At 41.7% G+C, this 286733-nt stretch overlaps 12 protein-coding genes and 3 long non-coding RNA genes across 35 annotated transcripts; 5 read left to right on the plus strand and 10 right to left on the minus strand.

The window, feature by feature from the left end:
• Positions 1 to 11427: 11427 nt before the first annotated feature.
• On the minus strand, positions 11428 to 31837 carry LOC148648108 (uncharacterized). The gene is made up of 3 exons (XR_015926780.1): positions 31528 to 31837; positions 14227 to 14338; positions 11428 to 12833 (listed from the first exon to the last, which is right to left on the minus strand). It is a non-coding gene; the product is annotated as an uncharacterized LOC148648108 (long non-coding RNA).
• A 504-nt stretch (positions 31838 to 32341) lies between these two features.
• Positions 32342 to 33983, plus strand: LOC148648109 (uncharacterized). The gene is made up of 2 exons (XR_015926799.1): positions 32342 to 32494; positions 33815 to 33983. It is a non-coding gene; the product is annotated as an uncharacterized LOC148648109 (long non-coding RNA).
• A 10013-nt stretch (positions 33984 to 43996) lies between these two features.
• znfx1 (zinc finger, NFX1-type containing 1) lies at positions 43997 to 71580 on the minus strand. Its single transcript, XM_088607648.1, has 15 exons — positions 71200 to 71580; positions 65992 to 66135; positions 64006 to 65342; positions 63196 to 63482; positions 62187 to 62431; positions 60788 to 60919; positions 59548 to 59696; positions 57845 to 57988; positions 57191 to 57305; positions 56804 to 57033; positions 56077 to 56216; positions 54751 to 55051; positions 52663 to 52773; positions 51716 to 51811; positions 43997 to 50809 (listed from the first exon to the last, which is right to left on the minus strand). Exons 2-15 carry the CDS (start codon positions 66053 to 66055, stop codon positions 48347 to 48349), a joined length of 5814 nt encoding a protein of 1937 aa, XP_088463774.1. The 5' UTR covers positions 66056 to 66135; positions 71200 to 71580; the 3' UTR covers positions 43997 to 48346.
• Positions 71581 to 71690: 110 nt separating this feature from the next.
• Positions 71691 to 78393, plus strand: LOC148648111 (uncharacterized). Its single transcript, XR_015926749.1, has 2 exons — positions 71691 to 71883; positions 77279 to 78393. It is a non-coding gene; the product is annotated as an uncharacterized LOC148648111 (long non-coding RNA).
• Positions 72921 to 89260, minus strand: ddx27 (DEAD (Asp-Glu-Ala-Asp) box polypeptide 27). Its single transcript, XM_088607947.1, has 21 exons — positions 88825 to 89260; positions 87521 to 87670; positions 86920 to 86979; positions 86437 to 86623; positions 84999 to 85051; positions 83971 to 84057; positions 82882 to 82987; positions 81878 to 82051; positions 81577 to 81727; positions 80570 to 80669; positions 80017 to 80158; positions 79660 to 79813; positions 79411 to 79492; positions 78715 to 78892; positions 77750 to 77856; positions 76876 to 76972; positions 76076 to 76167; positions 75677 to 75797; positions 75210 to 75303; positions 74103 to 74177; positions 72921 to 73188 (listed from the first exon to the last, which is right to left on the minus strand). The coding sequence occupies exons 1-21, from the start codon at positions 88909 to 88911 to the stop codon at positions 73173 to 73175; spliced, it is 2313 nt and encodes a 770-aa protein (XP_088464073.1). The 5' UTR covers positions 88912 to 89260; the 3' UTR covers positions 72921 to 73172.
• Positions 89261 to 90506: 1246 nt separating this feature from the next.
• Positions 90507 to 95752, minus strand: snrpb (small nuclear ribonucleoprotein polypeptides B and B1). The gene is made up of 7 exons (XM_088608049.1): positions 95596 to 95752; positions 94328 to 94479; positions 93619 to 93730; positions 92990 to 93142; positions 91806 to 91938; positions 91046 to 91171; positions 90507 to 90682 (listed from the first exon to the last, which is right to left on the minus strand). Exons 1-7 carry the CDS (start codon positions 95596 to 95598, stop codon positions 90645 to 90647), a joined length of 717 nt encoding a protein of 238 aa, XP_088464175.1. The 5' UTR covers positions 95599 to 95752; the 3' UTR covers positions 90507 to 90644.
• A 1694-nt stretch (positions 95753 to 97446) lies between these two features.
• elmo2 (engulfment and cell motility 2) lies at positions 97447 to 169110 on the minus strand. Of its 9 annotated transcripts, none has more exons than XM_088607425.1 (23): positions 169019 to 169110; positions 144411 to 144512; positions 141070 to 141110; positions 136068 to 136140; positions 133563 to 133613; positions 132786 to 132955; positions 131568 to 131667; positions 119692 to 119843; positions 117850 to 117928; positions 116388 to 116423; positions 112403 to 112456; positions 110002 to 110052; positions 109032 to 109154; positions 108540 to 108662; positions 108237 to 108341; positions 106856 to 106964; positions 105839 to 105975; positions 104851 to 105014; positions 104026 to 104138; positions 101216 to 101323; positions 100934 to 101016; positions 100105 to 100182; positions 97447 to 99962 (listed from the first exon to the last, which is right to left on the minus strand). In XM_088607425.1, the coding sequence occupies exons 2-23, from the start codon at positions 144486 to 144488 to the stop codon at positions 99762 to 99764; spliced, it is 2229 nt and encodes a 742-aa protein (XP_088463551.1). In that variant the 5' UTR covers positions 144489 to 144512; positions 169019 to 169110; the 3' UTR covers positions 97447 to 99761. The 9 variants fall into 9 exon arrangements, with proteins under 9 accessions (XP_088463551.1, XP_088463547.1, XP_088463548.1 ...); XM_088607421.1 differs by having other exon boundaries at positions 117850 to 118009; XM_088607422.1 differs by lacking the exon at positions 169019 to 169110 and adding an exon at positions 149260 to 149277 and having other exon boundaries at positions 117850 to 118009.
• A 1605-nt stretch (positions 169111 to 170715) lies between these two features.
• LOC148648115 (heat shock 70 kDa protein-like) lies at positions 170716 to 175051 on the minus strand. 2 transcript variants are annotated; one of them, XM_088608175.1, is made up of 3 exons: positions 174907 to 175051; positions 173814 to 174103; positions 170716 to 173064 (listed from the first exon to the last, which is right to left on the minus strand). In XM_088608175.1, the coding sequence occupies exon 3, from the start codon at positions 173049 to 173051 to the stop codon at positions 171132 to 171134; it is 1920 nt and encodes a 639-aa protein (XP_088464301.1). In that variant the 5' UTR covers positions 173052 to 173064; positions 173814 to 174103; positions 174907 to 175051; the 3' UTR covers positions 170716 to 171131. The 2 variants fall into 2 exon arrangements, with proteins under 2 accessions (XP_088464301.1, XP_088464300.1); XM_088608174.1 differs by having other exon boundaries at positions 174859 to 174992.
• Positions 175052 to 176169: 1118 nt separating this feature from the next.
• LOC148648116 (heat shock 70 kDa protein) lies at positions 176170 to 178449 on the plus strand. Its single transcript, XM_088608173.1, has one exon. It carries the CDS (start codon positions 176195 to 176197, stop codon positions 178136 to 178138), a length of 1944 nt encoding a protein of 647 aa, XP_088464299.1. The 5' UTR covers positions 176170 to 176194; the 3' UTR covers positions 178139 to 178449.
• A 1029-nt stretch (positions 178450 to 179478) lies between these two features.
• Positions 179479 to 188567, minus strand: slc35h1 (solute carrier family 35 member H1). Of its 4 annotated transcripts, none has more exons than XM_088608179.1 (10): positions 188461 to 188567; positions 186963 to 187162; positions 185578 to 185728; positions 184650 to 184713; positions 183555 to 183627; positions 182807 to 182975; positions 182511 to 182594; positions 181895 to 182070; positions 180993 to 181122; positions 179479 to 180538 (listed from the first exon to the last, which is right to left on the minus strand). In XM_088608179.1, the coding sequence occupies exons 2-10, from the start codon at positions 187071 to 187073 to the stop codon at positions 180420 to 180422; spliced, it is 1077 nt and encodes a 358-aa protein (XP_088464305.1). In that variant the 5' UTR covers positions 187074 to 187162; positions 188461 to 188567; the 3' UTR covers positions 179479 to 180419. The 4 variants fall into 4 exon arrangements, with proteins under 4 accessions (XP_088464305.1, XP_088464304.1, XP_088464303.1 ...); XM_088608178.1 differs by having other exon boundaries at positions 188338 to 188554; XM_088608177.1 differs by having other exon boundaries at positions 188300 to 188554.
• A 1529-nt stretch (positions 188568 to 190096) lies between these two features.
• Positions 190097 to 194037, minus strand: LOC148648118 (heat shock 70 kDa protein-like). Its single transcript, XM_088608172.1, has 2 exons — positions 193898 to 194037; positions 190097 to 192431 (listed from the first exon to the last, which is right to left on the minus strand). Exon 2 carries the CDS (start codon positions 192409 to 192411, stop codon positions 190468 to 190470), a length of 1944 nt encoding a protein of 647 aa, XP_088464298.1. The 5' UTR covers positions 192412 to 192431; positions 193898 to 194037; the 3' UTR covers positions 190097 to 190467.
• Positions 194038 to 194122: 85 nt separating this feature from the next.
• sys1 (SYS1 golgi trafficking protein) lies at positions 194123 to 202239 on the plus strand. Of its 6 annotated transcripts, none has more exons than XM_088608186.1 (4): positions 194123 to 194262; positions 198477 to 198730; positions 199572 to 199639; positions 199828 to 202239. In XM_088608186.1, the coding sequence occupies exons 2-4, from the start codon at positions 198569 to 198571 to the stop codon at positions 200066 to 200068; spliced, it is 471 nt and encodes a 156-aa protein (XP_088464312.1). In that variant the 5' UTR covers positions 194123 to 194262; positions 198477 to 198568; the 3' UTR covers positions 200069 to 202239. The 6 variants fall into 6 exon arrangements, with proteins under 6 accessions (XP_088464312.1, XP_088464310.1, XP_088464309.1 ...); XM_088608184.1 differs by lacking the exon at positions 194123 to 194262 and adding an exon at positions 197259 to 197485 and having other exon boundaries at positions 198380 to 198730; XM_088608183.1 differs by lacking the exon at positions 194123 to 194262 and adding an exon at positions 197259 to 197485 and having other exon boundaries at positions 198408 to 198730.
• A 21777-nt stretch (positions 202240 to 224016) lies between these two features.
• Positions 224017 to 246567, minus strand: LOC148648120 (neuritin-like). 2 transcript variants are annotated; one of them, XM_088607978.1, is made up of 3 exons: positions 245334 to 246567; positions 232212 to 232359; positions 224017 to 229612 (listed from the first exon to the last, which is right to left on the minus strand). In XM_088607978.1, the coding sequence occupies exons 1-3, from the start codon at positions 245383 to 245385 to the stop codon at positions 229381 to 229383; spliced, it is 432 nt and encodes a 143-aa protein (XP_088464104.1). In that variant the 5' UTR covers positions 245386 to 246567; the 3' UTR covers positions 224017 to 229380. The 2 variants fall into 2 exon arrangements, with proteins under 2 accessions (XP_088464104.1, XP_088464103.1); XM_088607977.1 differs by having other exon boundaries at positions 232212 to 232362; positions 245334 to 246564.
• Positions 246568 to 247963: 1396 nt separating this feature from the next.
• Positions 247964 to 260554, minus strand: LOC148648121 (translocon-associated protein subunit alpha-like). Of its 2 annotated transcripts, XM_088607883.1 has the most exons (10): positions 260394 to 260554; positions 258258 to 258373; positions 255879 to 255969; positions 254872 to 254999; positions 254189 to 254323; positions 253214 to 253290; positions 252039 to 252117; positions 251607 to 251657; positions 251375 to 251468; positions 247964 to 249737 (listed from the first exon to the last, which is right to left on the minus strand). In XM_088607883.1, the coding sequence occupies exons 1-10, from the start codon at positions 260464 to 260466 to the stop codon at positions 249673 to 249675; spliced, it is 909 nt and encodes a 302-aa protein (XP_088464009.1). In that variant the 5' UTR covers positions 260467 to 260554; the 3' UTR covers positions 247964 to 249672. The 2 variants fall into 2 exon arrangements, with proteins under 2 accessions (XP_088464009.1, XP_088464010.1); XM_088607884.1 differs by lacking the exon at positions 251607 to 251657.
• Positions 260555 to 264080: 3526 nt separating this feature from the next.
• On the plus strand, positions 264081 to 276118 carry LOC148648122 (signaling threshold-regulating transmembrane adapter 1-like). 2 transcript variants are annotated; one of them, XR_015926751.1, is made up of 7 exons: positions 264081 to 264406; positions 266644 to 266760; positions 267385 to 267421; positions 267862 to 267929; positions 268818 to 268882; positions 272865 to 275810; positions 275933 to 276118. XR_015926751.1 is itself a non-coding variant. In XM_088607979.1 (6 exons), the coding sequence occupies exons 1-6, from the start codon at positions 264355 to 264357 to the stop codon at positions 273105 to 273107; spliced, it is 582 nt and encodes a 193-aa protein (XP_088464105.1). In that variant the 5' UTR covers positions 264081 to 264354; the 3' UTR covers positions 273108 to 276118. The 2 variants fall into 2 exon arrangements, 1 of the variants encoding a protein (XP_088464105.1); XM_088607979.1 differs by having other exon boundaries at positions 272865 to 276118.
• Positions 276119 to 286733: the final 10615 nt, after the last annotated feature.

The raw sequence follows: 286733 nt of genomic DNA on the forward strand, positions 1-286733 counted from the left end.
TAGCACTCTAGGTCTGGAATTAAACCCAGGGCCCCAGCACTGCAAGGCAGCAATGCTAACTATCAGTACAATTACTTTTTTTTTAATTTAACAATCTCAGTCCTTTTTTACAGAATTTTAAATCTGTCTCATTCGATCCTTCTTTCATTGATGTGCTCGAATCAGTCGTTTAGGTTGAATTTGTCAATACCTGACTAGACTTTAAGTCCACTGCAGACTTGAAGAATTTATTTCCTTAAATCTGTTAGCACATGGATAACAAGACTCATTTTACCACTTTCAGTGGTACTCATTACTCTAATCAATGATTCCTTACCTACAGTACATTTTGATGGACTTTTTAATTTTTCATCATTTCATTTGCATTTTTGCCTAAATAATATATACCATTTGAATGACTTGAATTTGACTTTTATTTAACACATTATTGTAGATTTGGTGAGTCCACTGTATAATGGTGTCTTCTAAACATCTAATAATAAAAGCTTGTTTAAGAGACACTACCCTCTGAAAAAGTGAAAGATGTCCCAAACCCCCTGAATAGCCTGACCAGACGTTTGCTCCAGAAGATTTAATACTTGTGGTGGGGATGCAGCTCCAGGTCTTACAGGAGTGCAGAAGAAATGGCTGAATCCCTGAGTCCGACTGTCTCTGCCAAAACAGCGTATCCAAAAGACATGGAATTATACTGGAATGAAATTGCAAGTCTCTTCATTAATCAATGGTCACAGTGGAAGAATTCAAAAAAAGGATCAATGATCAATGGGCAAAGAACAAGTACCATCATCATTAATAGTAAATACAAAAGCAAGACGGGGTGAAAAATGTTCTTTTGCCTGTAACACTATTTAATTTTTTTTATTTTCCAATGAATAGTCCTTGATCTTAGAAATAGTTGGCAGGATATATTAGTTTGAAAGTGAAAGGAGTAACCGAAAGCTATGCAGCAGCATGTACAAACTGTAATACAGAAATAAATTGAAAATAACATATGTTGCTCCTTTACAAGTTTAATTTCATGCACAATTATCAGTCCTTAAGGCTAAACCTGTAAAGGGCTATCTCAAACTCTTAATTAACGTGTCGATGTTTGTCAGTACAGGGAATTGTCTGAAGTACTTTGTGATAATGAATAAAACAGGATTTGCTTTCATTTCATGTCCAGATCACATAACATCTGTTTCATTAAAGCACCAAAGTTCTTTCTATACAGTAGATAGAAAATAACACAAAAAAAGATTTTCTGTGATTTTTGTATTTACCTGAGGCCAAGGGAAAAAATAACACATTGTATGTGCCTTGTTGGTTGAGGAGCAAGTTGAGATTTTGAAGAATACAGTATATCACTATACACTGCATTATGGCTCCTGTGTAAGTACCATGCATTGACCTTTTCTGTGTTCACATCCCAAGGGTTTTTATAATCTACCTATATTAATTTGTATTTACCTAATAGACTGTTAACGTGAGTGTTAACAGCCTAAAGGTTGTTGTTTGGCTGATTTTACTCACCTCAAATAATATTTGAAGTCCAATATAGTATTTTGAAATCAGTTTTAAAAGGAACAGAAATCAATAGGCTTTTTTAATCCAGGGCCAACACGTGCTGATTAACAATCCCATAAATTCTATAGGTTACATTCAAATTATCATTTTGTAAAGGCATGGAATACACTTTCAAGTTAGTAATTTATTAAAAATTTGTACTGAAAACTTTATTGCACATTCATCTTATAAGGGCCAGAACTGTTATTCTTGTTATATATTTGTAGTAGATCAGTCACAGATATTCACTTGTTCCAAATCTTCAGATATTGATCTAAGGTTGACTTATATTTCTGTTGATCATGGGTCCCCAGGCACAGAGGTAGGTATCCCTGTCACATAGCATCTTGTATAAATGCATTGCAATGTCTGTCTTGCAATTTTGTGTACACTGTACATCTATAACTGTCATTATGCAAGCTGCAAGATACTACCTCCCAAACAGCTTTGTTTATGCATCTTACATTCAAAACAACTGCAGTCTGCATTGCTTGCTAAACCTATCTCAAGCAAGTGAGAACATTTGTAACTCAAAGTTTTCTGTAAAGTAACAGTAGTCATTCTGGGGCCTGTTTACACAAAATGGCCACAGGAAATGAGCCATAGAAAGGTCATTCTCTAAACTCTACCAGTTATAGGTATGAATTTACAACTGTATTTCTCACAACAGCAAAAGTGCTAAGCAAGGTTGGGCCTGGTCAGTAAAGAGATGAGAGAACTCAGAGAGCTGCAAGTGGTGTTGATGAGCTGTTTGGTATGATGTCCAGAGATAAAATGTAAACCTGGGGTCCTAACTGTTTTTTTTTTCATTGAGGATCCCTTGGCATTTTTCAAAAGTGTCAGTTTAGTCTGGTGTCCTAGCAAAGCTGGGTGTGGCTCTGCGTGTTTGAAGTTCTTGAACTTTGCACTTTTATTTAAAAGGTTCTGCAATAAATTGGCTCTGCTGCATCTTGCAGAGGTTCATGGTAGGCCATGTAGCACGCACATGATAGCATTTCCCTTCCTAACCACTACAGTTTGTAACCCAGGGGTGGAGCTGTACACTCTCCATTATGCCCAAATAGAAATACCTGATTTACACACAATAACAGGCACAACAAAGTCAAACAAGTCAATAATCGTGCAACACTTGCTGCCATGTACATTTCCTGGTACATCCTTGTCCAAATATGTACTTGTAAGACAATCCCAGAGCTGTCTCATTGCTTTTTCTGCCAACATGTGGTTGCTACAACACATTTAATTTACAGAATTTATTTATAATATTCCTTAAGTAGAGTTTTCTGTGTTTTGTTCCAAATGAGTGTTCATTTAATGTTGTTTACCTCCCTGAAAAAACCATGAAGGAGTTTAAAGAAATAAACTAAAATGTTGTAGCCTTATTTAAATACGGACTTGTGGAGTCAGGATACTTGTAAGCACAAATGCCATGGAACTAATCGTGAAGAGCGGGGATTTCAAGAGCAGAAGGGGTCACCATTAATCAAAAATGATTTCTCATCACTTAAGGGGGGGCATGAAATGACATCCTGCCTTGACCTTGAGTCAAGCTACAAAAGACCTCGGCATGTTTATTAAAATTGCTTTTAGAGAAGATGCCATTGCATGCTTTGTTATGGTTAAATGAACAATAACAAAAACTCCAGGAAAAAAAATTGCCTCGCTTGGCCTCTCATCTATATTTCCACTCTATAAAACTCCGAATGAACTGTGTAACCCATCAAGCCAATACCCATTTAAAAGAGGCTAATCTCTTCTCACGTCACCCAGCTTTCGGCCCGTTGTCCATTCTGGTTCAGAGATTCATATTCAGCCAAGCTCCTGAAATGCATTACCCTCATTCCATTACGACAAGCAAACCGTGAGGCAGGGGTGGGATGAGCTGCTGATCAATACCGTCAGTATCTGCCGGGTGCAATTTCTGTAGCCCCCTGTCAGTGAGGAGTCTGTAATAGATCTGGGGAGGATGCAGCAATTCGTATAGCAGCGAGTCAAGCTCAGGGGGCAGGCAGCGCTTGATGTTATTGGTGTGAGGGGAATGCTAGTGGAAGGCAGCCAAGCTAAGGGCAGGAAGGAAGGCGGAACACATGTAGTTTCTCTAATCCTCGTGGCATTTAGCCTTTGCAGGCTGATAAAAAGAAATACATATCCCGGATGCACTGTCAACCCTTTGAGCATATTCAGCTCTTGTGAGGCATCAAGCACTGGGCTTCAACATGTTGGATCTGAGGAGTTCTTACTCAAGACAAAATACCCACATTAGCTGAGCATACACCACAGTATTTGTCCAAAGAAACTGGTTTCTGAAACATCAATTACTGTCAAGATGATGGGTTACTTGTGTGCTGGCTTGTATTTTTCAGTACTTAAAAATTAATTTGTCGGCCATGAGAGAAAAACACTTATAAACTCAGCTAAGTTTACTAAGTCTTTCTGGTTTTTTTTTCTCAACACTACATTACCTTAGTCTGTACTTTCCAAAACATATGTTTTAATATTATTTTCTTCCTGGGTAAATGTGTGAAGATAAAATTTGATTTTTATAGCTCTGTTTTATGTAGCGTAATTTCATGCACCAGGGATTCCAAAGTGCTGCACACTATCAGAAAAGTATATCCTTTCTCAAATCATGCAAAATCAGTATCACAAATGTAACCACAATAATGAAATATTGGGGAAAAAAATATAAATGTAACAATTAATGTAGGAAATAATCAGTTGGGTAAAGCAAATATATTACAGACGATTTAAAAGCACGCGTGACATTGACCACATAAACTATGTTAAGAGTACAGATCTACACACTATCTAAAAGCATAGTAAATAAATCCACTTTATAATGTGCTTTTCTTCGGCATAATCACCTTATATTAACTTTCCCCTTAGTTTTTCCCTCAATCGTTGCTTTAATTTAAGAGAATTACACAAATACCCTTAAAGCTAAACAAATTGATGTTTGTTCTAGGAACCTGTGTCCTTACTTAATAGGTGTTTTATGTAACCAGACCCCAAAACAATAAGGTCTTCAGGGTACCAAACTCAGTAAAGCAAAATGGTACTGCACTATGCAAATATTATTATTTATATATTCAGAAATATACTGAAATAAGGGGGATGTTTTCTACCTAAACATTTAACTGTCAGCTGGGAGAGTAAGTCAGTTTCAATCCCCTCATCTTCCTGCTGGAAACTTTGTAAGCTTAATCATGATAAAACTGCCAGTGCCTCGCTATTACACTTGCTTGAATATTGGGCCACAAGCACTGCTTTTAATTACCTTCTAGCTGCAGTTAAAATAAAATTATCCTAAATATTTAATTAGATTAATTGATAAGGAACATAGTGTGATACCCTAGCAATCTTTTATCCAGATAGCGATCAGGCTAGGATGTTTCTGAAGACTATTTTTTTTTTTACTGTCTCTTTCATTTCCCTATTTTTATTATGTACCGTTCCTAACTCTATCTGTTGAGCTACCCTCTGACACCTTGATAATAAGTTCCGGCATTTCCTTTGCTTAATCTATTTTAATGCGCTCTCTTCCTCACACCTTCAGTACACAGTCTTAGTCTTAGCCTTTTAACTAGAGTGCTGTCTGCTGAGTGCTGGTTATACCCTCTCACTGAATCCTTCCTCTGGCTGTGAGTCTCTTGGTCAGCCTCCTCTTTTTCTCCTAACTCCAGACACCTTCATTCAATAACACCTTACCATATGCAATAGCTGATTTCCATAACAACTTTTAAAAATGGCAAATATTGTCTTGATTACACAGTCTCTAGGTGCCACAGTAGTGCAGCGGTTAGCATTGCTGCCTATCAATGGTGGGGTTTTGTCAAGATGCTTTGGTCTCTACACAGAGTCCAAGAACATACTGTTTTTTTTATTATTAAATTCAAATGATTACAAAGTGGGTTGTAAACTCCCTCTTTATTTTGAGAGAGTACGGCGCAAATCCCCTTTACCAAAGCATCCCTCTGCAAAACTAATCCCTTATTAACAATTAATTATCTTCAGATATGGTTTCTTTCATGTCCCTGAATGCTGTGAAAGTGTAGGGATCCCAGTGAACTGTGTTTGGAATATTTGCCCTAGTAAATGTGGTCTATGACAGTATCATCACAGTCCAAAAACCGAGGTGTAAAGTGTTGCTAGTGGCGGGTTACTAATTGCTTAAGCTTTTCTACTTGAGGTCCAAGACATTTAAATACTGTTTTTAACAACACATTTTTTTACTGTTGGGTGACCCCTGATGTCTCTGTGAAAAGGTTGACCTTAGGTTTCCCATCGAATACCCCGAAGATTAGGATTGAGTAAAATCAAGTTGACATTCCTCCAGATTCACATGTACAGTACACCTGATCTTCTTTTGACTCTTTGATAGTCTCTACAGAGTGAAGAGACTGTAGTGGTGGTACCTCAGACAAAATCATTAAATGTTTTTGCTATTCCTGGTCAATGATACCATAAAAGAATTTGCTCCCTAGTTTTACCTACTAAATAAAAAAGTAGGAAAGAAAAGGAACAAAACAAAGGAGAAAAGAACACTCACATGATCACAATCAGAAACAGTTACAAAAACATCCTATATTCATTCTTACTGTTCATGTTAGGCATCTTCACACAGACCAGTCACAAAATTTTATACTGCATTTTTTCTGGAGTTTTTTTTTCCGCAGAATGACATTTGATGCTGAAATTCAAAATAAAATAAATCAAGCTCACAGTTTTGTCACTCGAGAACACTGAAACAAGGGAAATGTACAAATGTGTGTTGCAAAGTTTCCTCTGGTGTAAAACATTCTGTGACAGTAATAAGCACGCCTTCTGAGTTCTCAAATAGGAGTTCTCCTTGCAAACTCGATTATAGCCCTCTTTGTTCATAAAAACATTCTAGCACTCCTACTCTGGAGTGCTAAAAATACAAATCAAAAGTTGTAATTTTGAAGGACTTACAAAAATACAAATGCATCTGTCTACAGCTGTCAGCAGAATACTGTGTCATTTCTGTTCAGGTTTGCTTTACAAGAACCAGATCTGCAGTAAATCACTTTCATTTATCACCACAGAAATAAAATGATGCCTGGGTATTCTACTGGCTTCTCCCTAAAGTAATTTGCCTGATTGCAAATATAAAGAAGGGTTTATATGTACAAAATTAAACCTTTCACGTGTTTTGTGTTTGTAATACAAACATATCACTGGACAGAATTAGAGTAACTAAGTTCCTCACAAACGGGTACTAGCACAAAGCTTGACAAAAGGTTAAATAGCTTCCTTACAATACAATCAAGATTGAGATATTTAATAAAATAGTAACTTAGTAAAAAGGACAGAACTGTCCATAAAGAAACACAGCAGAGGATTGTCACACACCTGCTGCATAGCATTCCAGCTGAGCTTACTGTAATTAAACCCTTATTATGACAAATACTTTGCTATGTTAAATGAAAACTAGTTAACATCTAGCTGGATTTTTGCTGTGGTTGCTTGTAACAAGATATTTTTAAGCACTGCATACAACGAGTTGACGGTGAAGGCTACTGGTTCGATAGCCAGCAGACACGGAGGTTCCAGGAACTAGAAAACAGCAGATGAGGTAATAAACACGATCACAAAAGAAATTCAGAGGCTACAAAAACAGCACTCAAGCAGTCAAGTTGGCCACATCGACTGCTGGCATGCTGCTTCAGTTCTGCTGGGCACAGTTTCTCCTGTAATTGATCAAGTTGTTTTTCATGGTTTGTGATTCTGTTAATTTATCATTACAAGCATGGTATTGGGAGGCACTGAGGCGTTGTGGTTAGCAGTGCTGCCTGAAGTCAATAAAGGGTGCTGTCTGCATGGAATGTGCATGTTCTCCCCATGTTCTTGTGGCTTCTGTAAAATAACCCCTGGTGTGAGTTTACACGTGTTTGTGTCTGTGTGCCTCGAGATGTGCTGACATCTATTGCAACATGTCTTAACAAAAGGATTATTGCAAAGTTACCTAAACCTGTTGAATTGCTATTCTCAAGGATCACAGTGGAGTGCAATATGTTAGATCACATCTACAGTAATTAAGACAATAAGTATGTGCTATCTGATGCATAGATCAGGGCTATTTTATCAACCAGTTTCCTCTCTTCTAATTGCATTGTCTATCTATTCCTCCTTTTAAGAACACAGAGTAAAATTGAGACGTCATTGAACCTCATTACTTTGTCAAGCTGCTTGTTTGTCACAAGGCCACATAAAAATAAAGTTCAGCTTGCATCTTGCACCATCTTGCGTTTCTTTATCAGACACGGCTACATAGTTTGCTATTTATTTATTTCAATAGTTTATTGCTATTTATTTCTGCCTTCTGTCAATTTATATTAAAATCCCCCAAATTTGCATTTAACTCATTGCCAAGTTTTAGCAATATTGATAGACCATTAATGCACTGTGATCAGCATCTTTTATTTAATCCTACTCAATTCACATTGTAATCCATTTTACTTTAGAGGCAGCTTGTCAAACCATCATCTCAAAGAATTTAGTTAATCAGGTTAGACAATCTTTCCTAATATTAATGTTAGGTGTCCCAGGTCCTTTTTTGGATGTTGTAACCCTGAGGAAATCAAATTGTAGTTTTTATTGTTATTTTATTGCTCATCTTTCAGCTTCTTAACTGGTTTTTAAACTGCTGTTGTTTATTATATAACTATTCACTTTGGAATCCCCAGTGATTATTCCTGCACTGATCTGGGAGAGTGGTCGAGGGAATTCTCCAATACCAAGGCCTTGCGAGAGCAAATTTATCAAGGCCGAAAATACTTAATACTGTATATGCCATGTACAGTAGGTGACAGAATTAAAAAACAAACCGTTTCTTACTTCTGATAAGAACAAACACTTTCACAATTAGTAAATTGTTCTTGAACAGCTCTTAACAAACAGTGTCAGCATATCTTAGTCTGCACACAAAGAAAGAGTTTATAATCTATCCTCAACCATACAACAAGCAGGCAGTGAGTGGAACATTGCTGAAAAATAAAATTACTTTCACTCAAAAGCTATTTGCGGGTAGAATCCTTCTTTTGTGATTTATAAGCTGTGTTTCAGAAGACAAATATCTTGGGGAATGGGATACATTTCATGCTGGTGGCTGCACAAGCAGAGAACTGGAGAAGCGATTTATGAAAGTCAAAATGTTTCTTTGTCTGAATTCTAAATCCACTCTGGCAAACTTTCTATTTCCATCCCTCTGTGTGGCTGGATGATCCTTATACTATTGTAATCAGACATAAGTGGAAATTAAAATTACCATGATTTACGCTCTCAATTTTTTTAAGAAAACGGATCTTCTGTTGGCTGTCAAACACATCAACTAGTAAACGCACTTATGCGAGGGTAGTTTGGGTTCTGTGATCCAGAAGTCATGAGTTCAAGACTCAGTGTCTCTAAGGGTAACAATGGGATTGGTCAGACAGGGATATCAAAGCTCTTGGCAAATTGTGACTTACCAGATGCCTAGAAGCATGCAGTGATGTCATTGAGAGACATGCCTCTCCTCCAATCAGTGATGACACACCTGTACATCACTGCAGAGCCTGCAATGTGTCAACAAAGGAATGACTTAATATGACACTACTGACTCAATAAGACTCTATACTACACTCCATTAAATTACAATGCCTCTCTCATATGTGCTTCTCTAAATAGGCAGTGTAGTCTGGCCTTTGCGGTTTAATTTGGAAGTCCATAAGGAGCCCAGAAGTGCAACTGTGCACCAAAAAGAAAGCCCTTAACACTATGGACATTATTTTTTTATATATGTACTTATAATAAGCCTTAAATCTGTTGTGAGGGGTGAATGCTCAGATTAGTTATTTGAGGCCCAGATTAGAGTGATTTAATTAACAGAGTGCCTTAGGGATCTTTGTAAGGATCTACACAGATCATACACAGAACCAGTGAAATCAGCAGATTACTGTATATTATAATATGAAGATCAAGCAAACACCATAATACTGCAAAGGAAAGGGAACAACCAGATACTTTCTCTGGCTCAAAGTAATGACCTATACTGATAGGCAAAAATAACTTAATCTTTGTAATCCTGAATAGGGGAAACAACAAGGGGGCTTGATTAAAGCGTTCAAAATCTCCAAAGGCATTTACAAAGCGAGTAAGCAAGTGAACAGGAACCAAAAGATACCAATGGAAACCAAGGGGAAGTAATTTAAAATGGTGAAAAGGAGGCACTTACTGTATGCAGGTTTGGAACAAACCACCCAGCCATGTTGTCAAAGCCGATATCATCAGTTCTCTCATGAAACAGCAGGATGAGATCCTTGGGTAAAATGGCTACCACCAGCCAAACAGGACAGGAGGACCGAACGGCCTCCTCTCGTTTGCAAACTTTATGTTCTTATGAAAGTAAGGGGCTCTGGAGGAATTCTTGGATTTTGTGTGGAAGAATCCTTGAAACTGTCAAACCGTTTTTTTTCAGTAATAAGTTTCCTATGAAGAAAACCTCTACACAAGCTCATAAATATTCCATTGCAAATAACACTGCAAAGGCAAAATCCAATTTGCATCAGCTGTGATTACCATTACCCACAACAGCGATAAATACAGAAGAAGATAGTGAGTCACAATAGCAAAATAAAAAGTTATGTTTTATTGGTTTTCTTGCTTGTTTGATGTGGTGGGAATTGGCTTCAGAAATTACTTCACGACTTCTATTGTATATTAGATTCCCAGATCTGCCTGTCAGAATACCACTCATTACCTCATGTGAGTGCTCAAAATATATCTCTTTTATTACTTAGCAGCCATTCTTCTAGTGCAAACTTTCTAACAATCTCAATTGCAGAGACTTCTTATGTCATTTACATTTCTCTCATCTTAGTTTTCACAGTTGCTCAGTCAGCTCTGCAGCTCCAAAGCTGTGTCCCTACTGCATCTGCACAGACTGTGGTGTTGGACACTGACTCAAAGCAGAAAGGTAGCCGGGGTCTGGTGAAAAAGTGTCAGAAGCACCAGATATTCCCATTTCCCACCTCGAATAAAATCCCCGGGAAAGCCCTCCTCATTTAATCAGAGGTGCGTTTGTTCAATTTGCAATTAAATAACAATACTGATAATAGCAGCTGTTGTCCACATTGATCAAAACTTACAATAGACAATGTGTGTATTACTAATGAATTCTGTCATGTTTTGTATGATGAGTTTGCCATTTACTGTAGCTAAACTGATTTCAGTAGGGACAACAATATCCAAGGATTGAATGCTGTGTGAATGCTTGGAATATTTACTGAGAAAAGTTTGGCTTAAGTTTCTTGGTTAATGGCCATAGCACAAGGAGGATCAAACCCCATTCAAACTGAGTAAAGCAACGGGTAGCTGCAAAATGGAGATGGGATGGAGCAGGGATGCTTGAGACAAAATACAAATGGAGGCATTTGTGTTGAGTACTGTCCCTGTAGCTGAAAAATGGAGATGGGATGAAGCAGGGATGCTTGAGACAAAATACAAATGGAGGCATTTGTGTTGAGTACTGTACCTGTAGCTAGTGTCATAATGATGGTGATTAGGTACAGCTGTGTGAGAATGACTCAGTGTTGTTATGCCTCCTGAACTGAAATGACTTCCATTTCCGAGACTAAAATGACCAGTCATTTTAACTAATTCATCAAATTGAGTCAAAGGGAGTAAGCAAAAGCTTTCACAACATCAGTCTTTAGATTCTCTATATCTCAATCTTAAGGCTTTTTTGTGTAAATTAAGCATGAATGTACTAAAAGTAACACAGCTTAACCTAACAGTTAAAAAAGCAGATAAGACTCAGGAACATGAAGAAGCGGTCATAGAAAAAACTTTTTGATTGCTAACTTAGCAAAAACAAACCCAGACTCCAGGTTTTTGGAATTTTATTCTTGTGGGTGGGGAGTGTAAATGCCTCCCCTCACCAAATCATTTATAAAATGACATATCTGTCCCACATTCACAAATCAGCTGCTTATTAAAAATAATGGTAGTAAACCATTATCAACCCAGAAGTCAGTGCTTTACAACGCCTTCATCTCATACTCAGGCTTTTGATCCAATTAACACCAGAACAAGACTATCCAAACCAGAAAAAAAAATCTATATTCACAGTTATGGAGTTAACTGAAGCTCTTTAATTTCTTTAACGCAGAAATATTTTCATTTAAATGAATTCTTGGACTGGGTTGCACATACTGTATTAGACCTGTGTGGGAACCTATACTGTAGGTATAACAGTTCCTTTCTCGGCCTGAAGGGTTGAACAATTCACAGCATTTGAGGGGGATCTTCTCAGCCTCAGCAGACCACCAGCTGTGGCAGTTGTTGTTGATGACTGTTTAGCAGTGTAGGAGTCCCCTGAGTTGCTCAGTGTCTTACCAGGAGGCTCTGCGTGACAGAACAGGAGAAATAGCAGCATGTGCTTATTATATATATTTCCAGGCTGCTCATCCATCAACAAGAGCATGCTACATGTTTGTGGGGGGTGGGTGGCAGGGAATGGGGTGCTATTAGGCAGTAATCCATCTCTCCTGACTTCCCCCTGTTCACTCCCACTTTCTGTCACTGTCTCCGTCTTGTACAAAGCAGTGTGCTCATGCTGCATTATTATTGCAGATCAGTGTGGCATTTTGGACATAGCCCATCATTCAGTCATACAGAATGAGTGTCACGGGCTACAGGTGGGGAGCTGCAGCATTGGCCCTATGCAAAATGATCAACTCCTCAAAGTTAGCAATTCTCTCTAATCCATCACCTACCCTGGGCAAGTAGTCATTACCACCAATTAAGTATGCGGATAACCTCAGGGTGGAACGGAAGTACTGTATACCCGCCCTAGAAGACCAGGTGATGAGTTTTCTGCTCTGAACCTTCTGTCATCCATATCATCTGTCCCAAGCTGTCTGTCACACTTTCCTTCACATTTTCTTTTTCCAACTCTTTCTGTGCCTCTTTTCTTGTGTGTCCCCTGCTGCCATTGAAGATTAATTTTCACTGATTTTGTATTGCATGGGTTAACAGATTGAGATCTTTGCAATTTACATGAGGCTTGATGAAGTAAATTCAGGTGAATTTCTTCTGTAGGCTGATTTCTCTTGTCCATCAATGTTATATTTTTCTTCTAATTTCCTTTACAATATGTTCTACCTTTGCAAATGAGGATTCACATTTCCACATTGTTTACAGTCTTGAGCTTTGTAAGGATTCCGTTTTAGTCAAATACATTTTGCATCAGTTGCATGATGACCTCAAAGGAGAATGCAACCTAAAACCTAAAAAGAATTAGAGAGATGAATAGGATGAAAATGTGTGCAATGAATAATATTGGTCAAACAGTTCATCCAAATTGTTAATCATTATTTCAGTCAGTGTCACATTACAATTTTATATTCTTATCAAATTAACATTACAACAATATGTACATTGATTTTAATAACAGTAACTGTTATAGATGTTTATTGTAACCTGTTTTTTACTTTGGAACCAGATCTGTGGGCTGTCTGCCTTTATTGTTAGTGAAGTCAGTGTAAGCAAGTAGACTGTGCTGTCATTTGCTAACTGTTCATTAACTTACAGCGAAGAGTGTTCAAAGTTCATTAATAATAATAACATTACTTTATTAACCCTTTACAATTTCTTGCATTAGGAATTATCTTTTCGCATACCCCAGCTTGCTCTCTATGAGACATACAGACACACAGACAGGGAGAGAGCCTGGGGTCAGAGCGCAGGGTCTGCCATTGTACGGCGCCCCTGGAGCAGTTGGGGTTAAGGGCCTCACTCAGGGTTCCTCTGCCGGCTGCAGGATTTGAACCAGCAACCTTCCAGCCACGGGCACAGATCCTTAGCCACAGTGACCACAAAATATTAAATTAATGAGAATAACATCAGTGATCAAAATCTCCTCTATCAGGTAGTCATGAGATGTTTCTCTCATGTGGCTGGATCAGAAAGCCAGGCTCTGATTTGCTTGTGTTTGTAAACCGAGATGTGGATTTAGTTAGAAATGCATGTACAATCATTTCCACATTTACATAGAACCAGTACTGTGTGTGAGTCAGATCAGGACCCAGATGTACCTTGCAAAAGAGGAACTTCGCACATTTCTGACCAGTTCTAATGTAGGACTGCAAGGGGTTAAGCCTGCCACCTGTCTAGTTCATGACAACATTCGCCCAAGCTGTGCTGAATCAGCAGACCAAGGAGGCATTGTGCCCAGACTTGGGTGGCAAACGCTGGCTAAAGGTGAAAGATTAAACTAATCCTTTACCCATCACAAATTAAGCATTAGGCTCTGTAGCCAGACACATAAATAGTTTGGCGTGCAACACTGTTATAATATTTTTAATCACTTCTTTCATGTTGTTGCTGTTGGCCACATAAATTAATGTCTGATGACTCATCATTTTCTCCCCCTGCAGAGAATAATGTCTGCGAGAATTACAGCCCATTACTCGTGGGATCCTGACTGTGGACATGATTAATTAAGACACTTTTTAACTAATTTCTTATTTATGCTTTGTAACGAGATGTCCCATGTTTTTTTTTCCTGGCATTGTGAGAGATGATAATTCAGATCTTTTAGGCCCTTTACTGATACGACCTCCTTTTATTTTTTTTTACAAGAAGTTGTTTCAAATGCGTTCCATTTATTTCAAGACTCACATGCCAACCACATCCTTTCCATTCATTATTTTTCCAGCTGATATCCAGTGGTTTTTAAGAACGATGTGGAATTGTCACCTCTTTTTCAGACATAACTGTCTGGTGAGAACTCCTGTGCCAACAGGGGAGAGAATGAGACACAGTGACCCCCTGCAGAGATCCCAACAGCTGCTGACTCAGTGGACAGTTCTGATGTCCACAGCAATAGGATGTACCTGAATCAATACTGAAGGACTGAAACATTTTCACTTTTATTGTTCCTTCATGAATGTAACAGAACCCACAGTGTTGAAATCCCCGTGCTTTCTATTAACTGGTCTTGTAGCTGCATGCTGAGGGTATCTTTTTTGTAGCATAGCTCCACTGCTGTATGTGACACCAGTATGAATCTTTCCTGTGTTATCTCCCGGTGAGGTTTTGAAAACCCTTTTGTTTTGTTCTGCAGTTAGACAAAAAGCATGAAAACTAAAAAAAAAAAAAAAATTCTAAAAATTGTGCGTTATTAGGTAAGTACATGACAAGTGTTGAAAAATGAGGAGAAGATTCAGCCATCCACCCCTCCATTTTTTAAACACTATTCAATTCAGGGTCATGGGGGAGCAAGAACCTATCCTGACAAGCAAAGGGAGCAAGGCGGGGTACACCCTGGACAGGAAGCCAGTTCATCATAGGGCTCACCTAGACACACACAACAGGGTCAGTTTTCCCAGAAACCAATTAACCTACCAGTATGTCTTTGGACTGTAGGAAGAAATCAGATTACCAAGAGAAAACCCACACAAACACAAACACATGGAGAAGAGTCAAGCTCCACACACATACAGTAGCACCCCAGGTCTTGAATACAACCCAGAGCCCCAGTGCTGCTAACCTCTGTGCCATGGTGCTGATCTGAGAGGTTTTTCTAACTGCTTCATCCAATTCGGAGGCGTGGGGGAGGGGTAGCATTCCTGTGTTTCTAAAAAAATAACCTCTTAGGACTTTTGTAAGTAACCATGTAGTACATACAATATATTGAAGTTAATATAACAGTGTCAGCTATGTTTGAAGTTTAAACACATGAAACTCTGATTGGCACAGTATTACTACAGCTATATTTGTACTCATAGGTAATGTGGGCTTCTAGGTTTTAATAGTGATACTTTTTTTAATAAAGTTTCTATGACAAAACTGAAACACCATACTAAATTAGTTATTTTTACTACTGTCCCTTCTATAATAAAGCAGTTTACTGAAGCTTCTACAGTTGAGCTTCTTGCTGCTATTCCTGTAATAAATGCATATTAGATTTGCTTGGTTTTTTAGTGTAGTGTCTTAGAGATATATTGCTCAAGGATCATTTTTATTGGATAACAATCAGTAAAACTGACTACCTCTACTAAATTATGTTTGGCTTTAAAGTCAGTTTCTATTTCAAAGTATTTCTATTTCAGTATTTCAAGAGAAACTTTAGTATAATATAACTATTATATTATAGTTGCTTTCTGTTCTGTAAAAGGTCTGGGTTAGCCACACATTATGACTCACAGAACACGCCACAATACCTGCTGCTGTGAATCGACTGAACAAAATTATAAAAACAGGTTCCTGCGGCCACCAAATTTTTATATTATCTTTTGGGATGTGTAAAACAGAAATTATAGATCAAGATAATGAATGGCAAACAACTGGAAGCGCAGATGGTGCACTGTAATCTCAATTTAGAAGGTCGGTAAATAATCCTAATTTACAAAAGTGCTGATCAGAATAAATAGAATTAACAGCAGAGGTAGAGGGTTGTATACCATGATGCCTTTGTATTTGTAAAACTTGTGTAAATCCCTGAAAAACGTGCTGGCAGTAGAAAACACAGGTGTCTTAGTTTATGAATTGTCTTAAAACAATTATTGAAAGAAAAAAGAGTTTAAAAGAATGTCGACAGCTGAAAACGTGTCCCTTGACTGAAGTTTATATACTGATTATATACACTGTTACAATGCCCAATCCCAGTTTGAAGCCTCCTGGAGTCATTAAAGTAACAGTACAACAGAACCTGAGAAAAGTCTACAAACAGGGGAGTCCAATAGGCCTGTCTTGCTTGTCTGCGGCACCTTAACAATTCAGCAATTTCTTTGGACTGTTTCCAAAAGGATCCCACCCCAAGCAATCAGATTCAACAATGTAGTCAGGCAGTTCACCAGATGCTCACCAATCTCTGTGTAAAAAGCCATGTCTCGTTCTCTGAACTGAATGATCATACATATAATACTCTTCACTTGTAATGCCAGCAACTTGCTTTGTTGCTGATCCCGAAGGAGTTCTTTGGATTGACTTACTGTATTCCTGCAGATGTCTGAGCACATTATTCCAGTATTCCAGCCCTAGCTCAGATGAAAATCCTAATATTATTCTTTCATCTGACCATAAAACCAATCAAGTGTCCATACTTAAAAATGTACCTTGGCAAACAATACTTCAGTGGTTCCCAATCCTGTTCCTGGTAACCCACACAACTGTTGCTTTTTATTCCAATGGAGCCCTCAGTTACACAATCAAACCCTTCATTGACTTTATAATAATAAGATTAATCTAAACTGTTTGTTCCCAGCTCTTAAACATGTTTGAGCTTTCACTGTGGCATTTTGTAAGTGAAATAGAATCCCAAACTTGTGACTAGAATCAAAATGCACAATTCAATTAAAGCAACTTCTTAGATCAATTAAGCAGGTGTATGGGGTCACCAGGACCAAGATTAGGAGTCACTGCATTGAGTTAGTCCCATGCTGATAACGGCACCATAAATCTTGGTCTGTTCATTTTTGTCAATCCAAACCTAGGTGCTATGCTACACACACTGCCGAAGGTGCCAGAGGTGTCTAGAAGGATGTTATATCAGTCAGTGCAAAGGAGGAGATGAGCATCAAAATGACTAATGTGACATTCATGTTCATCCCAGAGGCTCAGCTGGATTTTCCGACCTCTTGTCTGGGCAAATGACTGATGCTGTGAAGAAGTGTTGCTTTCTGACAGCCCTTTCCCTGAAACTATGGCACCTGCTCCCCTCCAAGTGACTCCTGTTATCGTACCCATTCCTCACATTGTCAGATGGTTACATTTGGTCTCCCTCTTTCTTCTCTTTTTTTACATTGCTCCCAGATCCAGGGATCACATGCTATGATCTATCTGTGCTTTAGCTTGATGCCAAATTTGAAAAGGTAACCAGGGTTTTAGTAAAATGTCTAGGCTTTTTAACAGGGTGCCTCAAACATCCTTATGCTGAAACAGCCATGTTTTATTTTTCTTACAACAGACAGATCAGCGATAGAAACAAGTACAGAAGATGTTAATTGATCATGAGGTTTATTTTGCACAGTGCTGAGCGCTGCACTTGCAGGCTCAGAGGACTGACCTGAGTGAGTGCCATCATTTTCCAGCAGAGAAGGGTCTCTTTTTTTTTCCATGTACTAAAACGTTCCGTAATCCGGATGGAGAGACTTTGCAAAATGTGTCCCTGGCAGCTTGATTCAATTCCCCTGGAGGGAATCCCACTGTTCCTTCACGAAACTAGGAAAGAAAATTAAAGAACTATATAAAGACTGAATCTAAGGATGTACAGAGACTCTATACATATAATAATGATGTCCAAATAATGTCTACGGCTGGACTATAACGCCAATAGTATACACAGATCTTAATCAAATAACATTCGTGGATATTAAATGAGACAATTAGGCCCTATAAAGAGAGCAGGCAGAGACTACAAGAGCACCCTGTATTATGGTATTCAGACCTGCTTCTGTTGCCTAATGCATATACATTTCTTTTTAATGGATTGTACTGAAAAAAACTCAGAAGAGCACATAAAACTACTAAAACCAAATTACCTACTGGCTATCAGCATGGCACAGTGCATTACATGTTACACTGCCAAGAGGTGTGACCTTACCCAGGCAGGCATATAATGCTAAGAAAAATTAACCATGCACACAAATAAATTAATAAGAATAATTAGAGCAATTACAATGCAGAAACAAGCATGGATAAATCACATTTGTTTGTCTGAGTGGGAGATTAGTTTCAAGAAAACAACAGCCTGTGCATATAGTACACTCGTTTCATTTCTAAGACAGAACAAAACTAATTCCTTTTACTGGGCATTTTCCAATTAACTTGCACAACCTTGGGTCAGGTAACAGCTGTAAAATGCAACACTGAAGCTGTCATTTCTCTTTTTTAATGAGTTAACACTGCATTTTCTGCTTAAATCCATTGGGTAGTGTGTGCAATACAGCCCTGCATAAAAATACCAGGCACAGTGATTAACATGCCTGTCTAGCAGCACTGGGGTCCTGGGTTGAATTCTGGAAGTGGGGTGCTATCTTTGTAGAGTTTGTTCTCCCCATTTTTGTGTGGGTTACGAAAAAAATGGCCATGGTATAAATGCATGTGTTTGTGTCTGTGTGTTTGACTTGCAATGGACTGGTGTCCCATACAGGGTGTATCCTGCCTTGTGCACATTGTGTGCTAGGAAAGGCTCTGGCTCCCCTGCAACCATGAATTGGAAAAAGAGGTTAAAAAATGAATTGAAGCATAAACTACCAGCTGGCCCAGGCGGTTTTGGGGACACAGAGTTGCCCCTAAACTGAAAGAAGTGAAGTATTAAACCTTTGTTAAATTGATACTAAAGCTTAATTATGCAAAAGGGTGCCCATTCTGGGGCACCTGAAGGATCTCCACCAGCAGTTTCTTAAAGGATATCAAGGAATTTGCCTGTGCAATGAGTGGCCTGGCAACTTGTTCCGGTCTCAAGACACTTTAGAGTGTGATGATATCACACCAGCTCAATGAAAATCTTCTTTGATTTGTTGTGGATATGAAATCAAGCTTCTGTAAATTAAAATCCAGTGAAACGTACACATCACACTGGAAACTCACACTGGACTATATTCAGGATGCAACTAAATCTGTACTTAAAACTGCAACTAGACAGGTGTGTCCAGGTTAAGGTACAAGTATAATTTTTTCTAAACAAATGTAAGTAATGTTTATTGTTGTACATTTACTGTAGGAAGCATTAAATATTATTTTAAAAGTGACAGCTCTCTCTGCAGCAACTTTGTGACTATGGCCGCTAATGTAACTATACCTGACTGCAGCTGTGCCACTTATGTAGCTCATTCACAAACACAAACAGAATAGCATGTGTAGTTTGGTATTGGTTATGTTCATAGCACTATTTTGTGATTCTGGGATTGCCATAAGTACATCATAATTGAGCCCAACATGCAATTTGTTACATCCTGAAAATAACAGCAAATCCTATGTGTACAGTATGTGGCTGTTTCTTTCATCTAAAATAAGCTTCCAAAAATGGATAGGTCATTTTTAATCTGGCCGTAAGTGCATCCACATTTTGCTTGCAAAAGCTCTTGAAAAACTGTACCGGGTTTTAAGACACGTGCATGCTAATTGCTCACAATAAAATGAGCAAAGTGGGAAGAAAATTAAAAGCATCCTACACTCACGAGGTAGTAGTGAAAAATGTGGGTGGGATATTTTTCTTTCTTCCTGGTTATAAGGCTGATGACTGTTAAATCCAACAAATGACAGTATATCTAAAATAAGAACACATTTGTAGATTGTATTTCCTTCTCATTAGGTGCTGTCTAAAAAGTGCTGAATCGAACCAAAATCTATAGCCTCCAGGAGGTCTTCAGTGTAAAGTTTTAATCTGATGTGTTATTTTAGGTGTCACTGTAGCACCTTCCATTCTGTATGACCAAAAATGGGCCTCCTGTAGATCTACAACGAGAATATTAATATGACTCAATTTGTCATAAAAAAGCACTAAACCAAAGTCTCACTTTTTAAGATGGAAATCAATTAGATTAGAGCTCAAAATGGAAGTTGTGGTGGCTGGGATAAGGTGTTCATGGACCCCTGGAGACACAAATTCCCTGTGCACTGCAGAATAGAATGAAAAAGAACTGCAGAATAGTTTGAGAAAACAGGGAACTCTTTACATTAAAATAAAAAAAATAACTGGCAATTTTGTCTCCGAGTGCGACTACAACAGATAAATAGAGAATGCATAAACTCTAAGCAGTAAAGTGTTTCAGTTTAATTGCTTTTTTTACATCGATTAGATCAACATAAAAATGGTAATAATAATATCACGCACAGAGAGCTCTGTGTAGGTGCATCAATAGACAGCAGGGCATCTATCTTTGTGACTCCAATAACTAGAAAAATCCTTGGTCCGGAGTTAGAAGTGCAAATTAGCTTCCTCTCAATCAGATGAGTTAGAGAGAGGAAATAGAGCCTTCCACCATGACCCTCTTGGCCAGCAAACAAATAAAAAGCTGTAACACTGTTCACACAGGCGCAGCTTCCAGAACATCTCAATAGCTCTTCTACAAAAAAAGGGAGCCACAATAGAGAACTCATTTTCAGCCATGACTGAGAAAATCACAAGGAGATTTGTTTTCTTCCTTGATTAGAAAAGTTTGGTTTCTAAGATACTGGTAAATGTTTACCCTTTTAGTAGGCGTTATACACAGTCTGTGGTCCTTTGATTTCATGTGTACTGTATGTTTCCAAGTAGGTAATTATTTGATTGTACTTTCTGTGTCATTTGTACCCATTCCGCAAAACAACATAAAGAACCATAACCCATTGTTATGACAAAAAAGCTTAGATTGATTGATTTTAACATCACAAAGGCTGACAAGTCTTACCAAGGCCCTGTTTCCAGCTGCAGCTGAGATTGACTCAGACGTTCTGTTTAGCAAGAGGGCATACTATAGTCACTATGCCATTCTTTTCATCCACAGCCTGACAGTCATATGCAGAAGACATTCTAGTGCGTTCCATATTGAAATCCTAAGGTTTGTCACGTTTTGAATCAATTCTTGATTTAACTCAGTAAATACTCTGGTTCTGCACTTCTACCATTTTGCATTTTCTAGATTTTATATTCACTTACCATATTTTCTCTAAGCTATCATGTGGTAGTTTACAGTGCTTTAATACATTACACTCCAAATGTATCACGGTTAGCCATATAAATGGTAGTCCTGACAAAAAAGCACACCTGGGTAGCATGTACTTCTACGGGTTATTCTGGACTAGGGCATCTTTTGTGTGGAGTTTGCATGTTCCCCCAACATTCTGATGGATTTTTACTGGCTGCTTTCTTCCTTTCTACCTTTCAAAAGCACGCTGGCTGGGTTAATTGATGTGTTTACATTTTCACTCTGTGCTTCCACTTGCATGCCCCGCATGTCCTGTTCCGGCTGAAATCCTGTCTTGTAGCCTGTGCTTTTGGGATAAACTCCAGGTACCTGCAGCATTCTGATAATGGACGAACGTATGGCCTGGGTGTCAGGTCTTAGAAACAGGTCTGAGTGGGTTTGTGTGCTAGACAGTATTGTATGGGACACCAGTGAAACACCTGCGCTGATAGTGCTTGATTGCTGCAGCTCTCTTGCTTGCAGACATCTCCTCCCCTCTTTCTCTTGCCCCCACTCCTGCAGTCCCTTGTGGTTTCCCCAGCTCTAACAGGATTAATCTTGAGAAATTGAATGCTACCGATGGTACGTCTGTTTTGCTGCAGGCGATCTACAGCTTGACTTAATCAACTCATGCTGCTCTCGCAGTCTCTGGACCTTGCACTGAATCTCTGTCTCTCTTTTTTTCTCCATATCAGTTTTCCCGTTTCCTCCTCCATCCCCTGTCTCAATTTCTCATAATCCGTCTCTCTCTCTCTCTCTTTTTCTCTCATCTTCAGTGTGTTGGGGTGTCGGTCCCAAATTGAAGATGTTATACACTGCTCTGAAAAAATCCCAGGGGGTAAAAAACCAAAATGTGTTCAGTGGATTTGGGGGATTAGCAGCATTTGGAAGGTGAATATTGGGAAATGAACATTGGTTTGTTATCAAACCTGGTTTAGAATCTCCATAGCCCCAGGGTCTGAAGTTCCAGCCTCAGACACCTATTTGTGTGGAGTTTGCATGTTCTCACTGTGTTTGTGTGAGTCACTGGGTGCCATGATTTCATAGTTGTACTGTCTACAACCGATTAACTATTCTAAGCTGTCCCTTTCTTTGTTGCTCTGCAACAGACTGGTATCCTTCCAGGGGAGTAGTATTGATGTGCTTTCACTCCTGTCTTGCTCCCTAAGCTTGCAGGATAGGCTCTATTGTGCCCTAACCTTGAACAGAATAAGGTTGTGTGATAGTCAATGGATGGGTCGAACAACAAGGATAAGGGGGTCAGCTCCAGCTCAGTGTGGTTTCCAGTTTCGAAGAAATGAGTATATTCTTGAGTTTGAAATTTTGCCATCTTCATCCTACAGTTTCTCTCAGGTGCAGTTTTCTTTTAGACTATTCTCTGCCAAAATAATCTTATATGATCAGCTTTAACCTGCTTTTTAGGTTTGGAATTCACTCACATAGTACTTTTGCAAAAATGTAGATGACCTAATCCTCTGGCTGAAGATGAATCTTGCTGTATCTGCTGTAGAAAATAGCAAAGGATAATACTTTTTCTCCATTACTGCATAACCCCTTCACTTAATCTACTGTATCAGCTCTGTGAAAGACAAATAGCTTTTCAATTTCCTGGTCTCTGCTAGTGTAAACTACAAGCTCTCCTCTTTCCTTTCTCAACAAATCTCCATTAACTGAAGAAAGGCAGCCACTGTTGTTTCTTGGTAATGGCAGCAATGTTAAACAGAGCCATCAGTCAGGGAGCTCTCCAGCAGGCTTGACAGAAGGTCTATAGCAGCAACAGGGTTGTGCTAATCCCTTTGGTTAAACACTTCACATCCTTTTTCTTTTCCAAAACAAATGGCTGGAGTGTGTTTATCTTGCACAGCACAGAAGACAAAGAGGGAGGTGAGAAGGATGAGGCCATGTTAAATTATTCGGTGTTGTGCTGGGGATCAGAGTATGTGTCTTTGAGCCTCATTTGCTCTCATTTCTGGGAAGTGATACTTTTCTTCGAACAAGTGTTCAGCTCAGCACCCCTGTTCACTTGAAATTGAAAGGAAAAATGCCAAATTCTTTGGTTATATCAGTGTAAGGCTCAAAGTTTCCTGACCACAGCCTTTTGTCTTGTAATAGTTCTGTCAGTATTTTCAATGTTCTCTTAAAAAGTTTGATACTAAAAACTATCACTCAAAACGGTAACAATATTACTCAAATGTTTTAATTGCATGGAATGATCTGCTGATTTAACTAGTTTAAATGCATACAGGGTTTTTAATGATGAAGTTGTCTTGCTGTAAGTCATATGGTTTTTTTCGCACTCTTTAGCACTAATTCTGAGTAAATAGTGCAGTGTGGCAGTTAGCACTGCAGCCTCACAGCTCTAAATGCAGGTCTTGCATTTGATTTCACCTGCTGTGTGGATTTCACTTATTCTCTTTGTATCTGCATTGGTTTTCTCCAAGTGCTCGGGTTCCTCTCACTTTCCAAAGACGTGCTGGTGACTAATTGCTTCCCATATCCATGGTGGGTGTGCCCGGTGATGGACTGGTATCCTGTCCAGGATGTGGTTCATCCTGTACCCTGTTCCTCCTAGATTAGCCTTTACAACTCAATTCCCAAGGATAAAAAACATCAAAAGGCTAGTTTCTAGTCCTCTTACAAGATTTCAAACTTCTCCCAGCACTCTCAACTGCCCCAACAACTAACAAGTGTTACAAACCCATATTTAAACACAATCCTCCTCCCACTTGCTCAGGTTCTGCTGATGACACGATTAATTCTTCCTATTCATACATCCATCCATCTTCTAGCTGCTTCTCCCAATTCAGGGTAGTGGGGGAACATATCCCAGCAAGCACTGGGCACAAGGCAGGATACACTCTGGGAAGGAAGTCATTCTGTCACGGGCCACACGCAGATACGAACACACACACTCACACCAAGGCCAATTTTCCCAGAAACCAGTTAACCTACCAGTATGTTTTATGACTGCCGAAGGAAAGCACCCAGAGAAAACCCACACAACCATGGAGAGAACACAAAGTCCGCACAAACATCACCTCAGGACTGGAAGTGAACTTAAGGCACCAGCAATATGAGGCAGCAATGCTAATCACTGCACTACCTATTTATTCACATGGACCCTGAAACAAGAGGACAACATAAAGACTAACATAATTTGCAAATATCATTTAAAGAATTCAAGACAGACAATATGGTTCTAATATCAAACAACTCACAGTGAAAATAAATGGAATTTACCACAGTATGTTAAACAATTTAATCTTTTTCCATCATTCTAAATGGGGGACAAAGAACTTGTGAGTGCAAGAGAAAGTTTGACAACCCCTTTGTATTTGTTCGTAAAGCACAACCATTAACAGGGGATGTTGTACAGCCAGTGTTACAAGCCTAAAGTATGTAAAAGTCATTCATAAGGCAATGCTTGCCCTTGACAAATTAGGGTCAGCATTACACATCCTGGTTAGTCTCAATAAGTCAATATGTCATCTTGCACTGATCTGCAATGATTACCGTACATCCTGTAATGTTAAAGTTCACTGTAGTTCAATGGATAGTTAAAGTGTGTTGATATGACTGGTTGTAAGCGGTATCAGTAAAGACAAGCAGAGGGAGATCAGAAGCTCTGTCAGCAAGTGCAAAGCCTGTTTATCAATATAAATAAGCTGACCCAGAAGTCACTGGGTCCGCTTTGCTGGGGAACTGTAGAAAATGAATTAAGATATCTGCATAGGCACAGATACTGATATTATGCTACAACAGCAAAAGATTCCCAAAGCAGGCTTGAACACAGAAACAGAAATTCACCATGTCAAGTCTTTTCTTCATCACATTGTCCACACTCCTGGTTTACAACACTGACTCACACGGACTCTCACTTTATGAAGTGAGCGTCTGTACCAGAACCGGTACGATTCCATTGCATCTGTAGCAATATCTGCCTTAACAGTATAAGAGGGGTTACAATAAGAAGAGGCCATAGACCCATGTAGATTGTTCAGATGCTGATAGCTAATTGATGAAAGCATCTTATCTAGACACTTTTCTACATAATGTCCTTTTTAGCCTACTCTTTTTAAAAATAAAATATTTTGCCTTTTAGTCTGTCAGCACAGAACATTTCTTTGAGCTTGGAATGTATTGAGTCCCTCTTCTCCAGGCTGAAATTCTCCAGGAAGAAATATATTTTGGGTAATCTAAAATCCTTCCTTGATGTTTAAATTCTACACTTTAAATGTATAAATCTAACACTCTGCTTGCCTTTTCATGGCATCCCAACACTGTCTGGAAGATGAAAATTATGTGTCAACGTAAACATCTGTCTTTTTCATAGTTTCTTCAAGCTCTGTATTGCTCTGTTTTCGGCAACCTGAATTCAACACTCCACACTTGTGAAATGTCAGTTGCCCAGACTTGCAATTGTTTCCATTTTTGAACATTCTTTTCTGCTTTGACACTATTTGCTTGCTCTATTTTGGTATTATTACCTGTAAGCTTGACAGGTTTACTAACTACATCAGAATCTAAATCATTGATAGAAATGAAGAAGAGCGGTAATCATATCATAGATCCCTGTAGTACTATACTTTAGTAATTATATCAGTGATTTCTTATCTATACTCTCATTTTCTATCCATGATCCAGTTCTCGGTCTATGTGGGCTTTGTGCATACAGTACATTACCACTTGAAATTTGGGAAAAAAAATTTTACAAGGAACTTTTTCTCAATGTTCTCTGTTTATATCATTTTCTGATCTTTTTCTTCAAAGCCCTCTAACTAGTTAATTAAGCAGGGTGTACCTGCAGAGTGTTCCTTTTTCTAAATCCATGCTGACTATCCCCTTGAATTCTATTGCTTTCAGGTAATCCTCCATTTTAGTTCGAATTATTTTTCTATAACCTTGTAAATATGTAGGATTTATTAGTCTACAATGACTTAGTTTGGTTTTGTCACCCTTTCATGGATCCCTTAGGTACAATTAGTAGAATACCATCAGGCCCTGGATATCAGTTTAAGTGTTTCTAACATCTGAAACACTTCTGCCTCTTCTACATTAATATCATTACCGTAAAACCTGAGGCATATAGTCAGTTTTATCCCTGGTGAACATCTGAGTGGGAAAAAAAATACTTTATTCATTTAATACATCATATATTTCACTTTCATTGTCTAAATGTTTAACATTTCTATGTCTAAGACACTTCACTTTCTTTTGCTGCTGTAATACTGGGAAAAAAATATTCTTTTTCACCTGTACTTACAATTCACTATATTTCTTTTATTTAATTGGATCCTGGTCTTTTTGAATTGTTTTACGAAGTTATATTTTTTGGATGGATTTATTGCATCATTAGGACAACAGGTTCCTAGACTTGGATGTAGTTTACTCTACCCTACATTTAGGATGAATGTGTACTAACAGTGGCAGCTGGTTGAGTGTGTTGGATGCTGCTTTAAAGGGCTTTCAGATAATCAATTCCTTCAGATACATTTTCAAACACCAAAAACTCAAAGAAGAAATCTTAAAGGCTATTTATTTAGACGATTCCTTGTGTTTAATTCCTTTTCTTCACAATCGTAGTTTTTTTATATCATTGTCCAATAATGCAAAAAGCAACTTGTGGCAAAGTGAATCTAGCTAAAAGCTTATGATAAAGAATAGCCAGAGATTTGAATACTATTCTATTCAGATACCAGCAAACTTATTTCGCTTTTGATTTGTGTGTGTGTGTTTTGACAGAATGTGGATTGTGTTTGTGGAGGTTACACAGCCACTTTAACAGGTGAAAATAAACTTTCCTAATAAAATAACCTATCTTGTCAGTTGGCAAGTTTTTATTAGGTTTTCTACATATTTAGTGAAATCTATCAACCTAAACCATGTTTGCGGTAATTTATTTTCTGACTGTTTCTATCGATTCAGGGCTGTGAGGGATCTGGAGCCTAGCCCAGCTCGCAAATGGTTCAAGGCAAGATACGCCCAGGATGGAATGCCATCACTCACAGATACGAACATATGCACACTCACACCAAGCCCAATTTTCCCAAAAGTCAATTAACCTACGAGTATGTTTTTTTTAATTGTAGGAGGAAACCAGAGTACAGTACCTGGAGAAAACCCACACAATCATGGGAAGAACACAAACTCCACACAGACAGCACCTCAGGCCAGGAATTGAGCTTAGGGCACTAGCAATACACGGTAGTAATGCTAACCACTGCACCACTGTGCTGTCCTGTTTAAGGGGATTAAAATTCCCTATAAAGTACCATTTGCCCCACTCCAGGAGGCACCATTATGTATAAACATGTCAGGCTCTGCGTAATCTATAAGGCCAGGGTACTTGATAATGCATGCTTGTGTGTGCTCCATTTTCTGTCTGGTGTGGAGTCACATACAGTATAAATGATCTCAATAAAAAGTCCACTATCCACTTTAAAATGATGCTAAGTTTTATCATCACTGTACAGTATATACTGCGCTGTGTATAAGCTCCATTTTCAGAGGATCACTGTTCCATTAGCCAAGCTTGTACTGGCCCACCCCTCCATATTCCATGAAAGCCCCTTAATGGGTTTAAAGAATCTGGTGACAGCTTGCTTCTTTAAAGATGTCTGACACAAAGCACACCAGTTGCAGATCTTTTTTTCCGATAGGTGACGTAACCGCCTTTCCTTTATCTGTTTCCTCCTCACTCTTTCCTTCTTTCTTTTGCCATCTTCCACGAAACAAAATAATCACCTAATGACATCCTGTCAGCGGTAGATCGCATTAATCTCGGGATAAGCAGCAGTTATCGACAGAGCCATTTTTAATGAAAGGCAGCAAAAAGGCAGCCAGGCTGCTGTAATTGTTCTAATTTGGAGAAGGATCGATAAGTTGGCTAGTGTGCAAATCAGGCAGCAAACGACACAGAAGCATACAAAGTCCTGTTTGCTCGTGAGGAGGGGCGTAAGTCTTTGCATTCTCAAGAATCTGCTGTACCTTGATGGCATGACTCTCCTCACACACATTTTGCTTGAATAATGAAAAAAGAAGTTCTTTTCTTGATACGCTATGCACAACTTCACGGGAAAACTTACTAAAGTACTTATGGAGGGACTACAGATTTACTGTATAATGCTAATATGACATAATCGATATTGAAGCACAATAAATTGAATAAATTGTTGTTATAGTTTTAATATAGGCCTACTTGTGCTCAAAGAAAATGTAATTTCATTAAATATTTACATTTATATCTTTAGTGCAACTGTTGATATTGTGATATTCTAGCACTAAGAAGTGCTGGTCACAGTTCTATGAAGGCGCAGCAAACTGAAAATTGAAGTACTGAAGTAGGGAGCTGTGTCAGCTAGAAAGGAACAAGTAAAGGCTTATTCCACACTGAAAAGAGAAGAAAAGAAACACAACATTTTGGCTGTGGAGCGTTCTTCAGGTGTGGCACCCCTGTGGAGTTTGTGTTTCTTTTCGGCAGTGTTGTTCTCTTTTCAGCATGGAATAAATCTTTACTTGTTCCTTTGCAAACTGAAATTTTACTGTTTATTAAAAGACACTGCTCTCCTGTTTTTGCCCTGCAGGCTGCCTCCTAGGGATATCAACCCCATTACACACCACCAGAGAGAAACCTGGCACTCAGCTATTGAACTGAAGCTTCCATTCCTTAGGTCCCAGAAACAATATTAATTATAATATTAATACAATTAAAATGCATTAAAGGATCACAGACACAACCAGCAGAATGTAGAATATGTGCAGACTGCAACTTGATTTAAAAGCAGCCTTCATTAAAATTAGCTACTGTAGGTCTTTAACAAGGGCCATGGGCTATTTGTGCCATTTTAGCCATCCTGACAAAACGGTGCATCTGGCTGGCACTAGGAAGCATGAGTCTCCACCATTTGGTTTTGTGTATCATTTGTATTTGTACTACTTAATCTCTACTTTTGGTCTGTAGCCAACTATGACTATTCATTAAACTCTAGATAAGGAATCTGGACGTATTTACACAGCCTTAGTTTTGTTCTGGCTGTCATTACATTATGCATTTTATTATCATTAAACCTAAGATCAGACAGTGCACTGGTTAGCACTGCTGGCTCATCACTCATGTGTTCTGGTTTCAATCCCATATCCCATTTTCTCCAGATGCTCCAGTTTCCTACCACAGTCCAAAGATATGCTCTCTAAATTAATTGATCTCAACAAATGTCTCTCATGTGTGGCTCTCAGACTGCAATCCTATCCAGAGTGTATCCTGCCTTGTCCCATATTCTGTCAGGCTTGGCCCCGACTCTAAACAATTGTTTAACAGTGAATATTAGTTATGAAGTGAGCAAAATGCAATACTGTAAATTATGGAGATCAAAGCAAACAAAGCAGTACAACACAAGATCCATCAATCAGTTAAACGAATTACAGAATGACTATGTAAAAGGTGATTGAATTGGAATCAGCTGCAGTAGGTAGTACTGCTGAGGTGATGGCAGTTCAGTGTTTGAATTCATTTTTCTTTGTTAAGAACTACACCTTATTTCATCCCAAAAAAAAACTAGAGAAAGGTGACATCTTGCTCCACTCCCTATCAGTGAATAACTGGTTATCTAGGATGCGATAGTCCTCCCACAATATTGTATTGTTCTGAGTTCCGTAAATCATGATCTAACGGATATTCAATGAATTTGTAGGGTGACCTTTAATGTCGTGTAAATGAACACAAATGCAGTGTTTAATGAATAGCACATCTTGTAACTGCAACGGTATACAGATGGATACTTTTGATGAGGCACATCTCTATTACTGGGAGGAAAATGAATCTCATCTATTGGTTTTGTTTTATATGTCATAGAGCACTACATTGTGAATTCATTAAATATCAATTAAGCCCCTATGTATGCTATTTAAAATAAAGTGGCACCTTGTATTATTGTTTACCTGACTGGGCTGAAACAGGCTCCCTAAAGAGAGCTGTGACCTTGGGGGACTGTTTACAGTCATATTCAAATTTTTGTCTCATTATTATGTCAAGTTCCACTTTTTTACTTTCAAGCGTCAGGTATATGTCAGGTTCATATCTCACTTAAAATAAATGTAAATGCATATAGGACATACGGTGTTGTATTCATTTTGATTAAATTAAACCTGAAGATATGGTGCTGTTTGTGACCCTGCTCAGGAAAACTGCTTCATTTCAGGCACTAATGCAGTGGCTGCAGGTGTTCGCAAAATGAGGCTCAATTAAACTAAATTGGGTTTCAGAGATTTATTCAAATTAGTTTCGAATTACGCTGGAGTAAATATGCTTACTTGCTCCAGTTTTTTTTTTTTTAAATGTCAAGAGACTGCAGCTAAGAGGTGGTGCAAATGAAAACGGCTCATCCAAACAACTTCTCGACAAACCGTCTGGGAAGTTAATAAGGGGCTCAAACAGATGTGGGGCTGCTTCTCCTCCTGCCATAAAGAGTAACAGCAGGTACAGAAAAATCGAGCTTAGTGCATCACTGTGTGTTACTAGTACAACTAGTCAAAGATCTGCTTAGCACCCTAACCCAAGACCCAAGAGCTGTGAAACAGCCCTGCTTACCTCTAAAACACCCTCTCATGTAATAATTATGAAACATATTTTTTAAATTTCACTAACAAGTTTTAATTTCATCTTAAAATCAAGTGCATAGCCTTTCAATATATTCGCTTCCATTCTGTTAACCAGAGGTGTGCCTTGTTCTTTCTTTATGTCCTTTTCTATAATCTGCTCCGTGCTGTTGGTTACTGCACGAGCACAGCTATACTGGCATATACTGCACATATCATCAATTTTGCAAGCCCTCCCAAATAGACAACACCTGTGCTCAGAGTACCTGCAGCTTTGGGACACCTCTCTCCTTCATTGCTTGCCTGGGCATTGCTGAGGGTGCATAAAGTGTTGATTTTCTGGACAGGTGAGAGTGCGTTAGAGATGATGTGGGGAAGACAGTACAGCTTCTTTGGTCCTTTCAAAGTAAACTTCTGAATACTCTGTATTAAACCTGGATCACTTAGTGAGGTAGTAATTAGCTGCACTCTTCCACCCACACCACAGAATCCACAATTACAACACAGTACATGGAGGTTAAAGGCAATATGTATTTTCCATTTGAAAAAGAAATAATGCACTCCACACTCCACTGGTCTTCGGACAGAGAAGGAAATTGGGTTAAATCAGTCAGGGGCACACTGTCAGCTGGGGTTGGGGCTGACATGAGTGATTAAGCAAGGACTTGAACTGAAACACGTTTTTTTATATAAAAATGTAAAATAATTATCTTACCTTAGATATGAGTTGCTAACTGTTTCGGTAACCTGCCAAAAACCCAGTGTGCACTCGAAGTTGCTGCAAAATGTCAGACATTCAAGGCAGAGGACTTTGGTGGCTTTAGACCTGGGAAAAATAGATAGTGTCCAATTCATTAAATGATAAGTTTGGATAAGTAGCTGGGAACCTATTGAGGTGATAGAAGATGGCAGAGTTGACAGAAGAGTTTCACATTTAGTGCATTAAATCAGGCTAATCCATATTTTAGAGACTTACATGCTTCAGATTATAGCTAATCAATCATTTTTGCCAGTTTACAAAAAATGACCCATATTTCTGAGGCTGACATATCTTATCATCGCACTGACAGTATATGTCAAAGAAGATTTAATCTGCAGTGTGTAATATTGAGTTTTGTGTTATGAGAGCCAACAAGGATTTATGGCACATTCCGTTAAAAATGGCATCATTGATACAGGAGTGAAAATGCTCATATGATTTAGGTTAATACAAGAGATTTAATGGTGGCGATATTCTAAATTGCGAAAGGGAGTCAATACAAGCAGTTATGTCAAAATCAGCACAAAGACCAAAGCTCAACAACAACCATGGAAAGTAATTCAAGCTCTTGAATTTTCCTGAATGCACAGTACAGAAAGTGTTCTGCTTTCGTTGTTGATTTTCTATGTATTTTTCACGAAAACCACATGATAAACAGGAACAAAAGCCGTGACCTTGTGACTTGTCTCATGATCTTATGCTCTTCTACACCACACAGAAAAACAGCATAAAGAGTAAAATCTGATGCTAAGATTATTCATGTCAGATTTCATTGTTGCATTATGTTATCCTTGCCTATTGTTCTTTTAGGGTATTTTGTGCTTATGCACTTGCTCCAGTTAATATTGATACAAAATCAATTATGTGAGACTAAACGTACTGGAGTCTTCAACCCTGGAGGGCCACAGTTCAGTCTTATACAGTAGGTCCTATTATACTATATCTCTAGCTCCTGAAGAATTCAGGCAAGGTGTTAACATGGACTAAGATCAGCTGAATTGTAAACATGCAGAGACTGTGGGACTTGAGCAGTCTACTCCTGTGAAAGGATGTAACAAGACTATGAAATTGTAACATTGTGGTAGAAAAAAATCTATACAATAAATCAAGTCAAAATTATTGCCAGATTTTTTTTCCCGGAAACTCAGAATGTTTCTATAACTGCCCCACTGCAAAAAGGTGGGTGATATTTAGGTATAGCAGCTAGCAAATCTTTCTTGTTTACTGTTTGGTTATGTTTACTCATACTTCCAATGATTATTATGTATAGTATATCAAACATAGTGACAATGTCATGTCAAATGTCAGTGAGGTATATGTAACTACTGTACATATTTGCTATGAAGTACCCATGACAATCATAAATAATTACATATATATAATTAAATAGATAGATAAGACTTTATTGATCCAGAAGGGAAATTGATGTGTTACAGCAGTCCAGCCCAAGACAAGCAAAAAAACAGACATCAGAATAGACGAAAAATTATACAAATTAAATATAAAATAAATAAAAATAAATACATAGGTGTGTGCAAAATATGATGATCATAGTCACTGTAAAAACAATAGAATATGTGCAAAATGTGCATAGGTTTATACAGATTGATTGTCCAAAAAGTATAATGGAGATGCTGTCCATAGATGAGCAAATAAAATTGCACATACTATTAAAAATAAATACCAATTAATTACGTTGCAACTATGCTTAATTATGCTGGAATTACCTGTAAGTACCTATGCAAATGCTAAACAAATGTACACTTAAAACTAGACTAGGACAATGGGAGAGGGTGAGTGCAGTGTCGGTATAAGTTCAATGTTAAAGTGTAGGTGCTGTGATGCACAACCTCAGTTCTGGACAGACAAGGTGTCTGCATGTTTTCATTTCACCTCCACAGCTAATCATTGCTAAATTTGACTGTTTTAAACATTTTTCAAAGCCCTTCCACTGCTGATCATTTAAAGTGAGCTTAGAGCACCTGCCAGAATCTGTCCCTTGGGGGCTCGAGTGATACTGAAGATGCAGGTGTATAGTTAAGTGTTACCTCAGCTCACATGGATTGGAAAAACAGAAAAACTGGAGGCAAAAGGCACCGCAAAAGAAGAAACTCCAGAAAGAAGTCAGAAGGAAAATTCTTTGTGTGTTCAGCTCCTGTAGACACCAGTCCCTGGGGACACAATATTACATGTATTTAAACCCCTGACAGCCCTTCACTCACTCCCTGCTCTCTCTCCCCAGAGAACACGGCTGCATGCTGAACAGAGCTGAGTCAATGATAGGCACTCAGGGCATGGAGTCCATGTAAGGCAATGTGCTGATGGGCAGGAGAGGCAGTTCTTAATAAGCAGGAAACAGCAGGGGCTGAATAAGCAAAAGATCTCAAAATAAAAATGAATTTTAAAACATCCTCCAGCATATTAACTTTACAAATAGCTGTAAGTAATGAATATCATTTTGGACCTGCCATACGTAAAGGGATCCAGGTTCTGTAGCCATGTGTATACCCTGGCCTACTGTATACTGCATTGGTCACATCAACCCTTGAATACATTGTTTAAATTAATTTAAAGCTATAAAAATCTTGACTTGATATTCCTAAATGAGATTTAGGTTTTTAACTATATTTTTATGTGTATACAATACTCCTCCATTGCCTTGCCACTTTTTATTATTTTACATGATTATTGAATGCATGTTTATCAAATAGTGTGATATTAATTGTTGTATATCTAAATATTGTAATCACAGCATAACATTAATTTCATATAAGGGAAATTAAGAAATCACCAGATGAGTGCAATCACAAATCAGGAGTTGGCTATCAAAAGAAAACAGCTTGACTCCATTTTATGTGCTTACAAAAATGCAGTGGATTTAAATTACATTTATTCTCAGCAATTCCTTTGATCAGTATCATCTCATCATATCGTTTAACACTTTCTTAACACTTTATGCAGATTCTCATTCATCTCATTTTGATAATTTGGACTCAATTTGAACTCAACTACCTAACACTGAATGCTTTTATGAAATTACAGCAGTTGAGCTAAGTGTTGTGTTAGTCCAAAGAATAAAATAAACTGCTAAAACCTGTTTGCTCACTATTTAAAATGTAAATAATACTATGTAAGCACCAAATTTGGAATCGGTGCAAAACCTAGACTATTGTATTCCATTGTGCAATCAGTACACCCTGCTATAAAGCTGGTGGAGGAGGACTAAATAAACGACTTATTGCCATTATTTTTCATTTCTGTGTCCTTCAGTTGTACTATGTACAAGCTATTGAAGTTCTGGTTTGTCCTTCAGACAGGGGGAGCTTTGGATTTTGTCGCTAGCCGGTTTAGCATATCAGAAATTTATCAGCCTTGAATCTGCACCTTGCTCATTGAAACCCCTCTGTCATTCACAGCTGCATTTGAAGATTCTGGTACTTTTTTTTAATCAATGAATGTTTGCATTATAGCACTACACAGACATTGAGAGAGAAGGGCTGACGGAGAGTTTGAACACTGCCGACTGGCTTTAATAGGGAAATGAACACAGAGGACCTGTCTTCCTTTCTTCCCTCTCTTTCTCTTCTACCTTTTGTGCTTATGCGTGCCCTGCCCTGTCATTTAACAGCATGAAAGATACAATATGTCAAGGCAACTGCTGTCAGCAGTTTAAAGCCAGTCTATGAGTTCCTGAGGTCCTAGAAAGATGTTTATTACCCAGAGCTGCTCATTATTAGGAAATATTGTCTAAGGTTTTATGTCACCTCCCATGTTTAGTTCTACTGTCACACAAGCTAAGCACAGCATCTAGAAGCCCATGACAAAGTCCAGCCTAGTGCTTCAGGGCTCCATCACTGAGCAACAGTATGACTTAGGTTCATTTAGAAAAGAAGGAAAGATTTGGAAAATATGGAATGCAGAGAATTATATTCATCCAGCATGAATAAAAATGATCACTTTTGGGGACAGAATCCCATAAGGACCTCCAGTCCTGATTTACTTAATTGTCTTTATCCAACTTTTTAGTACACAACAAGCTCAGTCAACAAACATCTACTAAAGTCCACAAAAATAGTATCATGTTATCTTAAAATTACATAAAGTGCTCAACTTATTTTCTCTCAGAATAGAGGTTTTTTTTAAGTTCCCACATTGTTTTCAGTAGTTTGGTCAAACTCTGATTAAGTCAGTGAAGAGGCTTTACTGGAGTAACTCACCTGCCTGAGGAGGATGACAGCCTTTCAAAGGAGAAGGCCCTCAGAACCATCCTTTCCAAGAAGGACAAGTCAGGGAGCCGCAGGATGAGTCAGAAGGAAATCCAAGAAGCAAAGCTAACTAAACTCAGTCAAAAACAAAGTAACTCACAGAGAATGCCTAGGATAAATCCTAGAAGGACTAGGATAAGTGGCTATGATGATCCCATAGGCTGGTCTTAAATAGCCAGGTGCTTAATTTATTATTAATTTCACAGAGGTGAAACATCCTGATCTGGTAGTCACAGCAACTGGTTGAGTGACAGGTCTGGCAGTTACTGTGGTGATTCTAGTGCAGTTGGTGATACTTCGACGAGAGAAGGTATGACACTAAGTCTACAAGACACCTGTTTTGTCTCCTGTTTGATTGAAAAGTTCATAATATTATATAAACCTTTCAGCGCTAGCCCTGGGGCAAACATTTTCTCGGTAGGCTTTTTTTTTTTTTTAAAACTAGTTTTTCAAAAGATAATTCTTATTTCCTGCTCTGGATTATATTATTAACATCCTGCATAACAGGTATGTAAGGACTTCAGTCTGAACCTTCTTGTTCAACTAGTAGGGATGAAACAGGAAACCGGTATAGTGTATTTACCTTCACACAAATGTGCAGATTTACTACGGTCAAGATACCAGATTTAGAGGTATCTCTTGCACCTGGTCTCAGCTTAAGAGTTTTCTGTATGTGTGGACTTTTGAAATTGATCGGTATGGTAGCAGTAAAACACAAAAGACCAAATCAGCCACATCGTGGTCATCCAATTACAAAAGCCTCACAAATCCCAGGATCTCATCAAGCCTTACTTGATAGATCCCCATGAAACAGCAGCCACAGTAAGGTCTGCTTATTTGTTTCAAACACCCACTCCAGCCTCAGCATAAAGAAAATGCCTCCTACTGTGTTTTCACTCCTGAATCAGCATCATACATTTCGGAGAACCATCTTGTTTTTGTGTGGTGGGTGGTTTTGACAAAGTACTAAAGGAAATGAGTCGTGGTCAGGAAATATGGTTTTCCATCAGAGTGTAACATTTGCAGTTCAACACCATTTGCAGGCTAAATTCATTTTGCTTTGCACAATTTAAAAAGCAAGTGATAAGGGCTAAGTACAGAACCTGTAGTTTTTCTCCCCATTGTTCGTGTCCTGACACAGTTCAAACTGTTGGCAGCTGAAGTAGGTTGCTTCATTTGCAAGAGCCCAGCTTGCATGGAGCTGCAGATCGGTTCAGGAGGTGTGTCATCAAATACAGCAGTTAGAGAAATGCCTTTCTCCAGTCCCTATTTCAATGGAAACCTCTGTAGTTATCATCCTTGAAAGTGATATAAATCTAGCCCTCTTTTCTGAACTCTGTTCAGTCATCTTAGGCACAAGGTATCCACAAAATCATACCCCTTGTGAGCTGAAATCCATCCTTCCATCCATTTTCTAAATGCTTTATCCAATACCGGGTTACAGAGGAGCTGGAGTCTTTCCCATCAAGCAATGGGCACGAGGCAGTCCATCACAGAGCACACACAGACACAAACACAGATATGCACAAATTCCTGCAGGAAAATGCACATACGAATGGGAAAGGTACTGTAGATGACAGAGAGAAATGTAAACAAATGAAGGAAATTTTCAAAGCATTTCAGAGACAAGTTAAGTTCTTAAGTTCAGAAGGAATGATGACAACCAAACCTTTCGCCCTTACTGCTATTGAAGATAAATATATAGTATAGCCATCCATTTTCTAAGCACCAATTTTTTTCCACTTCAGAGTGCCGGAGCCTATCCTGACAAGCAACAGGCTAAAGGCAAGATTCACATCGGAAGGGACACCAGTACATCACAGAGCACACATAGACATGCACAAATCCACACCACGGAAACCAATTAATTAGTATATAGGACTGGGGGAGGAAACCTGAGCACCTGAAGGAAACTCATGCGAACAGGGGGAAGAACAGACAAACTCAACTCAGACAGCACTCCAGAAATTGAACCCAGAGCCCCATTATCGCAAGACTACAATGCTAACCGCTGTGCCACCATGCTTCCCTGTGAACTGACATTAAAAATATGTATACCTTATCATAAAAGTATCATATTTTGACTGTGACTTCTAGATTGTTTCTGCATATGTTGTTATATCTATGTAATATGTTTTATTATACCATACTTGTTGCATTATGTCACGTAAAGTTACTTTAAAATAACTACAGAGACTTAACTATGCTCCTATCATGATAATTGGGATACACTTCAAAATACAGGTTACCTTGTAATTATGCGGATTTTACATTTTGAAATACATGCAGTTACATATGTCTCAAGTGATCAATATTGTAATTTATGCAATTATTGCTTAAGATGCACAAGTTTCAAATTTAGAATAGCATGCTGTGAAAAAAGTTATTTATAGTGCAGTTACTGGTTTAGGTAGAGGATCATTACGTGCAATTACATGTGTAGAAAGGTTTAACTGCATGTTTCAAAATGCAGGTACACCACTCAACTTACAATAAAGTAAATAATGCAGTTAAAAATCAGTCCAACACAGTTACATTTAAATGTAGCTTTACATGTAATTGTAAATACCATACAATTATAAGGTAATTTCAGTGTTAGTACACCGTATTGTGATTTATGGATCACAAAAGGGAAATATAAAAGCAATTAACACTGAGCTGGCCATTCTTTGAGCCACATTGTCTATTTGCTGCCTGTAGCTGTTTCTACTGGTCATGTCATGATGCTTTTCAATGGGTTCTGTGACAACGTTAAATTGCTCCAAACAGTAACTCTGCAGAGAATATAATCTGAGGTTGACAATATACTTGAATACAATGTTTATCTTTGTTCTTTGGTTCTAGTTTCTTATTTCTCCTGAAACAGATATTTTGGTGAACAAACTTCAAAATTCATATAACTAGAATTCTGCGAGCAGGTGGCTGACAGCTTTTAATGTTTTATTCGGCTCCAAACTATGTGCCATAGAATGTCTCTCGTGTTGACAAAACAAAACGACTGACAGCACAATTGATTTCAATGAACCTTTTTATAATGCTGTAGCCTACGGAAAAAAAGCAGTAAGCTGATTATTTTAATAGTCTAGCAGCAGCACTGTTGTGTGGCACTGATATTCACTCTTGGACCTGTAGGGCTAATGTGTCTTTGGGTTTTCACTCCATCTTATACTCTGAAAGGCTTTGTTTGTGATAATACAGACAAATCAAGAGAACAATTCAGTTTCCTCATTTACTCAATGAGAATTCTATGATACCTAGAAACCTCAAGACTTGCTCCAGGACCTGGAGTGAATTTCGTTGCTGTGTAACATCAAATTGCTGTTGATTATTAAAATCACATTCAGCTCATTAACAGTGTCTAATGAATTGTACCAGTTGTTTCTTCACTTTTCATGCATTTATTTGTCAGATTATAAAACGTGTCCCTGACAGTGAGGAAGAAGGCAATAGCTACAAAAACAAAAGAGCTGATATCATCGCCACTGATTTACAACTTGTCAGTTCAGGAGGTGCCGATGTCTAAAATTAATTGCAATGCTAGTTGCAGGCATTGCCCCTTAAAGTGCTATCAAAGTACATAGGTGTCCTGATAGGTAGGGTAGGCAATGGTCCAGATTTCTCCCTGGGGTGTAAGATCTAGGCACTTGGTGCTGTACTGTAAAGGTCCCTTTTAACATGGTGCAAGCTTGCTCCAAGAGTCATCAGGCTACACTGAAGTGCCCTTCGTTGGATATTTGACAAAATAGGCTCGACTCATGCTATGATTTTCATTGCTTTTTGGTTCATTCAAGCAGATCCAGACTCAGCAGCCTTAAGGCTTTCAATCAAGACAGAGCTATATTCTGTAGGGGTACCAGAAGGCACAGCTGAAATATCTGTCTCTCCAAGGACACAATGAATGGGGTGATGTGCTTGGTATGTGCAGGAAAAAACAGGAGTGATGATGTGACCACTTGAGTGTCATCCCTATATCATTGATAGGAGGACAGACAATATGTACTGTATACATTTATGCTTTGTTACATTTCTTGAAAAATATTTTAGCAAAAATTACACCAAGATAGGTAGACAGATATAAACCATGATTTTTTGCTGCCTTTATAGTTTACTTTTGTCTCTAAGGAAAGCACAGTTATGTCAAGGATATAAAGCTTTTAAAAAAAGCCAAAAGAATCAGTAGATAAAAGTTAAAGGTTAACAGGAAGTTGGTTATACCAGTACACAGTTTTTCTCTTCCCAGCTGAAAGGAGTGGGTTTAAAAAAGGTTTCACCAGTTGATGCCCACTGCAAAAACCAGTTCATTTATCAAAGAGACACTGGGCTTCAATCAATATGAGTTCAGTTCTTTAGCTGTGGCGGCAGGGACAGTTACAGATACCATGAGGCTAGAAACAGATAGAAACTGTAATTTTACTTGCACCCATCAATTAGAATTGCAGACATAACTAAGTAGACTTCAGAAGCTCTGGTTTTCTTCACTTTTCTCCCCTTTGATTGGTTTATTTCTTGTTTAATTTTCTTACTTCAACAAGAGCAATGGATTGCTGCATATTGCTTTCACATATTCACTGGCCTGACACAGCCTGAATGGCTGGTTTACTGAGAGGTCCTGCAGAGAATCCAATTTACAACTAAAGAAAGAAAAAGAGAAGGAAGATAAAGTCCCTAAGGGAAAGCAGAAATAGATACAGCAATATGAAGTATGCGGAGAGCACAAAAAATGACTGCACTAAAAAAAATAAAAATGTCTATTATGACAGGGCTTTTAAAATTAGCATGAAAAAGAAGGCACTTATTTGCAGAGAGTTGTGGAGGTCCAAAACAAACTTCTTGGGCACACTGTTGAAAAGGCCTCTGTGTGAGTCGACTGTGAAAGGGCTTGAGGTGAATCTCAGGTCAAGAGACTAGAAACCAAAACAGGACTGAAAGCCCTTCCTCTCCCCTACAGGAACCCTTATACCATTTAAATAGATTGAAGTTTATTGGCAAGCATTATATGGATTTCTAAAAGGGTCTTTTGATTACCCAAGATGTGTGTAAATGAATTCAGTTAGTCCACAGAAGGTCTGAAAAGAGCATAGCTGTGGGCATGCAGCACTCTTGCAGCACCCGATGGGGAGAGAGCGTGGAAGGAGAATGGGGTCTCGCCATCACCCAGGAAGTTCCTTTCCACTGGAGCCAGTGCGGCCAGCAGCAGCAGCACTGGGGAAGGGACACTGCATGGCGCACAGTGAACAGGCACTGCTCCTCTCTCTCGGCTCTACCATCTCGTCTCACTTCTTGCCATAGAAATAAAACAGCAGACCGCCGTGGCAGTTTTAAACAGCTCAGAAATCAGAGGTTTCATTCAAATCTAGGTACCCTTTCCTATTAAAATAGAATATTAGAGAATTGTATGCTTCACAGGAGTGCCAATTCCTGTCGTAAGTAGTGGAAATAACCCAGCCGGGTGGTGGTAAGTCCTGTGATTTTTGTGAACTGCAAGAACAGGACTTTATCTGACCGTCCTGAGAAGACTGATGTACAGTAAGAGACAATAATATTGATGGTGCATTTCCCTCCCTCTGCTGCAAAAGCACACCTGACTGAGAATGGTTCAATTCAGTTTTCAGCGTTTACCAAGTTGTACAAACCCGTGTACACAACAGTGAGCTCGGGAGTCCTATATTTCCACAAACATCACTGAGCACCTAATGGAATCAATGTACTGTATTTGTTTAGATAGGTTTAATTTAGATATAATGGTCAATGACGTTAAACACCTATACTGTATAATCAATTGAAATTCACAATCCACATTCCTCATTCTCAGCTCAGGTCTTTACAAAACTGAACAATAGTTCACTTTGCTTCCTACACAAAACAGCAGAATTCAAAAACAAGCAGCAAGCAACGGAACCCACAAAGTACCAAGAAAGAAATTAGTCAGAATTTTTCAAACACAGAATTTCTCCAATAAACCATCTTCAATAAGAAGGCACATCACTCAAATTAATGAAGAAAATTAACTTAAATTAAAAGTAATTTCTTTAATAAATAATGGAAAGATGGATGGATAAGCAGATGGATATATACTGAATAAACATTACAGACATGAGATTAGCAATTTGTTGATGTCATACTAGTTTTATAATTTAATTTGTAATTTAGGGGTGTTCTGAAGATTGTAAAACAATCTTGAGTTTATTAACGGTATTGCAATTGTTGGGCAGTACTTGCAATAAAATGCCACCTGCTATTTGTGCTGCTAGTAATTATCATAAAATAAGATTAGCACATAAAGATCCTTTTATATTTTATGTCATAAAAAGAAGTGTTTTCTTGGGTAAATGTGTGTTTGAGGTGTTTTATTTATATAACTTGGGGATGGTCTGAGAGGCAGATGATGGGGACTCAAAGATTATCTTAAATTAGGGCAGTAAAATGAGGCATCTCATTTTATTATACTCATATACTGTATATTATATTCATATTCTCATATACTGGAGGTTTTCATAAACGTTGTCTTCATGCTGCCTAATGTAAAACCAAAAATCCTAGGGTCCCCTGGTTTTGTGATCTATCTGTTATTAATGGAGTTCTAATGAAAGTTCGGGAGGGATGAGGGCAGTCATACTAATTAAGGTTACAGTACATGCTGCAACCCACAACAAATCCTGACGTAAAGACATACTAAGAGGTTAGTTGGCTTCTGGGAAAATTGGCAGACATTGTGCAAGAGCATGTGTGCCCTGTCATAAGCTATCATTCTGTCCAGAGTATATCCTGCTTTCTCCCTGTTGCTTGCTGGAATAGGCTTAGATGGAAGATGCCTTAATCATGGATGTCAGTATTAAATTCCATTTGCAAAGTTTTTAGGGAACACAGGAGATTATTGGATGGATTATTAAGCGAATGAAAAGTGAGTTAAAAACAGAAGAGCAAATCCTAGCAGTTCGTAAATTTGTGAAATCATACCTTTCAGTGCTTGCTACAGCAGGCTGAGACATGGTGCTCTGCTGTCATCTACTGGTCTGAAAATTAATGTGCATTCCTGTGTCTCATCGAAAAAACGCTTAATTTTATCATATTTTTAAAAGTCTGCCTATTCTTTATTCTAATAACTTTTACTTCTAATGGAACTTTTAAGATTGGGTGTATTTTCATTGTATGAGGGGGAAAATTAAAGCCTCTTTAAACGGTGTATTGAAGCATAAGTATAGAATGGTTTGTTCTTTAAATTAATAGAGACTAGGGCAAACTGTTAATGGAAAACTACTGATGCAGAGTGACTTTCAAGAGATTTCTGACTCATATTAAGGGCAAAGCACAAGGATCATCTTTCAAGACACAATGATAAATCAGGAAGGATCAATTTATTAACTACCAACCAGGCTATCTGAGTAAAATGGCCTTCTCTCATTTGTAACACTTCCTAAATCCTTAATACTCCAGATGATCCAAGAACACAATGTACACAATAGATCAGTCTTGGATCTCATTCACTCAGAACAAAATGTTTCAATATATGACTGAAACCCCAGCAGCTATGCCGGGCCCTGTGTAGTCACAAATATATATTCTAGGGGTCTTGTTTGCCCATTGCAGGCATTGCTCCCATTCTTGATGCAGTGAATCCGAAAAAGAATGTTATCAAAACAATGCTTAGGCAAGTGAGCAGGCCAAGCTTCTTTAATTTGAGATATTCCTAAACCCTCTGTCTTGACTTTTTATAGGACCTTATGAGATATCTACTGGTGGTGCTTCATTGTGATCTGTCTTCAACTATTGAGTTCACACACTAACTGTAGAACTTTTTGGAACCTGCTTAGTGAACTGAATAGAGAGAGTCCCCACAAAGACCTGTTACTATGTTGTTGATCTGTGATGCGACTATGGATAAGCTAATCACACATTTCATTCAATCTGCACATTATAGAAGAGGTCACATGGATGAGGGTGACGGAGCTTGTCTGATACAGATATGAAAGCACTCAATTACATTCATCCTGCGACAGCACTTATTGTTCCCCCTTTGGCAGTTGTGGGCCAAGTTGTGGTCGAAAAGGATAAACAGTGGTGTTTGAGACTACAGTTATGAGCCAGCAGGTGGGCTGCAATAGAAGAGGGAGGGTGCTGGTCTGTGTTTCTTTGTGATGAATAAAGTTTTGGACCATGAATAAAGTTTTGGATCTGTGCCTTCCAAGAAGTAATTTTATTATATTAGAATTGATTTTGTAAACACCTGTATGAACACAAATACATATAGTAGAAGGGTGGACCTCCACCTACACTTTTAAGAAAACATAGATTTGATATTTCTTCTTACAATGGCATACTAAGGAAAGAGGCAAGCATTTCACATGGTCCTGCATACTTCCTGTGAGCCATTCCAAAACCATTATATTTACATGTTATTCGAACACATCAAGGTTCTTATAAAATGCTGTCCAGCTCTTATTTCATGTTCTATATGCCTCCCATCCCATTTATTACCTAAAATAATATAAGGTAGTAAATGATAAGTGGTAATCAGGGTCTAAAAACCTCTAGGAAAAAGTATCATTGTGTTTACATATATCAATATGTACTTCCCCTTGCTAAGGTGCTATCTTTAAATACAGTATGTCAAATTGTTTGTTAAAAACCTCTGAAATGAAGCAATATGTAAGGGATAACCTATAAGAAGGCAAACAGATTATCCCATCTAACATCTCATTTTTTTACCTCACTTCAATCAATTGGATATCACAATGTTTTTGGAATGGAACATGTTAAAACAAAATAAGAATCACCATTCCTATTCATCCTCATTGCCAAGAATCACCACCAAAAATCAAAATCAAAAGTATCAGTATTTTATTCTAACAATTAGAATCATAAACATGTAGGAAAGGTTGCCAGTTATCCGTGTGCCTGCTATACAGGAGCAATCAGACATTCATCCCATGCAGAAAAAGAGAGAAGATAAATAAGATTGTGTGGGAGAAAAAGGAACAGAGCAGGAAAACAAGGGGAAAAGGTCGCTAAGGAAGATTAAAAACAATGAAATGTGAGAAAGAAGATATAAGAGGGCGTACAAAGAGGAAAATCTGGATATTCATTTCTGGGGAATCTATAAATTAAATGGGAAGATGTAAAAAGAAATTAGTAAAACACTGAGAGGTGGAGGAAAGTGTAAACCCAGTATTAGGATAATTTTAGCTTCTCCTGTCTTCTGGAGTAGGCGGTTTTGAACGCCTGTGAAAAGATGCAGACAGAAAAAAATGAGCCTGTCTGCACCCTTTCATGGGGATTCAAAGACTACACTTGTAGCAGGCTATAATCACTACAGAGAAAACAAAAATTGTAAGGTATTACAAGAGCTAAATTCCTGTCCACTGGTACAACCGTCACATCTCTAGTCCTTCTTATTTGATCTAGTCATACACCATTATAAGTGAACTTAAAGGTACTACTTCAATGATAGCCTATAACTTGCTACAACAGTGTTAATACAGAATGTGTGAAGAAGCCTCTAAAAAGAGTTGTAAAATGGCTTTTTAAAAATTGGCAGTATTCTTCTTTATTGCAAACCCAATGATTATGTTATTATCCATCACATAACAATATGCGCTTCAGTCATCTTTACAGTTCATGAATTAAAAGGCACTGGTTCCTTGATATAAAAATGAAACTAGCAGTATGTTGAAGATCAAATATATGAATAGATAAGTTAATAGAGCTGAAAATTCTAATTCTAAGTGTTTTAAACTCTCTCTGGGAGTTCACTCTCTTAATGAATTTGAGAACTTTACAGAGATGCTTTTCAAATCATTTCTCTTCTCATTGCCTGTGACTGACTGTGGTACAAAACTATTCCAGCAATTTTAGATTTCCTTAATCTCAACATGTCTTCTCTGTGGTGTACTAAACTAGTCTGGAGTGGTTCCAATCCATTACTATAGTAAAGGCTTTAAATGGCTGTATGATAATATATTCTGGTATCGTAACACATAGTGCAACCATAGTAAAACGAAGAAAGAACAAAAGGTATAGCATATAAGATAAGATCAGATCACTTTATTAGCCATATTTTTGCATTAGGAGTTCATCTTTTCGCATACCCCAGCTTGCTCTCCATGTGGCACAGACACAAAGACAGGGAGAGAAGCTTGGGGTCAGAGCACAGGGTCAGCCATTGTACAGCACCGTTGGAGCAGTTGGGGTTAAGGGCCTTGCTCAGGGGCCCAACGGAGTAGGATTCCTCTGCCGACTGCGGGATTTGAACCGGCAACCTTCCGGACACAGGCACAGATCCACTTAGCCACAGTGCCACCGCTCCGCCCAAATATAATAACAAAAATAGAACTGTACTCTAAAAGTCTGAAATCACTATTGGGATTTAACCTGCTGACCTTTCCCATAAACCTACTGACAACAAATCAGGCATTTCTGACTTGTGTGCCAGTGGAACAGTTCCCCTGGACATTCCCCCTAGTTTGCAAACATTCGATTTTTCTTTTTTAGAAACAATCCTTCCATAGAAGCAAAATGTATAATTTTCCAGGACGAATACAACAAGCAACATAAAATATGAATAAGTGCAAATCCAAAGCTGATGACTACAGCTTTCTGTTTATATAACTGTTCCATGATCTGTGGGCATGTGGCTTGTTATGTGTAGATGCCATAAAAGAAGAAGAACCGACATGATAGCAAGAATTTACTTTTATGACAGCTATAAGTTTCACCGCTTAACTTCAGCAGACAGAGGGCAATGGCTAACAAATACTGGCTACACAGTTTGGAAGACAAAGAGAGGAAACAGCTCCCTGATTGTGGAAACAGGTGTATTATGCCCACGATTTTCACTGACTGGCCCCCGAAAATTCACTGGACTACTGGACTATCAATGACAGTGCATCTATAGTGTCACCTCAGCATGAGAAAAAAGATACAGACAGCTAGCAGAACAATCTGTGACACAAAGGAAACTAACTTTAGTGCAAAAGCAACTGTTTAATTGCTCAATCATTGCACTACAGGTGCATGTGGAGGTTATTTATTTTGTGGAAGAATTCAACTAGGAAGTGCAAAGATTGCAACTACAAAAAAACAAAAGAGGCTGTATTGGTGCAACCTGCAGCACCAAGATTCCAGATGTGAACATCTGTTTTCCCATTGGACCTACTGGTGGGACACTATTTCCGTACCCCTATATAAAGGTCCAGAATGATTACGAACAGTAGATCACTAAAATCATTTCTTTTTCATTTTTTCATTAGCCATTCCAGTGCAAAACATAAGCTGAAATTTATTTTTTAATTTTATTTATATTTATTTATGAAACATGTATATTTAGTCTTATGCAATAAAAAATGAAAGACTCCGGGCCTAATTTTAAAGCTGTCTAGCCTCATTTGCATATTGCCATCGTGCTGTGCTTACTGTGAGGATGTAGGTTTAATCTCAGCAAGGGAACAATAAAACTACAGACTTAACTGCACGGAATTTGAAGGAATTGCGGGACAATCAAGAGTGAGACATTGTCATCACCAGAAACATGCAGAAATACATTCCGGCTTTAAAGAAAACTCAGAATTCACTTAAAATAATGTTAAAATTTTAAAAGTTAAGAATAATACAACCTTAGCAGTAGACCTTTAAGACTTTTTTTCTGTACACAGTTATTAATGTCTTCCACTACAAAGTTAAAAATGATAATGTAGCAATCCAGCTGAGAGCAACTGCTCTCTGCTCTCTCTACAGCTTTAACCTGTATCTGAGAGTTTAAACCAGTGCTGCACAGATGCCTAGGCCTTTAAAATACTAACTGCTCAAGTCACGAGAGGGAGAAAAGGGCTCGATAGCTCCTCCTGCACAAATTCTAATCCACTCACAAGGCTAAAGCCAAGGGTAAAATTAAACCAGTAGTCTATAAGGATCACTGAGGTCAACACAGGCATTTCAAATGGCCACCTGAGTTTTCTCAGTCTACTGGGGATGAATCTACTGCTGTGAACTCGGTGAAGTGCAAAGAAGAAAAAGTGCAGGACCACAAAGTCGGAGAGAAATGTAAATCTGAAATTGGGTATACACCTGCATGGTGGCAGATGCAGCCATGTGATCTCAGATATTATTGGTGCTTTATCACTTACACAACTGGATCAGTGTCTCATGTGAGGTACAGAAAACACACATTCATGTGGAAAGGCGCGCAAGGATTAGTGCCTTCTGATATGATTAAGAAAATACAGAGAGGATTTAAAAGAAGTTAAAAGATGGATAGTTGATTGCGATATATAAGCTTAAAATGAAGACCCCTAAAGAGGAAAAAAGATTGACCTAGCTTGAAATGACACAGAGCCTTATCATTCTATGTATTAATTAATTTGCTTAACTCAAAAAGACATTTCACATTTATTGCAAATCTTAATCTCTTGATAATTCAGATACCTTGTAATATTGTGACCTTTAAAGGCCGGTGCTGTGAGAAGAGCCTGAGAAAAAAATCGATCCTCACACCTGACACCTGTCCACCTGACAAATCACAGCCTGAGTCTCTGGAAGTCATGGTCCAGCACATTGGCAGCATTAGACCAAGCGGCGTGCTGAGCCCCATCCATCTCTGATGCCACATCATTGCCACTGGCTAAGCTGTGGTTGGCACCACCGATGGTGGCATCACACTCGGGGCATATCCTGCTAACCATGGCTCCCCCGCAGTCTCCAATGGCATAGACATGACCATTAGGGCACTTGTACCAGTGTCCCTTGGGAAGTCCCATAGCCTTGACAATCATAACTCGCTCTCCATCAGAGATACCCAGCCCACTGCGTGGCAGCTGGGCATCCAGATCTTTCATGGCCTGCTGTGCTTTCTGCTCATCTTCCTGAGTGAATGGCGCGGTGCCCTCCAGAAGCTGTCGAAGGGACAGCACCTGGGCATGAACCGTGGCACTCAGCACCTTCCTGCCTGCATGCTGGTAGCGCAAGTTCAGCTCTGCCAGACAGGTAAGCCTCTGGATCTCAGCCTGAAGGTCAGATGCCTGCTGCTCAGAGAATGTCAAGTTCGGGTGCTCCAGCCACTCCAGACATTCACCCACCCGCTTGAAGAATCGATCCATATCGTCAACAGACATTTTCTCCTCTGCTTTGCACAGCTGACCAATGCGATCATAGAAGGCAATCTTGTTCTCCAGTATTCCCAAGTCCCTTAATGTAAGGCTCGTCTCCTCCAGCTGTTCCTGGAGCCGGCGATACTCCACATGGAGATAGAGCTGTAGGGCCACCTTGTCTTTGAGGAGCCTCACCAGAGCCTTCTGCTTCTTCTCGATGGCGAGTGGAGAGCCATGAACCTGGGCTTTCACCTTCTCGATCTCGGCCAGGCTGCGGTTGACAGCAGTGCCGTAGCGCAGGCTCCTGCGGATGGGTGTGCGACACCTGGGGCATTCTTTTAGTTTGATGGACACATGCTCGTTGTCTTCCCCCGGCCCTTCATCCATGTTCATGTAGTGGTCCATGGCGACGGACTCCACCAGATGACCGCAGTCTTCCAGCTGGACAAAGTAAGCTAAGGGGTCATCCTCGGTGCCAAAGAAGATCTCTGTCACTTCATTATGGTGGCAAACGCGGCACTTGTCTGGGCAGGGTTCCCCACACAGTCCGATACAGGGGTGCCCACAGGAGAGGGCCTTGTTGCAAGGCTCATTGCAGGGTGGGCGATCACAGGGCTCATGACAGAGTTTGCTGCAGCGCAGGTGCTGGCAGAACCAGAAACAGGGTTCCACGCAAGGTGCACAGGGCAGGCCACATTTCTTCTTGCAGGCACTATGCACACAGCGGTTCTGGCAAGGCAGCCGACAGGGGGGGCATTCTTGGGTGCAGGGCTCCCTGCACTCATGAGAACAGATGAGTGGACGCCGACAGCCCTGACGACAAGCCTCGTGGAAGCGGCCCTGGTAGCAACGACCACAGGTGCCCGGGCAAGGGTGGCCACACTTCAGTTTCTCACTGCACTTGACCCTGCATGCAGGGTGCCTCTGCCTCTGCCCTTCCTCTTGCTTGCTGAAGTAGCAGGCATCTTCCTGCTCATGGCCGCACTGTAGTTTTATAGTCACCATCACCAGGCAACGGGATGTGCAGGTCTCCCCACAGACGGAATCACAGGGGTGACCACACCTCAGTATCTTAGTACATGGAACCTGGCAGATAAAATCCAGTGGGTCCTGGGAGCAGGGCACCTTTTGCTTGTGCCCACAGTACGGGATCTCCTTTTCCACAAGGACCTGGCACTCCTGGCATTGCTGGAAGCACAGCCCTGGGCAGTGGTGGCCCTGCTCGCAAAGCACCTTCTGGCATCGCTTCAGGCACTTGAACTTCTTGTGATCCGCGTCATACGGGTGGCACGCACGGGTACAGACGTGGCCGCACTCCAGGCGGAACTCGCAGGGCCGGCTGCAGCCCCCCTCGGGGGCCTGCTGGAAGTCCTGGGCACAGGAGACCATAACGCGGGTGTCTGGGTGATTCTGGCAGCACAGGATCAGCGAGCGGCCAATCTGCCCCCTCTCCCGCAAGGTGTGAAGGATGTTGCTCCATAGCTGAACCTTCCCAAACATGCCCATGTTTCCGATGCAATAGAGGCCCTTCTTGGCACGGGACAGGGCCACACAAACCCGATTGGCGATCTGAAGGAAACCCACTCGCCCCTCTGGGTTGCTGCGGACCAGAGAGAGCAAGACAATGTCGTTTTCCTCCCCCTGATACTTGTCTACCACATGGACCTTCACCCCAGCGAACTGGCTGGCCGGCAACAGCTTGCGCAGGCAGTGCAGCTGCCCGGTGTAGGTGGTGAGAATGGTGATCTGAGAGGGCTGGTAGTCCTGGCACATGAGGTAGCGGCACAAGGCCACGAGGAACTGGGCCTCGTGCGGGTTCTGGTGACTGCGGCCATCCTGGATCTCCTGCTCTGGGAACTCGTGCTCCACAAAAAAGAGGTTGGAGAGCAATCCCTGGCACAGAGACAGACAAGGGGACAAGAAGACAAGTTGTTTGAGGTCAGGGTGACCGAGCTTCACATGTTAAACCACCTAACAAGAGGTTCTTCCGGCAACCCTTCACACAGTGATTAAATGTTTAATAATAAGAAGAATACATTAAAACTGAATTGCCAGTTCCTTACAATCTTATTTTTTATTTGTAAATAGGAAACAGTATTTGAACCATAAATGTTATTTTTTGTAATTCAAACATTAGTAATAATTGTTCTGGACAACTGAATGACTCACAACTCAGCATCTCAGACACAGTGATTTTTAACTGTGATTAATGATGAGCAAGAGATATTTAAACAGCAAATTTAATTTGAAAACATTCATGCATTCTTAAGAGAGGATTCCCTCCTCAAGCTGAACAAACTACAATTAATATTTTTTCTAATAAACAATCACCTGTTTTCTGCCTCTATGAAAAGTTGTAAAGCAGTTTGTGACAGGCTAGATGTGACCGTATTGATGCGATTCATTTCAGGTAATTTTTTTTATTTGGATTTGAACAGGTGCATAGTGCCATAGCAGGTAGCACTGCTGACTCATTGCTCTTGAGTCCTGGGTTTAATGTCAACCTCAGGAACATACAGTGCTGAATTTCCATGTTCTACAGCGTTCTACAGTTTCTTCACAAAGACGTGCAGGCTAGGTTAATTATCCTTATGTGCTCGTGTGTGTCATGTGATCTGCTGCCTGGTGGCTTACTGTTACTCTTACCAGGAATAAGTGTCTTTATGATAATAGATGAATCAGAATATAATCACCTACTATGAGTTCTGGAAACGGTATACTAAAAGTGACAAACAAGTGGACAAGTAATGCATGGTCATCTCTACAGCCCACAATCCCTTTTGGAACCTGTAAACTGACCTTGATGTTGTCATATTCCAGTACACTGGGATGGTTCTCCAGCTCCGCGTAAATGTGGGGAGTCAGAAGTCGAGCGATTTCTGGCCTCATGCGGTGCTGATTGAGTGAAAGAGAGAAACGGTTAGGGTAAATAAGGATCATGATAAGAAAGGCAGATCAACATAAACAGAAGCATTCTTTCTAAGCTAACTGTCTTGTAAAAACATCCATCTGGCCCAGTCAATTAAGGCCTTGATTTTTTGTGAGCTAGAGAGGTCACAGAGAGAAAACATTTCTTATTTTTTGGTTTAAAAAGTTTGCAAATGGAAGTGGTCAAATGGAAGAAATATTACAGAATCTAATAGTTTATAAAAGTATTGAAAAAGACTGCTGTGACATACCTAAAATACCTTGGTTTCCAGTTCCGCACATTCACAAAAAAATTACTTTTCCAAGCAATTAAAGTGAAGATCGCTGAGATGTAGAAACTCACAAATACTAAACAAATCCTGTTCTAAAGAACTGGATACATAAAAGTTTTCAACTACATGAAAAATAAACCAAGCATCTAGGTAAAATGACATGAGACTACAGGGAAACCTCTGTGGTGCCTGTAAAAGGGGGAGAAGGTTGGATGACTCTGCCTGAAGTTCCTTGTTCTCTCCTCTGAGCAAACACATGATTCAGTGCTGTGAGCCTTACCATGAAAAATTAATTTCAAACTGGGTCAATATAACCCAATATCACCCTCTTCCCTCATTGGTTGATCATTTCAAATAAAAAAATAGAATTTCATTTTCAAATATTTCACTAAAGGTTAAGACATAAAATAGGATTTTGTTTTCTTTTGTAATAGGTCGCTTATTTGCAGCACAGTCCTTTTCAGATTAGTTTCATTATGACGCTAGCTGGCCAGATCTCTGTTGGCATCTCTGGCCCTGAACAACGTGGGTCCGAGTGACACTGACCTGGTAGTTGAGTCTGACGTAAGGGAAGTCCAGCTTGACCAGCCTCTCAAACAGGGACACCTCCAGGTTGAAATTCTTCGCCAGCTCGTACACTGTGGCACTGGGGCGCAGCTGTGGGCACGAATGGCAAAGGTTAAATGTAACTGCAACTGAGACTCAGAAAAGCTTTCCTGTGACCTCAGCATGCTAAATGTACATGGTGTCACGCCCTGTACACCTAGAGGGCGCTGCTCTTCTTCCTGTTCCTAGTTCCCTGTGATTATTCATGTCTTTCCGGTGTGTCTTGTTGTGTAGCCTATTTACTTCCTGTGTCTGCTCTGCTCCTGGCTCAGCAGGGAGGGTACGGATATCCTGAGACCCGCCTAGCACCAGGTCTCCCCATGTCCGTAGCCTGAGGGCAAAGGTTTCTATACCGACATCGTCTGACCCCCTGAGCCTGGGCTAACCTCCATGTTGCCCCTTTCAACGCTACACATAGGGTCTCTACTGCCCTCCTGGCCATTCCACAGCTTGCCCTTCCAATATCCGCGACACATGGTATTTCAGCACAGGTTTTTAATTTACATTTATTTATCTTGCTTTTGTTTATAGGTTACTTTACAATTCCATTTAACTTAATTACTTTTAAAGTCTTTTACTATTGTACAGTACCATGGTTTACCAGTGCTATGGCTTATTATTGCATATGCTGATAAAATGACTACTTACAGTCTATTACTGTTACAAGCTATAATGGTATCAGCACTGCAGTAAATCGCAGTAAAAGCAACAGGGAGCCCAGTGAATGCAGCATCAGACAATGAAACATGAAGGTGAATAATTACATTATAAACTTTAATGGCTTCAACATTATTTGCACAGAAATCTATATGTAATAATATCAATCCATAAACCATAGTTCTTTTCACACTGAGGTGCAGATTTGGCAATAGGGATTGTTACTACTATACAGCACAGCAAGTGTAAGCCATTGATGTCTTCCCTTGATCCACAGTTTTAGCTATATTTACCTGTCTGTGCTCTCTGATCAATAGAGATGCTCTGTGAGGGGATCTGTGCTTTATGGTCCTGGTGACAATAGGAAGAATTTTGTACCAGCTCTGGGCACCCTCTAGGTAACTCACAGCAATAAATAAGCGTTAATGAGGCTTACAGCTCATCTGCCCTGTTATTCAATACTGCCTGAGCCCAGGGAACACTTTACAATTTTCTTTACAAGAGGTTAAATACAGGTCTCTTCTCCCTCAGCTCTGGTTGTTAGTACAAACCTGTTTCTCTGTCACTTTTAGAATCTCTCAGCTCTAGTGACTAATCTACAATTACTGTATTACCTATCTTCCTCCCTCAATGTCTCTAAGCTCTAACAATTTGGTGCATCTCTCTGCTTCTCTCCCCTGGTGCCTGAACTGTGTCCAAACCCTACATCCACCTGTTATTCCAGCAGATAAAACACATAAAAATAACTTATTATCACTATAATATGTTAAGTTTGAGTCTCATTTGTTTGTATGTTCAGATCTCAGTTTTAGAAATCTGGGCACTCAATGTCATATCAATTGAGAAAAATACACATTTTAAATTTTTACAAATTATCAGATTCTCTGAGATATGGTAGGACCCTGGACATCTTCATGTTTGTAAACTGTTTTTTAACTGCTTTTTTAAGAAACCCCAGAAACTAGAAAACTGAGATGGAAGCAAGGATATTCACCTTAGCCATGAGACCTTTAAATGTCAAAAGCCAGGTTGATAAAAAAAAAACTGTGAAATATAATTTCTAATATTTTTAAGTCCTGTTTTCTGACACAAGTTAATTTGTTCCTCTAGAATGTGTTTAAAAGCGTACTTTAGCTGGACAAATACAGATTAAGTGAGGAAGCCACTTTTAAAGGCACTATTTAAAATGTTTTTTATTATTACCGTTTAATTATTGTTAGAATTACGAATCTGAAACTATTGAAATGACCTCTATTAACAAGGGAGCAGTAGATTAGGCGAACACACTGGGGAACTTTGCCTGATCTATGATTAGTAGCCTGAAGCTAGCCCTGCAGCTTTGGAACAGGACTGGGCTCTACGGGGCCTCACCTGCTGGTGGTCTCCGATGAGGATGAGATGCTGGCAGGCCTGGCTGAGCGTGGTGATGGTGTGGGCCTCCAGCACTTCGGCTGCCTCCTCCACGATCACCAGGCGGGGGCGCACCTCCTGCAGGGTCCGGCGGTACTTGGCGGCTCCGGTGGTGGTCATGCCGATGACCCGGGCCTCCTTTAGGATGCACAGGTCCTCCCGCAGCCTGATCTCCGCCAGCCTTTCGGCCGCGTCCTGGTACACCTGCTCGGACTGCAGGGCCCGCGCCCGCATGTCCGTCTGGTAGCGGCTCAGCCAGAGCCTGGGGCACAGAGATGAGAGAGGAACAGCGGGCAGTGCCATCTTCTCCCAGTGTTAAAGCCAGGGCCACATTAATGTTCTTGTAGGCCTTGGGCACTTCTGGTTCGAGGCCTCTTGGGTAGATACATTTTTATGCGTATATCAATTTCTATGGGTAGATGGATGATCAATTATCTTCATTCAAATAAAAAAAAAGGTCAAGATTTTTTTCAAGGGCCCTTTAGTTGTCATAAGCCCTGGGCACAGTACCTATTGTGCCAACTGGATAATATGCAGCACATCCGTCTCTCTTTGAGGAAGCACTGCTTTGTCCTAATGCTGAGCAGTGGCTGCCTGAACTGCCTCAGCCATGGAGTTCAAGCTGTATTTAATTTGCTACCAGGTGAATGGGTATAGTTCTCCGTAAATGTAACATGCACTTTACAAACGTCTGTACAACACTGTGACTACAATGCATTTTCTTGAACTCGATAATGTGCATCATTTAAGTTACAAGTTTCTTCCTCATAAGACATTTTTCTTGCCATTCATTTCAACTGGACAGACATGTCAATGTACCTTGCTGTAATGTCTTGGCTGAAAGACTAGTTAGTATAGTAACCCCTGTCACCATCCTAGGATGGACTCAGTTTAAGAAGTTCTGGTCCAGAGGGAGGTGTCTGACTGAACTGACGATACCACCCTAACTTCTCTTAAAGCAACGATCTAGCCCTCACTGCACATTATAGATTGCTTAACAACTCTACTGCTGTTAAGTGTATTTTAATTTGAGTGGTGTACTGAATTTAATTTTTGCACTCTGAACTAGGAGGCAGAGGTGTACCTTGCAGGACCAAGAGAAATGTAATACCTGTCTGGGTCGAGGAGCTATTTTGTTGATATCAGACCCTCCGTAGTGCCACACTAGCACAGATCACTATTTGTAAGAATTCTGCTTTGAGATGTGCAACTGACTGTTCAGCAGTTCCACGTGTATGTTGTTGGCACTACATTGTGCCCATGTGGTGAGACTGTCTGCACTCCTACCTGTACAGCCTCCAGCGGTCCTTCAGGTTTAGCCTCCAGATATCCCACACTGCCATCTCCTCTTGCTCACTCATGGCCGAGCTTTTCGACAGCTCCCAGCGCACACGCTGCTTCATTTTTTTCTTCTGATCACGTGTTATCTGCACACACACAGACTCACACAGTCAGGCACACATCAGCCACATAATCTGGAGCTGTAAAACCTCACCAACTCCTTTTTTTCTGCTGCTCCCTTTCTCCCTCTAGTAGGCTGTACAATTATGCTAAATAAGACAATAATAGTTACTGCAAAAAAAAAAATACATTGCTACACCACTATAGTCCGCCCATACCCTAATCTCTTTATCCAGTACAGGCTGGCAGGACTACTGTAGTATAAAATAAAATATATCTGAGCAGACCCAGAGCGACACTGATCTCCTGTTGCATTACCTACACATACCTCAGGCTACATAACCTCCCTGTCTGACTGAATAGATTGTTCAACATGCAAAATACCAAAGGTTTAAAAGTGTTCTGGCATCAGCACAATATATGATTTTGGTAGAGTTTTTTTCTACCAAAAACACGAAAACTTTACATGATCTTTATTCCAATTCATAACAATGTTTGACAACATTCAGTGACAATAATGTAATCTGTACTGAAATCTTATAATAAAAAAACACCCAACCATAAACTACAGCTTCTCTGGCCAATTGGCAAGGGTTCTGCCTGGGGTCAATACCTGCCAGCCCTCCTGGCTCTGTGTTGGCCCTCTTTCCTCATTCTTGTCCAGGTTCAGGGCCAGCAGCATGCCCGCCAGCTCTTTGATTGCGAAGTCTGCTTTCTTCTTCTTCTGCGCATGACCACGGAGCTCCCCCTCCTCGATTAGGCGCTCTGCCTGAATCAGCTCGGCTTCCTCCTCCACCTCTATCAGCTCCTCCTCTTCCTGCCCAGGCTCCTCCTCTGCCTCCTCTGAGAGATGGGCAAAGAAGACACAGAGGCTGCAATGCTGTGCTTCAAATGAGCTCCTTCCTTAAAAGCAGCGCCCCTACTCTGACCACAGCCACAGTGGTTAATCCCCCACCCATCTTGAAGTCAGGTTACCCATCATTTATCAGAGGTTCCTTACCAGCATTGTCAGCAGGTGCCTCTCCTCCAGTCTGCTGGAATTCTGAGGACCCCAGGCCCAGCCACTCCAGGATTAAAGACTGCTTCTTCCCATAGCGCTGGAACCCATCCCACAGCTGCACACAGAAGCAGACACAGAAGAAATCAGTAAGCTGACACATCTAAAGAGCTGCCTAGACAGATGCCCAGAACATTATCATTCAAGAGTATGAAACTCCAGACTTTTGACATACCCAGTCAAGTGTACAGATCCAACAAATACCCCAATGCAGAAATTTGCATGCCCAAAGTGCAAGGGGTAAATAAAAAGGGGGATGAAAATCAAAATCAAATCCCAACCAGAACCAAAAACCGAACCAAACCATAGGAACTTAAATTAATGAAATAGAAGTCAATCTGAAACAGTTTGTGTGCTAGGATTTATATGGCCTAAAAACTGTACCTACAAGAATTATATTCTTAACAGACAATTGTAATTAAGTTTGAGCGTTTTCACTCATGCAAGCATTTTTGGTGATGATCAGAAACACCAAGGGAGACACGCTGCAGAGGGGCACGGACACTTGTACATACACATACGGCACACAACAGCACGCCGACAGACCATGCCAACATGTGTGCCACAAGTATGCTCGCCCTAGCGCAGTCTGCTCACTGGTTGCTGGTTGAGGCTGTTCCAATGTCTTTCGGAGATGAACCTCTCCAGGAACTGCTCGTGCATGATGCCTTTGAGAGTGCACTCCAGCTGTCCCGCCTCCTGTCGAATCCGCTGTTCTGCCTGTGCCAGCTCCTTAGTAATCTGGGCGAGGAAGGGGAAAAGAGGTAGAAGGGCAGGTCATTGTCTCTCAGCCATTTATGTTGCATCAAATAGCCCTTTCCTGAGGAAGAAACAGTGGTGTAGAATACTTTACTAAAGCACAGTGCTTCTCCACAGCTCCAGCCAATTCTGCAGCTCACCCTGTTCTTTTTCTCTTCCTTGCTTTTCTCATGCTGCTGAAGTATAGTACTTCAGTTCTCCCAAAGGCCCCCTGTCAAGGCACTCATCCAATTCAAAATCCTTGATCTTACTTCTGTCTTCGGTTTCTTATCTCTCCCTTCACTTCCTCTCAACCACCTCTCCTTTCTCCCACTTCCAGAGTCCATGCATTCTCAATCTTCGCCCCTCAATGGTGAAATGAACTACCCTCATTGTCCCAGATTGCTCAATAACTGACCACCTTTCTGCACCCTCAGACAGCACCTGTGGTCTCTTAGTTCTTAGTGAATGACTACTGTATTATGGGAGTTGCATAGTAGTGGGTAAATCTTTGGATTAATGACTGACTGGTCATGGATTAAAATCCCTGCTGCAGACACTGCTGTTGCTCTTAAATAAGGTACTGTACTTTACCCCAGTGGCTCCAGGCCACCAGGCTATATTAGTGGGGACCAGTAGTGATGGGGGTAAATCCCTGTGATGGTCTGATGTCCCATCCAGGGGGAAGTCACGTGCTCTCTAGTCTTGGTTCTTAGATTTATAATTTCCAGATTGTTCTATTTTAATAATACTAATCTGCAATTCAAAACGTTCTGATCCTAATACAAAAGGAGGCAACCACATGTAGCCTTTATCTTGAGTACACTGTTTTGTAGCATTGACTTTTTTTCCTTGAATATTTATAATGTGACAATCTTAGAATTTTATAGAACTGTATTTACATCAAACTATGAAGTAACACCATAAACAACACACAGTTTTCCATTTGTGAACAACAATTGAGTCTTGTCCAACAAGGTCTGATCTTGATGTGTCTGTTTCTAGGCAGAGTACGGGTCACATGAGGCCATTTGTTTTTGAAGTACAGTATGTAGGCTTCAGGCAGTGTGCAAACACTTAATTTTCACAGCCATTACCAACAGCATAAGGCCAAAAACTGTCAATGTTATACCTTGTGTGTTGCTTACCTCACTTTGAAGTTATGAAACATTAAGAACTAAAAAAGATTAAGTGGCACCTACACACATTCACATATTAATTGCTCCATATGTCCTCCTTTGAATGTCTTTAGATTACAGCAAAAGCTCTTGATCCCAACTTTTATGGCAATTAAACTGCTTCTTGAGGCCAGATTATCAGGACTGCCATTGTGATATATGAAAGAAAGTTCAGTACAGTAGGTGAGTACTAAAGAGGATCAATCAATATGAAATTAGTCCATCAGGGAATACTGTAACACAGTCTGACGCTTCCTATGCAGAATACACTCTTTGTGAGATGCCTTTTATTTAGTCTACCCACTTTTAAAATCAGACGCCATTACTGGTGGACGCCAATTGTGACACACTGTGTGTGGTACAGCCAACCTCCACTGTGCTCACCTCGAAATATGCCCGGCGGAGGTGTGAGGGTAGGTTCCTGCGGAAATTGGAGCCCCCTCTCAGCTCCCTGAGGGTGAAACGTTTCAGGATGTCGCTGTTGCTGCGGCCGCCCACCCTTACAATACCCGAATCCAGGAAACCATGGATTCCTGCAGAAGGCAGAGAGGGGAGTCTGAGGTGCTTCAATTAATTTCATTCACCTGACACCTTTACATTAAAATGGGCTGCAATGAGGAAAAGTACTTTTCTATTTTCATCCTATTAATCTGAGCTGCAGAAGTGTTAGTCACAAGATACAAAGGTTAGATAGAAGATGGAACAAAAGAAACAATTAGCCCAATGTAGCCCAACTGCAGATGTCCAGGGAAATGGGTATAGAGTATAGACAACAGTCAATAGGCATGAAGCAGGAAAAACAGTAATTTCTACTAGTGTTGTCTGCACACCTGAGCCTCAAGGGTGCTATGGCGATAGTGAGAGAGAGTGCAATGAGGATTGGGGGTGACTGTTTCCATCAAAGACAGAACTGAAAGAGAAAGGAGCTGGAATACCAGAAAGAGATAGACAATGACAGCCAGATATGGAGGAGAGGAGACACAGGGGAGAGACTGGAGACAGGACATGTGAGGGACCAGAGTGCCAGATGAGGGCCTAGTATTGGATATGAGCATAAGGGAAGGGAAGCACTAGAAGTGTGAGGAGCAGAGGAATCACTTGGAAGAAGTGACCTGATCATCGCAGAAAGGACAAGAGAAAGCAGGGGAAAGGGAGATAATCAGCTACCATAAAATGTTTCAAGCAAAATGATGAGAAGCAATAGACTGGTAGTGAACAATGAGAGCTTGGTAAATAAATTAAGATTTTATTTTCTGGGTTGCGCTTAGAATGACACAGTTGCCAGGAATTGTATGTTTTAACAAATATTCATCAGACAGGAAATGTTTCAAAAACAGAGTAAGCCTAATAGAATATGATTATGGTATTTTAAATTACTAATAAAAAATATTTTTAATTCACCCTGTCAGCGTGTTATCAACAGTGTAGGCTTGAAAGTGTTTTGAACGTGGGTGACAATGATGCCCTGCACAAGTCATGTTTAAGCCCTCCCTTTTCCCTCATAGGGCACTCCATCCTATTTAAACTAAGCTCCAGAACCACATGGTTTACACAATAAGCACTACTTATACCCCTATTCCCTAAATTCCCTACGTTTCCACTCCTGAAGAACAGCGGCTCTTACCTTCCAAGAACTGGTCGAGCGCATGGTTGGTGTAGCAGACCACCAGGATGGGAGGGGTCTCCAGGTCATGCCGCCACACCTGGGTGTTATTCAGCAGAGCACGAGCGATCTTCAGACCCACATAGGTTTTCCCTGTAAGTGATCAAGACACACTAATCACCAAACTTCCAGTATTATTATTCGTGACTGACTTGGTGATATGGCTAATAATTTCACCCATGGCAGCTTTGTTACTAGGGAGAATGCAGAGCGAGCTCTTGCTCAAAATTAAAACAATTAAACAGTAGATCCATTCACTTTTTTTCACCGTGTCAGTGTCAGAGGACCTTGGTGGCTAAGCTATGAGGTACAGATGTGTTTTGTTTCCTAGATTTCCCAACACCTAGTTTGGTGTTATATCTCATTAGTCCTGGAAACAGCTGCTCATGTTCCTCTGAATTGTAGCCTTTCTATTGTAATTGAGCTCCAGTATATATGGGAAACAGGTCCTGTATTGTTTCCTCTGCCACTAAAGCTCTCAGTTAAAGTAACTGATCAAATTATTGCCTCAGCTGTATACATGTAACAAACCCTTCCAAACCCTTTGCAGCTAATGATTTAAAAGGCTCACTTGATACACTTTGCAACAAAAAACTGCACAGTCTTAAAAGAGGGTTAAATCCATCCACATAAAAACAGGGAACAGAGTGAAAATCAAGAAGGCGCATGGCACTGCACAGCATTATGAAGCACTATGAGCTTTTCCATTTTAAAAGTGCTGCAGGCTCCAGTACAAACTGTGGAGAAAAAAAAAACTTGAGAAGACAAAAATCAATTCAATGTTATTTCAACTACATGTATCCATCTCCTTATAACCATGTATATGCCAATAAAAACACATCTTGGCAAAATTTGCAGTTTAAATAAAAACAAGTACTCTTTTTTACCTTGAGGGTTTTGGAACTATTCAATATGTGCTTTGATCAGTGCAAAATGTAATATGGTAACAGGCTTCCAGAGCTTGGTACTGGCTAAGACAGCAGCCTGCTGCCCTTACAAAACCTGAATACTCTGCAATGTGTCTCTTATTTGTTTCCATAAAATCAATCTGGTATCTTTGTTCTGAACACTATGGCACTAACGTATTACCCAGATAATTTCGTAAAGGCAGCATTTAGGAAGAGCATCTCCAGACTGGGCTAGTGTTCCCGTCACTTTGTCATGCACAAGCCACTTGGTTTCTCTGTCCATTTACCATATTTTACAACAAGCGTTACCATGTGAAACATTTACTACGTTAAATACTCTGGTACGGTATTATTGCAGGCAAGTGATAGAATGCCACAAAAACTGCAGTTTAAATGGAAATGAGAAAGTAAAGCAAAGCTTATCTGAAAACCATCCTACTGGCATTGCTTACCGGTGCCTGGAGGACCCTGTATGATTGCCAGCTCCTTGGTGAGAGTCAGTTTGAGTGCCCTCATCTGTGATTCATCAAGCCCCAGCTGCTCCATGCTGGGCCAGGCAAGGGGATCTAAAGCATCGAAGGGCATCAGAGGAGCCTTTGCACTTTCCTTGGGTACTGCAATGGCCGAGAGGTCATAGTTCCCTCCCATAGGCAAGTAGGCAGGTGGAGACACGTCAGACTGGCACTCGACAATGTACCTAGATGAGGATACGCGCAGTCTGGTAAGTACAAGTACAGTCTCAGTCTTCTTAAACAATCCAGAATGGCTTACTATAGGGAAACTAGCCAGTGCTGCCTCATCTGGGACACGTGATGGAAAAAGATGGGGCTGAGCCTTATCAGGATTGATGCACTCTTGAGAATCCTAATGCAACCATAAATGCTGGACTCCAGTGATTATCCCTAGCATTGCTAAAGACACCAACTTGTCCAGTTTTCTAGGTTTTATTCCACTTGACTAGATTCATATCTATTTTAATAATTAAACTTTTTCATTTGTTTCCAACTCTTAAAATTTTTGAAATAACCACTAGATGTGTTAGCAGTCACAAATGCCCTTACATTGGCATATAATGTCAATAGATAATAGGTTAATAGGTGACCAGGTCAACAATACACCAAAGCGGGCGGGATGCCACCTTTGAAATTTAAAAATTCAGCCCTTCAACCATGCAATCATATTTTGTTCAGATTATACTATTCAGTTGCACCCAAACAACCAGCCAGGATAGCAAAATACCATCAATGTGGCAAACCTTAAAGATGGGTACTTGTTAATTTCACATGTTGCACTGTGACTTAATAAGCAAAAGCAGCTGGTATTACTGAACCAGCTTTACTGGGTTTTGCACTGGATAACCCAGCCCTGGTTAAAGATGAAGAGTATCTGTATCTGCAGATTTAAATGCAGTAATTAAGTCACCAGTTGAACAGAAGACTAGGACGAAGGAACCCGACAAACCTCTGGAAAGGCATGTCATCTCCGGTCATTTCCTGTAGCCCCTCCAGGACATGACGATAGGCCTCAAAGTAGGCAGTGGTTTCCACCATGAGGAAAGAGTGGGAGGCCTGCACCCCTGCGAGTGCCGCCCGGCTCTCCCTGACAAAGCTCAGCTGCACCTGGCCCTTGCACAGCTCAGCAGGGTCCCGGTCTGACACCGTGGCGAACAGGAAGGTGTCGAAATTGTCCCGGGACATGCAAACCAGCGACCCATACAGCAGCCTCTTGGAGTTCTGCCACCGGACAAACTGAAGGGGGAAAATTAAAAATAATTCACGACTGACGAATGATGGTTCTACACTTTTGCAGAACAATTGCTGGTCTCCTTTAATCTGGCCATTGTCAACTGGAGGGTGTTAAAATGTCCCCAAGGTACAGGAGTATGCTGTGTAATGGCTAACCCTCCATATGTGCCTTTTTATAATCATACTGACCAAATGGTTAACTGCCTCTTTAGCAGAAGGTAAAGTGTCTGACTTCCAAGTTTGTAAAATCAAATTAAAAGCCCATTTAGACTAATTCTAGTCCTACTCCTTATATAGAACACTACAATGATATCCTGGTCTACAGGGAATGCTTTCTGCTCTGGCTGTTTTGTCTGCATTGACAGAGTGCTGAATTTCAATAGAACAAATAATGGTAAATTCTGCATTTTTCCTTTGTCATTCCAAACAAGACAGCTGTATGTGATGTGTGCTTGCCAAGTGACCAAAATGAAAGCCCCCTTCATGAGACCGACTCCTTAAACCCCAGGTGCTGAACCTGACTCACCTTCAGTGGACGTGGGTCGAACTGCACTTTGTAGGCAGTGCCTGTTGGGGTGCACAAGGGAACAAGCAGCCGGGTGTCAAAGTAGACTCGGATGTCATCAAAGCGCTTCTTCTTTAAGGGTACCTGAGCCAGGGTGTGTTCTTGGTAACTCTGAAGGAGTTCCCGGATGCCCTCGCGCAGGGGGCGGACAAAGTCTTCTCGCAGGAGACGGAAGTGCGTGTCCAGGTACAGGTGGAGATTAGGATATCTCCGGGAGGTGACGTTGGGACGCAAGAAGGGCTTCTCTTCCTGGTGGATCTCATCAGGATTGGGGTAGATGGTCATAGTATGGTAGTCCCCCTCCCCAGGTGGGGCGTCCTCGTCAGGAGTCAGGAAGGTGTAATTGTCAGAGCGTAGGGTACCGTCCCTAGCCTTCTCCTGAAGGTGAGCAGTAAGTCCTTGAATTTTATCCAGGTTCTGCTCTGTCTGGGCAGGAACATCCACCCCAGAAGCTCGTAGGCCATTGACTGTTGGCTTGAGAAGGGCCACCAACATAGATGCCACCTGGACAGAACTGGCTGGGAAAATACTGACCACGTCTGACAGGAGACTTACAATATTGTCTAAGTGCTTTGGGTATTGTGCCCGTCGAGCAGGGATGTGATCAGACATCATGCCAACAACATAGTGGGGCAGGACAGTCCGTAGAAAGCCTGAGTCCTTTACAGCCCCAGCTAAGTGCTGGACAATCCTGCGATCAGTTCGTGAGCCAATGGCTTTGCTCAGGACCTGGACTAGAAGCTGCACCATGTTGTGGCCCATTTCTGGCTCCTCCAGCAGAGCCCGCAGCCCTGCACTGGATGACAGAGTTATAGCCACCTCCGAGGCCTCCTTTCCAGACAGTTCTTCCAGGGTCTTGTACCCTAGCTTGCGGACCTCTCTGTCAGCTTCCAGTCCCCCTTGATCCCTCCCTCCTCTACCTCTCCCACCCCCTCTTCCTCTGCCTCGCCCCCTACCCTCACCTCCCTCTCCTCTACCCTCACCTCCCTCTCCTCTATCCTCATCTGCACCCCTGTCCTGTCCTCTTCCTCTGTACCCATTCCTGTTCTCTCTCCCTCTACCTCTATCTCCTACCCTTTCCCCTCTTCCTCTCGCTGCCTCCCCATCCCTGTCCACTCGCCCTCTACCTCCATCCCCCACCCTCTCCGCTCTTCCTCTCGCTCCATGTCCGTCCCTGTCCACTCGCCCTCTCCAACCATCTCTCTCCCTCCCATCATCCTGTTGGTTCCACCTTCTCTCTCCCCCACCTCTTCCTCTTCCTCCAGGGGCTTGGTTGGGCACCCGGTGGTCACCAGCACCTGGACACAGACACAGTGGAAATGGGGGGCTGATGAGTGGAAGCAAAAAACCCTTGCAAGTATGGCAAACAGATATAATGAAATAAAAATCGTTCAAACATATTTGAGAAGCATTTCATTATTATCCTTTCATAAAAGTATTGAATTGTAACTAGGAAACAATGGTCAACTTAACAATGATGTAGCTCTTAATTTAAATGTGGAATTATTTCTGTTTAATGGCTTCTTTAAAATCCCTTTCTGTCTCATAGTACCCCAAGGATTATGAAACCATGAACCATCCCAGAACTATTTGGCCATGCATCATTTTTTTCCCCCCAGAGAGGAAGCCCACAGCATAAAGTAACACAAATACAATACTAGACAGAGGGCTTGACACTTCCTACACTGACTTCCACTGATTACACAGCAGGCTCACAGGCACTCTAGCTGGCTTCAGACCTACCTAACTTGCAAGAGCATTCGTCCAATTGTGCCAATGTCCCTGGATAATCCTGCCACTACCAGCTAAAGATTTAGCACAGATTAAAACTGGTCATCTCTGACCTGCAGTGCTAAATCTCCATTTCAGATCTAGATGATTTACAGACCGAGCCATGTGAAAAAAAAAACAATTCTAGCATGAAGTGTCTTATGAAACCACAATTACCTCTTCTGTGCTCTACGTTGCCTCTTCCTCTCCCCCATCTCCTGTTAGGGTTGTCACCATTCATATTTTCTGACACCCCCTAAATTAGGCAGTGGGAAGATCAATTCAAAGACTGCTCCTAAGCGCTGATCAGCAAGGCAATTCCTGCAGAAACCGAGGGAGAGAAGAGAGATTATATTGTTCCAGACAAGGTTAAGAATATAGACTACAGACCGAGCAGGATAATCAATAAATTAATTGAACAATCATAATCCCCCAACTGTAAAGATTATGCTATGAATATATCTGAGCAGTTGGTATAATTACAGGTGCATGAGATCTTTGTTCTCTAGCAGAGATTTAGCATAAATAATAATTTGGTGATAAATCAGGCACACTGAATTAAACACATTTATTAATAATCACAATGACACATACCAAACAACATACCACAGAAAATACAAAATACATGTTACTCTATTTACAAACAAGGCATGTTGGAGACCTACATCCTTCCGACCAGAAAAACCCCAAACTGCTACCATGTATTCAAAATCCTATACAACACCTACACAGGCCAACAAGCGAGACATACCTGCCTTCTAAACTAGACAGAATATGACATACAGTTAAATACCTCTACATATATATCCAAATCTGGATGCTATGAAGCCAATGGAAAACCAATCTCCATATTCTAATAATGCATCCACTAACCAGGAGATACCAAGGGATTCTCTGTACAGGAAATCGTTAAAACAACTGAATGGCAAGCTCTTTTAAAAAGGCTCAAATACTACACCCAAATCTGTTCTTAACAATTGCACCAGACAAAGACCTCCCTCCTCCAGTATCTCACTTTTCTTGCTTCCTCTCTCTGTCCATCCTCCCCTCTGTCTCCTGCCTCTTTCTTTCCTTTCTCCCCTCTCGCTCTGTTGATGAGTCTTGTCTGAATGATTTACCAGAACTTAATTAACTAAGGTAAATCTTACTATTTCTTTGATCAATCAGTTACAGACGCCCTACAACTCAGCAAGCACTGTTCCTTCCTTGCCCTGACGTTCCTATGAACTGCAAATGCTGACATTAGCCAGGTGTTTGACCATTGTCTTTAAAAATAAACTTTATTTAATATAGCGCCTTTAAAGGTGGCTTCTCAAAGCACTTTATAGAATGAGAATAATTTGCAAGAATAATTTAAATCCTAATACACCTCAGACACCCACTTCCACAGCTGTAACAACACTGACTCGTGTAAAATCAAATATATACAGTACCTCTGCATTAAACTAGCCTAAAATACTAGACAGAGGAAATGACACTTCCTGCACTGATCTACATTGATATCACAGCAAGCTCGCAGGCCTAACGATTTCATGCACAGGAGCGTGTTTTTAACTTATAACTCTTTCTTGGGTCATATGATTAGAGATAACAAATTGTTGTCCTTTTCTGAATTATTTCATCAAACATCTCTTCGAGCAAAATAATTTGTAAATTACTAAAAATGTAAAAGTTTACTGTCTAAAACCTTTCCGTTAAGTGAATTAAAACAAGAACTGGATAATTACAGCAATAAACTATTGCAGACTAATATACAAGTGAAGGCTAGAACATTTTACAACCTTCTTAATGCAAGGTCAGACAAGTCTATTTATAGGTGTGTCTTTTGATAGGTGTATAGCAGTGGACAGCTGATCTCTGTGTAGGTTCAGAGGACATAGACTGGGATACTGTGTGGCATTATGTTAGTTATCCATTTAGTGCTATACATAAACTGCTTCAGTACAAAATTTTAAATAAACTCTATTATACCCCAGAAAAATTGAAAAAGATGAAGTGGCATAATACAGGAATGTGTTCCAAATGTAACACACATAAAGGATCATTATTGCACTTATTATGGTATTGTCAGCACATACAGTCATTCGGGACCTCCTCCACAATGGGGAATGCTCTCGGGCACCTAAATATCTCAATTCCACTTACTACCATTTCATGTATCCTTGGTGATTTATCAAAGGTTAAAGTAGCTATTCAATATAAAATTACTTTTTTGACTCTTTGTATTATTAAAAAAATATATTGCGAAAATGGGTGGACATTACAGGACCGTCGTACAAGAATGGATTAAAGAGGCTGTATCACAAGTTAAATTTGAAAAGATTTAATATAATTTACAGGGGAAACGTAATGAGTATAGGAATGTTTGGGGTCCATTAGAGACATATTTGAATGGCACTGGTTGTTAAGAATATTAGTTCGAAGTTTTTTTTTAATTAATTTTTTTGTGACTGTAATTTTTTTTGTTGTTATTGTCTAATAAGAACAAAAATGAGAGAGTGAAAATAAAATACAAAAAAAAAATAAAGAAGTCCTCCAATGTTGGGGGGTGTGGAGGCGGGTTAAAGAAAGAAAACTTCTAACTCTTTCTTTATAAAACATAAATCAGTGTCAGTAATCACTTTAGGAGTCAGTATCAGATGAAGCCCAATCTATTAAAAACACCAATAAGACCTCTTTAGCCCAGCAAATTATTTTTTTTAATTTTATAATGAAAAGTAGTGCCTCATTTAAGATTTATGCAACCTTAAAGACAATATATTGGCTGAAATGTATTGATATTATAGTAAGGAATAAATAAGCCTGATTCTTTTTTTCCATGTACAAAAACCTGCCAATGTTTTCTTACGGTAAACTCGATGAGTCACTGCATCAAGTTGGTACAGTCTCTGACATTTTACTGTAACATACTGTATTACATAGTTTACTAAACAACACATACTTGTTGCATAAACCAATGGCAACACAATAATCTAAACATTCTATTAAGATTTAAGCCTATAAAAAAATATGTTTATGTTTTACAAATAAGTTTTTAAAATATGTAGGTAAAGCTTATTTAGGTTATGGAACAAACACAATTTGACCTCATCTTGTTATACAGAAAATGTCATTCAAACTATCCAAGGGCAGGTACATTATTTAAAACAATAACCGTCTTATTCTCTGCTAAAAGTTGAAGAGGGGTCCACTGGGTAGTTTGTCAACTTTTCTTTTCAGCTTCTAGAGCACAGAGTGTAGACATAATTATAACAAGACAAAACCGACTAAATGCAAGTTTTGTTTTGTTGCACTGAAATTGATACCACTGGTTGTTGGCATGTGGTTTTTACTAACAGTATACTTGGGTCCAATATATTAAATTCACGTTTATTTTTTTCCTCTGAAAGACGTAGCATTTTATGTGTTGTGATGATATTTCATTGACCTCTCTGCTAAATTGTGTCTTTTGCAAATTGTGTCTTCCAAACATTCATGGCAATTGACAGATTGCAGGTCTAATCTAGATAAACAGGAGCTGCTGTAAAAATAGGCAACTTCAAGCTTAGCAAATTAAATAATATTTGAAATGCACCGATATGTAATGATCAAATTTAAAATGAAATATGCAAATAGTAATGCTTCTAGTATGTTTAAATTTAAACATCCTAGAAGCATTACTATTTGCATATTTCATTTTAAACTTTAAATAATTATATTTTAACATCTAATGAAAACTTTATCATTTGGATTAAGTGTATTTGAACCCATGCCTCCCTGCCACACTAACTTCTGCACTTTTTATCAGTGTTCCAGTTTTAAAAGTTAAATCGGCTATAGGCAGTCCACAACAAGCATCCTGAAATAGTTTTGTGGCATTTTACAGCATCAGTAGCTTGCTTTCAGCAAGTTTCAGCAACGCAGGTGAAAACTTTGTGCTGTGGTTATTGTTTTATCAACGGATTTGTTTAGAGGAGAAAAAAAGTCTAGTTAAGACGAGAAGAAGCAATACAAACATCTTTGATAGACGTTGCATCAAAATGATCAAAATGAAAGTTTAACAAATCCAGCTGATCTGCCAGATTCTTACAAGGCAGCATGGGAAAACTATCTGTTAAAGAGACCAACACTATTTGCATATTACAGAATTGCAATATTTTCTGCTGTTTTCCGTTTTTTTCCAAACACACCCCCAGTTCTTAGAATCTTACACCCACTCTTGCCCTGACTCATTAGCACACAGAATCTCCCCATGCGTGCACATCAGACCACAAACCATTCCCAGACAAATAAAACAAAAGCATATCAACTCAGCTCAGCTACACAAAGGGAAACACAAGCAAATATACGCTTAAATAACTTCAGACCTCCAGTCCTTGAGAACTCAAAGACACAAGACAGGAACAAAACAGAATCTCACTTTGAAATTTGTTTCACTTTCCATTTCTCAAGAACTGCTGTCAGTGTATCTGTTACACGGAATTTCCAAGTAAGGAAACCCCGTCCTCTACAAAAGCAGAAATACTGTGCCTCTTTGCCTCTTAAAAATGCATGTGATTATATTGTTACAAACTATGGGAAATCAAGAAAATAAAATAAATAAACCTGTATTTGGACCTGAGCTATAGCAAACATTTGTGGTACATGAGTTCTTTCTTCTCTTTCACAGCTCATCCAGAAGAGTAATAAAACCAGAGTGAAACTTGTCAGATTAATATTTATCGGCAAAACACAACTGCACAACACAATTATTTATTCAATTGCTGTTTCATGCTGGTACAGTAGTTTCCTAGTTGCTAACATTATGTTCATTCTGTCACACGCGATGTTGACATTTTTCCGCAGACGTATATCAATGCATTATAGCAAGATTCCCTTTTTATCATTTAGCAGAAATATAATGTACAATTGTTTTTGAATCAACGTCGGCGTCTGTTATGGTCCTGGCTGATGTGTCTGTACTGTCAAGCTTGCTATGCAATGAGTGTTAAAAGCTACTCTGACGCGTACTGTACCCAATAGGGTGAAAGGGTTCAAAGTGGGAACATTAGAACACCATCAAATATCGTTATCGCTATGTCGCTGAAATCAATAATTAAACATATTTGAAATACAGAAACGAACTGACTAACCCTTTTTTCTTAAGGGTGAACCGGTGCCCAGCCCGGTTATGCTTCCGCAATGCACTGACAAGTACCATGCAAAAACAATGCATACTCATCTCAGAAGCTACATAGACCAGAACAAGTTTTTCCTGTTTCTCTCGATGCACAGAAACAACTAGTAAAAGTCTAACCGAGTACGGCTCGGCTCGGTCTCCACGTTGGAGTTAAAGCGTTAACGGGTGTGTTAGCTTTGACCCGAAGAGAGAAGTACATTCTGCCAAGACATTAATAAATAACATACCTGTTTAGAAAGATCTCATGTCGGGTGAAAAAAACAAAACAGTGTCAGAGAGTGTACTGTTCAGATCCCCCATTTAGGCTTCATTTTTCATATTTAGCTGAACCTTAAATCGGGCACTCCAGTTAGCAACAGTAAAACAAAGTAGCTTTAATGATTCTGTAAACAAAAAAAAGTCTCCGACATTAGCCGTAGTGGGCTGGTTTCTTCTCTCCTTCTCCTTTTCTCGGATATCTCATATGTTCATTCGAAGCTGTGGTGTTGATCTAAAACTCCTCGTCTCTTGCTGGGGTTATAATTAGTTGTCTATCCGGGATATTCCTCTTCTGATGCTCTGTGCCCGTCCGGTTCAGTTTCGGTTTTCTTTTTTCGTGAACTGCGTAACAGCGTCATCTCACACCCAACCACACGCTATTGTGACAACAGCCAATCGACACTAGAGCCTGTATTCTTAAAGAGCCCCATGTCATTAAAAAAACATTCGGGAAGTTTATTTCTCGCAGAACTCTCTCGGAAAAAACAATTCTACCATGACATGTTTGGTTAGATCAATCATGTAAAACTGACATCTGTATAATTTTTAGAAGCAGACTTTCGTAAGGTTAAAAATTAAGGGATGATCCAAGTGCAGTAGAGACTTGAATTAATAATTTAGTTTAACGGAACTGCTCTTGGCAGTGTTTTAAGGTATGTAAAATTATTCGACCAATAATATCTTGTAGTAAGAGCTTTTTCGATTGTCATAACATTAGGGTTTGTTCATGTCAATAGGAGGAAATGTACATGTATTTTTCATTAGCACGGTCAGTGTATGCACTGAAGATGTGATTTCATTTCTAAGCCTATTGAATGAGGATACCAGAAAGAAAAATACTGCAGTGTCAATTTAATAACCTTTAATATACTTTCCCAATACAGCATGGACCTCTGCAGCTTCATTGCAACATCCCAGAATCTCCACTAAATATAAATGTTTTCTCACTTGATCTTACTCTTTCCAAGCAATGCAGACTCTTGCTGTTCTACAGTTTTAGGGATGAATTGTTTGCTCCAGTCAAGGTCATTCTGATCCATTTATCTCCAGCACTCAATTTCATCATCATCGGTTCACAGTTTGGTGTCAGATTCTATTTAACCATGCACTCGTCAAAATTGATAGGAATTTAGCACATTACGAATGAAGACATCCCTGAATTAAAAACTATACCATTTGAAGGAAGGGGGGCTTCTCTTTCTATCCAAAATACTTGAAGGAGCAGGAAGAAGCGGACATTTTAAAAGTGAGCACATTTTTAAATGATCTGATTTATAATGAATCAATACACAGCATACCAAGGGCGTGTCCATCTGTATAAGATGCAACTCAGTTTGATCCAGTCAGGATTTGTTTCACCTGACTTGATTTATTCAGAACAGAAAGGCACACATTATCTGTGCGGTGGCTCTGTGGCTAAGGACCTGCACCTGTGGCTGGAAGGTATATAAATGGCTGACTCTGCGCTCTGACCCCAAGCTTCTCTCCCTGTCTGTGTGTCTCATGGAGAGCAAGCTGGGGTATGCGAAAAGACAAATTCCTAATACAAGACATTGTATATGGCTTGTTTAAGTGATCTTATCTTATCCCAACCAAGCAAGTTCCGTAACTCCAGAAGGAAGCACAAAAAACAGTGGATTACAGGCCTTGCATTTGGAACACTGCAATAATCAAATAATGTATACCTCCATTAACTTTTCTGAAAACATTTATTTAACTGTGGGTCTTTCATGGTGAGAACTGCCTCAAACCTCAGTTGTGAGTCTAGATGGTAGTGGATTAACTGTGAATTGGCGGCCACACTTAGTCGCCTGCAGACCAAGGAACTGCAGACATAATGTCCATGATTTTAAGGATTTTCTCAGGTCTTATTGTCCACCACTGAAAAACACTCCTCTTTCTCCACTCTGAGACTCTTCTTCACGGTCAAAGCATCACTTCTTCATTTCCGTCGGTACCTGAAACACCGAAATGGCAAAGAGGATATTTCAACCTTGTCTACTTGATTATGTCAATAATCTGAACAGAGCACACCACGTTTCCTAGTCAGTGCAGGATCTTATGAAAGCCCCGCCTTCAAAAGCACCGTAAAAGGTTATATATACTGTGACATTCATAGCAATGTTATGAAAAAAACTAAACCCAATAACTTAAAATCATGCTGTAAACCCTACTGAAAAATACCCTACCGGGACAAAATACCAGTTGCTGCGTGGCTACAGCACTGAAGAAGAACCACTCTAGACATGCTTCATGTCTCTGTCTCTGCCTTTACAATTGTATAGTGACTCTAAAAAACATAATACCTCCAGTTCTGTAGCTTTGAAAATTCAAGAAATGGTATAAAGAGGCTCAATTACATTTTACTGAGCAATTTCAACAATGTGAATGCTATAATCACAGTCTGGTCAAAAAATCAGGATGAAAAAAATCCAGCAAATAAATTCATTTGTATGATTAAGCCTTGAGACTTAAAAATTTAAAATGGATCATTAGCAGAGTGCTGGGACCTAACATGAGAAATGATGCAGAACAGAGCAGGAGATCATAAGTTTTAAAATTCTTACAACCCTCTATATAACATGGTTTGATTTACTAGTCTACCTGCCACCTGAAAAGGTTTAAACTGGCAAGGTTTCAGCAATCTCGGGGAAGCTTTTATGAGATGAGCTACATCTGTAAATTCACTGCAGAGAGAAAATGTGGCAATCTACACTTTTGTATGTTCCAGATTATATATATCAAAAGAAAACACATTTCTGCCTGATTCATAACTAGACGGCATCAGAAATCTCAAACTTCATGTCCTGTCATGCTCTGTCCCATGTGACGAAGCCATTTCACTGACAGGAGCTGGCTGTGTGGAACGTACTTGGCTTTGGATTTGAAACGACCTCCCTTCTTGTGGGAGGGCAGGCCCAGCCTCTTCCTGTCTTCAAAGGAGGGCCTGGGAAGAGAGAGATCATGCAGTGAATACCCTCATTCCCCCTTCTTTAAATATATGAAATAATTATTTCCATCTGCAATTTATCAAGCTTAACCGCTAAGCATTCATCTAACATTTTATTGGCAAGGAAAGAAGGGGTTTTCTTTCCGTAAAACAAACTTGCGTATCAATCGCAAGAGATCAAGATCCAGGATGTCACCAGATCTGAGCTGTGGTGCAACGTCAGTGTAGCATCTTGAGATGCATTTACAGAAGTGTGTTGAAATGATACCCCTGTGTGCCACAATTCGAAAAGGAACAAGAGACATTAAAATTAATGAGGGAGTCTGTTATGCAAGTGAGGTTATATTTTGTTTCAAGATGAAACTCTTAAAGAGATACAAGCAAGTTGTGCATAAGGCAGTAAAAGTTAACACACAACATAAATGTCGTATGGGCCACTCCTAGGTAATTATGATGATCACAAGTTCAAGAATATCTTCACTTCTGTGCTTCTCCTTTTGGACAAAGACACTTCTTTATTTTTGAGATTTGCTACTCTGTTCCAGCTATTTAAAGAAAAATAATTCTGGACTGTGAACCATGTGGGTGCACTCTGTCTTCTTACAATATAATCTCTTACTCCTCACCCACTTTCTCAAAACTCAAGCTGTTATGAACAAAATGAAATGAAAAATGTAATTCTGGCCAATATTTTATCTGAATTTCTGTTGTAATTTCTGCCTTTTAAGGTGAGGGGATTTGCCAGAATGAGTCAACCCAAATAAAAAAAAAACACACATTTTGAGTAATATGAATATTAATAATATGACAGATAACTTTGGTTTTGATTTTCATAGATGTAGTCATATAATGATTTTATTTTCGCCAGCACTGTTACTATTGATTACAGTACTCATTTCATGCTACTAAAGTGGCTTCTGATATCAGTCATTAATAGTATTATAGAAACATAAAATGGCTGTAGATAACTAATACTGAAAAGCCTTGGAGCTGATTTAGATACAATTGGTTTCACATTCTGTTACCTACCCCGCACGGTATTGTTTCAGAGCCTTCTTGCTTGTGTTAGTCAGCTCCTTGTCAAACACAGACTTCTTCCCAGACTGGCGGGTCTTCTGCTTCTCTGCAAGAGGTCAAAGAGCAAAGACCATCAGGGATATTCACTCAAGAGACCTCTCTGGACAATCTCAACACTTCCCATATGATTATATGACATTAGGGAGTGTAGGAAACATAGCAAGGTGGGAAATACTTCATTTATGCAGTTCTATGTGTGTGTGGAGGTATTTCCCTATGGCTGAGGATAAATTCCTTTCCACCAAGATCCATCTTTCTTCAAAATTTTCAAAAAGATCTTGAAACCGACCAACTAATTTTCAACAGGAACAAAATTGTGACATTCCTACAGCCCTTTACCTGTGAGATAAAAAACAAGATTCTCTTGGCCCACAAACTTCTACCCAGGAAGTGAACTGAAAGGTGAAAGAGACACTTACCATTTTGCACTGGCTCATCTTCAAGAATGGCCCTAGCTCGTTTGGGCTTGCGATCTCGTTTGGCCACCCTCTCTGCATACATCTGCGCTTTCAGTATCTCAAACTGGGCTCTGTCTTCTGCCTGGAGATGAGGGGAGAGATGCATGGAATGCTGGGAAACTCGTAGACTTCAAAATCTACAGGACAAGACTGTTTAGGTGGCAGAGTCAATGCAGACAGCAATGTGGGTCAGTGGTTAGAGACGAGAGAGAGAGAGAGAGAGAGAGAGAGAGAGAGAGAGAGGGGGTAAGGAGGCTGGTGGATAGTGCTGAGAGACTAGAAGAGAAGATGAAACCCAGAGGAGGTGTGGGCTGGTTGTTAAAGGTTAGGTCAGCTCAGCCTTATGGGAAGAAATCTTACTGTCAATTCTTTCTTCTTGCTCTCCTTGACGAACTTCTGTCTCTTCTTCTTGCTTCTCAAAGCTAAATCGAATTCCTGAAGGACTTTTGTCACTTAGAAAGAGGGAGAAAGAGAGGGAAAGGAATAAGCAGAGACCTCTTTAATTCATACAGAAGTAGCATACAGCTGCTTCAGCCCCTGAGTTTTATCTCCTAGGTATGGGGATGTCAGACATTTCTGATCATTAACCTGCTCGGAGTTGTTTAGAGAGCTACAGAAGGACAACAATTAAATCAACAACTTGAAGACGGGCTGAAAAGGTTCCCAATTTACTTGTCAACAGTACAATGCTAGTTGCATGGCCGCTATATTAGACAAAATAAGGATTTCCAGGAGGACATCACATTAGCCTTTGCGCTGTCAGCAGGAGCATGTGCTTTAAAATACACCTTGCCCCCAGCCTGCAAATCGGAAAAGCGTCCGCTCTTTACTTCCCGAAGTGTGCTCAAATGGAGTTAGTGAATGCTCAAAATGAAATACTTTAACAGCTTTTAACAGAAAACGCTCAAGTAGAGGGCAGTATTTTCATGGAGAACACAGATGGTCTCCATTTCTAAGCAGCAGTGAAATCCGGAGTGAATGACAGCAGTAGGTTTGAAGTGAGAAGAAGAACTGGCAAATGTTTCCACACCGCTGTTCATCGGATTTCAGCACGCCCTCCTACAAGTTTGCCTCGAAATCCCCTCGCCTGCTCTCCTTCTCCTGACTCATGTCCGTCATCAGTGCCGCCCCCTCCTCCCCCTGCCTCTCTCCAGACTCACTTCGCTCCTTCTTGCGCTCCTCATGGGTCTGAAACCACGTCCTCTGTGGCTGTGTCTCCTCGCTGGCCTGGGTCAGACGCTTCTGAGCTGAACTGATCTAAAACAAAAGCACATACATACACACAAGTACATAGAGCCATAATTATTGGTGCACTTCGAAATCTTAATGAAATACTGTTATGCTACCTTATCTTGTATACTACAAATTTGATTGTGGAGCTTGATTGCAATCGTAATATTTTAATATAAGTTCATATTACTTTCTTATACATGTACATTCCTCCTCTCCTTTTTTGGATTCACTAAAGAAAACGCTAGCTAACCAGCCTACCAGCCTTATAGCCTCCTAACATTTGTAACCTTTCCCAAATATCCCAAATTTGAACATTTCTCTCATCCACAGCACTCCTGAATATCTTGGCGCCACATGGAGGGATGATGCCTTTCTCCCTGATGTCACTGCAAGCTTGCAGGCACCCAGCAATGTTGCAGAAGGAGCTGAGAGACTACCCAACTCATGCCAGCTCCACCCTGGCAGTGGTCTGCCAATACTGCACCAACACCTGGAGCCCAGGTCAGTCGATTCAGACTCAGAGTGCTGCTGCCTGGGCTGTAAAACTCCATCTACACTCCGAGAGAGAGTCTTAGTGCCAGGCACTCAGGAGCCTACTGGGTATTTGTTTTTTAACCCAGAGATTAACCAGAGATTAAATGTAAAAAAAACACTAAGCATCAAAAGGCTTGATTTCATGTTTTGATGAGGTAAAGAACTTTATAATTGATAATTGTGCTGGAAGAAAAGTCAGAAGTGATGAGGGTTCCCCTGAAACAAGCCAAAGAAATGCTACTTCGGATAGCTGCTCCAATGCCCTACCTGAGCCTCCGACTTGATCATCTCGCGCTCTTCTTTTTCCAGTTGCATAACTGAGTAAATGTCTTTCTCCAGCTTCTCGATCCGGTCGCGGAATTTAATTATCACCTCTGGAGGACGGACAGAGAGGCAGAGAAAGACAGGCAACGGGAAAAGACAATAAGGGAGTTTTACAGCCGAAAGGAGGAAGGCAGTGTGGGGAATTAAAGGACAAAGACGAGAGAGAAGATGACAGGAAGAGTAAAGAAACCACAAGAGGAATGGGACAGCACACAAAAAAAGAAGGAATGAAGGAAGAGTAAAAAAATGAGCAGAAGAGAATTAAAGGTGAAAAGGAGGTAGAATGGGACAGGAAGAGAAATTCATTATAGAGTAACACAACTAATTTACATGAAACATACATCATTCCTAATTGCAAATAGCAAACAGCACCATGCATCATACAGTACAGAATTAGCTAAGCACAGTTATCCCTAAAGGAGACACATAATTCTACACAGCCCTAGAAGATTCACGAGACTGTGAAAAAATAAACTACCTGGTTTATGTTTGAAGGAATTGTTATAAATGGGGTGTCCTCCAGGTACTGAGTGAATACAACATGTCACTAACAAAATAAAGGCTGATCGGCCATGATTATCAAGTAATTGTGTTTCTCCTTACATACCACTTACTTTTTTTTCAGAAAGGGGAGCTTATAAGGAGAGAAAGTGTCCAAAATCATAAGATTGCACCAAGAGGTGGAATTTTCACTTCTTCTGTCTTTACTGATAGAGAAGAGTCAAGCAGCTGGAACTCAAGCTGCACTTAAAACTAGTCAGGATGCGAACCCTGACGAGACCAGAGACAGAAATGAAACAGCTGAAGATCCTGTGATCTTCAGTGGGCAATAGTGCTGTAAAGAGCAGAAAAATGGCTATAAAACTCAATTTCTCTGAAACGCAAGATGGAATTAGTGCAACTCTTACCCTGTGGCACCACCCGGGCTTTGACGGGGGCCTTGGCTTTCTTGACGATCTCCTTTAGCATCTTTCTCTCCGTCTCCCCCACCAGCGAGACGGAGCGCCCCGTCTTGCCCGCGCGGGCTGTGCGCCCCACCCTGTGCACGTAGTGCTTGATGGTGTTGGGCATGGTGAAGTTGATCACCTGGCAGACCAAGGAAACAGCATCTGGCGTCAGCCTCTTCTCCTCCCCACATTTCAGGGCAAGAGCGAGTCGATAATTTTACTCAACAGAGCGTACGCAGCTTGGTGCCTAACTCTAAACAAAAAGGGTCACTATCGCTGATTAAAACTACCACTATAAACCATACATCACTGTGTGCTTTAGAACAGAGAAACAAATGCCACATAAAGACAGCTTTTATTCCATAACAAGTCACTTTCCATGTTTACAAGTATTTTTAAATCCCTTCTGCTATCCACCTCACTCTACCCAGCCCCTCCATCTTTAAGATTAACCACAATTGTCATCTCTGAAGCAAGGGACTGAAGCACAGCTGTGCAAGATGTTTGGCAAAAATAAAAAGCATTTCTGCCACTCTTGCCAATATGACACAACTTTGTCAGACCTCACTGTTGGACGTCCCTTGTATTAGTGTACGGTCAGTTTACCCTTGCCAGAGGTAAGGGGTCCATCAGTAAGAGAGCAAGAGAAAATCTCACCGTCTTCACCCCATCAATGTCCAGCCCTCTGGCTGCTACATCTGTGGCCACCAGGATGTCAATCTGCTCATCTTTAAAGCGTCTGGGGAAGGAGAACAAAATGCACTTCAGAGTGTAACCAAACAGAAAAACGTACCTACCCAGCAGGCTGGGTTGTAACAGCAGAAAAAAAAGAAATCAGCACGAGTCCAGTACGTGCTTAGGGTAGATGTGTGTGGAGGATGCTGGGATAGGTGGGCATCTTCTTACCGCAGGGCCTCCAGCCTCTGGGTCTGCGACAGGTTCCCATGCAGCTCCCCCACCTTCAGCCCCATCAGCCCCAGCAGGATGTGCATGCGGTGGGCCTGCTTCTTGGTCTGGATGAAGAGCATCACGTGGTCCTGGAACGTCCGGGTCAGCAAGGCTGATTGAGACAGACACGCAAGGGGTCAACAAACACACACGCAGCGGGGCAACGCAGTCACACTTAACAGACACACACAACAACAGAAAGCAGCGATACTCTTAACTCAAAACACAGGTGTGCCCCAGAAGAGCCAATACGGAGCGGTACTACCCTCTCCTACCCCGAAGCGGTCTCTGCCTCCCCCCACCGCCGATCCTCACCACACACGACGGCCTCTCTGTCCCCCTCACGGGCCGGTCTGATCCGCACAAACTCCTGCCGCAGATAGGGGGCCACATCCGTGTTGCTGTTCACAAAGATCCTCACTGGCTGCTTGAGAGACACTGAGGCCAAGTCCTTGACCTGAGATGAAGAAAAAAAGAACAACATCACTGAGACACAGCTCAAGTCATCTTGGGGCATATGAATTGTCCGTTGTGAAAAAAAAAAAGAGAACAGATGCACAATGTCCATCGTGGCCCATGCTTCTTTTTTAAAAGCATTTAAACATACTCATGTAATGCCACAAGTAACGGGGCTGTGAACTACAACCCAGTGTCTGTATGGTACTGTTCAGAGATATGTCAACCTGGTTTCATGCTACTAATCTAATTTAAATGGAATTGGATACCCATTATAATCTTAACATTATTCGTCCTAATGGGTACAAAATCCACAGGTACCATCATATGATACAGGCATAAAAGTGCCTCATCTTTAATGGGGAATCCGTTTCTCTCTGCGTGAGAGATGTTTGTGTCTCTTAGTCAGTACCTCTTCGCTCATGGTCGCAGAGAACAGCATGGTCTGGCGCTGGTAAGCACACAGCCTGATGATCTCCTTCATCTGCTCCTCGAAATACTCGTCCAGCATCCTGCAACACAGCACAGTGATCACAAGCTCCATGAGCCGTACCCCTGGCCAAAGGCTTGCTGGCGTGGAGAGTTCAGGAACACCCCAAACCGAGCTCTCACACTGCTACGCAACCAAGATTACTACTGCACCTCCAGTCAACATAACGGTGCATTCGCTCTTGATTTACGAGTGGTGCTGAAGACATTATGCAAATATTTTAATATTAAGACAGATCCGCATTACAGAACATAAGCCTAATCCTTACTTTCTTCTTCGTTTTATTAGCCAATAATCTAATTTTAAATACAGAGTGATGCAATTTATCTTCTACATCATGCAGACTAAATGAGAGAGAGAAACTTTTAAATTATGCCAGACAGACTGACAAAAAGCATTATGAAATGAGAGCTGATATGATTGACCAGGAACTTCTGTTTTGTCAGGCTACACTATCATTGTGACATGAACATTGTTTTAACGAAACTACATTTGTTGTTAAGGTTAATAACTAAAACCTGAAAATGGTAGAATGCTTAAAGAATTCTTTTTTGCCAAATGGCTCACCTTTCACTTCTTCCCAAATCACAGATTACACAATACAAAAATTGCTGCAGCAGTTCTTCGGTGTTTAACCGTTAATAAGAGCGTCCTAAAACAATCTCATCCCAAGTCCATCACAAAAAAATACATTCCATACAATCAGATCTGTTTCAAGTCAAAGCTACAGAACACTTAAATAACAGAGACAATAACATCAGGAATTCCCCTATAACAACCCCAAGCTGAAGAACCAACCCTTCACTCAGATTAATACTGAATAATGTACTCGTGGGTGACATTTCTTGAATGAATACAAAACATTAAAAAGGTAACGAACTGAATGTGACATATTCAGATTTCCTTCCCCTCCTGCCACTCAAACATACCGGTCGGCCTCGTCCAGGATGAGGATCTCAATGTGGCTCAGCTCGAAGCTGGGCGTGTTGTGCAGGTGGTCAATCAGACGCCCGGGTGTGGCGATCAGCACGTCTGGTCCAGCCCGCAGCGCGGCCTCCTGGGACTTCAGGTCCAGACCACCTGACACAAAGGAACAGGACACAGGTTGAGAGCAATCTACCGTCTGGAATTAAAACGTGAACGTCCTCAAAGATGAGCCTTGTGACTCCGGACTCGGAGCGTGTGCGCTGTGGAGGGGAGGATAAAAGGTGTGTGATTACTCGCGCTTACCCACTGCCAGGCAGGTGGTGACGCTGGTGAACTGTGCCAGTTGGCGGGCGACCGAGTGCACCTGGATGCCCAGCTCACGGGTCGGCACCAGGACCAGCACCCGGGTCACCTGTGTCTGGCGGGGCTTGTAGATCAGCCGCTCCAGGACTGGCAGCATGAAGGCAGCCGTCTTACCTGAGAGAGGGACAGCGGGGGAAGGAGGAGCAGGGGGGAAACGGACCAGGAGCGTGGTGAAAGATGGAAACGGAGTGTGAGAGAGCGAGCATGTAGGCAGGAGAGATAAAAGAGGGCAGGAGCAGGGAGACAGGAAGACGGAAAGCAAGACATGGAGGAGAAGAGAGAAAGAGACAAGGGAAGCAGAGAGAATTAAGGAAGGAGAGGGAGCAAAGAAGAAGAAAAAAGGCAAGAGGAGGAAGGAAGACAGAGATGATTAACAAAGAAAGAGCTTCAATATTTACTGCAAAAAGTCAGAACAAATATCAGAAAAGAATTACGTGGATGATATTTAAACAAATGGGTAAATCCCAGTGCTATACTTAATATTTCTGCTGGTTATTCCTGAATATGCAACTTGCTAATCAGACATGTTGGTTTTTTCACAGTCCTTAAACTGCTAACAAAAATGTAACATCAGTATAACCTCAAACTGCAAGGTGACTAACTGGTGAGTCAGCCCTAAAAAGCAGAAAATAACCCTATATTTTACATCTACTGAGAAACCCGTGCCACACAAATGTCAAGAAAGCGTTTCTCCCTAATGCGGTTTGCTACGCCTAAACCTCAAACACAATTTTACGCAGAAAAATTAAATTTTACTTTCATGCATATGCAATCTGAACACTCAATGCAGCTAGCTGCAGATTACGAGTGAGACAATTTGGTCAGGTCCTTTTTTCCCAGAATGGGTTTATGGTAAAGTCCTATTTATATGCACATCATCCTTCAAGGCTTCTAGTGGTACTCAGTTAGCGGTTTCATTCCCAGCCTGCACCCAAGTAACTCACCTGTCCCAGTGGCTGCGCAGGCACAGATATCCTTGCCCAGGAGGCCCACAGGCACACAGGCTTTCTGAATGGGAGTGGGCTGCTTAAACCCCATTGCAGTGACAGCCTAGGAGAAATAGTCAAAAGGCTTTTTATTGGTCAAACCTGCATCTGTATTCTGTGCTTTGCAAACATGCAGTGCCGTTTTGTGTTCATATACAGTATCTGCAGTGTGTGAGTGTTCAGAAGGGGTTGTGGGGATGAAGCGAGTAACCCAAGACACTCCTTAAATGGTGTGAAGTGTGAAGGACTGATGCTGAATCTGGATGGAATGTGTATGGCGCAGAGAGTGCAAACACTGATAAAGTGTGCATTAGGATCTAGATCTGTTTATGTGGACGAATAACCCGATAAGAGATGGCAGTTTCAACAGCCTGGAAGGGAAGCAAGGAAAGAACAAGAAGGACTGCAGTGAACAATGAAACAAAGGACAAGTACTGCAAGGCATAAGCAATTTCTTGAAGAAGTGTGTAATAAGCGCAGGAGCACATGTGAAACACACGTGTGACAGCATGTGTGAAAGGTGCGAGTTACAGTGCATATGAATTAAGAGATAAGATCACTTTATTGGCCATATATAATTTCTTGCTTTAGGAATTTTTCTTTTCGCGTACCCCAGCTTGCTCTCCATGAGACACACAGGCGGGGAGAGAGACGCTTGGGGTCAGAGCGCAGGGTCAGCCATTTATACGGCACCCTTGGAGCAGCTGGGGTTAAGGGCCTTGCTAAGGGGCCCAACGGAGTAGGATTCCTCTGCTGGCCATGGGATTTGAACCAGCAACCTTCCAGCCACAGGCACAGATCCTTAGCCACAGAGCCACTGCTCTGCCCCTAATTGGTGTATTTGCATTTCAGTTAAAGCGCTGTTCAGAACACATTCATGTCTGTGTTATTGTGTGCAGGATTTTAAATCAACAGCACAGATAGGAGTGCTTTCACGTGGACCCACAGGAAAGATGTGTGCTACAGGCCACAGCCTGCTGGATGTGTCTGGGGGGGTAGGTGATCCTCACCACACAGCACACTGCACACCGAGCGTGCGTGACTCACCTTGAGCAGCGGCCTGGACAAGTTCATCTCCTGGAAGGTCAGGCTCTCGTCGTACTGTGAAGCATCCTCAAAGAAGGCCTCAGGAGGCTAAGGAGAAACACAGAGCACAGACTCAACAAAAAAAAATCATTCTCAGTGTTTACATAGGGCATTTCATCCTGAAAGTTCCCAAAGAGCTGTAGAGGCAGTAGAGGGACTCGCATCATTAACAACCGAAGTGCAGCACATGGTGGAATGTTACACAGCAATCATTCTGTGCCAGACTGCACTGCAGGCCTTATTAGATACAGAGGAGGTAAGTAATTAAACTACAGTGAGACATGCAGATCTTCTAGACTGAAGTAGCCCAGGGAACAGGGGACAGCAACCCTACTCCGTGAAACAGTGTGCAAGATATTTAATGACTATAAGTCGCCATTAACTCTGGACTCAAACGAAAGATAGCTATTATACCCCAGGGTCATTTGTCACTATGCAGAGGCACTGGAGTGGAATTTCTGAAGGAACAGTGCCACCTGCTGGTCAAGCCACATTACTTTCTGCAGCAACTCGCCGCTTCTTGGTGGAAGAGCTGAGCAGTTCAGGTTTTAACAGCAGGCAGACCCAGTACGCTGGGGCACACTCCCGTTTTTTCAGGAATTTAATAGTGTGAGTTATTTCATCTACACCTACAGGGCGGATATGTGCTGCCAGAGCCCAGCTGTGTCGGGTCTGCTGACGTAGACCAGGGGAGGTGATCTCAGCTCACCCAACAGCAGCATCCCAGGGAGCTGTGTGGGACAGCTGTGACCCTGTGTTTTTTCAGGAGGACTGGCGTCAGTCCACCTATCGCCAAATCTCCTATATCTCCTAAGGTAAGTAAAACAGCACAAGCTCTGACAGCATACGTCAGACAAGGTGTGTACCACTCCAGGGCTGGCACTGATCACCGCAGTATAAAGTAACTGGCTGGTCCTGGGTATAAAGAGGAGGGAAAAAAATAATTGTTCAATTTAAAGGGGGGAGGTTGGACATAGCTCCTCTCTTACCTCTTCTCCATCCTTCTTCTTCTTTTTCCGACGGTCCTTCTCTCTCAGGGTGTCTGTGAGAGGAGCAGGGAAGGTATGCATTAAGTCAGTACCTGATGCTAGATTTGAACACCGCTTAGGCATTTCTCCCTCAGTGACACTTGTAAGCAAAGATGTTGAGTACCAAGCAGCCACTGCATGTAGAATACCCTTTGATTACTCTTCTACATGCTGTCATCCGAGAAATAGCTTTCCCCAGAAAAGGAAGGGACCCGTATATCATCACCACACTCAGGCCAGACTGCTGTAATACCTCAATGGCATGTGTACATGACAACAGTACTAAAAGACACGAATATCAGAGTGTTTGGTCCAGGCTGGTTTGTTTTGGTTGTGTATACTGCGTCTCAGTAGGTGCATTGGCTTCTGTCTCTTCGTTACCTTACCAATTCACAGTTTCACCCACAATGTGGCAAGGAGATTAGATCACTCATAAAGCCCTGGGAAAATTACGGCTGACCCCACTCACCCCAGTCATAACTTGTTTGTTCCCCTACCATCTGGCAGAAGGTTCTGGTCACTCCAGTCGCACACAACTAGACTCCAAAATAGCTTCTTCCCCAGAGCCGTCAAGTTGGTGATGCCCCCACTCCCTCCCATCATACTATGATCTCTCCTAACTCTTCCTATACCCACAAGGACTGTACTCCAACACCACTACACACACGACAACCGAATGTAAGCCGAAATTGTACTGTCCCTTCGATAGCTCGGTAAAACTGTATTAGTTGTAATATTTATTAATCACCATACTATTTTTGCACTGTTCCCCGAATTACCTTGCACTGTTTTTGTCCTGTTGTATTCTTTTCTCTGTTTGCGGATTTTGCACAGTTCTGATTACGTTATGTTATTACACATTACTGTTATTGTTATTGTGTTACTGTCTATTGTCTTATCTTCTGTTCTATTTATATACTGCACCTGAGTGACTAATGAGAAACACTTTTCACTATACTATGCACCTGTGTAAGTATAATGACAAATAAAGTTGAATTCAATTGAATTGAATTGTATTGAGTTGAAGTTCAAATAAGGTAAGACTACAAGGGTCAATCTGGAAACGCAAGCATTTATATTAATATGCATAAGACAGCTTTTTATGGTGGTTGGGAAACATGTTCAATAAGATTAGTTTAGACATGTTATGAACTGGGAATATCCTGGTCCAAGCACTTTACCTTAACTACTGGACTAACTACTAAATACTTCTCGTCGCATGCATAGATACACGAAGATGCACCAAAAGCCATAACGTAACACTGAAACACCACCCATCTCCTACCTGATGTGCACAAAACACTTTACACTGACAAATAACACACAATCCCACACATGCCCAGCTCCATGCAAACACAGTGTAACACACATATCATTCATTTGCTAACATGTTATTTACCGGCTTTGGTCAAGACCTCTTCATCAGCTGAAGAAAATTCTTCCTCGATTTCACTGTCATTGCTGGCTCCCTCCTCCTCTCCCTCCGCCTCCTCCTCATCATCGTCTCTCTCTTGCTCCTGACTTTCTCCTTCTTGCTTGGCTTCAGACTCCTCACCATCTTCTTTCTCTTCCTTCACTGCTTTCTCCTACACAGACATACGATACACACAGATACACACAGTCTTTCCCTGCTTGATAATAGATTCCTGTGCACCACAAATGCAGCAAGAGTGGAAGTTCAAAGGTGGGACGAGGATTTCTTTGGAAAAGTGGAGCCAGTTATTCATTTTCTCTTTCAGGGTCTTGACGACAGCTTTTTATATGGACAACCACACTCACAAAACTTTATTACTAGCACTGGCACCGCTACTATTGTTGCGATGGCTCCCGTCATCATTGTGAACAATCCTGCCCTCCCGACTCAAAAAGACCGGCCACTCACCTCAGTTCGCCGTTTCTTACGGACTTTCTCAATCTTCTCATCCAAGGTCGTAGGAGCTTTCTGCGGAGGAGAGGGGGAGGATAAGTTTGCCACCTTGCGCTCGGTTCCAATTTCTAACTCTCATCCTGGACTAAGGTCAGTGGATCCTCCGACACAAGCACTGTCCACCTCTTATCATGTGACAAGCCCCCAGTGCAAACAAAAGAGCCAAGTGTGAGAGGAATGACTGACGTAACCTTCAAGAACAACCTCAGTGCTGCCTGGACAGGCACAGAGGGCTGCTGTTGTGCCACCAGCTAAGAAATACCCCAGTGCATTTCAAAGCCCCTGTCTGGCAAATCCCCGTCAAAGTTACGCATTCACAGCCACAGGGAGTGCTACTGCACAGTAAAATAACACCCTGAACCCAAACCCCATATCACATTCAGACAACAGCAAGCCCACCCCATGAAGCCCCCATTCACAGGTGGCCTTACAATTTAGCCAGAGTAAACTGAATGATCTCAAGCCTGCTGAGCCCAAATCGCTTGCCAAGCAGAGGCCCTTATGAGGCGAGCATGCGCGCAGATGTTGCAGCCGTTTTTAGGAGCCACGCACTCACCCTCTTCTTCAGCTGCGCCATGACGTCTGCCATAGCCCAGTCCTCGCTGTACAGGCCATCCCGCTCCCCGAACTCAAAGTCGGCGCTGAAGTCCCCCTGGCCGTGCTTTCGAAGGGCCTGCCGTTTCTGTGCCAGGACAATGGGCTGCTCCTGGCGCAATGGAACAGAAGAATGATACACATGAGAGGAGGCCATTATACCGGGTGATACTGAGTAGTCAATCCACTGGTGAATAACTTGTCCCTGGGTCTCATCCAGCCATTACTTGAAAGAAGCCTGGGTATTGGCTTTGACAGGATGGCTGGGTAGTTTGTTCCACACTCCCGCAACCCTTTGGGTAAAGATGTACTTCCTTTTTTCAGCTTCAAACCCATGACGTTTCTACATGTTTCGCTCTTTGCTCTGAAGAAGTCCACTGGATTGAAGGGAGAAGCAGGACCTCGGAGCACTTTACAGAAGCTCCCAGCCACTAGCCAGGACCTCCTGAAAACTCTCACAGCTGATGCACTGCCTGGCCAGTCTGCTCGACCTCCGAATCTAACTCCCTAGCTTGTTAATGCATCTTCAGCCAATGTATCTTCTTGGTTAAAATCAAAGAGAAAGCTATTAAGTCAAACTCACTTCAGTGGCTTCTGCTCCTGAACTTGAATGAGCTTTTTTAGTTATAATGACACACAACAAAAAGGCACTATTGGTTAATTGAAATAAATTTATTACACTGGCGATATGTCACTTTTTTCGATAGAGAAGACGGTTACCCGCACAAATGTGTACTAAAAGTAGGGACACAGCTGAAATTAAAAAAGAATAGATACTGTACAGCAAATGCTATGGCACACATGAAGTGTTTGTAGCGCAAGTCTCAAGATAAAGTGTAAAGACTTTTAATGACCACCCTACCATTTATATATAACGTATACAAGGGGTATTTTATATACAAAATACATTTCAATATTGTTAAAAACTGGATAAAACGAAGATACTGTTACCTAAACTGACTGATAACTTACAAAAACAAAACGTGAATATTTTGCAATTCTTTAACTGGGAGTTTGTTTTTAATTTTCACTAGCTGTGAAAGTGGCAGTTTTATATTACATTAGCATGCACATTGAATATACTGTTGATACAGGGAGTGCCTATTTATGCCTCCAGCTTCATTGGTTTCTATCAATGGGCTCTCCTAGAACTAGTTAGAATTCAAATCATTAACATTTAGGTAGCCTAGCTTTTAATCGAAATTGCCAACTGTATTTGGCTAGTACAGTAATATCACCAACCCCTCAAAAAAAAAAAAAACATACCGTCTCGTCTTCAGATTCTGTATCGGGTTCCTCGGGCACTTCATCCTCATCAAGAATGGTTCCGATCAGATCCAAATCCGCCAACATGGTCTCGCACCAATCTGGCTGCCCTTCAGATTGGTTAATTCAACAGTAATGTATATTTCAAACAATTTCAACAGGTTTTGGGATTCAAATCTATACTTAAAAAAACACGAAGGTGGGACGACAACAGCTGAACCCGAGAGTTACTAAACGTGAATTCTAATCGTTTTCCCACCTCATCGAATACAAATGTAAGTCAACGTCCAACTTTCTCAGAACCTCGTCGTGTCGTTTCTTTAATTCCCTGTCCCGATCCACGTCGTTGCTGCTAGTGCTCGCTTCCCAACTACACATGCAGTACTGAAGAGGGTACTGCTTGGGAGACGCACACGTGTGGCTCAATATGCGGAAGTTGGTCCGCCTGCTTTATCATTCCCCTCTGAGTCTAGCCCAAAACAGGTCCTGAAATATTATCGTTCCTACAGCACCAGATGGGACTTCGATATCTCACGACACCTTTTACACTTTCTGTTCTACGTCTTGCACACATTACGAAATCTACATGCTTTTAAGTAGAACTTGTTAAAGCCTCTTTCCATCGCAAAAGTGTCCCATTTAAATCGGAAAAAAAACATGTAACTCGATTCTTCAGAAATTCCGTGCTAATCCGTCAAATTAAGATCGGGAACAGACAGGAACCCATTGTCTCAACCCCGTCAATGTCTACAATAAGAGCCAAATAAAATGTTTTACCCATGTTCATTATCCATATACAATCTCACATTAATATAGATGATGAGTCACTTAAAATTATTCCATATATATATAAAGCTATGTCACGTGTTACCCATGCACAAGGTTGCAAAGTCCCTCATTCACCTTAGAAAATAGGAGAAGCCACTTAACCAATTAATAGGAATGCAAGTAGCTCAGTTTAAGAATCAAAACTCAGCTTTGTCGTCAGAGATAGGGAGAAACTTCCAGAACCCTCTGACAATCTATACTCATTTATTGTTGGGTAACCACCAGTAACGAGAAGAAAACCCATGCATTAACTCATCTTTCACTTTTACCGGCAGCAAAGAGCACACTCCTGTTCTCATTCATGTGGGAACCAATGCATGCTCCAAACCACAACCCCTTTTGGCTTTCAAACCACTTGCTCTCACAATTTTGTCAGTTCATACCTAAAATGAAAACATATCGCATATCTCTATTGACCAAAACAGTTTAAATCTTTGAACTATGAGAAAATGCCATTCTGTTGGCAATGACAGCAATCACTGCAGCTTGTCCCCCAGCTCAGGGCATCTCCCTTGTGTTACTCCAGGTGCATATTTCCAACACATGGCAACTAGGTCAGCTGGTGCCTAAATAATCTGACAGCATTGTGAATGCCTGGCACCCCTAACAAGGTGCAGTGCCATCTTGTGAACCTCTCTCCCAGAATAGTCTCCATGTTACCATGACTCTTACCAGCAATTAGCACCTTTCTGATGATAGGTGGGAGGACAGCACTCTCATCTGGCCTAAGTGAAGAACTACAACCACTTACTCCAGGTGTTGGTAACAGAAGGTCAAAATTCAGCTCAAGCAAATTCACAATTTCATACACAGTAATGGGAATCTTGAAAAGAGAACCACTTCATGAAACAGAATTGTCCAAAACAATTTATTTAAAAATATTACACCAAAATAAAAAAACCACAACTATACAAGAACTTGACGCAAAAAGCAGAGTCCTGGTGCAGGGGGGGTTCAGCTCCAGGCGTCAAGTGACAGTCTGACCGAGATGCTCAGGGCCTGGGGGGGCGCATTCCTGGAGGAGGGGGTCCTGAGGCAGATACACAAACAAGAATGTTACTGATGACAACATGCAAGCCCTATGTCTATGCAGCATTGCAGTTGTACAGGGATTTTTGTTTGAAAAGTGCTGCATTTGTAATTAAAGCCGTTACAAAGCTCAGAGGAAGATAGGGCCCCTCAAGGAATTGAATTTCAGACAACAGAATTCAGTATTGAAAGACTCAATATGCTCGGAAAACAAAATTAACTGGATGGCTGCTGGATGTCACAGGCGGGACTGTGATCTTTAACCACAGAGACCACAGAACCCAGAAAAAACCAAAGCACAACTGGAGGAGCCCAGACAGCGAATAAGTTGTTTGTAAGAACACGGCGGTGGTGTGCGCCTAACCTCTCATCCCAGGGGGGGGTGGTCTCATCCCTGGCGGGGGCATGCCCATTGGGGCTCCGCGGCCAGGAGGCATGCCCATGGGTGGGCCCATCGGGGGCCTCATGCCAGGCGGAGGGCCCATCATACCTGCGGTGGAAGAGAAGCAGGATATTCAGACTTCAAAACGGAGAAGGATGTTTTCATATGATAGTTAAGAGACTTAATACGATACACATAAAATGTCTTTTCTGAAGTAGCCCATCTCCTACAGAGACCCCAAGGACAACTGAGCCCCACACTCCTGGCCTCTGCAGGGGACTGCTCAGTTATTCTAGTACATTTACATCTATGAATCCCAACGCCTACCCTGAAACACTGCAGTATAGCCACTGGAGACAATCATATCAGTCCTAGATTTCAGTGCTCTAAATGTAAAGAAGGCAGGAGCTCAGTGTAATCCTGCTTCAGTAGACTCAGCATCAGAATCAGCTCGATAATGAAATCATCACAGCTCCTGCCCACTTAGAAAAACCTCCCTTCAGCTTCAGTGCAATACTTATTCACATATTACATATTCACACCAGTGAAAACCCTGTGTATATAACAAGGGTTTTTCAAACACCCTGGACTTCAAGGTCACCCATATTATTCCCCCCCAACTTTGAGTAAGAAGAACACTACTCGGTAATTAGTCCAATAAAATGACTTTCCCTGGCAAACTGAGGCTACAGCGTCTTGGCTTAAGCGCAACTACGCACAAGCTGAAAAAAAAAGCGTGTACCTGGTGGGGGTGCTCCGCGGCCCATGGGGGGTGGGGGTCCACCTCTTCCTGGGGGATACTGGGTGGGGGCCCCTGCAATGCTGGCCCCTGCTGCTGCCGCCGCTACCGTCCCCCTGCCCTGTGGGGTCATCACCTGGAAGAAGACCGGGAAGAGCGTTCAGAAAGAGCACGTCATATCTTCAACAAAAATGGACCCCTGTGAAGGAAGTTAAACAGCCAGGATCTCAATGGATAACTTGCTCACACATAAGACTGAAATCAGTAAGCTTTTATTATTGGTGGGTAGCTGCGTCAGCATGCACAGGCTGCAAAGGAACGAGCAATAGGTTTATTCCATGCTGAAAAAAATAAGAAAGAAAACAACGTTTTTGCCGAAGAAGGGCCTTTATTTTGGCCCTTCAAAAATACTTCGGCCAATCAAACCAAGAATGAACACCGTAGGAGAGTGCAAGTTCTTACTTGCACGTAACCAATCCATGAAAAATGAAAACAAATTCTATAGCTCGCAAAGCAGGTCTCCAACTTTGGCCCTGGAAAGCCCCACTTCTGAAAATATTAAATCATTGCTTTCTGAAGTAGGTGACCTTAAGGTCACAAACCTCTCTAAACTTCAAAGTATTAATGCTTCTTGAAAAAAATAAAATCAATTAAACAATTCCAAATGTTCCTAATCATTAGAAATAGGTACACTGGGCTTTCCCAGACCAGGGCTGACTTTAGGATTTATCAGACTGAACATTAAATTCCATCATATCTGACCTCTAATCACTACAAGAGCCTCTATTACTTGAAAAAGCAGGCAAATGTATGCAAACTATTAAAAGTGCAGAACATTTTGTACTTTTAACATGCAACCAAAACTTAATAAAAAATTGAATTAATTCTAACAAACCATTAAGGAGCTGAAATGAACGGTACAAAATGAGATGCCCGGGAATCAAAGGTAATACAGTTTGAAACAAGTTTAAATCCAAAGATTAAAATGTGCACTATTTTAGGGAGGACTAAATGAAAATCAAATCAAGAGCGAAGTACACAACACAAATTCTAAGCAGCGGTTAGCAAGGAAAACTAACTGCTTGACAAAAAAACCCTGAAGAATTCCACAGGTGGATGGTATGTGCTGTCACATACGTTGCAGTTGCCTCCAGTGGGCAGTGGGAGAGAGAACAGGGATTTATTACCTGTTGCGAGGGGCCTCCCACGCCGCGGACAGGGCCGGCCAACCCAGCGGGTGCCTGTGGCATTGGAGCTCCTGCAGGAACCCCCCTACCTGCCGCGCGGCCCACACCAGGACCTCCGGCCACGCCAGCCAGGGGCACACGGGCAATGCCAGTCTGCAACACGGAAGCACAGGAACCCCATAAAACAGCAGCTTTACATCGCTCTGCCTTACACAGGAGTGGACCGAGTGCAAGAAAAACTCACATATGCAAAATCACGATTTATAGAAAATAAGGATTTTGCACACTGTGCATCGCAGGTTCTGCAATCCTGCCAGATCCGCTTGCAATTTTAGAGCACAAACAAGCCTCCTTTAATTTCTTTACTTTTAGAACTAGAGTCATACCAGCTAATGGGGTCTTGGCATAAGGGGTAGGAAGACAGACATATGCATCACTTAAAAAAACAGCATCTTGACTTGAAAATGTGATCTTTAGTGCAGAAGAGCTCACATTTATTCTCTATGTGGGACTTGATAAATCAAAATTAAGCACTTTTTATTGAGCCCATTCAATTAGAAAGAACTTAAAGGGAGTGCCATTGTCTAGAAGCAGTGCTGCAGATCTGCTGAGCAATGGGACAGACTTACGTCTTTGGGTGGGGGACCCTCCACGGTCATTGACACCAGGTTCTCACCACGAAGCAGCACCAGCCCCAAAACCCTCTTCTCCTCGCGCTCCGGCTGCTTCGAGTTCTTTGGCCTGAAAGGAAAAGCCGTCAGGTGGGACTGGACTGCACGTTTTGCAGCGTCACACACTTTAAACTGAGGCAGATAAAAGTTGCATCCACCCCCACCCCCCATGTGAGCTGCTATTAGGCAGACCAGAAACCCATCACCACAGAACAGATCAAGACAATGTACAAAAGTCCATCTGAATGGCAGCTTTATAAACATCCCAGGCTGCGGCTGGAAGGATGCAGAACTCACTCTTAACACTACAAGCTTCAGATCAAGCCAGAGGAAGCTTACTGTTGGACAGTTTGGCCAGGAAATCCCAGACGGACACTTCAAACCTCCTCCAGTGAGTCAATCATCCTAGATGAATCTTAACCAGTTTCAGGTAATAATATTAAAAGGAGTGGTGAGGTGAGAGCAGTTCACTGGCAATGTACTGGGAAGCAGATGCCCTCTACATACTAGGCTGAACATAAGATTGGAGATGTAAGCTTGTTATACAAGAACTCAACAAAAAAAGTTTATTTGTGACCATTATCTTTGCCAGTATATTTGTAATATTATAGGAAGCATAGTGGTGCATGAGAACACCAGATACTAAAAAACCACCAGAGCCTCTTACTTGATCTTCCTGAACTCGTCGCAGTCACACAGGATGAGGTTCATGTGTTTGTCAAAGGCCTTGAAGGTCCCAATGAAGATGCGCCCATCCTGGAGAATACAGCGCATCCTGTAGTCGATGTGCTGCAACATCTTGCTGCTCTTTCCCACCGTCTACAAAGAGAGAGAGAGAGAGAGGAAGAGATCACATCAACTGTGAAACTACCAAAACAAAGAGGGAGACTTCGGGCCTAGAGCAGTTCAGGTCTTCTCAGAAGAAAAGAAGGATTAAAAGACCAGAGAAACGAGTATACTGCACCTTTACCTGGACAGAACACAGATTTCACACCACTTTCCCAGGGAGCTATAGTTAAATAAGCTTTGCTTACTCAAACTTCACTAGGTAATGAACTGGAGCATAGCAGAGTAGTGAGCCCACTTTCCTCCCCAATACACAGAAAATTTTAGCCTTAAATCCATAATTTTTAAAGTTGGCTTGGCCATCAAAATAACTTCACAAAGGAGCACGCTAGAAGCAATATGACCATATTATATGGTCTATTATAGAACTGACCCCACATCTAAATGAAACCTATTTTAATTAACCACCAGGGTTGTTCGCAGCCAGAAGTCCTTAGAACGAACAACCATTGCTAGCACACATCGTGATGTTACGATGCTCGCTCACTTCCTTCACCCCACTGGACACGGTGTTTGTGGCGTGCCGTGCAGACTGAAGACAAAATCGGTTGTCGAAGACAATGGTTATACAACCCAGCTCAACGGTGCACCGCTCATCACCACAGGCCTCATTTCAAGTGAACACTTTAAACTAAACGGCGTGAAAGACTATAATTGTAGACTATATGTTTTAATGCACCGAGGCCCAAAACGTACCGAGCTTTCTCCACTGACGAAGTGGAATAACCAAAGTCGCCGTTCTGCAAATACACATCGAACCGGTTTGGGCGACCGTGCAAGATTCTGTATTCAACACAACACGCATCGGCTTCATTCATTCCAAGTTTCTGGGGATGCCGAGGCCTTGCTTTCGAGCTAACCTGTACTTAACTAGAACCCAGGTTCCGAGTTACAGTTCAATACTGTGTACTCGGGAAACGAGAGAGCGGCATAGACGAGTTTACTCAAACCCAACACAAGCGCGCCCAACATTGGCCTTTCCCAAGCTAAAATTAAGCGACTTTAACAAACCCAACAATTTCCTAAAACTCAAATACCTCGGAATTACAGAATATATGTTAACCTAGGAAATGTCTAAGATAGTCTTACCATGATTGCGGTTCTGATGGCTCCGATTCAGCTCGGATTGCACCAAACGCTTAAAAAATTGATCCGCGGAGCTAGAGCGCCGCCAGGACCTTCTTTTAGGGGGACATAGGCCGGAAGTGAGTGAACGGGTAGAAGAGGGCCCCCTGGAAACACGTACCACATCATCGTGGTTCCACGGTCATGTAAAAACAAGTTAATTTTGGGACTCATCAGTTTTGAAAAGGTAAACATACACCGAAAATAAAAGACGTTCAGGAATTTGTTTTCTTTCTGCATTGGTGAATATAATATGCACAGACTTTAAAAATAATATTTTGGTGAAGGAGAAGCTTCCGCCGGAACCAAATGCGGGAGGAAGGAAGCGCAGGAGGTGGTGTCGTATGTGTGGCGCAAACGGACAAAAAGTAATTGGAAGTCATTGGCGCAAAAACTGGCATGTGTGTTTATTATCAGTAATACTGGAAGTGTTTTGGGCTTTTACGTTCTGAGCGTCACTGTCGAGATTTTTTAGAGATTTTACATGAATATTATGTCCATAATTTTTACTGCTCAGTAAGCTTAAAGCCAATATCGATACTATTGTCACTTTTATATTGTTGTCACGTCTTGGAACTCAATATGCATGGCTGACCAGTCACTGAACCTGCACGTAAAATGTATCAGATATAAAGAATATGGAGACTGACGGATGTTTTAGAAATATTGTAGATGATTGCGGTCATGTTATTGATTATTGTAAAAGGTGTGCTCTTGCGCATCTTTCCTAGTCCTACCCTTTATCTTGTCTGTGTCCCTGTTTGTTTTATCTGGTATTTAGGTGTGGTTCTGGTCCATCTGTTTTCTAAGCGCTTTATCCAATACAAGGTCAAGGGGGAGCTAGAGATTATCTCTGCAAGCAACAGGCAACCCCAACGGGACCCCGGCCCATCACAGGGCACACACAGACACCCACACACAAGCTAACACTTGGGTTAATTTTCCCAGAAGCCAGTGAACCTACCAGTATGTCTTTGAACTGTGGGAGGAAACCAGAGCACGGAGAGAACATACAAACTGCACATAAACGGCACCCAAGGTGTGGGGATTGAACCAGGGTCCCAGTGCTGTGAGGCAACAGTGCTAACTACTGCGCCGCCATGCTGCCTTTGTTTTAAATCTCACCCTGTGAATCAGTACCAACTACAGAGCTGACAGTCTAAGTGAAAGTTCTTGCTGTGTAACCAGTATTCAAACACCCGGGCTATACTGTTGCATATACTAGGACTGGAGCTATGGAATAATGTAGTGGTACTGACATGAATTAAAATAAACAGCAAATTATTAATCTTTATAGTATATCAATCACCCACTAAAAAAGCTCCGACACTGTGTTGTTGTACTCTTAATCTAGCACAGTACTTACAGAGTGCACTACACTACACTAGCCCTCTCGTAGTCTTATCTGTTCAAGACTTAAAAGGTACAAATCTAGCTGAATGTCATATCGTTCAAGGAATTGATTCCTACTGTATCAATTTTTTAACTGATTTACTCAAGCATTTAAGTTGTTATAAAACTATGGCTGCAATGTGACTGCAAGAAGGTTTCTCACCAATTGCAATGCTTTAGAATATGCAGTCTGTCCAGTAAGTACATGATAACAATAGTAAAAAGAATTACAGGTAGTCTCATCCACATTCTTATCTTCTATGTATTCTTGAGAATAATCTAAAAACACAGCCACTAGACATAAAGATGAAACTACTGCACCTACAACCCATGCTGTATGATTCTCTGTTCTGTCTTCTGTTATAACCCTCTTTCCACAGGTTACTGCCTATTCCCAGAGAAGGACAGCAAGGACAACGGTGATACCTTTCACTCTCTGTTTATTCACACAAACTCTTTACAATTGCCTCTGTAAGGCAACATAAAGTATACAGATATTAATCATTTATTTATATGTATATTTTGTAACACTTTTATTTCCTTTTATTAACAGGTCATTCACTACCGTCACTAGCATTAACACAATCATAGCTACTGCGAAGATTTCATATGAAACGGTACCAATTACAAACACCCCTTTCCAGGCTCCCCATATACAAACATCTCTCAATCCACACACTCTGTGGCAAACAGCAGTGCTTAAGCTGTTGAGGGCAAATATTAGGCGATTGTCTTAGGATTTGGCAGTAGCATTGGTTGTCCAGCAGAGGGCACTCCGTTCACTTTATGGCCCCTTCATAACCGCGGGTAGGAGAGGTAATGTTCATCCCGAGCTACATTTGTTTTTAAGTTGTGCTCTCAGTCAATTAATTGCACCATTTATTAATTTGATTAAATGTGGCTGCTAGGATTGAGACAACTACTGTATCTTCTCTTGTTTTCTCTGGATGAGATGTAGTCTGTAGCAGGTACCCAAATGGGTGGACTGAGGCAACTGGGGTAAAGTACCATGCTCAAGGGTACAACAGAAGTAACTACAGCAGGGACTCAAACCCACAACCTTGCAGTTGTCAGTCTGGAGCCCTAAGCACTACTGTATGCTGTCCCTTCCCATATAAACCGACATTAAAATGACAATATGGCAGTGTTCTATAGCCTTTTTATTTGGGTTACATCCGAGACACTAATTTATACAAATTACGCCCCTTCTAATAGTTTTGTCTGGGTCAGTCTCTGAAAGGGAAAGCAGAATCAACAATGTCTGTATGTTGGAAAGCCACATGAAAACTTTTTTCTTCACGTTTCTAGTTCAGATGAAGTCGTGTGCAAAACTCTGCCGAGAGCTGCTGCTTGCTGTGTAGCAGGCAGTACGCTGCATCATGCAGTTAGATGGTACAGGCTTCTCAGGGGAAGGGATACAGCACCCTTCTGATTCTTCACAACTACCCGAGAAGAAGTTCACTTCGATTTGCACTTGTGTATCAGCTATCCCACTTTGAAGATACATCATGGAATTAGAGAATGGATTTGGAGGAGCTATTCCTAAACATGTGAGCAAGGGTATACAGAATTCCCATTCCCAGTAGGTGTATTCCAGATACTCTGGTATGTAGAAAACTATCTCCATGGAAATTTACTGAGTGACATGAGCAGTTTGGTGCTCCTTCCATGTGCAAGAAAAGAACCAAACTGAACATAGATCTCCCAAACCAGCTGTCATACTGGGGAGATTTTTGAATTGCCAGTATTAGTTAAAGGTTTGCCTGCCAGATGCCCCTTTAAGAGCTCAGAACAACTTGACATCTTCAGTTACAAAAATAGACTCTGTTCTCAATTACAAATAACAATAGTGATACTGAAACTGAGAGAGGGAGAAGAGAGACTGGTCAAACTACGCAGGCAGCCCTAGCACACCACTTCTTCTTAAACATCAGTTCATCATGACTCTAAATTTGCTTTAGTAGGATGTTTAAGATTGAGCATTGGATTTCTGACTTTTCTTCAAGATTGTGTTTTCTTTAACTAAAATTTGGAACAGTATAGCACAGTTCACAGAGAGTGTGCAAGCTGAAAAGTTTCTTCTGTGAACAGGAAATTGCACTCTGAAAAACAGAAAACTCACACACATTTCCACAATTGAAATACTGTTGTGTTCTACATTCTCTCTACTTTTCTGTGTGGAATTAAGCTCTGTTCAGAGGAGGGGCTGGTTGGTTCTCAGAAGGCCTGCTGTTGTGGATGAACTGAAATCAGACAACATGTTCCAGTTATGAGGCCCTGCAAAACAGCTAGGTTAGACGATTATCAACCGGGATGCAACATCTCTTCAAACAGGTTACATCCTTTCCTGTGCCATCAAAAAAGGCATAAAAGCTATTTTGCCAAACCACCCTCCCTGACAAGTAAAGCCAAGTTCTGATGTGGTCAGCTGAGAATTTCTTTAGTGTTGAAGGACACATCAATATGATTTACAGCCCCTCTTAAAGTAGCAGTGTTGGGTGTATTGTTATATTGTCATTAAAAGCTGCCTTTATTCTTTCCTCACCAGTTCTTCCTTCCTCCCTCTCCCTTTGTCTATTGATCTCCCTCTCCCTCATCCCTCCCGACCCCACCATCCCTCACCTGTCCCCGTCTTCCCTGTTGCCCATTACCCCTCCCAGATCCATAAAGCTTCCTCTACATGTTCCCTTCCATCTGCCTCCCTCCCCCACCCTCTAGAACTGCTTGGTCCCCCCCCTTCAGCCGTAGTGATAGGTGAAGTTGTAGGTGCTGGGCTCCTTGGGCACGGGGGGCGGGGCCTCGGGGATGGTGATGTTCTCCAGGTCGAGGAGGCGGAGCTTCATCTCCATGCTGATGAGGGTGTCAAGGTCGCTGCGGGTCAGATCGCTGCTCATCTCCCGGCCGAGGAGAGCGCACAGCCCGTCGGTCCAGATACAATACTGATGACACACGCACACACACAGGGAGACAACACCCTCCTTTCAGATTCAAAAATCTGTAATGATCCACGAGTCAGAAACATGAGTTTGGACTTGTGTTGAGCCCATGTAAGGCCGCAGAGGAGGTCCGTCAGGGTCTTACCTCATACTTATTGGGTGCGATGAAGTTCAGAGCCTCGTCAGGATCATACAGGATGGAGAAGGCGAGCTCCACAACTTCCTACACAAATCACACGTGTGTTAGAACAGGCAACCACACTGTGCAGTGGCTGCAAGCAGTCCTTTTCATCTCTTTATACAAGACATGCATGAATACAGTACATACATACACATGTATTTACACACACATATTGTATAAAAAATAAATTGCATGGTAGGGAAGCACAGAACTGATCCATTTTACAATGTAAAAAACAGTCAGAATACACCAATCAGATATATGACTTAAGGTGCCTGATTAGTGTATACCACATATTGTTAAACTGCACCTACTCGTAACGGTTGTTGACTCTCTGATTACAATCTTCACATGTGGAGCATAAGATATTATTCTGAACTGACTTCCTGAAGATAAAAAGCTTCCACAATCTTTTAATGTGCACACACAGGGTCAAAGAGAAACATGCAGCTTTTGTGCCAGTAAATTCTCCAATTAATGGCTTTATCACTCAATTCCTACAAATGCAACAGCCTTCATGTTTCATAGTTACTTAACCCTGAAAGGATTTCTTTCAAATCACAGGGTTTAAGAGAATTTGAAGAACTGATAAACACAGCTGGTCGGAAGAGCCCGGGCTGGGAGTAAAACCCTGGACAAACTCCGGCCCTCCAGGAGGGGATATAAACATTTTCCAGACACCCTGTATAACCCTCCAAGACGATCTCAGTGATTTACTGAGCAAGGCAAATGAACCCAGATCCCCCTTTCCTCCTCTTTAGTGCGCCCGCTGTGTCCAGCGTGAGGGTGGCACCTTGTTCTGTTTCAGGGTGCTCTTCTCCTTCATGTGAGGACAGTCCTTTCCTGTCACCACTGACTTGATGTCAGCTACCGGAACTAAGAGAGAGAGAGAATGGGAGGAAGGATGAGAGAGAGAAAGAGACACACAAGGGGGAGATTCAGCCAGACCGAGAGAGATGCTAGAAAGGCCCATCTGCTCCCCCATTCATCCCAGCTGGAAATAAGCTCATTATTTACACAACCCCCCCCCCCCCTCCTTTAACAAAACCTCCCTCCTTTCTGTTAGGGAACTTACTCTTGTCAGTGAGCAATTCGAAGGGCACCTCCCCCTGGGGTGGCTCCTCCAAGTCTCCGTAGTGCAGAACTTTGTGATTCAGAGACAGACGGCAGAACCAGAACTTCTCTGGAGAGGAAGACAGGTGGTCAGTGCTGTGTGTATGAGCGTGGTCAGTGCTGTGTGTATGAGCATGGTCAGTGCTGTGTGCATGAGCATGGTCAGTGCTGTGTGCATGAGCATGGTCAGTGCTGTGTGTACGAGCATGGTCAGTGCTGTGTGTGTATGAGCATGGTCAGTGCTGTGTGTGTATGAGCGTGGTCAGTGCTGTGTGTATGAGCATGGTCAGTGCTGTGTGTGTATGAGCGTGGTCAGTGCTGTGTGTATGAGCATGGTCAGTGCTGTGTGTGTATGAGCGTGGTCAGTGCTGTGTGTATGAGCATGGTCAGTGCTGTGTGTACGAGCATGGTCAGTGCTGTGTGTGTATGAGCATGGTCAGTGCTGTGTGTGTATGAGCGTGGTCAGTGCTGTGTGTATGAGCATGGTCAGTGCTGTGTGTGTATGAGCGTGGTCAGTGCTGTGTGCATGAGCATGGTCAGTGCTGTGTGTACGAGCATGGTCAGTGCTGTGTGTGTATGAGCATGGTCAGTGCTGTGTGTGTATGAGCGTGGTCAGTGCTGTGTGTATGAGCATGGTCAGTGCTGTGTGTGTATGAGCGTGGTCAGTGCTGTGTGTATGAGCATGGTCAGTGCTGTGTGTGTATGAGCGTGGTCAGTGCTGTGTGTATGAGCATGGTCAGTGCTGTGTGTACGAGCATGGTCAGTGCTGTGTGTGTATGAGCATGGTCAGTGCTGTGTGTGTATGAGCGTGGTCAGTGCTGTGTGTATGAGCATGGTCAGTGCTGTGTGTGTATGAGCGTGGTCAGTGCTGTGTGTATGAGCATGGTCAGTGCTGTGTGTGTATGAGCATGGTCAGTGCTGTGTGTGTATGAGCGTGGTCAGTGCTGTGTGTGTATGAGCATGGTCAGTGCTGTGTGTATGAGCATGGTCAGTGCTGTGTGTACGAGCATGGTCAGTGCTGTGTGTGTATGAGCATGGTCAGTGCTGTGTGTATGAGCATGGTCAGTGCTGTGTGTATGAGCATGGTCAGTGCTGTGTGTGTACGAGCATGGTCAGTACTGTGTGTATGAGCGTGGTCAGTGCTGTGTGTATGAGCGTGGTCAGTGCTGTGTGTATGAGCGTGGTCAGTGCTGTGTGTGTATGTGCATGGTCAGTGCTGTGTGTACGAGCATGGTCAGTGCTGCGTGTGTATGAGCATGGTCAGTACTGTGTGTACGAGCATGGTCAGTACTGTGTGTATGAGCATGGTCAGTGCTGTGTGTACGAGCATGGTCAGTGCTGCGTGTGTATGAGCATGGTCAGTACTGTGTGTACGAGCATGGTCAGTGCTGTGTGTACGAGCATGGTCAGTGCTGTGTGTGTATGAGCATGGTCAGTGCTGTGTGTATGAGCGTGGTCAGTGCTGTGTGTATGAGCATGGTCAGTGCTGTGTGTGTATGAGCGTGGTCAGTGCTGTGTGTGTATGAGCGTGGTCAGTGCTGTGTGTATGAGCGTGGTCAGTGCTGTGTGTGTACGAGCATGGTCAGTGCTGTGTGTGTATGAGCATGGTCAGTGCTGTGTGTGTATGAGCATGGTCAGTACTGTGTGTATGAGCATGGTCAGTTCTGTGTGTGTATGAGCATGGTCAGTGCTGTGTGTATGAGCATGGTCAGTGCTGTGTGTACGAGCATGGTCAGTGCTGCGTGTGTATGAGCATGGTCGGTACTGTGTGTACGAGCATGGTCAGTGCTGTGTGTGTATGAGCATGGTCAGTGCTGTGTGTGTATGAGCATGGTCAGCGCTGTGTGTATGAGCATGGTCAGTGCTGTGTGTATGAGCATGGTCAGTGCTGTGTGTATGAGCATGGTCAGTGCTGTGTGTACGAGCATGGTCAGTGCTGTGTGTACGAGCATGGTCAGTGCTGTGTGTATGAGCATGGTCAGCGCTGTGTGTGTATGAGCATGGTCAGTGCTGTGTGTATGAGCATGGTCAGTACTGTGTGTGTATGAGCATGGTCAGTGCTGTGTGTGTATGAGCATGGTCAGTACTGTGTGTATGAGCATGGTCAGTGCTGTGTGTGTACGAGCATGGTCAGTGCTGTGTGTATGTGCATGGTCAGTGCTGTGTGTATGAGCATGGTCAGTGCTGTGTGTACGAGCATGGTCAGTGCTGCGTGTGTATGAGCATGGTCGGTACTGTGTGTACGAGCATGGTCAGTACTGTGTGTATGAGCGTGGTCAGTGCTGTGTGTATGAGCATGGTCAGTGCTGTGTGTGTATGTGCATGGTCAGTGCTGTGTGTGTATGTGCATGGTCAGTGCTGTGTGTATGAGCGTGGTCAGTGCTGTGTGTATGAGCATGGTCAGTGCTGTGTGTGTATGTGCATGGTCAGTACTGTGTGTACGAGCATGGTCAGTGCTGTGTGTGTATGAGCATGGTCAGTGCTGTGTGTATGAGCATGGTCAGTGCTGTGTGTACGAGCATGGTCAGTGCTGTGTGTATGAGCATGGTCAGTGCTGTGTGTACGAGCATGGTCAGTGCTGTGTGTATGAGCGTGGTCAGTGCTGTGTGTACGAGCATGGTCAGTGCTGTGTGTATGAGCGTGGTCAGTGCTGTGTGTACGAGCATGGTCAGTGCTGTGTGTATGAGCGTGGTCAGTGCTGTGTGTATGAGCATGGTCAGTGCCCTGTACCAACACCATATGTACGCCGCCAGCGCAGTGATCAGGATGCACCTTGTCTCCGGCGGTTGCCAATCTTGCGGAAGCAGCTCCCCTCACACAGCCTGTTCAGACGTTGCTGCTTTATCAGTTCCAGGATTTCTGGTTGGATTCGCTCCCGCAGCTCACTGGAAAGTGGACAGAAAGACACTATATCCAGTGACTGCAATAGACAAAGTCACTGAGCTCACAGGGAGTCACTGGTGCGCAGCTGTACAGAGATGGAAACAAAGGCACAGCACTTTCAAGCATTCTAATTACCTGCCAGCCCTTAGACACAAGCTAAACACCTGCGTCCTTCACCCCTTTAATTTTATTTGGAAGCTAAACTTAAACGTTCCATAAAATATTTTTAGTTTGAAAATGTCCCTGTATACTGTACTGTATACTACTGTATAACCTAAAACTGAACTTTTAAAATGTGACCCTTCTACCTCGTTTGAAGAATACAATTTTAATGTGCTCTGTTTCTCTGGTTTGTGGCCAATCTGAGAAAGTTAACTGCACATTATCATTGGTGTTATGGTTGATCTTATATGTCGCATATTACATTAAATATTCTCTTCTTAAGAAGAGACCTATCATCTGAGAAAAAAAAACAATGTTTTAAGTCTTGCAAACCACTGGAGTCACATCTCCATCAGTACTGACGAAAGGACTCCAGCAGCAAAGACATTATCCTTCATAAAATGCTCGGTTATGGGATCTGAACTATCAGAATACGACTGAGACTGAGAGCTTCATTCCATGGTGTGAACGGAGAACCATGTCCGAAGGGAAACGTGAAAATAAGAGCTGGGTTCCCCCCAGCAGACTCTGGCTCAGGCAGGGGAAGCTCACATGATGGGGGGGGACTGGAAGTCGTCCTGGCTCATCCTCTCGGACTGGCGCAGCCGCAGGATCTCGGAGTAGCTCAGCCCCCGGAGCTTGCTCTTCAGCTGGTCCAGGGAGGTGGGCTTCATGGCCAGGGCCCGGGTGATCTGCTCCCGGACCACCTGCATGACCTGGGCAACACGAACAGCACCGGATCAGGACGGGCAGGCCCCCCCTGACAGTTTCATGACGGCCTGCTTGGATGAACAAAAGCCTGATAAAATCCGAAACCATCACATTAACAAGCAAATATTAACATTTGTTAATTAATCTAAAAAATATTTAGTTAAACCGAATGAACTAGTGAAAAACCATTCAAATGAAGTGCTATGATACTCTCCTTTTCCAATGCAGTACATACATATACCCACACTGGCCAGAACGCTAGGACTCTCCGCCTCCCCTCCACTCAGATGAGAAGGCTCTTTCAGCAGTAGACTGTGTGCTTGGCTAAAGAACATGAGACAGCCTCACATTTCCAGTCCTGGCCAGGACAATTCCTAGATCCCAATCCACTGAAAACTGGTAGACCCAGTGGAAAGTACAGTTCAATCCCACACGCCGTCACCCTCTTCACAACATCAACTCAAGGCAATCCTGCTAGAAAAATGGGATGGGACAGGCCTACATCTTTCTCAGATTTCACACCTTGTTCGTGCTGTTTGCGCTTGTTGGGCAATCTGAATATTTTAGCACTTAAAAGATGTATACTTTCCATCTTACTCAGTATTACAGTGTTTACAACTGTTACAGTGTATGTAACAGGTTTCAGTTCAATGTACCAGCCTCATAATGTGCTACTACACAACACTCCACTAAGAATGTCGCAGTGCTGTACAGAAAGGAACTGATAACATATTATGCCACTGTACTTTGCTTTCTCTCCACTTTTAACAGTGTAACACACACACAACGCTGGCTCCTCACAGCTCCAGCGCAGGCACTAGGAGCTGACCTTATTGAAGTCCTCTGATGTGGCCCTCATCTCTTTCCAGGTCTTATTGAACAGCTGGATGCAGACGCAGAAGAACTCCTCCCAGGCGCGGTCATGGGTGAAGAACATGGGGTGGTAGTCATTGCAGCCCTCGTTGGCTGAAAACAGAGACAGGTGACCGCGTCATTCTAGCCCTGCCTTCATACAGGGAGGCAGTGCCAGGGGGCCAGTGAGATCCTGGCAATGTTGTGAGCTGCTGCTGCAGGTGGGACCCCTGCTCCTGAAACACCCAGAGCTCAGACCTGGATGGAGGTATTCTCTGCAGCACGGCAGCGATCAGTGTGGTCAGTATTCAGTTTCAGTGATGATCTGGGGATACACATTAACTGGAATGTCTGATGCATTCCAGTGCAGCTGGATTGATTACACAACCTTCACTTAAATTACATACTGCAACAATAGGGCTATTTGTGTTAAAATCCTGGAGTGGCTTGGAATGCGTCAGATTTCACTGTCCCCGGTAAAGGGCATCAGTTGGAGCTGTCAATAGCCATGTAGGGGGAATTGGCAGAACTCTGTGGCTCTGACCAGCAGATTTTTGGGTAAAGAAAACAGTCAAACAGTCTCAGACTGCAAGTAGGAATTAATAGTCTCTGAGGCATGCTGCCCTGCAGCCCGATATTGCTAGATCTCAGAAGAATCAGAACACTTGGTGTGGTACCCGAATATGAAGCAACTGAGAAAAATACGTGTTGTTGGTATTTGGTATTTGCAAACTCCCTTGAATTTTAGCGGCGATATCATTGTAAATAATGGTTAGAATAAAAAAAAAATCAGTGTAGTCTAGCACAGCAAACTTTAATCAGTGTGGAGCATACAGCTGTGCAGCAGTGAGTACCAATGTGTCATCAGTCAGAGCTGCGCAAGCACTAGTACAGAGTGTAGCACTGGGTTTAGTATGAGGTACAAGCCCATCCTATTGGGGCTATTGGGTGCTATGGGGAGCGTTAGCATTCCAGGTGGTAGTGTGGTACTCACGTAGTTCTCCGACTTGCAGGATCTCGCACAGCATCTTGGTCAGCTCAATGGCACAGCGGCCGAAGGGACACTCATGCTTGTCCTCTCGGCTGCTGTTCTCCAGGACAATCTGGGCACAGAGACACAAGGGACAGTAACATGCTGCTCAAGCACTGCTGTACCGGGAGGGATTGCTGAACCCAGCACCCCGTGGTGCTCCTATTTTGACACACTGATCTCCACAGAGACCTACTCCTGGCTATTAAGCAATGATATTCATTTTTCAATATCAATGTTAAATACCAACGCTCTTGAGTAACCAATATTGTTTCTCATCTGATGACCTATAATAAGGTTGAGAAACAACAACAGGAGTAAACAAACTCACATACCACTCAACAGTGAAATTGTTCTGCCTCTTTAGTCCAGATGTTTTCCAGTAAAAGCACACATACTGAGTACTGCAACACAATATAGTGTTAGGATGAAATACTAATGCCTGAAATTATTCCTCTGTGGAAGGGAACTGCAGGAACGCAGTTAACAGCCAACAATAGCTGTGTACATCAAGATGTCTTTGTCTGCTCCATTGAAACCTCTAACTTTTCAACAGCAAAACAGCTCATTCCCATTCCAAATATGTAAAGGAAGTCCAGGTACCCTCATTCTTTAGCTCATTCTTTATGGTGCATTATATTTACATATTTAACAGCTATATCACCCTTCAACTCACATCTGGGAACCCACTGAAGCTCAACGGGTGTGAGCCTGGCCAGAATATGGCTGGGAGACCTCATGGGAACACTAAGGTTGCTGCTGGCAGAGGTGTTAGTGGGACCAGTCCTAATGCCCCAGTATAGAATGGGAAATCTATATAGTAAAAATCAGATGTAAAACCAAAGTCCTGACTCTCTATGATCATTAAAAATCTCAGGGGGGTTCTCGAAAAAGAGTAGGAGTGTCACCCCAGTATCCTGGGCAAATTTTCCATTGACCTTTACCAAACATGGCCTCCTAATAATCCTCGTCTATGAACTGGCTTCATCACTCTGTTCTCCTCCCCACTGAGAGCTGGTGTGTGGTGAGCAAACTGGCGCACTATGGCTGCCATTGCATCATCCAGGCAGTGGTGGTGGGGAGTCCCCGTTACCCTTAAAGTGCTTGGATTTCCAGAAAAGTATTATATAATATAAGGAATTATTTATAATAGCATTCTAGATGCACCATTCACAGCTCCACTGAACAGCACTTGATTTTTTATGTCAGCCTTGTCTTTTCCCACTTCAAAAAGAACACAAAACTTTCTAGGTGATTGCAACACGCAGATAATACAGAGTCAATTTATGTACAACTTTGTGTTTATTATTTTCAATGCCCGGAAGTGTTAGTGCTGCAACCCTACCCTGATGTAGGTGTCCTGGTGAACTTTGGCGAGATACAGCATGTTGTCCAGGGCCAGCATGCCTGGAGGGGTCTGAGTGAAGTCCATGGCGGGGTTGATGTGGTTCTGTGGAGACGACACAGAACGCGTCTCAAAATCTGTCTGTTTTCCCACAATGTCAGAATTTTCTCTTAAAATGTAACTGAATTGGAGCTTTATGGTACAGCAGGGCTTAAACATCCATGACAATGAATCCCACTGTTAATTCTGCTCAGTGTTAATCAAGCCACAGTGCTAATTAAACCTCAGTGATAGTGCTCTCACAGTGAAGCCCAGCATTTTGTAGTCCTTGGTGTACATCGCCTTGCGTTTCTCTGTGCTGCTGTTGGGGTCATTATCACCATCAAAAGCGATCCTGCGCAGCTCAAAGATGACGTCCCTCTGTGCCTGGGGAGGAGGAGAGGCAGGGAACAGCTGTTCAAGCAAGAGCGAGATGGAGAATCTCCAGCCCTGGGAACTCTTCAGCTGCTCCTACTTCTGACCTGGCCATTCATCTTTGAGGTCTGCACTATTTCACACTGTGCATGAAGCACTCATGTCCCGATTTCCTCTGAATCACAGAATACAGAAGCTACGGATGAGTCTCAGACTGCTCTAGCATGCACTGGTAGGAAAGTGAAAAGCAGGTACAGTATGACATCTGAAGTTAATAAAGGCAACAGAATGCATTTTTTGCTAATTAGCAGGGTCCAACTACATTTTGCATTTGTATATCTAAAAAGCGCAACGAATTCTAGGCACAGTTTTTTAAAACACCTGATCACTGGGGTCCATCTTGGTCATCATGCGCTCCTCCAGAAGGTTAAAGGTCAGGACCTGGAGCACATACAGCTGGTGTGCCATCTCTGCTTTGATGGGCCGATTCCCGCGAATGATGTGCTGCAGTGAGAGGGCAGGAAGATGCCACTCAGCATGCGTCAAGTTTGACAATGCAGTTGCATGACTGCAAAACAGGTCTTATGTACCTGCTAAGCATTTATACATACACAAAGCACATTAATGTGAACCGGCACCAAAAAACAGCTACATGGCTGAACAGGATGGCACATACAAAGATAACCATATAAACAGACACACGCATATTATCAGGGTCTTCTGATTTACATTGCAATCTAAAATAAGAACTGCTCAACTCAATCAGGTTATTCATAGGCTGTGTGGATTTTGTAAAGAATTGGTTTCTGGGGCACTCTTATGCATGGCTTAGGGATTTATCCCTCTTGTGAACTACAATCATCAACATTGAGAGATGACAGGAGATTTTCTATTGTTCTACTTCTGGTCTGCATTGTCTGGTTTGATATAATCCCAGACTGCTGGTCTGGTACTGTCTCTGATCGGGAGTGTACACGTAATGTTTCCTGTTGGATGAATGTTTCTTCATAGTGACACCTGAGGACTGTGATTCTTCCATGAAGGGTAATTTCCTGTATATACTAATATATTGTAAACTAGTAAACATTTAAAATCAAGACCCAGGTCACAAGATTTTGAAATGAGATGTTTATATACAGTATTTAGAGTTTACTTGCTGTAAAAAAGTTTTTACAATATTACTGCAGATGTCCTACACTCAGAATGTATACTCATTAAATAATAGTTTAACTATTATGGTGGATACGTGGTCCAGAATCATGTATTTCTTCAACAATCATGCAGCTCCAAACAGGTCTACAAATACACAGTTGGGCAGAGAGAACTGGTGTCCTTCTGCACCTTCACTCACATTGAGGATGATGGACCTGAGATGTTTCTGGGCTAGGGTGCTCGCCATCTCCTGGAGACAGAAAACAAACACACCACACATGCACAGTGTCATCGGGTGGGAAAGGGGTTGCTGGTAGAGAAATGCAGACTGGGAAATGTAGTTTACAGCTGTGCACCTCACATCAGCCACCTCGTGTCTTGTTTTAAATGTAGTTACAAAAACAGAGGCAGACCTTTTTGTGTCTGGGGTCTGCTTTACCAAGGAAAGATGAAACCTCATCATAAGGTGAACAGAAAGAATGACAAGTCTACGGTAAGTATACAAATTTAACACAAATTATTTTTTTCCACAATGGAATAGGGCTTGTTAAACTGTCATTTTCATGTACAAACAGCAGTTAAACTACTAACACAGGCTGAAAGGCTTTCTCTTGATTGTTATCTTTATAATGTTTGTGGCACTGGAATATTTGTGGCTATATCGCTTTCTGACTGGCCCCTAAGTTGTACATTCCTTGACAAAACATGTCCCCTGACAACAGTGTGAAAATGTTCAAATTCTGTCCTTTAATTTAAATGTACACAGCGGTTCACAACCGCTGATAGTGAAGGCACTAAGGGATTTCCACATATTTCACTTCAAATGTCTAAAATAACAACATTTCACTTAAAAAACTTCCTTGTTTGTGATGTATTAATTGCAAGATGAGAACCTTTTTAACTTAATTTTCTGTCAATGGATTGTTATCAGTATAATCTCAATCAGAGAAAAGAGGAAACATATTCTCAGGATCTTAATCAAAGAACATTTCATGAGCTGATTTACAATCTATGGAGGTTGAGGTTTTGGCTGAAATTTTAATGTATCCAATATGGCATATGGTAACCAGGGATACACTATGCATTTATATTGTAACTAAATTCAATTCCAAAATAAATAATGTAGTTGAGAATTCTGTACTTTCAAATACAGTACATATGCATTAATAGACAAAATACTGCTATTTTCAATATAAACATCACAATCAATTTGCATGCTCACAAAAATCATTGTGCGGCTAGTTTCAGTTCCTGCAGTGTGTTGGCGATTGCAGTCACTGCTCCGAGATGAACGTATGGGTTAATAATGAGCATGTACTTTGTTTTCAGACATGCAGGGTGCCGACCCATGGACAGAAAGAGCTTCCCATCAAAGGGACATATCATGTTGCTGAAGCTTTTTGTGTCTGATTTGCGCAGCTGGTTTCTACTGGCCATGTGCTTCTATATTTGCTACACTATTGATTATTCTCACAGTACACTTCACAAATGACCCATCATCAGCTCATGCAGAGTAGCTTTAACCAAAAACTTTGAAGGGAATTTAGGTGTGTACAGTATGATCACCTCTTAGACATCCTTTAAACTTCTTATTGCGGTCGATAGTCCTAAGTCAGCTGGGTACGCTCTGTTCACGGGGTGCTATAGATATAGATGCCTTTTCTTTACATGTTTTTGGGAGAGCTCAAATTTGTTTTAGTTTTGGAAACAACACTGCTTTGTCTGCTACTCTAAACATGGATATTCTTTGCTGTTACCTTGTATTCCAGCTAAGTTATATCTCCAATCTTAGCCGCCCACAGCAGCAGAAACAAATCTGATTGGCTGTTCTAATTTCAGCTAAAGAATATTAGCGCTGTGTTGGCAGTCTCTTGGATCACTGCGTCCTGTCCTATCTTGACATCATTTATATGGAGTTGTCATATTGGTTTTTGGTTGATCAAAACCATATGTGATAGCATTCAGTGAATGTGTCTCTGTATTTATATAATTAAAGAGATTAATTTCAAACAGTAGTGCAACATCCACACATTCGCTATAATCATTACCTACTGTAAGCTACTTGAGATGCAAGGAGAATTTCTATATAACAGATTGCCAGAAGGCTCATTTTCAGTCTTTAATTAATGAGTGGTTGAAGAAAAGCCCTGTAGATTCCAAATAAAGGAACTGAATGTAGAAAGAGTGTTCTTGCATTTCATAAATATGAAAATAAAAAAGCAAAGCCCCAATCCAAAATTTAAGTCCAAACAACTCATTGCAGTCTATGCTCTGGCTTTTTCATGCTAGAAATGATAACATTGACCAGATAAACAAAGCACTAGAGGTCACAAAATTTCACTGATACACCTCCAACATGAACTTGCTACGATTTTGAAAGACAGCTAGCCTGTTCTCAATGTCTCCAGGAGGTGGCACCTCTTTGCAGTCTCTTTCTACAACTATTTCTTGAGATTCATGAGACAATGTTCTGCCACTGTCAGCTACACAGGATGTGGTGGAGCACTGGCCCGTCGCGATATTTCTAGTAACGTCATGTTAATTGTTACAGGCATGACAGTGTCACAAATCTGTACCACACAACATTCATGAGCACTGACCTCTGACCTCTGACCTCTGACATGTTCTATCCGTCTATCTAGTTGCAGCACAGGCTGGAAGAGAACAATGGTAGAAGTAGAAATGGATCATGGCACCAGTAGTTTATTTAGATTTGGATGATGGCTTCACTGTGGAATAAAGAAAACAGCTCAAGCCTTCCGAGCGTCTCAGCCAGTAAAGGCACGCAACCGAGCACTGGTTGAGCTCTGTAGGTTCAAGCCCGGGTGAACTGAGGTTCCAACAGCCGGGGCGCAGAATGGGTAGTGTGGGATTAACTGGAACACGTTCTCTTGAATCTCCCAGCAGCCATGCACTGCTGTCGGTGAGGGACACTCCTCTCCTCCAATAGATCTGAACCTCCAGGGCAGGGCCTGTGATATCTTCAAAGACCAGTGGTTCAAAAGTGGGCAGGTCAAACGAGTCTGCCTACATCTCCTCATTCTCCCCTGTGTGAGGCTCACAGGCTTTCTAGGTCTGAGTTGAGTCATGTAAAACTCGCAACTCGGTATTCCAAGTTGACTGAGTATAACTAAAATAATTGGTGACTCTAAATTTAGAACAAAAAAACTCTAGCTGCCAGCAGTGGGCTCCTGCTTGCTTTATGAATTCACTTGACAATGGCGAGCAGAGTGCAAATTCAATCTCCAGTGCCTTTGAATAATGTGCATATGAGTGCAGGTCATCTGGTTGTAACATTCGCACGTGGCTTCTACCAAATGAAATTTGGGCAAAGCAAGGAGCTTGTGCTTGACATTAATCAGAGAAGAGAAAGGCACTCCATGTGAAAAACTTTGTGGGTTTAATGAATGGTTTTTTTTAAAGGATTACAACAGAAGCTGACAGGTAATTATAAGTTTGACTCATACATTGTATATGAAACATAGTGCATTTCTTTTAGACTAAAATATATGATGGAAATTAAATGAATGCAGCATAATGTCCAGAAAAGTGCCCAATTAGCCAAGTTTAATGCAAGGAAATGACTGACAACAGTCAAGGTGTTTAGAAAATGAACAGGATTTAAATCGTGATTACTGTAAGAACATATCTGCCTACCAAGCAAACAAACGACAGCTTTGATTAGAAATGACCTTACTTTTAAGTGCGCAATGACACTCTGGAGCTGAGATTGTCAAAAGATGCTTTTACTATCAGCAGTTATTGGTAGTGAAAAAACACCCTGAGAAGGCAGGAAATCCCATTTTAAAATTGTCGAGTGTTTAACAGATTCCCCCCCGTTTCATTCATTAAGGACAGTGTAAAAACTGTTGGGATGTAGTCATTAGTAAGTCCCCCGAGCCTCCTCTGTCAAAGTCTTACACACTGCAACTACTTAATAATCTGGCTCTCAAACAAACACAAAAGGCTTCAGTAAAATGAGAAGCAGCATGTTCATGTAGATTAAATTACACAGGAAAAACTGCACAGACTGCTGGGTTGGAAACAGATGTTCGGTGCCAAGTTACAGCTGATCTAGATTGGCGTTTCACTGTAAATCTCAATATTTATTATATGTTTACATTAATAATAGCCTATTAAACCAATACTGTACAGCTCCACAGAACATGTTATTAAAGCATTTTTGTCAATGAGAGCAGTAACTGTGTGAGATCACTACTTATAGGATGAACTGGTGGTGGTGGAGTCCCCATTACCTGAAAAGCGCTTTGAGTGGAGTGTCCAGAAAAGCGCTATATAAGTGTAAGCAATTATTATTAATTAATTATAATTATAATTACCAAGCCAGCTTTGAGTATGGACATATTTGCCAGATAATAGTCATTCTAGCCTGTAACTTATTTTTTTCCAAAGAACACAAATTAAATTCAACGTTAGAGTAATGTTGTAGGGTGTGTGTTAAAAAGCCATTATTGACTAGTTTGTATGTAAAAATGTCACAGATGATGCTGTAAAGATAATAGCTGTAGGAAGATTAAAAAATGTCAATAAAGTTCATGACTGCGCAAGCTCCCAGCAGATACTGTCTAGTGTAAACAAGTACAGAATATTATACAGTATGTAGGTATTTAAAGCATACACTACAGATATAAAACAGGAAACAATGAGCTTGAAGTAGCTATTTATGAAAAAGACTTTGGTGCTCATGTTGACAGGTGAAACAAAATGCTACAAAAGTACAGTTAAAAGCATAGGATTTGAATCAAACGCAAAAGGCTTCAGCAAAATGAGGAGTGGCATGTTTGTGCAGATTAAAGTACACGGGAAAATGCACTTGTAATTACCTTTAAAATGCACTAGTAAGGGTAGTTAGAATATTGTGTACAATATTGATCACCAATAAAACAGATATTGTTGCCCTTGAATCAATCATGACCATAGCTTCCAGATACACTCCTGGACTTAAAGTCTAATAACAGACTAAAGAGGCTGAACTATTTTAGTCTTGAACAACCAAGACTATTAGAGGCTCTGATTCAAGTATTCTAAATCCTCCAAGGCACTGAGAGAGTTGAAACACAAATCAGAGGACAAGTGTAGAAACTTCATAGAACTGCATTTCAGAGGAGTACAGGGGGCACCTCCTGATGCAGCAGAATTGTGAGAGTATAGAATCCCATACTGTGCCCAGCCATGAAGTGAAAGCCGATACTCTGACTTCTTTCAAGATACAACTAATCCTTGGATCAATACACTGCTAACTTCAAAACAGGCTTTGATGGGCCAAATGGCCCTCTCTTCACTTGTGATCTTTCATAGGTATATGTAATGTAGGTGAGGGACCCTCTGGACAGTCTGTGAGGAATCTCCTAGTTCCCTAGGCTCTATTATGGGAACAGCAAAGGTGAAGTAACAATTCTGGATCATTGTGCGATTAAAGATAAGAGGAGAAAACAAAGGGAGAGAAGTTCATGTGAAAACTACTAAAGCTGTAAAATTTGTACTTGTTTTATTTCCAACACTTTTGCCCAGGAACTAGTAATGAAGTGTTGCGCTGTCTGAAAGACAGCAGCCCTGAAAGCTTTTCAGTCACGTTTCCACCGTAATGAAGTAATGAAGTAAGAGTAATGAAGCTCGCAGAAGGCCAGTGGGCCTTTTGTCATGACATTGCCATACGTTTCTATCTTCAAATCCCTACAAAAGATACCTACATATGACCAATGAAAGAACATACTGGATTGCCTATGTAAAGATATCTAGCCACTTAGTAGAACTGAACTGTCTTGCAAAGAGATTCAAAGACTTCCTACAGTTTTCAGAAAAGAAAGCAGGAATATTGTTTATCATGGTGAATGTGTGATCAATGTTTATGACACTGAGACTTCTAATGGGATCAGTAATAAGTGTGTACAGACAGCATGCAGTAAGCATTGAGAGTGACAGTGTGCACAGAATACTGCCAGTGTGATCAGTGTGTATTAACAGTGTAGCACTGCCAGTGTGATCAGTGTGTATTAACAGTGTAGCACTGCCAGTGTGATCAGTGTGTATTAACAGTGTAGCACTGCCAGTGTGATCAGTGTGTATTAACAGTGTAGCACTGACAGTGTGATGAGTATATTAACAGTGTAACACTGACAGTGTGAAGTGTATTAACAGTGTAGCACTGACAGTGTGAAGAGTGTGTACAGTATTAACAGTGTAGCACTGACAGTGTGACGAGTGTTTTAACAGTGTAACACTGACAGTGTGAAGAGTGTGTATTAACAGTGTAGCACTGACAGTGTGATGAGTATATTAACAGTGTAACACTGACAGTGTGAAGTGTATTAACAGTGTAGCACTGACAGTGTGAAGAGTGTGTACAGTATTAACAGTGTAGCACTGACAGTGTGACGAGTGTTTTAACAGTGTAACACTGACAGCGTGAAAAGTGTGTATTAACAGTGTAGCACTGACAGTGTGAAAAGTGTGTATAAACAGTGTAGCACTCACAGTGTGAAGAGTGTGTATTAACAGTGTAGCACTCACAGTGTGAAGAGTGTGTACAGTATTAACAGTGGAGCACTGACAGTGTGTACTCACAGTGAGCTGCAGGTCCAGGGGGTTACTGTGCTCCTCCTGGGTGGCGTATAAGCAGGGATGCAGGCGTGACAGCAATGGAAACAAAGAGCGCTCACTTACACACAGGCATGAACATGGCTCCACGCACACAACAGAACAGCACAGCCACAGCCCCCACACAACCAGCAGGACAAAAGGCTAGAGAAAAGCAAGGGCCCATGTGAGCAAAGCAAGAATCCCCTGATCTCATTCTTAGCTGTTCTAAAATCAAGAGGACTTGGGTCCCCAATTTGCAGAGAACACTGGCATAGCTCTCACTGACTGTACAGAAGGCTCATAAGTGCACAGGAGTCACCGCACTGCAGTCCTCTGAGGAAACAGCAGACAGCACACCCAACCCCAGCAGTGCTCAGCCAGCTGTATGCTGCTCCTTGTGGAATTCCTGTGTCATCTAATGACCTTCACAAACCAAGGCCCAGCCTGCATTCTAACAGGTCTTCATCAGCTGAACTGCTCGGACATCTTAAAATCCACGTCTCTCCATTCTAGCTCTTCTTCTCAGCAGCTTATAGCTACACTATATTTAGGAGTTTAGAACAGTGAAAGAAACTGTTAAGCCCTGCAGCAGAAAAATTGTGGGCCGCATCAATACAATTCAAAGGAGGGGGAAAATCTGAGGGCTCACTGCAGAATTGGTGAAGACAAAAGATTTCTATCAAAAAGAAAAAAAGAAAGAGGATTAGGACAATTGAGAGAATACTGAATTGATGTTCTGCCATACGTGTGACCTAGAAGTCTGTAAATGCTTCTCAGCAATGCCTCTTACAAGTACACTGTGAAATTACATAAGTAAAAATATACATTACCGTCTTGTTCATACACTTGTTTCATGAAGCCAGACACAGAGTTAGTTCTGGGTGATCAGCTAGGGACTGCCACCTCATTGCAGATCTTTGGTACAATCATCTGCTTATATTTGATCATTAATAAACACAAATCCGTCATTTAACAGAATGTTTACAGGGACCTAGATGTGAACTATTCATAACCAGTTACTGCTGCAGAGCAAAGGAATCCAGCACAGGGAGAACAAGGAGGGCCAGGGACTTTCACAGGGTGAGCAGTACGAGGCTGGGAATTCAGCACCTTACAAGCCCTTACAGCCCAGCACCTTTAACAGCGAGATAACTCGTCTGCTTTCAATGCATTGACCAGCATCGATATAATCCTGCTGTGGAAGACTGGTATTTGACTAAGTGGGCTAAAAATAACCCTGAGGCACTATTGCCCACCCACTCTCTCCGCACACCTACACTCACATCGGCAAATAATACGACCCCCTCCTCACGGACAGATAGATACAGCCCTCTGTATTTGGCAGCAGGGCTGAAGCAAGGAGCGCACAGTGAGAGGTTAGCCCATGGCACACGCTGAGAGAGAGAGATACAGGCAGGATGGCGAGCACGAGGCAGGGGGCACTGACCTGGCGGCGGTCCTCGGGGGCCTTCAGGAAGAGAGCGTTGATGAGAGCGATGGCATAGGTCTGGATCTCCTGGTTGGATCTGCAGGTGCACAGCAGGACAGGCAGGTGACATGAGCTGGAGCTGCAGGAGGCCACATTATTCTCTGGTGCTGTCCGATCCCTGTCCCGCAAAGCGGCTATTAAAATCAAACCGCTACGCCAATACAGTATCGCCATTCCGTCAAGTTTGTTTTATTGCCTGTGCGTACGAATGTATTTATCGGAAAACAAAAGCAAAGCAAGGCTGGGCCTGGTCAGTTTGAGATGGGATGCAATCCGTAGTTGCTGCTGGATGTGTTATACTGTAGGTACACCACTCCACCCTCTGCTGCAGAAAGGATCAGTGACACTTGTGTTGAAAGTGAGATATCAAATTGAGGTCCTGTCCACACACAACTGATGATCCTGTGGTCATATGAGGGAAGTTATTTTTTAGCAGATGATGTACTGCATATCAAAATAAACTTATTGCTACTGCAACACATTATCAAAGAAATTAGCAGAATCAATATGATCATCTGTAGCAGATGTGCTCACCTTGTAATGAAGAGATATGACACGGTACATTCATTATGCTGATTAACATTTGTCATCAATGGGGTGGATCTAAAAGGAGGTGTACTATGAAAGTCACAGGGCTGCCATTTGTACGATCACTATTAGAAGCTGCACGTCTGCATGCTCTGGACCAGGTTTCAGATGCTGCATTCTGGGATCCTGTCTCATAAAGCCTGGACAAACATGTGACTGTTCACCGGTCTTGAAGTCCTAGATGCCAGAAATCATCCCAGCTCATCCCAAAATGCTCAAGTCTGGCAAATAGGTTAAGAACAACACCCTCTTATCCTACATGAGAGTTGCTTTGACAGAAGCAACGTGAGGATGTGCACTGTCCTCCTGGAACGAGCCTGCACGAAAGGAGGTGGGTTCTGTCGTGTCTGGACACTCCTGACCACATCAACACACTTGAACCTCTCCAAAGATACTGCCGTGACTCTTGGGCTCCCAAATTGTGGCCTATAATTGACGGAGCGTGATTGTGTACAGGACAGGTCAGAAAATGCTGGCTTTGAATTTCAGAGACAGTGAGCACCTGTACGCTGACTTTGTCCAGCCTGATGGCTGGCCCGATTATGTTGTTCTCTTGATAAGCCGGGTGTATTGGTTCCATCCTATGTTCTTCTTCTTGATTTCTGCATAGGGTCTTGACATTCAACAGTGTAAACTGCCTCATTTGTGCCCAATCAGCTCTCTCATTAATGAAGCTATTTAATGCTTATTTTAACAGTCAAAGTCATTCAATTGTATCACGGTCCTCCAAGAAAGATCAATGAATAATTAAATTAACAACAAAAACATTTATTCAATAGCTGTACATATCATAACTTTGACTTATATGAACAGAAAAGCAAAAGGATTGCATTGTGATTGGACAAGGAGCTAACCTCACCCTAACCTGAAAGAGTGTTAATTCAAAGAAATATAAATACATCTGTGTCATTGGTCTAAGCTAAAATGTCCTGACAAGTCCTAACAAGAGAAACAACTGTCCAAGAATGCTTTGATTTAGGGTGGATTGTGTGGAAAAATATATTATGTTTTTTTCTGAAACGATGGAATGTCATTTACTTGCAAATTACACACTTGCAAGTTGGCTTGTGGTGAGTCCTGGGAGCTAGGCATTTCTATTCTTATATTCTCTCTTGGACAAGCTTGGTTTCTTCTCACGCTAGCTAAACTGTATTCATGACATTTCCTATTTTTCACCGAGTCTGTCGGCTGTGTTTCCCCGTGTATACTCACACTTGCAGGTGGGCAATAAGCTGCCCCACTGTGATCTCCTGCGCCACCCGGTGGTAGAGGCTGTGACTATTCAGCACCATACTCTCGAGAATAGCCAGGGAACGCTGCAGGATGGACACGTCAACCATGGGCTGATTGACATAGCCGGCAATCTGAGGACAACAGACAAAGAGGGTTGGAAAGGTGAAGAAAGCTGAAGGAGGAAGGAGAAAGATGAAGTGTCCCTTCACAGTGTACACATGCTTGACAGACAATATTCAGTGCATTTCAAATATATCATTCTGTGTTCCGTAGTGTTACTGTACATCAGCAAAAAATATTTGACTCTCGTTAATACAGTATTTGAGCCTGAACGTGAAACGAAAGTGGAAAAAGAGAGGAGAGACAGAGTCAAGAGAAAGCTGAGGAAGATAAGGACAGAGAAAGACAGAGACATTAGGAGAAAACAGCAGAAAATGATAAGAAGAGTGATAAAGGAGAGAATCAAAAAGGTGAGTGGATGGAGACAAAGTGTTTAGATGTTTTTTGATAAGAGGGAACAAGTATAAACTGGGAGAGACCCACACAATGTGAGGAAAGAGGGAGGTGTGGCAGGAGACAGACAAGAGGAAAGATTGATGATTATAAGTCTCCCAGGAGGCTCAACTTGTAAAGGTGTTAGTCGGAGCACAGGATGAGATCTAGGACCATGCGTTCGAGCCAGGCTAGAGGGATGGAATCTCCCAAGGTATGGTGAGATTAGATGGCCAGGGCTCTCTCTCAGGCTTCACCTGCAGCCTCCTGGGCACTGGCAAACAGGAGGAGCTGCTGGTGAGGAAGGAGTTCCTCCTTTGTGGTGCAGAACCTCTCAAGGAGATCGTGGTGCCTGTGATGTGTTAAATGACAGATGGCTCAAAAACGTCTGTGTGTGGCCTCCCTGAGGAGACACTCACCACTGGCAATTCCAATCCGGCTGGGTGAGACACAACTTTGTAAAAAGAGAAGTGGCAAGCAGAGGGAGGTGGTGCAGAAAGAGAAAGAATGATGCAGAAAGACAAGTGGTGAGACGGAAACCGAGCAGGGCAGAATGAGAGACAAGAACAAGAGCGAAAAACAAAAGCCTCTTTCACTCTCAGTATGCAATTTCGAGATTGAAAGTAGTTTCTTATAATTCATTACATGACAGATTTCCCTGATAACAGCTCTTTTCTTATCAAAACGGGGGGAACTAATTAAAAGTGGTGTCTTCAGCATAACGACCTCTGATGTTCAATCAATGACAGTGCTATCTAGTAACATGCTCTTATAACATTATTACATTTGCCAATAACAGGAAAAATAATGTGTTAAATTTACTATGCAAGCGATATATCTGTAAAAAAGAAACTTGTTACATTCTCACTGTTGAACACCTACATACAGTATGTAATATTCACTGTTGCTAAGTTATTCAGCATGTATAGTATTAATGTTCTCTTCAGTGTTTCTATGGTTACAGAGCGAGAGCTGAAAAGCATGTTTAAGGAAAAGCTGTTGTGCAGATTAGACCAGTGTTAAATCAGTGTTACAGTTGTTAAATCAAGATGGGCAGGAAATGTCACCATCAGTCACTGAGGTCACTAATGTCACGGTGGTTTATAAAACAGCATTCTTTTCACCTCTGCACATATTCACACAGACATAACACAATGCACGACCTCTTGATATTGGAAAACACATCAAACATCAAACATGTTTTTTTTTCTTCATTTTCTAGCATATATTCTAATTAATCAAAAAGGAATATTTTAGCTGATATTCTGATTTTTTTTTAAAAAGAAAACTAAAAATGATGTGTCCTGATATGATATGACTACTAATAACATGATAATAGTAAAAATATTACTTCAGTGTGTGTCGCTGGCACTGCAGAGTTAAGCAGCATGCCTTCAATAACAGAAATAAACCACAGTCACATGAACCTTGTTGTAAAACAGACATATTAAGGGCTGCTTCTTATACTTCATAACTTTCAAGAACTATGTTTGCTACATAAATTACAAGCCTGTACTAAATCATAGATTTTGCTAAAAGGTTAAATCTAACAATCAATGTTATGACTAAAAAATAATATACTGTATAACCATTTGTTTTCACTTTTTTGAGAGTGATAATACCGAACTCTGATTAATGATTCAAAGCCTGAAAGGAAACAAGGGGGGAGAGGGCAGAAATACAGAGAAAAATGTTCTTAAGAAACCGAGGGAGAAAGAGAAAAGTAGAAAAAAAGAAAGCTGAGTCAATATTTGTCTCAGAGAGAGAGGACAGTCCAATGATGAGACAAACAAAGAAGGACAAGGACAGAAAGATTGCAGGATCTTCAAATCCTTCCCATCATCCAGTGGAAGGTTCAGAAGGAAAGAAAGTACAATTCCTTCTTCCAATTTTCTGCCTATCAGATTTCTATAATAAAAGCCCATGTCTGTGTGCAACAGAAGAAATCTAATTAAATAGAACTTCTTTATTGTAAAGAGCTCCAAAATTCAGTGAAAGCAAAGCCTTTTAATTTATAGATAGAAACACTGTTCTTGGAATTCATTATTTTCAAGATTAAAAGAATTTCGCATTCAATGTGAGTTATTTAACTTGGTAGAGGGCACACTGCAGAGCACTGATCTAATGATACTGCAGTCTTAATCAAGCCTTTTGCTGTAAGCAACTTTTCTATTCCACTGACCAGCTTCCAGTAGATACTGTATCTCTATACTACCATCAAACATGCTAGATATAAGCAGCTTTCGAGCTATTAGCACTACAGAGACAGAAGCTACTGCCTTTATATTTTAAAAAGGACAGGAAGCTACCATGCTTTTTAAAAAAAGATGAAGAGACCTTCCGCATTGCCAAAATTAATTAATTTAAAACATAACGTATCATAAAATTAGAAACATGTATTTTTAAATAATTAAAGAGTAGTGGTATCATGGAAAACCAGATTAAAAATGGCTTTTCCTCTAGAGCAGAAAAGAAATTTTAGCCACTTTGCTGCAGCTGTTCATTACATAGTTATACAGCTATAAAGCAGATCAGAATTCTACTGGTGTTTTCTAAATTCATAAATATAAAATGTCCAGGCTGAACAGCATCACAAATCATGAACACGGAGCATTATTTCTGATACCGCTCAAAACCCGGGTGCTAATCACACATCCCCAAAACCCAAAATAACAAATGTTTTATAATAAATAAAATAATTTATTCAAATTCTGCAATGCGGAGAACCTGACGTACGTGGTTCAGCTACAGTATATAATATGTTAATCTGACATTGGATTTTTAAGGGATGTCTTTGCTCTGAGCAACAGAAATGCTTACATCCATCATTCTTTCCATTTTTTATTCACCTCACCACCACCAGTTTATCCAGAGTTTACTCATTTGCCATAGGCTGGCAAATAAAGCAGTGACTTTATGATCATCAATGATCACACTCAACACTGCAAGCTCAAAGAAAACGGCAGTACAGAGGGCTGCTGCTGAACCTCTGACTAAGGGACTGGTTTAGGTGGCTCAGCCAAGTCAGTCCCTTCTACCTGTGGTCTTCCAGTTGCACGCGGTTTGTCACACAGTCTAGATTCATACTAGGAATCTGGTAATTACAGGACAAAGCAGATTTCGTATCTTGTTGAGACACCCAAGCAAACAGAAACAAGAAGCAACCCGACTCAAAGCTGGCCTTATCTTTCTCAGTTGCTAGCCATGATTTCAGCATGAAAACATTAACGCTGACACCATCCACCCAGTTTTTTACCACTTCGTCCAATTCAGATGAATTTAGGGTTAAGGGGGAGCTGGAGCCTATCCCAGCAAGCATAAGGTGGGATACACCATGGATGGGAAACGAGTCCATCACAGCGACTCAAACCCAATCACACATACTCACACCAGGGTCAATTTTCCCAGAAGCCAATTAATGTACCAGCATATCTTTGGACTGCGGCAGGAAACTGAAGCCCCTGGAGGAAACACACTTAAACAGGGGAGAGAACATACAGACTCCCCACAGATAGCATCCCAGAATTAGCCACAGCAATTCTAATCATTGTGCCACAATGGTGCCCCTGCAGAAACCAGCACATATTTCAAAACAAAACAGTTCTTCCAAGATCAAGAAAACACAATGACACACACACACAGACAACTGGCAACAAAAGCAATTAAAAACCCACATTTTTATGGATGCTTCACCAGCTGTTTAAATTTAAATTAAAGTCCAAGTTAACTGCAGAGAGTAGTTATTAATTTAACTCTGCAGACATGTCGAAAGGAAAATATTCCTTTCCACCTGGGATATACTGCAGCTTTCTCTACATTTTACATCTTGCACTTGTCACCATATTCCACTCAACGCTTGCTGAAAAGAATATAACTCAGGACATCTCTTATTCCGCTAGAGGTGTAATGGCAACAGGATGAGAATAATAAAATATAGTACATTAGAAGCTGACTCAAACAGGAGCAAGACGCAAACGCTAATTAAGAACCTAGCAGAAGGAGGCTGACATCACCAGTCAGCTTTATGCTTCAGGTATGGTGGAACTTTAATTAAGAGCCACTATTCTGTAACATTTTCAAAGGGGTGTCATAAGATCAAAAATAAAAATCCCAAGGCAAGAGCCAGACTTCCCACATTCCAAATATTGGAGCACATCACTACAGATCGCGAGATTTGGTTTAAATCCTAACAACGCAATTATTCAATTAAACGTGAAGCATGACATTTGTGTTTAATTACTACTATGTCAGAAGATGTTACAGACATATCAAATATGACAGTTGAAGAATCCTATACTTAAGCTAGAAATATCACAGTAAAGACATACAACATGTTTAAAAGATGCTCCTGATTGCGTAATAACCAAATCTTCTGGTTTTCCTGTGATTAACCTTTAGAAAACTACTGAGTGTATATCAAAAAATAATTCCAGTAAGGTCTGTGATTTTTTATTGATGAACACAACCATGTGAAATAGTTAAAGTGGCACGTCTGGTGAACAGTATTGGAAGACAGTCCTTAGATGAAATGTCAAACCCTGTTTTTTAAGGGATGTGAAGGATCGCTGATACTTAGTGAAGCCTAGGTCTGGCTTTATTGCTTAAATAGATTTTGGCTCTATGATCACTGACCTATGCAGCTTCAGGTCCCTTAGTTTTTGTTTGTTTGATACCAATACAGCTTGAAATCCTCTACTGTCTCTTTATGTCTCGGCTCACTGCGGTGACTCTGGGCAGAATGAGGAAGGGCAGACACACTCCTGTAACTTGCTTTTCCATCATTCCACACACTGCAAGCTCCACAGTGCTTGACAGGACAGCTGTGCAGGATGGAGTCAAGTGTCTCAGAGACGATAACTGGAACCTTTTATTAGCTGAATGGAGGATAGCTCACGTATGAAAGGATGTATATCTTTCTCATCGGTGGTCACCAAGGAAGAAGTCGATAACATGTTTCAGGCTGAGAATAGACAGAGTTCGCTACAAAACCGAAGAGGCAAAAATGCTACAAAACAGTAGGATCACTTAAAACCCATTCTCAGAGCCCGATGGTACTCAACAGTACAAAATAAGAGATTGTTTTTAAGACTGTTACCAAAAATCACATAAGACAAGGAATAAACATGGACTGGAAAACTGTTAATACAGTTTAACACATCCACAACAAGAATAACAAAACTAAACCAAGTAATTGTGGATCAATCTTATTTCTAATACTTGTATGGTAATGGGGAAAATTGAAACTAGAGGATTATTTAAAATGGAAAAGGATTCTAGGCTTTAGTAGATGACGAACAAAAAACAGTGATCCCTTGCTGTACAAGCAACTGCTATACAAGTTTTAATTTATACAAGATTAAGAAACCAACCTGTTTTTTCATTTAACAAGCAGATTTTCACTCTGAGGTCTTGTACAGCACTGCTGAGATTCTGGTGTTTTAACACATCTTCTCGGATGGGGGATACTCTCCTTTTAAACTTTTTTTAAAATAAAGGCTTGTATGTGTTAAGTACATATATAGTTGCTAAGAAGTGTAATGATTGTACTACAGTACTGTACCATAAATGAGGTGGAGTGTTATTGCTCTCCTACCTGTTGATATTGCTAATGGCTTTAAGCACTTTACTCAAATAATTAACCAGGAATTTTATTGTTTTATTACTTAGGTACCGTTCTGAGCTGTAATAAAGTGAAGATCGAGGGAACATTTTTGAGTTCCAATCAGAGATTATAACACGTGAAGTAATGGGAATTTACCTTAATTAAGCTGGAATGACATACAGTACTTAGTGGAATACCTAGGCAAATATTTAGAACAAGACATTAAATATAGACAAGTTTAGAGTGCAAAGCTTTAGGTAGCAGAAATACAGTGTAAGAGAAGGACACATGAACTTAAAGGTGTTACATATGAAATTGACTCAGGTGTTTAAGGAGACGTTTCCCTTTTTAGAATGATTTAGAGAAAAGAATAAAAAGACAAAAGGAATGTTGGGACACATAGAGACATGGGAATGTTATAATAAAAACTGAATTGTATAATGCAGTAAATTCATGCTGAATAACACATAGCTTTTTTTAAAAGATATAAAAAAATATAGTTCTGTAATGGAATAAACCCAGAAACTATAGTGAAAAACAAGTTGAATGATAGAAGAAAAAACATTTTTAACAGAGGAAACGTAGCTTTTTTAAATAAAAGGGTTGTGTACAGTAAGTGTTGCTAGCAACATACCAACTAGATGACAACAATGATCCTTGTCAATCTCTGATAATCCTTTTGTTTGTTCTTAACAGGCTACAATTGCTTTTGAAGTTTACATAACGCACCACTTTCATAAAATAAATGTGAAACATCACTTGGGTAAAATTCACTTAAGATTGTAAGGATTTTCATCCATTTGCAAGCTCACAAAGTTTGTCTTTAATGTGGTTATGTAATTACGAATACGCTAATTAAATACAGGCTCTTTTGTCTGCAGACAGACAACAAAGCCTGGGTTCAATTACAAATCTTTTTTTGTAACTAGAGGAACATTTCATCAAAGGTAGTTTCTCTTGGGAAAACCTTTAAACTTTCTATTATAAAAGACGAGTGGACATGCTTCTGTAATAATACAGGGAGGTTTTGGGACATGGGCATCCGATTACACAGATTATGTCAGATTAAGGGCTACAATGGCAAGACACAGTTTTACTGTGGTATGGAGTAGACTCCCAAGATCTAACACTGTAAAATGTGACAAATCCTTTCAAGCAACCTGTGGATAGCCGTGTGTCTTCTTACACACCAAGGGTGGTCTACCATGGTCCTGCAAGGCCACAGTCCAGCAGCTCTTACAACTCACCCTGGAAGCATACATTTTCAAAGACTTGATACAATTGTTTTTGACCACTGAAACAATAGACCTTCAATAGGGAAACATCCATGGAGAGGTCAGATAATACATTATACATCAACAAGCATAAATACCAGAAAGGGTAGAGGATAACCAAGAAATGGAAATGAGGAAAACGAGATGTTTATTTTTATGGCGGCATGCCCAACAGAATACTTGGATAAGTTATTAAAACTGTGCTGTTTTCCATTCAAGGAAGTTATACATTTCTAGTAACAGCACACTCGTTCTGTGTTCTTGCATATGTTTTGGGGCATAAGTGGTGAACTGTTTTAGGACAGCTCAGGACACTTGCTAATTGCTTTCTCAAACTGACCAGAATTTGGGAGTTATGTAATTGTGTTAATTGTCTAATTGTGTTAATTGTCTATTAATTTGCTGTTTATTCTGTGTGCATGTGTCTGGATGTATCATAAATTCAGAAATTCCTTGAATCACTAAATTTAGTAGCAGTAGCACTAAAAATGGTTACTGAACACTTGCATTTTATGACAAATGTTTAATTTGCCAGTTGTAATGCATCCCAGCTGTGTTATTAGCTTTTAAAGGGGAAGAACACCTTTTAAATTCCTAAGTGATCAGAAGTTTTGGATAGTCAAACAAGTTGAAAGAAGCACAATAATACAACCTCTTTTGAACTAAAAGGTTAGTGTTTTATCACAGTATTTTGCATGCAGCAAAAATGAAACATAAAATATCATCAAGAAATCACAGAAGTCTCCAGTCTTGACAACAATGATGTTATAACCTTGCCTCAACAGTAGGCAATTTCCATACCTCTGGTTCCACAAAATGGTGCCCCAATTTGCTATTGCTCCATCTTAACCTTAATGTTCCAGCTCTGTACCTCCACCAGCCTGTTCAGCACACTGCACACTGGGTGCCATCCAATAAATCACAGTGCACAGTGTGGACATCTTCCCCACTATTTTTATCCGGCTTGGACATCAGCTGAGCAATCTGTAAGTGTGGTGGTACTGGTCTCTGTCAGGCTGTATGGGTTCTGAAATAACCTGACGTTCCCTGTTCACTGCAAATTGTGTTCCCTCCAGAAACGCACCAGGAGGGCACACCGTGCAGAACAACGGAATATCTCAATGAAGAGGCATTTCCGCATGACTCTGTCTGGAAACGGGCGGCCAGGTGTTGCATTCCCTGAGGTTTCAGACATGGCATGCAAGCCTTAAAGTCCACAATGGGGACTTCCTCCAGGACTCTGAGGTGGAGTCAGGTTGCTGTGTGAACCCATCGTTTTCAGGTTTTAGAACCATAAAACACTGACAGGAAAGACCACACAGCAGTATGGCAAAAAACATGGGCAGAGCATTGAGGAGGGACCACAATGCAGCAGCATCCCCTAGTGGCCAATAACCCAACAGGGTATAGCATCTTAGTGGCATTGTAGGCTGACCTAAGACTGACTCCAAAGTGGACCTTGCAAATATAAGAAACAGTTTTGCTAAAAACATTGAATTATACAGGAAATTCCAGTCTGGTACAATATTACAAATACAAGAAGAGAAAATAAAAATCTAGAGATCTACTATGCTTTAAAGCTAGGCATGGTTGTGATGCTTTAAGAAGAGACTTTAGGTGGGATTCTACATATGGGGATATATATTTTGCAGATCATGAAGCTTCACAATCATTTGTGGAGCATTTTTAAAGTAGGTGTGCCTCTGTAAAATACTGTAATTGTGTCACAACGGCTACTGAGAAGGCAAGTCACCTGGTTGGGCTACACCTGGGCCTTATCAAACCAGAGCAATCAAAGAGAAAAGAGTGTGGAATTCCACATGAGGATAAGTCTGGAATAGCTCACATGGAATTAAAAACGCCCCTGTAATTAATAAGGAGGCTTAGAATAGAGCCGCTTAGAGTGAGGCTATCAGTCAGCTTAGAGTCAGAGAGGGAAAAGTCTGTCAGGAGCGCCAGACGATTTCCATGGCGAAGCGACTCTGGCCAATCAGGATCAGGCGTGCGAGAAGGAAAGAGTGGGCTCTGTGCTGTGGAGTGTATTAACTGACAAACTGAGTCTGCAAGCTGCATAGTTAGAGATCATACTGGGGCTGTACAGGCAGATGGAAGTGTAGCCTGTTTACCAGGCCCAATCACAGCAGAAAGAACACTAGAGGGAAATGAAAAGGTGAGGAGCTGGGATCCCCTGCAAGAGCTTGACGAGCTAGAGAAACCAGGGGGCACCAGAGAGCTGAGACACGGCTCGAGAAGATCCGATGAAGAACATGGTAACAGCGACACCTCAGCTGCTAGACAGACATCGTCTGCACAGCACATCCCAAGCGAGGAAAGGGAACAGCGTGCTTCTTCTGTGTCTCGTGAAAGTGAAGGGGATAATGTGAATGAGAGCAAGGATCATGAAGTGGTAGAGCGATCAGCAGGAACAGAGTAACAGCTGCAGATGAACAAGCAAAAAGAGACAGCTTTGCTCATAGAGGGGCTGACAGGGAAAAGAGACAGAAGAGATGCCTTCGGCAGAAGGGACAGATCAGTGGTGTTATGAGACATGACTAGTTATACAGTAGAGTGGGTTGTGGGCCGTTGATGTTAACTTGCTCTCCGCCTCAGTTCCATTGGGCAAGAGGTGATCAGGAGTCACACTGGTTGCAGTAAAGACACCTCCTGCCACCAGTGATAATACTTGGCCTGTTAACTTGGAACTGTACAGTACCTAGGGAGAATTCCAGTTCCTCTTCTCCACTAAATTTAGACCAAACTTCTGATTACCCGAAAAAAAGTAAATGTGAGCAATAGCTCAAAAGATAATTATTTTCTAAACAGCTGGGACTAATTTATCAAGAAAACAAATCCCCATACAAGAGTTCATTTTCCACTACTTTATTTTTTAGACCAAAGACAAATATTGTAGGTTTCAGTTACTATCTTCATCAAGGCTAATACAATATTTTTCCACAGCTTTTCACCTTCCTTCCACTGGTTAATTAAACACTTCAAATGTAACAATGTTTTTTAAAGATACGCTATTTATTTAACATGCTTGTTTCTCTGTCTGATATTGCTGTCAGGAAACCACATCAACATAAAATCTGTAAAAGGCAAGACGATAAAGAAAACCATGACTGTCTTTGTGTTTGCAGAGTCTTGGGAAAATACAAAGCATTTTCTGGATAGTAAACACTTCTGAAAAAAATCAAAACACCCTGAATTCAATGAATTGCAAATAGCCACTCCTACCTTTAATGTATTAAGTAAACAGCTTCTCTAACACCATTAACACATATTACCTTAATTTGCCAGCACCTGTATAACAAAACTCTTTACTTAAAAAATTAGGGGGCATGAGTATATTTGCAACATGCATTCACCACTGCTTTAGGCTGATGTCACCTGATAATTACAGTACTTCAAATACAGACAAATAAGCACCACACTTGAACAAGCCCAGCATCTGTTTTAGATCATTTTAAACACACACCGTTAGTTAATTCAAAGCAATATGATACAAGTCTTTCTGCAGCATGACCCATTGTAACATGAATCATACAAAAGCTTAATCAGAAGTTGCTTTCACAGAAAGGACATCTCTGTGAAGCAAACACTGCCTAATTGATACTTAGCGAACAGTAAGTGAGTAATATTTCTTTAATACTTCAGAAAAGTAGGAGACACAGCAATTCTGCAGGACTGTTCTATGATTGCCAAAACTGAATGTAGTCTCAGTAAAGTTTATTTACTGTCATATTGCCTTAACAGTGAAGACGGCAGTTTTCAAGACATGAAGACTGGTGATTAAAGTCAAGTTACAAGATATGAGGATAACGTGTATACAGTTATCAGAGGAGAATTCCGACTTCCTATTCCTATTCCTCTCCAAAAACACTTCCTATCGTGAACTGCTACCTTTGTGTCAGGAAATTAGGTTTTCCTCCTTCCTCCTGGAGCCCAAACTTATCACATGTCAGAAAATGTACCTGCACTGGGGCCATCTAATAAAAAACAGGTCACTGCTGAAAAAGAGGCACAGATCCCTCTGGATGCTTAACATGGTTATAGAAGGGGTAGATGCTTTGTATGGAAGAGAATACCATGTTTCAGACAAGACATGACAACTGCATAGAATTCTACAGATAAGGTTATCGTAACAAAAAGAATGGCATCACTCGCATTCAACAGGATATGAGCCATCTTTGATCCGTGATTTAAATATCAAGATTATTCAGCAAGTGATTGCAGGAGTTTTTTAGTAGTATGTTAAAACATGACAGTCAGTGCTATTCATCAAACAGAATTCATTCTGAAAGGATGGAGCGGAACTCCCAGACAACACACAGCAAACACATGCTGCCTTCTATTTGTGCTGTTGTCCCCATGTACTGCTGTTCATACAGCAGAACTCTCAGACATGCTGCCTTGGACTGGTGCTATTGCCCCCATGTGCAGCCAAAGGCACCAGCTCCTGTGGCAGAGGAGACAAGCTCACTCACCTGTTTGATGAAGGACAGGGAGATCAGATCCCAGGACACAATGCCGTGGTCCATCAGCTCCAGGAAAGCTGTCAGGGTAAAAGCCAGCATCTCCCCGAAACTACAGAAATAAACAGAGCGATGGTCTTAAACACATACAATACAGCACAGCACAGTAGATGAGTTTGCTATTTAAATCATTGCAGGGTTCCCTCCAAAGGGTGTGACACCCGAAGAAGGCTCAACAGCCAAAACGTTGTGTTTCTTTTCTTCACTTTTTAGCATGGAATAAACCTTTACTTGTTCCTTTTCAGCCTATGCAAGCTGACACACACAACTGATTTTCTAGCACAAAATTAGGTTTCAAACTAAGATTGCACATCTTGAAAATGATTCACTGCGTGTGCGTGTGGGCGTGACTCACTGCGTGTGTACGTGTGTGTGCGACTCACTGCATGTGTGCACGCGTGTGTGGGTGACTCACTGTGTGTGCGCGTGTGCATGACTCACTGCATGTGCACATGTGCATGTGTGCATGTGTTTGTTTGGGTGATTCACTGTGCGTGTGCAGATGTGGGTGTGACTCACTGCGTATGTGCGTGTACATGACCCACTGCGTGTGCATGTGGGTGTGACTCACTGCGTGTGCACATATGGGTGTGACTCACTACATGTGCATGTGTGGGTGTGACTCACTGTGTGTGCGTGTGATTCACTGCGTGTGTGCATGTGCATGACTCACCTTGTGTGCATGTGGGTGTGACTCATGCGCGTGCCTGTCACACTGCGTGTGCGTGTGATTGTGACTCAATGCGTGTGGGTGTGACTCACTGTGTGTGTGCTCGTGTGGGTGGGACTCACTGCGTGTGCTCGTGTGGGTGTGACTCACTGCGTGTGCACGTGTGGGTGTGACTCACTGCGTGTGCACGTGTGGGTTTGATTCACTGCGTGTGCTCGTGTGGGTGTGACTCACTGCGTGTGCTCGTGTGGGTGTGACTCACTGTGGGTGTGACTCACTGCGTGTGCTCGTGTGGGTGTGACTCACTGTGTGTGCTCGTGTGGGTGTGACTCACTGCGTGTGCACGTGTGGGTGTGATTCACTGCGTGTGCACGTGTGGGTGTGACTCACTGCGTGTGCACGTGTGGGTGTGACTCACTGCGTGTGCGCGTGTGGGTGTGACTCACTGCGTGTGCGCGTGTGGGTGTGATTCACCGCGTGCGCACTTGTGCGTGACTCACTGTGTGCCGCTCTCCACCAACCGCGCCAGCACGGCAATGCCGTCCATGTTGATGAACTCGGTGGCGAAGGTGGCGTCGGCGGACAGCTTGGCCAGCTCCTTCAGGGCCTCCAGCCGTGCGTCCATCCCGTGAGACTGGATCCTCTCCAGGAGCTGCCGGGCGGCGCGAGTCTGCAGATCACAGAGGCACAGCCTGAGCGCACAGCACGACCCTCCCCACACACCGCGACTCTGCACCAAGACACACGCGCACCCAGCAAGCCACCGTGTGCACTGGGCAGCCACGTGTCCCGTCCGAGCACCGTTCTCCTCCGGCACTCCATGCTTCTGCTCTGACCTATCTGCTCTGACCATACTACAACAGCACCGCAGTTAAGCAGGGTCCATATGTGTAAGGCCTGTATAAACCTACACGTAAAACATATTCATGGTATATTACACGCTTTTGATGTAACAAAACTGCACTACTAAGTGAAAGCAAGTTAACTGATACAAATGTTTAATGATATTAAATTCCAAAGCTCTCCATTTCCCAGGATTACTAGGATGCTGTGGAATCCATGAATGATTGTATGATGTCAAGCAATATTCCAACTGGCTAAGATATTTTTTGATTAATTCCCTGTACTTTTTTTTTAGACAACAAGTTCTCACTTAACGTTGACGTAAACCGGAGAAAATGACTGAAACCACTGGCAAAAAAAATGAAATTGAAAGCTTCATTTTCAACCTCGGCCCTTCTTTTTTGTGAATGCAGAGAAGAAGGCGGGAGACTCACAGGGGAGATTGCGAGGCGAAGGATGGTCCCATTCTTGATTTCACCCCGGCTCTGAAACAGACCGCAGTGAGTCAGCGTGGGGCAGTTCACCAATAACCTACAACTGGCCGTGTGTCTCATCCTGCGATACCAAGGGAATAATCCGAGCTCCACAACACCCGTACATACTACATACTCGACACTCAGCTAGGGCTTTGCAAAGCCTGTTCAAAAGAGTTCAGGGGCGCAGACAGTACAATTTAAGAATGGTTAAGATGACAGAAAAGTGGACCTCAAAATTACATCAACCAACTGGAATACCAAAATCATCTATCACACGGCCGGTAAACAAGCATTGATAGCACACTTTTATTGCATGAACACTGATTCCAACATGGCTCTCTCTCTGCAGTGCTGCTGATTTAAAAAGAGCTAGTGAAAGTCCTGTAAAGCAGCAATACTGCAATGGGTGTAGCGTATAGCATGGAAGTACAGCCAGACTAAGGAAAGCAGCTCTTCTGGCTTAGTGAGTGCATAAGTGTGCCAAAGTCTAGGAGACTGAGGTTTGATTCCTACACACAGCTCAGTCCAAAAGCTTCTAACTTCTTTGGCACCCAAAACGGATGAACGCCTAAACTGCTGGTATCCCTAAAGACTCATGCTCATAGGCTCATTAACTCCCACTGGACCAAATATAGTTTTTTCTTAATAATGCATAACATAATATCACAAAAAACACAATGGCAGGCCCTCTAAGCAAAACTCTTTGGTGTGCTGGTAAGGCCAACAGGGTCCCACGTGTGATAGGGGTAGACACAAGGGACAAGAGAGTGATCCCTGCCATGGTGAAACACGGTGACATCCAGAAGTCTTTGCTAAATGCTTGTTCTCCTTCTCTGCTCAAGAGAGGATGAGAAGTCTGGATGTGGGTCTCTGCCACCCCCACCTGCAGAGCCATGCATCATCTGACCACAGGTGAGGAAGCACTGAGTGGAGGAATGCTGAATCTCTCACTGACCGCACTGGAAACCAGTCACGGGAGTCACCTCTGCCAATTGTGCACCACTGCTTAAAGAATCACTTTGGACCCCAAAAGAACTAACACCTACACATGGCTCCACCACGACTAGAGGTTTCTACGATCTTGACAGCAAAGGCCCTGCGGAACCAAAATCAGCCAGTGAAGCACAGCAGCCCCTCTAGGGCCGTACGCTGCTGCACCCACTGTGTCTCTGCACATCACATCAGCCACTGCCCTAACAGAAGTGTTAGTACTCGGACACAAAACTAGCTGGCTTACAAGTATATGAAGTATTTGCATTTGGAAGGTGAGCACACTGCAATATTCTAAAATAGCTTGTATAATTAACACACCACCTTAGACGAGTCCTAAACCACCTTATGTTTTTGATATTGGTGTGGTGTGCAGTCCCCTTGAAGTTCTGGTGCAGGACATTAATAATTTAGGCCGATTAGAACAGAGTGACTAGGCCCCAGGTTATAGCGTTTGTGGTTCACCTGGGGACTCTCTATAGTGTTTTTTCTTCATTATTTATTTGCACCTTTGCAAAGACAACTATATTTTTACATATGAATCAATCACAGCCTTTATTGGCTGACTTGAACTGGATGAAAGCATGGACCCCTTAATCACCGGCACTTCTGATACAGGTCTAAAGAATCCAAGCTCATATCATGGGTGTTGTGCTCTAGACCACAGCCAGTGATGCACTGCACTCCAGGGACCATCAGGGCCCAGACACAAGGAGGCATGTGGGTTGATGAGAGGGAGACCAGTTGCCTGTGATCTCATAAGAAAGGGGTCGATGAGGAGCCAGCAGGCATCCTACAAGCAAAGAGGGTGAAGGGCAGAGCTGACAAATGCCATCCAGCCCCATCTTTCTTATCACCCACCTAGGGCAATGTTCAGGAGCCACTCTGAAGAGCAGAAGTTGGGAAGAAGTAAAATCATAATTATTAAAATGGTCTAATTTCTATACATTTTAGAGGGCAACGCTTTAATTTTAAGCCAAATAATTACACAGCCCTTGTTGTCTTCGAAAAAGCATTACATTCAGTACCTCAGAGTATTTTACTATGTGGGATTTGACCCTTGCAAATTCTTTGAAGCAATTCTTACAGCACATAAATGATACTACTGTAGTTACCATATGGCAATTGAGTACTAATCTTCGATGGTCAAATTAGTGCTGACAAAATCCGCCTTTTGAGCTGTGAAAAGAAGTAGCCAAAGAAGTAATTGTTCTTGGCATCCCCCATTCATATGAAAACAGAAGTACAGATTTCAAATCTAAGAGTACACGTCATTCATTTAAAAAATCTTCCCAACATTAGAAGTAGCCTCACGTAGAATGTTTACTTTGCTTTCTAGTAATGGCTAGCTGTACAAAGTGCTACAGTAACTGTCAGAGGTAATCTCACACTGAAATGGTGTGTCGCAATGGGGCTATACAACTGTAATAAGCTAACATGACACGGACTGTACGGTACAAGGATTAAACTCACCTGTTCTGTGATGTAGAGCTGGGGACCATCAGCATATCGCAGAGCAAACTGATCAGAGCCCGACAGAGACCAGCTACAGAGAAGAAAGCACAGCCTCAGCTCAGACTAGTTTTAAATACAGTCACACACAGAAGGGAGCTTGACAGAACCCAGGTTTTTGTATTTTCAAATAGCACAGAATTGTTGCTGTGAGTCTGGCGGGTTATATATCTACATTTTATTGTTGGCAATCGTCATGTGAGCATAAATAAAATGTGTGGATTGCAGGCCATTTCTTCCACACAGCAGAAATAAGCGAACAACCTGAATTACTTGTTCTGTTCCTACTTAGCTGCTAATTATAAAATTAACTTTTATCATAGCAAACTGCAAATGCCCAAACCAGATTTCAATAATAATAAAATAAGAATAATAGGTTAGAAAATGGAAGGGTGAATAAGAATAGGAAAAATCCAATTCAACAATCTATCAGTCCTTTAGCATAAAACAAGAAATGTATTGTTTATCGGAGGGGTTTTTAGCTGATTATGCTTAATGGATAAATATAGCAAATGCATCAGAACACTGTGAACATAATAGCTGACTTCCTTTATTTAGCAGAACACTGCCTCCAGCACAACAGGTTGTTAGGACACTAATAAAATTAGGACTACCATCTGTTTGACATTCTTTCTAACTTTATTAAGGTTGAGGGTATTGTGGAACGCTGCTAGCTTAATTATAAATACAGTTAATCCTGCTGGTGGCTATTTCTACATGCATATTGACATCTTGTTCTTTATTATTACATACAATTCAATATCATGTATGTATCAATAAAATGTAAGTTTGTATTTTACAAACTAATGTATTAACTTGATTTGGAAAAATCCTCTCAGCTGCATTGAATTAGTAGTGTTAACAAAACGAATAATAGTACTAATTATAACTACTGAGACATACAGTACAATTCCCAACCGACAAATCCAATGCATTTTTGTAGTACTGTCATTTTTAAAGACTTCAAACATATATATACACTGAAGGGACTAAAAACTGAACAACAAAATGAGTAATGGAGGCAACATTATTTCCTAAATTTTTTACATCACTCAATATATATTTCATATCCCACACAGCCCACTATATCCAGTGTATCTACAGTGTGTGACTCAGCTGAACCTCTTTGTAGGTTTTTCACAAGATGTATTTTGTAGTAAATATTTGAAAAAGAAAACCGCTTGAAGCTTGCATTACCCACCTGTCAATAAATCATCCACTCTAATACAGTGCAACATGGTATTTGTAGGAGCTGAGTTATCCCAGTCCCCAGTTGAAGTACATTTTAACAAGTAGTGAACCCCTTAGAAACAAAAGACTGGAACAAAGACTCACTATGGTGATGTACAGCGTGTTTTACATGGAGCTGCACCAGAGAAAAAGCCTGTAACCCACTGGTGTGGTTTTCACTCATACTGTACCAATCCACAGCAGAAGATGCCACTCTTGAACCAACTATGATGTACCATAGATGTCAAACTACAGAATGTTGACACAACATTAACAAGGAAAACAAAAGCTAATATACTTTTTATTCTTTAAGGGTTTAGTTTGGCTGTACAAGTCATTATAATGAGAATGAGAATGAGAATGAGAAGGAACTCAACCTAGCTCCTGTCCTACGCTTCCTGAGTCTGAAGTGAAAAAGACAGTGACGGCAGCAGAATTTCCATGAAGCTTTTTAGCTTCAATATTCAATAGCTTCAGTATTTCAATAAGACTGTCCAGGTGACGGAGCACTTTCAACCACCAGTGTATTTAGGTTTTAAAACTCCCCCCAGGTCAGACTTTGATGAGGTAAGTTACTACATGTTCCCATATCTATACTGAGAAAACCAGACTTTTCATATAGCTCTGAGATCATGTTAAAACCTGTACATGCTTCTGAATTCAGTGTTGTGATGATTAGTCTTCACTAGCCCTCTCTACAGACATGTTACATAAAACAATGAAAAATGTTCACCTACAGAACTCAGATTGACACGACCCAGGGAAAAATATAAGACTTGATCTGTACAACACTTCCACTGCAGATTTTAGGAGCCAGACATTCTCATGCAGTTTGTATGAATGCAGCAGGAAAGCAATATGTCTAATATACAGTATTTCATGATGTACTCATGAAATAGTATTAGACACCAAGTATCTAGAGTGAACTTGCTGTCAAATATCACCAGCTCAGAAAAACTGAGCAGAAATGCTAAGCAGTCAGATTCTTATCTCCCTTCTTCTCAAAAAAGCTGTATGGTTGCATACTTTATTATATATTTCCCCCTCCACTGTATAACTTCCAGGAATAACTGAGGTTTGCAACCATTTTTGGCCATCACTCATTTGTTTGGTGGTAAAATTCAAATTAGATCAATTCCTGTCTCAGGATGCTTTTAGTGGAAGGACTGACTCAGAGCTAACTGGCATCTGTGTCTGCTAACACTAAATAAATGTGATATTTTATGATTGATTTTCTCATTACAGTTAATTTATGCGTCTAAATGCGTTTTTACAGTCTGATTATTTTGTTGCCTATATTCAGCAGCAGCAATTTGGGTCGTGTAGGGTCAACATATTTTTATACACTGAAAGATCTTTTCATAGACAGGTGCCACAATGACCACTTAGGCACCCAGTGCACTTTTAAGCACTTTTAAAAACAAGAAAGAATTGTGAAATGGGGCATGGCTGTGGAGCTTTATTATTCTATTTGCGATCTGCATTGCGTCTATATTTAGTACCAAATACTGATTCTTGTATCTCATATTTTGTACTGAAATTCTGCATGGTTTTTCCTACTGTTATTCTCTCCATGATTACGCAAAATTCAGAAACAGAAGGCGAGAAGGAGGTCAAAAAAGACGTCGAAAGAGGAAAAAGAGAGAGGGAGACAGATGGTGGAAGATTAAGAGACGAAGAGGGACATTGACAGGCTAAGACAGAAGTCAAAAGAGAAAATCAAGGGGAGACACCGACCGCAGAGGAGGAGGACAACGTGTCAAGAGAGGGGAAGAGAGGGGAGGAAACGACGCAGGAGGAAACAGAAAGTGGGTGTTGGAGAAGACAGCAGAGGGCTGTGGGGAGGCTGCGATACAGAGAGGGGGTGAGAGAGAGGAATTGAGAGGAGGGAAGAGGCACTGTAAAAGCAGCAATGTTAGACAGAAGCAGTGTAATTAGGGTGATTATGTAAGCAGCAGACACTTCCAGAGCTGAGCCTGGCTTCCATCTGTGAACCATTAACCCTCCTTTATTACAGCCTATTAGTTTGGGGTGAGGGGGGGCTGGAAGGACAGTTGAGTCTTTTCTTTGCTGCACAAGCAACACTTCTAAAGCAGTTTCTGCTCAGCCAGGCGAAAAGGCACACAATAGCCTTCACATTCATGCTTGAGTCACTGAAGGCAAACGTAGTCCTGGACACACCACAAAAATTTCTCATTCAAAATATTTTGCAGTTACGTTTGACTTAACGCGGGCCTATGTCAGTTCCATCAGAGTCAACTATAACAGTTTTACCCTTTCTCTGTGAAATTGAAATGCACGAAACAATTCTATTACTACATGTTGTGATAGAAAAATAATAACTGGATTATAAATCATTATTTACTATGATTAGTGTATCTGGATGATGTTTTATGCAAAGAAACCTAAATTTAATAATTAATTAACTGCATTTACATAGTGCACTTTACTGCAGAGGATGTCAAAATGCTTTACACTGAAAAGCGGGATCACTGCATCCACTGACGAAGTGCAGTTCCCACCTGGGAGACGCAAGGCAGCCATTACGTGCCAGATCAGATAGACAAGTGAGAAATTGCTTCACCACATGAATTAAGGGCGAATTTTAAGAAAGCTAGATTATATCAACCCAGAGTGGACTTTAGCCAGGATTCTAGGATCAATACACCTGCTTCTACAGAGTCTGGGACCTTGAATGACCAAGTAGGCAGGACTAGAGTATAAAATGTCATCCAACAAATCAACAGCCAACAGCACCTCCTCAGCTCAATGTCTCTGCTTCAGAGTGAAGAGCTCTGAACTTAGTGGTATTTCCATGGACCAGGGAAGGTAAGCACAGTGAAAACACAGGAGGGACTTTTGTGTTACAATACAGTCAAGACAACCCTCGTACTTGCAGAAGAGAGTTGAAGACAACACTCTCCCTCCGTTCACACTGTGAGCCCATCGCACAATCGCCTTAATTGAAGCACCAGGTGGAGCTCAGATGCAGCTCTCACTGATATCACAAGGAGAGGCTGACCTTCACACTGCCACCCCCAACAGCACAGTTGTGTACTGCTCCCTTTGGGAAACCAAGCTACTCTCCTAATGACGATGCCCACTCTCAAACTAGCACACTCTGGACTACAGGCCCATGGTTTTCCTCTATGCTGTGAAAATATTTCCATTTGGAGCTGTGGCACTGTGGCTAAGGATTTGCGCCTGTGCCTGGAAGGTTGCCAGTTCAAATCCCGCAGCCGGCAAATAAATCCTACTTCTTTGGGCCCCTGAGCAATGCCCTTAACCCCAGCTGCTCCAGGCTGACCCTGCGCTCTGACCCCAAGCTTCTCTCTCCCTGTATGGAGAGCAAACAGGGGTATGTGAAAAGACAAATTCCTAATGCATGAAATTGTAAATGGCTAATAAAGTGGTTTTATCTTATTAAATACAGCGTGTCAGTAGTAAGGAGAGGACCAAGGACAAGAAAAACAACCGCTCACACATTTCTGTTGAAAAAATCCCCAGCAACAGTGTTTTAGTAGAGGTACAGCCAGATCAGCCAACTCTTTTAACTCTGTACCCACTGACATGTTTAACAAACCACTTTGGTTAATAATAATTAATAATTGAAGAGTCCCTGTAGGAAGCTTAAATGCTCCTGTTTGATTTTTGGACAGAAGGAAACCATTTTTTTTGTTGTCGTTGATTTTCTGGCAGAAAATTCCTTGTGACGATATGTTGAGGTCCTTACCCGTCACACACCTCCCGGATGATGGAGGAGAGAGGCTTCTTCTGCAAAGAACAAACAGACAGGGTGAGTTTCAGATGCCCCACCTCCTCTCCTGCAGCCCCAGGGGGGTTCGAGAAACAGAAGGAGACTCAATATATTGAAATGAAAGGTTCACATTCTACAAAATGTAAAATGAATTCGTAATCTGAGGTTTTTTATACGACTGTGTGGCAAATCTTTGGTGAAAGTCTGACCCCCTCCTCCAAAACAATAATGAGCTCCTCCACAAACAGTGGAACGACATGGTGTTGCACAATGTCGGCACCCATGGATTCAAAGCCATCCTTCTTAATAACCATCTGCCTCAATCCCTGTAATGATTCGCAAAGTCATGATTCAGATGTTTGTTGTTGGGTCTGTCTGTTTTGAGCTTGGAGATGTATAACATTCATGTTAATATGGTAGGGTCCAGTAGACATGTTACATTTTTCGCAAATATGTCTTGATTTGATAAATTCTTGTTCGTAAGATAAACAACATCAGAATGAAAGTCTCATCAAGCTCATCTTAACTGCCTGCAATTAACATCAAACCTTAACAAAAATATCCAGCCTTAACGTGTTTAGAGGTTTGCTACAACACGTTACAAGCATACTACAGTATATATAATGTGTGTACATGTTATGACAAGTAACCCTACATGTAAATATTCAAAGATATGTTTATACTCTACAATTTTACCTTTAGACAATGAGTTAAGGCAATAAAAAGGCAAAACTGATTTTTAGACAAGTTAAAAATGTCAAAGTTAAATTGAGAGATATTATATTACAATTGTGCAATTTACTAGTAATAGCTAATAAGAATTTTGAAGATTACTTCTGTTACCAAGTTCCAAAAATGTTATTACTGGAATCGCTTTGGAATCTTACTTTAGAATTTGGCCCAGTGAAGAGCGCACAGGTATACTGAACTAAGTTCCACCCTAAATGAAGTGGTTGACAGACTGAAGAACTCAATGTTTTCAGTCTTCAACACAGAACTCCAAAGTATTCAAAGTTCCTCAAGTGCAAATTCAACCTATTGGACTGCCTCAGGATCCAGAGTGAGACACACCAGGGGCCACATGTGGAAACTACAGAAAAGTGAAACTGGAATTGAGAACAGAAGGTATTTTCACACAGAAAGCTTGTGGGTGTCTGGAATAAACTACCCAGCCATGCTGTCAGAAGGAATACCCTGGCTTCTTTCAAGACACAGTTGGCTGAGATCCGCAGAACAATTACGTAATAAGAAGCAAATAAGAGAGATGGGACAAATAGCCTTGTCTTGTTTGTAATCTTTATATGTTCTGTCCATCACAGTGGTTGTGGTATGCTGCTCCAGAGTAGTGAGTTTACCTTGAACTGAATGAAAAGGTAGGAAGGAGAGGAGAGGCTTAGAGACAGAGCGATGAACAGGCTGAACGTGAAGGGAGTGAGGTTGACATCAGAACTAGGGGAGAAACTGAGAGTTACAGAGAACGTCCAAGAAGAGGAGATTCGACAGGCCGAATGTGGGGGGAAGGAAAAGAAAGAGCAGGGTCAGCTCAGAGAGAGGGAAGAGGCGTCAATATATACACGTGTGTGGCTGTTTCTCTTTTACACGCTGTTTGTGTTCTTCTTCCATGGCTGAGAAAGAGGTGAGGCGGAGGGCAGAGTGTGCTAGCAGTCCGTCTGTGTGTGTGTGTGTGTGTTTCAGCGAGGGGGAGACCCGTGTTGTGTGTCTGTGTGGAGCGGCTTGCACGTTTGCGCGAGCTACACTGTTTCTGTGACCGTCTGTACGCAATTCGTCACCATATCGGTGTGTTGAGGGCGGGTGGGAAGCCTTGGGGTTTTTGTGTTCTGAGATTTTGTTTCAGTGATGTGAAATCCGGAACTGCCACTCATCTTCTTTCTGCATAATCTGGAACTCCTCACTTGTTTCTCTACTCGGCTCGCTGCTGTGTTTCCCTGCAATGTGCCAGGTGCCCCTTCTCACACTGCAGGGCCCACAGTGACCGCAGGAGAGGCAGTGTGGGTGGAAAGAGTCATGCAGTGCCAGCAGAGTACCCAGTCCGGAGACCCTAACCCACCAAACTAAGACAGTGAGCTGTGTGTCGCCATCTGGGGAATCCTGGTATCAGTCAGCTAACGATACAGCCCAGACCTGACTCACTAACCTCTGGACTACAGGACTATGTCCACTGTCTGTGGGCTTCATGCATTCATTAACTGTGAGCATGGAAATGTTCACATTTGCTTCTATATGTATTTTTTAATATTGACTGCCCCTTGAATTAGAATTTTACTGTGAATTGAATTCTGTCGTCAGTTGCAGGTACCTAGATTATTCAATTGCAATTTGGGGTTCTGAGTTTCCTCAGTCATTACATTTAAATATCTCAGTGTCGCTAGTGTTTGTTCTTGCTTTTGAGAATATGTGAGAGTTGTGGGAAACCTCTGGGTGACAGCGAAGGGAAATAAAAGCATGAAGATGCTATGAATTTCTATAAATTATACCACACAGGTTTTTTTAATATTGCTATTTCAATTTGTTTGCTGCCCAGTTTGTGCTAGCCTTATTTTCTGTTTATTCAATATGTTTTACTTTATCTGAATAATTGTCTCTTATACCAACACACAATGTGAATGCTGTAGATTGTACCTGTACAAAATGTTAAAGCTCAGGTCCTCTAACAAAGAAAAACAAAAAATGTATTGGTTTATCGATTTATCGCATGTAAACATTGTCTCAACGAAAGACAGAAGAAGTACGCTCTGTGAATAAGGAAGGAACTTAGTAATGTAATGTGCTTGTTAAGAGCAGTTCACACTTTTACTGTACCTGTCCTCACAATAATAAGATCTGAAAGCACTTTACCAAAAGGCTGAACACTGAAGTTCAGGGAGTCGGGGGCAGGAAACAGACTTTAACCTCCACAAAGGCTTCAGCCTTTAAATGGCAGGGAGGGGGATAGCCGGGACACTGGGACAAATTGTTAACAAGTCCCCAAATGACATAACAATAGGCTAATAATCCCCGTCCATGAACTGGCTTCATAGCTGGTGTGTGGTGAGTGTACCGGCGCACTCTGGCTGCCGTCACATCATCCAGCTGGGGCTACACACTAGTAGTGGGTGTTGGTGGTGGTAGTGGGATTCCCCATTACCTATAAAGCGCTTTGAGTGGAGTGTCCAGAAGAGTGCTGTAAGGAATTATTATTATTAAATGAGAACCAGCTCTGTATTTTCTGATCATGGCCTTGTGAGGTTCGCGGGCAGGAAGTGATTCAGCCCAGCAGTCCCTACTCATCGGTGGCAGGACTGGTGCCACTGACCCACCTGGTCAATCTCAATGAGCTGGGCGTTGGCACCAGGCCACTCGATGGCCACCTTCACGATGTCGGCCGGAGGAGGCATTGCCAAGGTGCTGCTCACACCACGCTGCAGGACAGAGAGACAGAGAGAGAGAGAGACGCGCGTTACTGATGACGTCTTCATCACTCCCTCGCCGAGCTGCCAGCCGCACCACTGCCACAGACGAGACACGCCGAGGTACAGGGAAGAGGAACGGACCAGGCCCCGCAGGGAAAGGCAGATGGCTGGAATGGGTGGCAGTCCTGGAAAGTTGTCTGTCCAAATTGTCCAGGAGGGAGCCTCCGGTCTCCACTCATTCCACAGCAGCAGGACAGTGAGCAGGGACGCAGTCTTGTGCGTGGGGACCGAGCTCACAGAGGTGGCAGGAATGTCCAGAGACCCAGCTGAGACCCTGGCTTGTCCTGGGCCTTTCTGGCTTCATCTAGTTCAGGAGAGGACAGGCTCTGTCTTACAACTAGAGAGACATCCACTAAATTTCCAGTCACACTAAGCCAAAATATGATCCTAGTACCAAATTGATAGGATACACGATGCCTCAACAGGGTTTGCAATTTACAGTATAATTGGCAGGTGTGTTGAAGTATTTTAATACAAATCTAATTTTACACCTGATTTTCCCTAAAAAAAGACAAGTTACTGAACAACGTCTGTGAGGAAGCCAGTTCAAGAGTAAACCAGTGCAATATAAGACTTTCTTTTTTATTCGGATCCATTCTGATTTTTTAAATGCAGTTAACTCAGCAGAACTGTTCAATTTCCCCAACGAATTTCTGCATTCGCTGCTCAAACACACTTTGTGTGGCCATCTGTGCCAGACCCTGTATGATAGCCATCAAAGTCTCAATCAAACTACAAAGTGAAGACAAAAAATGCACCTGATGTTATCAGCACGTAAGCCTCTGTTATCACTAAATGGATTTGTTTGAGGCTGTGCTGTCTAAGGAGATACAAATTCAGCAGTACTGCTGCATTATAAGCTCAGCAAACTAAAATTGTTGCCTTATGCAACATAGGACACTTACATACACTAACTAAAATAAAAACACTCTTACACACAAAAATCACACATGCACCCATAGATGTCTGGGTGATCCTGAGATCAGTCTATCATCAGATACACCTCCAACCCATCCTGAGATATGAATGTCCTTTCCAGCTGCTGCAGAATTCCTGTGGTTAAAGGCTAAACTTTATTTCCTCCCTAAGGAAAACCATCCCATAATCTGTGCCAGCCCTGTTCCTGCCCTGCACTTCCAGCATGTTTCAGTAAAAGCTTTAAGAGCCATACTATCTGAGGGTTTGCTTATATCTGGGATTTAGTGCTTCCAGTACTTGTCTTGAATAATTGTTTAAGATGGATTGTCACTGCCGTTTCACCCCCCATCAATTTAATCCTGACAATGTTTTAGCGATTTCATGCCACAGCAGTGCCACAGAGTTTTTAAACTGGGAAAATACAGGCCTGCAAACTTTTACACTCAGCATTTGATGATTCAATTGAAAAGAGAGTAGGAGTTTAAATATTGGTTACAGAACATACACAATAAATACCAATCGTCTCTCTAACCCTCACAAATTGTACAAGCTGTATTGTGTATTGACTCATTTTACACTGCCTAGCAATCTGGAAGGTATCCCTCTAGAACTGTTCAACCCATAAAGGTGCTTGGTTTAAAAGCAGGTTAAGCCCTATAGTCCAGACATCTCCAGTTTAAACCTGGGTTACATCATAAGCTTAGCATGGCTGCATCAGGGGACTCACACGGTTGAGTACAACTGGCCAAGCACTACCAGCAGTGGATGGACGTGAACTGGCCAACTGCCCTTGGCTTACCACTACCAGCAACCACTGGTCCTGATAGCAGCCTCTGAGCTTGCAGCGTCCTCAGAGAGGAGCAGCCCACTTTAACTGTTGCTGCCTGTCCCCTGTGGCTCTGTGGAGCTCACCGACTCCAAAACAGTGAATGGCCTGACCATGGTCCCATCAAAACATACTACAGACGTCTCCTTGTTCCCAGTGGCAAATCCTAACTGGGAGGGCATATAACACAAAATGTACACTTACCGGTTTAAAACCCAACCTAACATACTGAACAAGACAGTGTGCAAGCAGTGAGAAATAGGGAGGCAATCAATATTAACTCTATAATCAACTAAAACATTATTCAGTGTTTGCTCTGCATTCCAAATGCTAAACGGCCAAGTGGACAGGTCTTCAAACCTCATTAAAAAAAAGAAAATATTGGATTATTGCCACAAAACTGCAAAAATCAATGATATCAATCTGAAAACAATATATGAGAAAAATATCTCAATATACAGTATACAGTATATACACACAGATTCCCTACCATATACCCAGGCCTTATCCTAGCACATTCTGTAGGATCTGATGCACACAATTCAAGCAGGAGCGTAATTTGGTGGTAGAAATTCTATAGGGAAACTAGGCAATGGCTATAAATTTAGATATAAAAGGCCTTTTCCCTCTAACTACAAACAGTGCAGGACTGGACAATGTACATTATTTTACTTTCTGTTCTTACAAGTATTTTGTTCATGTTTCCTTGTACACACAGCCTATCATGTTTTGATAACTTGATCAGGAAGGCTGTCTTGGTTAACAGTGTGACATACAGTATTCTACTAAGAAATCACTAATGATAAACAGATGTAATTTTAACAAATGTCAACAAACATTATCAAAGTTAAGCTAGAAGTTTAGATTATGTTGCAACTGTAAAGTGTACAAACACTGTACTTTAAGAAAATACTGAAAAAATACTACCTTTGTAGTGCTGTGCTCTTGTCTGACCTATACAGCATCTCAAAGAGATAAATTAAAGATTTAACAGTGTGGGCAGGAGCTGGGGGTTATAGGAATACTTAAGACAGCCAAAGAAATTCAAAGACTGATAGTCTTAACAGTTGTTGGGGCTGAAGAGTTAAATACATGGGAGATCCTAAGAGTCCACCAGCACTGGCTGTTCAGATCTGGCCATAATAAACTGTGATGTGCCAGATAGAGTAGGATGGACAAAATTAATGTTAGTGAGTGGGTGATGAGAGACTGTGTTTGTGAGTGTGTGGCTCGCTGCCCTTTGCAGATCCTTTGTGTTTGGTTTTGTACGCCCAGCTGCGTGGCTTTTTGGATTGTGTGTGCTTGTATACATGTGTTTTTGTACTATACCATTTTTTTAGCCTACATTGCATATCAGTAGAAACTCGCATGCCTGCGCAGACATGAACAGGAATCTCTATCAAAGTTTCAATCTGGATGGCGCTGCCTGCACTGGAATGCTAATCAGGTCTAGGCTGCGTCCTCCATAGCTCTCAAACTGTAAAAAAGCTGTCATGCAATAAATTTAAAGTACAATATATTTTACTACAAATATTATATAGTATGTCTATATTGCAATACAAATCCAAACTACTAAAGAGCTAGTCTAGCATACACAGAATACCACCTAATCCTGAAATAATCTCTACAACATTAAAAACACAACCATCCCAGTACTTTCTACTTGCACCGATGGAGGGTTCTATCATGCAGAAGGCCTCCACTTGCAGCAGAGCCTGGGCTCCATGGCCTAGATGTCACTGATCCGAACCCCAAGCAGCAGGGCTCCAGTGACTGGGGATTTCCTGGCGCTACACAGCCGCCCACTAAAACCATGTAAAAAAACGTTCATGGTGTCGAGACCAAGGCTTGGGAGGGACACATGCAAGCAGTTCGCTTTTCTCTCTCTCGTGTAACAAAGTTGCATCACCAACCCAAGTCGCTTCAGAGATGGTGATTCCTAACAGTGGCTGTATAAAAGGAAAACCTTCCACTTCTAAACACAATGCCGTAAGACAATGGCTTCTCTGTTTACAAAGGATTGTAATGGTTATTATTGACTTTTCAGCAACTTTTTGTTTTTTGCTTTTGGTGTCTTGTTGCACTTGTCAGTGGGAGTGGGAGGTGGCGATTATAAAGTCACAGGTTAAAAAAAGTCCATCAGCTACATGAGGTGTTAGCAAACACACGCTTCTCAGTGTGGTATTAGATGTGGTTGAGCAACGCAGAGCACCTCTCATAAGTAGCCGCTGCAGGTGTTAACATTGAAACAACGTACTAAATGCACAAGCGTGGGTCTCTGAATATGCGTGCATGTCATTGCAGACTACAGAAGTCTGGTAAGGGTTTCAGTACAGAACTATCACAATGGTTTCTCCCCCGCTGTGATAACTGAAGTACTGTAGTTGATCATACACATCAGTGCACAGGCAAATACAGTATATCACTTGGGCACAGGGCAACCTTGCCCATGATCTTTTACTGATAGAAGCTGAAAACACAAAACAAATGAAGCATTTTTAAATGCATTCAATAATTATTCTTGCATTACAAACTGGCATGCCAAAGACTGCTGATTATCCTTTCGAGAAGGATAGAACTCCACTGTGATGTAGCAGCAAAAGACAAAGAATGATTGAGGAATGAAAAGTTCAAGACTATAACCTTCCTGCCAGCAGGAGCTTGCTGACATCTGGCTATAAACGTCTGCAATAGTGATGAGCTCTTTTATTTGCACAAGCATATATACTGTATGTGCATATACACACACATCCCTCAGGTACAAAGCTATAAAACTAGATCAGAGACAGGCTTTCTCAAAATATACATTTATAAACATACTATCAATATATACATTTTTAAATATTCACACCCTATATTTGAAATGAATTCACTAGAAATCTTTACCACATCTGAGACAAAAAAATGTCGTATCTGTCACATAATTATAGAGGAACAAACTATTACACTTACTGTTTCAGTGAATAACACTGCTGGAGGCAGAGGCTGTCAACACTCATGTCTACAACAGTTTATATATAATTTTGTTTTTGTGCTTTTGATGGTACAACCGAGAACCGAAAAGCACTTGTGTGAGCGGGGAAAACTGAGGAGGATTATACCATAAAAAAAGAAGACGCCGACTTGTTTAAAAAGCACAGCATGTTCAGACTTTCAAGGACTGGAGGTTTTCAAAAGCCTCAATCTCCTCCAGCTTCTTTTGTGCTGCGACTCAAAGCACATAGACGTGGCCACCCCCCCCTCTGCAGGGGGAAAGAGTGAAGCGGCCCCCACCAGCGCAGGCACCAGTTTCTTCTCCAGGCACAGCTCATCTACAGCTCAGCCCCGACACCAGTGCTGCCAGAAAGCAGCTGGGCCACTGCATTCTCCAACTCTGCTCCAGCTGCATCAAGAGTTTAAAGCCTTATTTCAATCACCATCAAAAGCTATTCAGCCGGTGTTTCACTTCTGATCTGCTGTGATCTGGGGGTACATGCAACTCTGGCATTTTTTCTGCTCAAATCTCTTATTTGCATTTCAGTTGACATTACATCAGGAACAGTCTTGTGAAAAAAGTCCAGAAGAGGTTGATTCAAGGACATGTCTTGGGGACATAAATCAATGTGACAGAATGCTCTGATATTACTAATGCAAACTCGTGGTCTAGAGTGTTCCCCTGATATACTTCCCCCATATCACATTATCACATTCAGCCCTGAATTTGTTACTGAAAATTGACACAATGCTCTTTGTTATGGTTTGAAAAGCTTTATAGCTTATGGCGCAGAATAACACTGTTGAGTTTAATCTTCTTAGTTTAACAGGAACGCAGTGCAAATCCTACTTTCCCATCTTGTCAAACTATCTAAAAAAATCTCCTTTTTTTGCGCAAAAGCTTACTTACAACAAATGTATATAGGAAATAAGGCTCTCTTCCATGTGCTCATGTTTAGGAGCCCCTGGTCTTTATCTCAGCGCCATCATCCATGCAAAACTTCACAATCAAATGCCCACCTATTGATATGATCATTATGAAAAGATGATAAAACTTCATTTTAAACTACTGTAAAAGTCCTTTTTAAATGATAAAAATGATGCAGCAAAAATAGTCCATATAAAAAAGGATCCAAACTGTCCTGCTGCATACTGCTGGATCTGAGTGGTCAGTTTGTCTGTGAGCTGGTACTTGCATTAGGCCCCTGTGCTGTTAACCTGCAGAGTATAAGTAATGTGATTGTATAATTCACTGTACATCACCTCACCAGTCAGCTGAAGAAATAACTGAGATTACCCCTGTACGGTTATATACAGTAAGTCAAGACTATTGTGCACAGTAACTACATACTGTCACTCTCATCAAAAGCAAGGTCAGGCTCTTGATCTTAATGGCTCATGGTGTTTTGCAGCCAGGCGACAGACAGAGCACATTAAAACAATATTAGTCGTTACAGATGTTAACGCAATCGCCACCCCACCCAGGCTTAGTCCTCGGTGTGTGTGGGGGAGGGGGCGGGAGTGGGGTCTCCCAGAACGGGGCTTGTTCTGGGAAACAACTGCACCCTGACATCTGCCAAACGAACAATGTCTGGACTGTGCCCAACAGACATCAGAAAAGGGCTCTGTTCCCAGAATGTGCTTGTCTCTGGGGGCCCCAGCCGGGCTGGAGCAGCACAGTCTGCAGTTCTTGAAAACCTTCTCTGGGATCTCCTGACTTTGTGCGACTGCTTTTGTTGTTGTTGTTAACGTTTCCCTTCTCTCTGTTTTGTGGGGGAAATGCCGAGCTCAAGATGGACCAGCTTTCGTCTCAGAAGACTCACCGTCACTCCAGAGAAGCCAGAACGCAAATTAGTCCACTCATTTTTAAGGGAAAGGTCTGTAATTACAGGTTTAAAAACATCAGTCAGATGATCAGTGATATCACAGTGGACACAAACTGTTTTTCTTCTTTACAATCAACCAATTTTTTTTTTAAAAACAAAGGAAATGTAATTAACTGCTGTGAGTGCCTAAACAACTCCCCACCCCTGTCCTGGGGTCACTTAAGTCTAATCTGGAGTTCCACTATGACCCACACCGGACTGTGAGTCAATCAGTCTTCATTCAAGCCTGCAGCCTCCAGGCTTTATGATTCACTGAAGACCGAGAGGCTGCTGCTAGACTGCACACTGCACCTGTGTCCAGTTCACAGTGCTCATCCACTGGTCCACACGATCATATTATCTCACAAGGCCACAGGCAGAGAATCTCATTTATAGAGGTATGTCACTCTGCTGGTTGCCTTCGGTGTCCAGACTTCTGTGTGGAATCTGTATGTCCTCTAGTCTCTGTGTCTGTGTACTTTTCTCCAGGTTCTCCACTTTCCTCCCATCCTCCAGGGACAAGGTGGTTGACCCCTTTAATTTGTCCCTGTGACTGTGTGTGTGTGTGTGTGTGTGTGTGTGTGATACGGGTCATGCCTCGTGCCCTGTGTGCGCTACCTCAGGCTTCTAGAAGATGAAGCAGCAATGAATAATGTATAGTTATTAATGACTTGTATCTAACACAAAGAAATACGCATTAATCAAAATGAAGGTCCAGGGGTCTAGCATTATGGAACCTTCCCCTAAAGGGAAATACTAAATGTATTTCCAGCAAGCAAGAAAAAAAAGGAAACTGCTGAATTAATATATCCTGCTATTATGTGGCCACGGTTATGCATCAAAGACTCTTGAATAAGGTTGGGAAAAGGCTTAATGGCGATCTTCTATAACGCAAACAGAAATGTTCAGTGATCAAGCCAGGATTCCAGGGGTAGGAAAAAGGCATCAATTAAAAAGCACACAGCTGGGATGGCTGCTCTGTGTCAATAAATCAGACGTTTGCTGAAAAGAAGAGACAGGAAGGGGCAGGAAACTGAGTTAAGGTCCAAACTGACACATAATGACACTGGAACACAGGCAGGGAAATTCTTGCAAACGGGAGCAGAACCTTTCACACTCTGAGAAGCCCTTATACAATCACAGCCACCAGCAGCATTTGGCAGGCCCACCACCTGGATTCATCAAGCACTTAGAAATGAAAATCCTTATTGATTAATTTCCTGGAAGATCTGCATTGTCCTTTACATTCATTTACACTTGAAATGACTAAAATACAGATTAGCGCTGCTTATGTTATTAGCACATTTCTTTTGCAGAATTCCGACTGAAAGATGGCACCTTCCACGGCTACAGTATGTGACATTATGGAGGTAGTGGGCTGGAATTTCTCATCCAGAAGGAGGACTGCCACCTACTGGTCCACAAACGTCACTACAAACAACAAACAGTGTCTTCGGAGCTCCCTAAATCACTTCACACGCTCAACTTTGCTTAGATTCTGAAGAGTGTTGAAGGCAGTACAGTTGTCAGCACACTGCAGTTCCTGCTCCCCAGCCTGGACACATATTTTCAGTAGCACTGCAATAACAGAACCTATATATGTACAGTGTCTCTGTGTTCCACAGTATGATCTACAAGCCTTTTTGCAAAACCTTTAGAATGGAATGGTAGATATTTTGGTTAATAAAGCATAAACTACATGCAGTGTATAGAGAGAAGCTAATTAGCCTTCAAGTTCATTGACAATTTAATCCAGTTTTAGGTTCTGGATATTTCAAACCAGAGGCCTTTTATTAGAATGAAATGCAAAATTCCTTACATCCATTTTCTAACCACTTCTCCCAGTTCGTGGTCAATTCAGAGGGAGCCAGTACCTATCTTGGCAAGCAGCGGGCGCAAAGCAGGGTACACCCTGGACAGGTTGCCAGTCCGTCACAGGTCAGACGCAGACACAAACACAGACAGGCACACAGCAAGGACAATTTCCCAGAAGCTAATGAACCACCAGTGAGTCTCTGGACTGTGGGACAAAACAGGAGCAATGAGAAGAAACCCATGTTAATACAAAGAGAACATACAAACTCCACACAGACAGCTCCCCGGGCCACGGTGCATCACTTTATTACATGCGGGGTTAAAATAATGTTACATCGCTTTCTGTCATTTCCAGAATTCTGTGCTCTCTTTTCAACCCATCTCCAAACAAGAGATGCCAGAAGTTGCCACTAAGTCGGTCAGAAATAAACTGTAATAATAAACAAGCTCTTATTTGGCTCTGTTTAGTGAGCAAGTACTGCTGTTCCATGATGCCTCAGCTACAAAACAATGTTTCCAATTATAGATGATGTGTGACTTAATTGTTACATAAATTAGATTTTTAATGCCTTTAAAGAAAACGCAAGATTAAATGTGCCAGATATTTCTTTGTCCATTTTGCTAACTTATTAGCAAGCTTATAATGCTTCTAATAATAACAAGTTTGCATTCTTTCAACAAAGACATTATTTTTATTGTCAAATTTAAGCTACATCGGTTTCAAAATGAAAGACTTTGCTTTGAATTATGAACAATTCAATCCTGATACAGAGGCGAATTCAAACATCACATTTGATCCAGGCTGAAGATGGACAGAAAACACAATGCAGAATTCCGGCAGGTACAATCTGAACAATACTTTACAACCTACAAAACCTGAAATGGATCCAGCAGCCAAAAAAAGAGAGTCCCATTTGCTTCTACTGAGTAGAACAGCTTATGTAAGAACAAAGATCTGACGTTGTGAGAAAAAGCAGAAGATAGAGACGTCTTTAACAGATGGGAATGGAGCTCCCACTGTTGTTGATGAACTGCGTCTCTGCATGCCGTCTGAGTGACAATAGTGCGATTGTTTGTAGAGAATTTCATAGCGAGTGCTTTTACCATTTGAGGACTGCGACCGTGCTTCAGTGGTAATGATAACTATACTGTGTTCTCAGTACTGACATCTCCAGGGCCTGTTCAAACATCCATCTCAGCTTAAAATGACATAACAATTAGAATGCTGAAGATTCGTGACATATTAAGATATATTTAGTTACAGTATCCAATGCATATACTGCTTTTTGTTTCAGTATAGGATTGTATCGCTCTTTTCTTTACTTTTATCCATACATCAATTTTTTAATCGCTTAATCCAATTAAGGGTCACAGGGAAGCTGGAGCCTATCCCAGGCCAGCAACCACTGCAAAGTAGGATATATCCTGGATAGGACAAGGCACACACAGACACAAACACTCGCACCTGGGGCCAGGTTTACCAGAGGTCAATTAACCAGTTAGTCTCTGGCCCGTGGGAGGAAACTGGAGCACCCAGAGGAAATTCACACAAACATGGGGAGGACATCCAAACTCCATACAGATAGCACCCCAGGAACTGAAAGCAGGGCCCCAGCAATGCTAACCACTGCTCCACTGTCACCCCTCTTCTCCACTTAATTTTCCTTCTTAAATTCCATCCGTTTATAGTCGGCCATGTATTGTGCACAATACGTAGACCTTGTTCAAATGATTTCTTCAATTCACAGCCTTGACTGGTCCGATGTGCCAACCCTCCTCACACTTATAAAGCCGACACATCATTATGACATATTAGAAAGACAAAGAATGACTGAAAAGGAATATTGTAGTAGTAGTTCTTCGTATACAACAGAAGAAGAATGATGGAACATGGACGAAAGTGTCTCAGGACACTGGGGATGAAGGGGATGAAGAAAAAAATGAAGATGATGAAAGGAAAATGCCTCACTATAATGCACTAACTAGATAATTCACTCAGCTACATATCGAAAAAGAAATTAACAAAATGGCTGAGGATGAGGAAGGAAAGTTCTATGTTACATAGTGTAGCATAGAATAGCAGAGTATAGCATAGAAGAGGCACTCAAGAAATCTGCAGGTCCTGAAGGAATGCTACCGATTGTACTAAGTGAAACAAAAGATGTTATTCATAGGAACAAGTAATCGGTTTATTCCATGCTAATAAGAGAAAAAAGAAAACAACTTTTCGGCTGTGGAGCCTTCTTCGGGTGTAAGGTGTTGTATATGTATATTGTATATGATTTTAATTCATATACTATTAAAAAAATGTTACCAGCTGTTGGGTTTTTTACGTTCCCATTGGCAGTTTGGAAGAATTTCTATATAACTCACTTCGCCCTGAGCTACAACTCGGGCATGGTATAGAGTAACGCCAGATGAATGCTCAGTGTCGCGTCTCTCGCTGGCACTGCGATGCCAGCGAATGAGTATCAGTGGCAATCGCCCAGCATGGCATTTCTAGAAAGAATGCAAACCCATCGACCTGAAGTGAACTCTGCTTGATTTATGATGTACGTTTTTGCCAAGACATCGAGCATTTCCGATTTAAAAACATGTAAGCAAACTTAAGCGTGGGAAAGTGAAGTATTTGCCTTAGTGGTCTATGAATTGCTTTTTAAAGAGAATTACTGTGTTTTCACGTGGGTTTGTAACTTTAAATGCAATGGCTTAGGAAAGGTTTCCAAGGGAGATAATATCTTTAATTCTGTAACTGAGCTGGAAGGAACAGATGATATAAGCAGTATTTTTTAACCTTTTTTTTTATTTTCCAAAAGACAACCCACACAGAGAGGCACATATACAATGAGAGAAAGCTCACAAATTCAAAGGAATATAATAAGTCCTTTGTCCTCTGAGCAATAAAACTGCTTAAAAAAGGTAATTAAATGTATTCCCCCCAACTTCCAATTCATTTATTTACCAGTAATGAACTGTTGTTGTGATTTTATGCAGCTATATGTGATTTTTGTTATGCTTTATGTGTGCATGTATTTTTTATGGAAGAAGTCAAACACAAGAATGCAGGGTGTTGGACAACAAATCTAATTTTCTTTTTTTCTGACCCTCCAAGCCATTTCTCCACATGGAGCCAACTTGTATTTCTCTCCGTAAGAAGGATTTCTGAAAATGTATCTAACCAAGTGCAAACTAAGAGAATCTCCGGTTTCCACCCAGCCTTGTAAGACAGATCTTTTAAACTGCAGGTTAACTGCACATCTAAAAAAGGATTCTAATCATTTTCGTATAATTAAAGCTTCATTTTGCTGTCTACGGGCTCATGTTGATATTTACATCGTGCAATGCCCAATTCTGCTGGAAAGACACAAGGGCTGTATTTACGATGTGCTAATGGAAGCTGCACTAAAGGTCACCCTGCAACTCATAGCTGACAGCCCACTGAAGCTCAGCAGGTGTCCAGTACCTGGATGGGAGACCTCCTGGGAAAGCTAAGGTCGCTGATGGAAGAGGTGTTAGGGGGGTCAGTAGGGGGCGCTCACCCTGCAGTCTGTGTGGGTCCTAATGCCCCAGCATAGTTACAGGGACACTGTACTGTAAAAAGGCGCCGTCCTTTGGATGAGACATAAGACCGAGGCCCTGACTCTCTGTGGTCATTAAAAATCTCAGGGCAAAAACCTAAAAAAGAGTAGGGGTGTTAGAGTAGGGGTCCTAGCCAAATTTCCCCCTGGCCTTTACCAATCATGGCCTCCTAATAATCCCCATCTCTGGACTGGCTTCATCGCTCTGCTCTCCTCCTCACTAATAGCTGGTGTGTGTTGAGCGTTCTGGCGCACTCTGGCTGCTGTCACATCATCCAGGTGGGGGCTGCAGAGAATCCCCTTTACCTGTGAACCAATACCTGTAAATAATGGATTTTTGTTGTTGCTGTTGTTGCATTGTTGTTGGTTATGGTCTTTCTTTCTCACGAGCAAGCGCCAGTATGTCGCCCAACAGAAATGCAGTCAATGCAGACATGTGGGGAACAATGAATTACTCACTATGTGCAGCTCCAGGAACTGCCTGACAATACTGACAGACCAGATTGTGAGCAGTTAAGCCACCAATCCCCTTTGTCATCCTCTTACACTTGGCAGTCCTGGCGAGTACAGGAAGAGAACAGTGCAGGAATGCCCCTGCTCCGGCCTCCCCTCGCACCACCACTGCAGGAGAGCCCACTAAGGCAAGAGCACAGTCCTTCTCCAGAGCTTCTCTAGGGCACCTCAGTCCAGTTCAGACTCTAACAGCAGCAGGGCCCTTGTACACTCTGCACAGATGAAGCAGGAAACAGATTGATGCCCAACCATATGACAACTTCATAAGCCTGTCCGTGGAAATCTATCCAAAACAAAGCAACAGGCTTGACCTATTCTATCCTGCACTTGTGATTGACTCGTATAGAGCAGACTCCAGCCTCCTCAATCGGCTGAACCTGCTATGCAGTTACAGGCTTATCAGTTACCCTGACAAAGTGAAAAATGCTTTTTAAGCCTCTTCCCTTTGGTTACTGTAGCACATGCAGAACCCCACTCAAGTGCAACCTGACTACTGTATATGTTTCTGTCAGCCTGCAATTAATGAGAAGAATGAGATAGAAGAAGGATACTGAAAAGATGAGCTGAAGCTCATTTACGGTTCAAATAACTGTAAGGCAAAAGTACGGTCTCGTACGGTTTTGCGACTGGAAATCCTAAAGCCCTAAATAAAAATTCTAACTACATTCTGGTCCGACTGTAGAAAAACAGAGCCCAGCAGCTTGGGAGAGAGATCACACGCCAGGTGTCAGAAGGGGATGTAGCACCAGGAACTTTTAAATAAGGATGAAAAGCACAGGGGAGCAAGAAAAGCCTTCATCATGCAGCAAAACATGTAGAGCACAGACTGCTGGGCGCTATTTACCACATTAAACCAAATCAAACTGTTCCAAAATCAAAATGGAATGTTTAACCTGCACACAGAGACACTGAAACAAGCAAACTGAAAGGTACAGTACTTGTAACACTCTTACAATTTTCTGAATTCTGAATGCTGGTACAAATGAATGCCATACAGTTGCTCACATCACAGGCAGTCACAACACTGGAAATAGCACTGGTGCTATTGGATCATCCCATCCCTAGAGTAAAACAGGAGAGACTGCAGGGCTGTAGGGCTGTGTGGTTTCAGTCAGCTCAAGATATGTCTAATCAAAGCAGTAGTTCCTTCACAAACACATTATAGAGCTATAGGGATAATAAGACTTATAATTTATTATTTTTGGAGGAGCAAATATTAAGTAACGATGATATTTGTACAGTACTTTACAGTATGCTATCTATGTTATGTTACTATGTACCATCAATGTGAGGATAAAATGTCCACATACAAGACATGATGTGGGGACATCTGTTTCTAGACCAAGTCATAGCTTTGTAAAAATAAAAGTGCCAAAGCTCTTCTTTCCAGGCCTATTTCCACCCTGTGTGGAGTTTAATTTCCAGGTGAGAACGGAAACAAGAACTAAAAATAGAACAAGAATCAACAGGCAGATCCCACAAATCTAGAAATATAAATGTGTTTCTTCATACTGTGTGTGCAGAGAGAACATTGTTCATTCTTCACTGCAACCCCAAGATATAATAATAGCTTAGCTCCATACAGATAAACTGTCTCCTCTTTTAGTGCATAAATATCTACTGCAGTAAGTAAGGGACATGGCTATCCATGATTAATTCAAAATTGAGATAAGGGGAAAATAAAAATACATGCTAGCAATGTGAACACAGGAGGAAACCAGGCATTACTTTGTGTCCAATCAACTCGGAATCACGGACTTTTATCAAAAGAAAAGATTGTATGATTATTTTCATTCAGATATAGACTCAGACCCTTCTCCTGCAGGAAGGCTGATATGTATTCGGTGTTCCTCTCGCCCCCCTGTTGTCCAGTGGCTTCACAGCAGTCCACAAGGGGGCGGGTCGCAACTGCAGTGGCCACGCCTCCGCTCCCTCCTGAACGCCGAGGAGACAGCTTATGTGAAGCATCTGGTCTTGTAGTGAGGGCTCTGGCTGCAGCAAGTGTTCTGGGGTATTTAAACCCTGCTCTATCTCTCCTCGGCGATCCGGCACTGATGTTTGCAACACTTCACCTCCAGTGCCAGCATCCCGGCGTCCCAGCGTCCCGGCGTCCAGCCTTCCAGCATCCCAGCAGCCCAGCATCCACTGTCCCATTGTCCAGCCTTCCAGTGTCCGGTGTCCCGGCGTCCAGCCACCCAGCAGAGCCCTTCCTGCCCCTGGCTTTCAGTTCTCTTGCTTGTCCTGGGCTCTGCTGGGGAGCTCTGCCCGCAGCTGTGCTGTCCAGAGGATTCAGGGTGCTGAGAGGGACCAGGGCACCAGGGGACGGGCACACAACTCCCATCCCGACGGACTCCAGGCGCTTTCCCAGAGGACTGTGTTCCAGGAGAAGACCCCCTGAGGGCGTGCGACTCGAATCAAGCCTCCGGAGGGACTGCACAAATGAGGCACGGTCTAAACTCGAGGGGCGGCGTGGTGGCTCTGTGGCTAAGGATCTGCGCCTGTGGCTGGAAGGTTGTTGGTTCAAATCCCGTGGCTGGCAGAGGAATCCTACTTCGCTGGGCCCCTGAGCCCTTAACCCCAACTGCTCCAGGGGTGCTGTACAATAGCTGACCCTGCACTCTGACCCCAGGCTTCTCTTTCCCTGTCTGTGTGTCTCATGGAGAGCAAGCTGGGGTATGCGAAAAGACAAATTCCTAATGCAAGAAACTGTACAGGGCTAATAAAGTGATCTTACCTTCCCTTACTCCGCAGCTTTACAGAATTGGAGGCCACACTTCACTATAGAAACGTCTCCACTCCTATTTCTAGAAGAACAGTGAATTAGCATTTGGACATCAAGTGACCAAAATCACTAGGATACTCTACCTGCTAGAACATTCATCAATAAGACACAGATCCACAGAAGGAAATTATCACAGCTCAGACATGGTCATCAACACAGGATACTAATGCCTCTTTCCCAGGTACAGCGGAACTGTATCTCTCCAGGTAATGGCATTATACTGCAGATTCCTAAGTTATGGTCAGGTGGTCAAACTATGCCAATCCTACTCTAACAGAGCACAAAACAGCAATTTTATGATGATGATTTTATCTAGTCTTTTATCTAGTGGCATGTTTTACAAGAAGTTCATAATCACTGTTCCATCAGAAAGGTTTTGCCAACGTTCAGGAGAGCTTCAGAATACTTTGGACCATATGCTTTGCTGTGTATTGGAATTCATATCAACACAGGAAATGTTACAATGATACTGTATGTGAGTCTACTACCACAGTAAAGAGTTTCATGTTCAATTAAAAGACTACAAAAAAAATCTGCCTGGGAAAGTTCAAAGTCAGATCAGCAAGCCTGAATACATCCCAGACTGAAAGATCTTAGCTAGTTAACTTGGAAATTAAAACGACTGTTGTGGGAATTGGACAGGATTATCTAAAATCCAGAAAGGAACAGACAAAATTATTCTAAGCAACTATTTCCAAATTGCTTGCATCTGTACAAGGAAAAGATTACCCAAGTGCACATATATTTACAACAAAAACAGAAGACAAAGACAGTTTATAAACAGATGGGATCTGAAACCTCCTAATTATTGCCTTTATGGTTGAGGCAATTATTATTACAACTATCTGTATGAAACTACAAGGTGACGTAGATTTGTACCAGTTTTACAGCGACAACTGGAGTGAAGTAACTCGCTCAAGGATACACTGGCAGAAGACACAGTCAACATCAGAATGAAACAGATCACTTCATCAGTGGAGCTGTGGGTCATGGAGACTTTAGGTGGTAGTGCTGTTATCTTCAGTCCCCAGAGTACATTTCACTGGGCCGTCAGTCCTGCTTCACTGAAGAAACAGAGGCCTCAGAGAGCTGATAATCATGCTGTTCTCTCCAGCAACTCAGCAGCTGCTTCTCAGTAGCTGATCCCTGGAATGCCATTATCCGGCTGTACAACAGAGCCTCTTGCCTGCCTGCCTGCCTGCCCCCTCCCAGCACCTTCATTGACATTCATCCCCAGAGCAGCAAAGAGCCTGCTGGAGCTGGCAAAAACACTCAAGTGGGCAATGTCACAAACCCAGTGCAATCAGCAAGCTCACCAAGGCTGTCTGAGGACATTACCACCGCTGACCTACACAGCAGAATCAGGTGTACCTCTCCAAAAGCGGCAGATGTGAATGTTCATCACAATTCAGGAAGGACAGGAGCTGGACTGGTGAGGGAGTCTAAAAGGTCAGTGATCCAGCTTCATTTCCACCGGAATTACAACAAATAAACCACAACAAAAAAGGACAACTCGAAAGTACAGAGCATGTAACAGATGGTTTAAGACATTTAACACTATGGTGCAAATTCTGAGCCACATCAATTTGCCCAGAGTACAAATGTGATTAAATCACATATGGGGACTTCCATAAAGTATAATTTTCAAGATATGTTTTAAATAATTTAAAAAATGTTTAACTAGCCTGCAAAGTGATTTCTTAAATCGGATTTGGGTCACTGAACACATCTTTTAAAAAAGTCGACAGAAAAGATGTCCCGAATCCACCTGCTGAACTTTCTAAAGATATAGAGGGATTTAGTTATACAATAGGCTGTAATTTCACAAGCTAGTTTGTTCCTAGAGCTGGCATCTCTACTTTAAGACTGGCCTTTGAACTCGAATGCTTTTTACAAATGCAAATTTTGTGACCTGTTTTAAGAAATTTGAAAACATGGAATTATACCATATCTGGCCAAGCATATCACCCATATTACCACAGCAATGCTTAAGACTAATAGCTCACATACAGGTGTGTGGTAGGAGTACTGTATATATTTCAGATTGCCGGGATAGACTCTGTCTGCCATGCGACCCTGTATTGGATAGAAAATGGATGGATGGATGAGCTAAGATTATGCAACTGTTACGCCTTGTGCTTTCTGCTTCATTTTCTAATTGAAACATTCTACACCTTTATATTACTTTAGACTCCCTGTTACACAAAGCCTACACACTTCACTGCCTACAAACATGGGCTTGTTTACCCAAATGCAATCTGTTCAGATCTGGTAAATACAGTCCAAAATAAGCAGTGGCCAATCCTGTAGGAATTGGCTTCTACATCTTTCCATCACAATCCCCACGATTTTCTCCTTATAGGAGACCATTGGGAAAATATCAATATCCACACGAGACTAACAGCAAGCAACTGTTTCTTCACTTAAGACCTGGAAAAACCTTGTGTGTGTGCAGTTTAGCAACAGGTTCAGCTCAAGTTAACACCACTCAAGCCAGAAGACCCTATGGTTCATGGGCAGAACCCAGTTTTCTCCAGGGTTCCCCCACTTCTGCACACCTGTCCATTAACTTTTTTTAAATGCTGCTCTTTGAGAAAGCCCTGGTCGTGAGACCTGGAGGTGACACGAGAAAAAGGAACACGTTTTTAAACAGGAAAAAAAACTCTGATCAGGCCATTGGGACAACTGAAGGGAAAACAAACATGTGGAATGAAATGAAGCACTGGACCGGATTCCTGCAGCTGACCTTAGCGGCCCAGTTGGAAGTGTCTTTTGTGGGAGCCTGGAAGGCATTGGGGTGAAAGAATGGGGAGGGGGGTGTTCCTGGGAACCACAGCAGATCCTGAAGCTACAGCAAAACGCGCCGAGTTGGTCCAGAAATGCCGGAAAAGCCAGGGATTGTAAGCAAAGGCGACAGCGAAGAGAGAATTGAAAACAGATGGCCCTGAGCCTGAGAAAGTACAGTCCTTCTTTTAGCAGGCCTCTCCGTGAGGCAATAAAGAGACTCTGATTGCGGCTCAGACAGAGCACACAAGGGCACATCTCATAATTACTGTTTTTCCACCACCAGATTGCTCGATGGCCTGGTGTAGGGCGATCTTGTCTGACCACCTAAAGGAAGCCTGGTTCACCACAGTTCACTTACGACTCAGAGAATGGGATGGCCCTAATTATAACACTTAAACCCCTAATATAAGCTTGTGTACAATAACAGCACAGAAAAAATAACCCTATTGTCCCCTTTAAAAAAAAAACAACAATTCATTCCATTTTTGTCAGCTGTCAAATCCTACATGTAAACTGAAAATCGCATCTATGTTGCCTGCCTGTTGTACATTCTTTTCCAGACTGGCTTAAATCTGGGATTGAAAATTAGACTGGGTTAAATAAAAGTTACGTTACTACATGCGAGGCTAAAAGAAACACGGGTCAACCTTTCCTGCCTCCTAGTTTTAACAGTGAGTTACTGCTCCTGAAGATAAGGAGGTACTAACTCAACAGTAAAATTCCCACTATGTGTGGCCTCAGTGAACAAGTGTTGTCCAAAGTGACAAGAAGCAATGCTGACTAATGAACTGGACTGTGACGGAACACAAAAGTAGTCACTGAGGTCACAGTACAGGCGTACAAAACCACAGACACTGGCCAGAGATGCCACTGTGCCAATCAAGATGAAGCACAGCACAGCAGTGACATTAAACCATTACACAGCCATTGTCAAGAGGTCAGCCATTCAGCCACTGTCAAGGGCTGTCAAGAGCTGTTTGCTTTTAGCAAACAACGTGAATGCTACCTTACAACCCCATCACTAAAATCACACTGTTCGTCCAAGAAAGCTTTGCCTGTAAATGTAAGAGTAATGTCATTATTCCTCAGGATAAATCCGTTTATAACCCAACATCAAACAGAAGCACCACCTGCATTTCAAAACAACCGAGATGCTGAAGATGCTCGGTCTTCGTCACATGACATCTCACCAAACGTGGCCATAAACCATCTCTGTTTTCTAATTAAAAAACTCGCCGACCTCAAGTCTGCTATCCTATTCGCCTCATCACTCCTTCAAGCAGTTTCCAGGTGACTCTGATCTCTAATCCTCACCAGGCACAGTGTAAACACGGATTTCAATCCTCCAGCTTCCCAATTTTAGCAATATTGAGGAGTGTGGTCACACGGCAAAAACACCCACTGAAATACTGTAAGTTAGGCAACAAAGCAAAACTAAGATGCAGAACAGGCAAGCACAGCTAACGGTTCTTCCCCCTAATCGAGTCAGCAGATTCTGTTAAAAGATTTGTTACATGTTAAAAAAAGAAAACTTGGAAAAGCAGCATGTGTTTTGATTTCTTTTTTTATTGACAGCGTTGGCACACAGATACTGTACGTGACACGTTTGCTGCCAGACACAGATGAGAGCCAGGATGTGCTCCTTAAATACACATTTCACCTGAATTTAAGAGAGACGTTATTCCAGCAGGGTTTCAGAATGGACTGTGAGACACCACCAACTCCTAATTACACAGTTTGTTGTGCCAAAGAATAGCAAGTTCTCACAAGCACAGACTAGCAGTTTTATGACTCTGAACAGCCTCAAGACCACTCCTCAAAGAAGAAATTGAGCAACAAGCTGCAGTGCCTGTTCAAATCTGGGCTGAGGCATCCAAGATCATGGTAGCCTAGAGACGATGCAGCCTCCAGTCCAAGGCTGGCCTAGTGAGAGCTGCATCTGTGCCTTGACCATACTGCTCGTGTGGTGGGCCTGCAGTAGGGGAAGAAAGCAGAAGACACTCAATTGGTTCCACTGGTTCCAGCTCGGGTGTTAATGCTCAAGGGCTGGGACTTCAGCAGACCAATGCAACTTTGTGGATAAACAGCTAGAAAGGAAGTGGTCTATATATTTCCATATTATGCAAAACTGCATTCAGAAATTATGCCCAGATTTTTTTATGGCACACCTTGTTTGAAGGTACCCCCACGATACGTAAGCATGCAAGCCCTCCAAATTCCATTCCAACAAGAAGAGACGTCGGAAAAGTGTCTGCAGAAAACAATCCACTGCCCCAGCCTCCTCCCCTCTGTGAGTGTTTGCGTCTTTCTGTCCTGAGATGGACAGGCATCCTGTCCAGAGTGAATCCTGCCCTGTGCCCGTTGCTTGCAGGGATAGGCTCCAGCTCCCCAGCTGCACAGTACTGGATAAAGTGCTTAGGAAATGGATGAATGAGAGACACTATGTCTAATTAATGGTGTTCTGTAGATGCCTGAGTCATGTAAATCCATACTGTATAATCAATTTTAAGCATACTAGAATAGTCACCAATGTATATCACACTAGACTGTAATGAACTCTTGTTTACCAAATGCTTCCTCTGCATAAATCCCATGGCATTTGCTAGCTACCACAGTACTCACAGAGAGACTTTATCATCTCGGTAGAGTTTTGCACACCTCCCACCCCCACCCCTAATAAAATGAGGGATGGGAGTGTGCAAGCAGCACCCACCCCCTCACAGAGTGTAGGAGAGTGGGCTTCCGGATCAAAGACTCTGCTGCTCGGCTGGGTTACCATAGCAACCGCATCCCCGAGCCCACACGCTCTGCACAGGCACTGACCTACCTGGAGTGTGAGCACAGCAATGCGTGGAGCAGGGCTGCTAGGCTGGAAACTGCAGGGAACTGGGGCCGCCTCGCTGATCGCGATTCCGCCAACTCCGACGTGACCAAAAAAATGACGAAGGAACGCACTGCAGACTTCAAGATCAGAGTGTCTCGCCCCTTCTATTGATTTCAGGCTGTGCCCATAATCAGCCCCAAATGAGAACAGTGTCTAACAATGTGAAAAGATTCTGAACAATCTGAAGTTTCCAACATACTTTATTGTCCTAGACCACTTCTTTGCTGATTGGGTGTTGAGTTCATTATGTATTAATTTATCCAATAATATGGACTGACACAGAGCAAATGGTCAGAAAAGGCATTTACACAAGTTTTATTACACAATTTATGCTGGTTGTGTTCAATTTCATGATACATAGTCACTACACGACATATTGGCACCTATGCGTGAAATACATGCACGCACCCGGCCTTCATAACTATTGAAAGACAGAAAGACACAGGAGTTTATAAACTCGGAAGAGGTATTATTAAACAAATACCGCTTAACAATTGTCAATAAGCCATCAACAACAATCTCTAAGATCTAACAAGTTGTAGCACTCTTTAAAAGGAAATCTCTCAAACCACATTATTGACAAAAAGTACAATAACAAAAATGAAAAACAAATGCACGGCAAATAACTGACAGCTGAATAGTTGTGATGGAAAACAAAAGACAAAATAAAAAGCTATTGCCACAACTATTTGCACATTACAACAACAACCTACTACTGAAGGAGCAAAACACTTAAAAAGGGGGAAACTGCAAAGACAATGAGACTCAATACAAAACGTCTACTACATTCGACAGACTACCAAATACAAAACAGCACACTTAAGAACAAAGCAGGACATGAGGTACCAAGAAGCACACTTACTCAGTGGTCATGCACTTACAACAGGCATGAGAACTCTCAAGAAACCAAGCTGAACAAACATTTCCAAAGCAGTAGACACCCTAAGAAAACAATCGCCCAGGCCACGAAATAGACCTTGAAACATCTGGACAGGGGGATAAACGTGTGGAACATCAGAAAGGAACCCAGGAGAACGGGGAATATTCGGGAATATACAGTATACGTGAAATAAAAAGTGAAGAAGATGGCCTGATTCCAAAGGCACTGCTGTGGGACACAGCTCTTTCTGAGCAGCCTCAGCATCGCAGACAGCACATGGGAACCCAAAGGCTCTTTTTTCTTTCCTCCAAGGAGAGCTTTACAAAGATTATCGCTGGGGGACAAAGTGTTCTCCGCAGGAAAACAAACAGGGGTCTCGGCAGCACTGGACTACATAAGTCATGGCAGAGCAGGCCGTCAGAAGATTTCAACACTGGAGATGTCCCAAAGGGCTTATGTTCAGCATGGGACATTGGTACAGTACACCTCATTGGGACTGCTAAGTGAAGCTGTGAAACTCAAGGTCTCCAGACAATTTTCTAAAGAGGCACAAGATAAACATCTGGTAATGGACTTCTAAGGCACCAAAGGTACATTGGACTGAAATGTTTCCTACCCATTTGGGTAATAAATTACCCATTAGGCATCACATACAATCAATCTCCTTTAAAGAAGCATGGAGGCTGTAAGGGGCTTATTATATAAAGTAATTAGCAGAGGGTTTTATCTATGGCAACTTGCACAGGGCTACCAAATTTCCAGTTAAATATGATCAATTAGTTATAATTAGTTATAAGTTGCACCGGATCATTTGTCTCAATACTTTTATCATACTGCACTTTGAATTGAAGTCAAATTCACACAAGGATTCTGTAAACTGCTGCATTACCTAAGCAAAGGTACCTATTTTAACACTAACAACCCTTCACACCTCAACATGTCTCATTACATATCACTTGAAAACATTATAATGCAAATGTGGTCATCTTCATGAGCTACTTTAAAAAAAGATATAGTGCATTAGCTAATTTCAGATGCAGGTTGTGTCTGCATCCACATTCTGAACAGGGCGTTTCTGATAACACTTCTGACTTGTAAGAAGGGGGTTTCAAGCTACTCATTAAGAGTTCAAGTACCATCCCACTGTGGAGGCTTACCAGTGTAATGAATAGATTAATTCGATTTCTTTTAGTTTCAATGGTGGGACATACTTACAGGACTAGATCAGAACAGAGTGTAACACCTACAGACAAAGATTATTTTTTTGTTGATGAAGCCTGAGATCATGGCGAGACTGTTAATCGACATTGCAAGCAATACGTAGTACTCGGTATTAAACGCAGAGGATCATAGAAGTTTATCAATGTCACACACCGTAGTTCACAGGGTTTCACTGTGAGGACAGCCTTCTGAACAGCACGATAACAATGTAGTGGGCTTCAATTTGGCATTCGAAGCATATTCCATGATCTAACATTATTTTGCTGAGTGGGAAAACAGACCACACGCATTGATCCACCACTCCCCGGAAGATCTGACACCAAACAGCCTAAACACAAATAAAGGCATTCCTTGTCCAATACCCCGACACAGACAACACAAGAAACGTGTTTCATGACCATCGTTTAAGTCCAATCTTTTCCGCAAAGCTGACTGCTGACATTGTAATAACAGTATCCTTGTGAGGTCTCAACCTGATGATTGGCGCTAGAGAGGTGGACAGACATACAGAGAACACAAAATAATCACAAACTCACATTTTACTCCAATGGTTCAACTCGAAATTGAAATCGATATGGCAAATTCCCTTGAGAAATGCATAGAACAATTTTCAGCAGCGTTTGCTGTCATAACTCAAAGAACTGTGAAAAGATAACAAAGGTCATTGCAAAATGCAAGGCAGTATTCGCTGTTATTAAACATAACTGACCTCGTACAGCTGCCCGCAGGATAGTGATTTCTATTACACGACAGCGACAAGGTGCTTCATTTTTAATCTCTAGGCATAATGCGTTACCTCTCCGTAGAGACAATACCATCTCGCCGATTACTTTCAGTGATGGATTAAGAAGCGTATTTCACAAATAGCACTTTTGTTTAGAATACAGAGTGACAAAATTCAGTTTATCTAAAACGTGGATATAGTTCACTGACTGGCGAATGTGCACCTAGTCGCAAAGCGTTCGCCTGAGCAATTCAGTCAATAGAGAGGGACCACAAAAAGACGCATGCAACAGATTGGATATTTTACGCCGTCACAAGACTGGGTTTCAAGCATCTTTCCGAAGACAATGTGTGCAAATAAAACAGAAACGCTAACAATACGTTCTGAAAATAATCGTGCATGCACATAAGATTAAATGTCACGTTACTTTAAGGAGATCACTCTCCCTTCAAAAAAAAACATTTAGAGAAACAAAACATTCCAGTATGAAGCTACTAAATAATGAATCAATTTAAAACTGCCAATAGTGTAGTGAACATTTCTTATTGATAACCATGAGGAAGCATTTCAAAAATATTGCAAGACTGGGAACATTATGGTGCACCTTGATTACTTCAATTATCAGCAATTAGTCGACAGGATGATTTTGCAAAGAAAGATAAAGAGCCAATGATTGAAAGACCACTCACCCCATTGATATAGATGCCTCCGCTTTCTCACTCCAGCTGCTGTATGTGCTGTGAGTAACTCGCGGCGCGGTGACACAGAGAAAGGCAACACGCCTTAGGGGCGGGGATACAACAAATACGGGCAAGTCATTGGCCAAAGCGGATGTCCATTTAAAATCACCTATAGCGATTGGATGTGACCTTGTCTTCACCAAAGCAGGAGTAGGTTGCATCCTTTTATCCCTGGACTCCCTGGCAGTGGGAGAAATGGTGGAGAGGTGCTGTAAATGTGACTTATTTAAAATGCACAAAAAGGGATCAAAAATCGTTTGAATGTCTTTCCTGAGAGTTGATGTACACTAATCACAGATTATGCAGCTAAGGATTTGTGGGTGGGAAAAGTTTTGAGGGTTGCAGAGGACATTCGTACTTGCGTCCTGGTGACAAAATCCTGAAGTTGAACTCCACCTGCCGTACGAATAAAGCAACATCATCATAGCTTTAAAGGCTTCAAATGAAACAGCTTAATCGGTGCCGAGGTGCTGGAACATTACTGATTCCCAATATTGATTACTAAGCATCAAAAGAAAATGGGGCGTATTTATTTTCTAGATATATTGATATATTTCTATATTCACGAAATGAATTCATTTAATGTAAATATTTCGCAGATAACTTCAGCATCAGCATAAAGTGCCTGTTCAAGTTGCTGGATGATAGTTTTTCCTGTGTGGATTACAGGATTTTTACTTCCAAGACCAGGAAGCTGAGCGCAGCAGGGAAGACCTCTAGTAATGAGGTTTGAAGCCAAGAGGAAAGCAGGCTGTGGCAGGTCTACCTGGCTCCACCACTGCGGGCTGAGTCACTTCACATCACCTGCTCCATGCCTGCCTGCCGGGGGGTGATCAGCACCTTTGCAATGATACTGTAATCCTTGACAGAAGTCACTGATGCTTCTCAAATAAGAACAAAAGCACCAGTTCTGTAGGTACTAGCACAGAAGCCTAATCATAGAAAAACGTTCTTAAGATTTAGATATTGATCACATAAAAGGATAAAGTGATAGCAGAAAAGGTTACTTATTTTGGAAATGTGATGCAGAACTCTTAGAACACCCAGAGGCAAATACAGCTTTTTTCTGAATTTGCAGATTTTTCTCAGTTGTCTCATGCCACTCCAGTCCAGTAAAAATAGTACCATATAGTACACCACAGAAAAGAGATGTATAATCTAGTGTTTAAATAGACATCTAGAATTTAGTCATTTTAAGTGGCGTACATTTAACACAACAGCTGGGTATTATGTGGGATTTACGGTTACATACTGATTAGCATTGCTGCCTGGCAGTGCTGGGGTCCTAGGTTCTAGCCCACACCTGAGGTGCTCTGCTTTCCTCCCATAAATCAAAGATATATGATACATTAGCTGGCTTCTGAGAAAACAAACCTTATTGTGTGTGCATGTCTCTGTGTGTGTGCCCTGCAAGGTACTAGTGTCCCATCCAGGGTGTATCCTGCCTTGCGCATGTTGCTTGCCAGGATAGGTTCCAGCTTCCCCACAATTGTAAATCAGATAAAGTGGTTAGAAATTATGTATTGCTGAAACTAGTATGTACTGCTGCTGAACCTGAGCTCAATACATCACCATGTGAAGAAAATTCTCTAATCCCATATCTAGACCAGAGTCAATTCCAAAACACTGCAAACTTATCAATAAAATATATTTTTAAGAGATTTATTTAAAGAAATATCAAAAGAACATTTACAGAATATGAATTTCTGAACAGTACTTTTTGGCAACATAGCAAACAACAATACTTGTTGGAAAAAGTGTAGCAAGTGCAGACAAATTATCTCCAACCACAATACTACTGCTATACTACTCAATACTACTTCCACACACTCCCTTGTTCCCACAAAATTAAACAGCAGAACATGTAGTAGAAGTTTTAGCCAAAATTAAATTATGCATGGCAACCAGCCTTTGACAGTATATGAGATGTGAAATCCAAACATTCACATGGATTCAGCTAAATCATATGATGCTCACACAAACACCCCCCCCCCCCATCATTCTCACAGCACTCTGTTTGAAGAGTCCATTTTTTTTTGATTAATGGATCAGTCTTGTCCTCTTAATCCACCTCTTCTATTGTGGGCCCTGACCCTGCCTGGGTCTGGCTTCCTCCTGGCATGCCTCCTGGCATCCCTCCCTGGTACAGCTTGGTGATGATGGGGTTGCACACTTTCTCCAGCTCTTTCAGCTGGTGCTCGTACTCCTCCTTCTCTGCCAGCTGGTTCTTCTCCAGCCAGGCAATGGTTTGGTTGCATTTCTCGACGACCTTCTTCTTGTCCTCCTCGCTGATCTTGCCTTTCATGTTTTCATCCTCCACACTGCTCTTCATGTTGAAGGCGTAGGACTCCAGGGCATTCTTGGCAGCGATCTTCTCCCTCTGGGCATCGTCATCTGCTTTGTACCTCTCGGCGTCCTGCACCATCTTCTCAATTTCCTCTTTGCTCAGCCGGCCCTTGTCATTGGTGATGGTGATCTTGTTCTCTTTGCCAGTGCTTTTGTCCACTGCAGACACGTTCAGAATGCCATTGGCGTCAATGTCAAAGGTCACCTCGATCTGTGGCACCCCTCGTGGGGCAGGGGGGATACCCGTCAGCTCAAACTTGCCCAGAAGGTTGTTGTCCTTGGTCATGGCTCTTTCCCCTTCATACACCTGGATCAGGACACCAGGCTGGTTGTCTGCATAAGTAGTGAAGGTCTGGGTTTGCTTGGTGGGAATGGTAGTGTTGCGCTTAATGAGGGCTGTCATGACTCCTCCTGCAGTCTCGATGCCCAACGACAGTGGAGCCACGTCCAGCAGCAGTAAGTCTTGCACATTCTCAGAGGTGTCGCCCATGAGGATGGCTGCCTGCACAGCTGCACCATAGGCCACAGCCTCATCGGGGTTGATGCTCTTGTTCAGCTCCCTGCCATTGAAGAAGTCCTGCAGCAGTTTCTGGATCCTGGGGATGCGAGTGGAGCCTCCAACAAGGACGATGTCATGAATTTGAGACTTGTCCATCTTGGCATCTCTGAGTGCCTTCTCAACCGGCTCCAAGGTCCCTCTGAAGAGGTCAGAGTTCATCTCCTCAAAACGAGCCCTGGTAATAGAGGTGTAGAAGTCAATGCCTTCATACAGAGAGTCGATTTCGATGCTGGCCTGAGAGCTGGAGGACAGGGTTCTCTTGGCTCTCTCACATGCGGTGCGCAGTCTCCTCAGTGCTCTTTTGCTCTGGCTGATGTCCTTCTTGTATTTCCTCTTGAACTCTTCCACAAAGTGGTTGACCATGCGGTTGTCAAAGTCCTCCCCACCCAGGTGTGTGTCCCCTGCTGTGGCCTTGACCTCAAAGATCCCATCCTCGATGGTAAGGATGGACACGTCAAAGGTGCCGCCACCCAGGTCAAAGATCAAAACGTTGCGCTCTCCTCTCTTGCCCTTATCCAGCCCGTAAGCGATGGCAGCTGCTGTGGGCTCATTGATGATTCTCAGCACATTCAGTCCAGTAATAACGCCGGCGTCTTTGGTCGCCTGGCGCTGGGAATCATTGAAGTAGGCAGGAACGGTGATGACGGCATTGGAGACTTTCTGTCCCAGGTACGCCTCGGCAATCTCCTTCATCTTAGTCAGGACCATAGAGGAGATCTCTTCTGGGTAGAAGGTCTTATTCTCTCCTTTGTACTCCACCTGCACCTTGGGCTTGCCTCCATCAGTGATCACCTTGAAGGGCCAGTGCTTCATATCCGACTGCACAACAGGGTCTTCGTACTTCCTGCCAATCAGCCGCTTCGCATCAAAGATGGTGTTATTGGGGTTCATGGCCACCTGGTTCTTGGCTGCATCTCCGATGAGCCTCTCCGTGTCAGTGAAGGCCACATAGCTCGGGGTGGTCCTGTTGCCCTGGTCGTTGGCGATGATCTCCACCTTGCCATGCTGGAACACCCCCACACAGGAGTAGGTGGTGCCCAGGTCGATCCCAATAGACACTCCCTTGGGTGCAGACATTTTTCTGGTCACTCTGTACAGTAACAGACAAGGATAATACTGGGTCAGCAGTGCGGTCTTTAAAAGTAAGTGAAGCCTCTATGTTTTTTCCAAATTGGTATAAATATTTTAGGTACTTTTTCAGAGATTTAGCAACTATTCAAAACTGACTGCTATCGCATTATAAAAATGAAACAAATAGAATGTTTTAATTTATACTTCAATTATAAAACTATAATTAAGAAAAATATTTTCTAATATTTACGTGTGGCTACAAGAAAGTGTCACAATTTATTGCAATATTTTGATTTTTCTTTATAAACACCTCGCCATTAAATCATTGTATAAATAAATAAATATAGTCTGTATTTGAAAACGTAGTGCATTTACCTAGTTTAATTAACTTGTTTAATCTATGGATTATTGAAATCGATTGAAATGATTACATTTTTATCATCCTCGACTTGAAAAAGAAGAATGCCCAAGGTCAATGTAATCAAGTGAACATTGTACCAAATCAAACAGATCGATCTCGCTGGGCATTTCAAATCAGAAACCCCCATTTATTTCTTTCGCACACAAATATAAAAACGACAAGGTTCTGCGTTAGACTCTGTAGTAACGGACAAAAGCAACGCAAACCGAGGCAGAAATAGGTCCAAAAAGTCCAAAATGAATACACCCTGAACCGGACGGATCTCTTGTATTCCTAAAGTTACAGGTCTAAAACACGATGTCATGAAATTCAAGAACGACAAAGTCAGAAAAGCAAGATGAACTTACAAAAAGCCGTTCCTCTTCCTAAGGGTTAAGGACGGGCGCTTCGTTGGGAGGCTGTGCTTTCCTCTCGGTCGGTCCGTCTGGGCTTCAGCGCTGCGCTCTGGCGTGTGAGCGGAGCGGCGTCTCGCCCTGGTTTAAGACTCCCAGCGCCCCGCTTCCAGAACAATCCAGTCAGCTCTCCGCGCTTCGCCGTCTCTCCCCGGGCAGCGGCGCCGCAGAAACATCCAGGGGCTTCGGTGCGAGTCCGCGGCTCTTACCGCGACCGATGAGCTCGGTGCGATTCTCTCGTAAAGCTTATTAAAAAAAGGAAAAAAAAAGTATTTTATCCGCAAAGATAAACCGAAGTGACTGTACTTTTAGGCTCCAGGCACATTCACCTAAAGTTTTAACCTTCCTAACGACTTTTCTTTTTTATCGGAGATGTGTTCTCTTATAACGACAAGAAAACAAAACGATTGTTGTTGATTTGTCACATAAAAGAGATACAAATAGATAATACTTTATTAATCCCGTAGGGAAATTGATGAAAATAAGAGTGGAGCTATCATCACATTATTATTATTATTATTATTATTATTATTATTATTATTATTATTATTATTATTATTATTATTATTTGCAGGAGTAGTCCTGGTGGTGAAAATATAGATTTATGTAGTGAGGATCTCAATACATTAAGTCGTAGTATTCGTTCATTCTCTGTTCTAAGATTTAGTTGGATGTACTGTAAATTATAAAACTTTGGAACTGTAGGTCATGTTTTCCTAAACTCTGAATATGTTGGTCTTGATTCATTTTTTGTTTAAAATTGGGGTTTGACAACTGGTGACGCTACGAGACACAAAACGTTTTCAAGTTTCCTGTCATTTGAGATAAATTACCAGACTGATCAAGAATGAATTTCTCGGTGTAACGAAGAACAGCGCTTTAACACAGTAATTCAGCACTATAAGTACAGAAGCAAATTCAATATCTGTGGAGGCGGACACTTATTAATCTGGGATCACTAATTAACAGTAAGTTCGTCGTAACGATTTGAGGTCTGTACGTTATGAATGACTTAGTTCAGCTCCAACCGTGTTGTTTCATTGGTTACCTTTTCTGGAAAGTGTACACTTGCCGGCGCTCCGATTCGTCAGTACCTTCCGGTCCTTTCGAGAACATTCTCAACGGTTCGCCTTGATTCGTCGTCAGAGACACACATGGCTACTGTTGTCAAGGTAAACAAAAACGTGCGTTTTTATTGGTCATGACTTTACCAGAGGATTCTGGAACAGCGGATGGCGAGATAAAAGCCAGGCTGCGGCTACAGTACGTACAGTACCAGAGTCAAGTACACTGGAGACCTGAAGTTGCGCCGGACAGGAGCTGATCAGGGAGCTTTAGTGGAGACGAACAGACGGTAAGATACTGCGCAACATTAGAAACTTTATTCTAAACAATGATGCGTACGACTTGGGACTTTTCAGTGTCTAATTTAAATGGATTCATATTTGTATGACAACGTAGTTGATAAAAGAAAATAGGAAAAGTGGTGATGTTTTAATTCTGCTGGTATTGGTGCCTTTGCTGACGGTAACTTGTAAAACAAGAATGGTTTATCGTGTGTTGAATTGTACCTTGGCGAGTAACGTAATAGCACCCGACTATAGCACGCAATCGATTAAATATTTCATAAAGACATAACACTTTTTTATTCTTTTGTAATCCTGTTTAGATTATAAATACACTGCGAAGTTGATTTTTTTTTATATTCAGAGAGAGCTGTCTGTTTTTGTCCGACGTCTATCTGATTTTCTTTTAACTTCAAAGCGTCAAATACTACGCATACAAATTAATTACTGTCTGTGGTCATTTGGTAGTTTTCATTGTACGAACACAGAAAACGAATAATTACAAGCCGTTTAGCGTGGTGAAAAGGAGGATTACGATGACATGATTATTTGACTAGAGGAGATAATCTCGTAATTTTCACTTTTTAGTGTAGTCTGCTATGCAGTGAAGCTGCAGTACGTTATGCTGCTCGGTGAGCCACTTCAGAAGTGTTAAAAGTAGCTTCCTCCCATGTGTAAAATGTGAGGTTATAGTAAATGTGCCCTGTGTGTAATTTAGTCCGGACGGCAGGGTTAACACTTTATGAACACCACCCAGGGATTTTAATGGACAAATTCATTTTTTTATGTTTAAGTGCAGATTTAAAACCCATGTCTCAAATTGTGAATGTAAATTATTTATAAAATGTTAAATTATTATTTATTTGGTCATCTTATTCATAGAGAAAGGTCACGTCACTCTATTTGTAAATTACAATTATAAATATGTATTATGCACCTTGATGATTTTAACAGTAAAAGTTACTGTGTATTTACAGAGTAACTACAAGAATGTCTGCACCCAAGGGAGTGTCTATTGGGATCGACCTGGGCACCACCTACTCCTGTGTGGGGGTGTTCCAGCATGGCAAGGTTGAGATCATCGCCAACGACCAGGGCAACAGGACCACCCCGAGCTATGTGGCCTTCACTGACACGGAGAGGCTCATTGGAGATGCAGCCAAGAACCAGGTGGCCATGAACCCCAATAACACCATCTTTGATGCGAAGCGGCTGATTGGCAGGAAGTATGAAGACCCTGTTGTGCAGTCGGATATGAAGCACTGGCCCTTCAAGGTGATCAGTGATGGAGGCAAGCCCAAGGTGCAGGTGGAGTACAAAGGAGAGAATAAGACCTTCTACCCAGAAGAGATCTCCTCTATGGTCCTGACTAAGATGAAGGAGATTGCCGAGGCGTACCTGGGACAGAAAGTCTCCAATGCCGTCATCACCGTTCCTGCCTACTTCAATGACTCCCAGCGCCAGGCGACCAAAGACGCCGGCGTTATTGCTGGAATGAATGTGCTGAGAATCATCAATGAGCCCACAGCAGCTGCCATCGCTTACGGGCTGGATAAGGGCAAGAGAGGAGAGCGCAACGTCTTGATCTTTGACCTGGGTGGCGGCACCTTTGACGTGTCCATCCTTACCATTGAGGACGGGATCTTTGAGGTCAAGGCCACGGCAGGGGACACGCACCTGGGTGGGGAGGACTTTGACAACCGCATGGTCAACCACTTTGTGGAAGAGTTCAAGAGGAAATACAAGAAGGACATCAGCCAGAACAAAAGAGCACTGAGGAGACTGCGCACTGCATGTGAGAGAGCCAAGAGAACCCTGTCCTCCAGCTCTCAGGCCAGCATCGAAATCGACTCTCTGTATGAAGGCATCGACTTCTACACCTCTATTACCAGGGCTCGTTTTGAGGAGATGAACTCCGACCTCTTCAGAGGGACCCTGGAGCCTGTTGAGAAGGCACTCAGAGATGCCAAGATGGACAAGTCTCAAATCCATGACATCGTCCTTGTTGGAGGCTCCACTCGCATCCCCAGGATCCAGAAACTGCTGCAGGACTTCTTCAATGGCAGGGAGCTGAACAAGAGCATCAACCCCGATGAGGCTGTGGCCTATGGTGCGGCTGTGCAGGCAGCCATCCTCATGGGCGACACCTCTGAGAATGTGCAAGACTTACTGCTGCTGGACGTGGCTCCACTGTCGTTGGGCATCGAGACTGCAGGAGGAGTCATGACAGCCCTCATTAAGCGCAACACTACCATTCCCACCAAGCAAACCCAGACATTCACTACTTATGCAGACAACCAGCCTGGTGTCCTGATCCAGGTGTACGAAGGGGAAAGAGCCATGACCAAGGACAACAACCTTCTGGGCAAGTTTGAGCTGACGGGTCTCCCCCCTGCCCCACGAGGGGTGCCACAGATCGAGGTGACCTTTGACATTGATGCCAATGGCATTCTGAACGTGTCTGCAGTGGACAAAAGCACTGGCAAAGAGAACAAGATCACCATCACCAATGACAAGGGCCGGCTGAGCAAAGAGGAAATTGAGAAGATGGTGCAGGACGCCGAGAGGTACAAAGCAGACGACGATGCCCAGAGGGAGAAGATCGCAGCCAAGAATGCCCTGGAGTCCTACGCCTTCAACATGAAGAGCAGTGTGGAGGATGAAAACATGAAAGGCAAGATCAGCGAGGAGGACAAGAAGAAGGTTGTCGAGAAATGCAACCAAACCATTGCCTGGCTGGAAAACAACCAGCTGGCAGAGAAGGAGGAGTACGAGCACCAGCTGAAAGAGCTGGAGAAAGTCTGCAACCCCATCATCACCAAGCTGTACCAGGGAGGGATGCCAGGAGGCATGCCAGCAGGAGGCTGTGGTAGCCAAGCACGGGCAGGCTCAGGGAATGCCTCCCAGGGGCCCACCATTGAGGAGGTGGATTAAAAGAACTGATACAGGCAAAGTTGTATGAAGGTTGTAAACATGAATGTGATGACAAGGCCTGCTGCTAAGAACTTTCAAAGAAAGTTGTGCAAACATTGCTGAAGAAACATTTGTTCCATAACTGTAGCAATTAGTTGTTATAGAAATTGTGGATTCATTCGTGATCTTCAAATGTTGTTGTCTCTTAAATCTGTGTACTTTATTTCCTTTTTGTGTACAGATGTATGTTTTTGTATTATATTTAAAATGTTTCTCATTTGTAAATCCAAGCACAGCATTTCATTTTTCCTAAAATAAAACAATTAACAGAACCTTCAGTGTGGGTTGTTTCCTGCAGCATACAACCTTTGGAAGTGATGGCAGGGTGGAATGGGGGTCACTGGATTAGACCTAAATACGCTCTGCAACAGAACTTGTGTTGCCCTCCATGAAATTCCTGCATTCAGGTAAAATATATTTCACAATTATGCATTGTGGTGTACAGGGTTTCATTCGTCTGACCAGAGAACATGCCCTCCACAGGTGTCTGCAGTGAAAAGATTTATATTGTATTATTTTGTGGGATGACCGCTCTTTGAAAGCTGCCTTATGTGGATTATAGTTATCCTGATGTAGACATTGTCAAATTGACCTGTTATAGTACCTTACAACAGAAGGGGTCAGTAATGAAGAAACAAATGTTGCTGTTCTGCTTTTTAGGTAGGGAATCAAATTGACTTTTTTTACAGCTGGGTCTGAGGTTAAGCTCTAAAGTATTAAGTAAACGTTTTTTACTCATATCCAGCACAATCTTTTTAAATTACAAAAGGCCCATGATGTATTATGGTGTTTGGTGGTCAGCACAAAAGAAATACTGTAAAGCAACAAGGTTATGTAGCCTATAACCAAGTGTCAGAAAGAATGTAGGAGAACCTTATTTTCCCATGTGCCAATTGTTTAAAAAAATCCCACTAAAATGTCACATTAACCCAATTACGACGTTTAACCCCAAATAGGAAAAGAATACTACTGGCATAACCTACTGTAATTAGTTCACCTTCCAGTGCAATGGAATTGTCTCTTTCTGACCAACACTACTACTATCTCCATTCTCTAACATGGCCCCCTCTATTTTAAAATAACCATAAAGCATCCTGCCACAGATGCCCATTGGACCTTTAATCTTAGTAAATCCAGTAAGGACAACATCTGGAAATAAATGCAGTTCTGAATATCTCCAACCCAGCACATATTACTGCTCTCACTACCTCACAGGTAAGGAAAGGGGCTCAGGCTTGTGCTGTCTGATCTGTCTGTGCTGTTAAATCTAGAATAAGAAAACAGCTCACACAACACAGTGCTCTCATATGATGGTGCCAGTGTTATGCCAGGTTTATTTTTTAATGAAACCAATAAAACCAGCAACCTTGCTAAGGAACGTCTTTGCTTCAGCTGCAAGCATGAAAGTCTTGCTAAAGAGACACAAATCTAATTGGCCCTTCATTACAGTTGCTATCTGATTCGGAAAAGAAACAAAAAATCTTATTACTCTGCCCAATGGCGGGCAAACAAAATCTGACATTCTCAAGAGTGCTAAAACATTACATTTGCTGGTTGGCAATATTCTCTTAAAAGACAGATTATAACTTAAACTGCGCATTTAAAAAAATAATTTTAAAATGGTTGTGATAATGAAACATCAGAATTGATCGATGTTTCTTGATATAGATCTATCACAGTTCAGTTATACATGCAAAGAGGTAAAAATCAGACAAAAGCAAATAAACATAATAGCAAATCACCATTGTATTTGCAAGGTTTATACTTTCTGTGAAGTATCATTTCTCATACTTACATTTAACAGCAGCAAAAAAATATCTATAATTTCTCTGGTTCCACTTAAAAACACTCACCAATAAAATGAGGTAATTGGATACAGGAGAGAAAAATGGTTTAGCCTTGGTAAAACCAGTCCCCTGTACTTGAAAGTAATAATGGCAAAATGTGAAAGTCAGCACCTGATCTGCCACACAGACCAGGCCTACAGTTAGTTACCATTTTTGGCATTTAAGTCATTATAAGGCAAAATCCCAACCAAGCAGCAAAGTGCCTTGCGGTTTATCTAATGGACACAGACTCAAGACCCAGACTGTTCAAATCCTGTTATCCAGGGCTCAGAGACATCTGTCCAGCACAGGGGCGGACAAGCTATGACTGAAAAATTCTTCTCAGGGTCCTGAAATCGGGAGCCTGCAAGACTCTTCACCGTACCAAGCTAGACATGATCCTGGCAGAGTCTTCCTCAGTGTACGATCTCCCGCTCATCACCCTCCTCTTCTCCTTCACTGTGGTGCAGGAGGGGCAGCTCCAGTTCAGGAGCCCCACCTTTACTGGTCTGCAGTCGGCTCTGGGAGACCTTTCCTGCAAGACACAGGCTGTTAACATTACCGAGGCAATGCTGGAAAAGCCAACCTGCCCTAAGAATCAAACCACAGGAGACAGCAGAACCCACATTTAGGATGTCCGTATTCTTGAAAGAAAAGGACAAAAAGATTGAATTCTGCAGTGAGTTTGAAGCCAAACTTCTCAAGACAGTAGAAGGGGTCAACAGCAAAAAATTAAAAATAAATCAAGAGTGGAATTTATTGATTTTGACCGATCCTTTTTTGCTCTAAACAGCACCCTGTTCAGCACCCTATTCAGGCCAGATGGAGATCATAGGAGCTTGTTATTCCTTAAGTGTTTACGGACTTTACATTCTTGATTTCTGTATTGAAGAGGAAAAAAAAAGGTTGTTTGGTATTCTGCAGCTTTGACAGCCATTTTATACAAGAAATATTAATCCTACATACTCAAATCAAGAGAAATCCCTTACCCTTGGAGTAATAGGTCTTGAGCCCCACATGAAGAGAGATGCCCGAGAGACAGACGGCAAAGCCCAACCAGTTAACAAGACTCATCCTGTCTCCCATGAGTGCTGCAGCCAGCAGCAGTGTGCACACTTCCTGTGGACAAAGGAGAGAAAGGTGAACACAGCAGACATTCTGAATATTAAAGAACAAGTAGTAAGGTTGAAGAAAACAAGCAATGGTTTGTTCCGATCTATAATACCTATATTGACCTAATACTGTTAAAGAAATATCCACAAATATGCACACCACTCTCTGGAGCCATCCTATGAATCGTTCAAAGTTATGGATAAAACATCCCATTAACACTGGCATGTTTAGAATTTAATCCACACACCGTGTACAAAAAATCTGTGGATCTCAACATATTTCATTCTTAATAGTGTTACACTAATGTTACACTACTTAAATAGTGTTATCCCGGTATCCTAGCCACATTTCTTATTGGCCTTTACCAATCATGGCCTCCTAATAATCGATATCTATAAATTGGCTTTATCACTCTGCTCTCCTCCTCATTGATAGCTGATGTGTGGTGAGTGATGTTATCCAGGTGGGGCTGCACATTGGTGGTGGTGGAGGGGAGCCCCCATTACCTGTAAAGCACTTTCTTTAGGTGGAGTGTCCAGAAAAGAGCTATACAAGTGTAAGGAATTATTATTACATGTTCTTTCCATATTTGGACAGTTTATTTCTCGGTTATCTGTATGCATCTGACACCCACAGAAATTGCACTGACTGGCTAAGATACTGGAATGTGCTCAAGCAACACGTGTGTTGTACAGTATTGTGGTGCCTGTTGCTGTGCCCACACAATGTTCCTCCCACTCAGTTCGGAGTGTGTGAGAGACACTGGTCATTGGCTCACCTTGAAGATGCCAGCGATGGAGAGGGTGAGGCTGGAGGTTTTGGAAACGAGCAGGAACTCGGAGAAGCCCAGCCCAAAAGCCAGGCACCCTCCTACAGACAAGGTCAGTAAGGAGTAGAGCAGGGGGGGCAGTTCACTGACCCGGAACAGCTTGACAGACACACACAGACTCAGCCCTGGAGAAAAATTCATTCACAAATCAACTGCAGATCAAACCTGATCGTAAATACTTCATACAGTGATATGAAAATAAAAAACTTTCTTCATAATCCTACTAATCTCATAAACACACCCGGTGATATCGCACAGGGAGGTGATAAAATGTAACAATTATCTCTGGGGAAAAAAAAGTGTATGAACAGAAGCAACAGCAGATCTTATATTGCAACTAACATTTTAACAAGCCTTTTCTGTTTTTAGAGATACCTGCCAAACATCAAACAAATTAAAGGAGAAAGGAGAACAGTGATATTAATAGAACTGTGTTGATCTATCAAATTATTAAAGGACTAGTTCAGTTCACTGATATGAAAGAAAGAGTACAGAGTACACAGATATGATCCTTCCTCCCTTCAGAACCAGTGCTTGACTACTCCACTGGAGGGCACCATCTTACCTTCATTGTAGAGGAAGAGTGGAAAGAGTCCGATAAGCATGAGGGGCTGCAGATGGTACATGGTGTCCACTGGGTTCTGCAATCCTGCAAAACAACAGCCCCCTTACACAACAGACTAGTAAGCAGAGCTGTTTGTACTGGGGAAGTTAAATAAACACATTCTGATTTTGACTATTCAGTGAAGTGCTCTTCTGTGTCTCAGTGGGACAACGCAGTAGTGCAACAGCCTAACAGCACACTGTGTCTATGACAGCACCTTCAGGATTAGCGTAGCATTTCTGGGCTCAGTAACTCACCCAGCTCTGCCTTCTGCATGAGGATCTGCGTGAGGGTCCAGCGGATTCCTCCAATGAATGAAGCCAACAAAACCAGCACGAAGCCCTCCATGTTAAACTGGGTTGACTCGTAAGTGAACATGAAGAGACCGCTGGCAATCAGGAGCACTACTGCAATCAGGAATGGGTTCTGCAGGCAGTGACAGGGTCAGAACCACAGGCAATGAAGACAAGTATGGCTTGATCACAAACGCATCCAAACCGCCCAGTACTGTGCTCTTTTACATCCATGAGCATGTAGCAGTTGTGAAGTAAGGTTGTACAGCTCTTGGAAGCAATCAATGATGTTCTATTAATTTTTTCTGAAATCTGTATCTTCCTTTACCTCATTATGAGCTTAATTTGTGCACTTCTAGTTTATCTCCTAATAAACAAATACCTATACACACTAAAGAACACAAGGGACTAATGCATTTTTAAAGGTTGGCACAATTTCTATTTTTTTACCATTAATATATTCATGTTCTACAGAGGACACACTGCAATACTGCAGGCATGCAATTAAAATGATCAAACTAAATTATAACAGTTTGTGAAGTAGCTACTCAACATCAGGTTTAAAATGATCTGTTAAGTAAGAATTCCCTATGCTTAAATCCTTCCCAAACAAAGAAACATACACACAGTCTTGACTATTGCAAGTGTTCATTATACTAATAGTTTGGTGCACTGTCACAGCCTCCATATTTTTTCCTGAGGGCAAACATACCGGCTCCTCTAGTCTGAAGACAAGTGAGAAGAAGAGGATAAACAAAACAGCTGAAGACTTGGTCATTGTGTACCTGAAATGAAGGAAAAGGGAATGGACATCAATTATTTCCAACACGGCATTACCACACCTGTCACTTTAACAACACTTATCAAATCAGCAGGTTTCGTAATAAAAAAATAAATAATTTGTCCCCCTTCCCCAAAATAGTTCCCCGAGACGAATTATGAATTATTTCATTTTTGAGGGACAAGGACTCTGTCCACTGCTAAATGGGAAAACAAAGAGCCCATCCTCACAGCTTTAAAGACTGTTGACTTCAGTGCTCTGTGCAGGTTTTCCAAGCCAACTCCCACATTACAGGAAATGTTGACTTGATCCTCGAAAAAGGACAACAGTATATTTTTTTCTTAAGGAAGCTGAAGTATTCTAAGGTCGATAATTCATTGTTGATTTTGTTCCATCGGTCCTTCCTTGAATCCGTTACGTTTACCCTGATCTGCTGGTTTGGCAACCTGAATCTGAGAGGCAAGAACAAACTGGGCAGCCTCATGAAAATGTGTCAGAAGGTTGTTGGTGCTGATCTTCCAGCCCTCTCCTCCATCTATTGTACACGTGTTTTGCATAAAGCAAATTCCATCTGCGACGATCCTCCACACCCCTTGTTTTAGCATTTCCAGTTACTCCCATCAGAACGCAGATACCGACTCCCCAACTCCAAACTCACCAGATTTAAGTTCTCATTCAAACCTGTAGCCATATTATTTCTTCTATCCATCTGTATACCAACACTGCTGCTGTAAATCAACTTGCCCTCTGGGGATAATGAAGACTCTCTTAAATTGTGCCTGTATGCCATGTTCTCTCTCAGACACATTTGCATTCAGGTCTTTATATTCTCACCAACTCATATTGTGTTCTTAATTACTATTCCAGATTCCACCCAGCTGGAAAAAGACATATTGGGGTGAAAACTGACCCTAAACAAGTAACTTTGGAATGTCCAATTTTAAGAAAATAACGCATGATGGGGCATTCCCACAGTCATGGTGTGTCACATGTTACTACTACCCCAGCTCAGCCCCCCAGACTTACAGGCTGATGGTGATGAACAGAAAGCTCCAGTTGGACAGGCCAATATCCAGGGCCGTGGCCACAGCTAAGACAAAAAAAAAAAAAACAACAAAAGAAAATGATATCCTCATCATATCCTCACTTCTGTTCTTCCACTAGCTCAAGGCATTCCAGACTGCCAATTGAAAAATTAGTAAATGACAAAAAATGGCACAATAACGAATACAAACCAAGTACAATTTTATGCACCCACTAAATTCACATATGATGTATCAAATGTAACAGATTAATTAAAAAAAGCATCTAGCTTCAACAGATGTACTTAATTCATTAAAGCATCAGTATAGCTAAAAAAGATTTCACTATTGTATAACCATATGGATCTAGTTCACGATTCAATAAATAAGGATAGTCTCAATAAATAATTAATAATATTCAATAAATAAGGATAGGGAACTCTTACTGCTCAGTAAAACATCCTAGATAAAGTGTTTCTCGGAGCAGTCCAGTGGGAAAGAAGGCCAAAGTCCTCAGAGAACAATGCCATCCAGATCTGGACTTTACCCAACGTGTGATAACTCCCGAACAGCCTGCACAACACGTCTTAGAGACGAGCAGCTGCACTCTGCTGAACAAACTCTGGGCTAAAGAGGAGCTGCATCCGAGCAGTGTGGCACTCATTCCCTTGTCAAGCTTCTACTGGACTGGCTTTTCCCCAAGTCTGAAGGTCTCTGGGAATGCAGGAGCCAGGCAATAACAGAGATCCCTTAAATCAAATTTATATTGACACAGAAACACCTTTCAGCATCTTCTGAAAGCAAACTGTTTCTATTATGAACGTGAACGTTAACAAGAGAGCCATCACACATCATGAACGCGTTGATCTATCTCCTCTCTTGTGTACAGGGAGCCGCCTCATCGCTGCTGGGGCTCGAGCCACATTCCGCACCTGTGGGAGCCACCTTGGTGAGGTACTGTGTCCAGGACAGCAGCACGCGGGGCTTGCCTGTCCAGCCCTGCATGGCGGAGCGAGTCAGAGCCGACAGGCAGAAGATCATGACGAGGTGCACCAGCGTCATGAAGAGGGGGAAGTGGAAGCCCTGCCAAGAGAGAGGAACACACACACGTGAGCCCCGGGCAGCCCTGCAGCGTGCCATCGCAGAGGAGGCTGAGCAGGCAGGCCAGGGCATGGAGAAGCCCGTGTACACAGTATTTACCTCTGTTACTCAGCAGCTTCACAGATGAAACTGACTGCCAGCAAACAGGTCAACAGCAAAGAACAGAAAGACTAAAATGTGCTTGTCAGCTTATGACCTGGGCAGATACACAACTGCAACTAACAGTGACTAATTCTATTGTCACTTTACATTAAAACAAAATTGTCATACTAAATCAATACTGGCATCACGGGATGCCCTGTGTCTTCCTTTGTACAGTTTTGGGAACCTAGCTTATCAATCACAGGAGCGATAGAAAAGTATTTAGTCATGGATTTATTCTTATTGTGAAACTGCTGAAAAACAGCTACACCACTGTACGTGAGACTCATCTTTAAACATTGAACGGAATACACTTACACCTACGGTTGCCTTACTGTTACTGTTATTGCTGGTCGACTGTTGAATCTTTAAGCATAAAACCCTCAAAAGCTTTTAGCCTGTGCTTACATCAAATATATTTGAATTTGGAATTACACAGCAAAATGCGGGGAAAATGTATCATTTGAAGGGAAGGAGAAACAGACTGCGTTTCTGTGTCAGTGTAAAGAGGACGTCACACAAGCCACAGCTCACAGAGAGAAACGTTTATGAAGAGAGTCCTGTTGCTGGCCACGTGTGAGCATCACTATATCATTTCTTGTAAACATCTCATTTAAATGCAACATTATCTAATTTAAACACAAGCAGTATCTTGTTTCAATGCAATATTGTCTCATTTTAATGCAAAACATTTGAATGCAAAACATTTGAATGCTAATAAGCTTCCGCACATCTCAGGAGGCGGTTCACTCGCAAGCCGAGATCCACTTGGCAGGAGAGGAACAATTCAGCACTGCCCAGCCTGGCCGATCTTGTTTTTAGGTGGGTAGCTGTGTCAGCATGCGTAGGCTGCAAAGGAACAAGTAATAGGTTTATTCCATGCTGGAAAAAAAAGAAGAAAAGAGAACACAACGTGTCACACCTGAAGAAGGCTCCACGGCCGAAACGTTGTGTTCTCTTTCTTCTTTTTTTCAGCATGGAATAAATCGATTACTTGATCGTGTTTTCAGGCTGGGAGACGTCTATCGAGTACACGCTATCGGCGGGGCCGCCCCGCGTTCACTCAGCCTCCTACCTTCATGAGCCACTTGTTGTAGAAGGTGATGCCGATGGAGAAGGCGTAGTAGAAGAGAACGAGGCCCACTGTGCGGGCAGCCCTCAGCAGGAGCTGCAGGGGCAGGGCCATGGCCGCCGCTGCGCGTTAGGAGCCGCACCGGGAGAGGAAGGCCATGGCGTCTCGTCCGGTGCGCTCGTCTCCTCCTCACCCGGCTGCCGCTGAAGGACAGGTCATGAGGGCATCAGGAAAGGGAATTTGCGCCGCAGTGTCACTCTGCCCCTACTCGAGCCCAGAGTAGGGGAACACCATCCGCTAATCGCAATAAAGCCCAATCCCAACCATCCCGGCCACAAACTGTGCTCTGGCCAGCGGTACCGCACTGTCAAAGCAAGGACCGCTGGACTCAAGACCAGCTTCTACCCCACTGCAGTGTGCATCCTCAACAACCCCTAACGCCAGGGCCCCAGACTCAATACACTTCTGCATTCAGCACTTCTTACATAGTCTACCCCCCTATCTCACTACTACATATTTATTTTTCCACAATAGATTTATTGTTCCTGTTGTCTACACTGTGTAGGGTTGTCTGTTGTACTGTGTATGTCCCGAGAGATCAGCGCGTACGTGTACATACAGTATGGCACTTTACTGTCTATCGAGACCAGAAAGCCAGGGCTTTAAAGAGTGACCTCCTAAGGAGGGTTTCAGAAGAGAGGAAGGGAAGAATTTCTGTGAGAAGCCGCATTAGTCCGCCCCAGACTGATGAGTAATGACGGCAGAGAGACTTTCAATCCGGAATCGAGAGGGACATGGCCCGTTTGTCTCCCTAGGAGCAGGACGTCAAGAGTGGCCTACGATAGAGCAGTACGTGCTACATTGAAACTACTCTGAAACCATTCAGGACATAAAGGGAGCAGGTGGAAAAAAAAAACAGCACTGCGGTCTGGCTTTACTTGTGCAAACCGAGCTCTTATTTACAGGTGATACAGTGCTAAACTCACGATAGCGGACACTTTATCGGCCCGCTGTAAAAGTCCGAAGTGAATGACAATTCACCAGTGTCGGATAATAATTGACCGATGCTGTTCACTCACAGTTATTTTTATCACCCTAACCTATAGCATCCTTATTTGTCCCATAAAGTAATTAAAACTAGTGAACTTAAGCTGTAGCCCGGTTTCCACATTACAAGTCACACTGCCAGCAGGCAGATACAGGGACATTTCGGACACTGAGTAGTTCTTTCATGAGTAGAAAACGCTAAGTTTAAAAAATGACCACAGTCTTATCAAGGAATATAAAACGTATTATACCATACTACTAATATAAAAAAATCGCTGTGCACCAATATTTACCTGTTGTAGAGGTGGGGCAAATTAATGCAAGTACTTACTGCAGCAGCTGTTTCCTTTCGTGATACCCCGTTAGGCCGTACAACCGATTAAATACAGGTTATTATCATTGTAACAGCGCGTAAGCACAAGAAGTGATTAAACCACCGTAAAAACTACCGTACAATGTTTAAAGTTTAGTCCTCTTTTCAGGTACAGTACATGCGTAGCTCCGTTACCGGCATGAAGAGAAACGTATTCTGACGTGTCCTGCCGTTGCAAAGCATGTTGGGAAGGGCTGCCGCGATAAGTATGGTTACGGCAAGACGTTTACCACCTACCGCCGCCGCCATTGCTGGTTACGGCAGCAAAGATACAGCAGCTTTGGTGCGACACTTTACAGTACTTCCTCTTTCTTAGTTTAAGGAAAGTCCCAGATTGTTTAGGACCAAAAAATAAATAAATACTGTACCTTCTCATCCTTTCTTAACGGTTTGAGCGTTTTATATTAAAAGGGCAAATCTGACTTCTGAAAGAAATGATGCATCTCTGACTGTATGAAAACCACAATCCAAGACGTTTTTTTTAACAAGGGATAAAACCATAAAATAGATATTACTGTAACTTGTAAAATCTTACTAATAAAATAGGAGCACTTTGGCAGTTTGCTGTATTTCCTTTTTTTCTGTGCTTACAAAATTATACCACTTTAATTTACCTTTCCTAAGGATGTATGTTTTTATGTTGTATATCTCATCACATGAGCAATTGCTACACAACGTGTTGTAATTCCCTATTTTCTAGAAAAATGTTTATCATAAAATATGAGCAAAATATAGACATGTCAGTTGTGACACAGCAAAGATAGCTTTCGGGTTTGCTACTTGAAATATTTTTAAAATGGCTTTGGAAGTGACTGGATTTGACTAAAAGTAATGAAAGTGGATTTCAGTACATCAGCTTTCTGGGGATTGTAGGGGTTGAGAAAGAGTGGTCTTCACAGTAAATGGTTCAAAACCTATTGACCAGAGGATTAAAAATCCAAATGACACATTGTGTACTTTATAATTGATTCTGTTTGTATTCATATTTTACCTTTTAAGAGCAGAATAACCTGTCCTGTACTACCAGTACCTGTTCTGTCTAGTACTCCAGGCCAAATTAAATTCAACATAGGAATCAGTTTTCAGGAATTCAAAGCTTTAAGTAATGAAAATAGACTACATGCAAATCAAAGCACTAAGGGGCCTCTCTTTTAAAGATCCTAAGATCTGTACAAATTGTTAAAAACATTGTTGGCCTCTGGTTTTCTTCTAAGGTGTGAGACTGTTTGGCTCAGTCCTCTCCTGTCAGAGGAAACAGACCACAGAGATAGAGTCCTGGGGAATGGCTGTGTGTTTGGTCAGTGCATCTTTAAATATGTGGGTGTTGCATAAAAAACAGTAAGTAATCCAAAATCATCAGTTCACTCAAATTTGGAGCTGCAGAGTCTTTTTCAAGGTAACACTACAGAATCTGTAAATCAAGGCTGCTAAAAGACATACACCAAGGCCAGCAATACCATACTTAAATATACCCTATGTTACACTATGAAATATTCACTATGTTACAACTGCAGAGTCATTTAGAAAATAGAAAGTCTGCAGTCAAACTACCCATATACACCCACGAAGGCTCCACCACTGTTTTCCTGAAAGCTAAACTGCACATGATACTGGGACTTTTGTTATTCACTATGAATCATCAGGAAATTAAAGTCAAAATGTCAAACACTTTACAGGTTACAATTACTTCCAAAATAGGGGAAAAAGGCCATGCAAATTAAGAAAACACTGAATTTATTATTTGAGAACATACAAAATCAGAAAACAAACAAATATAAAGTGACAAAAATATTTTCAATTTCTCTATTTACACATTTGTGTCACACATGCTGTGATAGGTCATATCCTCAAGCCATTACTGGCACATTTAATAGCGTATAGACAGCAATTAGCATACACAACTGAATAAGAAACCTCATCCATCATAAGCAAAAGAATTTGCACCGTGTTTCACAGATAATAAAAATCCAAGGACTATAAAATATTACTGAGAAGATTCACAAGGTTTCCACTTAAATGAAAGAAGTGAACAACTTTAGTACTGTAAAACAGACAAAGAATAAATACATCTGAATTACACCAGTCCTCTCAATCCACCTCCTCAATAGTGGGCCCCTGGGAGGCATTCCCTGAGCCTGCCCGTGCTTGGCTACCACAGCCTCCTGCTGGCATGCCTCCTGGCATCCCTCCCTGGTACAGCTTTTTGATGATGGGGTTGCACACTTTCTCCAGCTCTTTCAGCTGGTGCTCGTACTCCTCCTTCTCTGCCAGCTGGTTGTTCTCCAGCCAGGCAATGGTTTGGTTGCATTTCTCGACAACTTTCTTCTTGTCCCCCTCGCTGATCTTGCTTTTCATGTTTTCATCCTCCACACTGCTCTTCATGTTGAAGGCGTAGGACTCCAGGGCATTCTTGGCAGCGATCTTCTCCCTCTGGGCATCGTCGTCTACTTTGTACCTCTCGGCGTCCTGCACCATCCTCTCAATTTCCTCTTTGCTCAGCCGGCCCTTGTCATTGGTGATGGTGATCTTGTTCTCTTTGCCAGTGCTTTTGTCCACTGCAGACACGTTCAGAATGCCATTGGCGTCAACGTCAAAGGTCACCTCGATCTGTGGCACCCCTCGTGGGGCAGGGGGGATACCCGTCAGCTCAAACTTGCCCAGAAGGTTGTTGTCCTTGGTCATGGCTCTTTCCCCTTCGTACACCTGGATCAGGACACCAGGCTGGTTGTCTGAGTAAGTAGTGAAGGTCTGGGTTTGCTTGGTGGGAATGGTAGTGTTGCGCTTGATGAGGGCTGTCATGACTCCTCCTGCAGTCTCGATGCCCAACGACAGTGGAGCCACGTCCAGCAGCAGTAAGTCTTGCACATTCTCAGAGGTGTCGCCCATGAGGATGGCTGCCTGCACAGCCGCACCATAGGCCACAGCCTCATCGGGGTTGATGCTCTTGTTCAGCTCCCTGCCATTGAAGAAGTCCTGCAGCAGTTTCTGGATCCTGGGGATGCGAGTGGAGCCTCCAACAAGGACGATGTCATGGATTTGAGACTTGTCCATCTTGGCATCTCTGAGTGCCTTCTCAACAGGCTCCAGGGTCCCTCTGAAGAGGTCGGAGTTCATCTCCTCAAAACGAGCCCTGGTAATAGAGGTGTAGAAGTCGATGCCTTCATACAGAGAGTCGATTTCGATGCTGGCCTGAGAGCTGGAGGACAGGGTTCTCTTGGCTCTCTCACATGCAGTGCGCAGTCTCCTCAGTGCTCTTTTGTTCTGGCTGATGTCCTTCTTGTATTTCCTCTTGAACTCTTCCACAAAGTGGTTGACCATGCGGTTGTCAAAGTCCTCCCCACCCAGGTGCGTGTCCCCTGCCGTGGCCTTGACCTCAAAGATCCCGTCCTCGATGGTAAGGATGGACACGTCAAAGGTGCCCCCACCCAGGTCAAAGATCAAGACGTTGCGCTCTCCTCTCTTGCCCTTATCCAGCCCGTAAGCGATGGCAGCTGCTGTGGGCTCATTGATGATTCTCAGCACATTCAGTCCAGCAATAACGCCGGCGTCTTTGGTCGCCTGGCGCTGGGAGTCATTGAAGTAGGCAGGAACGGTGATGACGGCATTGGAGACTTTCTGTCCCAGGTACGCCTCGGCAATCTCCTTCATCTTAGTCAGGACCATAGAGGAGATCTCTTCTGGGTAGAAGGTCTTATTCTCTCCTTTGTACTCCACCTGCACCTTGGGCTTGCCTCCATCACTGATCACCTTGAAGGGCCAGTGCTTCATATCCGACTGCACAACAGGGTCTTCGTACTTCCTGCCAATCAGCCGCTTCGCATCAAAGATGGTGTTATTGGGGTTCATGGCCACCTGGTTCTTGGCTGCATCTCCGATGAGCCTCTCCGTGTCAGTGAAGGCCACATAGCTCGGGGTGGTCCTGTTGCCCTGGTCGTTGGCGATGATCTCCACCTTGCCATGCTGGAACACCCCCACACAGGAGTAGGTGGTGCCCAGGTCGATCCCAATAGACACTCCCTTGGGTGCAGACATCTTGTTTTTTTTTGGATTTTCTACAAAACACAAACAGTGGTATGTACTGTTAACCTTAAGCTTTTCATGACAGGCATTCATCAAGCAATTGAATCAGATGTAATATAATTTTATGACATATCAGAAATTGAATGCAGTTCTTCAAGTCCCAGTATGGTAAAACTAACAAAGCATTCCATTTGTCTAAAAAAAGAAATCGTAAAACAAACATTTTTATCAACAAATAAAGTTGAATTATTCAGTAGTTCTGTAAAAGGCCTCCATCAATGCCATTAAATGGATCTTTTATCCAGTTATGTCAATAAAATTGTGTAAAAACAGAAATTCTTATACAAATTTAATTTAATTTTACATGTAAAAAGTGATAGTGGATAGTAGATTTGCAGAGTAAAAAGCTGTGCCTTCAGTAAATATTTAAATTATAGACTAGGTTAACTTTGGTTTTAGAAGGGCAATATATAATATATAGATTACTCCACGTTTCCCTTTTTGGGTGTTTTAAAACATCTCAAAGTTGGGCAGACTGCTTTTTAGAAAATTAAAGTTTTTAATACATGAGGGTAATGTCACAGATGAATACAGATAAGACAAGCTAAACGCCAGTTGGGCTCCATCTGTACTTTGTTTTATATTGACCCTTGTGGACACTAAGAAACGCTTTTTGTCTTTCAGAAATGGGTATTGAAAGCAATAGGACTGAATGAAATGTTCTACTGCTATACGGGTGGATTGGTGTACTGTATTAATTTTAGCGAACGTTTATAATGCCATGCATATGGTGTTAAACAAGTACACATTACTGTGCCTTCATACTTAACATTAGCCGATTGTTTCTCAAATGTTTTCGAGACAGCTGTACGATTAATGATAATCGAAATACCCCATTTTAATGGAGTACAATCATCACATCTACAAGATTAAATCTATACACCGAAGGCAATAACTAAATTTCGATAAATTGAAATCAACGACCGCCAACTGCATTTTTAACAGTAGTACGCGGGGAAGCTTGGTTCACTTCACTGAGCTCATTTTTGTGAGACAGCACTTATTGAATTTCCTAATAATCGCCACAAGCCATAGAATATTAACGACGATAAAAAAATCTAAAAGTGGTATATTTCACATTAGAGATTACTATACATCTGTGACTAAAGACTAAAACCTGACAGCCCATACTTATCTACCGTCACACCGACATGCATTGTAAAACCTAGAAAGTCAAGTTAAACACCACACACCGATACTGCAATAACAATTTAAAAAGCCTCCAAATTGATACGCATACAACTGGCATACTGTACACGTTCATGTAGTTTCCGGATCTAACAGCAAATGTACTTGCCAGTCTGTTTAATATCTTAAATTGCCCCCCTGGGATGAATGAAGTATTCTGAATTGAATTAGTAAAATACTTTCCAGTGCGACCCCGGACGGTAGTACAAGAACCAAGCCCGATGTTCATTTAATTCATTTCAAAACTTACCAGATCAGTGAAAGTCTTCCAGCTGCTGAAGAGAGAAACGTCGCCTTGTCGAGCGTCTTGGCTGTCTTCTCACCGGCTTCCTCTGCGAAGCGCCCTGAATGAATGCCTGCGCCGGGCTCACGGTCTGTCTTATATAGTTACAGCGACCCATTCTAGAATCCTCACCGGCTTCGCTAACCAATGACGACGCTTCGTGGTTTCTCTGGCAACTGCTAGAACCTTCCTGCGCTTTCTGGAGCTCGGGAGTCTTCTCTGCCCATTCATTCCGTAGTGCTTGTCGGGGGCGCGCGCGTTGGCAGGCGGTCCTCCCACAGCCGGAGGTGCACGCTCTAAAGCTGATGGCGGATGTCACGACTGCTTTTCTGGCAAGTTCTAGCAATTTTTACTGTGCGCTGTCTGTTCAGCACAGTCTGTCCCTTCTTTCATACTCTCTGTTGTACAGTACGTTCGGGTTAATTTTTTTTAAATTATTTCACTACACATGATATGACATTAATGATTGAAATGATTGATTGACTAATGATGTGATTCCTCTATGTGAAGAGGATATACAGTATATCTGCTAGTCAGTACTCGGCGTTAAAAGAAACGTAACGTGCAACTATAACTCTTCAATTCAGGAAGGTTTTTGTAGCAGTAGCGCCGAAATTATATAGAACGGAAATGACACAAAAGTAACCTTTTATTTAGTTCATTTAAGCTTTCGCAGTTAACGGTTAGCTACGTTGTTACATAGGCACCCTAAGGTGCGTTGTCGTCCTGGACAGTATCCTATTAGGATGGGGGCAGCAGGAATCGATCGGTATTTTGCCATGTAGTCAGTCTGCCCTTAATCACTACAAGTGTGGAGAGTTGGATTCGTTGAAAAACTTATTCTTGAAGAAAACCGAGTGCAGAAACATAAGTAGCTCGATTGAAGTCATGGGTTAGTGCCACAGATTTAGGAGCACAGCTACAAGCAGCACAGACGATGAAACCTCCCTCCGCTTGTGCTGGTTTGTGCCGTTGAAAAGTAGCGTTTTTAGCTGCTTTCCTTCCCGAGATATGGCGCTTTTTTCAAAGTTGTACAGTGTTACAGTTGTTACAGTACAGTACAGGAAATGCGGTTATTAAATGCAAATTCTCCAAACCACCGAAACAACGAGACAAATGGAGAAATAAATTGCAAGCATTGTTATCCTCGCTTTCAGTACTTCAGTGCCTGGACTTCTCAGACGGTTACTACAGTCACTTGATTACCCGGAAAATGATATACATGTACCGGAAAATATCCGGTATATCTCAGACGCTCGGAAGCTGTTGTGAACGGCTCAACCCGGCACAATCGCAGCACTAACGAATACGGTGGGTTTCATCATTTGTGCTCTGTGTAGGGGGAGGCAAATTAACGGAGATGCTCAAGCTGGACTGAAAACCAACAGACTGAGCAGTCAATCTCCGAGGACCAGGGCTAGGAGCTAGGGCTCTAGAAGTATACTTTCAAGACTTGTTGTATATGGGGACAAATCCAAGCTCCACATTTTGCATCTTGCCGCTTCCACTACAACACATTTACACAAGAATACCCATGAAAGACTGATGTGTTTTTTTTTATATAAATGCAGTTGTCTCTTAATATCCCTGATGGTCATTGTCGTTATTCCATGCTAAATAAGGCTGTTCCTTTGGGAACAGTCATTTTATTGAGGAGAGCTACAGAATGGCATGTTCAGCATAAATCCTATGGTGACTAAGCTATAAATGTATGATCCCACTCAGGCCAGGAACCCAACTGAACAGAGAAATGCCTTTGTGATCACCTTCCCTGAATAACGAAAGTGACCTCTTCCTTTCACAGAACTTCAGACTGAACAGAGTTGCCAGTGATGCTGTGTGACTCAGGCTTTCTCAGATTTTGAACACTTAGTAAGTGTGTGTGGGCTCAGAGAGTTCAGCCCACACTCTGTAGCGGAGGACCGTGATGTCAGAGTTTGCCATGAGTTTGCCATGAAACAATTCTGGGTCTATAAACCCATCTCTGCACAAGAGCGGTAATACAGACAGTGACACTGACTCTGTCTGAGCCTGATCCAAGAGGAATATGAAAAAGAACACTGTTCAGGCTTTCTGACAATTTACAAAGATTTATAATTAAAGCAGCTGCACTTCACCACAGTGCAACGTTTGCCATTATATTCACTTTTTAAAGTGCTGGAAAATGTTCTCATTATTTCCTCATGTAAAACCCTAAATTTACAATTAATCAGTCTCCACTATGTCCGTCTACACTGTACCATCATCAGCACTTTTTAGTCCCACACTAAGCTAAATACATTTTTTGAATTTATTCACCAGTATGAACTGTACTCCATACGACTATCACTTAAATATATTTTTTATGAAGTTTGATCTTTTTAGATGTATGAGATAATCCTTCACATAAAGGTCAGTTTGACTTATAAATTGTGTTTTTTCTTAATACAACCTTTCGGGAGTGTAATAAAACACATGGGGGATTAATGTTTTGTAATCTAAGAGCCTTACGTAAATTCATCTCTTTATTTAGTTCAACCCTGAAAGCTTTATAATGCAGTTAAACTGTGGTGCCAACACTGTGGCTATTTCATTCAAACTACATAAAAAGCAGGAACAGCTTTCCCTGTGACTTATGATTCAAAAACGTTTAATGTCCTCGATCTTAAATTTGAAATAAAAAAAATACATTATTATTTCTATTGTTTTTTTGGGAATCACAAATATACAGCCTTCCTGCCTTTTATACTGTACAACTGCATAAAACTCCAAGCTGCGTAAGGCAAAAGGAGTAACACTGTATTTCTCACAGTGGAACGTGCTCTTGTTAATTGCTGTGGTTTCTAAGTAGTGATTGCCCTGCCTTCCACGTACATACACAATAACAAACTGAATAATTTCTTACGGAAAATAAACGATTTTTAGGATTGTACTCCCAATCCCAGAATCAGATACCCGCCTGCACTATTTTGCAAGGATAATACAGACTTTTTTTATTGTTATGTTTATGTAAGCTACTTTAATAATGACGTGTCTGTATCCTACATCCGATGTGTAACTTTCATCAAATTATATTGTTATTAAGTCATTTAAAATAATTTCTCCTTCGCAATTTTCATCACATTCAACGATCTCCGATGTCAGACATTATTTCCATTCGCTGCGAAGTTTATCAGTTTTAACTGTAGTTCATACTAGGCTCTACATGTTATCCAGCTGTTTCAGGTTGTGCAGGAGGGTTTTTTTTCTGCTACAAGTCCCCGACATGTAAACAATGACACGTAATTTCCGGTTTCTTACTGGAATGAATTCATGGGTTACCCAATCACATCGCACACATTCTCTGTCTCTGTCCAATCACATCCCTGGCGAATGACGTATTGTGACGTCACCTTGTCCCGATTTGCAGTTATTTAGGTTTCGACTGTTTTGGATCAACGTTACTTAAAATTTGTCTGTGTTGTTAAGTTCATAAGGAAAAATATGTTTGAAACGGGAATTCGGTTCCGGGACTGGTAATTCTGGATTTATTCAGAAGATTACAAAACGCTGCATTTAAACTGACGTTTCCTGTAGGTAAGCAAGCAAGGCCTAGGGATTGTACCGTTTTCTCTTTCCGAAAGGCTTGAACTGGCTGGTCTGTTACAGACGTTTTAGTTGCAACTTTCAGGGACATTAGGGGAATGATTAGAAGTCTGTTACAAATGTATTGTTTCGGGGAGTCACGTTTATAGAATCCGGGGGAATCAACGGTGCGTAGTGTCCAACAAGTCAGAGTGATTATTCCACGTACCCACTCGAGTGATTTGTGTTGTGTCAGTTCAGTATTATAGTTACGAGTTTTCGGTTTTCATTTTTAAACCATCTGCAAACCTTTAGCAGGTAGTGTCCTCACTAGACCCCCGACTCCAGCAAAACGTTTCAGTTTTATACTTTGTGTATGTGGTATTTTGTCATTATTTACTATAATTATCCTATACTCTATAATACCCTATAATACTGTAGTTGGGATTTATGTACCCTGCATCTCTGTCCTATTGCAGATAATCTTGTTGGGATATGTAATGTCATAACTGGCTCTAATAAATGCGCAGTCATATGCGTCTGTATCAGCAAATTGCAGGACACGTTAGGCTAATCGGGCTCCGGATTAGTCATCAGTGTCATCAGCAAACTGTGTTGGAGAGTTTGCTGAGGCAAACCGTGAAATAGCTGTGATGTGGGGGAAAAAAGCGGCTGGTCTTATTTCATAATTAACGGAGTCTTTTAGACATTGGTGGAGGTGGAGGGGAATCCCCATTACCCGTAAAGAGCTTTGAGTGGAGCGTCCAGATGCATTAAACTGTCCTGACAAGTCCTGAACTTACTTCTCACTGATGAATTGTCCAGCATGGCAGTGAGCAAGCTCTTCATTCTCTGAACTATAAAGAGAGTTTTGATCTGGTTATTGTGCCTCTCACCTGTGTACAGTGTTTCTCTATTCATCTGTATTCCCCAGAAATTCAGCTTTTCACAGAAAGAACGCTGATTAGCCCGTGCTGACAGCCTGCTTGTGTGTGAACCGCAGGGGCCTTACCCAAGTGCTGGGGTGTTGGACAGTCGGAGGGAAGGGGGTCCCCTATCTTCGTCACGGGGGGGCGCCCTGTCTTCAGCGCGGCCATGGCAAGTCACTTCCGCAGCTACATCTGGGACCCCGTCCTCATCGTGTCTCAGATCGTACTGATGCAGTGCGTCTACTACAGCTTCCTGGGCTTGTGGCTGGCCGGCGTGGACGGCCTGGTGCAGAACCGCCGCTCCCTGGATCAGATCTTCAGCTACGAGGTGTGCTGACAGGCCTGCACTCGGGGCTGCGTGAACCAGTTCCTCAGCTGTCGCGCAGATCGGTGTTCTGCTGGGGAGGGGGGCGGTGGTGGCATAACGGACACTTGGGAGATTAGCGTTCAAAATCGGGGAAACAACTACAGAGCTTTTGAATGGATTAGAATCCAGTAAAAAGAAATGTCGAATCTGATTTGTGTGGCAGGGAAAGAGAGTTGTTCTTGCACACGGGGAGGTTTTCCTCTGTGGGGATCTGATCAAAAGAAAGAGATTTTTAATTAAGACAGTGGCCCCTTGACTGCATAACTAATAACGTGGCAACCATCTCGTAACCTTCCCCAGTTTCTGGATTAAGTAAAAACGTCAGACTTCCCATTAATTTCAGCTTCTAAACCCAGTACTTGGTGGTAGATCTCTATTGGAGTGGGTAAGGCAACTAGCACCTGGAAGACTACCTTCACTCGTTTATTTACTGCCTTGGAAAAACTTGCTCCTTTTTCTGATTTTTCTTTAGCTTAGATTACATGTAAGAGTAATTTGTGCTCATTTTAGACTTTTAAAAAGTGCAGCACGTTTTGCACTAGACTGAACAATCACTGAAAGTCATCCTTCTAGTCAGTAATATAATCTCCAGTTGAATAACAGGGGTTCAGGAATGTAGGAAAGAGATGATCTTGTATAATATTCTAACAGTAAAAGGATAATAATACAATGAATGCCCCTTTAAAAGAACTAACCTACCAATACAAGGTGACTGAAATCTGAGTAGAAGCCACTGAAAACCGTGAGTGATGTACTGCCTGTGCAGGGCTGTCATGATGGTGCAGTTCTGCTGTTTTCACAGGTTCTTGGGTTTTCTACACCTCAAGGACGACTCTCGATGATGGCATTTATCCTGAACTCGCTCACATGGTAAGGGAATCTGCAGCTCATTGTCGCTTTTTCTGTGGTCTCACGGGATAGAAGTGTACTCCGATTTGAATAACGGTCCATTTCCGATTTTCTGGCTGCAGGATTTTATGAGGTGCTGAATATTTTAGAAATGTTATGTCAGTTTTGCTCAGGCCTTGACATGTGTTCTGTTCTGTGTGATCTGGCAGTGCGCTGGGCCTGTGGTTCTTCATCCGCCGCGGGAAGCAGTGTCTGGACTTCACCGTCACGGTCCACTTCTTCCACCTGATTGGCTGCTGGATCTACAACTCCCACCTCCCTGCTGCCCTCTCCTGGTGGCTGGTGAACATAGCATGTATGGCTTTGATGGCAGTGATTGGGGAGTACCTGTGTATGCGGACTGAGCTGCGAGCCATCCCAGTCAACAGTGGGCCCAAGTCCAGCCTCTGAGGCAGCGGGGATGTCTGCAGGGGCTGCTTTGTACCCTTCAGAGACTATGAACTCAAAGCCTGGAGGTGTCCTACAGCCACCATGTAACTGGCATACAATTTGTAAGTGTGGTGGGACCTATCAATTGGCCATTTGGCACAGATACGATGAACATTACAAGCAGAGCTGCACAAAGCAATTGTTAGATAATTTGGTGTTCTGAAACCCTGACTGAGGAGAATAACATTAAACGGCTGCTTCAGCGTTTGTCTTGTGAATCAGAACCTGAAGGGAAGAAATGAAAGAAACAGACTCACTTGACAAGGGGAGGGAGTTCTGCAGTCTTTTCCAGATTTTGTCCTCATTAAATTCGAAACGATGGTCAGTTCAAAGTTTTCCTTTTTGATTGCGTTAATGGAACATGCTACCAATACCCATCTGAAATCAACCTACGGAGTCTTTTGAATTGATATATAGAACTTTCTGGTCAACCAAATTTAATAATTGTTTCATGCAGCTCTAACAAATCTAATAAGCAAAAAGGTTTATGGCCAATGTGAAAACTCTGTATTTTGAGCTTTTCAGCACTTTTTTCCCCCCCCACAATGAGCTATTACAATGTGGGACATCTGGTTCTCCCACCTCATCTACTTTTAATACTCTGTTTTGTTCAGTGTTGGATTTGTTTTGGGAGGACAATGGCGATTTAAAAGCAAAAGGACAATATTTCATTTTTATCAAATGGCCATTTTCTAGGCTTTTATAGTTGACTACAAGGTCTTGTGGACATGGGACCACCTGAAATGGAAGTAAATTAAGCAGTTTTAACACACCACCCTCCTGCCCCGGCGTAAGTGTGAGACTCACCCTGGTGGGGAGATGGAAGTGCCTTTCCAGTCTTGGGTCTTGCAGTCATCCAGTACGTCTTTTCTGTGAATGCTGTGGATATTGGGTGCTTTCCTTTGCTAACATTTTCAAAGAGCAGTGTTGTTGATTTTATTAAAATCTTGTGGGAGAGAAATCAAGCTACCCTGTATGCCAGTTTAAAAGTCTTACTGTTTAAACTACAGTAAGCGGTTTAGCTTAATAGTGCTTATATTTGACAAGCCAATTGTAACAGTATTCTGAGGGCTCATTTAAAACCTGAGCTGTGTGCCCTGAATATGAGCTGATTTCCTCTCTCCTCACTGAAGGGTCCTTGTGGGCCCTTCTTATCCAGTTACAGCTGTGTTTTAAAAGCTGAGTGACTGGTATTGAGCAGGTTAGCATTAAGATAAGCATAAAATGAAAAAAGTCAGCTAAGCACTTTGAATTAACAGTGCTAGTGTTAAATGGCAGTCATCAGTATTTTAGCTTGAAGCTGTTGGTTTCTAAGCAGGAAAGGGAGGGATTTTCCATACAATGTGTGCAGGAGTCAGTCAATGAGAATAGGGTCTCTTCCTGGCTAACGTGATGCCTAGGAGGGGGAGGTACCTGGAAGTTTGTAATGAGGTTAGGGAGAGATATGCCTCTTCCTCAGTCGCTGCTAATGTCTCCTGGAGACTCTGGGGGTGCTTGTGATAAGATGGATGGCTCTATCAGGTGGATATATTGGAGGTGTATTGAGGTCCTTGTTCTTCCTGTGCATTACAGGGACTGTAGACAAAAAAAAAATGAGTCACACAACTGGAGAGAAAATGCAATACCTCTGTCAATTCCATAGTTCTATGTAAAGAGTTTCTATTTGCTTAAACTCCTTAAATGAATCACAACCTTTCTTTCTTAGTAATTGTATACCTTATGCATTGGGATGTTTTTGGTTTGTGCACAATCAACAAGCATCTCTAATTTTGATTGAGAATCCAGAACCCCAGAAGTAAACTCTCCTGGATGTACATAAAAACATTTATTGACAACTACAGTACATATGAGCCTGAAGAGAAACTTGATGCTGTATACCAAGTTTCTTGGTTAACCCCTATGTTGAACCTAACACTTTGGACTGCTTTGCTGTTTTATACGCACCTGTCGTGAGCCCTGCAAATGCTTTCATCTTGCAGCATTTTGTTCCCAAATTTGATGGAAACTGCAGCCTGGGCTGCAACTGGTGCTGAGATTCTTAAAAGCTTTTTGACAGTGGCACATTTTCGTTACTGTGTGAGAGTGCCCTGGAGGTTATTGTGAAAACCAAATAAAGGTCATCTGTAATGCAAGTAACATTGAAAGGATGTTTGATTCTAGAAGTCCTTGCTAAAATGAAGTCACACGATGGTCACAGGTGGTTTTGGTTGTGTGGGGGGGAAACATACAGGTAGCTGTGCCCCACGCTTTGACACCCATCTTTTAGGATCCATCAACATGTTGGGTTTTTGCTTTTTGTGTGACTATAAAAATGATTTGGGATAAAAAATAGCCATTGAATAATCCCCAGCTCTCCAGCTCAAGCTGTGTGGTTTGAGCTGGCTTCGGGCAGGCCTGTAGGGGAAGTATTTTTCCACTGGTAAAATCTCTCTGTCCCCCTTCCACATCACGATTGTATTCACAGATGAGTCACTAAGGTGTTTAGCATCTTAGAATGAGCAGCTGTGTTAGCCAACAAAGGTTTAGTATCTGAAAATATTCTAAAATCCCAGTGCCCAGACTTGGGAGTCTCATATAGTAATCAACTTGTGCTTTTATAAGGCAGTTTTGAGGCTCCATACTAACTCACTTGAGGTGGGAGATGATACCTACTGTGTTACAAAGAGCTGGACTACTGTATATCCTATTTCAGGCTTTCTCAGCAACATGCTCAGGCAGGTGTGATCTTGTTAATTGTCTCTGTGAGGCTGCCTGGTATTGTTACAGTTTAGCTCTGTTGCCATGGTTCCAGAAGTGCCATAAGATCTCTTTTCCTGGATCTCCAAAATCCCGCTGAGTCTGGCTGTGCTAAAATCTGTCTTTGGCAACCACTGTGCATTGGACTCCCAGTGACCGCGTTCTGAAAAGGATGACTTTTAATTTTACAAGTCTTTTTCCTTCATGACTCACAGGACTTTAGTTTATTTCCTGCTCTTGAGTCCGATATAGCTATAGAATACGAAGGCTTGGCCTTGGAGACTTGGTGGTTTTCATTCCAGTTAAGCTTTTTGTTCCTTAACTGGGCCTTTTGTTGCCTTAAAGACCCAAGAATAAGCATGTCTTTTGCCATTGGTTAAACTGGTCTACAAAACTTGGATGCTTGGGCATCCCCCACTGCTATGCCTGGATGCACCTCAAATTTCCCATCATGACAGAAAATGTCAAAGTTAGCTGTTCTGGTGTGTTTGATGTATTCTGACCTCATCAACTGTAAAGGCCAATCCATTCATTTTCAGCAACTGCTTTATAGCTGGAGGGTTGGGGCATGCCAGCAGGCACAGGGTTCAAGACAGAGCTTCACCCTAGCCAAGGTGCCATTTACTGGAGCACTAACACTATTTTCTAGCAGCAGTGCAGGTACAACACTCCCTGAGCTTGGATATCTGGCTACAGGGTGCTCTGTTTGCTTAAATGTGGTATGTGTGTAACATACACAGCTGGTGAAGTAGAAACTGTCATCCTGAGCCAAAACGGAGACAGAACATCCTTCAGGACACTGTTTCATACTATAATTCACATTTTGTAATTAGGTTGTGGTCGTCTAACCTGCCCTTTGACGCCCGCTGGTTTAACAAATGCCTTTGGTTTTTCATTTTGTCTTATTGTGCTTCTACCAGATTTTTATATACAATACATCCATTTATGTAAGCATAGAAAAGCTGGTTGCCATATTACTAATGACCACTAGATGGCGGTGTCTTATAACTATCGGTGCTTTACCCACAGAACTTTAAAATGTTGACGAATTCCTCATGAAAGCTTTCTTTCGGCAATCAAGTGCTGTTTATTTGCCTGTTTAACCATAAATGTTCAAAGTAATGAAACAGCATTACTTCAACAAAAATATGATAAACTTTCTTACTCTCTACTCTGGTCAGCTTTGGCACCTGGATTCCAGGCCATTAGCTTTACTGCTGCTGATCCTTAATTATCATAGTGTTGTGTAGCATCAGGCATCATGATGGCACAGTGAGTAGCATGGGGCTGGGGTGCTGTCTGCATGGAGTTTGTATGTTCTCCCTGTGTTCATGTGAGCTTCCTCCAGGTGCTCTGATTTTCTCCCACAGTCCACAGACATCCTGGCGTGTTAATTGGCTTTGGTGTGAGTGTGTGTCTGCCCTGTGATGGACCTGAACCCTGCCCTTTCTTGCTTGCCAGGATAGGCTCCTGATTCCTAGTGACCCTGAACTGAGATTAATCTGTTACTTATTAGGAGGATCAAGCTCCTGTAAAATCGTGGAATCCAGGTTGACTAATCTTGGACTACATCCAGCATGCTGATCCATTCAAGAGTTGTTAGAAGACCTTAGTGCACATTTCAAAATATATCTCCAATACTGCAATATATTTCCACCTATATCTTGGCCCGTGTGGACAATATCACTGCTTCAAATGTAATCTAATAGCACAGACAGCGATTACCTCTTCATCCCAGTCTAAGATGCTCAAATGGCCCAATAACACAAATACACTGGATAACAATGCCAGCCTCCTCAAGTAATACGTTTGTGCTGATGACTCTCTGTTCTCTACTGTTGTCAATCTCAGCCTCTAAGCAGGGAAAGATATTTAATATTTTTTATATTTATTTGGGTGCAGCAAAGAGGATCAAACCTGTGGTAGCAAAACGAGACTCCTGCGTTCAGAGAGGCTATGCTGCTTTACCAGTGACATCACTTTGAGTGCAACAATTTCTCTCATTCCAAAATAGTGTTTTTTCCAAATATTGAGTTATTTCAGTAGATCCTGCAGTCAGGGCTCTGAAGCCCAGGCAAATGACAGTTATGGACTGACTGATCGAGCTGTGCACTGAGCTAGTTAACAAAGACAATGCAATTGCCAGGATTACTCAATTATCATGAGTTACATGATTACACGGGAGCAAAATAGCATCTGGAGAACTGTGGCCCCAAGCTACCAGTAACCAAGACCTCCACTGCAACCGCGATTGAAACAACATCCCGACGAGCCACCTGACTGAGCCCATTTCAGTCTTTTCAGTCTGTTCCAGTATTCCACTGAACCCTCCAAACACAAAAAAAAGCCTTTAGATGAGACACTTCTGAGAGTTAATGAAAGGTTATGACTGATATTGTGCTTTAGACGTTAGAAAAAATAAGTCATTTGTTGACTTATAGGATATTGATCCAAGGCCTTTTCTTACAGCCAAGACCAGGTCTAGAATAGATTACCATAAAGCAGACCCGTAGTCCACACTAACTCCACACGTCTCTTTATACTCCTGCATGCTAATTCTAATGGGATGGATTTCCTAATCTGGAAGTTCCCTGGATTACTAGAGCAACAGCTTCTCACGCTAGTTTTTTTTTTGCCTTTGCAACGTGAAATGAATCAAGAGTGTAAGACCCTCTCTGGGTGGGAAGATCAGGATAAACTCCAAAGCAAGACTGGCACCAGTTAACACACAGCAGGATGGGAGCAGTTGGAGTAGAGTGTCTTGCTCAAGGGTACAACTGAAGCATCTGCATTGGTGTCTTGAACCCATTACCTCCTAGAGATGAGTACAAAAGAACCGAACAACCACCTGAGGACTGATAAATACAAAGCTCTTTTCTCTAAGTGTGTGGTATTTCGATTTGTGCTTGTATAAAAACTCTACTGCCATTTTTGCCCAGAAAAAGTACCGTGTTTCCCTCCTGTCTTAGCATCATTGCATTGGCCTCCTGTTCAGTAGAGATGACATAGATGCCCTGCCTTTGACTAAAAATGCTTCAAATGAACACGTTCTCCAATATCTGACTTTTACTTAGCCTACTTTTTGTAGTTGCCTGCTGAGAGCAAAGGATGGGGACTTTGCTTTTGTAGAAAACCGAGATTGCAGCCTGCAGTGCGCTAAGCTTTTAATTTCTAGACTCCTCTGCTGTGGTGTGTACAGGAGGCAGCCGGATGCTGTTTTCAAAATAAGATCAAAAGTACAGTACATCTTCATGACTGAGGAATCTTCAAGGAAAAATGTATCGGTCTACTTGGCAATGTGTGTTATTTACAGAAAAAGCCAACTATTTTTTTGTTGCTTTTTTAAAACAAGGAGAATGCATTTTTATTACAATTTGCATTTTAAAGTAACAATCCTCTGGATTCTTGTGAAGGTTTTACCTCTCTGTCATGGGTCTTGAAATGCTTGATGCAGTGTTATGAACTGAAAAAGAGCTTGCTGTATTATCTGCAAATCTTGCTTCTGTCCAAGGTGCTTTAGGACATTCATCTGTTTTCTGGTTAGGATTATATGACAGTATGAACAATTATATTGCATAAAAAACATATTACATTAAAAAGAAGGAAGACTTTGTTAGTAATGACAAACCTTCTAGATCATGTCCTTTTTGAGAATATAGCCTCTTTATCTCTTTGTAGGAGAAAATCCAGTGATCATACTTGCATTATACTGCTTACAGATCCATCCAGGCAGAAACCTTTCATTTTTATTATGTTTTCTCTTTTCATAAGTGAGAATCCTACACAGGTATGAGCTCTTGAAAGCTTAAGTAATATTTTTTAAAATTTATTAACTTAATATCATCATAGCCGGTGAAAAAAGTAATGTGGCTCTTTACCCCCTAAAGGATTTTAAAATGGCAATTCTTGATTAGAGCAATATTGTTTATAATTCTGAGACATGCATTATTACTTAATGCGGTTGATGACTAAGTCAATTTAAATGTTAGCAATGCAATTGGATTATACAGATCAGGAATTATAAATTCCAGGATAAATAAAAAAATGTGCTGTGCAATATTAAATAGAACATTCAGCAGGATATACAGTAGCAAAACTCAATTAGTCACAAAGCACATCATGAAGACAATGCAAGATACTTAGTGGGCATAAAATTTTATGTAATACATAAAGTGTAATTGTGGAGGTATGTCTTAGTGCAGTTATAACAGGAAACTGGAACAGCTGCTAAATAATGATCTATTTATGGTACATTCAAAGATCCCATTAAGTGATAGGGGGCTCCAATCTAATCCAATGCCTCAACAGCTCCAATTGTGTCGAACAGCGAGAACGTTTTTCATGTAGTCACAGAACCAAACTAAGAATGCGTTAGATATTAGCAATGTTTGAAATTTCCAAGTTAAAGGGAAGATTTTTTTTTCTCTTTTTTTAGAGACCTCCATGTTTTTTTGTATACAATTGTATTGGTTTGATTTGAGCACTTTTACCATGGTTACTATGGTATGTGTTCTGGTACAGTGATTGTCTCACGGTTTTTCGGTGGGTTTGCAGTGGTTGGACATGTCTCGTTTAGTGTAGGCTCATCACAACGATGTCCCCATCTGTGCATTTGATGTCAACAGGGTCGTCTCAGCTCCCCTCTCACTCCGATCGGGTACTTTAGAGTCGGGCGAGAGTGAGAACTGTACCGTTCCTTCCAGCAGCTGCCTTTTCGTATTTCTGCGTGTGTCTTGTGTCATACGTCTTTTCATATTATGACAGAAAAAACAAATTGACAGTTACCTCTCCAGTATGTGTTCAAATATCAGTGGGAGAAAACAGAATGCACATTTCAACATAATGAGTTTCTCGACGATTCCCCCCCCCCCCTTTTAACAAACGTGCTGCTCCAACACCTTCAGAGGAAAGAAAAATTAAAACGGTAAAATTCAAAAGCAGATCTGGCAGTTATCCCGAAGAAGGAAAAGAAAAAAGACAAGTGAAGGGGCTGCACGTCCCTTCCTGCTCTTCTCCTTGAGGAAGACCTGGAGCTCCGAGAAATGGAGCTGTTTTGTGCTCTGCTTGGGGGGGCATTGATTTTGCTGAGAACGTGGTACCGTATTACCGGACTCCGAGCGAGAAAAAGGAGGGAGGGAATCCATGGAGATTACACTGGGAAATAATGCACGGATACATACAGTATATAAACCCCCACCTACACACAGCCCCAGTTCCCTTGGGGCTCCCCCATCAGCCCAGTCCCATTAACACCTCATCCAGTTCCAGGCACAGGGCAGAGGGCCTGGCAGAGGGAGGAGGAGCAGCAGATGGGATGGGATTAATTAGAACCTGATTGAGCGGCACTGCTGGGGGCTGTAATGTGTGTCCTTGTTATTAACAGCACCTGGGCCCCTCTGAGTGCCATGGGGAGGGCAAAGAGACGTCAGACGGGGGGGTGGGGGTGGGGGAACTGGACAGGCAGGGGAAGCTCCGAGCTGAAGGACTAGGAGAGGTGGGGGATGTAAAGGGCTGATGCACAGATCTGAGGGATGAGGAGAAAGAAAAGAAAGGAGAGAGAGGGGTGATCTGTAAGGGATGATGGTCCGAATTAAGGAAGAGAGACTGGGAGACACTCCGTCTGTAGTAGCAAGGGCTGAGGTAGGTATTGGAAAAGCAGTGGGAGGACAGAGAGAAGTACTGGACGGAGAGGTAGTCAAGATCAGAGCTGAGAGGGGGGCAGAGGAGGAAACACCTCTATCTGGTAAAGTGAGAGGAGGTTAGAGGCAACAGGGCAAGGAGAGAGAGCACCACCATGAAACAGCACTCACCAGTTTACAGTATTTTCCAGGGCTGTATGCCACCATGTGACAACATCTATTAAACCAACATAACCTTCACTTCAACATTCAAATAATTCCTGGCTTGGTTTGAAACCCGGACGTCCACTGCACTGACTTTTAAATCAGTGTGCTTTCGGAGAGCTGCTGGGGCATCAACCTGGATGTAGTGATATTTACTGTACAGGAGGCAGCTGTTTGTGAGGTCAGACACAAATTCCAAATGTTCAAGAAAATTAATACAGAGATGCACAAATGAACTCCTCAAAATGAGCTGTTGAAATGAGTAAAACAAAGACCGGCCTGTTAGCATGTTTTCATATTATGATAGGAAAATAATTAGAGAGTTACTTGTCAAGTTGAAGTATGTGTCCAGCTATCAGTAGGAGACAGTGGAATTGTACTAAATTAGTACATTTCAGTCTAACAAATGTTCGAAGATACTGTACAACTAGTCTTGAGGTCCTTGAGGGCACACAGCAGCACTAATCAGTGCCTATGTATGAGTAGACGATGTGGAGAGGAGTGTACTGGACTTGAAATTTAAGAACATTCTAAGAATGTGAACAATGAAAAAGAATAATTGTACTTTGAGTTTCCAGGACTCCACTACTTGCTCTTCAAGAAGGGATCGATTAAAATAGCATCAGTGAAAACACCTGCATGGAAACTTGTTTAGAATGAAATGAGGAAAGGGAATTAAAAAATGAGAAATCTCTTTCAAATCAGGTTACCTTTCAGTGCAAGAGGAGCAGTGCATTGGCGGGCTGAATAATCACAGCCAGGCCAATTTGGAGAGATCAGTTTCTGGTGAGCTTGGGTATGTTAGTCAGTATGGTTATTAAGGGTTAGTCAATACATTTTCTGTCACTCTGCCCACGACCAGTGCCTTCTCAGAAAGGATTAATAGGGAAGAGATTGTTTCACCTGCCTCAGAGCCCTCCACCCCCAGCCTCGGAGGATATTGGCCCAGATTAATAAAGTCGGCAATTTTTATTGATGATATCAAACCAACCTGCCACCCACTCCTACCACAATACACTTTGAGTCAGTGAAAATTCTGCTAAGAGCTTTAATCAGCCCACATGCCTTTCAATTGCAAAATTTCAATTTTCTTCCCTTTAAACTTGAAAGTGCCTAATTGACACTGTAAAGGTAGCCAGCATACAGTATATTGGTTTCTCACTTCTTTAATATGTTTTTTATTCAGACTGAAAAGTCTTAAGGCTTTCTCATATTAAAGATGAAGACAAAACAGCAGACACTCTGAAAAGCATTATTTTATCTGCTCAACAACGGCACAAAGACATCAGTTGTTGATATAGCCTTTACTGGATGTGAAGATATGTTTACTCTAGAGAAGCTGAGTCACTGGAAGGTTTTTTGATTCTAGAGATTTAATACATTAATGAAGAGCAATTGAGCAAAAAGCAAAACGTTTCTTCTCATTAGCCGCCATTCTTAAATCATTATTTAATTATCACTAATGTCCAGGTGTGCTACATTGCTCATCATCTACAGTAAATCTAAAGTTATTTAAGAAAATAAGGGTTGTAAATTAAAGCAGGCAGTTCAACCCATTTTGTCTATTTGGTAGGTTGTTAATTATTGGTTGAAAAGGTTCAAATCCTCCTTGAAGAATCCCAGGTGAAAAACTTCAACAACAGGATTGAGTCACCTTTTGCTAAGACACTCTGACACTGAGAGATTTTAAAAGAACACTGAACCAATCGCTTTCTGTGAAAAGTTTACACAAGTATATATCAACACATTCTCTCTGCTGTGGATCCAGCGTTTCAGTTCCAGTTTGTTAGCATTGTGATTGAACAAAATGTAACACATACAGTCGCAAAGCGTTTACAGGAGCACTGTTCCTTCCAGAAAAAGATTCCTGGATACCCATTTGCCTCAGAAAGACATGACCATAAAGAGAATGGAAAAAATGAGGGAAAGAGTGTTTGTATTCATAATATACAGTCTGTAAATGATACAACTGACAATGAGAAAACAATATAAAATATACAGTATGCCTGGCATAGGGTCAGGAAATAAGGAAAATAATGAATCCTCTCTTCAGGTTTATGATATTGATTCAAGCATTCTGATCATGTAGTATTCAGGATGAAAGCATACTTCCTCTTCCTCCTGAACAGTTCTATAGTATAAGATTCTTGTTAGTCAGTGTGTCATTCTTTATAAGACTATTATAGTGAAAGAATTTCCCATTTGCAATAATTGTTCCAATTATCAAAATGAATGTTTCTCCCTTAGCATAAACAACAATAACCTAGAAAATGTAACAGTATTAATGGGGCCCAGTGAAACATGCATAAAGGAATACAGCAACTTGCTTTGCAGCTTCAAAGCATAAATATAATCCTCAGTGGTTGCTTGTCTTGTGTGAGGTACAGTACATTTTTTATCTAGCAAAGCTGTGGTATCATTTGAATTGCAGGGAACATCATAGACAAATTATCTGACATGAATTCAACAGACTGATGCCTCTTTACATGACTGTTGACATGTCGTTAGTAGCTGCGTAATGACAAAACAAGCATTTTGCTTTAGTACCTACAATTGTTTCCATTGGGTGGGCCATTGAAATTAAAGAATCAAGATTCACCCAAGGTGCGTCAAAGTGTAACAGAAACACAGGAATGGCCACAGCAGCGGAAAGAAGAAGGCATGAGCTAATTTCTAATAGAAACAGAATGACACGCCTGGTTTTGACTGTAAGCCCATTGGAAAAATTAAATCATACATAAAAAAACCCATCAGGGGTTCTTCTAGCCATTAGTACACTGGAATAGACTTGCAAATCACAGAAATGAATCTCGATTTAAAGAAACATTAAGAAGCAATGTGTACATTTCTGAGGAAAATGCTGACAAAGATGCCGAGATACAGTGGCCCTGTTGGTATGAAGGAAAAGCCTTAAACAAATGGCCCTGTTACAGTTACATCGACTTCCAGTGAGGAAATATGTTGCCATAGAAACAGAGGCCTGCTGCATGCAGCAGTTTGCAGTTCGACACTGTTTACACATTTCTGCATGAGGTGACAGAGGAGGGTTTTCTCTTTCTCATGAAGAAGTTTCTGAAATATTCTGTAGGACTGCCAGCATCTGAGCTTTAGAGTAAATTGTCCAGGGATTTCTCATGTACCCATCTAATCTGCTGTGTGATGACCTACTTGTGTAACAAGAAGCAGCTGTCAGCTGTGTGCCACTACAGAAGGTCTTGGCTTAAATGGTGAGTGAAGTGAGTCCCCTTCTACCTGTGTATCACTATAGGACTGTAAGCCCTGTATAAATGCAATGCATTATTACTTAATCAGCAAACGGCATAATTAAACATCTTATATCAGGGTGATCATGTAGCTGCATGCATCCCAAATGTGTGCTCAGATGGGGTTTGTAAGAGCCCTTTCAGGGACAAAACATCTTATAACGATGACCCAGGCCACCTCACGCCCTACAGATCCCTCCTCCCTGCTTTCCGAGGCCACCTCCGAGACTGAACTGCTGCTGTCTCTCTGTGTGTGTGTGTGTGTGTGTGTGTGTGTGTGTGTGTGTGTGTGTGTGTGTGTGTGTGTGTGTGTGTGTGTGTGTGTGTGTGTGTGTGTGTGTCCGTGTTAATGAAAAAATTACAACTCCAATTAGGCCCAGACAAGAGGAGCAGGGGCCTCCAGCAGCAGCGGTAACACGATTAAGCTGGTGTCTCTGCAGTGCGGCGGGACTTGCTCACTGCAGGGCTGGGAGAGAGGCAGCAGGCAAGCAAGCAGCAAGGCTGAGCTCCTCCACAGCTGAGGGCACATGAGCACACCAGGCAGGACCAGCCGCAGCAGGCCAGTGTCAGCCTGGCATTGTCAAGTGCAGGGGAGCACCGTGAATCAGAACTACAGTGTTAGTCAGGATTTACCCAGTGAGAACAGTCCTGCACAGCCAAAGCACCATAATCCAGGATCCTGAATGGCCTCTGATGCCACGTTGATGCTTGTTGGCCATGTCTCATGGACATCAGCCTCCTGCTGTTCTCATGGCGACTCAAAATAAAGATACAGGGGCTTGCAAAAGTATTCAGACGCTTCCGATGGTGTCCCATTTTGTATGATAACAAAATGATGCATACACGTTTTTGAAACATAAGATTTTATTCACAAGCTGAAGGACCAAGCTGTGGACTAAGGGTAAGATATGTTACAGCAGATGTCAGCAAAACCTAAAGAGAAAAAACTGAAATAGGTTCGCTGCATGAGTATTGACACGCGTGAACTCAATATTTGGTGAAGGCACCTTTGGGAGAAATTACAGCTGGAACTCTTTCTGGTTAAGTCTGTTCTAACTTTGCACAATGCCATGGTGTAATAACTGTCAATTCTTCTTGGCAAATTTGCTAAGGCTCTCTCCAGTTGCTAGGTGATCGCTTACAGACAACGTTTTTCAAGTCTTCACGCACATTTTCAATGTCATTCAAGTCAGGACTTTGACCAGACACCTTCTTATGCTTACGCCACTCCAGTGTAACTTCGGCCTTATGCTGTGGATTCCTCTGCTGCTCAAAGGTGAACTTCTGTCTCAGTGTGAAGAAACTTTCCTCTAAGATGTATCAGTACTTTGCTTCATCTATGATCCCACCAGGTGGAACAAGCTTCCCAGTCCCTGCTGGTGAGGAGTAGAACTATAGCAATTCTGTTACAACCATGCATGACAGCAGGGAGGCTTTTGACTGAATGAGGCTGTAGGGGTTAGGTTTGCTTCAGATGTAACACGTTGGGGTTGGTCACGTTTAGACCAAAAAGTTGTCTGATAAGACAAAATTGGAACACAACCTTCTGCCAGGTGTGCAATATCAATTTGTTTTTTTTTGTAAATCTCATGTGGGATTTGAGATTTTTGTTTTCTAACTGCATACAAGCCCCCTTTGCAGAGTGACCCAGATATTGTTGACCTATGAACATTTTCTCTTTAATCGGACACTAAGCTGCGTAACTCTTTCAAAGTCACCACTGGCCCCAAAGTACTATACCTAAGCAGTTTTCTTGAACTATTTATTTGAAATATTTTATACCCATCTCCTGAGGTCATAGCTGTTGCAAGTATTGATATTTCACGAATTCAAACTATTGACAACGTTCTTCGTTACTTATTTATGCCTTGTGTTTGGCAAAGCATTTCCAAAGCACCTGTACTCTAAGTCAAAACAACAGCGTTCCAGTAAACAAGACGGAACCGAACATAAACACAATTTTCATTAAAGGGTACCTTCTTTTCCCTTTCACCTGCAAGCTCTGTCGGGATTGGTTTAACAGACACCACAATAGCAGGAACACCCCGTCCCTTGTTCAGACCATTGGTCCCCGTTTCTGTCACGCAAAAATGCTCCAGCATGTGTAAAACTAGAGGTAATTCACAATAAACTGCTCTTAAATTAACGGGCGCTAATCTACTGTACAAGCGTGATGACCAAAAGTATATTTGACATATAATTTGAAATGGAATGAACTTTTTCGTTTTTGTTAATTAACGTAACAGTAATTCTCTTTGAGTGTTTTTCTTGAGAGCGTGCTGCGTGTGGAAATCTGAAATGGTACAATTCAGGAGTAAATAAAACTAATATTGTTGTTGTGTCTGCAAGCGAGCGAGCGGCGCTGTCACGGGCTGTGCGCCCTGTAAATAAATTTCTTTAATGGTACAGCCCCGAGCCCTTCTCATAAATCTTTCTTCTGTAATCAGATTTTTAGCAGCCTGCCGGGAACCATGAGAGCTGCCAATTCATCTTCCCGCGTCACTTTACACCTAATAAAATAGAAAATACCACTCCCCCCCCACCTTCTGTATTTTTATTACAATTGTAACGTGTTAACCCTTTACCGTAAGGGCAAAACCAGGTGCACCGCACCACATCGGTGTACTCAATCAGTAGCCTTTTAATACTTATTATCCGTTTTCAACACAACACAGACTACTAATACATTAGTTTCAGTCACACCTAGTAAAACACAAATCATTTGCGAATTATTCTCAAGGGGCGGTGTGTGTGCGAGTGTCAGAGTAGCCGTCCTCCGGCTGGTGAGCAATTTTGATATTTTTATTAAGGTTTTTCCTAACGTGAACCCAATGTTCAGCACGTGTATTACAGAACTTCCAGTCTTCCTATACCGTAGGTTTACTTGGGGTTCTCTGACGCAGGGGCAAACGCTGATACAGGTCTTGAGACCTCTGAGTTCTGTTGTTGAAGAGAGGTATAAAGGAGAAGGTTAGAGTAAGAGGTTACACACGTGACGGTCAGCAGAAATCAGAGAAACTGCTGAAGACATTCCAGTGTCATTCTGGCGGTATTCAGTCACAACAGCTGTTGGTTTAAAGGGCTACCTGCTATTCTTGATCTGAGCGCAAGCGACCGTATGTGGAGCTCTGCTACAATACCACAAGAATCACTATCGGCGACACTCCCTGCTCTGAAGTTCTGTACAAGTGTTATACATTGTGTTGCTTCAGTGATGAGGGAGTCATCTTATGTGTAAGAACACGGGGCAGCTGTTGCCGCAAGTGTCTGATGGAGTCTCCCAACAAGCCTCTTAGCCTGAGTGTTGAAGCATCCTTCAATAAATGTTTAGATGAGATCGAGTATTTATTAACTGGATGGGTCAAATTACCTCTTCTCATCTGCAGCTGTTCTTACGCTCTTTTTCATATAATTTTTGGGGAACCAGATACTATGATCGTACCATCTGTAGCTAGCATCTAGCACATCATTAAAACTCAGGGGGGTAGCTGCATCAGCATGTGTAGGCTGCAACAGAACAAGTAATAGGTTTATTCCATGTTGAAAAGAGAAGAAAGAAAACAATGTTTTGGCCGTGGAGTCTTCTTCAGGTGTGAGCTACACACCTGAAGAAGGCTCCACGGCCGAAACGTTGTGTTTTCTTTCTTCTCTTTCCAGCATGGAATAAAGCTATAACTTGTTCCATCATTAAACCTCACTTGCTCTCCAGATTCACCCTTGCTGTAATTTCTATAACGTCCGTTGTACTGTTTCACCTATTGCAATATGTCCTATTCGGTTTTATACAATCTACAGTATCTTTGCCTTTTACAGCCAATTTTTACACTTCACTAACTGTTCTGACTGCAGAAACGTTGAAATGAACAGTTTTAACTACTTAAAATGTATCTGCAGTGAATCTGTTCTAAATTTCCAATATTTATTTTTTGTTACCTGCTGTTGAAATGGCATAGACAATAAACGTTTTGCACCCTTGCCAGGTTAGGGTGAAAAATACCACTGACGTGTGGCTAAATTGATCATTTTATTTGTTTTTCAATGCAAAACTCCAGAGGTTTTAGCACGTGGAAAGTGCCTCATATAGAGGCATTGGCTAACGATTTGACGAGCCCACTAAAAATCTGCTGGACTTGACCTTTCACCTGCCTGGTATTTAAGTGTGGTCTTACGAGAGTGGGTCTTGGTTCGCTGCTGTTGTTGAATAGGTCGGATGAGAAAACCTTTAAAAGGAAAATGAAAAAGGGAAAAAACCTAAAGAATGCTAAACAGGTTAAATCTAGCGTCTCTTGGCTCCTACGCTGCCGCCTACCCTTAATAGAATTGTGCTGCACTGATTTTCCTTTTTTTATTGGTCTCCTTTTCCATCTCCCTTATTTCATAAAGCTCCTGGGCTGGCTCTCGAGCTCGATCCGTCTCTGCAGCACTGCGTCGGGACTGCAGCTGTACCGCAGGTGAGCGGAGAGCAACGGGGCCAGGGCAAAGGAAACGAGAGCTCAACTGAGGCGGCGAGCTGAAGGAGTAGGGAATTCTGCCCCTCTCCCGTCCTCTTTTCAACTTCAACCCTGCCTTACCGCCATTGTGTCAGCGCATAACATGTTTGTCTGACTCTTTGGTAATCTTCCAGATGCGCTTTCCTTTACAAGCATTACTTCGATTGTTGTAGGCTGAGGTAAATCTGGGAGCTTACTGGACTCAGAAAAAGAGAATCTAATGGTTCTTAGTGATCTCAACTTAGAAATGGTTTCTTTAATTTCAGGTTATGACCATGCATGGGCTATACTCTCTTTCACCATTTAAAAACTTTTCACTGTTCTGGAGTTTTTGCTTCGTGGACTAACTGACTGCACACTACGGCAGACACCACAGCCTCTGTCAAAAGACATGATCCTGATTAGTGTGGTATCAGTGCCTAATTTTCTCTGTGTTTACCTCTGCATTATCTGTTCACAGTGCCTAATATTTTAATATCTTAATTAAACATTACCCTTAACATGCAGACTACAATTAGTGTACAATAACTTGCAAGAGCAGAGCTGGAACACTGCAAAAAGAAACAGCTAAACATCTACAGTATTTCACATGAGAATAACCACCACCGATGGTGAGCATCATGCAGGGCCTTACACAGGTGCTCATGTGGAAGCCTGATATTTGCCCCTATGGGTGAGAAGCATGCTGGGAAAGCTAGAGAACCTCAAAGTGTTTGTTCTGTGCATCAATTATACCCTAATTGAAAATGAACTTGACTTGAGCCTTTTAAATGTATCAGGTTGCCAACTCATTCTTTACTCATCTGAATATAGACAACGTTTTCTGACTTTTCAGGGTAATAATAGATTAAAACAGGACTGTCTCTGAAAATTACTCAGAGCAGATGTTAAATACACAGTTTAGTTTTGATTAGTAAGTAAGAAAACAAGGACAGGATCTAAAATTCTCATGATACTGTCAAAATCAACTCAAAGGTTAGTTCAGGCTGTATCCAGAAATAAGGAACTGTGGAACCAGGCAGGAATTGTGGGCATTTTATTCTGTAGACAAGAAGCACTAGACAAAACAAGAAATGTTGCACATGAAAGGCTATTCAACAAATCTATATCATTCAGTTGTTAGTAACTAATCTCTCCAGCCATTTCTTGAAAGAAACCAGGACATCACCTTCAACAAAATGACTGGGTAGCAGGTTTACCCAATCCTTTGCATAAAAAGGGCCTCCTGTAGTCAGTTTGTGTCCTCTGCTTGATTATGCTCTGTTGATTTTAAAGATGCAGGATTGAAATGTGGACAATATCCTTAAGGCTTTTGGATGCTTGAATCAGGTGCCCTTTTAGTTTTCTCTGTTCAACACTAGAAACGTTCAGTTCCTATAGCATTAAGCCAGGAACAGTATCTGGTGGCTCTTCTCTGTATTGTCTCCAATCTAGCAATGTCTATATGCAGTCAACAACAATGTAGGACACACATGACTAGATTCTACCAGATGGAAGGATGTGTTTGACCGAACTGTGTTGGGCTTGAGGCTTTGTCAGGCTTGTATTGTGTTCAAGCTTCTCCTTTCCCTGGGTTTATCCTCATTTATACCGTTACACACTGTGATGAGACTTTTTTCATTAAAAACATCAACTAGAAGTAGATGGGCATCATTAGTTGAAAATCATTTTAAGACAAGAAACAAAGTTCTCCCAATATGACTACTAAAAAAGTTTAAAATAGAAGACAAAGTTCTCCCCCCCATTATATTGCTTGTATCATCCTGAGCATTAATTATCTCAGAAACAAAATTAATACATGTAGCTCTGTCAAAACAATAGCATATTTGAAATTAGTTTTTTTTTCCCAAATACCAAAACTCATTGTACAGCGCTTTCCCTCAGAGGAGTTTTATATACAGCCATTCTTTATAACGTACTGAAATTAAAGCTTGTTCCTACTATTTTCTCATGGGCATCTTAATAAAAGATTCTTCATGCCGAGACTGTTAAATTGTGATGAATCAGTGATCAGCTTGCAGTAGGTGAGCTTAAAATGTCTCCTGAGGCATGAGACCAAGACTTCATAATTGTGGTTATATGTTCCCTCATGAAACTGAATAAATAAATAGTTGTAATACTTTAAAATGTCTAATTACATTTTTCTTTCTTCATGTAAACATGGTTTTACCTCATTTAAACTAATATAGGGAAATCATTATTGATACTGAAAAAACACAGCGTTGCACTGCAATCAAACTTCTGGCAGAAGAGAATAGACAGAACAGAAGGAAATTAAAAAATACATAGGGTTTTAAATTTAATTTTAAAAACAAAGCACAAAAATAAATAACAAAAACAGTTCTTTCTAGAATCAACAATCCATCACGATGCAATGGAAGATTGACCATTTTTAAATATTCCCGAATCAGGAGAAGTAAGAAAAAGATCTTAAATAAAGTTTCTTGGGAATTAGATCGCACCCAGGATCAAGCAGATACTGCCTCTGTGTTTTATTCTATACTACACCCAGAACATTAAAAAGCAGTTATTCATCAAGTAGACAGGAACAGCATTAGAGTATTACTAACAAGAATTAGGAGTGTAAGAATGACTGGACCATGTCCTAAAAATCCACAGGCCACCAAACCTGGCCTTCAGAACAGTTTTGTGGACATTACCAGACTCTCGGTCACTGCTGTCCCCTGCTCCTGTTACACTGAGCCACTGCACATCTTTTAGTGACCAGATCCTGTTTTAGTGTGCTTTTGTTTCAGATAAAGCAAACAAAGCTAGTTTACTTTGTTACTTTCCGCCCACAATGAGAACAGCTACTTAGCCAACATTTTCACTTCATTCCCCATCATGAACAGCCACTTAAAAGAATTGTCTCTCTTTACCAAGCCTTCTGACCCAATGCTGACATTGACCCCGAGACACGCCTCTATCCTGGCAGTCGAATGCTAACTTACTGTACACCTTGATGTGGTCCTGTGCTCTAAACCACAGTAAAGGCATCCTATAGCAACAACACTGTAAAAAAACTGGGAAGACTGTAAACCTCCTATGGCAATCTTACCATGAGATGGGAGATCTCACAGCACTCCATCCCAGTTTATAACACTAAACTGTTATTCAAACACTGTAGCATCCCCACTGCAGGGCTCATGTTTCAGAGGAACTACTCATCGACTAGAAAAGGCTGATTTAAAGAGTCTGAATGGCACAAGGACCATTCTATTCCAAGGCAGGCCACCTACAGTAACAGCCATTTTAACTCTTTGCTCCTTTAGTTATGTCCTTATGATTTGACTGACTTTTTTTTTTTTTAAAAGGAGGATGAAGGATTTGCAAAGTCAATTAGAAAGAAACAAATATCAACTCAAAGCAAATTCCAGACTCGGGCCTTTCAAACAATTCCTCCAGCAGACACCAGCTGTGCGATGTGCAATTAGCAATCTCTACAGTGTGCTCTTCAGGCAAAACACCTACATTTCTCGACAAGACTGAGATCTTCACATACCTTTGCAGTGTAAGTGAGGGATGGCTTTCTTAACGGGACTTTTGAAACGTTTTCCCCCCCTTTTCGTTTCGAGAGCCCCAGCCTTCTTCATCAATTAGGATTCAGAAGGAGGAAATATTCCAGCGCGCAGACGCCCCCCCATCCCATCCAGGTGTGCAAGTGCAGGACTGCTGGCTGCCGGCAGGCCAGTGCGTACGGCTTCACGCAGCCCCTGTAAAGGAAAAACAGAAACAAGCCATGCAAATCAGCAAGCTGTTCCAGCCAGACTGATGAAAGCGCAGCCCCTCCGGGACCGAGGGGGGCCGTAACGAGAAAAACTGAACACGCAAATCAATTGAGCAAGGTGGTTCGGGCAATTAACAAGCTGATTAAAATCAATTCAGCTGGGGCACAGGTGGGATGGATCACCCTGGCGTAGTGTTGAGAAGGGACACAGCAAAAGGACGTCACAGTCACGCGGGAATAAATCCTCACGTAAGAGTTCAACAGGCATTCAAAATACTTAACAGCTACATAATTCACTTGTCGACTACACAACGCACGGGAAATCTACAATTCGGAGAAAAGATGGCCGGGCCTGTGCAATATCAAGGCAGTTCTGTAAAAGTAATGGGGGTGACGTTTTGGCATAACGCCATTACTTTTTTTGAAGTATGTTTTCCAATTGCGTTTTTAAAGAAGTTTAGAACGGCCACTTGGTCTTTATTATACCCAGCTAATTTGGCATCTCCAGTTGTGTCAGTGGACACAGACAGGCTCCTGCATTTGGCTGCACAGAGTCACTGGGTACAGGGGTTCCCCTGGCATAATTCCAGTCCAATCCTATCCCCCTACACACAAAACTAATGAGAACCTTTCAAAATTAATTGGGGATTCCCAGCCCCCAGAGCTGGAGATCTCAACCCATCTCTTCTATATGAAATTACATGGCAGTAGGCATAGGGTAGCAATAGGAATATTTGTACAATGCAAGTATTTTTTTTATTAAAACTTTTCTTTTGTAGCTGCAACGGCAGTGTGTTTCCAATGCGGTATAGGAGTGCGGCTCACTCGGGAGGCTGAAGAGAAAACCTGTTTTTTTTTTCTGTAATGCTCAGACAAGAACGAATCACCTGGTGCTGAGAGAGGCAATCGTCCGCATCTCGTCGACAGTCTCGCTTTGTTAAGCGGCTGGCGGGGGCTCATTAAGCTGTTGGTTTTGGTTATGTTCCCCGGCGGAGAGATAGACGTCTTGTTTTCCGCCTCAGTGAGCGGAGAGACTCGCCGCGTTCGCTACAGCCAGCAGAGATGCGCGCAGCGGCTGCGGTGGATAATTGGCGCAGACAAGGAACGGCTGCGCACGGACAGCCGGGCGGAGGAAGGCGCAAGTGAGACAATCCGGAGGGTTTTCAATAAACAATTCGAAGGAGAGAGGACTTGAAGATTAAATATTGGCTGCTGGGTTTACATAATATCCGACGCTTCTCATGGTGTTTCAGCAGAAATTTTACTGTTTGATAACGTGCTTGTTCTCAATAATTTAGAACTATAACCCTAAGAGACGTTGTTCTGCAGCCTCGGGTCCAGTTTTACAGGTGATACCCCAGATCTCACCTGCTTCCTTAGAGACTGAGAACACTTTTGATGTTAATGACCAATTAAGCAATTTAAACTCGTGTCCCAGAGTGCTAAATTCCGTTTTTTGTTCCAAGTGATCTCTACAATACTTAGTTAAGCAAATCGTCTGTTAATTGAGCCCCGTTAAACAGTTGCAGGTCTTTAGAAATCGTTGATTTAGTGGTGACCTGCTGTATAAAATGTGGTGGACTGTGGGAAGTTATCATTTTTACCACAAATATCTAGTACCATAGTCCTGAGCTTTGGTACAAGAAGAATAAAATCTAGGATGCAGAATATTGGTAGTTCTATATTTGAATAACAGATTATTCTGTGTTATTTTCGAGCAATCACATAGACGTTGCATTATTGTCCAATCGGAGCTGCACAACAGCACAGGGAGAGGAAAACATTGAAGAGAACTTTGTCTTGTAACTTAAATACCTTTTTCTTGCCCAGTTTCCTTGTTTTAAATGCCCCAAGCAGACCCCAAATGTGGAGTATGTGCAAATCGTTTTTTGGCTACAATTCTTTCCTTGACAGTGTGCCAGTCTACAGTACAAAGCATGGCCCAACCCTGACTGCATTTAGAAGACCACTTTCCTATCCTATTATATACAGTATATATATATATTGTATTTGACTTCAGTTATTGAACATGTGTTCTCTTGTAGACTGGGCTTATACATTGTTGATGGTGCAGGTTTTTGGCGAGAAGGATGGACTTTTCCCTGCCTTGCGCCTGTTGCTTGCTGGGATAGGCTCAGGCTCCCCTGTGACCCCGAATTGGAAAAAAGTGGTTAGAAGATGGATGGATGGCTTGAGTCTTTTAACACAGTATTTCCATTTTATTCCGGCACTCATTCCCTGTCTCTCCTCCAGCGTTTTCTTCACTGTCAGGCTTCCAGCCAGATGTTTTCCTGCCGTTGTACATCGCAGCCCCTCAAGATCTCACACATCTGGAACAGTGCGAGCTGCCAGTGGGGATCACTCTTGAGGCATATGGGGAAAAAAGCGTATGAAGTGTCATAAACAAAGAGGACAAATTAGCCATACCTCCATAACTCCATTCACAAATGAGAGGGCAACATTCTAACCTCTCAGCTCCATTTGCTCAGTGTCTGTAAAATTTGAAGGAGCTAATTACGTGCAAAAAAAGAAAATGTGAATTGAATTCACTTCCCATGCCTGTTTTTAGCAGTATACTGTATCTGTAAGATTTTGCCATTTCTTTGTGAAAAGTATGAACCAAATTTGAGGAAAAACCCTTTACAAATCCCTCTCTTGGTCCTTAGTCAGCGTGGAGCTCTCCTGTAAAGCAGAACTACCCAGAATGCACTGTTGTCTGAATTCTGGACTGGATTTAATCAGTTTTGTTCATGTAGTGAGAATTTTGAGTTGCTGGAGGCTTCTTTCAATGTAACATATCATAGGGAGGCTGGAATTTACATTAATAGCTGGCTCTTATCTCATGAGACCTTGTATGACAGCACATTCTTCCTCCCACCTGAATGTTCTAAAAAGGGACTATCCAACACAGTTCCTAGAGGTCGGCTTGGTTTTTGTATGTACCAAACAAAATAACCTAATGATCAAATTATTGTTTCAAATGAATTTTTCTTAGAGATGATTGTGGTGCAGTCACTACAAAGCGCTTTCAAGCAAGGAATGAATAGTTTTATTTTCCTGATCACTATCCAGTTAGACCAGTTCAAGGGGTGATTGTGCAGTGTACATTGCTGGATCCTGTACAAGCCTTACTTATGTTAAAAGATCAGTCTGCAGCTGGTGTAGAAAAGTATAACTGGTGCAATCAATCCTGAGCTGAAAAGATGACCGAGAAAATTGAAACAGAGATCCGCACACTGACTGAATCATTAATGTCAGGAACCATGAACTGTACTTTGTGGTGAAGGGGTTAGCCTGCAATCAGAAGACAAACAAGGCATATTTCACCGCATCTAAGCATGGCTGAGGCTGAGCGCACTGGCAGATCATTGATGGGGTTGCAATTATAAACAGCATGGTGTTCATTGGGATTATAAGAAGATGTTGATCCACAATGTTGCATTTAAGCAGGTAAACGTATACATAAGATCTATAATCACAGATGCCAGGTTAGACTCTCAGCTTTTAATAATGATGGGACCACTGTTAATAACTAAAGGAAGAAGGTGACAAATTGCATCAGGCTAATTTGTATCTTGCACAGTATAGGGTAGTTTGGCTACTGTTTAACAGTACACTGACATGCAAGTCAAAAGCTGTGAAAGATGCCCTGTAATTCCTTCCACTTTATGACATTAAAAAGCCCTTCTTCTCCTCAACTCCCCCTAGGGACAAACGATTTATTGGGTCCCTTCATGTGATTTTCAGTCCAATGTGAATGTGGTTTTTAATCTCATGGGATATTCAGATTGATAGTGTTCTGGATACTTAGAAAGAAGACACAGAAACTTGCAAACAGGATGCCATCAAGTTTTGTAATAGAAATATTTAATAAATAGATGTCTTCTTTAAAGATTACATTTAAATTTTTATTTTACATTCATCAGCAATTCCTCAGGAAACATTGCTGTTGTGTAAGTAATTTCAATAGCAATCAGAACTTGTAGCTTCGCTAGAAAGTGGTGCAGCATCCTTTTTCTGATGTAGCTTTTTCTGCTGCAGGAGTTTTTACCCATTGTTTCTAATTCCAGTAGCCAAAACACAGCATGAGAAACTGGTTGGACATAATTTTAACCATCCCCAAGCTATCATCTGATCTCAGAGCATTGTCCAGCACACCTATTCTAATCTCAGAGAGCTAGCCTTGGCTCACTCTTAAGTATTACTTTAGAAGTGATACTTCTTATTGGCCCTGAAAATTCAGAGGGATTTTCTTAACAGATTGTGTTGTATGGGATTTTGTATGCATACTGTATATATAGGTTTAAAATATAAAATATAATAAATGGAAATGTTTATTAAGATATTCTTAAATGTAGAAATATAACACGAAAATATATTTTTTTCATTTTTTCTTTTCTGAATACACTGCATTTTTCTTTGATTTTTTTAGCAGCTGTCAGGGGACATAAAAATCTTTGAAGACTTGGCAGAGAACACACAGCAAAACATTTTCTTAGTGGTCAACCTTTTCGGGAGCTGATTACAGGGACCAGGGGCTGAACTGAGCTGCTGCAGCAGCAGACTTCCTTACATATTATTCCTCACGACCAGCCCTTGGTATTATGACTTATCTGAAGGACAAGGAACAAGGAGGGTAAGACACTTGTGAAGTGGTAGCACAATGAACAGTGAACTGATTGCAGATCTGAGGCTTGAACCATGACCATTTTGATCAAAGGCCATCCCATTCAATGATGAAGAATAGCAGCAAAATCTACTGTCTATCAATCAGCATCCAGAATTAAAGAAATTCACTTGCAGTTTGGGAAAGGTGTTCTTTGGGTTTAACCCACAAAGATGCTCAACAGATACTGTAAAATAGCAAGGGGAAGTCAGTGCTAATGACAGTCACTTGCTGGTTTCTCTGAATAGTAACCTGTAACGTATGGTTCTCCTTTTAGTGTTCTCTGTAGAAAAATGGGCTTTATTTTAATGTACAGGTGTTTATGGTTGAGGCTATGCGATGGCCAGTCTGTTAGTTTATTTTCAGGTCAGGTCCTGCAGGTCATTCCTACAGATCAACTTGCACACTCTGAGCATCTCCCTAGAACATGAGGACACCCTGTTTCCTTCTGAAGGTCTGCACAGGCCACTGCCAGCTTTTCCCATGGAGGGTACTGTGGGTCTCTACTCCAGCCCCGTGTTCCTCAGCTCACCCACACAACAGAAAAAGGACAAGGCACCAGAAAGGACTCTATGTATCTAACACTTTTCAAGACAAAACCATGCATACGTCCACATTAAAAGAAACAAAACACATACTGTAGTTCTACAAAATAATAACCATAATATCTGGGGAAAAAAGAAAATCTCACTTCTTGGCATTCCACACTTGGGAAGACGAGGGTACTTGGCATTATGATAACTGTAATGCCAATGGAATGCACAGCTGGGAGCTGCCACATATAGACAAGCACTCTAGTGTGCAGCTAGCAAGTGCTCACACTCCTGGTTTTGGAGCTGTTCACCTATCGGATTCAGTGTTTACAAATGTGAGTTTTTTTTTACAATGACTATGAGTACAGTTGCCTGAAGCTGATACTGTACAGTTTCAAACTGGTGATTAGAATTTGCAACAGAAACACTGCACATAACAAGTCTACTGACACATAGCAATGTCTCCAGGACTGACAGTCCAGATGTTACCTCGGTCACTAATAGTCATGACTTGAAATGTTATTATTATTGCGAGATTTATCATCTAATTTCAAATGGACTGCTCCATACCTGTATCTTCACTAGTATGGAAGATGTGGGAAAATTTTCTCATCTAGAAGATCTTTTAGAGGCTAACTTGCATGAGTATCAGATTGAATTTACTATACTGTATATGTAAGAGATAAGCTACATGGAATCCCTACATGAATTTGACATCTTTTAGAAATTAAATAAAGGAAATGTGGAACCGCAAACCTCATTCTGGCTGTTCTTTTAGAGCAATATAAAAAGGGAAAACTTTTTATCAGTGTTCCATTTCACTGTATAGCTTGATATGGAACTGGCAGAAATACCAAATGTGCTGATTAATAAAGCCCTTTATGAACGTGTGCCTGAGGTAAGTTTTGGCTTCTGATATCAGCTGAAATGGGCAGTAAGAACAAATGTGTGGGTAGATATAAAACAGAGCACCATACTGCTAGTTAAACCTTTATCAATATACACAGGAATATAAAATAAAGGTGAAAATCAAGTTTGAATTGGACACGCATCTACTGAATATTTACTTTGATACAATAACCACCTACTTTTGACAAAACCCTTACACATCTAACACCAAAACGCCAAACAACATCTGGTAGCACAGCTGGATCGGCCCGGTCTGTCTCAGGGATCCTCCTTTCTAGTTCTCCAGAACCTTGACTAATGGTTTTCACTTGAGCACCTTTTTAAGTTTTTTTAAAGAATGAGTATTGCCAATTGTTTTTTTATGTAAATCTCCAACTGGGATCACTGCTGCGACTCTTGTATCAGTACAGAGGGGATTAGACTGATCATCGTGCAAGTTTGTTCACACTACAGTCCAACAGCAGGGTTAAACATCAGATGCAGGACTATAAACTGTTGCAGCTTACATTGATATCAGGCCAACCCACTGCTATGAGCAACACTGTCCAGTTCCTTGGCAAATCTCTCTCAGCGTCACCTTAAAATGTAGCCCAGATTTAAGGCATCAATCTCTACAGGGCTTCTCAAACTGCAGATCTTCCAGTCCACTTCATTGCATTCCTGTATTGAGACCAACTACTTATTTCTAGAACTAATTTCAAGCATTTTAATTTAACAACTTTAATGTAACAGTTCAGTTGTTGTTTTGTGTTGGATTTTTTTTCTTTTGATTTTTATGCATTATATTAATATCAGGAAACCAAAGAACAAGAACTAGTAGCAGAATACTGTTCAATCTGTTCTGCCATTGCTGGATTAGTTGATTGTTGATTCCGTATTAAGTGTCTAACCAACTCTTGAACAGGCTGCTGATTAAAGATATTCAGCCACTGGTGGGAATTGAGGTGTATGAAACACTTTCAAAATAAGCTTCACTGAAATAAAAACCAGAAGACATGGGGTTCTCAGAAGACTAAGACTGAGGAATCCCACTTCTACAGAATCACTTTGCATTTTTTCACTTTGCACCAATTGGTCAGCCTGTAGATCACAGCCTTCTCCCTCCATCCTAATATTTTGAACCCAGGCTTGTATTACTCTAGTGTTCCGAGACCTGTGCTAACCATGCATGTGATCGTTGACTGAGACCCTGCCTATTCTGATTTGTTAAACTAAAACCATGTGACTAAGTCTAGTAGGAACAGTGAATGAAACGTCCACAGCTATTTTCGTCCATTTCCTACTGAAGAGATTGAAAGACTGGGGATCACACTGTGTAGGGGAAGGAAGGTGGCACTGGCTGTAGTCAAACATCAAGAAACAGCAGGTCAATATTTTCTGTTTTTTAAATAGTAAAATGGGGCAAAAAGCAACTATTCAAGAGAACAGAGTCTTCTGGTTTTCTTTTGTGTCAAGTTCTCTTCTCCGTTGAGTCAGCTGTTGTGGCAGTTCCTCAAGATTAATGTGAGCACTGCTTTTAATAAATCAGTGAAGAATGATCAGGTTTTCCAGGACTAGACCCAAGGATTACAGCTGTAGCTGTTCCGCTTACAAACATACTTATTGTAAGAGGATGGGTTAACCAACACCTTGACCATGAGTGCCAGTGTAGTGCATATAGCACGCGGTGATCATGTCTGACCAGGATTTGAACCCTGTACCTTGTAAGCATCTTACAGCACCCTAAATTGTAAATAACACTGTAGCAGAGCAGGGGTCTGCCAAATTAAAAAGTAAGAGTCAACATAAGAGACTTCAACACCATTGGGGAGCTTGAGGAGGTGATATCACTGTACTAGTCTCATCTTACTCATGATGAGACCTGTCACATGTGTCTGCAGTGTTCACAGCCTCATACAGCAGCTCCGGCTGAGGTAGTACTCCTTCTGAATATGACTTCTGGGGTCTTCTCCCTTCCCCTCTCCTCTGAATGGTCAACAGGAGAGGGGGAAATACATATATAGAGGTCATCTGTAGAGATTTCGTTCGCATGAAAAACAGTATTAACTGCAAAGCCTGCAACCCCATGTCTTTCAGTGACCATTGTTTAGAAAAGGACTCTTGGTTTGGCTTCTGTCTTCCATCGCCTTTACCTCCCAGCCATTGTGAACTGATTCTGTTTGGGAACCATCTCCCATGAGTTCAGGGAAAATGATTGTGCACCCACAAAATGTTACTGTTTGAGAACATTAGTATGGTGCCGTTGGCTGCATTTGTAGTCATAACTGGTCATGAGAAGGCTCTGTGTGCACATTCAGAACATCTGTAGAATACAGGAGGACAGAAAGGAACACACTGCAGGCCCCTTTGAGGGGGTCTCACCTCCAGCATAGGTGGAGACAGGAAAGGGGGAGTTACTATCATCTACGTTCAGATACTACTGAATATTATGAGCTTTCACAATCCCAAGGAGAATTAAATCTAGGGTCAGAGAAGACTGAACTGCTTACTTCTAACACTTTCACTTTCCCCACAGGTACATGGAAAGTCCTGGTCAGAAACATCTTGGATCTGTGAAGGAACAGGTGAGTGGAATCCCAGCTGATCTCTTCATGTTAATTGGTTGCCAGTTTAGATCTCTGTACGCAAGTGCTGGGTCTTTTTAAAGTGCTAGGGTGCCTATATCGATGGGATATGACTTTTGGAACATTGAACTCTTCAGATTTTCACTCACCAAGGCTATTTGATATGAGGAAGTACAACCATGTACTGTATTTCCTTTTAAACATACAACACACAGACTTCCCCTGGAAAATCTGGATATTTGGTTTCTCTGTACAGGTCCCTCCATTCATAAAAGGGGACAGTATAGAACAGCAGAGAACATGGCTGACTTTGTGAGGAACGGAGCTGACTGTGAGGTTGTGTAGCTGCTCTTAATGGAAGGATCAAGAAAAAACACAAACTGCAGTAAAACAACATACCACATAACTAGCCGTTTTCAAGTTGGAATCCATTCCCCAGATCTACATTCTCCCCCCCCCCCCCCATCCCGGCCAGAAATGACACTCAATGGGTCTGAGAAAGGGCCACACAATGACTGGGGAGTCGCTGTGGCTGTGTGGGCCTATAGTGGGAGCCAAGCCAGCGCTCCCAGGAGCAGCAGGAGCATCAGCAGAGGCAGAGTGCATGAGAGCGGGCCCAGCCCTGGGGCTCTGCTGGGGCTGCACAGGTCAAAGAGGCTCCCCTGGAAGCGTATCTTCTTGGAGTCTTCCTTCAGCGTCTCCCAGATACGCCCCACCTCCTCCTGACACTCCGACAAGGCTGTGGTGGCACACAAGTGGAATGCCTCCCAGTGGCTGAGAAGAGAATAGCAATCCATAGTCATCTATTTAGAGCAGAGCACAAAATCAGCAATTAACTTAAGTTGTTGGCCCTGAGATCTTATTCTATTCGTGGACAATCAAAGCTGTTTAACACTGCTGTTATTCCTCATTGCACATTGTTATCATTTCAATGAGAGTATTTTATTTTCTAGAACAACAGTAGGCCTGTTAATTGATATTTATTGGGTACACATCCACAGGGGCTCACTGATCATACTTTTCAAATACATGCCGAGTTTCACTCCTTGGATTGAGAGTTGATTTGATTTCACTTCTAGAAAGAACACTGTGATAAGGTACTATCTCATGCCCCACAGTGTTTGGTACAAGCCAGTAAAAATAAAGAAATTGTGCACTTACCTGTTAGTTGATTCATATTGTACATTGCAACAGCAGGCCAGGAAAATAAAACATGGAGGAAACAAAGAAAAAAAGGTACTTTTGAATATTTTAGGTTGTTTGTTCACTGCAGCTAATTCCACTCACCTGCATTCAGAGGCAAAACCACTCATACAGAGTCAGAGTCTTGTGGACTGCTTTTTATATCCATCAATAAACTGGTGTTTAACATTAATAAATTACAATATTTGCACAAACAAATTATTAAGAACTTACAAATGACAAAAATAGCTGTGTGGGCATCTATGTCAAAACGGGTGATTTTTTGTGTGTTGCTTTCTAGGCATAGTTATGTAAAGGAGTGATGTGCCTTTAAGAGACTTGTGGGCGGAGACACTGGGCGGCGATTCCCATATAAAACGCAGGAGCTGAGCTCTGCTGGGGAAAGAGAAGGTGCTCTGGACTGTGACTGGCTGAGTTGAGCCTGTTTCTGGCCCCAGGTGACATCACAGACAAGTTCCTTGAAATCAGAGGGCAAAGTTTCAAGATGTGATCTATTTCTTGCAGAACATTTCCATATACAGTATATGTAGAGAGTAATTATGACAAAATTGTACAGCTGCTTTCCAGACCCTTTTGACCTTTGCCACTTACCAAAAAAAATGTCTCTTTGGGTTTGTCAGTACCTTTTTTCTGCAATGAGATTTGCATTTTTTAAAACGTTTAAGAATTTAGAACTGAATTTACAAATCAAATGAGATTACAGCCAAAGCTGTAGCAGTATAACCAGCACTAAGGGATTAAATGTTCAAAGGTTAATTTACATTCCAAGCAGTTTACCATCAATGCTCTTTCAGAATTAATTCTTGGTGTGCAGTTTTGTTTTGAATGTTGTGTAATTAATAATAACCTAATAAATTGGGGGTTCTTAATGAGATTGATTTCTTTAATACATTTCTCTACCAAAAAATGTATACAAATCATGACTTAAAAACAGTGGTCATGAGAAATACATTAATAAAACTTACAGCTGTCGAAATCAGACTATTCCCTTGTCCATCTTTTTGGCTAAGATTTCTTTTAATGCTCTCTCAACTTTCTTTCCAGATCCAACTCCCAGTTATCTCCCAAACTACAATTCCCATAATCACCTGGCTTCCAATGTGTGCGACTGTGCTCCACTACGGATTCATTGTGTTGGGCAGACCGTGTGTAGTGAATGGAAGTAATGATGAAGGAGCCACCCCAGAATCCACTTTTGTGAAGAATTCAGTGACCAGCACCCCCACTTCTGCACCAGCCTCTTCTAGGGTCCCCCAGCTTCCTCCAGGCCCCCTTATTAGATTCAAGGGGAGAACTACCCTTGGATGAAATATGGATATACTGTTCATACAGTATATAACACACAAAAGCCGTGCAGATTTCATTAGCACAGCATCAAACACATCAATTATCCTACTCTCCACCTCCAAGCTCTCTTCCTTCCTGTTATAATGCAGGATTTTCTCTCTCAGTGCAGCTTCTCACTCTAATACCGTCTTTAGTATTCCCCTGCACAAACCTTAATTACCTCCTAAATACTCACTCTGTCATTCACCACACTGCCTGGGGCAGACCCAGTGGCCCAACCCACCCCCCGCCCCCATCTCTGCTGAATCCCCCAGTACACCGTCCAATCCTGTCAACCCCGATTCCTGAACATGAGCTGGCCATCTTTGCGGTACACCCCTGGGGGGGGGGAAGCCATCTGTTTTTAATACTGTCAGGACTGAACTGCATTCTTTCTGCACTAAGGATGTGTGGGTCAGAAGTTTTTCACTGGATGATCAGCTGACTAAAATAATTATTAATGAAGACATGATACATTTGCTGGTTGATCATCTTCCTGTTTTACCCTTGTCACACACATGGGTGATGCGCACTTGTTCTCTGACCTCAAAGTCAAGGGCTGTCACAACTTCTTTTCACCCAGGGAATTCAGATTGACTAGTGACTCCACCAACAGCGGGACAGTTGTGCTAGTTGTATAAACAGCTGCAGCCAGCCACCATGTGTATACTCTCCTCCTACACTTGACCATCAAGTCCAAAACCATGCTTGCCGAGCTGGTTATGTAATATTTGGACGGCCCCCAGATTTCAATGAAAGACATTGACCGTGGGTTAATTTCCCACAAAAAGGCATCGGCTTCGTAATGTAAAACCTCACGTCTCACCCACGCCTCTTTCCTCACCTGCAGACGGCCTGCACTCCCCGCTCGCTGTTCTCGTCCTCCTGGTAAGTAGCCATGTTGTCTCCCAGTTTGAGCACGCAGTCAGAGAAACCCTTGTAAATGTTGCCACACTTCACCTCTGCTGACACTCCGGCCACTGCCAGGAACACTGCTGGGAGACGACAGGCTCATCAGCTTGGGGCACACCCACACCCACCCAACCACTCACATACCCACACAGACTCACACACACTCACACACAACCACTCACACTCTCACACACCCACTCACACACACCCAACCACTCACACGCTCACACTCACACACTCTCACACACCCAACCAATCTCTCACACACTCAAACACTCACACACCAAAATGCGCACACATACCCTCACTCTCCAATTCATACTGTAGACAGGGAGCTGCACAGATGCTCTAAGAACACACACATAGAGAGTAAAGATATGTTGTTAAACCTTGAGAGACAAAGAGTATAAACGCACACAAATTGATTCAAATGCAAACATAGAGTAGTAGTAATATTGCTAAACAGCTTTTACATAAGTTACAATGACTAGCTGAAGAAATAAAATGTATTATTGGAAGTCAAAGATAATTAACAAACATGGCATGGATCACAGTTCTTTAGACCACAGGTCTACAGTTCCTGGGTAAGGGCATGGAACAGGATACTCCTCTAAGGACCAGAACCCCTCTCACTGTCCCTTGCTTTTCTTCAGGAGCCACAAAGATTGCACAACTGGTTGTACTTCTCCTAAAAATCCTCCAGGACCGCTGAGATATGCTGTAGGTACTTTGCACAAGTATGTCCTCATTTAGAATACTGATTATTGTTTTGCTGCTCTGGAATCAGTTCAGACAAGTGTCACGGTACACACCCAGACTCAAAAGAACTGATCTGACAAGCTAAGTGGACAAAATCTTTTTTAATCTTGAATTGGGTTATCAGTAAGGAGACCTAATTCAAGTATTCAGAATCCTTAAATGACTTGACACTGTTAGTCTTGGGGACACTTTCAGAAACAACATGAAGGGTAAGTAAGGGGAAGGAGATAAAGAGAACGGAAGGCATTTCTTTACTCAAAGGGCAGTGGGAGTCTGGGACAAGATACCAGCCTTGCCCTCCAAGCGAATATCATCACCTCTCTCCCGAAAAGTCTGGATCATGGACCTTGAAATGGATGAGCAGTTGCCAACTTTGTGACGTTTTTATGAAGCATTGCTAAGTGGATGGTATTGCACACAAATAAAAGATGTCTGACAGAGAGACTCTGCACTCTGATGGATGGTTCACAAGCTTCTTGTCAAAATGTAGGTCAGCTCCCACCCTGTTGCCGACACAGAGATTTAATGAAATCCCAGATCATTCATCCATCCATATCTGCTTTCTTAACAAATAGCAACGAGATACTTCAAAGTAAGTTTTATTTTTTGCAAGCAGTACACCCCTTTTATGGCTGTTTAAACAAGAAGAGAGCCTGTGGCTGGCTGGAATGAAACAGCTGTAAATAATGCAAAGGCCCATCGGAGCACTGTGTCCACACACCATTCCCAGTCCCACAGCTTTCAGCAGCCTGAGCAGAGAGCCCCGTCCGTGGAGCCCAGGAGAGGAAAACTACAGCCAGCACAATCAGCAGTTTAGAGAATTACACAGGGCTTAAGGTATGTCTGATAGCCCAGTCACCAATATTACAGTCTGCTGCAATCTAGAAAACCAGTGAGCCTCCTGAGCTTCCCATCTCATTCAGAGTAAAAAACAACGTGTTTCAATAGAGAACAAATCCCCACAGCATCAGTTTCAGGTCCATTTTATACAGTAAGTATCAGTTTTCTGAATGAACATCTGAATCAGGGCCTGTGTGAGAAACGAAGGTGAACAATTCCGTTCTGCCTTGTTACAGTACGCTCTTCATTGTACTTGGTGTTATCTTCGTGCCGAGCCTGCTTATTGAAAATGGCTGGGATATGCATTTGCTTAAACTAAAATTATTTATATACATCGTTTCCTCATAAGGAGAAGAACACATCCTAGAGGTTATATGGTCAGTTAAACAACACACGTTAGTAGTTTCCTCTTGGTTTTCACCTTATGTGCTCTATATGTGTAAGAGTGTTTCACAAAAGCAAGTTAACACATGGAACTTAAGATCATAATTCAATATCATCACATCGCTTTCAATAACCCTCATCCAATTCTGCGCCATGGTGGCCCGAAGTCTTTCCTGGGAAGCATTGGGCACAAGGGCACAAGGCAGGATACATCCTGGATGGGATGCCAGTCCATCACAGGGCAAACACAGACACACACACACACACACACACACACACACACACACACACACACACACACACACACACACACACAACAGGACCAATTTTACAAAAGCCATTTAACCTACCCGCATCTCTTTGGACTGTGGCAAGGAACTCAGGGAGAACATACTGTATAAACTCTGCACCCTGAGAGTTGAACCACTGTGGCACCCTATTTATTGATATTATTTTCCTTGTTCAATAATGTCCGCATTAAATAATTAAGGAATTTAGTAAAGTGTTTTATACAACTAAGGCCTGGTTTAATGATGGGAATAATGTGGTAACACATCACTTGAATGAGGCTAACAATCACCTCAGCTCTTTCAGAAACAACATGAAACACATAACCCCACACATCCACTGTGTAAATATTAGAGGAGCACAATTATTCATAATGGTTCCCTACAAGCAAAACATCCAAAAACTAAGAGCAGAACTCCCGATGTGAATTTTTTGTTGTGCTACTGTATAGATTTTACGTATGTTGTTTTATCAAGCTAAGTGGTGTTGAAAGAGGTATGATGGTGGTTTTTATCATCCTTCATGTAAAGTGTTATCAGTGCTTTAAGACGATATTCATCTTTCTATAGCGTTGGTCTTAATTCCTGCAATTTATTGTACTACAAACTTTATTACAATGCCATCTTCCTTTTACTAAAGAAAGGGTTTTTTGTTTTTAACCAAAATGGCTTTTGGATGATTTTAAAAAATGGCACCCCGATTATGGAGTTAATTTCATTTTTATTTTTTTCAGGAAAAGAAAGATCTTCCTCTGAAGTGTGAATCCCAGCTTCTCCTTGGTTTCCACAGTAACATTACCGTGAATGTTGCAGCAGAAATTAAAAACAGAAGAAGCAGGCAGACACCAGGAACAACCAGGCAGGAGGGAGGAATAATCACTCCAGCTCTTTACAGCAACAATATTCAAACCCAGTGGTTCTGGTTTCCTTTGTAGGCAAATCATTTACATAAATCGGGTCCACGAGGCCCTGCAAGGTCTCAGGAGGAGTTGAAAATGCCAGCCCACCAGCAGTCTGGGGCAGTTCCACTCTTGAGCAGATGCATTTCAATATACTTTATTTAATTAATTAATCTGGGGTCTAAGCAGACATCACAGGAAAAAAAAAAACATTGTAATGTGCAAATGCTATACAAAATCAGAAACACAAGGCAGGGAATTTAAAGAGAAAACATGATAATCCTGTGCTTATTTGAGGGGGAGAAGAGTACTCCATACTCTAAAAATGATTTACAGACTTGAATAAGGCACTTTCAAAGCAATACTGCTGTATTCAATTAATATTCACTTCCTGTAACACTTCCTATCCACAATTTCTCATGACAGACCCTCAGCCTCTCAACTCCTTTGAAGGAAAATGCCACTTGCTTTTGGGAACGCAGAGGAACAGGAGGCAGGAGCTGGAGCTCATACAATAAGCCTTCTGGACACGATCTCTCCATCTTCAAATCCAGAACAGAGTGAAATGATTTAAGAGTTTTTAGGACATTGGCCCTATTCTCTTAATCCCATTCCTTGCAGGTATTTTTGCTGCCTTCCCCTGATAATTCATCACCTCATTACTTTAGTCTCAGTTTTGTCATTTGTTATATTCAAATGAGCCTCTCTCTCAGGAAACCTCTTGGAACATTTCCTGCAAAGTGTGGCGAATGTGAGTTATTGCCTGGCAATCCTTCCCTTCAGAGAGTACATCCCTATTCCATCCCAGCAGCAGAGAGAGGACAGAACGAGTGGATGTCAACTTCTCCGTTCTTAAGACACGTTTCAAGAGGCATGTCAAGAAAATGTCCAGCAGTTGTACCAGCAAAATGAGAGGATAAATAAATAGGGAAATGAGATATAAGAGGTGATGGTTGATCTACAAGGAGCCGGGGATCAGGTGTTGCTGGACAATCAGATCAAATGTCTTTCAGGTGCAGGGTGATTTCAGAGTGGTGGTCAGCACTTACTCATAGCAGTTTACAACATTTTTTACCTACAGTCTCCTTAAGGAGGAAGGAGGAGTTTGGGCTTTAGAAGCTAATTGATTTAAGGTCAAATGAGTCCAATCACCTGATCTTGACGACTAATTCTTTCCAACCCTTTCTTTCTAAGCTCTGGTAGCATTCCTGAGTAGCTCGTTCCAGGCTCCCACAGACTTATGTGAAAACCTCTTCTAAAAATAACAGACTGCTTTCCTTTCCAGAATTTAATCAGTTTAATTTTCTCAAGACACACACAAGTGACAGACAATACAGATAAATTATTTCTGCAGAGAAGCGGGTGTCCCATTTTTGTATCTCTCAAGAAGGCAGATATTCTGTGGAAAAGTGGGGTGTATTTAACAGTTTGGCTTAAACGGCATTTACATTCTCCTCACTGTAATCTCACACAAGTGTTTCAGAACATCGCTAACAATTCTACTGAGAACATCAAGTGTCTATGAATGTGAGCAGTTCTGTTTGAAATGGAAAATGCTGTTTATTGTTGAACTCAACCCCAGTGATGTGTCAGTCAGTGCCATCTGGAGTGGACAGTACACACAGAAAACAAGGTTAAAATCCAGCACAATCACAGTGACCACTATGTAGTAGAAGACATTCAAGTAGGTAGCTGTGCTAGCACGTATAGGCTGTAAAGGAACAGGTAAAGATTTTATTTCCTTTCAGCATGGAATAAAGGAGACAATACTTCAGCTATGGGGCCTTGACACCTGAAAAAGGCTCAACAGCCGAAATGTTGTCTCTTTTCTTTTCCTTTTAGCATGAAATAAAGCTTTACCTCTTACTATGTGGGTAGTGTTGACTCTAAATTGCCAGATACTAAATCCCCACCTACCTACTGTATGCCTACTAAAATATGCCTTGCATCAAACATATCCACAACTACACTGTTTCCCCAGACAGACAGAACTCTTTTCTAAGTTTTTACCGGGATTTTCAGAAATCGGCTAGGAGAATGTTTTTAACAGGACAAAGCAGAAAAGGCTTTTGAGAATCACCTTGCAAGTGCACAGTACCATGAATAGCAGAGATGAGTCAGAAGCAGGTACACTGTGATCTCAAAATTAATTTAGGGCTGCTCTTACACACGCTGTTACTGACAAAAGATAGAGGAATGACATACCAAATTGCGAATCATCATTCAGCAAACACGAAAAGTGAAACTGAACCAGTTTGGGTAGAGCTTGGGGAGCTTAGCTCCAGAAACCAACACAAGTACTTTTTCCAATCAGATTTCACACTGCAGCTTTTAAATTTGTCAGTCTTGTGTTGTAATAGCAATGGGAATGTACAACTATAGCCAATAGACAGTTTAGGTCTATGTATAGTATAGACAGTTTATAGCCCCCTGTCATTATCGCTTCAGCTATATCCCAATATATTTACTATTCAGCGTGCAACTCTTCTGCGACATTCCAAATTTTTGCCATTTTGCCATTGGAACAATGCTTTCTAAATGCCTTGTAGTAAAAATACTGAGCAGTCACCAAACACACACATCTTTATTTACAGAACCAACTGAGTAAGCCCACCATCTAAATTTTCTGTAGCCCAAATTAGCATAACACATCAGGCAGCAAAAATGACTGCCCTGCCGCGGCACACTGCTAATCCCCGCACTCTTCATCATGGTACCGCTAAAGGGGTCGCGAAGCCCCCTGACGTTTCACCACACAGAGAGGAGGAACTGCTGATGAAAAGGTCAGCATCTGCTCGAGTCCTCACCCCGAGGAATGCACCACAGAATTTCTGAAATTCATGCCGAGATGCCGTCCGCCGCTCTCCAATTATCGTTTCCTGTCCTGTACCTTTACTCTGGCTTTCTGAATAGTTTCGCCGTGTCATATTTTAAAATGGTGGCGCAATGGTTAGCGTTGCTGCCTCGCACTGCTGGGGCTCTAGCTTCAGTTCCTGGGGTGCTAAATGTAAGGCGTTTGTACTGTATGTTCTAATGGATGGACTAGCGTCCCATCCAGGGTGTATCCTGCTGTGCGCCCAGTGCTTGCTGGGATAGGCTCTGGCTCCCCTGCGACCCTGTATTGGAAAATGGATGGATATGAACAGTCAAGGTGACATGAGTGTTAGCATTCCTGCTTGATATCTCTTGAGTCGTGGGCTCAGAGTGGAGTGAGGCACCAAACTGAACCCAGGGCCCCAGTACTAGTGCTAACCACTGCGCCAATGTGCAACCCCGCAACAGAAAAATTCAAATTATGTTCTAGCACTGCGATGGCAGAAAACTGTGATCTACAGCTTCCATATTTTGCACTAATGTAGGACCTAACATGAATTCATTATATAGACTGTGCTTTACTCAAGACATTATTGCTCAGTGGTACTTTTTCTCAGTCTCTCCCAGTTGCCTTATCTTTCCATCCTTTTGTATTATTTTTATAAATGCTTTTTGTATTGTTTTCATTAACTCAAATGAACAATGATTTGTGGACTTTCAAAGGTGATTGAAACATACATGCTTTGTGTTTCACATTTTCAGACAGACTATGAAAGACTGGGGAAAAAATCACACACATTTGTACCAATGGATAAATAACTGTGTCTACATCCACCTTCTTACAAAATTAAGAAGCCATTGAGTTTATATAAAATAACTTTTGTTAAATTGTGGAGTCCTCACGCCATTTTCAGGTGTGAAAATGGTCACAAGTTACTAACCCTTAAATTTACTTTTAACAAGTCCATATGACTTTTGAGATATTTTCTCAAAGTTTGTTTCAACATTCATAGCAATACATGCAACACACGAAAATCGTGAGGTTCCTAAATTGTAAATTTGTACTTCTTGTGTTGATCACTATCTTCTGTCCTAAAAGCTGAAAAGCTGGAATGCTGAGGTGCCATTCCAGTGGATTAAATCACACAATTTAAGGACAGAGCCTATCCCAGGACAGGTAGCCAGCTGCCATATCACCCTGCAACTCGCAACTGGCAACCCACTGAAACTAAGCAGGTGTGAGCCTGGTCAGTACCTGGATGGAAGACCTCCTGGGAAAAACTAAGGTTGCTGCTGGAAGAGGTGTTAGTGGGGCCATTTGGTCCATGTGGGTCCTAATGCCCTAGTATAGAGATGGGGACACTATACTGTAAACAGGCGCCGTCCTTCGGATGAGATGTAAAACCGAGGTCCTGACTCTCTGTGGTCATTATAAATCCCAGGGCGTTTCTTGAAAAGAGTAGGGGTGTAACCCCGGTGTCCTAGCTAAATTACCAATCCCTTTACCAATCCTAATAATCCCCATCTATAAATTGGCTTCATTACTCTCTGCTCTCCTCCCCACTAATAGCTGATGTGTGGTGAGTGTTCTGGCGCACTATGGCTGCCGTCGCATCATCCAGGTGGATGCTGCACATTGGTGGTGGTGGAGGGGAGTCCCCATTACCTGTAAAGCGCTTTGAGTGGAGTGTCCACTCAAGAGTCCCCATTACCTGTAAAGCACTTTGAGTGGAGTGTCCAGAAAAAGCGCTATAGAAGTGTAAGCAATTTTTATTAGTATTATTATTTCCTGGCTGTGGTGAGGAACTAATGTTTTGAAGAAAGTATTTACAGCCCTTCCAATAGTAGTGACACTTTTGGTGTAACAGCAGTACATGTACTGTATATGGGACCTAAAGAACTGTGGGATTGTCCAAGCTCAGAGAAACCAGTTCATTACATTTTGTGTTACCTTTTATAGAGTTCTTTAGAAACCCAAAGCAACTTTATCAAACAGTAATTTGAGAAGAACTATCTGTATGAATCCCCTACATTATCTTCAAACAGCAATGAATCATGGCCTGACCAGCTTTATCAGTTTCCCATGAAACCACAGGTTCTATGCAAATAAAGGCCTCCAATCCCACAGTCTTTGGTTCTCATTACTGACCACTAGCAAAGGTACATTACTGAACACATGCAGTAGAAATACCAGTGACAACCAAAAACATGTACTGTATTGTGAAAGTGAAGACCATATGTATATACAGTACATGTTACAATAACAGGTAATTCAACAATAACCCATCCATCCATCCATTTTCTAATTTTCCACTTCCAATACAGGTACGCAGGGGAGCCAGAGCCTATCCCAGCAAGCAACAGGAACAAGGCTGGGTACACCCTGGACAGGACACCAGAACCTCACAGCGCACACGCAGACATGCGCACACCAGGGTCAATTTTCCCAGAAGCCAATGAATCTCTCAGTACATCTTTGGCTTGAGGGAGGAAATCGGAGCACCCAAAGGAAACCCACACAAACAGAGGGAGAACACCCAAACTCCATGCAGATAGCACCCAGAAACTGAACCCCGAGCTCCAGTACTGGGAGGCAGCAATACTAAGCACTGGGCCACTGAACTACCCGTTTAACAACGATGAAATCCCTATAAGGACTAACCTACTGACACAGCAATTGTAGTTAGAGTAGTCTGTCTTTGAATCATCGATTTAAGCGCTCTTATCTTTATTCTTATTATTATCTAGCTGAATGTTTACCCGAATAATACCCAACATCAGTAACGTGTCAGACAGGTCTATCTCTTGGTTGTCGGGGATGAATAACTCACTGAATGATTGGTGGCCCAGCTGTCAAAGAGTACACCCTGGGGTTTAATCACGCCTGTTCTACACCAGCTTGGACCAGAGCTACCGTGACCCGGCCGCTCTCCGGGGACTGCGCTCGGAACCTCCCGCCGTGCAAGTTTACTCCAAAGGCGGTGCGTGTCTTATCTGCCCTTAGTTGGATTTTATGTTTTTTAAATGTACTTGCCACAACACGGAGTGAACAGCATTCGTTGAAGTATAGTCTCCTTTCGTCCAGGCACCTCTTAATCGTTTTCACAATGCTTACAGTATGGACATCTTCATTAAAAGAAATCCAACAATGACATTTTGATTACATGATGTTGCGTGTTAAACTACACGATTTCCTTCCAATAATCACATTTTATGTGTCTATATGTAAAATCACTAGTCGCATTGGTGTTATTTACATTGGATTCATTTAGTATTTTTGACGAAACGTGTAATTTAACCAAAACCTGTTTACAAAGAATCTTGAGCTCTGTCATCGAGCAAACAGCAATTTATACAGTAATCAGTCATTTGCGCCTGAAGATATCTAGTGATTTTGTTAAAACAGACTTGCCCGCTGTGCTGAAGTTCAGTACTCAGAGCTTTTAAATACACATTTTATTTTACCGGTCTAAGAGGAATTCAAACGAAACGTAGGATGTAATAGTCCGTTCGATTTGTTTCACTGAAAAGAATAGTGAAGTCACTGTTAATTGGATGCTTTATATGGGCATTTATAGCCTTCGGAACAAATAACACCGAATATATGAGGATAGTTTAAGTACGAACACTACGAGAAAATAAATATTGCCTTTCGTATTCCTGCGCTTCAAATGTATTGATATAGGCCGTTTTGTATAAATGTTTAATACCCGTTTCACATTGCAACATAACGAATGGTTCATGTTTCTAAAAAAAACGTAGTTAATGACATTTTAATCGACAAGCGGAGAGTCCCATTAAAACGTCAATGTAGTACACAGCCCGATTAAATATACGACGTGGAAGGAAAAAGTGTTCTAAATCAATCACACAACAGTCTCATATGGACTTGATAAAATATGTATAATTATGATTTTATTAGATCTTTAGGAAGAAGATTACAGTATGTCTTCGTTTATCTCCCGTTTAATTAAATAGATCTACAGTATATACCGAGAGACAATGCACTTTAATGCTTATTAATTCATTTATAATATATCGATAGCAAATCGTGGTCTTTTCAATTAAAATTGCAATGAGCATTGTTATTATTGCTAGAATAACAAGGGGGAAGTATTTTAGTGTCAATTTAATTCCAGACAAAGGCGAATAAAGGCAATGCACGCAACCTGCATTAATATTTAATTCGGAACTGTAGTCTTCCCTAGATTAATAAGATTTATAATGGACTCAACATTCATTATGTTATTTAACGTGTTCAACTAACGTGTCTGCGATCACCCCTGACGTAAAGAAGCTTATTACACAATTAAAACGGCTCATCCGACTGATGGCACAACACTTTCGATTCACCCCCAGTGAAAAACTGCAACGACAGAGAGGAAAATACTCTCCGGTTATCATTTGTAAAACAGTTAGAATTGACACAGCCGAGAGGAAACAACGTGAAACCAAGAGTTAAGAGTTAAGAAATTGCCTGTGCTGAAAACCACACGGAGCGGTCCTGGTTGTGCGGAATTAAACAGGAGCAGGTGTGGAGAAGCTAATATTGTCACTAATTTGACACAGAAAATTCCTGTGGGAATGAAGATAGCAGGAAGAACAACTAATAGCGATCAAACGCAGAAAATCTTGCTTCCGTGCCCTGTGTACTAGCTCCCGACAAATCATTCAAATCTGAGCCGTGCGAGTCACACACTTATTAGCGAGGCTTTTAAACAACAGGAACCGAGCTGCAGGCTGGGCGCCAGACAGAACACGCACTGCTTGGTTAGGGCTTATTAAAGCACAGCGCTTACAACCACTCTGACATAAGGGCACCAGAATAGCCAACGAGCGCTGCTTTGCAAACGGGCCTAATTGACCCATTGGTGGATTGTGAACCATACATAAAAACCGCGACAGATGGCACACAGCACCTAGGATGCCAAAGAAAACGCAACTCCTCCAATCCGTTCTTTCGCTTCAGGCACGCCTCACGGATTCATGGAGTCAGTCTGATTTACACCGACGACGAACACGCTTCGACCGTTTCCGCTGGCTGCACAATAAATAATACAGATTGGCACAAACGGAAGAAGCATGAAATGCGATTTTCACAAACCACTAGAACTTTAGCGTGTAAATTAAGTTACCAAGAGAAAAAAAATAGGCCGCTTCATAATTCTGCAAAGGTTCCCGATTCACATCAGCACGGGTTTTTTTCACAAATAGTGAAAAAACGGAATGTCTGCTCCAGAAGCTCCCTTTCTTTTCTCATAACTTATAGCGTAAGGCACCTGAGCATTTTAAAACGGAAACAATTTAATTGCACTGTAAGTATGGCGAGTGCTATGAAACCCTAGAATTATTTAGGCGGATAAAGAAGATGTAAAAATGCTAATTGGTTTAGGTTGAGAGGTCATTCTTGTTTTAGCACGCTGTGTCGATTTTAAGGAACATCCTCTCTTCAAAAACGTTGATTAACAGATGGTCAATCAGATGGAAATTGATTACAAAAGTCGAACGCACGCCCCGATTTTCAATCCTGTAGAAATGGAAATTCTAAAGCTCTTTCTAATCAGAGCATGCTTTCGTTTGTTAACCAATAAATATGTTGTCTAAGAGAGGAAAACAATTAAGTTATAAGATTAAGAGCACAGAGTTGCCTGGTTCATGCGGAATTACCAATTAATCGGTGTTACAAAATCACTATTACCACAAGGAGCTTTCTCCTCAATACCACCACACTTTTGATACAGTATGTTTCTGGTCTGGTTCTCACTTGAACCCCAAACATGCATTGATTTTATTATGTTTTATTTCATTACACGTATTCGATCCGTTTTGAGCCATTGTATTAATTCTTCCAATCTAGTCCAAAAACGGGACTTCAGAGTCGAACATTTCTTCGTGACTTTGAGAAGAAAGTGATTTGACCAGGCAGATCCCAAGTTAGACCCGTGCGCTAACACCACACGCGGGCCTAGAGAGATTGCATACAGTAATCAGCCTTACAAACCATGGTTAAGAGGCGCTTAACAATATGCGGCAATTAACGTGAAAAACATGCTCTTCAGGCGTAGTTTATACAAAGATTTAACACAAAATAACACATACAATTTGAGTTCCAATCTGTAATTCTATGTACGCATTCTTTTTGCGTTACATTAATTTTTTTCCCCCAATTTGAACGAAGAAATTTTAATGTACATCACCGAAAGGTTGACTATGACCCAAGTTTAAACTAGTTAGGACAGTGTTAAAACACTACTTACGGAAAGTGTTAACAGGGAACAGTGGCTGAATTTGTGATAGTTTACTTAATTTGTGATTGCGATAACACTGCTTTTAAAAGGACACGAAATGAAAATGAATAAATATTCAAGATAGAATTTTCGCTTGAGATTTTTAATATTGAATAAAATAAATAATGCTTCCCTTTCCCAACAATTCCAACAGGCCGTCTCCGTAATTTAATTTTTTAACACCACGGGCCGGTAATTGAAAGATTTAGAGCAAAGGCCAGCAAATTTATGCAGATACGAAAGGTTGATTATATGAAAAGCACACACCTTAGACTGCTAAAGGCAGCAGAGGATTTTTCGATTTCGGACTCTCTTGCTGAAACAAAAAGGCGCTTGAGAACGAGGCTTTAACAATTAATGGAATTCGTTTCATCACGATATACACCCCAGTAAACCGTGAATTATTTAATGCCGAAAGAGTCATCGAAAGACCGATGTTTGATATGGGCCTTGCATTGATTTTTTTTCTATCAAATGACGAATTACACGAAGACGCACGGATTCCTTTAAAGACAGTGCTGCATAGACAGCCTGTATTTCTGCCTCGACGCTGGCACCCGCCCCTCATACTGCCTCTCCAGGAGCCACTTTTAAAGGATATCATAAATATTTAATATTCTGCCATTAATAAAAAAAAATCATAGTACTCGAATGTTCTCTCCGGAAAATCTAAGAACGACAAAACTCTAATTTCCCCTCCATATAAAGATTCCTACTGTAGTATATATAATTTTGAAACACAAAGCAGTGTTTTGTTTTTTTAGCGCAGTAAACTTGCTCTTACCTAATGCAAGGACTGCACTTAATGATGAAGTCTCCGGCGTCGTCTGTCCCATATCCTTTCTTATTACCGTTATTTAAATCCAACTCGCGGTGCACAGCTCCATCTCGGAAAATGTAACAAAACCGAACATACTTAAAGATTTAAAAAAAACAATTAAGCGGAACTACCGATAAGCGAGTTTAAAAAGAAAACCCTTCGACCATTCGCAGGTGAGTGACAGAAGTGAGTTGCAGGGAACTTGTCTCCAAAGACTGAAAACGGACCGCAAGACTTTGCTCCATTCTGTTTTCAAGGGAAACCCTGAATCTTTCCTGTCTTTGCGCACTCTCTGCGCTGCAGCAGTTTAAGTGTCTCTTTCCCTCGGTGAAAATTTACGCACTTCGCTGTCCTTCCTGGAGTATTCCAACGCCTGCCACGCGTTATTCTTGTTCATCTGTAGCCAATGCTGCAGCTTTAGGAATTACACACGCTTTTGTCCCTCCACCGCCTGACACCAGGCTTTTCCCATTTCCCCCTTACATTTTAAGTTGAAAACAACAGAAGGATTAAATACAACACGTAAAAACCATGTAAATTCGCTAAGTCAATTAACGCGCCTCTTTGTTATAGCCTAATAGGCTTTTATTGTTCTTTAAAAGTCAATTTTTAAGAGCGATGTTTGCATGTCAAGGTTACTGGTATGAGTAGCTCTCCGCTGAAATCCTAAATCCTCGTGACGTCCTCGTATTTTTTGTGCAGTGCTGCAATTTCCAGCGTTGTCACCGCCCGGGAGGTTAATTTTGTCTCTTTTTTTATCTCGCTTTTGAGTGAACTGACGGCGCGAGTGTGAAGAGTCAGGGTTACTCTCGCTGTGGGTTCTCTCCCCCACATGCAACTTCCCCCCTCCTTCCCCGTCCGTCTCTCGACTTCCCTCCCTGTCGGACTCCGGAGATTGATTCCTTTGAGTAGATTTTAATAATTTATCTCATCCTTCTGCCACAGCAAATGCTGCAGAGGTCTGAGACGGCTACTGACTCAGCCCTCTTTCTCTCCTCACCTACCCACTCCTGTCCTGTCTTCGCGAACAAGGAGCTCTCCTTTGCCTCACAGCCCCGTTACACAGGGCGGTTGCCCCGCTTCTGGTTCACTACGCGCTTAACACAGGGGCCGGCCGCCGAAAGCGGAGGCGGTCAGTATTGAGCCCTGGCGCTAAGTCACCACCTCCGGTCTCTCCCACCTTAATTGAAATGTAAGAGGTGGCAGAACGGAACGTTCACCCGCTGAACTCGTGTTGCTGCTTATTGAAGCCGCTTTAACACAATGGCATGTTTTAGATCACATACACAACGAGACAGCTAAGCGCTTTGCATTTTGTATGATGTAGCTTAGATTGTATCGGAATTGCGCCTACATCTTTTCCATAGTTTAAAGAGAAAAGAGACGGTGATTTTATTTATGTTAAACGAAGTATTTTCGTACGCAGTTTCTTATTTTAGTTCCAGAATCTATGCACTGCAGTGGTTAGACATACAGTAGAAGCTTATTTAATTGTAACTGCTCGTTCTCTGCTCTTAGTCGCGTAAAAGCCAAAGATAGTGCGTGTAAATTACATTTGTGATACTTAGGGATTCGGGTAAGCAGAGACAGATTCTTGTCTTGTTCCAGACGTTACGCAGACAGAGGTGTGAAGCGGGGCTTGTTCGAATAATGGGTTTGTTGCTAAAATAAGTTTTTTTTTACCAACATTAATTTTACAACAGGACCGTGACCAATTACAGACTGGTCACATTCGTAATCTCAGTAGAGCCATCGAGTCTTTACTGCCCTCTCGAAGGAGCCGAGATAAATAGGCTGATATAGTGTTACTCCTGAACTGCGGGCACTTCTTGGGCTTCAAGTTGAAGAATCCGTTCTGCAGTGCACGGGAGCCCGCTTTCACATGGTTGTCGATCCGTGCACAGCGCAGAAAACCAGAAGACTGCGATCCATTTAACCCAACTCCCTTGTCCCCTTACCGCAGGGCTAGTTTCCCAGTTAACACCGTTTTGAGCTTTAAGAGAGGATGCGAGGACTCCTGAATTTGGTTGTTAGAGTATAATTGACTAAGAAGTTATACCTTTGCATGGTGAGTTTTAATTAGGTTTATTTAATCTGCGTCTTCGGAAAACGCAGAATCCACGTAACCCTAGATTTAACAGGTCAGATTTAATGAAGGCATCCACTTGGTGGTTCGCGCAACTGAAGCGCTTAATATTCCAGTAACGGGCCAAATTTCGGTCTCTAAAATTAACATGTATTAAAATCACATTTTACCCGTGAATAACCAGGTGCCTACTGTAAATATCAGTGCTGTTACTGAGCCTAATTTCTGGAACATGTCACGTCGCAAGCGTATCGTACTGATTCAGCGCAACAGACACTATTGCCTATAGTATAAAGATTAAAAACGCAATAATGTTAGACAGGGCTGCGAAAAGGAATATATGGTGCCACCCTGTGGACTGGTGGTACAGGAACATTTCTAGTCTCTAGCTCAGCTCTTCAACTGGCTGTGATTTCAGCTATAGAGGATATTAGGGTGTGTGTGAAACCTGTACTTTTTAAAGAATAACTGCAAGTGAAACCAAAGGACAGGATTAATAAGACAAAGATACATTGACTCTTTCTTTATTGAAAGACTGAACACACCACATGCCACTTGACCAAACAACCTTAACACTGTCGGAGGAACACCACATTTCTCATTTGATTGAGAACTTAGTGTCAGATCACTGGACTGCACCAGATGAATATTTGTGGATAAGAATAACTGATCACAAACCGTTAAAGAGTTTGATGTACTATATTCTCCAGCTGCTCAGCTGAAAGTTACATCATCTGGCACATTCACAAAACAAAATGGCAGTTTCAAAACAGTGGGGTATGTATCTTGGTGAAGAAGAATGTGTGCTTAGTGGAATTGCACTATGATTGTCACTCATCTCCGTGAATTCGAGAGAGTTTTAATCTGAGCTGAGGCAAACTTATTTTCTCAACGTGACCTTTCTATTCAGAACAGAACTAGTTTTATGGTCCCTGCAGCGTGGACTGCTTTCCAATCATTTCCCTGAACTGATACACTGCCACATAACAGACTGGGAATAAAAGCCTCATTTTACAATGCCACGACTGCCAATCAAAATACCTCTTTACTCATTTTAGAGAATTAAAAGAGTCTCAACAACTTAAAAAAAGAACCATACCACTTGTATTAATAGTGTTGAAGAAAATGGCTTAAGCAGAATGGCTTAACACAGTCCTGTGGAGAACAGAGCAGACAGAAGCCGGAAATACAAAGAGTTGGACCTGCGCAAATGTCAGTCTAAGTTTACATTTGATTGAAAGAAAAACTCTGCCAAAAAAGCAGGCTAACACATACTGAGTGGACTGTCAAACACTTGCTTAAACAGGAAAAAAAGTCAGTCATGTGCATTAACCATGTAAAGCTGATAAACAGCAAGAGTGGAACGAAGAAATAACCTGATTCCTGTGTGTCGAGATTATAAAGTGTTTTTGACTCCGTGCAAGAATGAATAGCTGCCTTCAGGGTCACGGTTCACGGTCATTGTACCCACTGTGGTCTAGAACACATGGAAGACTTCTGCCCATGACCAGAGCAGGATATTTATAATGGTATCTAATCACACAGAAAGATCAGCCATTCAATTTTTGTTAATATCTCTTGAGCAAAAATGAAATGGGCATCGTAATTCAAAAAGGCAGAAACAGGCCCATAATCTCAGGAGAGGGAAAAAAAAACAGGAATTTTGAAAACTACTTTCTGCGTTTCTATTATTCAAAACCACGCCAAAGCAAAGCTTTTTAAAAATGCACCTTTGGGATACCATTGACCTGGCTGCTTTAGCAAATTGAAGTTTTGTCGATCCAAACGGAAAACAAATATTCAAAAGCAATACCAGTGTAGAGAGTATTAAAAAAACGCACTCCAGGAAAAAGCAAGGTCTATCCTCTGGACATACAGGTGATGAAATCTGAACAGACTCCCCTCTCAGTAAGCCTTGCTGGTATACTTACACAGAAATGCACCTGCCACCTTTCCCATATTACTGTGTGCATGAGCCACGCACGTACTGATCTCCATCTGACCAGCACAACAGGTGCTTTCGTCAGGAGGCCTTGGCGTGGGAGAAGGATTCGTGAGTTGGGGACAGATTACAAAGTTCTCTGGCAGTGGGGGCAGTGTGGGCTGGTCAGCTCATTTTTTGGGGTGGGTTGAATGGCAGTTCCCCGGGTCTCTCCACACAACGGGGCAGAGGGATGGGAGAGTGTATGCGCACAATGGCGGGGGGGTGGGGGGTGTTTACTGATCCGTTCCGGCTGCTCTCTTGGTCCGCTTTCGGGGAGAAGCTTTTGGGGAGGCCTTGTCTGTGGGGAAAAGAGTTCAAGGCAGTTTGAGACTCTTAGCAAATGCATATTGTTCAATATCCAGCACTTTACTTTCCACTAACAAGAGCGCTGACAGTGCCAAAGCCCAGGAAAACCCTCTTGACTTTATTTTTCTGCTATATTACACCACACTGATCCAGTAAACCAGTCCCAGCAGAACTATTTAAGCAGGCTGTTTCTTCACCAAAGTAATTTAGAGATGCTTTATAATGGAAGCCACAAACTCTGCAGGCTTTCAGGACCAGAAATACGTGTTTCTCTGCTAAATGAATCAAAGTTGTACACTGGCCAAAGCTTATGTCTTGATTTAAAGTTCCTTGCAGGATCCCAATATGCTTTTCGAATAGGAGGGGACCCACTTCATCCAGCACTGAAGAGCTGCCCCCATCTGGATGACATGTAACAGCAATCCAAGCAGCCCCATTACACAGTCCTACACCCGCCGACTGCTGACCACCCCTGTCACAATGGGTAATCACTATAAGGTTAACACATAACAAGCCTTCATATTCCCACTGAAGACAATTCATAAACCTTGCATAACAGAGAAGACAACACAGAGAGCCACTGAAATTGCTGCTACTTGTAGCTCATGTTGAGGACTACAGAGTGCCGTCATCCTTACTCGTGCTCTCTTGAAGTAAATTAAAGATGTTGGTGCTCAGCATTTAAGGGGAACTGCAGGCCTGTTTCTCAGAGTGGCAATGAAATCTCAGTAACAAAATAAATGAATTGATGGCATAGAATTTTTTTTTTCCAAATAACAAATAAACATGGAGTTAACAAGTAAAAAATATTTGTCAGCAAAACCATCTTGAAGTTGAGAGCAATATTAATATTGGATTAAAAGACATGCATTCACAAGCCTGCTTCCTTACAATGGAATAAGGCTGCTTTACCTCACTGGAGGTTTTGTTGCTTTATTCTGAATGGCAGAATATGGCGCTGCCCATACCTGGAAGCTTTGTAAATGTTATGATGTAAATTGGAGGTTTTACAAGTTACTGTGTACATTAAACTTCCATTGTGGTTTGAAATGCACTCATCAATGCTGATTCTTTCTAACCCAGAAATATAAAAATAGCGTTGCAGCTCCCCTTCTAAGATTGCAGGAAAATTATTCTATTGACCCAGACTTTGTTTTCCAAGCGTTAGATTTATAGTGAGCTGCTTCATAGTTAAAGCTGAAAAACAGCCCCAAGAAATCCTTTGATTCATAAACCCTGTGGGATTTATGACGAAAGAGGAGGGAATTCTTCCCATATTCACAGTTTCAGCTTTAATTAATGGTCCTACTCATAAGCCAAACTTTCTACTGTTCACTAGACTGAATGGATGACAAAACCTGACAGCTGATGCATAAAAAACAGCAATACACAAACTATTCCTCGATCATTTTAAAAATACTTCCAGGCAATGGAATATCGTGGGGTGTATCGTTTAGCTACCGGACTTTAAATGAAATGGTCTCTGCCATTTCCTTTCTTGTGAAGCTTGCTGTTTTCTGAATCACCCTTCTCCTGTAGACTGCTTCACGCTTGTCCACTCCGATACAGAGACATTAGAGAACACCGCCCCTGCCGTCTGAAGAGCTCGAGTTCGGCCCAGGTACTCACTCATGACGTTGAGGGTCTCCTGGGGAATCCAGCTGATGTCCACGTCGTTCAGACCGCCTGTGCCTGTCTCCACCTTCCCCGGGACTCTCTTCCTCTGCAAAACACAGGCACAGGGTCAAGCTACTAATGGCCATTTTCACCATTCTGAGATGCAGCTTGATTAATATCGCCATACTCCTGTCTGAAATGTGGACAAATACGATACTGAGGAATACAAAATCTTGGTCCTAACCTTTGATTGATACCATCCATCCATTTTCTTTGTCCATTTCAGGGTTGGAGCCTATCCCGACAAGCAATGGTCACAAGGTTAGGTTGTCCATCGCAGGGCACAGACAGATACATACAGATCAAATGCATACACACCAGGGCCAATGTTTCCAGAAGCCAATTAACCTACCAGTATGTTTTTAGACGCGTGGAAGGAAACCAGAGCACCTGGAGGAAACCCACATACACATGGGGGGTGGAAACAAACTCCACACAGACAGCACCCCAGTTCTGAAGTTGAACCTAGGGCCCCTGCAGGGTAGCAACGTGGACCACTAGGCCACTTTGATTGATACAGTTAAGTGAAATGACATTTGCTGCCTTCATTGGTGCAGCACTCTGGAGCACTCTCAAGCTCCTGCTTTCCATCAATTCTAAACACCAGAATACATACCGTCCTGGACTCCAGCACCTGGTAAAGCCCAAACAAGATGAGCGCCACAAGTCCGGACAGGAACACATACATGAACACCCTGTAAAGAGAACACAGGAAGATGTACTGTACTATTCTTCAGTCACAAGGCTGCAGAATTGATAAGGCTTCATACACACAGCATTTGAATGTGCGAGTTCTGGTCTAAGCAATACAAAACCATCAAAACACAAAGGGCCTGAACTCTCAAATCCCTGGTTTTGGATCTGTCTGGAAGCCTTTTAGGTCTGAAATTTGCAGCTTTTTAAAGATTTTGTTTATTTTTTATTCAAGTCACAGAACACGAGGACATTTGGAGGACTTTCCATTTACAGTTGTCAGTGTAGCCCTCCGGATAAATCTCCTTCTGTGAAGATTTCATCATGCCAACTGCCATGACGCAAAACCTGCATGTCCCAGAGTGCCACAAACTGTTGGCATATATACCCCACACCAACCCTGTACTGGGATCTCGTGAACCAAACCATATCTTTCTTTTAGGAGACAAGATAGTGCAGGAAAGACATCCTTCCTACATTCCTAAGGGTTTATTTCTAGTATGCCATTCGATATCCAAGAACAGTATGTTCTGGGAATGCCCTGAAATAAGGCTTTTCTGGACCGATTTACATGGGGACCTAGAGAATATTTGAAAGGAATTAACCTTTTACATTTGAAGATCTAATTTTGGCAAGCTAGATTTTCACTAAAGTATTACTGATACATATCTGTTTGTAAAAAGACTACAACAAGAAGGTGGATTCTCCCAGATTAACCAACAATGAACGGGTGGATTGAATTAATAAATGAAGTTTACATAATGGAAAAATTATCATTTTTACTTAAATTACAGATGAACAAATTTGTCAAATATTGGTCTAGATGGGTTAAATACATTATGCCGTTACAGTCTGATTTGGTTGAGATACAGAATAACTGTATATACTGTACTGTATATAGTTTTGTTAGAAGTAAAATATTTAAGGAACAGATAAGAACAAGCTAAAGTTTCATGTGTGATGTATATTGGTAAATCGGTATTATAAAAGAATTGTTATTTAAAAAGTTTCATCAGTTTTCTTAAAATAAAAAATTAAAAGAAATCAACAACCAGGAAAGCTGAGGACAAAGCTGTTGCAGCTGGGGAAAGAGCTTACGTTTCTCCATCCAGACCTTCCTCCAGCTCGGTGATGGTGACTGTCTGGTTGAATATGGCACTCTGGAAGACATTGCCCTGGGCCAGAGAGAAGACGCCATTCACGTCACTCACAAGCTCAACAACGACCGACTGTGTCCTAAGACCCCCCAAACACACTCTTTAGACAACCTAGCGCCAAAAACTGTGATCTTTGTCCAAAACACTTAAAATGATGTATTTAATGTTTGCTCTGAGGGGACAATGAGATGCAAGCAAAAGTGAAAAACAACATTTTGGACTGAGATCCATCATTTGGGTGTGCGATTTCCTTCCTCATTATTAACTATAAGGCCCCAAGTCCTTTCTTCTAAAAATATTAAAGTCTTCAAACTATGCAATGGTAGCTCAGGAAAAAACGCCTTGGACGAATTTCATTATGTACAGTATCACAGTTTGTGCGAACCTTTGGGCGTACTTATATTAACAGAAACACAAACTCTGGGCATGATTAAATTTCGCTTGTGTCCTTCGGTGAAATCTGGGAACTGGTACTTTCTGCAATATTGAAAATTTCATTAGCTTGTGCTCGATTTTGTATATCTGGAAGGCAACATTTATCATCACACCTATCAAACAGTTACAGAAATTTCCTACAGCAAACCTGTCTTTCGTCTCCTTGCCTCTCCTCTGCAGGTCAGATCTGCTTTGTAGCAGCTGTGCTTAAGTGTCATTTGCGAGGGCTCAGTGAATGCCTGTGCAGTGATGCTGGAGTGCCAATGGCTCTTTTGATATTTATTCCATCTCTGCATCTTAATTACACCATTGAATTGAATATTGACTTATCTGGCACCGATTCCCACAGGATCCAGGCCGGCAGGCTTTGAGGATATTACATTTGCTCATTAAATTGGCAGGACTGCGGCCCCTTTTGCAATCAGGAGCGACCATCACCACAGTGAACTGCAGAGGCATGAAGTGGGCCTCACTCCCTCACCTCACTGTCCTGGTAGTTGAGCAGGATGACCAGTCCGAAGGGGCGTCCAGCCATGGGCAGCGCAGGGATAAAGGAGTACTCAAAGGACGCCTGTCTCTGGGGCTGGACCAGCGTGCTCAGGGGCAGAACTGTGAACTGCAACACAGAACATTTCAGGGGCTCTCTCGAAATGAACACCTGCTTCCAATTACAGGATCTGAAACAAACTCGGGGTGCTTTCCCAGGAAATACGCAAATGGAATAAGGTGTTTAGGAACAGCTAGTGTCTGGCATCTGCAATGTCTTTTTCTTTCATTCCTACTTGCAACATGAACATATTGCTTGCATCAGATGTGGTGAAAATGGACTTTCAGTTTGTAGTAATAAGGATTGTCTCCTTGATTTGTTAGAATCCTGTGTAGTATGTGGGGGGAAAAAATGCCGCTGGCAAACAGCAGGCAGCTGTTTCCTGTAGTTTCTGAAGCAGCTAGAGCTGAAGTAATATCATGACACTTCGACAATTCTCTTTGTCTTTGAACTTCGAAATGTTCAAGGTGTATGGTGTTCTCGCAAGTATTGGCTGGGGCTGTAAATATTCTAAGCAGAAACTTCAGCAGAGTATCAGCCGAAGCAGAGTGAATGTGAGGCAGCCTGAAGGGCAGAAACACAAGGAGGGATGCAAAGTGCCAACGCGACAGACTCACATTCTGAATGTAGAACTGGTAGTCCTGGGGATACCGGAAGGAAGCCTCCAGTGACTGGACAGTGAAGTCTTGACTGCCCTTATTGGTGAAGCCCACCAAGAACTTCACAATTTCATTGGCTGGGAACTCTGGAACGCCATCAGGATTCAGACATCAAATTAAGAACACCCAAGCTCACCAAAATAAACAGCCATTTAGCATACTGTATCCGCAGCTTTAAAAAAAACGGAGCTGTGCTGAAGAGGCCATTAACGAGACACAGGGGTAAACTATCATCAGACAAATTACAATTTGTATTACAATTACAGATAAGACAAGTATTACAATTACATTTCTGAAAGCTCTATATCATCTCCATCTCACAAACAATTGGAGCCAGTGCTGGAAAGATGTAAAGTTTTCTAAAGATGTCTCAGAGCACTAAAGCACTGGATTGCGCCGCGTCTTTGAAGTTAATTAAACTAGATTTTATTTGAATATAGAAAAAGTCAATCGCAGTGGAAATGGAGTCGCTAAGAAGCAGAAAGGAGCAAGCAAGGAGGCTCTTCGGGAAATAAATTTATTACAGCTGCTTTTCCAGCTATTATTACAGTTATGAAGCAATGACATGATACAACCATCTTACTTGTTCGGGAAACAAATTATTATCGAACTCTAACTTTGTCTAACTAACTTTGTCACATTATAGTTTGCCCAATTTGAGCTGTTCCTCTGGATGCAAAGCTGTCATTTTGCCCCAGTACAACCACAACAGTTATAAATGTAATCCAATGCTGCTACTTTTGTCACATTTTACCACCCACTTACAAGACATAAAACACTCTGCGCAACAGTTAATTTTTTAATTTGTCCAAATTGTCTGTACAGTATCTACTGGATCATTACATCTGAAGAGCAATGAACGTGCAGTGTGACTTCCTGTGCGTGTGGACTTCATGTCATACTTGAAAACATTGCAGACCGCAGACGCTGGGCAGCATAGAGCAACCAAGTGAAGTGGCACCTACCTTCCCCACTCACAAAGATAATGGTGGTATCCACATCGGGGTGAGAGGTCACAGCAGCTTCCACAGGATCGTCCTGCTCATCTCCCGAGTCCTAGACAGAGTCAGGCACTCAGAGTAAATTACAGATTCGCAGCATCAGTGACCGACAGCTTCCAGCAGGCCAGGTCTTTTTGAACACACTTCTAAAACTGAAAAATTTGCAGATCAAAATACAACAAGAAATGGGGTACAAGAAAAAACGTAAAGGGGAACTGTAATGCTATTTCTATATTTCGGTGTTACACGGTAACTTGTAAAACTTCCAATTTTCACCACAAAGTAAGATAAAATGTCCATGTATGCGCAGCGCCATTTGTCGTCATTGTCCGCAATTCAAAACGAGGCAACAAAAATTATTACACTGTAAAGAAGCAGGCTTGTGAATATCTCTCTTTAAATCCAATAGAAATGTTGCTCCCAAATTCGAGACGGTTTTGTTGACAAATACTACATATTTGTTATTTCTGCATCCAGATCACATTGGAAACTTTCTGTAGTGAAATGTCTGCTGCACAACCCGTACATCATTTGTTTTTACAGTGACTAGTGAGCAGGAAGGGCTGCATCACGTTTCGATTCGTGGAAACTCTCGCACTCGTGTGTGGCGAGACCAGGGATTTGCAACAGCATGGTGGCTTACAATACTTCACAAAGTTCAAAATCTATTTTGTTACTGAGATTTAATAACTGGTCTGAGAAATTGGGAATGCGGATCCCCTTTGGGGGGGCTGGGGGAGGGGGGGACTGAAAAATGTTTTGAGGACGAGAGAATGCATTTGCTTTATTTTAACTTTGAAAGCAGCTTCTTATCGAGGCCAGATTTTGAACCGCCATGCGAGTAACTCAGATCACCTCCACAACTCCCAACCAGCGCCAGAGCGATCAAGCAAGGCGTGCTTTCGGAAACCCACGCTGCCAGGCCATCTGCTTTTCAGGCTTCAGGCGGAGCAGCACAAACACAAACAGCACAGCTGAGGTGTAAGAGCAGACATGACCCAGCTCTCACCGACAGCACACATTGCAAGCTCACGGGATTCTAGTAAAACAGCAGGGCCTGCACCTTGCATCAAGTCAAAAACACCATGGCTGGATTCTCACTGCCACAGGAGCTGAGGTGACATGCAGAACACAAAAACACTGAGCCTTCATGCTGATGCTGGGTATGGGCAAGGAATCACTAAGGGTAAAGATCTGCTTGCCACAACAGAGACCAGGCAGAAATCCCCCTACCCTCCCTACAGTACTGCACAAACATCCAGATCCTCTTCTACTGCAGTGACCAGCAGATCAGAGCCTTCAGAGGTTCATTCCTTTGACCAATTATCATTCCCATTTCTAGCAATGGTTTCCAGTGCAGAAGGACATAAATTACAAAGCAATAATAAAATCTCAGCTTTCCAAATATACAATAGTGTATGTTTTCAATTCAAGATACAGTACCTGCAGCATCATAGGTGCACAATTTTATTGGGAATATTTGCCTCAAGAGAGCAGGAAACACCTTAAAGTCAAAATAAGAATATACCAGGACAGATTCCTAGTGTTTCTCATTTTGGGCATTTTTTTTTAAAGCGATGTTACCGCAACAGTTTCTAGACTAGACGGAACATTTAACAAAATGGAAATATAGCTTACAATGATCAGAATTACAATATTTTAAATTATTTTAATTAATATTGATGATAGGAACACTTTATAGCCTTTTATGAATAGGCTTTGCTAAACTGTGATCTAGTGGAAATGCAGTGTGCTAAGTGCATTTTAAAGAGATTTATAGTCTAACGTATAGTATAAAATATTTTAAAATTAATAAAAATCAGAAACAATACTGAATATAATTTTAAAGGCAAAGTGATGCCTCAACAGTGCTCAAATGAAAGACATCTCTGACTTCTTGGGAAGTCTTTGGAAACTTCTACCACAACACAGTCTATCAAACCAACCAGAAAACCCCACAATATAGCAGTTAACTTCAATGAGAACTAGAACATGATGTGCAGCTTATTAGAGATAGGCATAGAAACATAGTTGGCCAGTTCATACTTGTGCCATGTTCCTTTAGGAGCCAATAATGGTTTTAGCATCTTAATTCTAAGACATGGATCTTTAAATTAGCATCTGTATAGGAAAACAAATTGCTGATCTAATTCAACCAGAGAGCTAAATGACAGGTTTTCAAGACTGATCATTGGATAAAGATGTCATGTGCTTGTTCACTGGGGGTCCAACAAGCTGTCTCCAGCTGTTGTCCATCCCTTATATTAGTAACAGTGTCCTACTGGACAGGATGATGGCTCACCAGGTGCTACATGGCAGCCCAAGAACCCGGTTGTCACCTACGTCAGAGATGTGAGTTTCTTCTACCAGGGCTTCTTCATCATCTTCCTCTTCCTCCTCATCTACCACAGAGTCTGCAGTTCCGTCTCCCGGAGGCTCACTTTCAGCTGACACCCGTCCTGTGCAAGAGAGGGGAAAACAGGAGGAACAGAATCAGCCATTATCAGCACTAACAACCTTTGCCAATCCTGCAGGCTTCCCAGAATTCCCTCCCCAGTAGGCTTAAGTTGAGGCAGCAGGAGGCAACTCTAGAGTACGATGAGTCTGTCTTTTAAAATGGAGTTAACACTTGGCAACTCCATCTGCTTTTTATCCCCTTCTTTCAGTACAGGGTCGTGGGGGAGCTGGATGCCAATGGGTGCAAGGCGGGGTACATCCAGGGTAGGACACCAGTCCAATGCAGGGCACACACACAGACACAAAAATAAAAACGCACTTACAAGGAAGCACTTGACAAGCAATTACTTCTAATGGCTCAGATCAAGTGTAATAGGCAATAGCCAGTGTGATACTGTAGACAGTGATACAAATGCAAGTGTCTCATCTTAGGCTGTGGGATCTGTTATGCTTTCGATAACTCCAAATGTAAATTCTCCCCTGCACAGTGCGTTACTTCTACCGCATGAGACAGCCATACAAGAGCTAACCTAACCTGGTCCTCATGACCTCATTGCTTTCAGGTGCTCAGTGGATCTCAGGTGTTACTTACGTCACTTAACTCACTTTTTTTCTGATTAAAACGTTCTATAACTTTCAGCTCCTTCAAAGATCGGAAACCCATTGTTTGGAAAAATCTGAAGCCCATCCACATTACACCCCCAGAACACCCCAGTTCTGTTGGAGATGCCAGATACATTTATTGGAATTATTTTATTTTTTTTACAATTAGCAAGGGAAGAAAGAAAATGTATCTGTATCATTGGCACTGAGTAGTTCGCCAATACTGCTTTAAGTTTCATAACACAAACAGATGAATTCAGACGGAACTCAGGTCAGAATGCAGAATTCAATTCAGTTTTCATGATGCTAGAATTGTCTGCCACACGATCAGAAATCCCAATCTTAACGTCTGCACACATTACAGGATGGAAATAAAACATTTCTGCTCGTTCGCAGGGGTTCGATGTGGGAACTGTTGATCGTCTATGAATAAGGATCAACCCCAAAACGTATATTCACCAGAAAACACCAATAAACCGGTTTCGCGCAGCGTCTAGTACGCGAGCTGAACTCCTTGTTATATTCAGTGAAGTGCAGTGTAATTGGTGGATATGCAGCAGTAACATTTCGTAGCAGCAAAAGTAATCGCGTTAGCTCAGAAGAGCCAGTCTTTCATTCTCTTAGGACACGTCACCAAAGCTAGTGAATGAAAACAGCCAAGCAAAGTAGTACATCTGAAAGTTATCTAATTTAGGAAATCCAAATACATAAAATACAGTACGACGTGGATACCACATTCATATTTCAGCACTTCCTGTTTTATATTATTCACTTTTATCTTAAGTGAATGTACCTTGTTTATAATCTCCCTTACAATTTAAAGTTTACATGCTTACTTGGAAGAAAACTTTCGAGAATGATACTTTGTTTTTAACAACATTTCATTTCTAGTTGTCCGGAAAAAGAAAAACCGCCTCGGGAACTTTGTTGAACTGGGACGCAAACTCAAATGAAAGTTTTAGTGGAGAAAACGGATTCCTTTTGTGAATTCCCCCTAAAAAATAAATTAAAGTGGAAACTGTGCGAGGGATTGAAGCGCATCTAAGCTTGAAACACAATAGGCATTATTCCATGCTCAATTTCTCCATGTAGTAAAAGTTCCACCAGCTGTGAAAGAGCGCACATGTTTGAGAAAAGGCAACATATACAGTTTATTTATTCACGTTATCGAGGTAACTTATTCCGAATTCACTACTATAACAACACACGGGCTCCAGGCTGATTTATCCAACAGTGAGAAAACTGCAAAGTGCTGCAAACAGAAAGCGGAGACGCTCTAAAACTGACAACTCCGGTCAACTGTGCCACGTCTATACATGCTGAAGATGCCACAACTACACTAGTTAGGTGTAACAGCTGGCGCAGATTATTTCCGAACTCGGGTTCGTTAAAATACAAAAAAAATATATATTTTCTTACCTACTGAGCCGATAAGGGAGCATGGGAATGCCAAGAGAAGAAGAAGAAGTATTTTTGACCCCATCTGAAACATTTTCACCGCTGTTAAAAGCGCTGCAACCTCGCCTCTGCTCCAAAGTCTGTAGTCTGTAAAAAGAAGGAGGCCAGGGCGGAGGGTGGAGACTTCAGAACTACTAGACCCGCCTCTCGATTGTAATCAAGACAGCAAGTACGAAATCAGCCCTGAATTTCAAATAGCGCTGCATTGAAAGCTACTGTGACTGAGAAAGATTACTCATCCACCCGCAGATTTATCAGGCGCTTTGAACTGAATTCAGTCCAGTGTCTTGGAAGCTTTATATACGACACAAGATGTGAAATGTTATATTGTATTCAAATACATTGCGCCCGTTCAACAGTATTTTATTGATGCAAAAAATCTCAACCAGATGTCTCTCGAGGGATTAAAATACAAGAACATAGAAATGTTACAAAGACCAGTTTAGTTGTCACCTTTAGTTCCTTAAATGCGTTTTTTTAAACGCAGGGAGTTGCTTCCAGACCCCAATAATCTTCACTGCATAGAATCGTCTCCACTGTTCTACCATGAATGGTCCTAAACTTAATTTCCCCTTGCATCGCACTCTGATCTTGATCTTGAAGAGGTCCCCAGAGACTTTGTCAGTGCAGTCATCTCAGGTACAAACTATCCAGGGTTGTATTCTCTTATGCCAAGATGGGTTCTGGCTCCCCCATGACCTTTATTTGAAATAAAGCAGTTAGAAAATGGATGGATGTTATGGAATTTGCAACCCTACCTAGATTTATATTGTCTGCTCTTATGTCAAGTCTCTAGATTGCACCAGATCCACACTTACTGAAAAAATATGATGAGCACAAATCCTAAAATTAGACCCATAAAATAATGCTTTTCTATTAATGTATTTGCCTTGCACATTTAGTCAAAGCAATTTCCAGTTGTACCCATTTACAGGTTTTGGTATTTTGGGGGAGCAATATGAGTACACTGCCTTGGTAAAGCAGCATCCTAAACAGGATTTTTAAACTCATAACCTTCCAACTACAAACCCAGAGACCTCATCACTACTCCATACTGCCCACCTTAACTAGATCTTTTTCCACATGAATGCATGACTTTGGATTTCCAGTCTCAGCCAGAGGGTTTGTCTTTTGAGCGGCTCTACGTGTGCTGTGTGTCTTAGCTATCCACCGCTGCAGTTACTTACTCAAAGAGATCTAACTGGTTAAGAAGGCAAATTCTGCCTCTTTGAAATCCATGGTGACTTTCTGCTGTCTCCTTGCTTTCATTTAGATGATCGTCTAATTAGGACCCTCTATTTTCCCCCATTGCTTTAGATGGATATGAGGCAGTTTTTGGCCTGTTGTTCCTTGGTTTGATTTTGTCAACCCAGGCACTTTAAATAAATATGCACAGTACATACACACTGCTGAGCAGAACTCCAGTTTTTCTTCTTTATGCAGAAACACAATTCTACGGTCATATCCTACTATTCTATTGCCTATTTGTTTTTAGTTAAAAGTTTTTACTAAAGCTTTAGTTTTAAAGATACATGCAGAAGAACAAATAAGGTTAATGACAAAGGTCACCTGCTAATGAGTCAATTAGATTTGAATGGTAAATTTGATGGATGAGCTACAGTAGGACAACATTTCATATTGGCTGCTCATGTATAATTTATCCGGAGTTGCTCTGATCGACTTTTTTAAAGATTCTGATCAATGTGAGTTAAAGACTGCTAAAGCCTGTTTCCTTCCTGCCCAAACTGCCTTAATAATGGGCAAGGTTATAACAGTGGAAAACATGAAAAAATTAGCAATTGCTTATGTTCTCCTGATGTAGAGTATCTTCTGATCGTGTCTAAGATATCAAAGACCTTTGCAAAGCAGTGAAGATTTACAGTTTTTTAAAGATAATTGTAAATACTATTATATGGGAGTACTCCAGCCCATAAAGGTTAATTGAATAACTGAAAAGGTAAATCATACATACAAATATTTATTAATAATAATGAATTAATTCGGTCAAATTCCCTCAATGATACCTAATTCACAATGAACTTGGGTCTTCCTGTAGTTTCTTTCAATTGGAACATGAAGTAGCAGGCTTATAAAAGGAAAAAGATCTCATTCACCACTGGTACTTTACCCTTCATCGTACTCTCCATATGGTAAAGAAAAAAGAAAAAAAACTAAATGGCCTCAGTTGTCATGACTTTAAAATCCATGTAAATCTATATCTTAAATAGATACATTTTCAGCTACATCACAAGTATTCCCTAAATATATGGTATGTCAGTACTAGAGAACGTATTGTGTTTTATTATGCCTTGTTTTTTCAAACATCCAGAACATCAATAAGTTTGAAGTCAATTTATGAGATGTTGGTATATATATGGTACAATATTTTTAAGGCAAAACATTTCCACAGATGTGAACCATCCCAGTCTGGGTAAGAAGGTGTGCTCCTCCACTTATTTCTTTGTAGTCATGGCTCACAAACTGTTGGACATCGAGCAGACAGGCAGAAGACTTTCAGTGTATCAATGACTGTGTGCTTTATTCTGCCACAGGGCTCTTTCTGTATGGTACACTTTTCAGCTCTTGTCCTGTAAGACCGGTGTGTCATCTGGGCTTGATTGCTGTTTCAGATGAAAGAGGTCATCAGATCAGTGCTTGATCAAATTGATTGCCAGCTGGGTCACTGGAAGCCGGTTGGGAAAAAATCAAGTGGCCAACGGCCTTCAAGACTTCAAGGGGTGAAAATCAGTGTTGTACGAGTTCTTATGTTCAAACTGCAGTAAAGAGAGAGAGAGTCTCTTATCCCCAAGGGGGGGAAAGTTGTTTTATAGCAGCGGTGTTGGTGTACAGACGGACAGAAAAAAAACCACGATAACAACAACACGCATACATATTTACATAGAAAATCAAGTATTAAGTAACAATATGGCTACAGGTATGAATGAGAACTTAAATCTGTTGGTTTTGGAGTTAGTTTTGTTGCGTTCTGATGGAAGTAACTGGAAATGATAAAACAAGGGGTGTGAAGGATCGTCGCAGATGGATTTTGCTTTACGTAAAACACGTGTACAATGGATGGAGGAGAGGGCTGGAAGATCAGCACCAACAACCTTCTGACATATTTTCATGAGGCTGCCCAGTTTGTTCTTGCCTCTCAGATTCAGGTTGCCAAACCAGTAGATCAGGGTAAAAGTTAGAATAGATTCAAGTAAGGACCGATGGAACAAAATCAACAATGAATCATCAATGCAGAACAGTATTGGCTTTGAAATTTAGCTTGGAGTTCAGAACAGTCCCCAGGTACCTTTACTGTTCTACCAGCTCCCCTGAATCTCCGATGTAGGTTAAGGTAGGAGTATGGGGGTTTTCCTGAAAGAAAGACAGAAATCGTCTCCGTACAATAAAATGTAATCTATTCATGATGAGAATGCTGCCTACTTACTGTACAAGTAAGTGTATAACAAATGAAAGTTTTACAAAAATACGCTGTAGTAAGTAGTGTACATGCCAGAAAAGGGCCAACGACATTTCTCTGGTGCTGTTTCAGCATGAAGCCAGCGTGGCATGCTGATTCTGTCTTCTCTCTCTTTGTCTCTGTCTCTTCTTCTCTGTGTTCATAGGAAGGGGTGCGGTTTGCAGAGCAGTATCTTGCTATGCTTTTGCACAGCAGTAGTTGTAGAGTGTGCATCCTGCTCTGAAAAACCCTAAAATATCCCCTGCAGCTGCTGGAGTCTCTTTCATTCTGGGGCCTGAAGTCACAGCAGAGAAGAGAGAGGCATCTCAAGCTCTATTATTTCAACAGCAGCACAGAAACAGAGAGAACAAAGCCTGACCTTTCCAAATGTGCAACACAGGTATGCAGGAATAAGTAAACCAACAGTTCTCTCCTCAGCGCTGGATCCGAGACGATCGAAGCTCTGAAATGGGGAACATGGGTTTGCCTGGCTGCAGGTCCAACTGCACCGAAATAAGTGGTGAGTCTCATTCTTCATTCGCCTTCAAACCAAATCCATCTTTCGTTACCCTTGGAGATGTACATTAACGCCAGCCAGCCAGTTCGTCCGCGAGTATCTACGTAACCCAGTGCACCAGTTAGAGTTTCCCCAGCTGATAGTTGACATGTTTTTAAATGTCAGATTTTGCTCAAATCCTGCTCTTCCAAATTGCTTCTCCAATTGCTTATCAGCCATCCCCAGCAAATAGTTGCGTCCTAGTTCAGATTCGAGATTAATTCTCGCAGGAAGACATTAGAATATTAATTTTGATTTTAAAAAAAATCTGAAAACATAATTAAGATTGTATTTTTTTAGTAGATTAATAGCTCATTCCCTCTCTTGGCTTGGGTTCCTGCACTTTGAATACACCATCTGAAGAAATTAACTCACTTCACAGTGTGATTGCTATTAAATCAGTCTCATTTAAAGATTGTCAAGTCAAAGACAAAATCAGTCTCATTGTTGTAACTATTTTAAATATCGTAATGTATATAATGTAATATCGTACAATTCGAGAGCATGTTTTGACGGTCTGAAGCTGCTTGCATGACACCATCTTTGAAGAAACTAAGGGTTTGATCACTATTTCAGATGAAAGCGGCCATCAGATTAGTGCTTCGTCAAATTCGAGTTGGGTCACTGGAAGTCCTTCAGGACTGGAGTGAGAATCAGCTTTGCCTGAGTACTCATGTTCAAACTCCCGTAAAGAAAGACAGAAATCTTCTCAATACAGTAAAAAGCAAAGTATTCACAATGAAAATGCTGTTTGACTGTTGCTAGTAATTGAATAACACATTTTATAAAAAGACTTTTAAAGTAAATAGTGTGGGTGCCAGAGAAGGCCCAATGACATTTCTCTAGTGCATGTTTGAGATCTCCTTCATGAAGAGGGTGTTGTATTTGACACAGGTTCTACTGCACTAGGGAGGATTCCAAGGTAATTAAAATAGAACGACACATTATGTGCTGTGGCCGTTTCTGGATTTCTAAAGAGGGGTGGATATTTGCAATTTTACAGAAGATGAGAGTCCTGACAGGGAACTACAAAAGCAAAGAAACACACAGCAGCAGAAAAGCCTGAAAGTTAAGTAGCTGATTCTCAGCACAGTCGCGTTCCAGATTTCAAACGAAAACAAAAAGCCGGAGAAGTGTGTCTCCGGATGTGCGTACGCTTCTCTAAAGGTGGGGGAGCGAGTGCTGTATGTCTCCCTGCTGGTTTGAATCGGCAGGTGTGAATGTAAGCCATTGGATGCTGGAACATGGAGAGGCACTGACATTACAAAAGGATTATTTTGGAGCACATAGTGTATCCTAATGGGAGAGAAAAACCCACACAATGCAGATGACTAATTTCTGTGACAGAATTTTCACAATAAATATTTAAAGAAGAGCTTTAATAATTATCTTGTCTAAACGATTGCTCTGACATATTGCCATGATATTAATCAATCCTGAAGAGACAAGGCTCAGCAAATTTTATACAGTGAAAAAAGCTTTAGCGAATGATTTATAAACATTTAAGCATGTCTGTCATAAAGGGTTTATAAACATTTTAAACTTAATAGTGTGTTCACAGAAAGGCTTTCATAATGTCTTTCCAGATGGTCTGTAAAACTGCTTAAATGAACAAATCAACTGTTTTAGTAGCAAAGATGAAATTCTAAGATATGTTTGGCAATTAATACTTCAGGGATAGATTACCACGGCAACAGTGTGGAGAAGTTGTTAAAGCTCTACACTTTTAACTGGAAGATTGTGCATTTAATTCCCTAGTTGAAACACTACTCACACTGTTATTGAGCCCTTGAGCAAGGTAGTTCACTCAGATCGGTCCAATAACATGCCATTATACAGTATAAATGGGTACCTGAAAATCTGAGGCAGCATTTCAGTCAGTAAGTTTTAAACAAGCAAAAGTTTCAACTCCTTTATCTTTACTCTAATTGCTGTTGTTGCTTTGCTTTTCCTCCCTACACTGCCCTTGAATAAAAGCCTCAGTCAGGCTAATTAACGATGATTAAACCTTCCTGACTGTGGACCTGCAGTTCCAGGGCTGACCTTACCTGCTGCAGACTATTATACTGTACCTCTCTCCTATGTTTTAACTCATCTGCCTGTCTCTAATCTGCTGCACACAGTCTTATCTGATCTTTGAGACTGGCTCTTCTCCACACCATGTCCCCATGACCTCCAGCTTTCTGTAATTGGACTCGCAGGTCTTGGGAGCCTCCGGGGGACCTACCAGCTGTGGATCTTGGTTGCAGTGATTGCCGCTGTGTTCATATTGTCCTTGTGCTGGAACGTTCTTTGCTGTATCTCTCAGTACAGTGCAGGTAGGAGCACACAAGCAAAGCATTGTCTTTTAATGGGTCAACATTCCCATGTGATTGGAGATTAGTTTCTAACTTTTCAGCTGTCTTAAAAATCCACAATTTATCAATTAATGCCATCAGGATTAAATGGGGAGTAAATGAGCAATTAATTAATAGAAACCTCATATTAGCAGCAGATCCACAAAATGCTTAAACTCAAACACCTTACTTTCAATTTCATTAAAATACAGGAGCGTTTGAGCATAACATCTGTCTGTGTAAATCTTATCAAAATAAGGTAACAAACACCTGCTGCTTTTATGTAAGACCAAATCTCATAAAACCTGAAATTGCTCACAGTGGTGTACAATAGAAGTCTTGTTTCTGTCCTTATTATAAAAGGTTTATTAACAGTTTATTAAAGGTAACTTGGACTGTCAAGTTCTCTTCTGTTATAACACAGTACATCACTTGCAGTATCCTATTTTATGCACATTAACACATTGACAAAATATTTAGTTGATTTAATTACTGTTTCAGCCAAAATCATTCTAATGAACACAGAGTGTAGATCATTTACACTTGAAGAACTTGTGAAAGTAATGAGGCTAATGTTTACAACAGCACTTTCCTCTGTTTTGTCAGATGGAGGAAAAAAGTTTCTGCCTCGTTTTCGGAGAAGGTGGGTATCTTTTGCTTGAATGCAGTATATATACTTGTAATATTTTTTCTTAGCCATTCCATTTTAAAACCTTACTAATTACTTTCTGGACTAACATATTGTCAACAAGCACATGCTTGTATCATCCCAGTCTGGCTGAGACACTTTGAGCCAGTGTCAGAGATGCTGCAGTAGCATCTGTTGCCTAATCTCTAAACAGAAGCACCTCCTAAATCAATGACATTTTGTATTACAAGTGAATTCAATTCAGTGATTAAAATCACAACACAGAAAGTATCTATGCAAATACAGTGACATTAAAACATTTTTGAGATTCTGAGGGTGAAGGAAAATGTGGCAAACTTTGATGACACTTTAGTGATGATACAGAATTAATTTTCAAAGTAGATAATGTGTCTCTTTGTGCTCTTTTCCCCTTGGGATGGCTTCTGGTGTTCCAGTTTCAGTCTGAAGCTGAAGGACATGGAAGACAACCCCATCTACGGCAATATCAACTACACCCAGAGCCGTGAGTGCATTTATCACGTGTGTTCTTGTCTGCTGTGTTCTTGTTTTGTCTGCTGTGCACAGGCATTGGAGGACCACCCAACTGACCAAAACATCTTCCAGAGGTCTGGACACCACTGGCAATATCATAGATTAGGAGGAAAAAAGTTACTCTGGAACAAAAAAAAAGAATATTTTAGAAAAATGTTTCTAAAGAATAATCCATAAAACAGGAATTTGTAGTCTGCTTCTTAGAGAACCTCAATAAGTACCAAAGTAGAAGAGACTTAGCTCTTATAAAATCAGATAGAACCCCAATCGTAAGTCTCTGCTGTAAGGCTTCTGTTTTCAGAAAGCTATTTGTACTAAAACATATGTTGGTCAAAATGTGTCTTTTTTATAGTCTTCTATGCGCATTACCTTGACACTTAATTTACGACATTAAACTAAGCAGGAGTTTTGTATGTGGCACATAACACCCACCACATATCTTATTATAGTGGAAAGCACTACAGTACATGAGAAAAGACTGTTATGTGTGATCCTGACACAATAGCAGCTTGTAGCAGACACCAGCAAGGCCAAACCCCAAAGCTTGCAGCTATGGATAAGTAGGTAGTTTGGCTTAAAACTGGAAAATAAGGAACACCACTAGAAAAGGTCCAGTCTCACCTCTAGTAACTGGCAGCTCAAAGGCTAGAAAATATTAACTGCTTTCACACCATCACAGTTTGCCAGCACCTACACAGGTTTAGGTCTGCAAATGTTGTCCAGATTAAAATGCTTGGCCTGGCTTTGTCATTCTACATTTAACCTTGCTTAATCTTTTCTTCATTAAAATACAAGCAGTTTTAAAATGCAAAAAGTTGAATATCAGGGCTGTAAACTTGTCATCACTGTATATTGACAGGAGTTGACCCTCAGCTGAACTCATCTGATATGAACAATAGTCAGACACTCAAAGGCCTCGCACAGGTGAGATGGAGCTCTCTTTCACCTTCTTTCTTGTCTTTCCTGTATCTGTTTTGGCAATTTACAGAGACTGTCCTCACCGAAGCCTCGCTGTCTAGTTATTATTTCAGTCCTAACTGAGTCCTGGTTGAGGCAATCTGTCGGTGCACAATTAGGCTATGGAAACACGGTAACATTCACCTGCCAGCTACATCACACAATGATGTCAGGAAGCTGCTGATGCACTGTGGTGTTTGACTCCCAGGCAGGAAGGTTGAGATACTTGAAAAGATCAAGTAAAGGGAGGAGATCCTTTTCTGTAGGGTTACTCTGTGGACTGAACAATACATTCAGACTTTAGTGCTGCTTACCCCGGTGAAAAGGTATCCACCACTGTGTAGTCCCAGTCCTTGCAAAGCACCTGTTAACATGCTTCTATGAACATTTCTGTAATGCTCTGCAAAGGTTGCCTGCATTGTCTGTGGTTTTCTTAAGTGTGTTACCCCCACACACGACTTCCAATCTTTACATCCATCTCTCACTGTCTTTCCTTATCTCTCTTGTGCTTTACTGTTATGACTGCAGTCATAGTTGTATCAGTGCTAGTATTATTGTGCAATGCTCGCAAGGATAAATTGTGATCCTTTACAGTAATTGATAGTTTGTCTCACTCTCCTTCCTGCTTGTTGGGACTTTGTCAGAATGACTGTGAGTCCCTACCATGTCTCTCTCTGTTGTCCTTGTCCTGTCCAGTCTTTCTCGCAGTAATTCTCTCACACTGTCTTGTTCCATGGTTTGTTTTCACACTGATTTTCACTCCAAGCATCAGCTGTTGTGTTCTGTATAGTTATTTCTTTTGGCTCCCTACCTACAGTAGCTCAAAGGAAGCTGCTCATGTCATGTGGAATCTCTTCCTAGAAAATTTCGATCGAGTAAATCTTAGATCACCCACTTCTAAAAACTGGGAACACTTGTAAGTTACTGATCTATTGATTTGCATTATGCTTAATCAGTGACTAACAATTATTTTTTCAAATAATTACTTCATTGTTCACAAACAGACTTTCCTAAGTCATTAATTGTGATTTGAAGGTAAACTATAAAACCTGATGGACAGGGTTTCTCCTCCAGAAAGTATTGGAGACCCATGATCTACAAGAATCATCAGCAGTCATTTCTGATTGTTGTTTCCAGTGCTACCTTAGGCATTACACCTAATAGGGCTTCTGAAAAAAGCAAGCTGACTGCATTCAGGGCACTGAGATCAGGGTATTCTGAGTAAATCTACTGTATGTACTGTACAGGTTGGTAGTCTATGCATTTTTTTTACTGTAATAAGAACGTATCATCAGGTAATATGAATCAAATCACTAATCCTGAGCATTTTGTTTGATTGGCTAATTGGCTTTAGTGCAATATACGAGGGTTTAGGTTGACAAGAGATGTACAGCTCATTAAAATATAGAAGATCCAAATCCAGATTTGGTCATTGAGCCCAAACAGCCCATTTGGTAGTTGGTTCCTTATCGATTTAATCAATTCAGCTGTTTCTTGGAAGAAGCTGGGCTATCGGCTTCAATAACATGGCTGGTTCATGTAGTTTGTTCCACACTCCCACAACACTTTCCACTTTGTGTCCCTTGGTTTGTAATTCATTAAAAGAATACAACTTCATTTCTGGAATTAAGCCTAATGTTAACCTAATGTTGATTTTTAATGATCATATTTGCAGGCGAAAAGGGAAGGAATTCAACTTCAAAATGTACTGTTTTACTGATGCGCATGTGCTTAAGACATGTAAAATCAGAGTATTCAGACAGTATTTGTATCTGCTTTTCTGTACTGCAAGGTATATATATATAAAGAATATATTTGACAATGTCCAATGTTAATGTTTTCATTCATAACAGATACAACCTGTTAGAGGTTGTAGAAAATAATTTTCACTCCTTTACCATTTGAATAAGGAGCAAGGCGAATATTTGTAGCACACTTTATAATTTTCACAAAAAATATGAGGGATGAGACTGGCATTAGTTATGCCAATGAACAAATTTTTTGAATCCCTCTCTGTTGTACAGCACTATTATACACACCAGCATTGTGAAGTAGTGTGCTTCACTGAAACACTCTTAAAAGTCAGCATATGTTCATGTGTGAGCCTCTCCATTTAGTTCTTTTCTTGTTTTCAAGGGCATTAGTTTAGTGGTTTTTACGTGAGTTTATTTATATATTTATATTTATATTTTTAAAATATATTTGTGAATTTTCTAGTTTTTAAACTGATTGGTTGAGTTAGTACCCTGGCCACATCCTTTAATAGTAGCAGGGGATTTATTTTTAACTCTCTTCTTTGGTTCATGAACAATGTCATGAAAATGTTTTTTCTGGTTCGAGAAGTCATTTTTTTCTCAAATGAAAAAACCCCCGAATAAGATGTGTCTGTTAAAGATCCAACTTTGGGAACAGTTCCTTGATGTTTAAATGAGCACTGTTATCACATCATTCAGAGCAGATGGATACAGATATTGTATTTGTACACCCAGACACCCTTGTTCTTTTCTTTTCTTCCCCTGTTTCTTCAGCCTCTATAGACTTTTCCGTCTCCCCTGTGCTTCCTCTTACACTAAGCTTCATTTCCTGTCTGTGCCCTCGTTCTCTGCTGAACAGTGAGCAACATAAGCCAGTGAAAATCAACCACAGAGCTGCTCAGCAGGTCTCTCTCACTCAAGTCCTTCTGTAGCTCAGGATATAACCTTTATCACCCTTCATATTTATAACTGTAGGCAAAGCTTCCCCCTTGTCCAAAACAACAAAAACAAAGAGGCAATCAAAATATGACTTTGCTCCCAAGATTAGATATTAATAGGGTCATTGCTTTAAAATTAATGTATAATAGAAATTTTCATTTGTCTTCCTCCCCCTGACCTTGTATTGGATAAAGTGGTTAGAAAATGGCTGGCTGGGTAAGATTTGTTGACCTTTTTTCACCTCACAAATTCGGTCAAGGGCACCCTGCAATCGGTGCCTTGTGGGAAGATGGCTAAGGTGCCGTGAGGGCAGGTGGTGCTGTCACGAACCACATTCCTGCGAGCACCTCTCACCGCCAACACCCAGCCACTAATTAATCAATCGTCATTCCTCTCACTCTTCTCTATTTATACCCTCTCACTCCACTCAGTCCCCACTCACTATTGAGAAGTACTCTTCGGCTTTCTCTGGTGCGGGCTTCTACTTTCGACCTGACTTTAGACACCCGACCTAGTTCTAGTTTTTCAACTTTGATTTTTGCCTTTTGCCTTTGAATTTGGTTGCTCATCGGTTCTAGTCATCCTCACGCTCAGCGCCGCATAGGGTCCAACCTGGTGCTCCTAACGCCATCGCCGACAGACTAGTGAGCCAAAATAATGGACCCCGCGGGCTCACTATTCCGTCAGAGATGGCGTTAGGAAAAAGAAAAAGACACAAAAAAGACTAAAATACCAAAAAATACACCCAACACCCAGGGCTGCAGTGAGGTAGCGGCAAGGAACAGGAAAAGCACTGAAATGCACAAAAGTAGAGAAAAATGAAAACTGGCATAAAGAAACTACGAGGTAGCAAACGCACAGTAGCAAGGACGAGTCAAGGACGAAGGAAGTGTTTAAGGAAAATGGAACTGATAGAAAAATAATACTTAAATAATAGACTAATTGGCCGCACACTGTGAAAGTCTGCCTGAGGGTGTTCTTACAGGGCTGGGAGGAGTGCTGTCATCCGTGTGTATGTGGAACCTATCACCTGCGCTCGCTCGGGCTAGTAGTGGAGACTGGACTCAAACCCACAACTTACAGAAAGATTCCCGACACTGTCTGGTGTGATTTCTGCACCCAGGTGGCCATGAAGTGTTAAATCTTGTGACCCGCCAAAGGGCTCACCTTCCTGGATGAAGCTTCGGTCTTTTACTCTCACAAAGAGAGCACAGGCAAAGACATCTGCTTGTGTCTGATTTCTTTTGTTCTCTCAGGGCCGTGCTGGTCGACAGGACTGTTACGCCAATCTGCAGCTGAAGGCTCCCAAGCCCTCCTCCGGCCGAAGTTCCCCACAGATCCAGTATTCAGATGTGGTGACTCTGCCGCGAGTCACAGGGGCTGTGGAGATGGTGCCGGAGACAGACACGGCCTCCCTGCACTCTGACCTGTACGCCTCTGTAGAGTCCGAGAGGAACAAAGCCCTGGGTGTCAACAAAGATTATGCCAACCGCCTCTGAGCATCTAAGTTCATGTACAGGGGAAACAGGCCCCTCAAGCAGCTCAATAAGACCACCAGCAACTTAATTACTCACTGTCCAAAGACACTCTTCAGGTCAGACAGTCCAAAATCATTTGACCATTTTCCTGGGCTCTAGGTCACAAGAAAAACTTAGGAAAAGGAGAAGAGTGCCAGTGAAAATCCAAATGGATTGGTCTGAAACTGAAATGTGTCCTGGCTGAGAGCATCTCAGATGTACTGCACTGCACAAGACCTTCGGAATAAACTGCCACACATATTTGTTCGTCAATGATAAAAATAAACCCCAGCAAAAGAAAGCCCTGCACCTTTCCATTAAAACAAGGACCATATACAGTTTAAAGGAAAGAGTCTGAAGAGCCAAATATAAACTTTCTATACCTAAGAAAACCAGCAGTTAAATTTATGGCAGCTGTCTGTGGGCTCAGAACTACAGTAGAGTCAACACCACACCATTACGTCCTTATTGCAAAGGCGCTTTATTATCAACTGCTGACTTGAGTATGTAGGTGTTTTACCAACCACATCTTCATACCTCCTGGCCACTCAACAATTAACTCCCTGGGGACATCGGGGAATACCTTTGACACCACTGAAGACTGAATCATGGAGATTGAGGTTCCTCAGTCGCATCTCAGGTGAGCTCCTTTGCGTCTTTGTGCTTCATCCTTTGGCTGAGAAACAGCAGTTCCGGATGCATACTTCTGCACCAAACAGTATCAGATTCACAATGGGTTTTTTTGTATGAAACGTACCACCTACAGACTGTGGCTGGGAATCAACCCATAGATTATATCAAATGTGTCGGAAATGATGCAAAATCATTCTGAACATTAGTTTGTAATTCTAGTGTTTGGGGCATAAAAGGAAACAATCACCTTTTGTTTATGGAAGCTAAAAAGAAAATAAACAAAGCTATGAAAAGGACATCCTGGGAACTGTCACCCTCCTCTGATGGGGAAACTTTCGGATTTGTGTCCTTTCCCACCTGCTCCAGGACAAGCTCATGGGTTTTCAGAATCTAGCTGGTGGAATTCGTCTGGGGTTTTCTGGAGTAACAGAGCATTGCGTCTCACTAAATCCCTGCTACACAGTTCCAGAACCAGAGTGGGCTGTCATTCGGTCCGTTCTTGTGGTACAGTCCTTGTTGGGAGTACATGGGACAAGATGTGAAACAGCAGTGGTGACAGGACTTATAAAAGTAAACAAATCCATCTCCTGCATGTTACTGTACATATCATAATGTCTTGCACTTATTATTTCATTTAATGAGCACAGAACGGCTGTGCAGGCCTTCTCTCACAACTTCAGCTGGTCCCAAGAAAGGTGGTACAATGCAATTTGAAAATGCTTTGAATGTTTTAAATGGCCTGCAGCTATTTTACCATCTATGCTCTCCTCCCCAGAAGGTCGTCTCCATTCATGCCAGCTATGAAAATTATAGCTTCATTACGATCATTTCTTCTCATCTGCAACCTATACGCAACAGTGCAGTAGGAATTAACGTACTAAACAAGGGGAAACTTTCTGTGATCTTTGGAGAAAACAAAATATTATTTTGGAAACTATGCCATTTTGATTCCCATGCCAACACTGCAGTAGAGGAATTATTATAATTATTATACTTAGAAATTTGCAACTCTTTTCCTCATGTACAGTATGCCTCTCATTTTCGTACATTCCAAGTGGACTGCCATTTCCATTCAAGAAACATGGAGATCCTAACCAACTGACCCTCCAATGTATCTCTACTACGAGTGATTATGCATTCAAAAGCTCAGCAGAATGTTAGATGCAGTATCACCTGTCAAGGATGAATGTAGAAAACTGCAGCGGACAGATATTCTCTATTAAACTAATATCTGTCAGTTCCAGTTCGTGGGGTTCTCAGTTCCAGAGAGTCATGCCCCACCCAATTAAAATAATTAATTAATGGCTGGACAGCTGATGGCTCTTTGAATTCTATCTATGAACTAATAAAAAAAAGCTTTCCGAATGTGATCATCAGAACCTAAACCGTCTTTTAATTCCAGGCAAGATTTTCTGTTTGTTAAGAACAAAAAGCTTAATTCAACATGCAGTACAATTAGATAATGCGTTCACACCCTTTGGTGATTTTCAGCTCCTACAGAGTCTCGGATTTCAGGTTTCTTTCACAGATCTCAGAGTTCACTTCAAATTTTCGCCTGTCAAAAGAGGTCAAAATAAAATGTAGTTAATGGTTGGCTCAGTCAAGAGAAGAATTTTTCAAATGAGGGATAAGCTGCAATGAAAGCTGCAAGACACTGAGATTGCGTACGTTAGGTGTGAGAAGACCCCTGGGCAGAATGTCACCTATTTTACAGTCTTTCTTACTGGACCTTAGATATTAGTGGTTGTTCCAGTGATTCTTAAATAGTAGTATTACTGGTTCCAACTAATCTAAACTAGACCTCTATTTTGTGGCGAGAGTGCAACCAGCAGGAGTAAACAAAATTGGGTGAGTTTTGTGGCCATTGGGTGGCCATCGAAGGGGGGCACTACAAATGAGGGGTAAATTGCAAAACAGGATAAAAGAAATATAGAAGTCAGAGACCTTGGTAAAATTACAGTCTGACCTTGGCTGCCATTGGGACTTGGATTCCATGATGTTTATTAGGACTTTTCAAGGCATCAAGCTGGCAGTCAATCGTTACTCACACAGGTGGGTAGCTGCGTCAGCATGCTTAGGCTGCAAAGGAACAAGTAATAGGTTTATTCCATGCTGAAAAAAAGAAGAAAGAGAACACAACGTTTCGGCCGTGGAGCGTTCGGTTACTCACACAGGCCTACTCCCTGCTGAGGGAATGTCGCAGAGTCACCCCTAACCTGCTCACAGAGAGGAGGTTTACTTACATAACTAAGTACATGTCTTTGTTAGCTCTCGTTGTTTCTTCAATGCCTTTATTTTTAAGATCTTGCTTTTTTTTTAATGCTGTATGTTACCTTTTTCATTAAAATGCATTAACTGGCTGCATGTGTCTGGGTGATTCGTGTTATATCTTAGTGGTTTGGTTAGTACTAGATGTGGTACAGAACTGTGGTTCCATTGTTTTTTTATAGCTTATTAAACAAAAACACTCTGTGCGCTTGTTTTGGTGCAAGAAAGATGTATGAAAGTACTTGCCAGTTTTCTTAACTACTTTATGAAAGTAAATAATATTTACATCTCTGAACAAATTAAAAATTGAAAGGTATAAAATGGAATTGCGCCATCCCAAATATATTACAGGCAATATATGAAAGAATGCAAAGCGTGTTTTCCTAAATAATACCTCACGGTATCAAAGTACAAAATTGCTAAAAGTTCGGAATTACAAGCACTTTTTGAATTATTTACTGTACGTGAGCCTGGTACTGTTGTCTTCAAGCTTCTCAATCAGCTACTGTACCAAAACACAAAAAGAGAGAAGAAATAATGCAATGGTGAAGTGCTTGTATTTATTATAATTCATATCTGGGATGTACTCAGTTGCATTATTGACAAGTTATTTATATGAATATCATCAACAGAAACGTTTATTAACCTTCTCTCCCCCGCTAAACGCTTATGCGTTAGTACGTTTACGCTTATTTGATCAATGTGAGTTTATTTACGTACGTAAAATATCGATTCGAAGTAAGCAAAACAGGAAATTACCGCGTTTTAAAAAGGTCATGATTGTACATCATTTTCTATTTGGTCAATTACGACATTTGGTCGCAAAGTTATTTGTGTTACCGAATTTGCATTAGCCTCAATGACATGCCTAAAGAGGGAAATCACAGATCTATAAGCCATCAACTCTCTCAGCAAGGAAGTGCCTCACAATTTGCAGTCTGTACTTATACTTTGCATTTTCGAACTTCGAAAGAACGAAGAAGTGCACTGTCAGCAAGTAACCACAGAGTGTCGGTGTTGACAAACTATAGCACAATGCAGTTGCATGAAATTCATGCATTACACCACAAGCCAGGTGAAGGTATTGCGGTAGATAATCTATGCAAACGACGTAGTTACCGTGACCAAGGTTGATGGAAAAAAGGCAAGAACTCGTCTAGCTAAAACCACGCATTATAAAGATGCAGATGCGCAGAATTTCCCAAGTAATCCGGAAACACACAACCTTCTGTGTGGAGATGCAGAAGTCTCAGAAGCAGCTGAACGAAGCTCGGAGAAATGGTAAATCTCCAACTTTCTGTTTCGCAATCTCTTTCTGTTTCGTCCGTTCCTCTCCACGGGCAGTGAGGTTGGAAATGAAGCGCAGAGTTTGTCTCTGTTTTCTAGCCATTAATACTGTCTAAGTCTGTTCTTCCCCCCTGAAGAGCAGAAATAAACAAGCCCCAGTCAGAAGAGTTTGGAATCATTCTTAAACATTGGATAACAACAGGTTTAAAATCTACCATGAGAAAATCTTTAAAGCCATGCAATAAATGTTTGCAGTGCACTTGTTGGATTAGATTTTGGCAGTGTAAACTGTAGTATACTGTATATGGTATGTTCAGGCCAGGACTGTGGAGGGGTGCTTATATCTGGACTGGGAAGTGGACAATTGTGGGTTTAGTCAAGATATTACAATTAGGCTGTTCCATTCTCATACTGTAGTGCACACATAGGCACAAAGTCTCTTCAGATAAAAATGTCAAGATAAGAGTTTGATGCACCGAGATTTTACAAAGCTGAGTGATCCTGCCTTTCAGAGTTCATGGCACTCCAAAGCTAACCGTGGTGCTTCTCTATGACAGATACTGTGATGAACAATAGGACTGTTATCCATTCATCCAGTCTACTAACCACTTCTTCGAATTTGGGGTGGTGGGCCAGCAGGAGATTATTCTGACAAGCAGTGGGCACAAGGTTGGGTACACTCTGGATGGGATGCCAGTGCATAGCAGGGCAGACACAGACACACTCATACCAGGGTCAGTTTTCCCAGAAGCCAATAAACCTACCATTATTCTTTTGGACACTGGAGGGAAACTGGAGCAGCTGGAGGAAACATATGCAAATACAGGAAGAACATACAAACTCCATGCAGACATCTCCCCAGGTCTGGAATTGAACCCGGGATCCCAGTGCTACAAGTGCAGCAATGTGAAATACTGTACCGCGCCATTGCAGCACTGTTATATTAGTGAATATGACAGTAATCGGCTTTGTGTCTTTTAGCTCTACATTAATGCAAGGCCTTTACTGTATGTACTGTAGGCATACACTGTGTGTATTAACAGTCCTAGTCTGGCCATTGTTGTGCATACCTGAGCAGTGTCTTAGAGTGAGTAAAAGCAAATTAAATTTACTGAGCGAAGGGCAGCCCACACATATTCAGCTGTGTCTCGATCTGGGGATCGTCCAGGACTTGGCAGAACTGTAGAGAATAAGAACTCAGCAATAAATGCTGATAGTGTTTTATTGATTCAAAATGTCCTCCTGCCCGGCTCTTGCATAAATTGCTAATGATTTTTTCCGCTGCTTTGTTTGCTATGTGTTTTCTTTGGAAGACTTCCATTTTATAACTGGACTGTTTAAAAAAAAAGTATTTGTGATTAAAACTCAGCAGAAATCCTGAAGATTTGCCCTCCTGCCATTATGTACTTTGCTTCAGTTCATAGTATCTTCTAACACTCTGACTGCTGTCACATTGTTGCCAATTTTCAAAGCCTACTCTTTGCTTTTGGTTTTCTTTCTCAATCCAATCATGTTAGAGATTTAATTGTGTTTTTCTTTTCTTAAAATGTCTTTTAAAGTTGTTCAAGAGAGGTGCCACCCACTAGGCTTAGTCCAAACATAAAAGCCCTTATTTACAGTATCTAACTCAAGTTAGGTCAATGCCAGACAAACACACAGCGAAGGTTAGATTGTGCTGTGATGTTACTACCTTATGGTTTCACAGAGGGTTTGAAGCAAGTCTGGCCCTGGTTAGTACTGGGGTGAAAGATGGATAAGACTTAAATCCAAGGTCCTGATTACTTGGTCATTGAAGACAGTGTTAAAAATTTAATTATTAATGCAAGGGACTATTAATGTTGAAATGTATGGAAAATAAAGTACATGCTACATACAATGCACACTTTGCTTCAGATCGTAGTTTTCTAATACACCCTGACTGCTGTCACATTGTAGCCAATTTTCAAAGCCTATTCTTTGTCCGAATGCCTCAAATGAACAAATACCCTAAAAAAAGGCAGGTTACCAGAAAACAGAGGTACAGTATTTAACCTTAGACCAGAGGCAGGTAACATTAAAATAGAGGTAACTAACTTTAACAAGGTAGCTTTTGAGTGCCAGGCTCCTGCAGGTTTTAGAGGTATCTTTTAATTAACGCCTGGACCTAGAAACACACAACTGATTTGTCTACGTGCCCAATTTAATTGTTTCAGTTAAGTGATTTAGTTGGGCAGCATGGCAGTACAGTGGTTAGCACTGCTGCCTCACAGTGCTGTGGCCCTGGGCTGCTTCTGTGTGCAGTTAGTACCTTCTCCCTGTGTTCATGTGGGTTTCACAGTTCTGCTCAGTTACAAATGCTACTCATTATCCTCAGTTTTATTTCCCAATTCAGCATATCCAGTTTCCTTCCAGTTCCATGTTTCCTTTTTTTAGAAAATGTCTTTTTAGCTCGTTCCAACAGAGGTGCCTCTAGGCTTAGTCCAAACATCCACACACTTATTTTCTAACCACTTCATCCAATTCCGAGTAATGGGGGAACTGGAAAAGCAACAGGTGTATGGATACATCCCGAATGGGGTTCCAGTCCGTCCCCCAGCAGACACACAGACACACACGCACCCACGCCAGGGAGGAAACTGGAGCACCCAGAGGAAACCCACACAAAAATGGGGAGAACATACAAACCCCACTCAGAGAACACCCCAAGTCTGGAATTGAACCCAGTAGCCCATCTCTGGGAGACAGCATTGCTAAGCACTGTGCAACTGCTTCAACATGATGCTGTAGCCCAAACGTAATTACAGCAGCTGTTAGACATTGAAACATGTTTTTGATCCTTGCAGGTCAGTAACTCTTCCAGACATTTTTCTTTTGTTACTGGAAAAACATGTAACCTGAGGGATTTTATGAGGAGTTTAGATGCCATGCTCCTATGTACTTTATTTTAAATGTCGTTTTTTATGCTGTGATTATCATTAGTGAGAAAAACAGGCTTGCTATGTATCCCATGACATCTGTTTCAACTTCTCTGGTGACTAAAGTTTCGGTTGATTTAATGAGGATGTGTTGATGTGTTTATCAGTCTTTGTACACAGAGATTTATTTTAATTGAACACCTGGCATCTACTGTACAGTCCTTTTGGCTCTCTGCACTTAACAAGATTGCAATTAAAAAGACATTTGAAATATGTGGATGTTTTTTAGGCTTGAACATGGTCACAAAGTGAAAAATCTGTTCCTTACACTGTTTGCTATATTTGTGAAATATATTAGCCTAGTATAAATTGAAAATATATCATTTCCATTTTTGAATTTATAGGCATTGATGCATCCTTATTTTCAGGATCTGTATATGATTCTTTCTGCAGATTTATATCCACATTTATTATCACATTTATTTATTATTTTTGGGCTTCTGGTATACACACTTGCTTGCACAGTGTAGTGTTTTTCATTTGCAGTATCGGCCATATTCTGAAATCTGATCGCGTGCAAACAAGCAGGAATTGACAGTACTAATACAAGAACAAGATTTTAACAGCCTGTCAAAAATCCATCCTTTTCAACCCAAATTCTCTCTATGGTTCCTTTTTTCCTTGCTTTTCTTTCACATCCTATCCAAAGGACTGCACTGTTTTTACAATATAGTGTCCCCATCACTATACTGCGGCATTAGGACCCACATAGACCAGAGGGTGAGTGCCCCCTACTGGTACCACTAACACCTCTTGCAGCAGCAACCTCAGTTTTTCCAGGTCTTCATGTCCTTGCAATGTAATGTAAAACTGAGCTGATAAGATAAGAACAGGATTAAGAGAAATGTATCTGCAGTCTTAATTGTTAATAGATTGATTTCTAAACTAATAGACAACCAATAAATCCATAACAGTACTAAAAATATCACAAAATGCTATCATACAGGACATTGTACTTTCATTAAAGGTTTTACTGTAGAATGGAAAGTCTCATTTTTATTGTTGTCTTTAGAGCTTGTTGCTTAAGAGTTGTGCAGATGTTCTCTTTCATACCGGTGATAATATGTTATATTACCTTTTTTTCTAATTCATAGGATCTCACAATATATTTTCCACTTATTAGTAAGTCAGTAACCCTGTGGTAGTAGTGTGGAGAACAGCTCAGGACTCTGGGCTGGACATTACTCAGATTGTGTTAGTAAAATGCCCGGACATACTGTATCATCTGGATATCTTAGTATTATCATAATATTGCTAGAAGTCACAAAGCTGTTTTCAGTCGAAAGGATACCTTCACATTTCAGCCTGCCTGGCCACGTGTTATCAGCCACTGAAATACAGCATGCTCTATGTCAACAGCCCCCAGGACAGAAAGAAGTTGGAGTGCTAAACGTATTAAACAACGGTGTAAAATGAAGGCACTAGGGCTCAGACCTTTGCAATTCCCGTACGATGCCTGACAATCACTACGATCATTTGGGGTCTTTGTATTTAATCTCATCCAAACCACAGTGCATCCTGCCGATCAGTGAAAGGATGTTGGAGTGGAATGACTGATACCACTTTCAGCAGGGACACATCTTGGCTTTCATCTCTTCCATTCCAACAGTGATCAGTCCCTGCACTGCTTAATTTTGACATTGACAATATCAGATTGTTGCATAGTTTGGATTCTGAAGGAGGGTGGAAAGTGTATCATGATTTCTTAGATATCAGGGTGCAGAGCATGAAAGCACTGTGCAGTGACTATAAACGTTTAAACGCATCACAGGTTTTTTATCCCACTCTCTTGCTTGTGACAGGCAATAAGTGTGATAAATAATAAGATGTTGGTTAGCAGACTTGGTCTTGTCGTTAGTCAGGAGTATTTCTCCTGTTGGGCACTGTAATTTGGGTTGCACATTTGCATACAAATAGCAGACAGAGAAATGTACTCATTTTACATTACCTGAAGACTTTTATTGGCTTGTGTGCAGGAATAGGATCTCATTCAAGAAAAACTATTCCATTTGCTTTAGGGTTGTGCCTTCTGTAAAATATTGCTTTTAATGATTGTGGTTACAAGGAAAGCCGCAACCCCAATTTATTCAGATTAAAAATAACAGTGTTTATTTCTTCCTTTAAATACTTGATCTGTAGTTCTGTGTTTTTCGTATATGTTCTGGATGGCCTTGGACATCACGACTCTGTCCTGATCTGGCAGGATACCAGACTTGAACTCCACATGAGGACACATTGTTTATTTTAGACCAGTTCCAAGTCAAAGTGCTCAGGTGTCTCCTATGATCATTTGCCCCAGAAATGGGCTGCAGTCCCACAGAAGAGAATTGCTGGCCTTGTCCACACAGTGTCAGCACATGGGTCAAAGGGCAAGGGCTATAAACTACGAAGTGCAGTCATAGTTATAAGCTCTGTGAGTAGTTCCAGAATACACAGGTGCTCATTCCAACTACTGCTGTTATTTACTGATAAGTATAACAAGTTTCTCTATCTTTTCTTTCCCTTTTACGTTTTCTCTTTCTTAACCATAATATTTATTACTAATAGATTTTTTACTGAAATGATGCTGTTCTGTGATTTAGGCTTAAAAGTCTGATGTGTTAATTAGTATACTGACACACTGTAGAATTGTAATATCATCAATTGTAATACATGACATGATAAGCGTTTTGGAGCTTCCATATCTGAACACCATACACTACAATAACCAGCTCTTTGAATATGAAATTGGAAAAACGCGATAATCTCCTGCAGGCGTATATCAATGAGGATGATAGGGTTGCATGTGAAACTATGGATGTTGGATACCAATTAACACCATGTCTTGCTGATCGTATGAGTAAGTACTCCAATGGAATGTTAATTGTAGGGATGTTGACCCAAGAATTTGCCAGAGAGTTCACCTGCCGGACATTTCTAGGCCTATATACTAACAACAGAAGACAGGTACAGATCATTGCCATCCAAGTCAAGCAAAGGAGATGGCATCCCATCAGATCCGATTAAAAGAGCCATCTGAGGAATGAGTTTCTTACAGCTGCAACAATAGCTGCACGCACACAAGACAATAGGAACATCCTAAACCAACAACAGCGGAATGTACTGGCCCAGTATTGCGGAATTTGAATATGATTTCAGAAGACCTGTCTGTGAATAGCTACCACTGATGCGGATGTAACCCCCTAAGAAACCAAACAGAAAGCAAAGTCTCCAACAATGTGGAGCTACTTTAGGCTTTTATTGTAATTTAATCCATCACTGTCTGGGAGGGGCTCTGCATGGCTAGGGGCTGGTCTGTTTAAGAGAAAGCTGTGGAAGAAAGCAAATCACACCAAACTTTATGGCACTGCAATACAAATAATGTAGCAGGGGATAGAGTAACAGCACTTCTTCAGTGAGCTTATCCCCTGGCATCTTATTGCATTCTTCTGTGACAAGATGCCAGCTTTGTGTGGAGCAGAATTCTGAGCAAGGCAAAGAAGAGTTAGGATTCGGGTTAAGGCTGACCTAAACTGCAGCATCAGCACAAGAGGATGTACAATATATTGTAGTGTTGTTCAGAATCCTGTTGTCTTCTCTTTAATGTCTGGTGAATCCCCAAACACTATAAAGGCTTGGTGTTGTTTTGGTGTATTTCTAAATTAAATGCGCTCTCCAACTGCTTTAATCATGTGTTTTGTTTCATCCCTGATCTTTGCTGGTGGCTCTGCTTTGGGCTTCACTTTCAACTTCTGCCGTGTGTTCTAATGTCAGGTGATCAGAGTGATCGATCAAGATGAGTTTCCATTAGAGGAAAATCTTTTAGAAATTTAAGAACTGAAAAATCCTGCACCTTGTAGAGTTATTGAGAGATTCATTTATTGCTCCAATATGTACTGGATATATAAACACATAGAACAATCTACGATACATATTGTACCTTGATTTAAATTATATTCTATCAATTTATCCATTTTCGAAGTGCTTTATCCAGTTCAGGGTCACTGGAGAGCCAGAGCCTGTCCCGGCAAGCAAAGCACAAAAAGGAGGATACATCCTGGATAGGACACCAGTACTGTATATCACAGGGCACACACAGACACAAGCACACACTCACACCAGGGCCAGTTTTCCCAGAAATCAATTAACCTACCAGTACAGTATGTTTTTTGACTATGACACCAGGGTACCCAGTTGAAACCCACACAAAGACGTGGAGAACATAGTAACTCCACCCAGCCAGGACCCCTGGACTCGAACCCAGGGCCCTAGTGCTGCAAGGCACCAGTACTAACCACTGTGCCAGCATTAAATTCGATTTCTAGTTATAATTATAATCAAATTATAATTTCTGCAAACAAACTGCAGTGAAGTAATCATTGACTGTCTTTTGGCTGATACAATTGCTGCAATTATGCTATATGGAAGATTTCCACTTCAGGGTGCTCATTTAAAGACGTGTGCATGAGAAATCAGATGTAACTAAATGGTCCAGAATGGTTCCTTTATTATCATCAAATCACAATAAACAAAAACAGAAGGCTTCTCTAACATTATTTCAACATCTGTCGCACATTGATTGAGTTACTAAAAAGTAGTGAAGTGCACAGATGAATTAACCAAGCTCTTTCAAGGGCTGACAATATTCAGACAGTACGTACTGTCCTCCCTCCCAGAAATTCAAATTAGCTGAGAATCTTTAGTACTGGTACCTATCGCTGGGATGAATCAATGTCTAATAAACTTGCAAAAGATATTGTTGATCAGTAACTACGGCTTAACAAGTAGAATTATTCCAATGCCGCTGCTTCAGATCTGGGCTCTGTGAGTCACATGACCCATCGGATTGCCCCTAAGGGCAAAACGCAGTTGGCCAAATGCCTCTATGTTTGGACGGGTTGGAAAACTGCCCCAGTTTCTGTGGCTTCCCACACAAACGTAACCCCTGGACACATCTGAGTTTGCAATGTTGGCAGAGAGAGCTACTTCTGTACTTCTGCGGAGCTGCCATTGTGCAAATAAACAGGTGGCCTGACAGTGCAGATTCTGGGGGGCTTATCTGTATCATTTTCATCGGACCATTAGTGGCGTGAGGGTCGTTGAACCGAGCACAGCCAATCACCAGAAGAAGGTTCTACTGGTGAAACTGTGAGTTTTTTCTTTTTTCCCCATGAACTTGATCCTTTGCAGATTCCATGCAGATGCAGTTCCACTCTCCACCATTTTAAATCTACGCAGGGCCTCTCGTGACCTGACATTTTTCAAGGTGTAAATAAAACAAGACAAATGGACACACGCTGTAATAGAGACAAGTATACACAACATCTTTTAGTAAATTAAATTGAACTAAAACCTACAGCATGAAATGGGTTTTAATTCTGACTGATTTACAAAATCCAATGGAGGGCTGGAGTTCATTTCACAGCAACAGAACAGGAACTAGTTCCAGGTACCAAAACGAGGCCAAAGATCACAAGTGATGAGTAAGGTTTTGAGGAGTTCACAGACATAGTCAGTAGCCAAACTCTTCAAGCTCCTAAACTTGAACAGACATTAAAGCGAGCCTTTCGAATTTTGCACCTTAGGCATGTTTATTTCAGTGGACTTGACCTGTGCTTCCCATTAAGACTAATGCCAAATGAGTCTTATACAGTATACAGATAGAGTCTTTTGAGGTGAAAGCAGAAAATCCCTTGTGATGGTCACATGCTGGAAGAAACCAGGGCGCTCCTGTCATGTGAGACCTGGAGCACTTTACTGTGGTGAGCTGTGCCCTGCAGCCTCACCACTCTGAGGGACTGCTCTCACAGTCTCGGGCTGGAAGAGAGGAACTGCAGTGCAGCTGCAGTGCTAACTGGAGACCTCCAGAGTGCAGCCATGGCTCCCACCACACTTGCCCAAACCGCCTGCTTAGTACCGACTTAGACTTAGACTTAGTTTTAACACTTGGTCTAAACGTACCTTCTGACAGAAATGTATTTTTCTCCATTACATTAGATCCTGGAAATTCTAACAGACTTGCATTTTTTCACCGCTCTTATGATGCATAAGAATATAAGAACAATCACAGATGAGGAGGCGGCAGTTAAGGAGCTAATTAATCCATAGATCTCTGTTTCTTGAAGGAAACCAGGGTTTCAGCTTCAACAGCATCTCTGGGCAGCTTGTTCTAACCCTGTGTAAAGAAGTCCCTGCTGCTTTCAGTGTTAAATACAGTTCTGGATCTTCACAAAATATAAATATAGTCAGATGTGGATAGCTGTGAATTGTGCTTTTATTTTGAATTGTGTTCATGGTTGGGAGGGGTGGCGTGTGTGTGCGGGGTATGACAAAAACATCAACATTTTCAGACTACTGTAATGCGTTCAAAATACACTGAATTATTGGAATTGTTTTGTACCAGAAAAGGGAAATGGTTACCAGTTTTTGTCTTACTCTTTGGTATTTGCAGTGTTTTCCTGATAACATTGTTGAGTAAATAGCCAGT

Source organism: Lepisosteus platostomus, chromosome 15 (genome assembly GCF_059453375.1).
Source record: "Lepisosteus platostomus isolate fLepPlt1 chromosome 15, fLepPlt1.hap1, whole genome shotgun sequence".
Classification (NCBI taxonomy): domain Eukaryota; kingdom Metazoa; phylum Chordata; class Actinopteri; order Semionotiformes; family Lepisosteidae; genus Lepisosteus; species Lepisosteus platostomus.

Bases quoted from the DNA above. Each gene is read 5' to 3' on its own strand.
- znfx1 (XM_088607648.1), bottom strand. From the start codon at position 66,055: ATGAATGGTGACAACCCTAACAGGAGATGGGGGAGAGGAAGAGGCAAC. The intron at 63,483-64,005 runs GTGAGTCAGGTT...TTCCCCCTTCAG, and splicing joins TCGACCCACGTCCACTGAAG to TTTGTCCGGTGGCAGAACTC. The intron at 50,810-51,715 runs GTCAGTTTACAG...TCTCTGTGCCAG, and splicing joins TGGAATATGACAACATCAAG to GGATTGCTCTCCAACCTCTT.
- ddx27 (XM_088607947.1), bottom strand. From the start codon at position 88,911: ATGTTGGCGGATTTGGATCTGATCGGAACCATTCTTGATGAGGATGAA. The intron at 76,168-76,875 runs GTGAGTCTGGAG...CCTCTTTCTAAG, and splicing joins GGAGCGCAAGAAGGAGCGAA to TGACAAAAGTCCTTCAGGAA. The intron at 75,304-75,676 runs GTAAGTGTCTCT...GACCTCTTGCAG, and splicing joins AGATGAGCCAGTGCAAAATG to AGAAGCAGAAGACCCGCCAG.
- snrpb (XM_088608049.1), bottom strand. The intron at 91,172-91,805 runs GTACACGCTTTT...CTTCCACCGCAG, and splicing joins CCGCGGAGCACCCCCACCAG to GTATGATGGGCCCTCCGCCT. The intron at 90,683-91,045 runs GTTAGGCGCACA...TATCTGCCTCAG, and splicing joins ACCCCCCCCTGGGATGAGAG to GACCCCCTCCTCCAGGAATG.
- elmo2 (XM_088607421.1), bottom strand. From the start codon at position 144,488: ATGCCTCCTCCGGCCGACATCGTGAAGGTGGCCATCGAGTGGCCTGGT. The intron at 133,614-136,067 runs GTGAGTTTAATC...GGTCTGTTTCAG, and splicing joins AGCTCTACATCACAGAACAG to AGCCGGGGTGAAATCAAGAA. The intron at 118,010-119,691 runs GTGAGTATACAC...TTTGCGGGACAG, and splicing joins CTTATTGCCCACCTGCAAGT to GGATCGGACAGCACCAGAGA.
- LOC148648115 (XM_088608175.1), bottom strand. From the start codon at position 173,051: ATGTCTGCACCCAAGGGAGTGTCTATTGGGATCGACCTGGGCACCACC.
- LOC148648116 (XM_088608173.1), top strand. From the start codon at position 176,195: ATGTCTGCACCCAAGGGAGTGTCTATTGGGATCGACCTGGGCACCACC.
- slc35h1 (XM_088608179.1), bottom strand. From the start codon at position 187,073: ATGGCCCTGCCCCTGCAGCTCCTGCTGAGGGCTGCCCGCACAGTGGGC. The intron at 184,714-185,577 runs GTGCGGAATGTG...TTTTTGTCTTAG, and splicing joins CACCAAGGTGGCTCCCACAG to CTGTGGCCACGGCCCTGGAT. The intron at 181,123-181,894 runs GTGAGCCAATGA...CTTTGTCCACAG, and splicing joins CCATCGCTGGCATCTTCAAG to GAAGTGTGCACACTGCTGCT.
- LOC148648118 (XM_088608172.1), bottom strand. From the start codon at position 192,411: ATGTCTGCACCCAAGGGAGTGTCTATTGGGATCGACCTGGGCACCACC.
- sys1 (XM_088608186.1), top strand. From the start codon at position 198,569: ATGGCAAGTCACTTCCGCAGCTACATCTGGGACCCCGTCCTCATCGTG. The intron at 198,731-199,571 runs GTGTGCTGACAG...CTGTTTTCACAG, and splicing joins ATCAGATCTTCAGCTACGAG to GTTCTTGGGTTTTCTACACC. The intron at 199,640-199,827 runs GTAAGGGAATCT...GTGATCTGGCAG, and splicing joins ATCCTGAACTCGCTCACATG to TGCGCTGGGCCTGTGGTTCT.
- LOC148648120 (XM_088607977.1), bottom strand. From the start codon at position 245,385: ATGGGACAGACGACGCCGGAGACTTCATCATTAAGTGCAGTCCTTGCA. The intron at 232,363-245,333 runs GTAAGAGCAAGT...GTCGTCTCCCAG, and splicing joins AAGTGCAGTCCTTGCATTAG to CAGTGTTCCTGGCAGTGGCC. The intron at 229,613-232,211 runs GTGAGGAAAGAG...TTCTCTTCTCAG, and splicing joins GGAGTGCAGGCCGTCTGCAG to CCACTGGGAGGCATTCCACT.
- LOC148648121 (XM_088607883.1), bottom strand. From the start codon at position 260,466: ATGTTTCAGATGGGGTCAAAAATACTTCTTCTTCTTCTCTTGGCATTC. The intron at 255,970-258,257 runs GTAGGTGACAAC...GACTCTGTCTAG, and splicing joins AAGAAACTCACATCTCTGAC to GACTCGGGAGATGAGCAGGA. The intron at 253,291-254,188 runs GTGAGGGAGTGA...TCTCTGGCCCAG, and splicing joins TCAACTACCAGGACAGTGAG to GGCAATGTCTTCCAGAGTGC.
- LOC148648122 (XM_088607979.1), top strand. From the start codon at position 264,355: ATGGGGAACATGGGTTTGCCTGGCTGCAGGTCCAACTGCACCGAAATA. The intron at 267,930-268,817 runs GTGAGTGCATTT...GTATATTGACAG, and splicing joins TATCAACTACACCCAGAGCC to GAGTTGACCCTCAGCTGAAC. The intron at 268,883-272,864 runs GTGAGATGGAGC...TTGTTCTCTCAG, and splicing joins CACTCAAAGGCCTCGCACAG to GGCCGTGCTGGTCGACAGGA.